The sequence below is a fragment of the Melanostigma gelatinosum genome, assembly GCF_949748355.1.
Source record: "Melanostigma gelatinosum genome assembly, chromosome: 20".
Lineage (NCBI taxonomy): Eukaryota > Metazoa > Chordata > Actinopteri > Perciformes > Zoarcidae > Melanostigma > Melanostigma gelatinosum.
The window spans coordinates 11933003-12149152 of NC_136653.1; the positions used below are offsets into that span (position 1 = coordinate 11933003).

The 216150-nt window shown below is 43.7% G+C and overlaps 14 protein-coding genes across 17 annotated transcripts; 7 read left to right on the plus strand and 7 right to left on the minus strand.

Moving 5' to 3' along the window:
• Positions 1 to 11842: 11842 nt before the first annotated feature.
• Positions 11843 to 16995, plus strand: LOC306794453 (uncharacterized protein). The gene is made up of 6 exons (XM_079292527.1): positions 11843 to 12079; positions 13704 to 13751; positions 14882 to 14995; positions 15356 to 15472; positions 15739 to 15819; positions 15902 to 16995. Exons 1-6 carry the CDS (start codon positions 11957 to 11959, stop codon positions 15971 to 15973), a joined length of 555 nt encoding a protein of 184 aa, XP_079148653.1. The 5' UTR covers positions 11843 to 11956; the 3' UTR covers positions 15974 to 16995.
• An 8070-nt stretch (positions 16996 to 25065) lies between these two features.
• ndufb4 (NADH:ubiquinone oxidoreductase subunit B4) lies at positions 25066 to 26818 on the plus strand. Its single transcript, XM_079291886.1, has 3 exons — positions 25066 to 25253; positions 26440 to 26583; positions 26667 to 26818. Exons 1-3 carry the CDS (start codon positions 25077 to 25079, stop codon positions 26727 to 26729), a joined length of 384 nt encoding a protein of 127 aa, XP_079148012.1. The 5' UTR covers positions 25066 to 25076; the 3' UTR covers positions 26730 to 26818.
• Positions 26819 to 27261: 443 nt separating this feature from the next.
• hgd (homogentisate 1,2-dioxygenase) lies at positions 27262 to 34038 on the minus strand. 2 transcript variants are annotated; one of them, XM_079291656.1, is made up of 14 exons: positions 33901 to 34038; positions 32911 to 32982; positions 32570 to 32658; positions 32359 to 32464; positions 31898 to 31957; positions 31715 to 31806; positions 31523 to 31557; positions 31337 to 31416; positions 30929 to 31028; positions 30290 to 30414; positions 28515 to 28619; positions 28312 to 28357; positions 27594 to 27775; positions 27262 to 27475 (listed from the first exon to the last, which is right to left on the minus strand). In XM_079291656.1, exons 1-14 carry the CDS (start codon positions 33913 to 33915, stop codon positions 27332 to 27334), a joined length of 1251 nt encoding a protein of 416 aa, XP_079147782.1. In that variant the 5' UTR covers positions 33916 to 34038; the 3' UTR covers positions 27262 to 27331. The 2 variants fall into 2 exon arrangements, with proteins under 2 accessions (XP_079147782.1, XP_079147781.1); XM_079291655.1 differs by having other exon boundaries at positions 28231 to 28357.
• An 11563-nt stretch (positions 34039 to 45601) lies between these two features.
• On the plus strand, positions 45602 to 52778 carry arxa (aristaless related homeobox a). The gene is made up of 5 exons (XM_079291705.1): positions 45602 to 45913; positions 46189 to 46747; positions 48059 to 48104; positions 49811 to 50142; positions 50854 to 52778. Exons 1-5 carry the CDS (start codon positions 45706 to 45708, stop codon positions 51104 to 51106), a joined length of 1398 nt encoding a protein of 465 aa, XP_079147831.1. The 5' UTR covers positions 45602 to 45705; the 3' UTR covers positions 51107 to 52778.
• Positions 52779 to 56527: 3749 nt separating this feature from the next.
• On the minus strand, positions 56528 to 101165 carry pola1 (polymerase (DNA directed), alpha 1). Its single transcript, XM_079292576.1, has 37 exons — positions 101042 to 101165; positions 100360 to 100487; positions 99981 to 100077; positions 99821 to 99898; positions 99592 to 99704; positions 99393 to 99455; positions 99078 to 99179; positions 98840 to 98981; positions 98588 to 98741; positions 98266 to 98438; positions 98035 to 98147; positions 97800 to 97913; positions 97633 to 97707; positions 97383 to 97521; positions 97126 to 97280; positions 96938 to 97022; positions 96756 to 96817; positions 96367 to 96456; positions 96149 to 96265; positions 95892 to 96067; positions 95680 to 95809; positions 94961 to 95080; positions 94786 to 94876; positions 94580 to 94707; positions 94215 to 94364; positions 93255 to 93377; positions 83834 to 83866; positions 83331 to 83423; positions 83026 to 83231; positions 82802 to 82934; positions 82394 to 82525; positions 82007 to 82181; positions 81138 to 81319; positions 78207 to 78338; positions 71156 to 71272; positions 64787 to 64883; positions 56528 to 57568 (listed from the first exon to the last, which is right to left on the minus strand). Exons 1-37 carry the CDS (start codon positions 101079 to 101081, stop codon positions 57432 to 57434), a joined length of 4395 nt encoding a protein of 1464 aa, XP_079148702.1. The 5' UTR covers positions 101082 to 101165; the 3' UTR covers positions 56528 to 57431.
• Positions 101166 to 102183: 1018 nt separating this feature from the next.
• pcyt1ba (phosphate cytidylyltransferase 1B, choline a) lies at positions 102184 to 108675 on the plus strand (the record flags this gene model as incomplete). 2 transcript variants are annotated; one of them, XM_079291648.1, is made up of 8 exons in its annotated part: positions 102184 to 102276; positions 106133 to 106232; positions 106639 to 106755; positions 106894 to 107045; positions 107702 to 107780; positions 107870 to 108012; positions 108139 to 108327; positions 108451 to 108675. In XM_079291648.1, the coding sequence occupies 8 exons, from the start codon at positions 102184 to 102186 to the stop codon at positions 108673 to 108675; spliced, it is 1098 nt and encodes a 365-aa protein (XP_079147774.1). The 2 variants fall into 2 exon arrangements, with proteins under 2 accessions (XP_079147774.1, XP_079147775.1); XM_079291649.1 differs by lacking the exon at positions 102184 to 102276 and adding an exon at positions 103632 to 103685.
• A 1738-nt stretch (positions 108676 to 110413) lies between these two features.
• pdk3a (pyruvate dehydrogenase kinase, isozyme 3a) lies at positions 110414 to 119094 on the minus strand. 2 transcript variants are annotated; one of them, XR_013772925.1, is made up of 12 exons: positions 118722 to 119094; positions 117272 to 117413; positions 117080 to 117151; positions 116459 to 116643; positions 116266 to 116355; positions 115843 to 115920; positions 115612 to 115688; positions 115379 to 115480; positions 115189 to 115296; positions 114875 to 114988; positions 112452 to 112694; positions 110414 to 110853 (listed from the first exon to the last, which is right to left on the minus strand). XR_013772925.1 is itself a non-coding variant. In XM_079292467.1 (12 exons), exons 1-12 carry the CDS (start codon positions 118822 to 118824, stop codon positions 110819 to 110821), a joined length of 1227 nt encoding a protein of 408 aa, XP_079148593.1. In that variant the 5' UTR covers positions 118825 to 119094; the 3' UTR covers positions 110414 to 110818. The 2 variants fall into 2 exon arrangements, 1 of the variants encoding a protein (XP_079148593.1); XM_079292467.1 differs by having other exon boundaries at positions 112574 to 112694.
• A 1614-nt stretch (positions 119095 to 120708) lies between these two features.
• Positions 120709 to 129151, minus strand: slc51a (solute carrier family 51 member A). Its single transcript, XM_079292469.1, has 8 exons — positions 129039 to 129151; positions 124860 to 125011; positions 124705 to 124778; positions 124232 to 124390; positions 122218 to 122329; positions 121371 to 121517; positions 121026 to 121131; positions 120709 to 120875 (listed from the first exon to the last, which is right to left on the minus strand). The coding sequence occupies exons 1-8, from the start codon at positions 129124 to 129126 to the stop codon at positions 120727 to 120729; spliced, it is 987 nt and encodes a 328-aa protein (XP_079148595.1). The 5' UTR covers positions 129127 to 129151; the 3' UTR covers positions 120709 to 120726.
• Positions 129152 to 132651: 3500 nt separating this feature from the next.
• LOC306794460 (palmitoyltransferase ZDHHC20-B-like) lies at positions 132652 to 140110 on the minus strand (the record flags this gene model as incomplete). Its single annotated transcript, XM_079292534.1, has 13 exons — positions 132652 to 135902; positions 135996 to 136049; positions 136129 to 136250; positions 136377 to 136469; positions 136686 to 136812; positions 137035 to 137167; positions 137875 to 137995; positions 138311 to 138343; positions 138495 to 138564; positions 138652 to 138772; positions 138867 to 138961; positions 139146 to 139172; positions 139993 to 140110. 12 exons carry the CDS (start codon positions 140108 to 140110, stop codon positions 136006 to 136008), a joined length of 1104 nt encoding a protein of 367 aa, XP_079148660.1. The 3' UTR covers positions 132652 to 135902; positions 135996 to 136005.
• A 687-nt stretch (positions 140111 to 140797) lies between these two features.
• Positions 140798 to 141658, plus strand: LOC306794224 (arylamine N-acetyltransferase 2-like; the record flags this gene model as incomplete). The annotated part of the gene is made up of 1 exon (XM_079292214.1): positions 140798 to 141658. One exon carries the CDS (start codon positions 140798 to 140800, stop codon positions 141656 to 141658), a length of 861 nt encoding a protein of 286 aa, XP_079148340.1.
• A 147-nt stretch (positions 141659 to 141805) lies between these two features.
• On the minus strand, positions 141806 to 154142 carry LOC306794459 (E3 ubiquitin-protein ligase MARCHF6-like). The gene is made up of 25 exons (XM_079292533.1): positions 153770 to 154142; positions 153161 to 153260; positions 151448 to 151521; positions 151202 to 151345; positions 150647 to 150719; positions 150364 to 150532; positions 149846 to 150029; positions 148848 to 148909; positions 148694 to 148726; positions 148549 to 148600; positions 148253 to 148311; positions 148073 to 148153; positions 147885 to 147953; positions 146372 to 146446; positions 145900 to 146034; positions 145465 to 145685; positions 145001 to 145138; positions 144678 to 144900; positions 144275 to 144344; positions 143871 to 144052; positions 143372 to 143506; positions 143171 to 143260; positions 142777 to 142909; positions 142451 to 142586; positions 141806 to 142358 (listed from the first exon to the last, which is right to left on the minus strand). Exons 1-25 carry the CDS (start codon positions 153786 to 153788, stop codon positions 142271 to 142273), a joined length of 2745 nt encoding a protein of 914 aa, XP_079148659.1. The 5' UTR covers positions 153789 to 154142; the 3' UTR covers positions 141806 to 142270.
• cmbl (carboxymethylenebutenolidase homolog (Pseudomonas)) lies at positions 154117 to 156557 on the plus strand (the record flags this gene model as incomplete). Its single annotated transcript, XM_079292346.1, has 4 exons — positions 154117 to 154159; positions 155861 to 156005; positions 156158 to 156300; positions 156409 to 156557. The coding sequence occupies 4 exons, from the start codon at positions 154117 to 154119 to the stop codon at positions 156543 to 156545; spliced, it is 468 nt and encodes a 155-aa protein (XP_079148472.1). The 3' UTR covers positions 156546 to 156557.
• A 487-nt stretch (positions 156558 to 157044) lies between these two features.
• cct5 (chaperonin containing TCP1, subunit 5 (epsilon)) lies at positions 157045 to 161118 on the minus strand. Its single transcript, XM_079292424.1, has 11 exons — positions 160896 to 161118; positions 160395 to 160455; positions 160029 to 160193; positions 159696 to 159894; positions 158707 to 158899; positions 158462 to 158611; positions 158259 to 158378; positions 157959 to 158144; positions 157729 to 157866; positions 157408 to 157588; positions 157045 to 157319 (listed from the first exon to the last, which is right to left on the minus strand). The coding sequence occupies exons 1-11, from the start codon at positions 160998 to 161000 to the stop codon at positions 157192 to 157194; spliced, it is 1626 nt and encodes a 541-aa protein (XP_079148550.1). The 5' UTR covers positions 161001 to 161118; the 3' UTR covers positions 157045 to 157191.
• Positions 161119 to 161394: 276 nt separating this feature from the next.
• Positions 161395 to 184549, plus strand: mtrr (5-methyltetrahydrofolate-homocysteine methyltransferase reductase). Its single transcript, XM_079291562.1, is given in 16 exon segments — positions 161395 to 161430; positions 162068 to 162212; positions 162409 to 162562; positions 162742 to 162859; positions 162982 to 163480; positions 163559 to 163672; positions 163767 to 163923; positions 164149 to 164237; positions 167112 to 167292; positions 171255 to 171297; positions 173160 to 173340; positions 173969 to 174008; positions 174011 to 174086; positions 177825 to 177917; positions 181841 to 182044; positions 183111 to 184549. Coding segments are annotated over 15 exon segments (2238 nt in total). The 5' UTR covers positions 161395 to 161430; position 162068; the 3' UTR covers positions 183256 to 184549.
• Positions 184550 to 216150: the final 31601 nt, after the last annotated feature.

A 216150-nucleotide genomic window follows, 5' to 3' on the forward strand; every position in this document is an offset into this window, starting at 1 on the left:
CAGTAGGAAAAGCACATGTGTAAATGATCAAATGAATGATGACTGAATTCAATTTCGCTGCTTCCGTTTCAGGGTATTCCTGATATTAAGCATGCTGGCTCACTTTCATGCTGTCGTGCTTTACTTGGACACTTAAGTGAGTCATCATTGATGTTATCGGTTACACGCGAGCTTTTCCTACTATGCCAATTCAAAATCACTGTTCTCCACACAAAAAAAAAACAGCAAACCACTGTTGGATATGAATACTGCCACATTAAATAGAGCTTAGGTCATGCCAAGAAAAGAAAAAAATGCATCAGTGGCTTTTTAACTTGATGAGTGCAGACACACCACACTCTCTCCCCCTTTACTATACGCACATCTGGCAGAGGGAACATTCAAATCCTCACCGGATGGGCTCCGAATGAGGAAGAGCCCTTGATCATTTGTCACTGTTTGACACATCTACCTGCTGTGTCACATCCATCACTACCTGGCCAATTACCACTCGATGAGCAAGAGAGGAGGCTGGCAAGGTGAGAATGATGCAGCTGATATGTGAAGACACACTCACACTCACACACACACACACACACACACACACACACGCACACAAACACATTGTGACCTGAAGTGTTAAGAATCAGAACAGATGCTAATTGAATCTTCCTCTGAGTCACTGTGCATGTGACAAAGTGTTGAGCACAAACTCTAACAATGGGTTGTAATTCTGGCTGAGGGATCTCTGTGTTTTCCTTGAATGAATAGCTCAGAGCAGCAGGCTTATTCATCCCGTATTTGGGTGAATGTATTCCTGGTGTCTCCCGAAAGAGCTTCCCAAAAGAACCCCAGCGTTATTGTCAACAAGTGACAGCGTTGACAACAAAACAAAACAACAGACATAAAAACTGCACCGAGCCACAGTCCAGCTACCTGTGCACCCAGTCAGAGGTGCTGCCAAGTCAGGCTTTTCAGCTTGCATTCCTTCGGGTTAAAGGTTTGGTTTTTTTTTTTTTTCTGCAACCACGACTCTTAACAGCTCCTGCTAATTAAACCAGTGTCCCTATCGGAAAAGATGATGTTGCACCTGCTGAATCTGGTTTTTTTTTTGGTTTCTTCTCGGCACCCTGAACTGTGTCGAGCTGTGAGGCAAATCTACCTCATCGTAGCCACCTCACACGCGCACCATGCTGCACTTTCCTCATTTCAAAACTGGCAACATATGCATTTTATCCAGACTGCCACCGTGGCTGACTGCGCGATGATAACATCTGAGCGAAATCCTGCAGTGACAACTGTCAGATATACAAATACATATAAATACATATATATGATATACAAATACATATAAATACATATATATGATATACATATACATACAAATGCTAATTGAATCTGGCAGTTTGCAGCAAACGGTACTGAAAGGTGGCTTTTCATATCAAGGTGCAAGCGTGCACACACATCAAATCACACGCATCTCGTGCAGCCAACTGACACCGAGACGCAATCGTTCATTCCTGCTCATTAAATCGGGCGAACGTTCACCTATATTCGCAGTGAGTTGACGTGGAGAATCACTTACACAGGACCAGTGGGCGCCGGATGACCGCCAGTTACAGTCTCTTTCACGTTATCCCAGATAATGACAACAACAACAAGAAAAAGACGCGGAGGGATGCGCCTCTGCACGTGTAAACTTCCGCGACACCTGTCTGTCTCCCAGATAATGTTCAGCTTGCCTGCCCCTCTGCTACTCGGCTTATTATCCCCCCCCCCCCCCCTTGAATGGGCGATCACGAGGTTTGTATTACACGGAGGAAGGAGGGAGGGCGCACGGCGAGCGAGGTGAGGGATTGGCACCCAAACTTGATTCTTCCTGTATTCACGGTGACGGGACTGAGGGGGAAATCTGCACGTTGGAAATCAGAGATATGTGAGTCTCTCTTCCTGCATGGGTGATCTGATGTCTAATCCCATTTTAGTTTTGACCTGCAGGCACCTGTGCTTCCAATTTGGCACTGTTGCTCCATGGAGGAGGAGGAGGAGGAGGAGGAGGGGGAGGAAGAGGACCACTGTTTTGGCTGCGCTTCATTCACAAAACCAGTCAGTGCAATGTTGAAAACATCCCGATTAATCCAGCATCTATCTCTCAGGTCCTCCTGTCTCTGTCCGCTATTAAACGATATAACCCCCTCACTATTTTAATGATCTGTTTACGTATTTCAGTTCAATAAGAAATAATGTGAAGCAATGCATTATTCAAAACAAATTCAACTGTACTAAAAATATCTATAGAGCAATTATAGAACATAAAAATTGCAATTAAGAATCTGCATATCTAAATCCATCTGCCCAGCGATCTATGAAAAACGAACATGGTCACACAACATTACCATTGCCGTGTATCTGCAGATGCACTTGAGAACCCACTGTCTTCCTAAGTTGTGGTCTGGCAGAGCTGAGGTGAAACATGGGCTGTTTGTTCTCTGTATTAGTGCGCACCGCCTTCTGGAAAATACGCTGACAGTGGTGCTTTGCAAAAACACTTTCTGGGCTGTGGTACTTGCTCAACAAGGTACATTTTAACAAGACAGGTTGCAATAACAGGCTGCTTCATACAGATGATACATCTAGCTGGACTGATGCTTTCTTTATCCTTACTCTAAATAGGGATGCATTTTACAACAGATAGGCCTACTGCTTTCCAAATCATATCTTCTCATTGTTAGACCCTATTTTCACTTACAAAAGCCCCTCCATGAGTCATCAGATTGAGCGCTGGAAACCTGTCACACACGTCACGCCCTTGATATGCATACACAGAACCAGTCGCAGTGCTGCTGAGTCTGTGTGTAATCTTAGGTTTCTGATTCACATCACAGTTTTAATGTACACCGATATGCACTGCAAATATTTAAGCCCAGAGAGCACACAGTTCGGGTATAGGAACACTCACACACTTGCTGTGTTCACACAAATTATTGTAAATCACAGGCGGGGATTATTCAAATCTTTGGTTCAGGCACTCATTGCTTGGAGATTTAAATAACACATGTCTGGCCTGTTTAACTGCTGTTTTCATCATCGTTTTGTCTGCAAGATTTAGTTCCATCACGGCAAACAAATGTGAAACAAAACCACAGCTGCATGGTGTAGCACTACGACTAAGTCAGTCAGAGGAACTAGAGGCAGGACGGAGCAGATGTCACCATGACAGGATTGAAAGAGAAGTAACTTTACTTGGCAAGGACACTCCCGGTACAACGCCAGTCCTCTACTCGGGTCGCTAAGTGGCTCTCGTGTAGAGTGAGGGCTCATTCGTTGGGTTTTACATCAGCAATCCCTTGGTCACAAGGACATTTCTGCAACTCATGTTCACATACATGTTTGAGTAAAGGCTTCATGCACCAGTAGTACCGGTGTTTGTGCTTCATGCTCTGCTGCTGAGTCACTTGCAGTATGACACCGCACTTGCATCTGCAGATCTGAGGTGAATAAAAGTACGATTTCTTAATTTCTTCATTAAGAGAAAAAAAAGGCTGTGGGTGATGTGAACATTTCAGCCTCGGGGCATTTGGCTTGTTACACGAGAAGCATGTGCATTTGCACACTTTTGATAATCCTATCAAGCTCGCGGCTGGGAACAGAGGGAATATTCATGCAGTCATCCCCCAGTAGCCACCGTGTGAAAATGCAATCAGCAGGTCAGAGTGGCGTGCCTTAACACGTATCAGCACGGTGTGATAGATTTTCGGGGGAGCCTTCAAAGCCTGCCTAGTTATGATTGCTAAAGTGGAATATTTTGAGTGACTAAAGAGAGAGTCCTTCTATCCGTGTCGCAGTGTTGTGTACGTGTATGTGTGTGGGTATTGTCTGCGGTGACATTCAGTGTTTCTGTGTGTTTGGAGGCAGATTACAGCTCCACAGCCTGAATGTTGGCATTTGAGGTCCCTTTTCTCTGAGGGCTTCACTGCACGCTATATGATCTCGTCCTTCAACCAACTGTCAGCCTTCAAATCCATATAAATGGTCAATAAATCCCAACTGTACATCAGCCAGTGAGAGTTGATTTCAGGATGTTTTATCAGGGAAACTTGTAAGAGTGATTCTTTTTGAAAAGGCAACAATCATTTCACCCAGTCAGAAAATACTTACCACTCAAATATGCCCCCTTGTTGGACCAGGTACTGACAAGCTATAAGCAAAGCTCAGCCACCAGGGGTCCTCCAAAATGAAACCTTCCATTTGGTTTCCCTGTGAACTATTGTTCATAATATCCATGCTTTTGCTATATTGACCAAAAACAACGCAAACCCTAAAATATCTCGAGTTGTGGCTTGTGCCACAAAAGATATACATTTTTGGGGTTGCTGTCCAAGATATGGAGATTCAGGGGCACTATACAAATCCATCAAATTGATAACATGTACTTCAATTGTAGTGAATCTTCTAAATTAAAAAAGAATAATTCAATGAAAAAAAAGTGGTGAATTTAAGAAACAACCCAGCCAGCCAGCATAATAGAGGATTTAGAATTTTGAAAGCAAAGAGTGCCTTTCTGGGAAAAAATGGATCAAACCTCAGTGTGTTCCTGAATGTGCTCGGAGATCATATTTCCTGCAATAAAAACACATCTCTGTGTTTATGCAGGCAGCAGGTGCTTCGGATGCACTTACCTAAGAAGACAGGCTTTTACACCTGCGACACTCAACAGTCTCTCCTCGGTGATCCATGATCTGTATTGACCTACATACATAAGCCTGCCTCTCCACCTGTAACACCAGTGATTCTCAGGGGGGGGGGGGGGAGCTTTTCAAGGCTGTACCACGATGTAGACAACTTCTGACAGATAATTTGCCACCGACCAATAGGACTGTCTCACACAACCGCTGTATTCTTTGAGACTCTTCACATCCCAAAATCCATTGCAAACCTGCATGTTGTCTTTGGACTCTTCTTGTTACCTCAGAAAGTCAGAAAAATAGCACATTTAACTGTGTGTGAATACTCAATTGTGCATAAGTAAATGCAGTGTATTGAGAAAAATCTGCTCACATGCATGTGTTAAGGCTTCCATCAGCAGGGACTGACCTCTCTTGAGTAGGATTGTATACGATTACCCTGTAAACTACAAGTGGGCATGAATCAGATGTTAACGAGCCCATAAAGCATATTCAGTTATTTCTCAATTAATGGAAAGCAATTAATAAAATACATGATTTGTTGTAATCGCCATCAAAGGAGTAAACGCCTGAGATATCAAAGACCTGTGGGTCCAAGTATTGATTTTGGATTGAAGCTCCTGCTTTTAATCCAAACAGATAATGAGTGTGTTAAGTCCTCTGCTCTACTAATGCCAAGATGAGCAACTTATTTCCCCCCCTCTGATGTGGGCTTGTTCAGTCTGCAATCACTCAGCTTATTCCTCTAAACCGTACATTTCCTTTGTGTTTGTCAGTGATGAGGTGACGGTAAAGCCTCTGCCCACTCAGCATGACTAATTGTCCATAAGTGGCCGTCACAGTGTTGGAAACAAAGCATCACAAATACCAAACAAACACTGTGAGTCACTCCATGCATTGTTTCGTTATTCACCGTGTAAAGTAAGAGGAAGAATGGATATTCAATTGTACAGGGAGGATTAAAGAGAAGCCTGTTCATTTTTTGTTTTCACACATTTGATAAATAGATTGATGGATTTGGCATTTTTACATTTGATAATTGCATTTTTAGAAATCTCCAGGGTGGATGGAGCTTCCATGGCGGAAGGAGATTCATTACGATATTTCCCCTGTTACAGCTAATAAACAAGAGCTGATTGTCCTATGGGTTGGGGTAATGAGTCAAAGCAGGAGCTGAGGAAAATCACACACGTAATGGAAAACAACTGCTCTGCCTCCTCGTCACTCTGTACACAACTCAGCCGTGACGGTTACTGGATGGAGCCAGTTTTCTCAGGTGCTGCGAAATGCCTTCAGAGCAGATGTTCATTACGACTGATTTGCATTTGAACACAAAACAAAAATGCAACACATTAACATGGCAGGTCATGGAAAAGAAAAGTGTCTGGAAAACACGAGGTCAGATATTCCTTTGAGAGACGCTGGCCTGCATGCTTGAAAGCTCCTCAGAGTATCTTTTCTGTTTTTCATGTACAGTGCACATCTTTCTAGATTGGCACTCACTCTTAAAGATGTTCCCTTTACTACTCCAGTAGCCCATAACTAATTATTTTTCCCTTCCAGCGTTTAGAAACCACAACATATTGACAGTCTGGTTCAATCTCCTCCCAGACTATATTAGTCACACAGCAGCCCCCCTCCTTTCCTGTGTTTATTTCACAAATGTGGATGAGTGAGAGTAAATTTGCCAGTGGCTCCACTTCCCTGTTGCTTGCCAATGGTTTTCTCCAGCCAAGTTCGCTGTTTACTAAAGAGGTGTTTTTGTTGCTATAGCCACCCAGCATTTGGCAACACTTGGTACCACGTACCACTGGTGAATGAGCTTCTCAGCCCATGGCTACTACGGTCATGATTTGAATTTATGAAATGCCTTCAAATAATTGGATGTTCTCGTTAAAAGATACATAACCACTTCTTTGCATGCTGTCATCCATTTTAATGGCGCAAAATGCCACAAAATAAAGCTGAATTAATCAATAGTCTTGATATTAAAGGTACTATAGGTTGACTAACGATGCTAACAGTGCAAACAACGGCAAAAAGCGCTGGCAGAGCTAACAGTGTTAATCCACTCTGTATTTATATATCAAATAGTTTGCTGCTACAGCAATGCTCTGAATATCAGATGTACCAAAGTTAACAATGGATCCAATTACGATGTGCAATGTGAAAGAGGTCACTCAGTGACGAACGGAAGATTCAGCATGATACACACGAAACATTTGAAGAGACTGTGTACTTAATTCTGCGAACATGATTGCTCTCGAGTTGGTTTGCTTCTGATTGTCGGTTTTTAGTACGAGGACAAAGTCGACAAAAATACACCCAATCAGTTTTAAGGCCTGTTAGTTGTCAAATAATATGATTTCAGATTCATGTTCACACTGACAAAAAGATCATTTCAGTTCCTTTTTGCATCGTACAGAGATTTATTGATCAATATTCACCCAACAGCAGCCTGTGCACTGGTTATGCAACAATGCATGTGAGGCAGCGGCTGAAACATCCGTACAGCCGCATACGCGTCAGACTGAGCCCGTCCACACCTCGTCTCACCCAGATATGCCGACATGGTCGGCTCCTTCCTGTCGTCAAAGGCTTCAACCCTCAGTGTTTGAATCCAACTCCTTGCTGCCATGGTAACCATGGCAGAGAGAGGATGGGATATAGATGAGAGATAGTGAGAGGGCACGACCCACACTACGTCTGACACTCTCTCATGATGTCGCGGTTAGTATTCTGGCTGAATGAACAATGGTCGGTGTGCTGCGGTAATAAACCGGACAAGCTGTTCTTAATGAGCACTTTCCTACTTATTCTATGATTGTGATCATTGGAGAGCTTCAAGACGTTCCATTAAAATGACCTGTACGATGACCTGCATACAGGCAGAGCTCGTTCAAATACATCAGTAAATGCTGCTGACTCTCAGAACCGACCTACATATTTCACTACATATTGGTGTTACAAGTTACATCAGTGTCACTTGTTTTGTTGGTTCAATAAGTTATTATAACAGATGAAACTGTCTGTTTTTAAAAGAACTTAGAGGACACAACTTGTTACCGTTTCACACAGGTTTGGAAGCTGCCGCCCTTAAAACTCGTGTTGTAATTGTGTTCTTGTCTACAGCGGCTGCAGGAATTTGGCAGCCAACAAAAGAAAGACATTGACAATCAGCTAAATTTACCCCGAACATGTAAGGTGCGTTGTGAAAATAGCTGCTGCTTAACGTGCTTGTCAGTCATTTATACAATGTCTGTAACCCAGCGAATGTTTCAACATGCCCTACTTTCTTGTTTTGTGGAGTAAGATAAGAGTTTTTTACAACCACCAAAGATATTGACTCCCTTGAGACGTCACGTCCCCACAGAGCCCCCCAGACTTATGATTTAATTGATTATCTACAGACTGAATGTTTTCTCTTCCTGGAAGCTTTTGATGTCTAAATTGATGTATGTTATGGCTCTCTGTAGACGGATCTAAAGGGCTGCATTTTGGAGTAAAGCCGTATTTCATCGGCCTGGTGTGGGAGAATGAGGGCTGTGATTGCTGAGTGCCTTTTTATTCAGTGAAATTCTGTGGCGGGCATCAGATGTGAGATTAAAGACAAATACTGTCAGTAAATGATGATATATTTAGGATTCACTTTGAGTCAAATGAGCGCTCCTCTGTGTGCTAATGCTCAAACAGCCAAGGACACACACACACACACACACACACACGGAAAGTGAAATGTAAGAGACAAGACAATAATCCCTCTTTGTTCAATGACAAACACACAAATTACAGCACAGCCACACAGCTATTTCCCTCAGTCTCGTCCTTGGCTTCCTCTGCCGTTTCCACATGAGAGAAAAGCCTTGCTGCTTTTCTCTCACTTGCACCTTTCACACAAAGCTGTTACCAAAGCAGCTGCACAGAAACACAAGAGGACAATGTGCTGTAGGGAAGTATTGATTTCTAATCAGACCTATAAGTGTCCAAGTGAGGGATGAGAAATGTGTTTCAGCATCTCGTTACTCAGCTAGAGGTTACATGACCCGACGTACACACACGGTTCACATGTTATCCTTCCCACACACAGGAGCTCTCTTCTTCTGCCAGACACACACACTGTATCTGCATACAATAACACAGAGACATGATTGGAAGTGCTGTTTGGAGCACGACTGAGTTTAGGTTGCCAAATGGAGTCCTGAATAGGAGACATTTCTCCTTGATGCACAAGGAGGCTCATTGACTGTTATGTCAGTGATTCATTTCATTTGGAAGCAAGCCCAGAGTGAAGCAACTCCCCTCACATTGGCTATTATTTGTTTGAGTGTTTATGGAAATACATCAGAGCTATAAAGGGTGGCTGTATTGGGTTTTTTTTTAAATTCACAGTAACATTGCTCTATAAAGTATTGAACTCAGAACCAGCACAATCCATTTTTACGTGATGAGGAGAACACATGACTTTCTCCAAATGAAAGATTGATTTTCACAGCGAGTGTTGAGACAAAATGCAAAGGACATTTTAGAGGCTGCGCGACTGGAAGACTGGAAGGAAGGGGAAACAGCTGTCCAAAGGCTACAAAATCGACCTGCATCTAGGGTGCGAATAAATGTATTTTCCAGAAGTTTATTAAACAGGATGGATTAACCTTTTCAACAAAATGAATATCGAACAAATACTTTTATTTCCCATTAATCCCACTGTATTAAAGGTCCCTTAAAATGACAATTTGTTTATCAATTACTTAATTACTGCTTTTTGATTCTTCGTTCACCGTAAAGGCATGGGAGAAAAACAACGATTTCAAGGTAACACAGGCTGAGTAATTGATCAACAAATGGTCATTCTAAGGGTGAAGTATTCCTTTAATTTTAATAAATTCTATTTTCTGCCTCAGAAATTATTTTAAAAATGGTTCACAGCAAGGTCTGTGGATTATACGGAGAAACAGGGACAACGTGCCTGGTTTCAAATCGTTTCAAGCAATGCTTTCAGCACAGCAAACACAATTTCCATTCACCTCCATGGTAATTGAGCGAAGGCATCATTTGCATCTCAAAATCTGGGCAAATGAAACCAAAACTATCCACATGAATAGATACCATAAGAGTTAAGTGAGACGAGATTCTCTGTAATTTGGGTGAACCAACCCTTTAACAAATGGGGCAGGAAGAGAGTCGATCTTTCAATGACATAATCCAAAACATCTATTACTTTATGAGTCAAGTCTCCGCATCCAGATGTTTTTCCCTAAGTCACATTTCCTGTTTTCTCTCATCTGCCATGCTGCTTCCAAAACAGCTTTGCTGCTTACTCCTCACGCTCAGACGCAAACACATTTCTACAAGTATTTATGTGTCACAAGTTACCTGTCTCCTCATCTCTGGTCAGAGCGGACTGTTGACAGTTTTCACAGGGTCAACAGCTGCTAGCCGTAGAGCTTCATCCTCAGACACATTGACAGCAGCTCAAAGCAGAGCCGCTGACAAATGACACTTCCCCATATAGGGAGGCCGGGGAGGGCGAAGACATGGCTCTGCATGGCGATTTTATACAGTGAACTCCCTGAGATGCATAAAAACAAAAAAGTTACTTGAAACTTGAAAGTGGGGAGTGAATAAGTGTGCTTTGGGGTGTGAAATAACTCCGCCTCGCTGTGATTACTGCCTCTTCACGCGGCCACATTGTGGTCTGTGAGAGGTTAACGCAAACGTGTAACCTTGGTAACATGATTTCAGCATGTCTCACAAGAACTCATCTCATGTTTTGTTAAACCAAAGGGCCGACACTGAAATGAACTGCTTGGCCTGTCCACTGAAATGGCCGACATGTTTGTCCACTCAAAGACTTGAGTCCTTTTTCGGACTGGCTGCCAAGTAAAGCAGTGTTTGCGGTTTTGGTCATATTTCGCTATTCCCTTCCTTTGTCTCCTGACTAAACATCCCTTCCTCCACTTCACATCATCAGCCTGCTGTCTAGCCAGTGGTCTCGCTGAACCTCCAGGGAGAAGTTTGCATCAACAGCTCCTCCACGTCGAACATATCTAAGAAGAAAAATAAGGGGGGGGGGGGGGGTGAAGATAAATAACCAACCTTCATTCTCCACACTCAAACTGTGACTCACTGGGAAATTGTCGGAGACATTACAGATGCTTGCACAATCTTTTTCAAGTCTGTTGAGTAAGAAGAAGAATCTTTCACTTATATGCTGGAGGACAGGGAAGTGGTATATGGCCTTGTGTGGGATTATTTCATTTCCACAATTTTCACAGGAGTGCATGTTTCCGATCCTCGCGGGAGTCAACTCCTCTGTGACCCAGAGCCTGAGGCTTGAAGACATTAGATTCCCGTCTCTCTCGCTCCCACTCGCTCTTTCCATCTTGTAATACACCTTGAGACAGGGTGCCTGTTCACCTATAGCGTGCCCCATCAGGAGATGCATTCTTTACGGTGTGTTTTAAAGGCCATATAAACTCACGCAGAGGTATACAACCCCCTCAACATGCAGTCCAGATAATGTGAAACACACTGTACAATTTAAAGAGAAAATAAAGTCTCACACAGTTAGTTTCTGCTGTTGTTTTCATGAGTAGTTTCCCCAATGGACTTATAATGTTTTCCATATCTGACAATCCTTTGCAAATGTTCAGTCAAAAGAAGTCTGTCAGCTGAAAGATGAATTGACAGTGTTGACAGCTGTATATTCCACTGGGAACTGTACTGAGGAGGAATTGATGTAATTCTGAAAGGCTTACTGAAGTGTTTGGATCATTGCAGGACTGTATAAACAGCCACTGCAGCTACACATTTGGAAAGCACAAAGGAGAGAGATTCGTCCACACTCAGCCAGGAGACTAATTCGCTGCATAATGCAGCATTTCTTCAAGACATTACAAGAACCAAACCATCAATTTTTCATTTGTTATGTACAGAGGTTTGACAGCACAAGTTTCCTCTCTCGCTCTCTCTCTGTGCTCTCTCTAATTTACACACACGCACACACTTTGGCGAGAGCTAGAATGCAGGCATAAGTGGAAAATGTCCTGCTCTTTCGGGTTCGTGGGGTAGGGGGAGGCAGTTTTTAAAGGGGGAGGCCCCTCAACATGTCTGACATGTTTCTGCAGGACCGCAGGCCACTGGCTGGCGTAGAGCACAGGCCTGTGGTGGGCTGTTTGTCTGCGTGAAGCTGGCATGGCCTCTCGTTCCCCTGCATCTGTTCCCCATTAGCACAGCCGAGAGTATAAAGCAGGGAGCTGACAGGGGCTGGGAACACTCGAGTTCCTGCCTGGATCATGGGGTTTACTGTCTGGCTGTGCGTGCTCTGCCTGCAGGCCAGCCTGCTGTCACACGCCCTCGACTGCTCAGGAGCAACACAGGGAGAGCCGTGTGTCAGTGGACGGACCGCAGACGGACAGGTAAGACACGCACTACTTACGGATGTGATAGTTAGGGTAGGATGGTGGTAACCAAAGGTGTTCATCATGTATCAGTCATCATCTGTGCTGTTGTGACACGACATGGGTAAGTGCAGCCTGTTTGAGTCTATTGAACCGTTGTTTTGTTGGAACCTAACGATATAATCACTAACCCTTCTTTCAAATGAAAGCAAAAAGATTCTGAATGATCAGCATTTTCTCCAGCAAGGACGCCAAAGAGCACTTTATGTACGCAAGCTGGCAGTGAGATGTGGAGCTACATCTCTAATGTCAACGTGAAGTCAGTTTGAATTTAATTTGAAGAGAATAGTATGTTTTAAATTGTTGAAAATGACAGTGAATTTACTCAATGGTTTAGGCATTTCTTTCTCTTTAGTACAAGCCACATCTCAGGTGACTCAGCGATTAAAAGGCAGTCTCTAACTCATCTGCGTCAAACATTTTCCACATGTGATTAGCCGAGATTTAATAAGGGAAATCATTTAGGATGCACCTCTATAATTCAACATGAACAGTTTGTACTTTCATTTTCGGTTAAAATGACCAGTAGCTTACCGATGCTCAGACACAGTGCGGTCAGTGTTTCTACAGTAGCTCGGGTCAAAGGAAGCCAGCAACTCTGCTTGAATGTAAGTTCACTCCGACTCCTTGGAAAGAGGCGGCTGTGACGACAGTAGTGGTCAAGTGTGTGTCAGGATGGCAGTAGACGTGTACAGTCTAACCTTGACCTATGGAGACGTATAATTAGTTTTAAACAGAAACAAAGTCTCATTGTAATGGTTTTTACAGCCATGCCACCTCACCAAAAACACACCCCTCTGTGGAACAAAATCTTTGAGCTCCCTTTTTGTCTTTTCATGCGACTAGCGGCTGTTGTACTTTAAACTTGTGCTTCGCATTTTTCTGCGGACAGTCCCCATGTTCTGTCCAAAGTAGTCACACTCATACGGACAACGGATTCAACAGCTGCGAGGACTGAGGAGGATTTTCACCCACACATGAAAGACTTTTCATTTGGGAATTCTGTTCCATCCGAGGGAGCTAGTGCCACATATGTGCTTTTCTGCAGCAGTTATTTGTGTTGTAATTACAGAACGCACAATTTTCTAGCTTCAAATGTGGTGTGGACGAACTAATAACCGATGGAGCGTCTTCTCAGAGGCTACATTTGGTTTAGTTTACTTGAGTTTTCACTTGTGATTATAAAGGAACAGATTAAATGAGTCATTTATGGACTCGTCAACATATAATGTGCACAACAGCAGAGATCCAGATGGATTGTGGCAGGTTTTGATGAGGTTGAATTTTGCTTAAAAACACACACACACACACACACACACACACACACACACACACACACACACACAGGAAAGACGTTTTGTTAGACAGGAAAAAACGTGTGACTATTTACATACAGTGAAATTAAATGAAAACATATGAAAACATAATCAATGTGAAGGAGCCGACCACTAAATGGTCACATATCCATGAATAGATAATGAGCGTTTTTCAACCAGTAGCTGGTGTCTGAACGCATTGAATCATGCTGCAGTGTATGAATATCAACAGACTCTTCTTGATCTTCTCCTCTTCCTCCTCTCAGTATGATGATCAGAAGCAGCAGAGGGCGCTACCCTTAACTGACGAACCGGTACGTGTCACCACTCACTCCTATACCACTCACTGTTACTGCTTAACTGTGAATCCTTTAGTTCCTGCCCTCCGGTCAGAGCAGGTTTTACTCTGACAGAGTCTGGCGCACGGTCATGGAAATGACGCAGCAGAGATAAGATAAGAGAAAAGACATCATGGGAGATAGCTGAGGCAGAAACAAACAGAGGGGAATGAGGTGGCGTGGAAAGAGGGAGGTAGGTTGTGATGGGTTGAGTTCATTCTCTCTTATAGAACACAAAACACAATTATGTGGATCCGAGCAAACTGAATAAATAGATAACTATATTACTGATACAAATGATGATATCGTGTAATTGTGACACAGCTAGCCGGCAGTGAAACCATCGAAGCAAAACATAACTTATTTAAGTCCCTCACACACACTGGCAATGTGTGCATCCCCGCAATAACATATGCATATTGCAATTATCCTCAAATCTGAACTGCACGGCTGTTGTGCCGCAGTCGATTTCTCAAATATTCCACAAAGCTCATGCGAAAACTAATGCAATCATCAAAATGTAGGTCAACAGCAATCACTGCGAGCACTTTAAATGGCGGCACAAATGATTGTGGGGCACAAATGATATTTTTGCAGCAATGTGTCGTCGTCTTTGTTTCCCACCGAGTTGAAAAGGAGAAAGGGTAAGTTATTATAAAATACTGGACACAATCTTTCTTTATTTCCACAGTTGGCGGGGAGGGAAATAATTGATTGATTCAATGGCCTGTGGCACCATTATACATTTACCACAAAGTTCTATTTGGCAAACCGAAACCTTTTCTTCTCTCAAAGTGACAGTCCATTTATTAAGAAAAGGAGTGGATAAATAGCAGTACTTCGTTTGCGTGCAGATCAATGAGAAATGCAGGAAATGGCAGAGCCACTGAAAATAATAATTTTGCAGTTTCCATCTCTCAATGCTGGAGTTTGCCTGCCTACATGGGACACAGGACAGGACAAGACAGGAAAGGACAAAGGGCAATGGGCTCCACTCAGTATCCACCTCACATCAGAATTGACGCATTCCCACACAGGGAGACGTGCAGAAGTTGTTGTTTCCCTCTGAGGCTGTGGATGTGGTTGTGACCGTCTCATCCTTGTAGGTTTTGTTCAGACTTAAGAGACATTTGGAGCGGAGGGGTCCCACCCACCTGAGCCTCTCCAGGCACCTTCCTGGAGCCGTCTCCGTCAAAGGCTTCCCCAACACTCTCACCCAGGTAAACCACTTCTTGTTGAGTCACACGGGAGTCAGAGTGAGCTGAAGCCAAATGCGGGGGAAGGTGGGGACTGGTTTACAGCGGTGGCTGCTGCTGCTCCAGCGAAGCTTTAGTCACATACTGAATCATCTGCATGTGCTGGAACACAGAGATGAGCCACAGGAACCACATCATTTGTTCACTTTTCATTTGTTTGAAAAAGTACCACGTAAGAGCATCAAGAGAGAGAGAGAATGTTGAAACACCTGGATTATGTTTTTTTCCTAATTCTAATACAATTTGGTGGATTCAAAGAGAGCCCAATTGTGTGCGCAGGACGTATCAACGTGTATACTAATCCCCGTGTCTGTGGATTCTCAGGCTGATAGGTCCAGGCGGCACTTGGTTCAAGCTGCGAGTAAGAACAAGAACAAGCGTAAATCCCGCCTTGGCTCCTTCTCCCTCCTTAGCAACGACAAGAAATCCAACCCCCTACAGGTGAGTCTCCATGGCAACCCCCATGCAGAGGAACAGCTGGGGCGGAGACACCGGATGTGCAGGCAGAGATATAAGGCCACCTCACTTGGTTTTATTCGTTCAATTTGGCCCATAATATTGTGTTCGTTGAAATTGCTCATTCAGGCAATGTCCTGTCAGTTTTGCACTTGAAAACGTGAATCACCATCTCTTTCGGTGTTCGGAAATAAGTTGATGTCCTCAGAGAAAACGCTGAGAAACTCTTCTGTGTCTGATTTCACTTTTAGGTGACTCGAGCAAGAAGACAGGTGAAGGTCGAGGTTCCTCCCAAGAGGAATTCAGGCCGCTCTGGGGCCTTCTCTGTCCTGGTAAGTCATCAGATTGTGTTTGTTATACGACACACAAACGCACTAAATCTGATATTTAAATGACGTGTTCTGTGCTCTCCAGGGAGATCCACAGACTGAAGGACAGAACGACAGACCCAAAAGAAGCACACAGAAGACGAGTGCTGCAAAATGAAACGCTCATTCTCGTCTTGGCAAAGCCTGACAAGGGGTGTGCACAGTAAAAAACTAAATGTGTCCAAATGTCCTGCCCAAAAAAACATGTAAACACCAAATGAAGTTAAGTGTGAAAATTTGACATTTGGAATAAGAATTTCTGTGTTTATTTGGTTTTTCAATGATTTTGATGCACGTGTCAATCATTACTGTTTCAACTGTAAGCTGTAGCTTACGTTTCTCAGCCAGCCTGGATACTTTTTGTAGACTATTTGAAGTTTCTAATATATTCCTGCATGTTATAAAATCAAGCCACAAATGATCCCATATTAATATTATACTTTGCCATTTTGTAACCTATTTAATCACAGATTCCTAATGAAGATTGGGGGTATATTTTTGCAGAAATAGTTCTTGTGTTGTATCATATTTCAATAAAAGTTTAGTAGAGACATATGGTAGAGTCTTCAAACATTAGGTACTTTGCTCCACTGCAGCTTCCTCTATAAACGGGATAATAGTTTTACACTCTGAGCTCAAATTCAGAGATTGTATAACAGTAGCAGCTCAGTCTTTCCCTCTCTCTTTCCCAAAAATGACATTTCCCACTCAAGGGTCTGTGAAACTGACTGTGACCGATTCATACAATTGAGTACCATGGGGTTGAAACGCCACGAAGTCCCCAATGATGGCAAGTGTTACATGTGTGGTGCATGTGGCAAAGATGGCAGCAGAATTAAACAGAATGAACCTCTTTTCTATAAAAAGGCCTTAATCCATTTACATCACAGAGGCCAGGGGCAAATAGCAGTCTAAATGCAGTCTAGAGTCTAGACCATCTGTTTCAGGAGTCAACCTTTGTCTATTTAAATATCTTGTGTCATTTCTAATTCATTTGGCCAGGAATGGAAACACAGTATGGTCTGGACCAGAGGGTTTGTTTGAGTATTTCTGCAGGACACTGACGTAAATGCCTGCACCAAAATCGGATCTTTGCGGGCTGCTCTGCTTCTGGGTCTCTATTTACAGCACATCAGATTAAAACAAATCACCTGTGGCACAACTCTGAAAAAAACAGTGCTGTGTTGTGATAATTGCATGTTGGTTTTAACAATAAAAGCAGCACAAATGACATCTAAATTATTGGAGTCCCACCCAAAGTAATGTCACCAGAATATCCAGTATGAGGAAAAAAGCCTGCGTAAAAGTGTAAGGCAATCTAAATGAATAGGATGACTCATCCTCCGCTCATTTCAAAGCCCTCAGCTCATGACGTAGGTATGCAGTACTCAGTCTCAGTCTCATTTTTATGGTTTGATAGACACAAACAGAAAGCAATGGGGGGAAATAAACCCAACACAGTGTTATTTATAAACGTGGCATTTTCCCTGAAGCACATAATTGATGCAGAATATGCTTCAGCAGCTCTCTTTGGGAGAATGTAGACATGTGTAAGGTCTTGAGCTTTTGACAATACCATCATCAGATAACCTAGATTAGCTGGTTGTGAACTGTCTTGGTGTCGTCTTGGTGATAAATAACCACAGGATGCCATTCGGATTTCTCAGAAAACAGCCATGCTCTGATAAGGACTAAGGCCGTATTATTCCTAGTTAGAGCCAACAAGAGAAACACAGCCTCAGCTCAGTCCCCTGTCACCATCACACACACACACACACACACACACACACACACACACACACACACACACACACACACACACACACACACACACACACACACACACACACACACACTCCTGTGACAGCTGCCAGCAGGGTATCACTGACTGACTGTACCCTTGGGCTAATGCATCCTGGGAAATCTCGCAGTTGTTGACCTGATGTCCGACTGTGTGCGCATCAGTTGCAGTCAGTGCACACAAACACACACACACACACACACACACACACACACCAAAAGCAATATTACTGAGTGCAGACAAGCTATAAATACAATCAACCATATAAACCCATTTCCTCCGGTGATGTAAATGTTAAATTAAAGTTCAGACTTCTATCTGAGCATGTGTCACTTTGTGTGGTCAACACAAAGGGAATCCTTACAGCTTATTTCAGTCATCGCGGTTTCGTAATGGTGTGTGGCATGGTTTCCACCCTGCTTTGGGTTCAGTCATCCCCTTAAGAACAAAGCTGGTGATAATCACTACTAACTACATCATTTGGAGGCCTTCAATCTATAGGATTGCGGTAGGAAATGGCGCAAGCAGTGAGATATGTCACAATTTCCCATAACAGCTTCAGGTTCATGTGTAGTTAGTGGCTTACAGTCAACATCCTTTTCAAGCGGCGGAAACCACGACGTAAGTATTAGTTTCTGTTGACAGGAGCATCTCATCCCAAACAACATGCAATGTGGGAAAAGACAGTCACAAACAAGTTCCACATCAGCAGTGGGTTAACAGGTTTATCTTTAAAGAGGATAGGATCGACTTAACATCGATTTTTGGAGAACCCTAGAGTAATGAAAAACATTACACTGTGTCGTGTCTTTTGTTTTTGTCACAATGTGAATTACTTTGTTGTTTCATTGAAAGGATAATTCCTGTTTCTTACAAACTGGGTCTTTTTGTAACTTTGGAGATAAAGATAGGGGGGGGGGAGTCTGATGGGTCAAGAAACACAAGCAGTCAGATGATCAAAGCCAAACTTCGCCTAGTTCCACACATCCTCCAGCAATTAAACAAGGTCTGTTTTGCCCATCAGCGAAAACGATCTATCAGAAAACAATTCTGAAAAGTAACTGATTGACATTTTGGGAAATGGGCTCATTTGGCCAATTTAGCAATCACAAAGACTGGAAACCGGCTCTGTTCAAAGTTAACAAAATCGGCCATCACCTCCAAAACTCGCAAATGAACACATTTATCTCATCTGTTTCATTCGTACAGCTGCTATCGGTAGCTTCATATTTTAGTGTACAGACGTGAGAGTGGAATCGATGTTCTTATCTTACTCTTGATAAGAAGTTTATTCCCCAAAATGTTAACATATTTCTTTGATTCATGTGAAAAGGGATCAGCTAAACTGCTCCTAGCACAGCTTTTGTGTCAACAGAATATCATCATCATCGTTCACGACTGGCAGGTTTGTCAAATTAGCTAACATGAACGCAAAGTCAGCCTCAATCAATGGCAAAACAAAATGTATTCTGATTATCAGACTTAATGGAAAGAGAAAATTATAAAAATGGCCGAAGTGAATTCAATCACAGTTTACAGACCTCTTGACCTACCTTTTTTCCCTGCACAATTCGGGATTATTACCACAAATTTCAGGAGTGCTCAGCTTTGGGTTTTACATCCAAAAAAGTAGTTTCGATAATCAGTTCTAACTCTTGGCTTGTTTACAATCTGTCTGACAGTCTGAGATCTTGTGTTTTTGCCCTGACAGACTATTGTAGCAATGCTGTTGTGTTCATAGACACCAACAGGTACAAAATATCATGTGTTCATAACTGAAAGTAATGATGGCCCAACTGAAATTATCTTTGAACGTCATTGCATCCGGCCATAAAAGTAAAGAGAGTGTTGTAGCGTGTAGCGTGTGATGGACAAGGTATTCCCTACTCAGTATTCCTTGAGTGGCTCTCCTCGTCTATTCTCGCTGGTCTCAGACTATGACCATGCTTTCAGGCTGAATTTGGCTCCTTCTCTTCATCTCCTGCCACTTCCCATCAGATCAGATACAGGGCGTTGGCTTGTCTTCCCCTCACCTCGTGTGTCACTCCTCTCCCGCCTCACATCACCTCCCCCCAAACAGCCTCCCTAACTCTGCCTGTCAAGACTTCCACTAACTGCTCGTCACAGCGGCCCGGCCCTGTCCGATCACTCTGCCCCTAATTAGTAGAAAGGCGGAGAGAGCGAGAGAGACACAGAGATGTACGTGTGATATGTGTAAGTCCTCAGTAACAGTGTTGTGACGTCAGCTCAATGCATCAGCCTGCTGACCTTTCTACAGCGGGACGGTTATTTATGGGCCAATGCAGAATACATTGACTTTTCAAGGCTCTGTCTGCTTCTTATTGTAAACAAAGCCTTTGTGTGCACATCCAGAGGCAGTCTGCCACCTGCAATCCCTTCATTTTGTCACTAAAAACAAATGTCTCCGACACCGCTGAAACCTTATTTAGATCAAACTTTGTGGTCACAGCCTCTAATGACATCCATAAACTATTGTTTATGCAAACTGTTGATGTTGCCGTCATACAGTGTAGCTTAATAAGAGTAGGCTACACTTTACCAATATACAGCACATATAGACTGTTATGGTGATGGTTTCCATCGGGTACAAACTACTCTGCATTATAAAATGTCAAGAATTAAGAAACATCAGTGTTGGTTTGAAGGAAAAGTGTAACGCTATTTTACAGAGGGTTAGGTGAGAAAACTGAAATCATGTCTTTATACTAAATATCAAGGTAGAACCAGGCTAGGATTAGCTTAGGTTAGCTTCAGAAAGTGACAGGTAACCCACACAGAACAGGGCTAGCTGTTCCCAATCTTCATGCTAAGCTAAGCTCAGCAGTTTCCTTTAGCTTCATATTTGCAACTGTACGACTCGCAGATACTGTGAATACTTTTAAGAACCAGCTCAAAACCCACCTTTTTAGGCTGGCGTTTGAGTAAAAACCCATGTCCTAGACCTGCTCTTAAAATATGTTTTCATTTTTATTTCATTTCATTTCATTTTATTCTGTGTATGTAATTTATTGACCCGAGGGTCACATTGTGTTTTTTTATGCTTTTAAATTTCTGCTGTTAAGCACTTTGTGATGTCATGTCTGTGAAAAGCGCTCTATAAATAAATTTAATTTAATTTCATATTTAGGAAAGTAGCATCAATCTTCTCAAGTAAATCTCGGCAAAAAAGCAAATAAGTGCATTTCCCAAAATTACTAATTATTCCTTGAGTGAAGTTATGCTCGATAAACTCATATGGATTCGACCAGGGACCTGGGAGGCCCCAAGGCGGTGGCCCACTTTGCCTGGTTGGAAATCCAACAACGGCTATGATTGGAAAATGACTCAGCATAAAATGTCAGAAATTGAGAAAAACAGTGTTGGTTTAAACTTGAACAACACACATTTTGAGTTCTCAAGACCTTCCTTCACCCAATAGAAGCAAAGACATTACAAATCTGGTTTTACAACATGGTTCAACATGGTGACAACATGCTGGATACTGATCTTAACAGCCCAGCATCACGAGTCCCCACATCCTTCACTTCGAGGTAATAAATCCCATTAACACGGACAGGATAATGCAAAAGAAATCTAAAAACGGAAATCCAAAAAGCAGAGCGCTAAGATGAACATGGTTGAAATACAGATTTTGTCAATTCCGTCTCTGGGAAATTCATCTGCGTCGCACTCCTTGAAGATGATGGATGCCTGCTGAGTCACTGCCACGGTCCCATCTCTGCCCTGCTCCGTACATCAAAGCAGAAAATATTGCTGAGATTGACCCTCTGCCCACTCTATCGGTCCATGGTAAGCTGATTTATTACTCTCAGACAGGGGGAATCAATTTCGTGCATATAGATTAGAATAGGAAGGCAGACAGAATTGATGATTAATGGAGAGAGCCGCATTTCTTAAAAATACAACTCAAGGAATGACGAGCCAACACATCATATATAAGGCTGGTAACGAGGCTAAGGCCATCTCTCTCAATGAACCAGAGTTCAAAGTCTGGTGTAATTTAGTTGCATAAACAAGACAAAGGATTCAGTGAGAAATAAGCACAGCGGCATAGCGATAAAGGGATACGAAGCAGGTTTGGCTCAGCCTGAGCCAGGCGGGCTCTCCTTCTCATTTCTCTTTGGTATGACACAAAGGTCGTCGAGGGCTGTGAAGTGGACAGGGCTGTCAGCGGAGAGAGGAGCTGAGAGGGCAGCACAGGGAGTCGGCCAGGCCAGGGGAGGAATTCCAAATCAGCCTCAGACATTTAAGATGGAGCCACAAAGTTCAAACTTCTTATAAAGGCTGTGAAAGACAACCATGCTCCTCAGACATGAGGAATCAGGGAGGCAGGGAGAGGTGGGCAGGCCGGAAAAGGTAACATGGGCATGGGAGGTACAAATTGTTGGCTGCAAAATAGCAAGCCTCATGCCTCCAACCACCGGTTCATTGACTTTGTAACCATTTGTGAAATTTACAAAGGCTCTAAACTGGCACAATTATGTACTGTAGATGAAAACAAGGGCGGAAAGGAACATTACATTCCTCAGATACATTCCTCTAGGGCAGCAGAGTAATGAAGTCTCGGGGCCAGGAAATATCATGAATAAGTACAGAGAGCACCACATTAGGTCATTGTCTCAGTCTGCAAACCACTTCAGGGACCTTTGGGGAAGAATGAGGAGAAAAGTACTTTTAGCTTGTGGTCAGAAAAGAAACCTGCTTCCACTTTCCAAGCCAGGCTCGCATTTTAGGAGACCAAAACAGAGCAAAAGACTTGTGATTAGTGGGAGTGATTACGTCTTGCAAGGTAGCACAGACTGCTGATAGAATCCCTCCATGACCTTTCATTCCTGTTGTCTCTCTCAGTCTGTATAGCTGCCTCCATATCTGTATCACACCTTTATCTCTCTATTATTTGTCAAACGCTTTGCACAGTGAGTGCATCCGAATAAATCTCAGTCAGCGTCAGTGATGTACGATAAAGACTAAAATACCAAATGTTCTGAGGAAAGAGAGACATAAAGGGATGTGGAGGTTGACGGAGAAGGACGCAGGCTGTAAGGAGGGAAGACAAAAAGGAGACAAAAAGACGTTTGTTTGCTGTTGTGCCCACAGCTCAGAAACTTCCTAAAGTTCAAGACCAAGTCCAGGAGGTCTGCCGGGTGCCTGCCAGCATAACAACATATTAATGATTCATTTGATGCTAAACGTTTCCCTGAACGTTATGGAAAGAGAGAAGGGAGGCTTGTTGGCCGCGGAGTGTGGTCACACATTGAATTTTAAATCTTAAATGGATGTTTCAAAAGTGCAAAAGGTCCTGAAAGGACAATAAATCACTTTGCCACACGTACTGCTTTGCCTGGGCCTCGCCGGATCAAAGAGCTCTTTCAGAATCTCTCTACTCTACAACTCGAGTTTGAAGTGCAAGAGTAGGGAGAAAAATAAGTGTCCCTGTGAGAAGTTATATCTTTATTGCATAATCCCATTTTAAAGTCACTGAGATATCTGTGAAAAGGCTGTACAACTACAGTGCAGATATTCCTAAATTCAATCACGCTGGTGTAATAAAGAGCAAACTCCAGTAGGAACGCGATATTGCACTGTGCCAATACAATTTTTTCTTGTTCTGACCATCTATAGGTGGATAGTATACCCTAAAATGTGATCTTTGCATTAGGATTCTTCATGTAATTTCATTGAATATAGAAAGTCAAATTGCAATGTAAGCACGATAGTGTCTCCAACCCCCAAGTGGTAGCATTTATGTGGAAAAATGAGCACTCGTTTGAGCAGAAATCACACTGCTGCTACTGATTCATCTCTAAATGCAGCTCAGCAGATTGCTGCTATTACAAATTCTCCTTCTCTGGTCCACTTTGGGGCTGCAGTCAGTTGATGTCCACTCTGTGGTAGTGTACAGATTGCTAGACATTGCCCTCTTGTGGTTATATTCTATAATTGCACCATGGCTGAACCTCAACAACAGAGAAATTACAAGCGGCTGATAACTAAGAATGTCTGAGTGACAGGGAGTGAAGAAGTATATTGGCGATTATGTTCATTAAAATATAATTTCTGCCTATTATCACATATATCAGTGTGTTTGGTAAAAGAAAGATCTCACCACCTTGGACAGGGTAGACTATGATGGGGATGAACTCAAGGTAAATATAACAAAACACAATAAGGAAGCAAACATTTTTACTGTGGAAATCCAGCCAGAATAATTCAAAATAAAAGCTGTTGCATTTCATGTTGTACATTAATGTGTGTCAATATCCCAATATGGATATGGGGGATAAAATATGTGCATATTATTTTTATATTATCGTGTACTGTTTTGGATGTAAAGACAAGACAAATGATGTATTTAATATAGTGCAGTATAAAGTACATCTTCTTCATAACTGTAGTAAAGTTAAAAAAAAAAAAAAAACAGTCCGTAGTCTTATGTATGTATTTATGTCAACAAACATTTGCCTTGCTTGACTTCTGCCGAGTCTGACTGCCTGGACTATGTGCAGATGTTGGAGGTCTTGGCTGGATCACTGGGTGGGTTGTCCCTTTGACACTTGTCTCTCCTCCTGTCCTGTTCACCGCTCCTTCTTCACCTGCATCCCCGCAGAAGGCGGTGTGTTGCTGAGCTGCCCGACTGTTCACTTGTCCTAAGCCCTAAGGCCTTGTCCCTATCCAAAGTCACCAGCATGGTCTGCTTTAAAACGGCTTGGTATTTCTCACTCATTCGCCTCACCGCAGGTTCGTAGTGGTCGCACTGTAATTTAAGCTTCCGTATCTCCTCGATGACCCTGTTTTTCTCCTGGACAACACGCTTATGCTGCAGCCGGTGGAAGTCTCTGTCTTTCCGGACTCTCGCCAGTGTCTCACCCCCGGCAGATGCTGCCAGCCTGTACTCCTCCCCCTCCCGCTGCGCGTCTTTCAGCTCGTTTTCCAGCCGCTGGTTTTGCGCGTACACGTCCGGTACCACACCAACCGGTTCCGTGTCCACCGGTCCTTTCTGCACCATCTCGGTCCACTCGGTCTGAAAACAATCAAGTGTTTCCATCATGCCCATTTGGAAAAGAAAGTTGCGTAAGAAGTCATCCACGGCCTGGGGTTGGCGTGTGATGGATCTGGGGGAAGTAGCCTCTGCGCGGTCTCGGATAGCTTTCACCTTTGCCTCCAAATCTTCCTCCCCTTCAGTCAAACGCCAGTCATCAGCCAGAGATACTTCCTCATACTGAAAGTCATCACTTTTACCTAAAACACTCTCGTCCTTTTCTCGACTTTTGTTATTTCCGCTCATTGTTTCATTCGATAGGCCTACACAGCGAGATAAAGTTTGATGTTGCTGTGGCGACGGTGCCTGCATTCAACGCGCGATTTCACGAGATCACGTCTTGCTCGTCATCAAACAATCATGGCGGACTACCGAGAGGCGCCCTTGGCTAGTCGGCCAAAAACGCTGGACCCAAATGAGTATTTCAACGTCTCGCCGGAGCATCGACGTGCCGAAGAAGACAGGGCCACACTGCGAGCGAATCTGAAGCGGCAGTACCAGATGCAGCTCAATAACCCGCACAGACAAGAGCTCATCGTAAGTGGCTACCTGCTAGCTAGCAATGTCACCCTTGGAAATGGCTCAGGCTGCTTGCTAACGGTAGCATGTCAGAGAACACAAGTCACACGAACCCAGTTCTACCGAAGAGTAACGTTATTTGTGTAGACTTTAGTGTCTCGTAGTTATGTGCATGCTATTGTGTAGGGTTTTAGTTTGGACGGACAACTGAACTACAGTAACGTTAGCTATACGGTGTGTTATTGTCAGTGTAAATTATCTTCTTTCCTCGTATGTCTTTTTAGACTTAGTCAAGTGCTACACTGTTGCCATGTGCAAGAGATGGAGTCAATGTACAATATGTGAGTTAAACATCATTTCAGGTCACGTTAATTGTTACATACCTGTCCCTTTCAACCCTGCAACTAAACCGAGCCTTGTCCAGACTGCGAAATCGCCAGCTGCTTCAATCAATTAAACTGTAATTAATCATGTGTGTAACTTTTTGCAGTTGTCCACTCGTAATGGAGCTCGATCGATCGATATCTATCTATCTATCTATCTATCTATCTATCTATCTATCTATCTATATATCTATCTATATATCTATATATATATATCTATATATATAGATATATATCTATCTATATATCTATATATATATATCTCATCCCCTTTGACACCAACATACAATTTACTTTTCTACACAACTCCTCACACAAAAATATGTAACTTACTTCATACATGTCGTTTTGAGGCAGACAGTTTGTGACATGGTAGGAAAATAACAGGTGTTTCTAATAATAATGACTCAGGTGTATCCTAGTAAGGCAGAACAGTGTGACAGTGAGCCATCATGCACAATACCAGGATCCTGAAACTGAAGCAGCTAAATGGGATTCATCATTCATTTTTATCATCGACACCTGTAGCCTCCATCAAAAGTGCTCAATGGAGAAGGCCCGGCAGAGGGATACCTCCTAGTTTTCTTTTCCAGAGGTTTATTTTTACTGTTTTCCTAATGAAATGAAGGCTTTTGGATATAGGTTGTTGTACAGTAAAAAAAACAGTTTTGTAGCATCATGACATATCTTTCATACTTTTGTCTTTGCTTTAGTAATGTGTAGTATTATATAACAGTTTGACTCTTGTCCTTTTCTGCACTGCAAAGACTCAGCTTACAGGGTGACCATTGAAATTGAATTGCATGCTTCCGTCTCAACAGGAAGACCCTGCCCTGACACGCTGGGTGTATGCACGCGCCAACCCCCACGCAACCTTCAGGCCCACGACCAAGACATCTCTGCTGGGAGCAATGTTTGGAATTGTGCCTCTCGTCGTCCTTTACTGCCTCTTCAAGACAGACAGGGTATGAGACAAGATGCCCTGACCTTTGTTTGCCTGATTACTTGTTCTGCTGTATTAACTCATCTGTTATCGTCTGTGTTACAGGATAGGAAGGAGGCGCAGATCAAGGCTGGAACCCTCGAGCGCAAGTTCAGTTTGTCATCATGAGCTCTGTTGTACAAAGACCTCCTTTGTGTTCTCGTGATGCCAGTCTGTGTAATAATTATTATTAACTAAATAAAATATTGTTGAAAATGTGTCATGTGGTTGTGATTGATGAGGCAAAAGTGGGAAAAATACATTATGAATGTGTGCAGAATCAGACATTGGGGCAGTGAGGCTCACCTTGGAGACGAGACTGAAATTACATTTTAGTTGTAAGGGGAAACATTGTTGCCGACAATACGATTACCGGCTAAAATCGCTTGCAACATGCATTCAAATCTGCACAAGAAAAGTAATCAAGGTACACTTGTCTTCACCATCAATGATCACTGAGGTGCCCCTGAGCAAGGCACCTTAAAAGTGAGCCTAGTGGTGGTTTTTATTACAAATCTGTCAAATGTCATAGTTTTAATCTTAATTGTGCAACTCCAATCTTAGCTGTTTACATTTCTGCATTGTAATTAACAGACAAACACAAAGAAAGCCAAGTTGCCCGAACATTACATTGGTTTTAGTTCTATTTAATAAAGTCAAATTACATTTGTATTGTCTTTATTGAACAATTATATATTTGGATCAAATTTCTTCTGAGTCACTTTGTTCGACTACTGTTTGCTGGGCTTCCAGTTGGGATTGAAGTGGCTGCGGAGAGATTCCCAGCACTGATGGTAGGTCTTGTCAAGCCTCTGGCATGTTTGTAGACCCCACTTGGTCACCGCCATACTGAAGGACGACTCGAACATGAAAGCCTGCAGGAAGAAAAGACGTGACACATTTAATCACTGATGCCATTGACACGGTTTCACAATGTTTCTTCTCCAGTTGACTTTCAAACTTTATATATGTATTTCTTTTTTATTTCTTTACCATGGTTCCCTCAGCCACCCTCTCAGCTTTGAGCTCAGCAGTGCTGCTCTTTTCAAAGCATTCGGCGTCCGGGCCGTGTGGTGTCATTATGCTGTGTAGGCTGGCCCCTCCTGGTTGGAAGCCCTCCTCTTTAGCTTCATAGTGGCCTTTGATCAGACCCATGAATTCACTCATGCAGTTACCTAAAGAGACAAGCAGGAGGAGCTGTAATGCAACGCTGTACCAGGTACAGTTCAGTGTATGTAATGCGAGCTGTAACACTGATTTCCACTAGATGGCTTTATAGATCTGTGGTGAAAACAGACAAAAGGTGCTGTGGCAGTGCCTCAGTCGAAAAAAAAGGCATACAGCAGGTGGTTTGTTATCACCTGCTGACTTGACACTGGTTGTGTAAATTGACATGTTAGTTTCTGGCTGGCTTGTTTCATTTCATGATAGACTGAAATGAGCTTCACACGAGCAAATTTTACATTTCCATTCAAATTAGGATTCCATTTAAGACCCGTCTCAACAGCCTAGTTCTCAAAATTCATTGTTCCTGCTTTTTTGAGTCTTCCTCTCCTACCGTGCAACATGCAAACAACCGCTTTAGAGTTGAGTTGAGTCAAGGCATGTGTGTGTGTTATTGTGATCCTACGGTGATAGTATGGTGGACGGAAGGTGTGGTCAGCCACACCCCACCGAGGGGGGAAGATGACAAAGTCAGCAATCGCCACACCTGGTCGCGTGGATTTGGCAGTCAGCACAGTAAAGATGGACGGATCCTATAGAAAGATCAATACGTAACTTGTAAGATGTTTACAGTTCAATCCACTTCAAGAGCAGAAAGCAAAGAGAAATGAATCCACTTTTGTTGTATGTATATTGAAAAAGTGGCGTAGCACATTGGAGCGTGTCAGCGTGTTTAAACATGACTCTCACCGCATGGTCGAAGGCCACGACGTTGATAACCATGAAGTTCTTCAGGTTGTATTTGTAAGGTGTGTAGTTCCCATGCCAAGCCACCACATTGAATGGAGAGAAATCCTATGCGCAGAGCACAAAAGCAAACAAATAAGACGAGTCTGCCTGAGCAACAAACACAAAAGACTTTAAATTGAGCTTTTCACCGGGAAAAGGGAAAAATGAATAATGTCTTTGTAATCTGAAATTCCCAGAGAGAGTACATCTTGGCATAAAGAGAGAAAAAAACTGGTCGCAATGAAAAGGGTTGATTGTGAAAGAGAGAGTGCTTCTTTCATTCTTTCTTCTCTTTCATCCCCCCTGTTCTTTGTGATGCGCGGCTCCAGGTATTATGGGGTAATTGGCTTTACAATCAAACTTTCCCAAATTCTGACGCTCGCTGCGGTTCAGTTAGGGGGGAGGGAGCAGCAGTAACAGTGGGCGCAGAGATATTTCTTTGTCTTGATTGTTAAAACCGCAGCAATTTCATATAGTTTCTCTGTTCTGATAACGCCACTCCGAAAACGACATTCAACAGCAGTTCTAAAAATCAATATAGTTCATTTCAACTCAAACTCCCCCTTGAGTGACCTCCGTGCTCCTTGTGCACGTGCTCACGTACACTTCCACACATGAACAGCTAGTACACACCAACAATGAAAACGCATATGCACACACAAACGTTACACAAAGTCAATTCATACAAATGACATAACTAACACCAAGAAAGAACCTTAACCACACATGCAATTTGCAGGAGTTACCGTACAAAAAAGGCCTTTGGGAAAGCTAGTGCAGGTAATTTCTTGGACATTCATCTGTTGGTAACTCCACTACAGTCGATTAAAATTAATGGAAAATGGAGGAGAGCAAGCACACAAAACACAAACGTATTGGCCCAGTCAAGCAAATAATAAGTTAATTTGAGCAATTTCGACACGCTGCGGGGGAACAAAACAGCAGGACTAGACGGGAGCGCCAGCATCTTCCTTGAGATGAGGCTAGCATCCCCCACCTTATTTTCTTACTCCTGCAGCCTCACCCTCTTCGCTCGGGGAAGGGTGAACACCAGGAAAAGAGCCTCCACCTCTGACACCTAGCACATAACCGGCGGATACTCAAGGCAGAGGCAGCTAGATCGATGGGAAAATGTTTGTTTTGCGACAAAAACGACAGTATATTGCCCCTGTGCATTTCATACAATGAATAATAACAGTGTGGTTTGACATGGTTTCCACGGTTACAACACCCCTGACAAACTTCTCCTCCCACCTCCTCCCCGTCTCGGTAAAAAAAACCTCCTGTCAGACATTATGTGTCGATCCAATTATGCGCCCAACAGGACATTTCGGAAGGGGCGGGATCATTCCCTGAGTGAAATATGGTGAAATTAAAGCTTAAGTTGAGACAAAGCAGAGCTTCACAGGTACACTGCCTGTATCACCAGAATGCCTTCAGTAATTATGAGTGATTAAGGCTCATAAGAGAGTCAAGGTGGAAACCTGCTGCATGGATAACAGTTAGAACTTCGATATCAAATCATCTGGAATGGCAATTCATTCGGCAGAAACAGCTAATGGATCATATGCTTCACTTGGACAGGTTTCCTGTTGATCATCGTTGTGGTTCGATGGTGTTTACTGAAGCAAACACAAACCTAAATAGGCTAATAGGGCAAGTATGCCAAATGTGTCAGTGTACATGTGAGTGTACTGACACACACGCAAAAGGACATGTCACCCAAAAAAAAGCACCTGTTGGCAGGCGAAGAGCTTTCCTTGGTACTTGTTGATGACGGTGTAACCCGTGGCCACTTCGCGATCCTCGTACCAAGCGACTGGACACAGGAAATCTCTTGGGTTGGCCAGACCATTAGCTCCTGCAAAACATACATACATGGTCATACATGTGTACACACACGCACACACACACACACACACACACCCACACACACACACACACAAAACGAAGTACAGCTGAGGCTGATTGGAATGTCATTCATTTTGCAGCGGTCATAAACCAAAGTAGTGTACAAATTGAAATGTTGACCTGATGATGGCGCTAGATCAATAGTTTACAGATCACTTGAGGTTATTAAAATGAATCCCGTAGAAACATGAATATCTGTGCCAAATTCCATGGCAATCCATCCATTGGTATAATATTTCGGTCTGGACCAAAGTGGTGAACCAACTGACCTACTGACATTTCAATCTCTACGATGCTAGCTTGGCTAAAAATATGACAGATTTAGATTTAGATTTAAAAAATCAATTCAGACAACTACACCGGCAGGTGCGAGAAACAGACACAAAGGGGTTGGTGTGCTGCTCTCAAGGAAGGATGAACACACACCAACAAATTACCCTCACAAACATCGTACGAACACACACCTATGGGTCCCAGGTCAGGGAGTTCAAAATGGGCTCCATACACCTCCAGTATATAGCCTCTGGTTTCTCCAAACACATCCACACTGAAGCGCATCCCTTGCTGGACAAAACACACAAAGTGGTGGTGAAAGGGGATTTAGTGCTGTTTTGAATCACATGTGGGATGTACCGATGCTGGGGGCACTTATGGGTTCATGGACTACTGTGTTTGGGAAAACTGGCATCCTGGTGGTTTGGCTTTCTGTAGCTCGAACCTCTTTCCGCTGTTATTTACTTTTAAAGTGATGTTAGAAACTGTCTCTTTCTCAATATGGTAAGTGGGGTGTGGGGTGTGTGGGGTGTGGAGGGGGCAAACACAGACGTAGATTTCTGTGTGAAAACTGGGGAGATGAAAAACATAGACCTCACCTGGACGACACCGATTTCGTTTGGCTCGACCATTATCCTCCCAAACTCCGTGGTGATCAAGATCTCACCCTGCTGGGGGACTTGAGGAACAAACAGAGAAGAGAACATTTGAAGGAGAAGAAGGATTGAGCTATCATTGTTCTCGTGATGGTTGAAAGCGAAAACATCATCGGCCCTTTTTCTCACCAATCAGAAAGTCTCCATCTGAGTTGTTGAAGCACCTGGAACATAAGAAAAGAAAGAGAGCGAGAGAGAGAGAGAGAGAGAGCTTAGAAATGATCTTCAAAGCATAAATAAAGATGTTGTAGCTGTTTGATATGTGAAAATGCATCTTTTTGTTCGATGATCGGACACATTTGCACACAGATACATACTCACCTGTCAACCATGGAGGTGTTGCAGGTGTACACGTGGATGCCAATGCCGTCGCGAGATTTGGCATCTCCGGCACCGCAGACAGTTTGCAGACCCTGCAATCATACAGCAATCCCAAATCAGTGAGCTCTTCAATGGATCTTTAATGAAAAACTAAATAAGATGAAAAGAAAAGGGGAAACTCACAGCCACAAAGTCCACTTTCTTCTCTGTAGATGTGGGGATGGTGAACGGCAGCCATCGCAGCTGTGAGAGAAACCTCAGAGTCGATTTACTCATCGGATTTAAAGGAATTCATTGGTGCAGATAATTAAAGGCTTATTACACTTATTGGCGAGATAATTAGATTAGAAGATCATTCTCATGTTTGTACGGAAAATATGAAGCTACGGCAAGCAGCCAGTTAGCTTAGCTTAGCATAAGGAGCTAGCTAGTCACTGCTTGAGTTTGTTTCGTGTTTGTTACAGATTAAACAAACATTAGTGAGTTTTAGAGGTGCTGGTACAGCTGGATTTTGTTGCATTTTTGGCAGAGCCAGCTGTTTCCCCTTGTTTCCAGCTAAGCTAACTTGCTGTGGTTATATTTTTACTAGACTTTCATTTATTTTATTTGATTGTGAATATTACATTTAAGTTTCCTTTATATACCTGGTTAGGTTCGGGCTCCACCTCATTCCAATTCTCTGTTAGATTCCCACAGGGCACCGCAGCAAAAGGCTTATGCTTGACTGACGGCAAGATGCGGTACAACCAGCTGGAGGAAGAAAAAGAACCAACGTTAAGTCATACGCTATGTCTAAGCTCCATTCTGTCTTATAGTAAAAGAGCTCATTCAAATGTCAGGAACAGATGAATATACCTCCTCTTATTGGCTGGCCTTGGGCAGGTGAAGGCAGAGCCGGAGAGCTGCTCAGCATAGAGCCCGTAGGGACAGACCTGAGGATTGTTCTGTGGAGACAAAATGTGTGCGCACAGGTTTGTCTGAAGCTCAATCTAGTGTTTGATTTTATTCTTTTGCAGTCACATAAGCTGACTATGCATAGATTTTCATATTTTCCTGTGAAACATGGAGTCCCACCTTCTAACAAGTATTCGTGCAAATAACGTAAGCAAAAAAACAAACAAGAAAAAGCTCAACTATTGAATAAATAATCCAATGAATGAATGGCACAATGTGTTTTTTGTGGATGTGTGTGTTACCTGTCCCTCAGGTAAAGATCCAGGACAGCGAGGGTCTTCAGAAGAGAACTCGTTCCCAAAACCGCTCATGTACTGCAAGAGACATTCAACACTCAGTTAAAGTTAAAGTGAAAAATTAAAAGAAATCGCATGTAAACATCATGGGGCTTCATTGTGATGCAGGATAAATGTGTTCATGCTGGTTATAATTAAATGTGAAGGCTTGTCATTAAGGCTTGTCTTTTTGTTAATTGTTGTCATATTGATTCACATTAGATCTATGATAAAACAAACTGCAGCTATGCCAAATGTCCCCCCTCGCAGTCATCCATTATTTTTGTTATTGTGTTACAGAGAGTAATTACACTAACATCCTCCACAGTAGCCTACTTTTTGATCAATATTTCAATTATGATAGGATTATCACTCCACTATCCTTTTGCACTGGCACTGCTCATGTATTCTACACCACACAAACAGAAATCTTGGCACAATGCAAAGAAATCTTGCTGAGTCATTGTTGGTCTGCAAAAAAAACTCAGTCACAGGCATGGATGGGTTCCATATGTGCACGCTCATGTGCCTTTGGTGCATGTGAAAAAACGTGTATTTGAGTCTCTAGTTTGTTCCTCGTGAAAGGATGTTATACACAGTTGTATTTAACTCAACTAAGAGTAATAAAAAAAAACACAAGGTCCAAAACATAGCAGAAAATGTTAAAATCGCATGAACTGTCAGTCACTAGTTGAACACGTTGACATTTTAATGGCCATTACCAAAATACATGAATTCCAACTGTTTTCTTTTCTATTGATGTTCGGCTTTGCCACTGAAATACTATTGTTCTGTGAAGCTGCCGATGCGTCTCAGAACACAACTGGGCAGCTGCTGAATGCAGCACTCCGATTGGCCGGAGGCAACACCGCCCCTCAGCCAGCCACCAGGTCCGGCTCGGTTCTATTCTGGCTGTTGCATTAAAGACATTGCAGAATAGAGTAAACGCTGCCTTACCTTGAGTCCAGCCATCGTGCTGTCTTTTCATAATTTCCACGTGGCTGTTAAAAGTGTGTCAGTGGTTACAATTGAACTACCAAGTCGAACTCTTAATGCACTCCCTTCCAACACAATCCAGTGCAGGGCGCATATTTGAACTGGGTGGAAAAAGGGGGCTGGATCTATGTTCTTTCTCAATCTGGGTTTAATTCGGCCTTGACTCTTGGCTCCGTGACGCAACAGCAGGGTCTGGAAAAATACGGGGTCGGTTGGCCAAATGTGCGCAAACAAGGACAAGTGTCACCGCAGAGACAAACAAGAACCAAGATTACATCTAAAAACTGTGAGTGCATCATGCAGGTAACAAATAGGACCTATCTAAAACAGTTCACGAGGGGAGAAGGAAGGGAAGGAAAGACTGTATCGCAGGTTAGTCACAGACTGTAATCCTCCAAACACAACCTTTTAGCCTAATATTGATAAAGGGAGAAACTAGGGATGCTAGATTATCATGAGCTAGATAGTAATACAAACATGATATATTATATATAAAGCAGTCTACACATGACGGTGTAACAGACATGATATTAGTCTGTTAAAGTGACCTTCGTGGTCAAATTGTGGTGACCTCATACTGCTTGTACAAACAATGGTGTCATGCACATCCTCACGTCCTGCAAAACAAATCCATGAGTAGAGTCTTCAGTGTTTGGCTCCCAAATTTGCTGTAACATTTATTAATTTGTTGATGAGAGTTTAGTCTGAAGATGAACTGACTGTCTGAAGGAGGCTTTTAAAGGTGCTGAAACTGTGGCCATATCTAAGACGTGAAAACGCAAATTGCTCCCTAGCCAGTGTGTGGTTTGTCCTTTCTGGGCTACTGTAGAAACATGGAGGCTAGTTCTGTAAAGAGCATCTGCTCCATATGAGATAAACGGCTCATTCCAAAGTCAAGAAATTCTTATTTTCAGGTCATTATACACTAAATAAAACATACTTATAAATATCATATTCCATTTCTGCCAATACTCCTTAAAGCTACACAGTGTTCCTATAAGCGTTAACACTGGAGTCGAACGTGCCACCAACCCGAACGCTTCCCTTAAAACGAGAGTAATACACGGCATAACCTCTGCATGCGGCAGCGAGCAAGTCATTCTTTACATCAACAACAGCAGAAGGCCCCCCAAAAAGCCTATACATTACTTTACGTAAAATGTATTCGGTTCATTTCTTGAAATAGACGGTCAAACGAGGGGTACCTAATGTCCCCCGTGCAGCATGGAGCCTATCAAAAAGAATCAATTTCGCCTCTCTCAGTCTTGCCTCGCTTCCCCCCTCTTGTCTATTTCTTTTCTTTTTCGGGAGGTGTTGGGGAAGGGTAAATGATGGCAATTCTCATAGCGAGGCGCAAATAAACTCGCCGCGGCAGAAGTAACTGTTCTCCGGCGAGGCGTGCAGTCGGGCCCGGGCCCCCCGCTGGCAGCCAGTCAGGGTGCTGTGCCACAGACGAGAAAGCCCAATGGCAGGAAAATATCACATCCCAGTCTCCGGAAATTGATCTGCTCCTTGTGCGGAGAAAGAAAATGAGCGCTTTTAATTTCATTCCCCGAGTCTGATGATAGAATTCTAGAGTATTTGGGTCCAATCCGGATGGGGCCTGTGTGTTTTAAGAGAGGCAGGAATAGATGGAGACGGGAGAGAGGAGACTGTTGTTGCCTACTGACAGTTATATCTGCATGCGTAAGTGGGCCATGAATGCTTTGTTATTAGATGCCTGCTGAACTCAATGGTGTGATGGTAAATGGTACACTCACCTGGCACAGTCTATCCCCATATGCATAAACAAGCAATCTCACACACTCATGCACAGTTACAATCCTATTCTGTGATGTGACGACATCCTTCGCCTTTTCACAGTACATGCAAGTGCACAAACTTTCACAGCTTACAATGTATATACAATTTTTAACCCCTATACTTTGATCTCCTTTAAAGGGTAATTTCACCTAAAACACACACACAAAAAACATTGTATCCCAACTACCGGTACCCTATGCGACGTCGGAGATTGTTTCGGTTTGGCGGAGGTTTTTCAGAAATGTGCCTTCAAGACTGTTGCTATACCACCTCAATAGAATGGACATGAAAGGAAGTGTGTTACTGTTCAAATCATCAAAAGAATCAATGTCCTAGTCGGGCTAGAAAGACCTCACTGTGGACTGTTGCCATTGGGATAAAGCCCATTTTGATGCTTTGAGCACCACAGACATAATTCTGCTGTGTCGGAGTGGTGGCACAAATCTCAAACACAGGAAACCTCGTGAAACGAAATCCATCTGCATGCTCTTACGGCATGTTTTTTCTTCTCGTTATTTTCGGCGAATTGATCGTTTAAGGTCCTGCACACCCCACACGGCTGTTGACAGTTATTCTGGCTAATGTGCTGGGTCTATTGTGAAGTCACCAAACTCAATGCACGAGTAAGAACTAAAAAGGTGGAACTTGTCACTTGTAACAATAGGTTCAACAAAGCTAACAGAAGGGGGAAATGTCAATCAAGCACATGATATTTGCAGGGTGTCCAGGGCCTTTTACATGACCAACACGATGGTATTATATGTGATCAAGTCAGTCCTGAGGCTTCTAGCATGCACTGCAGCTTTTGCAATGCCACCTATGCAGTTTACATTACAAGAGGTTCAAAAAAAAGAAGCTTGAAGTGGAGCCTGAGCAGTGCATTGTACTGTGTACTTTTGATTAAATTAATCAGGCAGTAGCAAGCAGCAACAACAAATTAGTGTGCTTACACACTTTCCTGCTCTTGTTTCTCTACAGCGATGACATTCTTTCGACTTCTCTTTATTCTTCTTTGAGCGGGGGGGGAAAGCAGCTGTCAGATACACTCTGTCAGACACAAAGCAAAGCAAAAAAAACCCTCTTCGCACGGTATATAGACGTGTGTCGAATCTACACAAAACATGAAATTGAGTCTTTTGTTTGCCTGCTGATACCACACAAAACTCAACCATCATTGCAAACCACATCAGCAATTTAATAAATGGCAGCAATCCGATTTGTTCTTATTGGCTACATCTCTGTAGGCTGTAGAGTTGCTATAGCGACGTAAAATAAAGGGCTCACAATGGTCATTTATTTCACCTTAACTTTTAAGTTGTCACCACCTGGCCTCGTCTTGTGTATCGCTGGGAGTTAACGGCTGTATTTGGATGTCACATCCAACAAGAAATAGCTTGGATTCTTGTATTTTGTAATTACAGTCCTGTTACTCACCATTGCGGCCTAATGTTAAATGACTCCTGACATGAGCCATCCAGCACACCACACACACACACACACACACATTTGACAGCTCCATTTAACACTGATTAGATTTGCAAGGACATGTAGCATACCCTCTCTGTCTCTCCCCGAGTGGGTTGAGTATCTCCTGAATCCTATCTATCGCCGTAATGTTATGCAAATGGTTTAATATGAAGATAAAAGACTGTTGCAGCGTGCGGCGCTCTCCTGGTTCACAGCCTCGTGTTTCCAGGACGATAGCTCTAACGAGGAGGGCACTATTTGGGAGTCATTAAATGATGGCCTTCCTGACATGCACCCGTTCACCACCACCGTCACCGCCACCCGGCTTGCGGTGGCCATTAAAGCGGCTTACACCCACACCAAGACACACGCCGCAGACGCCTTTTAGCACCAGCTCCCAGTTTCTTACACATCACAGTGTCACAGAACAGAAAATTACACTCTCCTCCCACAGAGAAAATTGCTTTGAAATTGCTTGGTTATAAAGATGTGCTTTAAAGAGAGGGGGGTGCATGCAACATAAAAAAGGACACACACAAACACAATTACTTAAGCACACTGAGGACAATTCTTACAAGTTAATCAGAGGATTTACCAATTATTGATGTCAAAAGGATTGTGTTGTGTATCTGTGTGTGGCTTACGCGCATGTACTGCATGCCTTTGTCTTTGCATTTAAGGTATTTAGTGCGACTGAGTCGCCGCTTTCCACACGGCCACAGACGAGTCATTAAACAAAAGAAGACGTGGAAATAGCCCACGGACAGTGGGGCCGATGTGAGAGAACACAGTGTAATGCACCGCCGCAGGGACACGAGTGGAGGATTGAAGACAACAAGGTGAAAGGTGTGTCAGCATCAAGAGACAAGAGAGGCGTGGCGGAGATAAAAGGGAGAAAACACAAAGTGGAAAATAGTAGAGAAGACAGAAAGAAGGAGAGAGAAAAAAGATGCAAGCCGAGTCAGAGAGGACAAGGAAGGAGACGAGTGGAGGACATGTTTTTGTGATTTGTCCCCTTAGTGGGTCTCCTCGGTTAAAGAGAGCAAAATGACACCTGTAGCAAAAACATGTCCAGAGCTCTATGTTGTCCTACTAAGCCAAAATGCAGTAACCAAATGTTATGTTCAAAATTGAATAAAGCCTCCATCAAAGAAATGTCTCGTTTCTGTGAAAGTAGCTTTTTAAATTTGCAGTAATTACAAGACTGAGCTAAAAACCAAGGGAGCCGCACTCTGGTTTGTTCATCTGTGGGCTTTGTCACACTTACTGCACACGGAAAGACAGCTGAAAGCCACAGAGCTGTTTTTTCTACATTTATGAAAGATAACTGTCCATTTATTTTGATCGTATCGACCCAGTAGTAGAGGTGAAATGCTGCCCCCTATTTGTTTGGAGCATGTTTCCAGGTATTACACATTGCCACTTAAAGATTACCAAACAGCAGGGTGCAGTGTCTGCATTTTTTTGGGTTATTGTTCAGGTGTAATGACTTCCTCTGTGAAATAATCAGATTAAATGAAGGTACTAAAACCTTTGAACAGCCAGCCTTTGTAGGATGGGAAATTGCTTATAAATGCCAATAATGCCAACTGTATTTATGGTTCATAAATGAGAGACGGCGCAGTACCAGTTGGAGATGCTGATGTTAAGCTATGGTCACTGCAATAATGGTGGTATCCCCACCATGCAAGCATCCAAAAACCAAGCAAAAACCCAGCACTGAGTTGTGAATATGTAGCCATGGTTCAATATATTTGTATTCACCTCCGCAACCCGTTACCCTCTGGAGAGGAGCTATGTAGTGGCACGCTGTAGTTAACATGAAGCGCCCTGTGAGCAGGTAATGAGGCGAACTGAGCCACAAATTTCCAGCGATAGGATATTCTGTCACACTGTCTGTGGACCTCGGGGGCCCAGCAACACATCAGCCACCTCATCTCAAATAGAATTAGCTCCCTGGACAGAAGCAAAATGACAGTGGCAGGCAGCGTAGTGGCATAGGGGTGCTGTTGGTGTTTTCCTTGCAGGGGAAGCAAAGGGCAGGAGTGTGCATCAGTCCAGACACTTAGTGTGGTGCCAGTTATACCATTCACCCCTCCCTCTGGAGTGTGTGGACAGGTAGTGAGGATGCCTCTTCTAAATCTGCAGTTTAGCTGGGTAGTTCTGAGGTGTGGTGCGAGATGTGAAGAGGGAAACTTGAGGTGAATGGTCTTCGGACAAGGAATGAGTGTGTTCAACGGCAGACAACGAGGAGGGTGTGTTTATATCTGTGTGGTTTTCTGTGTCCAAGTGTGTGACTGATCTTATATCGGTCCGAGGATGCTTGTGTGCGAGTGTGCACGTCTCTTGACGCCGTGTATGTATGTGTGTACGTGCGTTTGTCCCCCAGCACCATCATTAGGTCGTAGGCAGTCCCAGCGTTGGGGGTGTAGCTTGGCTGCTCCTGCGGCCTCTCGGGCCAATTTAGGGGGAGAAAAGCACTTCGATCCTGGCCTGCAAGTCTGAGGGTCCCCAGCGGGAGGCAGCGCAGCCCTGCAATCTCTATTGGATTTAGACCTTTCCCATCTACAGGCCCCACACACCCCACAGAGAGGAAGTCTCGGCTGCACTCTCTGTCCCCCTAAGACAATATGTTATAATACACACATGAGTACACACACACTCAGAAGCACACAGACCTAGTCTGTTCAAGGCACACTCCCCCCACACCAAGGAAGTTATAACGGCACACTTTCCGTCCCTGTGGGAGTTGCACCGGGGTCAAGCTATACTGAGATTTATGAGAGAGACAGACAGACAGATCTAAGCTATTGACACAGTGAGTTATTTGAGGCTGACCATTGTTTCTCCCGTGGAAAATATTGTTCACATTTATAAAGGCCAGGATGTAAAATGCATTTTTTTTTATTTTTGGTATCACATTAAAGCAAGAAAAAAAAAGAATTTACATAAAACTCAGACAAGGTCAGGGAGAAACGAGGTTCTTAATTTAGTCTAATCAACTGTCATTTGCATCGCGCCATTTGCGCAAGGTATTGCCACTAACTGAATAAATGGACTTCTTCAGACTCGAGGGGGGGCACTCCGGTTTTGATAAGCTGGCAACATAACTGATTTGCATATATTACTTTGATTATCTCATTACTAGGATGATTCTTGCGGAATTTTTGACACTCGCGCAATCGAATTAAAATGAAGGCACGCAATCAATAAAAGGGCAATGCGGCTGTGAAAACACACTGCACCCCAGGTTTGTATGGTCAACTAGCGACGATGGTGACGGTTATGATGGTGGCGATGATGGTCATGATGATGATGGTCATGATGACCTCTTCAGCTCACGAGCTCCTGGACTCCGTAGTGGGTTGGCGAGAGTCTCGCGCTCTTGATTTCTGTGATCAAGGCAGTAATCAGTGGAGACAATGGGGGCCGTGGAATTGCTGCTCTCGTGCGGGTGACCTATCCACCCGCCATGAATCTAAGAGCGGCCCGCAGGCGGCTCATGTTCTCGCAATCGATAATAGCGCTCACATCTTTCCTCCGACTCCAACCCATTTGTGGCACGATGAAATCATGCGTAAAGACGCGCACGCCTGCGATAATTTTGCCAAGTATCCCCAATAACCTGGTACACTGTCGGCAACGGGCGTGAAGGCCATCAATTCAGCTGACCTCCAAGAAGGTTACAAGCAGCCATCATCTGTCACCAACACCTTCGAACCTTGCCTCGTGAGCGATGTTAAACATAAAATGTGTCTTTTGGGTGTGATTCTATGTGGCTTAACATTCTGCATGACTTTCTTTGTGTTTCTTATGACAAGTGGCTGATTTGTTGCCACACACAATTTGGAGACTCCTTCTCCCCTCTTCCAACAGACACTCACTCGTCTGCACACTAACCGGGTGCAAAGCGTCCACGTTTTATATTCGTGATGTAAATAATTATAGGCCTGGAAATTGATTTCCTTACGACCTTCTCCAGCAAACGAGGCCTCCGAAATCCCCCTCCCCCCCTCCCCAAAAGAAAGCTACTTCTGTTGAAGCATTAAGTCATTAATTATTTTCCTTACATAAGGACAAATTATCGAGTCAGTTGAACGAAATTAGAACCCTTTGTTTCTGATCAGACCGCATTACCGCTGGAAATTACGGATGATGGCGTGCGCGCTCGCCTTTGTTGTTTCGATCATCGCCTGTCGCTCTGAACTCGCGCTAACAAAGTCATTAAATTGACTCCCTCTCGCTCTCATTATGCGGGCTGTTAATAACCGCTAATTAACTTTGCTTACGCGCGCCTTAAAAGCCCCCCACCCCTCCCAACACACTCTCTCTTCCTCTCTCGCTCTCCTTCCTTTCCCTTCTTGGCCTCTCGAGCAGAGCAAGTGTTCAATTATGTCAGAGCGCGAGGCGCTGGATAGAGGATGAGGCGTTGTCACCAAGGCCACGAGCCAAATGATGCACGTTAGGGACCAGTATTTGCACATGTTGCATACCGAGACTTACTTGTGGTATGAAAGAAAACTGATAGCTATACATGTAGGATACATGGGTGTGGGGGTTCAACTTTCATTGTAAGAAGTTGTTCTTTTGTGCAATGAGGAGGCACAACCATAGAGTTTTATCAGAACATGTTTAGATTATGACTTAGCAGTTAAGAGACGTTTTCTATTCCATCCAGGAGATGGCGCCAGCTGAATGACCCGCAAGGCAAAGCACAATCTTGCTGGTCTTAAACGATGGACCTCAGTGTCACTTCCGTGGCCTTCAGCCGAGAGGACGACACCTGTGATGAAAGAGAGCAGAGATAGCCTGCATCACATAGGAGAGAGCTGTTACAATGTATGTACTCATGGCATGTTTAACATACGCAAAGCCTCCCTCTGACTTGAATATGTTAAAATAAAATGGGCAAGGTGCATGACACCTGTCAGTCAGAAAGGCCTGCGGACCAACACAAAGTAGTATCTGAGCTTTACACGAACAGAAAGCACGAAACCTGTTTTTTTCTCCCATTGGATGATCAAGTTAGGATGCTATGCAAATACAGGGGAGGCGGCGGTGAAGTGATGCGGAAACGGAAGGCGGCCTCTCTCCGCCATCTCTTCACCTGCACGTCAAATAGACGGAAAATTGAAAACGTGAAAATTGCGCTCAGTATATTCCGTCCCCCTCTAATGTATGCGCGTAATTAGTGCGTTTAAACAAAGCGCGGATGTCCTGCTGGCTGAAATAGCGGCTGACATCTCTTTTTCCACAGGGTTAATAACAGTGTGCGGATAAATGAATCAAATTGTGGCCCCCAAATTACAGAGCGACTCTAAATACCCGTCTGTATTACGCGCGTCTGTTTGTGAACGCGCGGGGAAAGGCATAACATTTTATATTGTTATTACACTCATTACATTGATTTGCGTGCAAATAGACAAGCTGGGAAGTTTGTGACACCGAAAAGTTGCGGATGGATTGAATCTGACACCGTTCGCGTATAGTGTCAATGTGTAGTGCATCTGCGTATTGGTTACTTTAAATGCAGACGAGAACTCAATAATACTATTGACTCTGTATCGTGTGTTAGACTGAGAGACAAAAAGGTTAATTACAAATGCACTATTGCAGGTAGCATCAGTACTGGTTATATTTTTGTGAGGCTGTTGAATAAAAAAGAAGTAGTCGAAAACTCAGGTAGATGGTTTACCTGCACTAAATCTAAGCGCCTGCACCTTAACTAAACAGATCAATGGCGCTCTTATTCCAGTTTCAATCACAAAAGGGTCATACAGCTATCGCTTAAAAATAGATAAAAGAGAAAAAAAGGAATAACTTGTGCAATTTTCTGGACATGTAGTTTATTGTTATTTTTCGTTTGCTGCGATGCTCTAGAACAGGGGTCTCAAACTCATTTTCACTCCGGGCCACATCAGCATCACGGTCGCCCTCAAAGGGCCGGTTGTAAATGTAAGACTGTGTAAATGTAACTACTCCTAACATATTGGTAAATAACTGTCTCTGCATTTGATTATTGTTTATTCAAGTGTAAAAATATTGTACATGCAGTTATATAACTGTAAACATATATTTAAGCACATTTCTGTTCTTATAACATAAATCCTTTTAATTTAGGGTTAGGTAAGACACCCACATTACTCTATCAAAGATCAAACTATTACAGAAAATATCAAAGACAAATATCAAACAAGTTATACAATAACTTTGTTCAAAGCTTAAAATCCTTTCAAGGGTGCGTTTGCACAATCCGACATGAAGTATTTCATGTGTTTTTAAAGCCACGTTTGAAGTAGTCTTCAATGTACTCACAATACATTTCCATGTCAAATGTACAGTAACCAGCCAAAGAGCTGCTTCTGTGTTTAAGTATCTCATCTTTATGACTTTCTATCTGAGAATTATGACTTTCTATCATAGTTATGACTTTCTATCTCATAACTTCGACTTTCCATCTCATAATTTCGACTATGGGGATATTTTTATTATCAAGTCGAACTTAAAAAAAAAAAAAAAAAATGTACTTCTTTTTTTTTTTTTCTTTTTTTTTTTGCTGGCGGATTCGCGGGCCACATAAAATGACGTGGCGGGGCGGATTCGGCCCGCGGGCCGGGAGTTTGAGACCCCTGCTCTAGAAGAAGAAGGGAAGAGAGAGAGAGAGAGAAAATTGCAGCTTGCTGAAGTTTTTGGATTGAATTCTGAAAATGATCCTTTTAACAGTGATGGGTTCTGAGGCGAGGATAAGGGTCATGCCATTCACAGCGGGTTAAATAGACTTTCATTTAAAATTACATTCTCGATCCATCTCTCCCCCCCCCCCTCTCTTCAGCGGAGTCCCTGCGTGCCAACCCGGCTCCCCGTGCAGCGTCTCATCACCCTCACTTTTTTAAGTCAATCCACAACTCCAGCAGAGAGCAGGCAATTGAAGGGAGAGTAAGAAAAAGACTGACAGAGTGAGAGAGACAGAGTGACAGAGACAGGCAGATTTTAATCATATGAGGCGAATGCTTGTTTTTATACTATCAAAACACAATATCTTCCAAATGAAACAACCTCAAACACTGTTCGGCAAAATCCAGATCCCAATGATATTCTATGTCTGTCATCGCAGGTGCTCTGAGGTGGAACACAAACTCCGCGCCAGATTTTTTTTTTATCTTGGCACAAGGATTCTGAGTTTGTGTTTTATAGGCCTACAAAAAAAAACAATTTAGCTCATCGTGGTTATATATCATCAGATTAAACACAGGCCTATTTATTGTCAATATTTTCGTTTATTATTACAACACGTCTATAAAACCACAAACATTTTAAAATAATCTACACAATGCAATATTGTGTCTTATAAAGATTGTATTATCTCGATTACTACTGATTTCTAATCGTTTAAAAGGAATGTCAATAACATAAAATAAAAGTGTGCCAATAAAATATATTGGGACCCTCAGGGAATTGTTAAAGGGGGTTATACTTAAACTTCAAACAATTGAGAGCAATATTAACAGTTATAGATGTTAGCACTTTACTGTAATTATTAAATACTATTATTTACGGTTTCGTAGGCCTGTCTGTACAGGGCTATACAGAATAGGCATTTTTCACAGCAGACATGTTGACAGTGAGCCAGCATGCACAATGTCAGGACCCTGAAACTATCTAAATGATTCAGCTATCATTCATGTTATTATTTAGGCTTGTGTTTTTCCTACTGTGACACGTTAAAATGCAATGAAAGCCTATTGTGAACTTGTGTTAGGCCTATACTCTTCACCAACAGTCATTGTGCTGATTATTGTGGTTGCTACATTGTTGCATTTAATGTATTAAAACACACCTGTGCTTAGTTGCAACACTGTTGCCATGTCTGCCAAAAACACCCTTGCTTTATCAAATAATTGCATTTAAAATAAATGTGATTTTTGCTGGCCCCTCTACATAATCTTCTAATTAAATGTAATCCGTTACCACTCTGACACAAGCTTTTGTTACATTATCTGCTGAGTTCGTTCCGTGGAGGAAAAGCACTCCATGTCAGGTTTTGTTGCCTTGCCTCAAATTAACTTCAATCGTAAAATATATAAAGCAGCCTCTGCGCCGTCTCTCTCTTTACATGCACACATACGAGCCAATCAGGCGGGCTATAGCAGCCTCCACGTATGCTGAGTGAGCGCGCGGAGCAGAGAAGCGCCTGGCAGACCGGAGCTCAGCGCGAGGCAGCCAAACCGCTGTCTGTCATTAGCTGGGTGTGTGACACGGGAGTGACAGAGAAGAGAGAGAGAGAGAGAGAGAGAGAGGGCGAGAGCGATAGAGAGAGCGAGAGAGAGAGGGAGGAGGAGTGAACGGTCCCGGTTCAAACAGACACCGGCCTGAGACGTAAGAAGAAGAAGAAGAAGAAGAAGGAGAGAGCACCGGACTCAGAGAGAGAGAGCGAGAGAGAGCGAGAGAGTGGAGAGAGCGAGAGAGTGGGAGACTGACAGGCGTCACTGAAACTAGATGAACCGAAGAGTCGATATGAGCGGTCAGTTTGAGGAAGATATCCACGACCGGGGCGAGAGGAAGAGCAGTAAATCCCCGACGCTGCTCTCCTCTTACTGCATAGACAGCATTCTGGGCCGCCGGAGTCCCTGTAAGGTCAGACTGATAGGGGCGCAAAGTTTGACGGGTCTGCCCGGCAGAGTGGAGCTCGACAAAACGCCTGACAGTAAGTTTGTCTTTCAGCTGAATTTAAAAAAGATAGCCTACATTGGTTCATGTTGAGTGTTGTAGGGGCTGAACATGTAACAAATTAGCTAGTTTTATGTTGGAAGTCTGGAGTTAATGCGTCAACAAAAGTTGTTTTTAATGTAGACTGCAAGTCAGCACGTTTGGCTATAGGCCTACATAAAAAATAACTTTATGAAGAGGGAGATGTTTTCCTTGCTTGTTCGCTGCCATTTTTGTTATTCGTTATGACATATTGACACGCTTCCTTCTCAGGGCCAACGAAAGACCCCCTTTCTCTGAGCGCCGACATGCACCTGCCACCTAAGCTCCGCCGGCTGTACGGAGCCGGGGGGAAGTACCTCCACGAGCACGCGGAGACGCTGGAGAGGGAGCGGCTCCAAGCCGGCGACAACCTCAAAATCAGCCACGCGCCGCAGGTGAGCATCAGCCGCAGCAAGTCCTACCGGGAGAACGCGTCGCTGAACCGGGGAGAGGGCGACCAGAGCCCCGGGGAGGGCTCGGAAGACGGCAGCCTGGGACTGGTGGATCTCGGCCCGTTGAAGTTCGAGGAGGACGCGGGGAAGGAGGAGGAGATGAGCAGCGGGGACGCGGCTGCGCTGTCCCCGAAGGACGAGGAGAGGGAGAGCTTGAACGCCGGGGATGGGGACGTGAGGGACGGGGAGGACAGCGTGTGTCTGTCGGCGGGCAGTGACTCGGAGGAAGGAATGCTGAAACGGAAGCAGAGAAGATACAGGACTACCTTCACCAGTTACCAGCTGGAGGAGCTGGAGAGGGCTTTCCAGAAGACACACTACCCAGACGTCTTCACCAGGTAAGAACATTTTAATCTGCATTGTTTTTAAGTCTGAAAAAAAAATGCTGTGAAATTCTAAAATGTTGTGTTCCCTAAAATTACTTTGATTAATATTAGTATTATAAAAATTCTGCATTATATAAATTTACAAATTTAAAACGCTAAAAAATAGAATTTAAATTGACGTGCATTAAACGTTTACAATACACTAGTCTACAAGAATTGTCTTGTATTTAATATTACTATTATTATAATTATTATTATGGCTATACGTTTCAAATCAAAGAATTAAAACACAAAACATTCAACGTGTTCTCTTAACATTCCACGCATGAAGGTTATAATTAAATCCATTTATTTTTAAATAAACATATTCCAATACAATTTTACTATAATTTTCCCAGAAATTCCACACGATTTTAACTCGACACTGTGCGGGACCACACCTCATAAAATGCACCGACAAAACCCGCGCGCTGAACAAGTGGCCACAATAGGCCCGCACGTGCTAACAACGGGGACGTTTTGTTACCTGTTATTGTCAGGAGGACCAATTAACCGGTGCGGCTTACCCGCTGGACATGATACTGAATACAGTCTGCAAAAAATGAATAATAACTCAGGGCCTGACCTGCCCAAGGGCATGTTTTCTTTTTTTTACATGCACGCTCTAACAGTAGAGCTTTTTAATATGGGTTTCATCAGGGTTTTATGCTGGTATTGCTTCAGATACATAGAGTTATATTATTCATATATTTTATTATTTAGGAATTTTATATCTAAAACCAAATATAACCTATAAATAAAATGTCATACCTCTTTCTGCCCAATAAAGATTTGGATGATTGATTAATCCGCGTTTTATGCTTCAGCTTTTCTGACACAACAACCTTCGATTTTAGTTACCATTGACTATTCATATTTTCCAATCGATTTACTTTAAGGCGACTTGTTGGTCTAATATACACTGCAAGCCCACGCTGCAGCTGAAGGGAGCGTCAATTGCTTTGTGGCAGGCTAGTTTAGATGTCATTATTTCCACCATTATGTTGTTACAGTGACAGGCCTGTGCTCAGGGAAATCTAACAATCACCAGGCCTATTTCCATCCGTGACAGGGAAAATAGAATATGGCCACGGCGTCTTTCTGCAGTCCAACATAAAAATAAAATAAAAATCCTCCCTATTTTCGGTCGTCTTTTGTTGACAGTGAACAACAGGAGGGGACACAACAGCAATTCTACGATTCTTTCCAAACAGCGGCCTGTAACCTTGAATATTTTCCGTCTCTCTGCCTCTTTCTCTTTCTTTATCTAAATATTGTTTTCAGAGAAGAGCTCGCGATGCGTCTGGATCTTACCGAGGCCCGTGTTCAAGTAAGTGGCTCTCTTGTTTATCTTTATCGGAAAAGAAACGCTTGTGACTTGTAAATCAAATAGAGGGAGGAAAGAAAAAAAGAAGCTGCATCTCCGAATGTTTTATGTCCTCTATGCCCCATGGAACACAGTGATGGATAATAACCGGTGATATGCGTCACTGATTGAGGATCAGCGATTACGGGCCAATTTGAGGCAGTAATTTATATAACAGTAAAAAATAAAATAAAGTGTTAAATGGCCCCAGTCGCTGCGTAGGGGAAGGTCTTTCCTGTTATTGAATGTTATTACGCGTTTTAGTGGCAATTAAGCCGACGCTGGCGATTCATAAAAAACTCACTTAGTGCAGGAGCAAACACTGTGTGTGTTCCTGGACCGAGATGGTGTTTGGATTCCCATCAGAGGGGACGGAGAGGGGGGCGAGGCCGAGATGTGTGCGCGAGTAAAAAGATGCGAGTAGAGAGAGAGGGGGAGGAGGGGGCGAGAGAGAGAGAGAGAGGGGAGGGATAATGCTGTTTGATTTCCCATTATGTGATTGCAATAGACCTGCATTGATCCGATGCTTTGCACTTGGGAGCGAATGAGAGACCATTAAAGGTGTTTGCTCCCCCCCCCCCCTCTCTCTCGCTCTCTCACACCACACTCTCCCTCCCTCTCTTTCTACTTCGCCTCGCACTGAAAGCGTGGCTTGCATTTCGAAAGCCCGGGCTCATAACCAGAGAGACAGTTCAAACACGGTGGAAGCCCCGGGAGGTTATGGCCGACGGTAAAACAACAGATGTCTCTTTAGGGGGCCGTAGGTGAACAAATCACTTAACGGGCGCCATCAGGAGGTGATAAAAACTCATAAATTCCCGAGGGGCTGTGTAATGCCAAACAGCCCTCTGGGAATAATGTGCGTGTGTGTGTGTGTGTGTGCGCGCGCGCGCGCGCGCAGTCCCCGTCGCTCAAGCCAGCTCGTTCAATCACTTTGCTCATGTTGACATTTTGCTCATTGTGGGAGCCCCGTGCTTCTGCAGTGTAAACGGGGCTCCAGTGGATGCGTGGGAAAGTTAAATACTCTGGATGGAAGTCACTCATTCTACGTCTCTTAAGAATTTAATTTAAAGCGCATTAATTGTTATTGGAGCCGGTTCAGCGGTAATTTTCTGGCATCTTTTGTTAACACCGCTCTTAATGACCCCCCCCCCCCCCAAACACACACACACACCCTGTAGCCCGTCTACAGGGACAGGGGGTTTAATTACACAAAGCAGATTTAAGACACTGTGAGCGGTAGGGTTTACCTCGCGTGTAATTACGGTACCGTTGACTTTCCGCCTATTGGCCACCACCTGAAGTAGACAACTATAAGACCACACTGACACAGCATTCAATGGAGTCTAGTCATGTTAATTACAATGACACATTGCTGGAAGCAGGACAGGGAGTTATGGTTTGCAGTATTTATAGCGTGAAAGTCATATTGAGATATGTAAGGGGTCTTTAAAGGCCTTGTCATGGAGCAAAAAATGGCCCATTTATGTATTGAGACAGCTGTTTTATTTGAATTGTTTTAACAACATGCAAACTGAACCTATCTTCCCAGAGTTAACATGTATTTACTGCCTTTGTTGTTTTCCTTCTTCCTGAGGAAACTGAATTAAGGGAAATGACATAAGATCTCTGCGCATACTAATCTGTGATCACCTCTGTCTACTCTTTAGGTGTGGTTTCAGAACCGCAGGGCCAAGTGGAGGAAGCGCGAGAAGGCCGGGGTGCAGGCCCACCCGTCAGGCATGCCGTTCCCAGGCTCCCTGTCAGCGGGCCACCCTCTCAGCCACTACCTGGACGGGGGGCCCTTCCCTCCTCACCACCACCCGTCCCTCGAGTCCGCCTGGACAGCTGCTGCAGCTGCAGCCGCCGCCTTCCCGGGCCTGGCCCCCCAACACCACAACGGCTCCGCTCCGCCACTGGCCACCCCCCTCGGTCTGGGCACTTTCCTGGGCACGGCTGCCATGTTTCGCCACCCCGCCTTCATTGGACCCACTTTTGGCAGGTAAGCTTCACCCATGCACAGAGCTCCCTTGGACCTGATATACTTTCTTTTCACTTCTTTACACCAGAACCCACCAACCTATAACTTAGAAGCAATGACCGCCACTTTGCAAAAATGCACAGCAGCAACCGAGCTATAATAACCTGCAACCCATCATGCACCTCTAATGACTGCCGGTTACAGTAACCCTCAGTCACACGGCATTACGGTGCATCTCAGTGTCTGATTATGAATATGTTACACTGTTAACCATTCACAGTGGCGCGTAATCACTCTGTCAACTGTCCTAATAAATTAACAAAACGCGTGATGCTGCAAGACAAGCTGTGAAGAGGTGTGACACGCCGCACACTCCATATGCCACAATTAGCTTCTCATTTGCTTTCATCCTCTCCATTATACAGCACTGGTAACCTTGTTCTCTCCATGCTTTCTGTATATATTGAAGAAGCTATTGAAGTTTAAGACAACTGAAGCCAAAATCAGGGGAAATAAATACATCTGAGGGACGTTGAAAAAGTCTTAATTAAGAAGCAGCGTTGCTGTTTTACAGACAGCTTTTGAAGACTGCTCTTGAATTAGCACAGAGATATTTGTTCCTGGAAAATAAGACGTCTATACCATCTTGCAATGGATAATTGAAATTTGAACACTGACAAACCTATTCAGCATCTATAAATGTTATAGACTGACATTTCTGTGTTCTTACAGGCTCTTCTCCAGTATGGGTCACCTCTCCAGTGCTTCCACCGCTGCAGCTCTCCTCCGTCAGCCCGCCCCTCCTGTAGAGAACCCCTCCCACGCGGGCCCAGTCCTCCCTGACCCTTCCTCCTCCCCCTCATCCGCAGCGGACCGCAGGGCCTCCAGTATCGCCGCGCTGCGCCTCAAGGCCAAGGAACACTCGGCTCAGCTCACCCAGCTGAACATCCTGCCTACCGGAGCCTCAGGGAAGGAGGTGTGCTGAACACACAACACCAGCTCTAGGCCTCCCCGTCCCACGTCCCATTCCATGACACCCTCGCCCCCCCCCCCCCCCTCCTAAAAACCCATTCATACCTCTGGAGGCTGATGTCCTGATGTCCCCTTGTCCAACCGTCCCTGTTACCTCATGTTTCCCCAACAAAATAGCACGACCAAATTCAAAAGAGCACTGGTTAAAAAAAGGCTTTGTGTGTGTGTGTGTGTGGTGATTACAGCTATAGTTAGACTCCATACACACACCTTTCTCAATTACAGTCCAGCAACTTCAATATGTTCAAGTTTTTCACTAAAAGAGCAATTACAATACTTTATGACAGCTGAAAAGATGACATTTATTTCTTCACACTGACTATAAATGAAATATGAATCTGGCTCCATATTAATCACACAGAGTATCACATAGTATGTGTATACGACTGCGTGCCACACGCATACACAGCAAAATACTAAATACACACAGTGCCAGTGGTAGAATGTAACAAAGTACATTTACTCAAGTGCTGTATTTGAGGTACTTGCAATGTAGTATTTCCATTTGATGCTTTTTTACTTCACTACATTTCAGATTTGTACTCTACATTGCATTCTGGATTTTACATGCAAAACACATGAAATTATAAAATAGTATTGAGCAACCAAATAGTATTTAAAAAAAAAGTTAAAACTAGATTCACCTGATCAACTTCAACTGTAACAATGCATTAATTAAAAATAATTCTGTAATATATGGCAGTATCACCCACAGGGGACATTCGTTTATGCATTGAACTTTTACAGTACACATTGCTTATAATGTTTCTGTATTTTAAATTGAGTCAAATTAATTTCACTTGAAACAGAGTATTGAAAAATAATTTGTCTACTTTGACTGAAGTATAGGATCTGTCATGGCGCGCACACACACACGGAAAGCTGAAGAACCACAGGGGAACCCGGACTTTTAGAAAGGATTCTTGTGCTACTTCAAATGTGGACAACTCGAGTGCTCGTCACTGCTTAATCTGTATGCATCGATGTGGGCTGAGCCAGTCTGCGTCTATAATAAAGGCGAGTTGGAGGAGGTCCACCCCCCCCCCCCCCAGAACCAAAGGAAAACTGTCCATAGACCTTCCATAGCCTTCTCTACAAGCCTGACTCCTCTCCACTGCTCGCCTGTCCAGCAGTCACACTCAGCAGCACCACTGGACATGTACGTGTTTGAAATCTCTGAATCAAACCAGAGTGACTTGCGGTGGTTTCCAGCGCCAGATTTATGTAAATTTGCTGCAATTTGAGATTCCCGTTCCCTTTGATTATCACAGCAGTGCTAGCTTCTGCTGAGTCTGACTCCGGGACACGCGAGCAAAGTAGAGATCCGAGATGTGTCTCTTATGACCTAACTGTGTGGAAGAAAAACTGTACATATTGTGTAAAAAGGAGGGAAAAAAAGTACCACAGAAAAGGATGATTTTCAAAACAAGGTCGTGTAAATTTCAAGAGCCAGTGTTTTGATAATTTGCACTCGGTGTAGTGTTTAATGAATGTCGCCCTGTGTAGAATTCCACATGTGTTTATGAATTATTAGGATTTTTAGATCATTATTTATGTCAAAACTTTCCCCAGAGGACTTGAGTGAAGGACCGTTTTGTTTTTTTCTTATTAAGTGATTGTACGTTTCCTGGTTCAATAATGCTAATTTGAATAAATTACATTGGTGAAATGAGTTATCTTTATTTCAAATTCCTTTAGGACTGACGTAGGCCTACACCAGGGAAAAAGAAACAATGTTAAATAGAATATTATAGAACTATTAATAAAAGGTGTTATGAAGAAAATGTGTTTTCTGTCTTTGAAGAATTCTTTTTTTTGCATGATACAAACTCTTAAGCGATTCATGTACCTGTTTTTAATAAATCATAATGAATACTAATCGTTGACTAAAACTAGTCTACTGGAATGTCAAATGAATACATCCGACTTCAGTAACAGGTTGTTCCAAAACGCCTGCTGAGGAGGATGAAAACATTTTGTTCACAGAGGAACTTATCGCTGCAGAGAGCAGATATAGAGAGGGACTCCTGCACCTAAATCACAGAAACTCTATTAGGTGTGTAATCCAGCGCGCTGCGTGCGTCTGTCCTCTTCAGCGGAGTTGACAAAATACTGACCATATATTCATGAGCCTAATCCCCAACATGTGAAACGCGCGACAAAGGCGAGGGGTTTTCAATTAGATCGCCCACTCTATCTGAGGAGGGGGGGGGGGCTGCCACAAAACTTCCTTTAAACCCCTTTAAAGGCGCTAAATTGGTTTTAACATCTGTAATGCCATGTCGATGAAAGAGAGTCTCCTTTGTCATTAATGAAGTAACAAACCACTTCATCAAACGGCTTTCACACACACACACACACACACACACACACACACACACACACACACACACACACACACACACACACACACACACACACACCTCGTAGAGTTAATTCCCCCCCCCCCCCCCATTGGATCTCACCACTAATGCAGGACTATTACAGCAATCAATGGTTATTCTCCTCCGTTTGACCCATCTGTGGTGCTCGACCAAATCGCGTGAAATTACCCCGCGGATTAATGTAGTCCCCTCGTTTTATTGTCTACATCTGTGAAAGCCCCTCCTCTTATTCCTTCAGCGGTCTTGTTGAACATGTCTGCGGGTCCTATTACCTGTTAATCACTCAATTTAGTCCAAACAAGCAGGAATTAGATCCGATAAGGGAGTGATGGAGGGAAATTTCGGCACATTTATTTATTCTAATACACGCACGCGCATCCCTCACAGCCTCACACAGCTGCATAACGCAGCAAAAAAAAAAAAGGAAAGATAAAAACCAATTTCCCCCCGAGCGCCTAAACCATCCACGATGTGTGAGCTCCATGTTTTTTTTTTTCTTCTTCAAATTCTTATTCTTTAGCTCAAGCCCAGTGGAGCGAGTGGGTTTTTTCTCCCCTTGTATGGCCCTATAGGGTTTTGATGAGATGGTCCGGGGGAGTTGTAATCTTATTGTGAATATAACTAATGAATGGCAAACCAATTTGTCCCTAATATTTGGGGAATGCCGGGAGGCGGATGACCCGCTGGGAGAGAGGCTTAAAACTTTCTTTGCAGCGCAAAAAAAGGCGAGAAAATGGAAATGCTGTCGCAGGGCAATGGCTCCGATTTATAAAGTCACACTTGTTGGATGTGTGCTCTTTCATTCAAGACAGGCCTGCCCTTAGGCTTAGACCACGAGGCTTCATGAATGATCACCATAATGAATGTTGCTATATGGAAAAAATTGATAAATACAGTCCAATCGTGTGGTGTTTTCTCGCAAATTGGGCTGCAAGAAGAAGAAGAAATCGACACGATTTGGTGGATTGTGTTCACGCGCAGGGCGTTAATGCTTCTCCCGCCTCTCGCAGGTTAATCCAGGTGGCCGGAAATAAATGTCTGACATCGTCGTGCCCATTTTCATCACCGCCACCCCCCTCCCTCCCCCCGTCTCCTTGTCCCGGCTGTCGGACTTGATTTGGCCCGTGATTTGGATTCTCCCGGGCCTCGTTTCTCCCACCACGACCCTGCCTGCAGAGAATAGGCCCAATCACTCCACAGCCTCGGCCGGATCAGTCCTCACTCAGTCCCCGGGAGAGGAGCTCTAAAAGGCGCTTTGATGAACAGCCCCCCCCCCCCCCCCCCCCCAGTCCTCACCTCCCCTCCTCCCCCCTCAGGCGGAGAACCGGCCCCGATTGAAAGACCTGAATAGCAGGGCCATGGCACTCCGCATCGCCCCTTAATTCCCCGTCTCTCTTGCTCTCATCCAATTAGCTCAGTGTATTAAGCGGTTTATCGTCTCATAACCGCCCTTTCAGCTCCAACAAGGGGGACACTTTGCAATGGGACCGGCTCTCCTTTTGACACCCTCTCTGGTGCTTGTATGTTCCACCGCGCTATGAATAACGGGGACAGAATAGAGGACTAATTCCCTCATCAAAGCACTACCTTGTCCATCGCTGGTCAAAACGACAAGCAATAAAGCTTAACGCCACAATACAATGGGACTTGTTCGACCTTATTAGCTTAGCTGGGTCGAATTAATGCAGGGACTCTTATTTGGCTGAGTTTGCTCCAAACCCGGGAGGACAAAACGGGGCCCTCACTTAAACCTGCAGCCCGGTGGTGGGGAATAGCAGGCCTGGGTGCACATCTCCTGTGGGCTGCGGATGATTAAATACCACCCCCCCCAAAAAAAACCAACAAAAAAAACAGGCAAAGCAACTGTGGGAGAAGTAGTGGCGCTGATATGATTGAATAAATATGTAAAGTTATGAGAAATAGGCTATAAATGCACGAGACACTTTCTCGCACACACAGCATGTTCTATCCATTGCATAGTGAATCACGGTTTAAGTGTTCAGCCCACTTAAGGTTGCCTTCACAAGTCACAGTAGTTTGAAGTGATTTGTGAGGCGTGCAGTGTTTATGGAAATGCACGGGGCAGGATGGAGTAAAAAAAAATAAATCCCTCCACGCACGGCATTAACACAAAGGAGAATTCTTGGATGGAAAATGGTGAAACACTTCATGTAGCGAGTTACAGCGCGAACTTGACTACAGCGGAAAGAAATGCGTATGAAGATGTCCCCGCCTATCAATATTATGTTCATTGATTTGGCATCAATGTAAAGAACCACCATATGACAGGAAGTCAAACGGCCATTAGTTATTTTATTCATACTTCCCAATAATTTACCACATTATGTACTAATATATATATAATAATACTGAAACAGAAAATGATTTCACCAAAATAGAGGATTTCATCTAAATCGTTCACTCCTATTTAGAAATAACTGAAATCCCATTTGAAATCAAGCAAAACTCTCAAAGATCCCACCGGATTATTTAAAAGGAATCTGATGATATTCCGTCTTCATCTTTTCGTAAACGATCCCTGTGAACGATACTTACCTACGACTTCTCTGCCCGTCTGTGGCTCTCAGCGCCAAAGCCCAACCACTCTTTCTGAAAATGAAAACATAGTTTTATTGGCTACTGTAGTTTTTTAGCAAACAGTATGAAAGTAGAGGTAAACAGTGCATTTAGTTGGGGACTACTTACAGCTGCGGAAGAATACACATTTGGTGTGCAAGTGAGTATCTCTGACAGTGTAGGTGGGATGAACAGGTTCACTTTAATGAAGAAACATGTCCTCCAACGTGGTGTTGGTGTGTTTTTAAAGTTGTTGGGTTTGGTCTTCTTGTAGGACTTGTTGAGATTAAGATATACAAGAAACATGAAGACACCACAGGATATCCACCCCCCGCCACATTGCAATAACACGAGATTAACATCTTATCCATTTAGATTTTTATTGAAGTTGCAGTCTCAAAAAAAAGGTTGTCAACATCATCAAAATGCCCAAGACAAAATATCCTGGTCATTACAACAACCCCCCCAAAAAAATCATTGCAACACGCAAGACTGATACATAGAAAATTACAGGCATTAAAAAACACACAAATGGCGCATTGGAGGGGGGGGGGGGGGGTAGAAGAAGAGGATGAATGAAATAGCATCAGTTAAACAGAGGCAGTGGAGGAGAAGGAGATCAGCTGTTCGATACGGAGACAAAAGAGTGAGGGAGCAGCGCGTGGCCTCCCTCACCCCGTCACTCCCTGCATCCTCCTCACTCCTTTCTTTCATCCTCTGACACACACACGATGAATGGTGGTAATCAGAACAAGTGTCCGATCGCTGCAGGCATCCAGTGGTCTTAGTGGCCGGGGTCACTATCATTGGCTAATTAGCAGCTTTTGGAGTATACTGGCTGCTCTGAGGAGTCATTTTTACACACACACACACACACACACACACACACACACACACACACACACACACACACACACACACACACACACACACACACACACACACACACACACACACACACACACACACACACACACACACACACACACACAGACACACACAGGACTGTCATTTAGGTATGATTGCTACTCCTCTTTACAACACAGAGCCATTGTGATGGGGTCAAGTCATTGGTGTCTATATGAAGAAACCAGAGAAGGGGAAAGGTGTGATTGGGTTTTCAGTCAAGAAACAAGTCCATTAGGTTCAGAGAAGATGATATCGGGGTTTGGAGGTCAAAGCCTAAAATCCCCAACCTTGCTGTATGTTTGGAAAAACATACAGATGTACACAGATGTGGAGGATTGTGCAAATGTCCCGCTTCGAGTCAGATGTCCTTGGCAGGCGTGGTCTTTAGAGACGTGCGCGTGCGATGTGTTACTTGAGGGAGGAGAACGCCTGGAAGAGCTTGGCCAGGTTAATCTCCGAGTAGCCGCTGGTGGCCAGGGCTTTGTCCGGCACTTCCTTCAGCCTGCGATACACATCTCTCTCTCTGTTCAACGACTTCACGCGATCTGGAGGTGAAGGAAGGAAAAGAAACTGCGTCAAAGTCAATACCGAGGGCTACAGAGACGTGTGCATTACAAACTAGTGAGTGAGCCCCCCCCCAACCCCATCTATCGCTATGATTAGGTTCTGCAGACTCCTACTGGAAGAGGAGCAGAGCACACACCGGCTTTGTCTCGTCGCTAATAAACACTGAGGAGCGTTAAACCCTTGACTGGAGAGCCAACAGATCCAATGCCATCTGCAAGTAATGCCGGCAGGGGCACGGCAGAAATGGACGGACGGGTCGATGGCGGCGTGCGCACGCACGCACGCACGCACGCACGCACACACACACACACACACACACACACACACACACACACACACACACACACACACACACACACACACACACACACACACACACACACACACACACACACACACACACACACACACACACACACACACACACACACACACACGGGATCATAAGATCGATAGAAAAGCCCAATGAGACCATGAAGTCAATATCGTGTCCCTGTTATCCCGTCGGGTGGGCCGTAATAAGGCCGGAGAGAAGACCGAGAGCTGCTATCCCGGGCAGGGTGGCCACCAAAACCAAATCTTTACAATATTATAGCGAGCGTCAAGTGTAGATGAAGTATCATGAAACCAAGTAATAACACGCCATCACACCAACGAGTGCAGCAGGAATAATCCTGCGATGAGTGGAGGCTGGTGAAGAACGGGAGAAACTTTAGTTTGGTCTGCAACTGATCTGATTTTATAGTATTCATCTAGTTTCTCTCATGTTGGACATGATTTAGGTTTCTCTCATCTTTATGGCATTTAAACAAAATGTTGGTCTTCAGATCTTCATCCAGCTATAATTATATTGGCAAACAGCATCGGCACCGTGATAGAGTAAACATAAGCCAGGAAAATCACCAATTGGAGGTTTTCCAGCGGAACCTCGGCCGTGTGCAGAAGGTTCACTCATCGGTCAAAAGTCCATTTAAGATATTTCTGAAGTGCAAAATCTTTGGACAACAAACCCATGAAATCACGAGTTACCACAAAAGAATGAGCAATGAGTCCCTCAGTGTTTCAGTAAGGGCTGAACCAATTAGTAGGTTCATGATCAGTCAGTATAAAGAACACTATTTACAATCGATACTGATCATTTAGACTTTTTTTTTTCTTGGAAAAAACGGACCAAGAATGAACCGGTTGTTCCATGTCAATCGTGAATATTTGTAATTCTTTGAACCTTTTATGACGATAAAGGGAAGGCGTTTAGCTTTTGGACTGTCGGTCGCAGACGGCACCTTGTTCTTGGGAAAAGGGTAATTTTTCTCTGAAATTACTTGAGCATAATCTTTATGATTCAGCTAGTGATGCAGTCTGACCTGCCGATTAAGATTTGTGCCAATTCACATGTTTTTTTACAAGAACTATAATAGACAAAAGGCTCCAGACTGATTTTCTTCATGACCATCCCGACAAATAACTTCAACCGTCCTGAAGTCAGTGTAAACGGTTATCCTTTCACTTTGTTTGTCATCATCATCTATAGTGGTAAAACACAGTTGATTAGTAAATGATTAACTGTATATTTTATCTAAATAAAAAATAATTGCTTTGATTAAAAACAATATCTTTTCAAACTACTTCATTAAACTGTCGTTTTCCTAGTTTCTCGCCAAACTACATTTTACAAGATCACATTTGAACACATCGTAATCTAGCAATTAGCAGACGAGCCGGTCGCTGTGCTCACTCGGAGCGTGTGCATGGGAATGAATTCTTTGAATTGCTCCAAATGTTTCTCAGGTTGTTCTGCATTTGTGTTTGGATGTGACGTTACGGTTTGTGCCGCTGTGTGCTGCCGTTAACCTCTGATGCGGTAAATGTGCCGGGGCGGAAACGTAAACACGAGAGTGATCACTGCCGATCAGCTGAGAACCGGCCGGTGCTTTCTCTCGATTGATCGACAACGAGCAGCAACATCACGATTTACAACGACGATATAAAAGAGAAAAGCAGCGAAATCCTCACATTTGAAAAGCTGGAACTCGTGACTGTTCAGTATTTTAGCTTCGAGTCGAGTAATTATTTCAGCTTTAAATTCTTAAAAACCAAAGTAACGGAACAATCGTCACAGTTCTCAATGAAAGTGTTTTACTGCAAACAAATTAAGAACTTGTTTAAAACAGTGACATGCCTGTTATTGATCTAGATCACACACACAGTGTATATAAACACACACACACACACACACACTGTCCATATGGCCGGTTGTCATGTCCTCGCCATCTCCACAGCCCTATCTCCTGTCTCGTCTTTCCTGCCCGCTGCATTAGTGGCTGCTGGATAAATACCAGCCCACTGACTGGCCGAGGGAACAAAGGTTAGATACACAGAGATCAACAGTGAGAGACACACACACACACACACACACACACACACACACACACTAAAAGAACACGCACACAGGACGATTGATGGCAGTTAAACACTTAAAAAGCACACTAACTCACAGTCATGGCGACTAAAAAACATCCACGTGACAAACAGCAATCACACATGCACTCACACACACACTGAAGATGGTGTGGTTGACTTAAACGCCAGCAGCAACTATTACCAGATAATCCTCGTCTTGGCGAGCACAGGGAAGGAGGGAGAGGCAGGGAGAGACAAACTATTCTATTTATCTGGGGAAGAGAAGCAGGGCGATGATGCATGATCAAGCGAAAGCAATCATGTCATCATTTCTGAAAGGTGGAAGAAAATAATTCTCCCCCCCTCCCCTCCTCTCTTTCCCCATTCCTTTCTCTCTTCCACCTCAATCACTGTGTGGCGAACAGATAAAAGAATGATTTAAGAGTCAAAGAGAGGAAAAAAGAAAGAGGGAGAGACCTCGCCTGCGAGCGGGAGCACAGTGGGGAGCGCAGTTCAAATAAATGGCCTTCCTTAAAGAGCGAGTGTGAGGCGGAAGGAGAAGAAGAAGAGGGGGGGGGGGGGAAAGACGGCGAGGCTGGGAAGGCCGAGACGTGAAAGAAAAAAACAACGAGAGAGCGAAAGACGACGACCGGAATGAACGATAGAAAAATGACGGAGGAATCGAAAAAGCAATGCAGCTTCAAAATATCGCCTAATTGATTGCATTACGCATCGTCCCTCTCTTCCTCACACACCCACACACACACACGCGCACAGTGAGTGTATCAGGGGTTATCTGTGCTCTAACTAGGTGTTGTCACACACTCGCGCGTACTCTGGCGGTGCCGGGCACGAGTGGATCGGGGCTCTGCACGCTCTAACTAGGTGTAAATACAATAACAAGCCTGTAATTAAGTGAGCATGATGAAGTTAATGGAGATCGGCCATTCCGTCGGCCGCCTCCATGAATATTCTATGAGGCTGGTGGCGACGGGCAGCTGGAATAGCAGTTAATTTAATCACCACTCGGAGCACAGGGAAACTTCTTTGTGTGAGTGTAATTGCACAGAATGAATAATTGATTTGACAATCGCACCCGTGGATTTTGCCACCCCGCTTTGTATTGCCGGAGAAAGGAATGGGGAGGGTGGAAGATGGAGAGAGAGAGAGAGAGAGGGAAGAAAATGGAGGAGGGAGAGGAGGAAAAGAGGAGGAGAGAGAGAAGATAGCGAGCGAGAGGAAGAGGAGTGGGAGGGTAGAAGAGGACCGAACGCAGAGTGCTGAGAGGTGGCAGGGAAGCTGTCGGTAAATGGATCATTAGAAAAGCACAGCTCAAGGACAATTTATATTTTATCAATGCGGCAAAATTACATTATTGCTCACACACGCAATCATACTGCCCACACTCAAGATTGAGACCTGGAGGGGCGGGGGGGTGGGGGGGTGATGGAGGGAAGAGAAAGGCAACAGATAGGGAGGGAGGGAGGGAGAGATAAAAAAGATGGAGCAGAGGAGACAGAGAGAAGAAAAGTGACATGAAATGATTTGAAAGTCATTGATACGGGATGTTCCCAGCGAAAGAACGGACAGCATGTTTGTTTTTTTCATAGTGTGTGTTTGCGCGCACGCCTGTGTGTGTGTGTGTGTATAATCTATTTGAGATCTCCTGCAGCGTTTGAAATTACCTCCATGTTTTACTCAGTTGCAGCAATCAGGCACAAAAATGCAATATACATGTAGATAAGACGAAGGCAGGTGAATGTGCACACAAACACTCTGGAGCACTGCAGCGCACAAACACACACACTCTCTCACACACACGCTGATCAAAGTACATCCAGTGTTGATTCAGAGCTCTGTTATGTAAAGCTATTTCTATACAAAGTGCTTTATTGTGTATGTTCAGTACACATGTAAACTATGTGTACAATACTAATATTTCTCGGAGTCAAGTTAGCAAAAGATATGCATTCAAGCACTTGGCGACACATAGGCAGACCTAAAGAGCCAGCCCCCCCCACACACACACACACACACACACACACACACACACACACACACACACACACACACACACACACACACACACACACACACACACACACACACACACACACACACACACACACACTAGTGATATACGAGATCTCATCAGGCTTCGACTACATAGACAGTACTTGTTGATATTCATTTCATTGTTGGTTTAAAATCAGAAGTGTAGTTTATACTTTGGACTTATTTATTCCATTGACCAATCGTCACTGAAGACCAGAATCAACGGTTGGTGATCTTAACTTACGCAAAGTTGCATTTGAAACTGCAGATTCCTTCTATCCAGATCTTCCAGTAGCACGTGAAGGTTGAATGTGTTGCTGAATCTCTACAGGTGTACAGTACACGCACCCCCCCCCCCCCCCCCCCCCCACACACACACAGGGAGAGCACAACAGTAGAGTAGGGTGTATAGGATTGTACATCTGCTCCCTGTAATCTGAGCAGTGTGGCCCCCGGGTGTGTAATGCAGTAATGTGGGGTATTACTGCCCCGGGACTGAGGGATAACGCCGTAAAACCTATATTTTATAGCAGCATGAGTGTGTGTGTGTGTCCATACATCCTTCAGCATTATAAGGAAAGCAGCGTGTGTTGGATATTAATCATCTGGTGGAGACACTGGTTTGTCAGTGTTGCCGGACGAGATTAACCGATATTGTCACACACACACACACACACGTTGCAAAACTTGCAACCCAGTGAACCCACAGATTTGCCATGAATACAACCCTCCTGGCTGGATAACGGACGTCCATGCCGGGTATTCTGGCTACTACAAGGAGAGCTTGTGGTGGCCGTCACTGTGATACCAAGTCAGCGGAAATCTGTTGTGAATGTGAACTCTGCAGAGTGCTGGGCGGGGTATTGGGTGTTTCAGCCGCGTGTTCCGTCTCTCAAACGGATGTTTTTTGGGGACGATGCGGGGAAAGTGGAGGTCTTGTGTTTAGGGAAACCAGACCATCAAAGGGTGATGATTTGATGGACTGGCAGCTCAGGGAAAAGAGGAACGCAGTTGCTTCTCGTCTGACAGAGTCGGAAACAAGTAAACACGATGGCGTCTGGACGTAGTGTAGTGGGTAAACAACCCACAGCTGGTGGGCGAACAGGTGAGTCCTGTGTGACCCCCTTTCCTCCCAATAAATTGTTTACAGAACGTCTATACTGTTTGTAAGCTTCGGTAAACTGTACAGGTTTCAGCATGTGTCAACGGGTTAGACTCTTCAGTAATCTTTAACAGATAGTCTGACCTCCTGAGGCCTGATGAAAGGCGGGTAGACATTGTAAATATATTAGAAATACGTGCGACAGTGTGCCCGGGGGTTTTCACTGCAACCTGTAGCAGCGTGTGGTAAATAGACATTACCTTATTTTGGGGGAACCACCGGTCTACACCCACGGTTAACACTCGAGCATGGAAGTGTGTCTGATCTTGAAATAGTAAGTGGACAGACAGCATGTGTGTGAACACGTCTGACTCCTGGTGAAAGGCACTGATCTGGTGTCAGCGGACACACAAAATGCGTGCGGCCGCCGCGAGACGAGCTGCTGAACTGCTCCACAAACTCCGACACTTTGGCACGAGGTGAAGAACACTGCAAAGCACAGGGACACGAAGGACGGGGGAGGCCAAACCATTGATTGGCAATTATTTCTTGCTTGCGGGCAAAGACAGAAATAAAACAAAGCAAAAATGGAGGCTATAATCATGTTAGTACCCCCCCCTACACCGGCCCAATCCCTACATTTCAGCTCCCTCCGTCTTCTGAGTGGTCATCTGTTGATTACATGTTATATTTACCTCTGCTGGCTCACTGCCTCGCTCAGCTTTCCGACCGGCGCACACACTCGCCGAGTTTAAGCATACATACATAAATATTAAATCAAATAAATAAATCACTCAGCCCAGCGGCCCTTTCTAATCAAGTGACATCAATCAGGGAGAACTATGGGTAAAGAGGCCTTGGGGCTCACACCTACTGAGGCGCTGGAGTAGCGTCTATTTGAGTCCAAGGGGGGAAATATACGCTCCATGTCCCATTATAGGAGAAGGGCTATCCTTTCGTCAGCGCGCCCATTACTCCCCCTATCATTTCCCCAAATCTAAAACCTGTTTTCAATCAACACAGCCAAACGAGTGCCTGTCCAAGAGAGGGAGAGAGAGAGGAAAAAGGGAGGGAGAGAGAGAAAAGGAGAGAAGGCAGTAGATGGACAGTGAGGGTAAGGGTAGAGGCAGAGCGATGGAGGGCTCTTTCCTTCTTTCTTCCAGTGATTGGAGCGTTTTGCATTCTGTATGTGTGTGTGATTGAATCCGTCTCCTAAATTAGGGCTGTCGACTCGACGAGCTGAATGTCCTTAACCCCCCCCTCCCCATAGCCAATACTCCGCTACTCGTGTGTGTGTGTGTGTGTGTGTGTCACATCATCGGTGAATACTGTAAGTGTAGCCTGGGTAAAAGGTTTACGTTGAGCCATTGATTGCTAATGCTATGTTGCATGTGTATTTGTGAGGAAGCATTGTTAGGACATCAAAATTCAAACTTCAATAGCCGTTCTGGGAACTTGATTTCAGCTCTGAAAGGCGGAACTGCAGAACGATAACAATAAAATAAATAAAATATGATTTTTTTTAAAGTCACAACTCGTTTTAGAAACTTTGGAAATGAATCATGCAGCAAATAGAAAAATACTTTTTGGAAAGTTAGGTACAAGAGCTAAGTAACAAGCAACGTGTGTGTGGTCTTACTTCTCTCATCCCCCTGTGGCAGTTTGGCAGCTGAATGGTCCCAGTCAAAGATGAACCGGTAGAAGCAGAGCTGGTTGTACAGGGCCTTCTCGGAGTACTGGAGAGAAAAAACACACACACACACACACACACACACACACACACACACACACACACACACACACACACACACACACACACACACACACACACACACACACACACACACACACACACACACACACACACACACACACACACACACACACACACACACACACACACACACACACACAGGGATTAAACATGGGTGCTGTGGCAAAAACAGGAGGTGACAATCTGATGACTATATCATATTGAATGTAAAGTGTAATCATAACAGAGAAACTGTACTCCTCTCTCTTTCTCACCAGCAAAGCTCAGTGTACAAAACATTCAGCTAGTTCCTCTTGTTTTTTTTTTTTTTTAGCCGACCGTTGTTTTCAGCACGTTAAAATGACAAACGTGTACTCCGTGATTAACGTGATGGCAGGCCTAAAATTATATTTTGTCTGTTCCCGGTTTGTGTGTTGGACGCAGCCTGTCGGAGTAAAAGACGCTCTGTAACACAACGCCGTACAACCAAAAGCGGTTTCGTAGTGAGACGACTTCTTTCTAGCTTCACGTCAGGTTCAGGAGTCGCACTCTCACAATATTCACTCACATCACTGAAATTTGTACCTTCAGTTATGGAGTAGCTTCATAAAATGTGCCAGACTTTTTATTCCAATGTGTCAGCTACATATTAAAATCAACATGTTGGTACATTCAAGTAGCAAAGATCTGAACGGCCTTTTAAAATGAACACAGCGAGCTAAGAAAAAAGGAGCTAAACTGTTTGTTTTGAAGCCGCTTTCACTCGTTAACAACTTCAGATATGCAACACAAGGCCAGTAGCGCGTTAAAGCTCAAACGCCATTCATCTGAACACAACGCTAGCAGAGGGAGCTAACCATGTTATCATAATGCGTTAGCGCTAAAACGATTGTTCAATGAGAATAATCTTAATAACACTCCACATTTGGAGTTATAATAGTACGCTTTCTCTGTTCTTCCAATTGTGCCGACATGGTGTGAAAGCAGCATTTCTCTCTCAAACTCTTTGAACAAAAACACACACCGTTATGTCACAATGTGTTGGATACAGGTAACTCATCATCCCTTTACTTCATGTGTGTTTACACACGTTATGAATCCCCATTATGTTAGCCTTATAAGAGCGCAGATTGGAGATCGCGACAGGGCAACGGATGAATAAACCCCATTTACCAGTTTGAGAAACAGACTCTATGAAACGCACACTCGGCACATTCGACTATATTCCTCCCTGAAAACATCTCCCTTCCTCGGTGTGACACGGCAAAGCGAGAAAACAAATTTGCTTGCTTTGTTAATCTCCACTGCAATTAACTGGAGCCACACGACAGCCTGCCAGAGGGAAGGGGAGGGGGGGGGAGAGAGAGAGCGAGAGAGAGAGAGAGAGAGAGAGGTGGGAGCGAAAGAGAGGGAAAAAAATGAGCAAAAGGGTAAAGACAGAACGAAGTGAGAGATGGAGAGAATCAGAGACAGTGAGGAAGAGAGAGAGAGAAAGAAAAGAGGGGATCAGGCTTGAAATACCCTCCCTCGTAATAGTTTGTTGTGATAAGCCATTGTGAGAGAGGCATGCGAACAGCCGAGGCTGTCAATTTGATTAGCCATTATACTGCATGTTTAATTGCAGTTATTGGCTCGTCATTTCCCCGCTACGCTGGAGAGGCCACGCTAAGCCCCGACCCCACACTGCCATCAGGTGTGCGCCGAGTGCTTTATTATTACCACCAGGAAGAATCCCCCGACAATTCCCGTGTGTCAGTATCTATCAGTGTGTGTGTGAGAGAGTGAGTGAAGTGAGTTTGTGTGCCCATTATGCCTGCCAACCGGCAATGTGCATAATTGTAATTTCAGTTTTTACTGCTGTGGCGTAATCAAGTGGCAAGAGTATCTAATGCAACTAAAGGCAAACTATGTGAGATGTGTGTGTGTGTGTGTACATGCGTTTAATGGCTTTCTATGGCTGCCCACATGGCACACACAGCTGTTGAACATTGATGCACTGCCTAGTCAACAACCTAACCATGCGCATCCCATAATGGAGCCTCGGTTACGGTTGCCAAGGTTGAACGAGCTCGATCGGCACAAACACTAAGGCGCCAGTTCTTCCTCTCGACAATAAAACACACACACACACACACACACACACACACACACACACACACACACACACACACACACACACACACACACACACACACACACACACACACACACACACACACACACACACACACACACACACACACACACACACACACAATGTAATACTGATTGTGGGCGGGCCAGTCGCTGCACAGTGATTGACTGACAGGTGTCAGAAAGGCGTGTCTAAAATGTTACAGGGTTGTTATTGAATTTAGAGCCCCTCAACCCCACCTCACTCTCTCTCTCTCTCTCTCTCACACACACACACTCACACACACACACACACACACTGCAGCACACACACACGCTGCAGCACACACACACGCCTACCTTGTCATTCAGCTGGGTGCTTTGTTCCTGCACTGACACCATTTCAATTTGCTCCACAAATCTGCAGCATTTTCAGCCTGACTGCCTAAGGAGCAAACCAGCTGTGAAATTGCCTCTCTCCCGGGAGCATAGGACCCCCCCGAGCCCCCACCTCGTACCCCTTTGCTCCTTTGACTTCCCCCCCCCCACCCCAACCCATATACATCCCGGGCGCACGTACACACACTTACAGTTAAACCAAAAAGAAGAGGGAAATGTGTGTGTGTGTGTTTGAGAAGAAGCAGACAGGATGTATAGAATAAAAAAAAAAAAAAAAAAAAGTATGGAATAATAAAAAGAGGCTAAATCACACAAATTGATCCAAATCACGGAGCACCAGCCTAAAATGCGAACACAATGAAACGAGCACTCAAGACTTCCGAAGAGTCTTAAAAGCAGCGCTCTCCATCTTTTAGGGAACCCCACACATGAACACACACCCGACTTCCAAAATAACTTTTGCACTTCATGCTATCGCTCAAGTACGCCAGGGAAGCAGTCAGACAATATTTGTGTACGAGGGGGGACGACGGTACAAAACCACAACTGTTACTGTTGGACGGAAACGTGCGCACGCTGCTGAAAAACCACAGCCGTTAAATACCGTGACATGGATGTGGCTTCGAGGAAAATATCGCAGCAACAGACACACAAACAAGGCCTTGGCGTCTCACACTTTTTCTCTTCTCCAGCTTAGCTGCAAACACACACGCTGTAAATGCTGAAGCTACGATATCCAAGCCCATACACAGCTGCAGCGAGAGAGGGAGAGAGAGCGAGAGAGAGACAAACATGCATTTTCCCTCAGCTGTGAGGCCACAAGGCTTTAAAACTCTTGAGCTTTTTAGATGCTATGAGCGTTATTGCCGGTTGTGGTAGTCACGCCGATCAGCTTCACAAGACACCATAATGAGTCAATATATGTAAATCTTTACTAGGCAAACACGGCGGGAAACAAAGGCATTTAACTGGTGCTCTCGCCCGCAAGCCTCCAACGATTCAGCACCGGTAATTTCTCCCCATTGAAAGGCATAATTGCCTGCTATTTGAAGATATTCATGCTCAATTTTTGAAATTAATTTCAATTGGAGGGAAATGTAGAAATGTCAGCTCCAGTGAAAGGGATTTGATTTCAATTATCCTCGCTCAAAGGACTGTGATTTCCAAATACACTTAAGCAAAATTATGACAAGAATTTTTGTTCGGCAAAATTCAGTGTTTAAAGAGCGATTAGGCGATAATGGGGCAGCTTTGAGCCGGCAGTGAATGCAGCCGTCTCCCTCTGAAAGGCACTCAATTATCTCTGATTGCTCCCGCTATAATGTATCAAATAGAGATACCTGCTATTGCCGTAATTTGTGTGAAAATTAACATGCTGCAATTTCCACTAGAGGGAAAAAGGGAGCTCTAATGGGTGCCTGAGCGTACATCAATAAAACGAGGGGAGAAAGAGAGAGAGAGCGACAGAAAATGGGAGGGTGAGAGGAGAGAAAGAGCAAGCTAAAGAGAGAATGAGTGTAAGAGCTAAAGAGGGGAGGGGAGGGAATGAAAAGAAAAGGAGCATGGGGAAGAAAGCTTCGAATAAAAGGGGGAAAGAAAAGGAAAGTCAGGACAGAGATTTCAGACACAGTGAGAAAAAAAATAGCCTATTTGAGTTAAGCGTTGTGGAGAGATGAAGAGCGAGAGAGAGAGAGAGGAAGAGAAAGAAATTTAATTTACTGAAAATATTACAAATTGCACCTGTGCATAACTCCCCCAAATTACCAACCAATCAAGGCAGAGTGCCTATTACTCTCCCATTACATGGAGATCAGATCACGCGCTGAATCTGTGTCCAGAGAGGGAGGGAGGGAGAACCAGAGTGAGAGAGACGGACGGAGGGAGGAGAGGAGAGGCAGCACCCACAGCGATGGTAAATGTACCATGATGCAACAGAGACGAGGGAACACGCAGAGTCACAAACAAGACGCTCGTTTACAAAAGCCCCGGCACAAACAAAAGAAGAAACCGTGCAGCTTTCTGGCTGGCGCTGATATTAGCTCGATGCAGCTGAATGCACAGAAATATGACAAGAGCTTCCGACAACATTTTAAAAAGAAAAAGAAAAGAGCTCTCTGGTGGGGGAACGGTGGGTGCCTCATCTTGCCTCGTTGTTTGAGCGCAGACGATCCACCAGCAGCTCAAACAGCCATGAATGGCCCCTCGAGTACTTTGCATAATTGGCAGCAATTTAATTTTGTAAGCCGCTGGGCTATTAATCTCCAGGCACTGGCTTGATTTCGAAACACTGTTACCTAATACTGAGAAGTCAGCGTTAGCCTAATATGAAGGGAAAAATGTCTCTCCTCAGAGAGGTCAGATATAAGGGTGAGCACGTATTAGGGTTTAAATGTCTTGCTAAAGAGCAGGGGGGGGGGGGGGGGGGCTTTGTGTTCCCGAGGTATTTAAAGAGCGCCAGTATAAATATTAAAGACAAGGGCAGTTGTTAATTATTGAGTAGATACATTTCAAAACAGTTAATCTGGAAACATTACACCAAAAAAGTGTATCATTCATTAAACATTCAAAGGCATTTAAATTGTACTTTGTGCTCATTTGAACATGAACATAGAATTTTTAGTTGGCTCTGGTGGACAATGAGAACGAAAGGGGGTCAATCAGGACACCACAGAAGAAGAGCCTTTCCGAGTAGCCAACATGATTTATGCCGGTGCTTAACATTAGGCGTTCTATTTTTGCAAACAGATTTTCACGCCGCGCTCTTTAACGGCAACACCTGTTTGTTTATTCCCACCTCACACAACAGTTTGTGGAGCAGTCAGCAGGCTGTAGCACGATGCTAACAAGACCAGATCGGCGTACTGTCGACGACAGAGAGCCTTCAGTCCAACGAGAACCTAAAACACAAGGGATCTATTTCACGGGCTGGTTTTAGTTAAGTTTAAGCTTTATAAATGGACAGTGAATTTGAATGGATTGGCCAGCACTAAACGCTGCTGTAGATCATCAACATGGCCCGAGTGCAGAGATCAAACCGTGTTTTGAGGAGCAGGTAAGATGAAGAGAGGCTACGGGGTTTAGGGGTAGAGAAAGGGTGCACGAGTGAGCACACAGAGAGTTAAATGTTTTATTCAGGCCGCGGTTTAAAGTGCCACGGCCCTCAGGCACAGCAATGGCCGCCTAAGTGGCGACAGTGACAGCAGAAATTGGCCTTTTGGTTTACAACCTGTCGCCACAGAGCCAGACACAGCAAAGCAGCCAGATAGCGGCAGATGCCTCTAGATGAAAAAATAAAAAACTTGACAAGAGAGAGTTAAAGGCGAGGGTTGAGACAGGACGAAAGAAAAAAAAAAATTGACTGAACCATCACGCTCAAATAGAAAGGGAGAGTGTGTCTTTTAAATCCAGTGGTCAAGCTAACAAAGTGTTGATAAGGCGGCTACGAGAGCTACGGACACACAAACACAGCAGCAGGAGGACAAAGGGAAGATCATTCTTATCGCTGCGTGTGTGTGTGTGTGTGTGTGTGTGGTGAAATGTGATACTAATGAGTAAGAACGTGCAGAACATGTGTGAGGCGAGCCCTCAGCTCCATAGCACCATCCCCTGGACAAAACATACAGAAATCAACGTTGTGTTCTGGTGTGTACATTCACCTCAAACCTCAGGCCCACTGCGCGCGTTTGTTCTCTTCATTCTGAGAAAAATGAAAAGCTGTGAGTGTGAAAGTGTGAAATGTCTTACCTCAGGTCTGAGGGTCGCCCTGGTGCAGGCAGGGCAGATGGGTCCGTGGCGGGAGAAGGCGATGGGCAAACGTCTGGTCCTGTTCTGGCAGGCCTGGTCTTCACACACCAGCCAGCCCTATGAAGAGACAGAGCACACACATGACCTCCAACAACTGTGAAACCTTTAGTGGAGTTCAGCTTGTATTCGAAGCAAAGCCTGTAAACATTCTCCAGTGAACCCCAGTGTTTGGTGGTATGAATAAAACAATACATTTCGAAGGCGTTAACTCGGGCTATGGGACATTTTTTCACAATGTTTGACCATTTCATACACTAAATGATTAATCCCAAAGATTAAATGTTTATTTGCATCTCTAAACTTTTGATCATTCCCCCCAAAAAAATCTCTTTCTCTTCCCTAAACCTATAACATGCCCTTTAGTTGTTAATCTGGTTCCTGAGGTTTTGGCTCTGAAGAAGAAACTAAACCAAATATCAGGTACTAAAGTCATTTTTTACACTCTCCGTACGTACACGCACACACACACACACACGCACACACACTTGAAATGAGCCATTTGTCAATTCCCTTTCTATCATTTTTAGAACCGTGATCAAACTCCCTGAGTTTCCACGACTGCAACAGTCCTTTGAAATGACTTAGCTTTCTCGTGTATGAAGGGACCCCTGATGAAAACATCTCATCAGAAAAAACATTCAGCAGCCTTAACTACCCTGCATGATTACTTATTTATATATGTAAAAAAGTGCTCGTGTTGCCATTTATTTTGTTGATAAAAAAAAAAAAGTGTTCTTAAAAATTGACCAAGAAAATAAAAACTTTTGTTGCCTCGAGACACTTTAAAAACAGCTTTCTGGTAGCGAGGACATTTTTTGCTGAAAATTGTTGCCGCCGTTTAGTCGCTCTAATTCTGCACAACAGAACGGGCGAGACGAGTTGTCGGAGGGAGAAAGAGACGGGTTGTAAAAAATAAAAACAACCGCATGGAGAAAGGCGGAGGCAGAAGAACTGAGGTTTACATCTGACTTCACCTCTCTCTCTCTCTCTCTCTCTCTCTCTCGCTCTCTCTCTCTACATTCGAATGTATCTTCAGCTGCTGTGTGTCGGGGTTATGCTCTGCGAGTACTTGTCAGACGGGCAGAGCAGTGGACAGGCAAAACGGCAGTCGTTAGGACCCCCTGGGGTGAGGTAGTGACCCTGGGCAGGTGCTGTGGTCTAACCCTCTCAATCTGCCCGTATTCTCCAGGAGCCCTCTGCTTCTTATGCCCTGTCATTACTAAGGGGGTTTAAAGGGGAGGGGGTTAATGCCCAACTAATGACAGAGCATAAGACCCACCGCCATCAACGCCTTTGCCTGCCTGCCTGCCCCCCCCCCCCATCTATCTACCCTTCCTTCCTTCCATTCACTCAAAATAAACCCCCTCTAAAACCACTGCACCTGTCTTTCTATTCCGCATCCCCCTCATCACACATACAGGCATGCAGTAATTCTCTCATTGATTTATAGGTTTGCCTTTGTCTGGTCTCCTCATCAATTTTGAGCAGCAGTGAAAAGTGTTTTTCTTTTACAGCCGACTCTACAGTTTATTTAAACTCTGTTCACTGTGCAGAGGCCTCGATACGCTGCCTAACAAGAACCAAACAGAAGAAACAGGCTGATTAATAGGACTGTTTGCATTCGACGTCTTCATAAAGTGAATACATGGTCAGTGTCCGACTCAAAACACAAACACATACTCAAGAACAACGTTTGTTGAAGCCATTACGCTGTAGGTTTGACTTTGTTTATCGGCATTGCCATCAATTGTTGCTTTTCTTTCGTAAACTGCAATGAAAGCACCTCTGGGGATTTGTATTTATTGTGTTGCGTTCATGCTCCCCTACACTGACGCAGTTGTTCCAGTTTGACTTCTCGATGCATTTCACCTCAAAGCTCTTATGACACCTTGATTACAAACAGATGAGCTTCCACCAAATTTTGTGTTTTATGTTTGATTTTGAGACCGCTTTGTAAAGACTTTAATTTTGAAGGGTAACTACGTAGACACAACATTTACAGCTAATCCAATACAGAGTGCAGCGAGATCCACACACTGTCAACAGACCCTGAGACAAATGAGAACTACCCGGAGGCTTTGCGACGGGGAAGGAATAACTTCCAGGGCCCAGAAACGTGGCTGAAAGAGGACAATTTCATTGTTCCAGTAACATGAAAGCACTTCACATGACTGGCTCATTGTATGCAGTAAGTACACCTGTCACATACAATCTAAAAACAACCTGCACATTACAATGGCTTCTTATTATGAAACAGGAAATATGAATCTAGAAGGGGAGATAATTGCTTCATGCAGTCCACACACACATACATACATACAGTCAATCTCCTCTCAATGAAAACCAAACACACACACACGTCCAAAATCAATTAGTAAGTCCCCGGGTTCACAGCTTTACCCACAAACCCATGCTCCAGGACTAATTATCTAAACACCTCCGCGGCTCTTGTGCATAGAGCTGAGCATCATGGGAAAAGACATATGCAGGACAATGGTTTGTGGAGGTGGGAGATAAGGAGCATGAGTGTGATTTTCAATGGGCGGCTGTTTGATCTCTGTCTTTTTGTGTGTGTGTGTGTGTGTGTGTGTGTTTCTTATGACACAAGCCTTGGCACACACTGCTGTTCCCATGGGACTCACAAGAGGAATGAACACACACACACACACAGTCTGTATTCAGTGTGAGCAAAAACATATTAATTGTTTCCCATTCATACACATTACAATGATTTAATAAGACACACATCAAAGACTCAAGTGCCCAGGACTTTGAGGGCTGAAAGAAGGAAAAACTACCAACAATGTAATGTGACCCAAAATCCCCACACACACACACACACTCAAAAAAATATAAATAAAGTGAGATTAAGTGCCGCAGTCCCGTTTGAGCCACAGAGAAATGACTAAAAACAAGGAGGACCGTGAGGCAGTGGAGAGAGAAATATAATTGAGGCATTTCGCCAGAGCGAGGGTGGGTGGGGGTGGGGGGGGTGTACAGTCGGATGTGAGAGAATAAAGGCTCATAATTGCATAATTACTACAGTGGATACCTGACACACTGAATGCAGACGTCAAATGAGTTCCGCATAATTTAACCAAATAGAGGCAAGACCCGGCCACGACAGGGCCCACATGGAAATGTAGCCTCGCGCTGCTCCCAAAAACACTCCGGTTGGGTCCGATACTTTAACGATCGTCTTCACTGCACTCGTTTGATGAAGAATAATCTCTCTAAATGATTCTGCAGACTGGATGCTGCTGTTTCTGACCCTCGATCGACTGCTTAGTAACCGTTAGATATGGGCATTTTTTTAGTGACTAAAGAATTTATTGATCGATAACCAGATTCATTGATAGTGAAGATTGTCATTAATGTGAGGCGTCTTTTCTCCCTGCATCTTTGTCTGAAAGTATTTTCAATCAGTTATGCAACAAAAGACTATTTTCATTACTATGCGGACTGATTTCTCAATTAACGATTTAAGCGTCAGATTACGAGGAAAAATGCTCCGAGCACAATCCAAGAACCCAAGGTGACATCATTAAATGTCTGTTATTGTCCGAACAACAGGCCAAAACCTAGAAATATTAAATAAATAAATAAATAAAATTAAAAAAATAATGTAAGAGCAGCGAACTGTCACATTTCAGAATCTGGAACCATCAAATGTTGCCATTTCTATTTGAGGCATTACTTAATTAATCGATGATAAAAACAGTGAGCTGATGAATGTTCTTTTGATTGACTAATCTTTGCAGTTCTGCTGAGGACATCATGTTTGGCTGTTAAAAAATCAACGGGCCTTTTTCGCTATTTTCTTACATTTGTGTGACTTGGGCGAACAGGTGTTGTTAATTCACTCGATAAGGTGATGTCTTCAAATTGCTTGCTGTGTGCAAACAAAACTCCAAATTTTTCCAAAAAAACCACACATATTCATGAGAATAGTTGCAGATTATTGGTCTGTTAATCTTCTATCTACTCACTGGGCTAAGAGGGTTGTCTGGTAACCGGAAGGCCGACGGTTCGATCCTTGGCTGGGACGTGTCCTGAGTCGAAGTGTCCCTGAACAAGACGCCGAACCCCTAACGGCTCCCCGGGCAGCCCACTGCTCCCTATATACAGGGATGGGTCAAACGCAGAGACAAATGTCCCCCTTACCGGGATGATTACAGCATAATAACAATTTTTTTTAAATCTATTAATTGACTCATTGTTTCAGATCTATTGTGAATGCTAACAAAGTGGAGAAGCCTCTCTGACATCACTGCTGTAGCAGAGGAATCCACCTGAAACGCACACACACACGACTATTGGTGCTTTCACAAAATATTGACACGATAACAGTCTTGATATTTAATCATCACCAATGCTAAATTAAGTGATGCTTTTGCATGATTCCAATGCGCAGAAACTCTGTTTTACAGATCTGTTGATTAAATCAACTAATCGGCAAAAAATCATATGCGCGTCAATCGACTTTGAATGTTTTGGTCGAGGACGGGCCTACGGCAGTCAACACGTCCAGCTCTGGAGTGAATAGACCTTCAAATCGGTCTACTTCACAAACACACACTCTCTCTCACACACACACACACACACACAGACACACACTGAATAGAGCTCAAACGGTTCCACTTTGTACCTCCTCCGCTTAATCAAAGCTTCTCTATTCAGCAATTTGACCTTTTGTTCAAAACAGGATTATCACCTTCTCTGGTCTTCATTCACCCTTTCTCTCTCTCCCTCTCCTCTCTCCCCCTTTCTACTCTTGCCCCTGAGCCCGTTTCCAAGGGCGACCCGCATGACGAGGGTAATTGCAATAATTTGTTAAATGCCATGGCAACGGTGGTTAGATGGGAGGGGTTACCAAAAAAAAAAAAAAAAGGAAAAAGAAGAATTGGGTGGTTCAGGAAACGAGCGAATCTCTCATTTTGCCAAAGACAGCGGGACGAGAGGAGGAAAGGATGACAACAGTGTGTGTGTGTGTGTAAGTGAGGAGTGAACAAGTGTTTGCCCATTCTCAGGGGGCTGGTTTATTGATAATGGTGGGGATGGGGGGGCAGGAGGTAATTTCACTAATGATTAATGTCTCAGTGGTCCTAGTTTAGGACGCCAACACACACACACACACACACACACACACACACACACACAGAGAGAGAGAGAGAGAGAGACAGAGACAGAGACAGAGAGAGAGAGAGAGGCAGGGCTTTCACACTATCTGGTCGGGCAAACAGCTCTATTTGAACTCTCCCTCGGCCTGAAAGGAATCCTTAATTACACAATATTACCCCTCTTCATTGCCCCGCTGTGTCCGCCTCCAGTGGTGTGTGTGTGTGTGCGAGTGTGTTGCCGTGTGAGGTGTAAGTATTCAGTGGTAGCAGCTGTTTCACACATCGTGACAAAGGGGATGGGGGGGCTCGATCCCCGCACATTCACCAAACTAATTGATTTCTGTTCAGCACTGTGGGAGAGTTACCCCCACATACACAGACACTTTTACAGGCAGACAGTGCATTCCACTCACTCAAGACGAAGGTGTTAGAAGCTACCGGAAGAGCGAGAGAGAGACAACACAGGCGTCCAGTTTACTTCACTCTCAGGCTGTTAAGGCAAAACCTAATAACGCCTGCTAACAATGCTAACATGTGGATGTTTAGCAGATCATTCCTACCGCGATCACCACTTTAGTTCAGAGTGTTGAAAATGCTAGGAATGTCCCGTGCAGGTATTTGGTCGTACACCAACGTATTGGACAAGTAGACGGGATGGTGGCAGCGGGGCACGGTGGGGAGCTGGTTTGTTGGCAGCGTGAGAGTCTTGTTACACGCCTCGTCCAACATGGACACAGGATGAAGTGTGTCGCATGTTTTAGGGCTGTAGTCAACCAAAGAAAATCGACCTGCTCTTTAACCAATCGATTGGTCGATGGTGAAAAAAAAAAAATCTGGATGTTGTCTTCAAATTAACTAAATCTGAAGATCCTCACAATTTCGTTGAAATTGATCAATTGGTGAACAATTAAAACAGATACCTAGCGGCAGCATTTAATCATTTTTAAGTGTGCAACTATATTCAGCATGTATTTGATCGTGTGGCCGTGCACATTTTGCACGTCTGAACTCGTCTCTGGCCTCGTGTTCTTCTATCTGGACGTCTGAACGGTGAAGTCAATGCACCGTATTTTCACACCTTGCCTGCTTTTGAGACGGCAAAATGTGCCAAACTGCAAAAATAATAATCTTTAAAGTCAAATACTTTGGAGATACAGCGAGAACTAAAAATACAACAAATCCAGTGATTCCGTTCCCCCAGATGTATCATTTAAATTCCACCCTATAACCTTAACAAAAAAACAGACAAAGAGTGCATGTTAAACTTGGTATTCAAAGTAAGAATGGCCATTTAAGTATTTTCACAGTTCACGCTTCTTCAAATCTTTTCATTTCACGAGCATAATGTGCTCTTTGGTGGAAAATGTCAGCGCGGTGCCCTGCTGAGGTTTCCATCATCTCTCTCTCTCTCCACATCTTTTTTATGGCTTCTCTTATCATTGCTGAATCAGCGGAATCCCACATTGTGTTAAATACAGTCCAACGCTTTCATAAACACTTCGTGAAAGGTCAATTTTCACCAGGCTTTTCTCCTCTTTGACCACTTGAGCTTGTTTTGCGTTCATTTAATTTCTTTATGTGAATGTGTTGATTGATATAGTGGCATGCAAACAACCACATTTACATTTAATGTCTACTTTTGATGTGTTTGTGAATTAACTGCAAGTTCATTCAGAGAACAAGCTTTAAAAAGAGAGCGAGAGACCAGCTGTGCTAGTCTAGTTGCAGCATTAAACACGGAGTAAAAAAGTCCATTTGTGGCCCTGCAGGTGGTGAAGTACATACATGAATGTTTGGTTGTGCTTGTTTTTTTGAGTGCGTGTAAAGCAGAGTTGTATTCCCGACTGGCACACAAACACACAAATACTCACAGAGTAGTATTTCTTGATGTGACGACGGATGTCATGTAGCAGTTTGTTGCCGATGTTGACGGCGCAGTCGACGGGTCGGCTCCCGCAGGGGACGTGACAGCATCGCAACAAGCCGGGCTCCAACGTCAGCCCCTGGGAAAGGAGAAAATGCGTCACGACAACAGATGGATTCATATATGCTCGACATCAGCTGCATACAATCCATTCTGATGGCTCACGCAAACACGGTGGATGGGTTCAACCGTCCGCTCTTAAACAACGTGCTGAATGATAGGAATGTCTGCACAACACTGCAGTCAGGTGCAGCTGAATAATTGGAAAATAAGAGAAATGACCAACAATGTAGTGCAAAGTGAGAAAGGAGCTACAGTTTGAACTTTTCTCCAAAGCTCTTCTCTTCTTCATTCTTGGGAAACGTACATCTGTGACTTTTACTGTGCACAAACGAGTGCCACACTAATAAAATGTATGCCATGCAAAACACCTCACGTAGAACTCAGCCCTTACTTTTGTGTTTTATGTCGTCTCTCACTGAAATGCATCTTGGGAGTTGTAGTTAAAGTCTCACATTTCGGGGTTTTTTTATCCACAGGTTGTACCTTTGAGTTTCAAAGAACCAGCTATTTCCTAACACACTTAACTTCTGCCAATCCTAGCTGTGATATTTAAAGTAAATCTAATTTGCATACATTAAAAGGCTTTCAGGTGACGGAGCGAAGCGTTTACTACACTCACTGCAATACCAACAATCTCACTCCCACCACAATTCATGAATGTAGCGTCCTGTGCGTAAATATATGTGTGTGTGTGTGTGTGTGTGTGTGTGTGCACAGGGATTCATCACAGCTAAGCAGTTATGTATCATAGCAACTTGGCCATTACCTGTAAACGTCTACAAAGAACATGTCAGAGGCATGGAGGGTGTAAGTAGAGTCCAGTAGATGTTAACATTATTGTAGCCAGAAGAAAACAGGTCAACGGGACCTCCACACCAATGAATCGTCCACTTCAGAGCAAGGCATACAGTTAATGCGATGGAAACAGCTTTAAACACTCGCTCCTTTAAACCTGAACTCCATTTAACTGGAGCTGCAAAAATAAAAGGTCAATGACACAAGTAAAAAAAAGCCACACACAGCGTTTTTGTTTGCCTACTTCTGCCAGTTCAAGTCATTTTACTCCCTTTAATATGCAGCTCCACACATTAACCCCCTCCATCTTGGTCTAGCCGCCTCTTCTTCATGTCTGCACTGGATGAAAGCAGCCTCCCTTCTTCTCCTCCCCTCAGACTCTCTTATCTCACTTGTTTCATTCCAAACTCGATAACAGGATTCTCCCTCCCAAACAAGTTGTATCTATAAAACACCCTTCGCTTGCCAGTTGACTTACGGCTGCGAAGTTAAATGAAAATATGACAAACACCCAAAGTATATCTTTGTGTTTGCGTGAGACTTCTGAGAGAAATATTGCAATCCAAGGATCGTATCTCTATTCACACACACACCACCTCTCAAAGTATTGTCTCCAAACCCAAACGAATGTCATCTTTAACACCGTATGCCTGCGCCATAAATAGCCCTCTACAAACCTGTATCATAATGTTATAAACATTTAAGCTCCCCTACTGTTTTCCTCCATGTCTTGGCCTATCTAAAGTCGGGGAAATCCCTGCAGCTCCATCCAGCTTTCTCTCCCTCAATACTTTATCCTTTCATCCCCCTCTCTACCCGCTCCCCTCATCAAACAACTTTCCTCCTCTGTCTGTCCTCCATCATCCATCACCGCCGCCTCCTACCATCTCTGGCTCTGTGTCAGTGGTGGAGTCAAGGCCCATCTGTCCTCCCCTCTCACTGAGCTGTTAGACCATGTTCACCACCCTAATTAACTTACTGTCTTATCGGTTTCTCTCTGTGCGTGCGTGTCTCTGACGCATGCTGGAAAATTAACCAGCAATCAGACGAATCCTGGTTAGTTTAGTCTGAAGGTGGGAATTATTCCGAACAACTTTTCCATGTTACCGTTAAATCCACAAAGCAGGAAGTTGTTGTTGTTGTTTTCCTTTTTCATCGACATAACCAGAATCTACCGCTTTTCTGGTATGTTTTATGTGCGAGTGTGTACGCCTCTCAGTAAAACATATCAGCGTGTCTGCTGAAGTGTGTAATTATATCCACTTTTATGGAGTGTGTGTGTGTGTATAACACTCCTTCTTTAAATTTAATGCAAGTCCTCTCTGCCAGCGGAGCACAGAGGGTTGTCAGTTTTATGAGTATCTTTCAGACGAGAAACGGCTGCGTGCCCTGCTCCTCATTAGAAGCTGATAACACACACACACACACACACACACACACACACACACACACACACGCACACGCACACACACACACACACACGACCTTGGACTGACAAATGGTAGGAGATCATTGTGTGTGTGTGTGTGTGTGTGTGTGTGTGTGTGTGTGTGTGTGTGTGTGTGTGTGTGTGTGTGTGCGCGTGTGTGTGCGTGTGTGTGCGTGTGTGCGTTCATGGAGCAGCAGGGGTTACAGAAAGGCTTTTCAAGTTGTGGAGTCCAAACTATGCCAATGAAAACAGAGTCTGTATTGGAGCCAGGCAGCTGTCTAAAAATACAGACAGAGACACAATATGGAGGATGACTGAAGCATGAATCCCTCACAGGAAGTTTGACAGAAATTCTTCTCCACCCTCAGCCTCTTAAAGGGCGTCTCTACTGATTAATCCATTACACCTGTGAAACACATTGTTAGTGACAGAATATGGTTAAACTACAAGTCTAAGTCGCTACACTGATGCAGGACGTATAGTTGTTGTACGTCTTGCTCCATGGCCGTAGAAAAACATGTAAAACCACAGCAGAAGACTCGTAAAGGAGGTTTGTGATGGCTGACACAGTGCACGGGGACTTCTACTCACAGCTCCTTCAAAGACGCCGTCGTACACGTTGTCGGTGTCGCATTGAGGGCAGGTGAAGGTGAACCTCTCGCAGTCTTTGTAGCGCTCTTCGTCGGTCAGCTGGACCGGAGCTCCCAGCGTGCCATCGGCCTCTTCCTCCCTCTGGTACTGCTGGTGAGCCCGGAAGTGACTCGGGTCCAGGCCTGGTATGGACAAAAGATAATTCTGCATGACACCACAGATTGTTTTTTTTATCCTGTCGCATTTTCGTGTACAAAACAGACGAAACATGCTGGAATTTTTCCATTCAAACCACTTCATTTTATGACGATTAGACAACAATGAAACATCTATTTTGTACTTTTATTAGGCTGTTGTGACATTAGGTGTGACAGCCTTTTCTATCTTTGGCTGCCTCAGCTGTCACCAGGCTATAAAACCGGAATCATTACTAATGCTAACACATACATAAAGAGATGAGTACTATCACTCAAAGTAAGCTGTGCCCCCGCAAATACCACACGCTCATTGTTTATTTATATCATCGCATGTCTGTGAACTGCAAATGGTAAATGGACTTGTACAGCACTTTTCTAGTATTCTGACCACTCAGCGGAGCCGGGGATCGAACCGCCGGCCCTCTGATTGAAGGAGGACCCTGCTCTGCCACTGAGCCACAGTGTAATTTAATCACCACAAGAAGCGTTATGCGTGTTGGTGTCAATCGCTAACTTTTAATTAAATACTTTCATCGAACATTTTTCTTTTATTAAATCGTGTAATTTGTCATATTTTGAAGGAAACCTGAAATTCCTCAAGTCATAATTTAACACCAGAGTGATGCGGGCCTAGCCGCTCTCAATAACACTGAAGGCTTCGGTCTGACATACCCAGCCACGTGGCGATGAGCACGCTGTCGATGCCCTCGATGGGGTCACAGATGCGGGACACCACAGGGTGGACCTGCTGGGCCAGGTAGTACTGAGTGTCCACACTGAGACCCTCCTGCTTCTGGAGCTGCTCTAGAGCATAGGCCCTCTGACTGGCCGCCAGCGTGGAGCCGTCCTAGGGGGACAAAGAAAAGACAGACAGCGGTGTGAGTGGTAGCTTGTACTTTATACTAGTGTACACCAGAAATCTATCTTTGGATATTCTTGATTTTAATGATTAGCTGTTGAAATGTAAAGTAGAAAACCGCTGGAATGACTCGTGGACCAGTGTGTCAGGAGCCTATATCTATGTTTCTCTCCTACACACACACACACACACACACACACCTTGCAGATGATGTACGACACCGTGTCTCCAGATTTGACCCGGCGACCGCCCTGGGAGTTGAACCATAGAGCCACGTGGACGTGAGGGAGGCTCTTCTTGTCTGGATAGTCCTGAGGATCTTTAGTCAGAGCCTGGAGGAGAGCGCACGACAGCAGCAATGAATACAAAGGTATGGCCTGGGGGGGGCGATTCGTCGAACATTCGTCAATGCGGAACGTGCGTCGGCGCGTCACAACGATGGCCGCAACCGTCATCCAACATTGTTATTCGGACAGGACAGTTGATCTGTGTTGCAGCAATTCTTTTGAATTTGAGGTCCAACCAACTTATTGTAAAAAGGTATTGCTACATGTTTGCATCACACTGTTCAGATGTGGAGCCGTTCATACATACAGCCATGCCCTCACCTTGTTTATCTCAAACTGGTTGAGTGGAATCGTTCCGGCCGCTACTTTTTCTCCCACCCCCACCAGGTGTTTCTGGATGTTCTCCACAATGACATCACGGCTCTGGTCCGACAAGATTTGACCGATGACATAGCTGCAGGAGCAGAGGAACACAACAATCTAAATGGATACCTTGCACGATGTGTGGCTTTCCGTGCCAGCTCGGTTCGGTTCATCTCACGTACTTGCCACACTCCTTGGCCAGGTCGCACCAATCTCTGCGGACGATGTCCAAGCCTTTGAGCTCCTGCTTGACGCTGTATCGTCCTTCGCCGAGGTTCTCCACCACCAAGGCGGCGTATTTCTTCTTCTTCAGCAGCAAAAGGGACTTAAACACACCGTCGATGTCGATCTCCAGCAGTTTGTAGAGCTTGTTTACTTCGGCCTTCACCTGGCAATAACAAACACACACATGCAATCAGTGAACATGTCAAATGATGGAAATGAAGAAAAGCGATGCAGAACGTCTCTAGCGCTGACACAAACGCACCTTATTGCCAAGTTTGTAGACTTCCTCCAGAGCCCTGCTGTTGGTGTTGATCATAATGGAGTCAGTATCTCCGTAGATGACTTCCAGATTCATCTGAGTCACATAAGTGGAAAAATGACATGGAAGAACGGTCTCATGAGGAAGACGGTATATTAGCTTCAAATTAGGGCCGGACAATAACTTCTTAAATCATCATAATTGGGATGTACATGTCAGGAGTGATCCAGCACGATAAAAAGGTTTCATGCACGGACATATTGAAAGAAATAGTTATCGTTACATTCACCATTACTGAGGCAAGTGATCATTTATCCTGATATAGATTTAAGGTAAAATCCTGCAAAGTTAACAGTTTCCTTTCTTCTTCTTCTTCTCATTTCACTGATGGTGATATGCCAGATTCCCATTTCTTCACACAGTCCTTTGCACAGTTATTGAACACTGCAAGGTCTTTTCAGTTTCCTTTACGAGATTAGTATTACGTTGGCTTGTTGATAACTCACCTTCTGAACCAGTTCTTTGGTGTGCATCAGAATCTAAAGGAGAACAGACACACCAGTATGAACGACAAAAAGCACTACTGCATATTACGCACTTCAGCACAGCAAACAAACAAATCACTGAGGAACAAACAATGATTAAATATTAAGTTTCCATGTTATTTATTCTGTGTGTGTGTGTGTGTGTGTGTGTGTGTGTGTGTGTGTGTGTGTGTGTGTGCAAGTCTTTGTGTGGACATTGCAGCAGAGCAGGTGACTTGCCTTTAAATGGGGGATAATTGGCTAAGAGGGCAATTATGAGAGCGTGCTGTGACAGGCGTCTATTCAGCCCACACGCATCCTAGCCGAGCAACACACACTCAAACACACACACACACACACACACACACCTTAATGACTCGTAATGGCCTTTATCACCCGCAGAGTGAGTGACGGACAAATAAGAGAAGTCTGTTAACGCAGGTTGTCCACTGTGTGTGTGTGTGTGTGTGTGTGTGTGTGTGTGTGTGTGTGTGTGTGTGTGGGAGAGATCTGAGCAGCGGAGGGATCCCAACAGGTGGGGGCCCAGAGGAGGGGAGGGCAGGGGGCTTCGGGTGGCTAATCTGGGGGGTCGGAGGGATGGAACGCAGTGTGACCTGTCACCAGCAATCTGCTCCTCAATCAACCACGGCTGCATATATACACAACCCCGACTCACACCGGGCTCCGTGTGGGGACAAGGACGTGGCTATTTCAGAGTGTGAGGAAGGGGCGGGGTCAGGCTGGGGCTGGAGGGGGGGGGGGGGGGGGGGGGTTCACTCCCTGAAACCAGAGTGGGACTTGTAGCATGCTTTACTGGCTGCTACATACCACTGTACACGGCTTGGGGGGGGGGGGGGTTTGAGTCATTCACAGAACAGCCTCCTACATTAGGGACCGCAGTCAAGGTCAAGGTCTCACCAAAAACACACACACACACACACACACAACAATCTTGGCCAAAGCACATACGCAGTAAATTGTGTTGCTAAGCTTTGGTGCAGACTAAATGACTCGCCCTCCTCCTGCTAGTTCAGGAGGGGAAGACAGGGAGGAGTTAGGAGACGATGAAATAACGGGCTCAGAGTACAGTTGGAGAAAACTTCGGAGCAGAAACTAACCACGATCTTTGACACAATGTCAATACATCTAACAAGCTCAACATTTTGCATATTTTTGAATATGAATGAAATATCTTTTGTTTTTTAAAATGTGACCGAGGCAAAACTAGATGTGATGTGCTTGCTCAGTCCCTTTGTGAGGTTCCACGTATTCATTTACATTTTTGACCATGAACTGGCCGGCTACTATCATGCTGGTGAAGGTTGGTACGGGGGAATATTTTTACTGCTTTATCTTGCTGTCTGACAGTGAAGCAGTTGTTGTTTTTATCTACGTTCATCATGTTAGATCAGATCGTCTCTCATTCATGAGAACGGGACCATTGCGTTGGCTGCCCTGAAGCGGTGCCATTGGAATAAATGAGAGCGAATGCAGCGACGTCCAGTGGAACAAAGTCAACTTTTGCCACGACACAACCTCATCCAGCAAGGTGCTGCAATATGGCAAAGCAATAAAACACAAGGGCACATTCACTGTTGACGATCATATTAACAAATAAAAACAAATTGACAGTATACATTGTAAAATCGCTGAAAGAGAGAGGGGGTGATCAGAGAATAGATGGAAGGAAAGGGCAGAGGAGTGATGAACACAGAGATGTGGGAAAGACGGAGACGTAGCGAGGTGAGAATGCGTTGATGTAATTGATGAGTGGACTCATTTAGACGGGTTTTCCATATGCCGTCAGTCCCCCGCAGGACACAGCGCTTTAAGGAATGAACCGGGTGAAAGACAAGTCGTTTGACCATGATGCAACTGTCTGTGGGTGAGCGCTCATCTTTAAGCACATGCCAACACACACATACTCTACGGTCCAATGCAAACACACAGCCCCAGGGGGTACAAAGAGTGTGTGTGTGTGTGTGTGTCAGCACCGTGCATGCCGCTCATACTGGGGCAGACAACTGAAAAAGCTTGACTCGTATTACTTCATGTTCTCCCAATGCCGTGTCCTTCAGTGAAACCAAGCTGTCTTTCAACATCAACCACATTAGAGATGTAATAATGAATCGGTATATTTGACAGAAGATCAATGTTAACGTTCTCCTACTCTTCTTTGGTTGTAAACTGAATGTCCTGAGAATAAGAGACGGTGGTCGGATGAAACTAGACATTTGAATAAGTCAACATGAGCTCTGGGAACTTCTCACCATTGGCTGGCATCTAGCGGTCCAAATGAATGATCTAAATACATCTTGAAGTTGTGAAGATTTGATATCTCTCCCGTCCCGAGAAGTATGGTTCGACAATGTGAAGTCCGAATTTAATGGTTTCGTACCCACGAGTCGAGGCGAATCTCCCCTTCTTTTTTGTGCCGCCGATACGATCTCTACGACTCCAAACAATCGGTTCAAATCCTCCAATTACTAAAGCTCCTCTTTGTGTCACATCGGCAAACATCCGTCAAGCGTCTTACGTTCCCGCCTCTCTCACCTGTCAGCCCCTCGGCGTTAATTAGTCTGGACAGTAATTGAGCAGTTCAGGTCCGGTTCATGTTCACACTGACTTTGTTTTTACAAATAGCAATAAGCATGAGGTCACAAGGTCTGACATCCTCCATCACGATCTTTCCGTGCCTCCTAACTTACATGAAAGTAATCCTCATATGAACAGCAGTCCCACTGAACTCAATAGACATTAAACCATATTTTAGATAAGCCTGCAACTTGCAGCAAATGGCAGCTTCAAGGTGCCGTCTGCTCGTCTGTCGCTATAATTTGGGAGCTGACAGTAGCACACGAGAGTTCAAGTGTTCCCACAGTATTTCAACACCGACTTTGCACAGCATACAGGTGACAGTTTCACTTTGTACTCCCCATTTCTAAAAACATAATGCACCCAACGATCTGCCTCGAGGACTTTGAGGACACAAGACGGCATCACGGCGTCTGACCCTGCCGACGTGGCTAAAAGATGGAGTCGGGCTAAGTGGTGCGGCTGTAGTCGGCAACACTCAAAGCTGCCAACGGAGGGAACGAGGGAGACAAGTGCGGGAGCACGGGTTCAAATGACAAATGGGGTCGACTAGTGCAGCCTGGGGGGGGGGCCTGAATCAAAGTTCTCTGAACAGTTATAAGTTGATTCTCAATATATAGTCCTAATATCTCACTGTATGCCCGTTATCGGACCTTTCCCAGCTCGTGGTCCCTTTTTAACAATGCCTCGTGTCTTTGCACCTGCTTGTCTGTACGGGTTGTAACGGGTTGTGCCCATTAGCGGTGCGATATTGCACCCTGTCACGCTAATTAATGAGCCTTGTTCAGCCTTGTTGCAATATCTGGCCTCCCCCCCACCCCCTAGCTGCTGCTGCTCAGCCATTTGCTGGCCTTATCAAGGAGGGATTTATGTGTCTTGTTGTGATGTCGCTCGCATGTATTTCATTACCACCCCCTCCCCCTTATCAAAATATCTTTTGTCAGACTGTCATTTTAAATAAGATGGTGGGTCTTAACTGATCTGCACTGGATGAGTGACAAATGGTTTACAGATTGAAGGGAGGCAATAAAGATAATACAGAGATGCACACACTCACAAACGCAATACCCCCCCCCCCCACACACACACACACACACACACATAATTCCCCCCCCACTGATCGGGAGATCAGAGGCAGCATGTTAAACCTCAGTGCGGCAGAGGACCCTTGTAAAAAGAGCCTGGGGGCACCAGTGACGATTGTTTTGAAAAGCACTCAGCTGAAAAGCATTTTGAGATGACAGTCGGCCGACTGAAATAGCACCTGTGGAGGAACACACCACTGTCAGAGCTGGGGGGGGGGGGGGGGGGGGGCATGAGTATGCATGCACAGACACACACCCCCTCTCTTTCACTAACACAATCTCTCACACACACACACACACAGATGCATAAAAGATTCGTAGTCTCTCTTCTGCTCATGTGAGCTCTCATGTGCACACACCTCCATACACAGCCAGGGAACGAAAACCCTTCTTTCACTGAAATGATTTTTACTTGAATGCATGAATGCAAAGACAAAAAGACGCACGCACACGCACACACACACACACACACACACACACCTGTCCTGGCAGATGCCATTGCTGTGTTCTCATGTCTGCTACTGGGAGGGTCAATCGGTTGTAAAGCGTCGTCTGCAGCCGTTGATCGAAAATAACTCGACAATGACAACAATCCTCCCGCTGTCTGCTCAGTTCAAAATGTGCTACCTCGATAGCTTAAAGAGGACACATCCCGATGAGTCACTTCGCCCGTGGCACAGGCACAGCAGTCACCAATGAGGTCGTAAAAATAAATAAATAAATGTTTGTGCAGGGAGTCGATGAGTGCATTCAAAATGTGATATTTCAGATAGCAGGCAATAAGTGGTTCAGGAAGATGACACGACTTTTGTCACTGCACAATTTAAAGTGTCTATTATTAATTGATAATTGGTTCAATAACACAAATGCAGTAAAGTAGATCAGAGGATCAAGTTCAGTACGTCATTAATCACAAAACGTTGAGGTTTTAATAGAAGTAGCAATAATTATCACCTCCTTGTCAAGTCAGCTAAAACCATGTACCAAACCACCGTCTCATTTACAGCTCTGTCAGTGGCCCCCGACAAAGACGCCACATGTCGGATCAATCCGTAATGAATTATAATCCCTGGCATTAGCCAGGTCTCCGATGGCCTCATTAGCAGGTGTTACCAACGTCCCAGTTCGGATTCCCAACCCTCGTCCTTTCCACTGTCGGCCCTCTCAGACGAGCTGATGGGAGCCAAAATAGCAGAGCTGCTTCCATGTGACTATTTGTTAAGTCCACTCCTATCAGGAGTAAAGCCAGCTCTACGGACTACGCGCCCACGGAAACATGCAGCCCTCATTTCCCCAGACATGAGCGCACACACACACACACACACACACACATCAGCGTACGCAGGCTTATGTATTCTTAAAGCTAATTCGGGGAAATGTAAAAATGACCCATGTGAATCTGAGACCGCAGAAGCGATTGAGACCCTGAATGAAAGAAATGGGGACAACAATATCTATTCAAACCCCATCAACTGACAGACACAGACAGACACACACAGAGACACACGATAGGGCGGTTTAGGTATTCCTGCGTCTAATTCGGGGAAATGATTGTGATTCCTGAGACAAGTGGAATGATACAGAACCTGAATGAGGGACACCAGAGGCAACAACATTTACTTAGACTTCATTACAAGCACACACACACACACACACACACACACACACACACACACACACACACACACACACACACACACACACACACACACACACACACACACACACACACACACACACACACACACACACACAGAGGTTTAACCTAAACCAAACTTTGACCTCTCCACACCATCGGCTCTGTTACTCAGGCCCGCTTCTAGCCCTCACTCTGCATGCCATCCAAAAATGTGAACTACGAGCTCCTGTCAGGCTGTTTTTAAACACAAGGACAGAGACTCAATTACAGCAGAACGGCTTTCAGGAGTCATCCTCCATCCTGAGACACAGACACACACCTGCTAATGGCTGTCAGATTTGCTGTCAAAAGGGTCAGATGTCAAACCAATCTGCGTTCCACCACAATCAACGGCTTCAATCGGCCTCTGTTAACATCACTCGATTAGGAGGACTTAACACACACTAACACATCGGAGTTTGTGTCCAGAGACAAGAGAAGGTTTACATGCCTTCTAAACAGAGCATGTCATAAAAGTGGCAAAGCAGCTTTTGCGGTGCCCCTTGACTGCTAACAGACACTTCATTTGCTGCGACTAGCAACATTAACTCAAGCGTCGGAAATTAACACCGACAGCCAGCCAAATGCCGCGGAGTGGTTTTTCCTGCAACTGACCTTTGATCTGTAAGAGCTCCTGTAGAAAACCCTCCATTGAATTCTCTCTATTTGTAAAGGAAAACCTGTCAGCTGAAGTCAGGGACAAACCAGCCAGCGGTCAGCAGACAATAAAAGTCTTCCTGCCATAACGAACGCATTTATCAGCCTATTATAACCACATGCGTGTGAGCTGTCAGTGTTTCATATATCGGGTTCTCTGCACCCAACTGTTCTCTGGCGAACATACAAAAGAACCAAAATAACACTGAGGGGTTGAGGGGGACATCAATCTGTGGCTGTGTAATCCTAAACCTTCACCTTCCTCTTAATACCCATCATCCCCACCCTTAATACCCGCACACATACCAGGACAGAGCAGGGCCACAACAAATGGTCCCCGCGACAAAGGGCAGAGTTCGACCAGTAGCACTTGTGCGCGCACACGCAATCGACACATGTACGTCAACACACACACACACACAGATACAAGACACACTGAAGATGTACACACACAAGAGTCGGGAGGGGAGATAAGTGGGGGGGGGGGGCTCTTAACTTGGCAAGTCTGATCAGAAAGAGCCACCGCCAAGGGTCCGTCCTCCCCCTCCGAGCCCCCATCGTCTGCACCCTCCCTGGGCTGAGAAACCGCTGTGGCCCCCCACCTGACCCATTCTGCCACAGGGGAAAGGGGGGGAATGGGGAGGGGGGGAGGGGGGGGGTTAGGCCTCAATATAAAACGAGAGTGAGAGAAAGATGAGAGCTAATCAATAAATGCGCACGACACGTGCACATTCAACCTGCACGCTGGTCCGGACAGATGAAGGGGAGGGTGGATTTACACTGCGGACAAAGCAGCGGTCCGTGGACGTGTTACAATTACAAAAATAAAAAGCCTCCTAAATCTTGATATGAAAGGAGTGCAAATGTGACGATAAAACGGGAGGGGGGTACAAACGGCAATCCCCACAAATACATTGGAAACTAAACGCCGGCCGGCCTTCCTGGCTCGCTGCAGTCGGAAACTACCAAGAACGACTTGGCTTACGGGTATCGGACCGAAGCCCTCGGCTTCTTTGCCCGAGTCTGACGGCTAACCAACTGTAGCATAGGCAATCCAGAAAACCAAATCATTAGCAGGGTTGGATAAACATCAGTGAGCAACAGAGTTAGTTACACCAACTGAATCAAATCAAGATATCAAAGACTTTGAACAGAACATACAACAAATAAATGTCCAAAGATAGATTCTGGAGAGCACTTAATCACCATAAGCATTATCGACAGCATCTCCTCTACAGCGGGGCACCGTGGTGGTAGATGTCGCACTCCGGCAGTATAAATAGATGCGCGTCTAGGATCACGGATACAAAGTAAACAAAACACTAAGATTGTGCAAAGTGGGATCTGCTGCTACCTCAGCGGGTTGAGGGCCGTGCCAGGAAATCAGAACACTGTGGGGGGGGGGGGGGGGTTCAGATCTGACTGGTGACCTTTTCACGCACGTCTCTCCGATCGGTCACGTCGCTCTCCACTGTATGCAGAGCACTAATAAAGAGAAAGACTAAAAATCGATTTTCACTTTAACACCTAACCACCAGCGCTTCCCCGGGCTCCCGTAGTTCACAGTGAACGGGGAGTTGAGTGCTCTTCAGCGTCTGACCTCCAGCCAAACGCAGTCCGCTGCAAAGTGTTTCTGAAGTCTGTGGAAACTAAAAGCAGCACCACGACAGAGCATCTCAAACTGAGTGGCACAAGATGGCAGCAGCCCTAAAACAGCTGATGAAGATCACGTAAGACCAACGGAATCATTTCATCCCGTATGATAATAAGGCCCGCACGGCAGGTCGGCAGTCAGCTACAACAGCAAGGAATGCAGAGTTGTGTATAAGACCACCATTGTCGGCTTGGGTGGGCGGGCGAGGGGGCAACATTCTTCTATCCCGATATAGATCATGTCATATCTTAACAACATAGATCATGACACAGAATTCAATAACTAAATAGTTTGTACGAAAGAACCAAATGGTTTTGTTTACTCCCGTGTGAATTAAAAACTCACTTAATGAAGAACTTTCGGAGGAGATTGAGTCAGTGTGTGCTTGTTATTATCAATTGAGACTACATAATTGTATATCATGATATCTCGATATGATTTCATCATGATGTGATTCCAATTATCACCCAGCCCTAATTGTAGGGTCTGTGAATGGAAACACATTACACGTTTATTTATTTTTAACCGAACTGCCACCACTTTGCGACAAAACACTTAAATAATGCAACAAGAGCCTTTGTTTACAGTTTGTTTACATTTTCATGTTTATCTGAAGGCTCTTTAACTATTAGGAGTGCAGACTTGAATCATCAGATATTTAATAAGCCTGCATGCAACTTGCAAAAACGCAGCACTGTCACCATTTCAGACGTGTATACAGCTGACTGTGTGGTGCCAGGTCCTGGATAAAATAAAGCCAGAAGGAGGTCAAATGTAATTGCCCCATCCGCCTCCTGCTGCTAACAAAGACACACGCAGTACAGTCTGCAGGGAGAGAAACTCCCACCTGTACCACAGAACAGAATGTGCACCTTTTACAAAGTAGCTCCGTCAGCCCAACGACGAGCGTCACTGGAGGCACAAACGGACTGACAAAATAACACACACACACACACACACACACACACACACACACACACACACACACACACACACACACACACACACACACACACACACACACACACACACACACACACACACACACACACACACACACACACACTCTATTAGAGCACACAATGAGTGTGTAAGGGGATCTTAATGAAGGACTCCCCTGAGGCAAAGCTTGACGCCTCTGCTGAGGATGTGTACTGTTCGAGCTCATTAAATGAACATGAGTATTATGACAGACGTGTGTGTGTGTGGTGTTCAGTTACAATACCAGATTTAGCCATATGTGTCATGCAGGACACATGTCTCTGTGCGCTGATTTATTGAGCGTGCGCCTATTTTGTTCCATGTTGAAAGAAGTCATTACACAACCGTACTTTGCATGCAGAGAGTGGAAAATACTTACACGGAGCTATTGATATCACCGGCAACACAACAGGTCTCTTATCGTGACAACATGAACTTGAGAGAATAATCATATTTGGAACAGGGAAGAGGCACAGGGTGAGGGAGGAAGAGATCGTGTTGGTGGAGAGAGAGAGAAGAGGATGACAAACGGGAGAACTGGAAGATGAGGAAGAAGCCAGAAAGAAAAAGGGAAAAGAGGAAGGAGTGGTGCACTGTGTGAAAATTGATGCAGCAGTGCCCTCTTGTGGATGAAAGTGGAAGTGGACTGGAGGATATCCTCATTATTTAATCAGTATCAAGTGTGTTTTGAATGCTCAACTTGCTTTAATAGTCTTCTGTAATAAATGTAGAACTTCTGAGGCGTTGACTCACCTCTCTGCCCTTGTATGTGACCAGCGCAGCGAGTGGCTTGGCGTAGAAGCGACTGTAGCTGAATCCCAGGCAGCCGTACATGCTGTTGGCGGTCAGCTTCAGGGCCTTCTGACGAATGTCATACTGAAGGATAGACAGACTCAAATTAGACTTTCCTTCAAAACTCAAAAAATGGTTAAGAAGTCGTCTCAAAAGGTAAGTAAAAAAAAAATGGCCGACAACGGAAAAACACCAGTGACGTGCAAGGCCACAGATGTTCTTCACCACGTGTGGTTGGATGGTTCACCTCCTACAGTTGTGGTAACCATGTCTGTTCAAATTAATCTGTGGATTTGAGTTGCACTTCGCTCAATCCAAATCGAAACGATCGCCATTTTGTCAAACGGCACCAACGCGCCGACTAAACAGCTATTTGCACGACGCTCCGTCTTCGCTAAGAGAGCAGACGATGATGTGTTGCTCACTCAAAGATATCCGTCTGCACACCAGTATTATGATGATGAATATCTGGCTGAATAATCGCGCCACTTGCTGTCGTGATTTGGATTTTTGTCCCCATACTTCAGCAAAACAATGTCTGTTAGGAGCATAATGAGCCTACAGATGGACAGAGAAGAAGTCCATTATTCTGCAGGAGTGTTTGGATGTTTGTTGATTTTTCCCCCTTAACAAAAAAATGGTCACCAGTTGTAGTATTTTTTTTTTAAGTGACATGATTTCAAACACAATCACGGGAGCTTTAAAGCCTCCGGGTGCGAGTTAAATACCTCAAAGATTGTGTATGCACAATCACTTTAAACAGCCTCAACATCAGTAGACAGTCTTATACAACTAACTTCAAACTAGAGGAAAACAATAACCTTTCAAAACAAACAAAAAGGGAGGTGAGTGTCCCCACAAACTTGAAATCATGAACAACTGTAAACACTAAACTGTGTGTGTGTGTGTGTGTGTGTGTACCTGCAGGTAGAGGTCTGGGCTGATGTCGTGCTGTTTCATCAGCTGTTTGACCTGTTTACGCCGCTCGACCAGCTTCCTGATTTCTTTGGGCAAGATTCCCATCTCCAGGTTCGTGTCTGGAATTTCGGGAATCTCCTCCGACCAATCCTCCTGTTACCATGGACACAAGAGATGGAAGTTAGCTGGAAAGTTTTCTCTGGTGGGAAGAAGAAAAAACATCTGGGGCTTACGCCTCTGTACCAGGTCATTGGGATCAATCTATACAGTAAGTCCGTTACTGTGAATAGTTTTAGATAATTCATCTGTTATTTAATCTTCTTTGTCACAAAAAAACACCAGTTTCTACAACAAACATGAACAAACACCTCATTCTTCTTCTTCTGCGTGTTGAGAGCCTCCCTCTGTACGGTGGTGAAGCAGATGTTGAACTCCTGGATGATGGAGGGATACAGGCTGTTGAAGTCAAGCAGCAGCACAAACTTGTCGTAGAAGCCTGCAGAGAGAAAGGGAGGCTATAGAAACGTGCACACAGACAGAAAAACCAGACTTCAAACTGAGAACACGGACGTACCAACTTTAGGATCCAGCACCAGACCTCCAGCGTAGGCGGCCTTCTTCTTCCGCTTGCCTTTCCCCGCATCCACATCGTCCTCTCCCTCGACCTGCGACGAAGAGAAAAAGAAGGAGCGTGAGACATTTGTCACATGACCGTACGTCACGAGAGAATAAGCCGCGTATGGCTTTACCGTTTCCAGCTGGGTCTTCTTGAAGGAGGGTTTGTCGGGGACGATGTAGTTTTTGTCGTGGAAGGCGTGAAGCAACAGGAACTCGTTCCTCTCGGAGCGACCGCCCATCAGAGTACGAGACTGCAGACGAAGCAGGAGGCAAATAAACCAGAGGTTAAATATAACCGGGGCCAGCCTGGAGGCTCAGTGGTGAGGACATCTTTATGTCCCATTGTAAGTGAAGTTCAAAACGCCATCTCACCCCCACTGTATTGTATGTTAACGTGTGTACTTGCATAAACACACTCGCTGAACATTATACGCCGGCTCTAAACTTTGACAAAGGCGTATTTAAAGATTTTTCTCTTCAAAAAAAAGCAAGCTTTGCTTTTGTCTGCAAACCGTTTTGTTTCCGACTTAAATTTTCTGTATTTTGAGTTGTGCAATAAGCGAGAAGAACTGCTGCCAGGGATTCAAAAACCTCAATGATTGTCCATGCTATGTGTTTATTATTATTATCATTGAAATACTGTTGGTGGAGAGCCAGATGCATTTTAAGTGCGTCAAGTTATTTGGATGTCGATATAATGACATTTAGCATGTTGTGGAGTGACGGCAGTTTTAATTGTAATCTGCGCTTCCTGTTTGAGCTCAGTAACAAGTGTCGACGACGGCTTTGCTGTGACATGTACTGTTTGTTCGTGTTGCAGCTGTGGGCGACTTGTTTAACGAAGTGTTACCATGACGTTGCCAGCGATGTTGGTGATCTGCAGGGCCAGCGGCAGCACGTTGAGCTCACACATGAGCTGGAGGATCAGCTTAGCGTCTGTCCAGGTCAACTCCAACAGGTAGAGCAGGTGAGGAGAGTCACTGATACAAAAACACACACACACACATTTTAGGATACACAGCTTGATTTGGTTTGAATCTTTCCTGTTGAGGGCGTACGGACCTGTAGAGGTCCTTGATGTTCTCCTGAGGGACCGTCACTCTCTCCATCTTCAACACCTGTGTAGCCAGTTCAGTCAGGTGATAACTTTTACAGCGAATCAGCTCCTTGGCCGAGATCTCCACGTCGCACACCAGACGGCCGCAGGTTGCGCTCTTCTCTGCAAAGGCACCGCGACCCTGCAACAGCGTACAGTGATGTACAATATGGTATCGAAATATAAATACATATATATTGCTCTGGATTTTTCTTCTTCTTACCCCTAGTTTGGGCATATTAGACCTCCTGAGGCGTCCGATCTTAGACCAGTGGGGAACCTTGCACACGCTGATCCTCTGCAGAATCACCTCCAGGTCAAAACCAAAGATGTCGTGACCCTGCAGGAGAAGAAGGATTAGCATACTCATTTTTCACCGCGATGAAACACTGCGCCGTCATCTGAAACTGTATACAATCCATGCAAACATCTTGAACTCACCACCAGCACATCAGGGTCGATTTTGTGCATCTTGGCCAGGAAGAAGCCCAGCAGAGTCCGCTCCGTAGCGGCGATCTCCACTTTACCGTTCTATCAGCAGAGGGTCATTTACAATGAAGAAAACATAGAGGCCAATATATACTCTCCATCAATTTAAATGGAAACCACTTATTGTATAAATGAAAGCAAACTACCATTCCGCAAAGTACTGTAGAAAATGAATTATAAATAATCAGGTTTACTCTATTGCTCGTAGTCCTTTGCCAGCAATTTTCTACCCCCGCTACGTCTGTAAATATGTAAACCACGGATCTTTCTGCCAGTTATAAAACACACTCTTTTCCTGTTTCTAGCACCAAGCTGAGCTCCGTAGCCTCGTGGACACTCACCTTCTTCCTCACAGCGTCTTGGAAGTCGTAGGGGAAGATGCAGTCAGCCGGTTTACTGATGACTGCAAAAAGACAAAAAAGAATATAATAACAGTTCCAAAACGTTTAGCATTTTTACCGCTCTCTCAGATTTCTACTTGTTACTTGAGCGTTCAAATTTTCAGTGAGTTTAAATAACGTACCACAAAAATGGGTCTGGTACGGAGGTTGAGGTGGAGCTTTGGCCATGTGGAACTGATAGTGGACTAGTGCAGCCAGGGACACGATCTGCAGTGGAACAATTACATCATCAGGCCGTTGCTCTCTGAGGATCTCAGCTTTTGTCTGAGCACACCGTAAAATAACACAAACTCCTCCTCTTCATTCTGACCTCGTTGTGGTGCGTCTTGGGGTTCTGGATGGTCTTGAGGCTGATGGACATGACGGTGATGGGCGGAGGAGACAGGTCTCTGACCACAGTGACCAGGTCACTCCTCAGGGCCAGAGCCTCCACCTTACTCCAGCTGACCGGCTGGCCGATCAGCTCTAACACAGACAGAGTGGGCGCACGTGCATTTTCAACACATAGAATGAATTGTACAAACACAGATCAAGTTAAACTAAATGAAAGTCAAAACCCCTCCTTACGTGGTGTCTTGATGTCCAGCCAGCAAGGCCCTTTAATCTTCCTGCTGAGGAGGAAGTGCTCCAGGCTGGAAGTGTTGGTTCCAAAAATGTGGGAAAAGGTTGCCCCCTTAAGGCCTGAAGGCAGTGCAGGGAACTCAGCCTAAAAAAAACAAACAATATTTACCACATAGACAAATAGCTCATCATCGATAATCACACAGGCCTGGACCAGTGCTACGTAACATCTAGTACGGTGTGCACATCCACTCACTGAATATCGGACTTCCAGGTACTCGCTCTGAGTGGACACATCAGGAATTTCAAAAGCGTAGCTCTTCTCCACTTTCTGCAAGAGAAAAACAAAAAGCGCCGGTTAAAGCGTGACAAAAGAAAAATGCCACTCGTGCTGGTCAGTCCGTAACCACGGTCGGCACCAACCTTGGACTTGAACTTCATGATCCTGAACTTCTCTGAGAGTTCGTTGAACTCCTGGTAGACGTCCATCATTCCTACGGGAGTGTCCGTCACCTCCCCCGTCTTGGGGTTCACTTTCTGTTCATGGAAAACAGCCAATAAAAGTATGAAGGTGGGGAGAGAACTGGTTGTTTCCTAAAATCCTGCACTCTCGTTTCCCTGATATACGGGCAGTAATGTGACCGAGCGGGAAACTTACATGTTCGCGAGGCAGGAAGTACATGGTCCGCTCGATGTTCCTGACAGTGACGCAGCAGCTCACATGAGACTCCGCAGACTCAATCCACACTTTCCCAAACAGGTACACCACACCTAGGCGAGAGAGGAGTTCAAATACCGGGATGTGATCTACAGATCTGAACAGGATCTTTGGATTATGGAATAACACAGCTCAACTATATATTCACTCACAGTCAGGAGCACGCCTTACCTGGTTGGCTGTAGGGGTCTTCAAAGGCGTCCAACCAATAGAAGCGGAACACCTGCTCCCCGTCTGCTCCCTCCACCAGCGGGAGTTGGCTGGAGTCCACCTGGATCTCCGCTGGAGCCTCGCCGACTCCTCCTTCCTCCTCTTGTCCCCACGAGCTTCCGATCCTGCCGGACCTGGACAGCGAGAGGAAGACGCTACAGCTGAAGCTCGTGTTTCGCATTTTTGAAGGTCCTTACATGTACGGTATTTAGAGAATGAGCCGGAAAAAAGAACTGTGTTTCTTTTAAAAAGAAGAAGCGAACAAAGCAGATAAAATGCTTACAATAAGACCGGGTCCTCAGGCTCTGCTTTGGGCTCCACTTTAACTGCCGCCGCCGCCGCTTTAGGTGAAGGCTCTGCATTGTCTTTAAGTGCAGGCGTCTCCTCCACGAGCCCGACCTCCATCGGCTCATCGAAGTCCACGCCATCAAACGCCACTGAGAACACATTTTAATGAAAGGCAAGTTTATAATTGTTGCTAGAAGCAAGAAAAAAAGGGGCCAATGGCTAGCAGAGCTGTGTCAGTGTTTCTAACCTTCCTCTTCCTCCAGCGCCCCCACCTTCGCCTTCTGCTTCTCTACAGGAGGAGCGGGTGCGGAGGCTGATGACCCGGGGGTCGGGTCAGACGGTGGTGGCCTGATAACTTTGGCCTTAAACCCCGTAGCGGAAGGTGACTCCTGGTGTTACAGAAGGGACATACAACAGTTTACAATTATTGAACTCAAACTGTATAATTTGTCCGGTGACGTGGTTTACGGTAGTTTAAAGCACACCTTTGGCATCTGAGGTTTGATCGAAAAGGGATTCATGGGTGATCCCAGAGACTTCTTTTTCTTCAGCGTGACCACCGGCGGAAGAGTCAGAAGAGTCGGTTTCTGGGAAGACAAGAGGGAGGAAGAGATTTTAAAAGCAGATACCACAACATATCAGATTGGGGATGGACAATGAAGAGGTGGAGAAGTTGGATATGAAGACGGCTGAGTGAGAAGCTAGCCAAAACCACATTAACTGGCTGTAAAATTACTAAAAAAGATCACAGGTTTAATTCTTGTAACAGCAGTTCTGCGCTGTCTAGATATGGTACCCACCTCAGAGTGCAGGTCCTGCAAGATGTCTCCTAACAGGTCATCTTTGGACAGATCCACGTCTTTCTGTAAGACACAAAAATGATGTGTATGCTCAATGCAACAGCAGACAAAGAGTGGCGAACATGTGTTTTATTGTAAGTTAAAATCCGCACAGAGCACAGTTAGGGACATGAAAACAACGATGTCAGCAGAAACACACCTCAGCAGGCCTCTTGACATTACTGTTCATGAAGAGGCTCTTGATGGTGTTGGGCTTCGCTACGGCAGACTTCTTCACATTTTTCTTCGAGTCTGTTCTTTTAGCACCCTTTCCTGCAAACACAAACAAAACACATTCACCGTTTGTACAAAACACATTCACTGTACATTGCCCCACACTCACAATACACAGACATCGTGTTACAACGCAATACTGTATGAGCGTTTACCTTTTTTGCTTTCAACTACATCATCGTCCAGATCATCGTCAAAGATTTCTCTGCCATCCTCCACATATCCAGTTCCATCTGAGAGGAGAGAGACGTTTACCTTTGGACCTCACCATCGCACATATTCCCACAGTGGATACAGCCGGAGACTCAGACTCACCATCGTCAATGATCCAGTCGTCCTCTTGTCTGTCTCGTACCATCTTCGAGTACTGCTGCTCGTCCACCTCCTCATACACACTTGTAAACTCTTCCACCTATAAATACCACACAGTATGTATAACTAAATAATACATAGAAATAATCAGCCCTATGTTTAAAATGTTCATTTTATTATCATTTCATCTGGTGATTATTCTTTCAATTGATCTATAATTTACTCTGTAAGATTTCCAAAAATAGAGAATAATGTTCGATGATGAGGCTCTGAGACATACTGTTAATATTAGGGGGAAAAAAACATTAACCGGTGACACACACAGAGTTGAACCATATGATGACACTCTGGTGGTGTAATATCCACGGTCATGCACCCTCACCTCATATTTGATCTTCTCCCCGAGCTTGGCTTTCTTAAGCTGCTCCAGTGCAGACTTCCTTCCCACCTTCTCTCGCTTCTCCCGTTTGGAGCGAGACCTCGCCAGACCGCAGGGATCGCCCCCATCGTCTGCGGAGAGAGGATATGGCGATGAAGAAGCAGGTATGAACATGACGTGTCTGATTTTCAGATTTTCTGATTTTCAGATCTGAACCCCCCCCCCCCAAAAAAATAAATAATACTCCTATAGTGTCACGCTCACAGGGAGTGTTTTGAGGACAATTGGCTCCGACTTCTGCTCTTTAAACACGAAAACACTACTTGGTGGCACTCTGGTAACTCATTTTTTTCGTTCACGAGTAGCTATATCTTACACACAGCGCCAGAAAAGCTGCAGTAGAGACAAAGTAAGGTCTGAAAATGACAACAGCGCACTAGAGTCAACGTTAGCTAACATTAGCCATGTCTACTATCCTCTCTTAAGCATGAGCACTACACTCATATGTCAAATGTTTACTTTAACTGGTTGCTGCATTTTAATACACAGTGTCAATGGCCTAAGCGTGTCCCTTGTTGTAGATTGATAGTGTAAGCTAGCTAACGTGCTAGCTATCTTCTCTACTTTCTCTGTGCAAGTCCCGCTACAGTCCGCGAGCGAGAAACGTGAAAGAAACAAAACTCACCGCCGTCCACGTCTTTCTCTGGGTTCGATACTGGAGCCATGACTTACACTTTTGTAGCCTTTAACGTTTTTGCTCAGTGACAGCTGCACAACACAACAACAGGACAGTCCGCCCGCCAAATCGGATTCCCGGGGAAAGTCATATGTAGGAAGTGACGTCACATTCGCTGTCAGCCAATAAAAAGAAGCGCTGTCTCCAGTGCTGTCCGCACGGTGGCAGTGTTGTTCAACTTTCTCTTTCGCTCCACAGGGTCTGGACCACAAACAAAAGTACAGTGTTTATTCAGTTTGTGAGACATGTTTACTCTAAAGACACTGAAATACATTTATCTGACATAAATTAAAGATTTTACCTGCAAAGATAAAACATAATTCAGTGAGCAACTCTAATTTTAAATGCCAAGATTACACGTTTAAAAATAACAACCTATTAATATTTGCAATAAATGTAAAGCCCATAGACATCACACATATCAGACACAATTGTATGGCCTATATGCGATTTGGCATGCAGAGAGTTAACAAAGTCAATATAATTAATCAATATAATAGTCCATATGGGTAAGTATTGCCTCAGGCTCCAAGTAAATTCATGGTGGTTGCATTTTATAAGCACTAACATACAACCGTGTCCTTAAATTAGGATTAGACTGTTAGTCTCCCTGTTCTTGGTAAATCAATGGTCATCCCTGTTTATCCCAATGAGGCTCATTTCCATGGCGACCAGACGGGACTTTGTGGGGCACAATGGGCTCCTGTCCCAGATTTGGGGCCACAGAGACAGAATGCGTCCAACAATGAAAACACAAAGCGTGTTTTGTCCTTCCTCCCCACAGCCTATTTTACACCATAGGCTACAGTATGGTGGGTTTATGGCCACTTTATCATGTTACTTCAGTGGCTAAACAAAACGTGTGTGTATTTTAAATAGTATATTTGTGTACAGTACTGTCTACTTGTGGGTTAACATTTGTTGTTGCCCTTACGTTTAGGCTATAACCATGTTTTATCATTTTTGTTTTGTAAAACAAAAATGCTGTGCTGGATAAAGGGACCAAAGAGAAACCAGACAGACGAGCAAGCGGTAAACAAATTATTTACTTTAGACTTACATCATTTTATTTTTTTTGTTTTTTGGACACCATGGTGAAACAGCGACGCAGCGACGCAGACAGCAGAGCGCATTCCGGTTGCGCAGCTGTTGCGCGTCTTTGTTGCAGAAGAGCACCACTAAAGGTAAGGACGCATGAAAGTTTCGGTTTTAATCAGTTATGCAAGTCCAGCCGCAAACGGCAACCGGGATGCTTTCCAAGTAGGCTGCCCTGTGGGGGGGAAAGGGAAAACAAGCTGAGTGAGTGTAGTCTGAAGCTGCTAATGACACCCTATTTTAATATGCCAAATAGAAAATAGACGATTGTATAGTGTGACAAGCAGAGCAGACCATTCACAGATGGGTGACTGTGATGGCTAAAACGGCAGCTTCCACTGGATCCAGCAGGAGACTTTGAACGTGCTAAATCTTAAGCTTAACAATATATAATAAGGTCACTAATATGGTTGGCCTATCACTGACATTGTAGATGCTTTTTGATTGAATTGTTTTTCTTCCAACTATAATAATGATCCCCTATTAGATCCATTTGAAAGCTAAGCCTTATAGAAAGGGAACTTTCATAACAATAGTTTCTTAATTTCTTTCTAATCTCTTGGAAACTTGATTGCCCACAAGTGAATAAATAAGCAGTGATACTCAGTATCATCTCACTGATGGTGCTATGGACCACTCCACCAATCCTCCCTGCTTATAGACTGCTGTATCTTCTCCCTGATTGGTCCTTTCTTGGAGCTCTCTCCTCTTTTTCCGTCGCCATGGCGAGAGCTCCCCGGCTCTGCGTACGAAGATCGTTTATTGAAACAGTGACTCACTCACACAATAATCCTGGACAGATAAATACTGTTCATGTATTTCTGCTTACATGCCTCATTTCTGCACTGAAGTGATCATATTCCCACAGTTACACATACATGATTGATGACTGACTCCACATCAAGTGTATTGAATGTGTCACTTCCACATAATTCCACATAATTCACATTCCGCAATGATAGCATTTTAACAACAAGGCAATCGATTATAGGGGTCTCCATCCCTTGTTTTTGCACAGCCATTAGTCTTACTGAACATCTGTTTGATGCCAGATGTGCCTGTATATTTCTGACACAAATGCAATGCCTCTATGGGTTGATTGAATGCTAAGCAGCCGTTAGAGAGTAGCACAATTTATACAATACCCTCATGAACCTCGGATGCTGACTCTATTTGCAAGAGCATCAAATTGAGAGCAACGCTCGTCCCTTTTGTGGTACCGAGAAAAAGCTGCAGAGTGAGACCTCTTCACTGCCTCCCCCCTTCTCTCTGCAGCAGGGGATCAGAGGGGTGGAGGAGGAGTAGAGGGGAGGACAGACAGAGAGGCAGAGCAGGGAGTGGGCGGGGAAACAGAGGAAGGAGAAAGAGACAGAGTGGTGAGGAGAGAAGGCAGCCTCTCACTGATGCTGAGTCACATTACAGAGGGACCACAGCCGCATCCCATGAGTCTTTGGGAATCATGGAGGAGCTTGAGCACACCTGCCCCCATCCCCGGACGGTAGGGCATTTTGGATGTGTGCGTTTTCTTGCGTGTTCATGTCTTGCAGTGTGTGTGTGTGTGTGAGTGTGTGACAGGGAGGGAGAGGAAGACAAAGGGTCCTGCTTCCTCCCCTGTTACGAAACAGATCCCCTATAGCATCATGAGGCTATGCTCAGAATGCTGAGTGGACAGAGTGTGAGTGTGGTCAAAGAAGGAGGGGGGGATTTACACAATGGACCAAACAGCATGAATGACCTGCTGGAGGGGACATTGCGGCAGTTAGGAGAGCCTCTGGTATCTGGATACTCTCTTCTTCTTGAGTGTAATTCCTGGCATTACTGTCTGTGTCCTCCAAATGGCCCATCGTTGCCTTTTACTCTCCTCTGTCTTCACTCCAACCGTTTCTATTCTTGTGAAGCTGTCTGATCTTCACTGCCGGTGTTTTCTCTTGCCCTCTATCCCTGTGGGGTTTTTTTTGGGCCTTTCCCCCCCCCCCCTGCTTTAATCCTTCTCATGCCAGATGTTCTTTGCTCGTGCCAGAGTGGGCTTTTTCTGTGCACGCTCACGCCGCTCACCCTGATAGGCCCGTGAGCCCCTGGTCAGCAGGTTTAAAGCTTTGCCATCTGCTGAGGGTTTGTACGCCACCTCTCTCTGTTCTCACAGTGCCCAGGGAATCATGGGAGACGAGGGTGCTCCCTGTCTCCACAACCTCTCCGCTGCTTCTTTTTGTTGTTGTTGTTGTAGCTCAGATGGCTAGCATTGAGGTCTGATACCTCTCTCATGGAAACGGAGAGAGGAATTGAAACATTTAACATGACTGGACAAAACGTTCAAAGGAAATGGGACGCACAAACCAAATAAAAGGAGTCTCACATCAATGGCAATGTTAAAAACGAATACCTCCTTTATTTTCCTCTTGTAGATGTAACTCTTGACCTGCTTATGTGTTACCTGCTTTCATATATGCTGTTAGTTAGCGTGCACGACAATTAAAATCCACTTCTCCACGTCAAATAGCCTGACCTGTTAGTTGCTGCACACAGCTCTGATTTGTAAGCGATACATAGAATGAAGTGAAAGTGAAATGGCAGTGCATCGGCCGTAGAGCACGTTGTGATCGAAAAACACAGAAATTGGTCAAACAAAAATGAGTGTAAGGCGTCATTATTAAACCAAAATAGGAAATATGATGTGTTTTGTATCTTATATGGGTTATGTGTGAACATCATCATTTTGTTTGCCAAAAAGTAGTTCACACTCAGAGAAACGGTACAATGTTATCCTAAATATTGATGGCTTCAGTCAGACATGATGGGGGGGGGGGGTGGAGGGGACAGACCCCAAATACGGTCAAACTTCTTGTTAGACTTCAATCAATCACATAAACAAAGTAAATATTTTAGTTTTATAGCTTTTGTCATTTTTTTGTTGTGGACCTCTGCAAAGCGTCGTCAGTTCAAAATATATATTTTTTTATCAGCAATTCTTTAAAAAATTGGAAATTTCGTGCAGCATCAAGATTAAAAGTCACAACATCTCAGTATAACGTCTAGCTGTTATTTGAATAACCTTCGCATTAAGAAAGCTTCATTTTTTTAAAGCAAATCCACCCGTTAAGTGTCACTCTTACTGTGTACTTAGTGCACTGTTATTTGAAACCGCCGGTGTGATATTTGACTGTCCTTGTCTGCGTCCGTGGAACATGTCATGCCAGACTGTTCAAGGATATGTTGACGTCAGCTGCCTGCGTTTTCCACAGAGGCCGAATGTATTTCCATTTTTTTTTTGTCATCCTCCGCTCACACTCCCACAGCTTTCTGCTCTGTGCAGACTCTGATTATAATTTATTGGCGTGAATGATATTCAGTACATACTCCCTGTAGTCAACAGATGGCATACAAAGACTCACACACACTTTGACCTTGATGTAGCTGTGACAAATTGTCCTTGTTTGTCTTTGTTTCCATTTCCCACTGTCTATTTATTCTTTCTTTACCTGCTGAATTTAAATGTATTTTATTTGAAAATGATAATTGTTTTCTTCCTGTCCACTGGAAGTCTGCTGCCTCTCGCATCTTATTCTTCCCTTTGAATTTGAGCTAATTCCTGAGAGGCCTTTCTGCAGCAGACCAATAGCCCTGCCCTTGATTTCTGCCACATGTTAACACACATAGGCTCCACATGCAGAAGTAAATGTCTGCTCACACACACACACACACACACACACACACACAGAGCGATCAATAACACTGAGTGCAAGGCTGTCTGTCTCTCGATCCATTGTCCCAATGTGGAGCAGGTCAATACCTTAATGGAGGTTACTGTAACAGGAATGAGCATGGAAACAGGGTGATACCGTGAACTTGAAGGGATGGGGGTGTTTCAGATGAACTTCAGTCTCCTACGTTCATCCGTCCTCCAAAACAAAACATTTGTACCCAGTCTCTTCCTCCTCTCATTCTCAGACTCTGACTAAGCCCGCCATCTTTGCCAGGGAGACCAGTTGTGATTGCCGCGCCCCTCACGAGAAGCTCACCATCGCTCAGGCCCGCAGAGGCACCCCAGGTACAGTCGACCTCCTCCGGCTCACTTCCTACTCTCATTCATTTCCATTACTATTACTACTGCTACATGTTCTACTATCATACTGCAATGTTACTATGTTACTAACTACTTCTGCTACTGTGTCAACTACTTCCTCTGAAGCTCCTCCTACTAACAACTACTGCTACAACTGCTGGTGCTACTCCTTTAGTATCACTATCACCAAAACTACTATCACCAATGACATACGAGTGATGCTAAAGTTACTGCGACTTTTTCTAATATCATACTGTACTACAACTACTACTGCTGTTGGTATCGGTACAGTGTCACCATCATCACTGTTGGTACAGTGTCGCCGCCATCACTCTCCTCTCACTGATACTGCAGTATCGGTGATGATACATGTGTTGCTGTGTGCTTTCAGTGGACCGGCCGGTCAGAGTCTACGCAGATGGCATCTTTGACCTGTTCCACTCTGGGCACGCTCGCGCTCTCATGCAGGCCAAGAACCTCTTTCCCAACACCTACCTTATAGTAGGAGGTAGGCCACACACACACACACACACACTAAGAATCCACTGCTCAAAATAACACAGACAGAGTTGTCTGATTGGGAACTTCCGTGCTTCTGTGTTTTTTTAACGTTTTGTGTGCTTTCCCTCCCATGTGCTTGGAACAGTGTGCAGTGATGAGCTGACCCATAAGTACAAGGGTTTCACAGTCATGACGGAGATTGAGCGTTACGAAGCGTTGAGACACTGCCGCTACGTCGACGAGGTTTTGAGAGACGCACCCTGGACTCTGACACCGGAGTTCCTGGAGAAACACAAGGTGTGTGGCTGTTTGCAGTACCTGAGGGTCAAACTGTGCATGAAGCACATCCAGGGGCTGTAACCACATCCTAAGGCCACAAGTAGCTCCTAACTGAGGTTGGAGGAACACCTGCAAAATAAGAGGCGTGTCATTTCGAACTTTAGAACTCCCCAGAGTCATTTACAGAACCTTTAAGCGCTAAAAGAGATGTTATAGGCTGTCCAGAAGTCACTAATACCTGGTTACCATGAGTCGGAGGCTGCAGGTGATGTAGTATTTTAGAAAATAATACAACAATGAGAAACGTTTCAAGCATATTGTAGAGGAAGGCGAGTTATTAAGAATCAATCAGCTCACCAACAACTCAAAACAACACTGGGGGATGAAAGTTTGCACAACTGTCCGCCGCTTGGACACTGGAACAATGGAGTTGTCAGTGTGCCGATAAAAGATCTCACTTGTGTGTTAGTTATTCAAACCCAAAATGATAAATACATAAAGCGGCTTTCATCGCCATCAACATATCGGCTAAATATAGAAGTATAAGTTGCACTCTGTTCTTTGTGATAAGCTCGTAAGAGGAAGCTCTTTTAGAGCCTTACACGAGAACCCCTGCTAAGATGGGACACTTTAAATATGTATATTTTGCAAAACTGTATGTTTATGTTCCTCAGATCGATTTTGTGGCTCACGATGACATCCCCTACTCCTCAGCAGGGAGTGAAGACGTTTATAAACACATCAAGGAGGCAGGTCAGTGTGTGATGACAGGACGATAAATACAAATACATGTCGGGCAGTTTTCAAATTCTCTGTGTCCTTTTTTTCCGCGTGTCTTCCAGGGATGTTTGTGCCCACACAACGGACAGAAGGAATCTCCACTTCTGAATTGATCACCAGAATTGTCAGAGACTACGACGTCTACGCACGGCGCAACCTCCAACGTGGCTACACGGCCAAGGAGCTCAACGTCAGCTACATCAACGTAAGAGCGTGATCCTACAGGTCACCGCCATTGCTACAATGGAAGACATCCCTGTGGATGTGTGGACGTGTGCTCACTTGTAACACTGAGCTTAATTGGCTTTTCCTCGACATTGAATCCCCTCAGGAGAAGAAGTACCGGCTGCAGAACCAAGTGGACCGGATGAAGGAGAAGGTCCGCACGGTCGAGGAGAAGAGCAAACACTTTGTTTACCGCGTGGAGGAGAAGAGCCACGACCTCATTCAGAAGTGGGAAGAGAAATCCAGAGAGTTCATCGGCAACTTCCTAGAACTGTTTGGACCTGATGGGACTTGGGTAAGTAACACTTCATGTAACCGTCATTATAATCACTGTCTTCATCGCCACTGGATTACTTATTGTCATTGACCTTTGTGCCGTGTGCGCGCTAACGTTCGCTCTCTTTCTCTCCCTGAACAGAAACAGGTGTTCCAGGAGCGCAGTGGACGGATGCTGTCCTACGCCCTGTCCCCCCGAGAGTCGCCCTGCAACAGTCCTCCCCGAGAACTGTCCCCCCTGCGCTCTCCCTCACCCCCGTCTCCCCCCGCCCGCTGGCACAATGCACGGCCCTCGCCCCCAACCTCCCCCAAAGGCGCATCGGCCTCTCTAAGCAGCATGAGTGAAGGTGATGAAGATGAGAAGTAAACGTTTGTTGAACACACACACACACACACGCGCACTTCACTCACAGTACACTGCCTGAGAACTGCTCACACACAAACACAACACAAAACACCGGCTGGATACTGGAACAGTTATCCTTAAGGGAGTTGCTGAAATGCAAGGCAGACGAGGATCATGGGAAATGAAGTTCTCTGCTGCGGAAGCTAAGAAGCCATCACTGTCTCAGCTGTGTGGGCAACCAAGCAGACAGACGAAAGACAAGGGAAGAAGAGGATTGACGAACAGTGTCGCATATCGTAAGAAGGTCCAGAATGCTTTGCAGCATCTTTCAGAGGATTTGCTTTGGATTTGTCCAGTGCTGATATAGAGACTGTCCAACAGCCTGACCATAATATCACCTCATTGTTTTTTGTCCTTTTTCTGTCTACCGTACTTTAGCTTTTGTTTTTTTTTAAGATGCAAAGATTTCGTGTAACTTCTGTGACCACCAGATGTGAATAGGCACAAAGTTACAGAACATTGTGTGTGTGTGATGTTCAGCGCAACAGCTCATGTGAACAGACAGGAACTGGATTCATTCCTACACCGAGTCACTTCGTGCTTGTTGAACGGAGCATTGTGAATTCAAGAAAAGACACACCGCACACCGTAGATTAGCAGAAGTGAAGTTGGCACATTTTAGGACAAATGGTTGGCAACTTATGTTAAATAAGTGATCCACAATCATTGAGTCACTTGTTCCCACGCTACTGTTGTGACCACAGCTTAACACGAATCCCTCAGAAAACCATAAGGAATTAAAACCAGCCTGTGGGAACAGCAGCCTGCATGATCCTGAAACGCATCCAAAGCAGCTCCAGTGAAAGACAAATGAATCACCTCGGTTGTACAGCTTTGTTTGAAATCAAGCAATATAATCCTAGTTGTAAAGTTCATATGAAAAAAAAAACTACATTTTTAAATGAATATGGAAACAAGGTCTGTCATAGAATTAGACACTAAAACAAGCCCCTTCAGACTCGAGTCTTGGACTGCGCCTATTGATTGTGATGAGACAGAAAAAAGCCTTTTATTAAGCTTCTTGAATGTAAAGTGAGTCTTTGAGACCACAACCTACAGTAGAGTCAATGTAACCACTCTGAGTTCTAGTCACATCGTGCGATACAACACACACAGATCCTTCATCGTCGCAGTCATTCAGTAGGCCACACAGACGTCTAATCCATAGGTATAGAAAGCATTTGTGGATTTTCAGCGTTAATAAAGCCATGTATTTTTTTGAGAGTTTGCCATGTGTTGTCGATCGACCTTTAGCAGACATTCTTGCTCTTTTGTAATTTGATGTCAGCTGTCAATCAAACCCCGGAAAACTTGGAGATGCAGCCTTTCTCTAGGACTCGGATGATACTTGAAATAAACAATAATTGAAGCCCTCCAGGTGAACTGTCAGCTCCTCAAAAGCCGGATCATCAGCCGAATGTTTTATTTGACATTATTGGAAATGTAATGTTATAACGTTTCTTTGCTCAGGTCTGCTCACTCATGCCAGGCCGGCGCAGACCTCTCTTCCACCCCAACAATACAATTAATACCCTAATGCAATGTAGAGACCTAAATGTCCTGTACGCACTACATGTTAATCTGCACTATATGTACAAACTTTGGGAAAGTGTGTCTTTTTTTATCTTTTAAATTTCAATGTTCAAACGGCTTGGTATGTAAATAAATCAAAAAATCTAAAACTGAACGCGAGTCAAACTGCATTTCGCACACAAAAGCAGTTTTCTTTATTGTCGGGTTTGACAAGTTGATCTCATGCTGAATCACATTTGTTAAACTGCCCTGTGCTGGAGGTACAGTAGGATAGAAAAACAGAGCGATCGCTCCACACTGGCTTCATGTACAGCAAACACACCGTCAACAGTTGCATACGTGATATTTCCTAACATACCAGAGGAACAGAAGACAGTCTTTAACAGTAGACGTTGAGTACTCTAAATCACACAACTGGAATTGAAGCTGTCACGAAGGTGGGAACTTTGAGCATCACGCAGTGCGACTAGCAGGTTACGAAGGCTTTGGCAGTGATGAAACCTTTCAGTGAGGCTGAAAGGCGGGGGAAACGCTACAGGATGGGGGGGGGGGCTTTTCCATACTGTGTTCTTCATCTACACTTCTTTCTTTTCACATCAGATGGCGCTAAAGGAGACGAGAGAAGGAAGTCACTTCAGATTATTCAAATTCTTGACAAAATGGTTTTGGGCCGTGTTTCATTTCTTCTATTTACAAAAGAAGATTCTTGGTAAGAGGTCTGACATGATTGTAATGAAGGGAATTGAATGCGATATATCGCTGTGAAGGTTCAGTAGTAAGTGCACTAAAATGTTCCTGAATGTGATTCATGTTTCAAACATTTGGATGGTTTACCAAGAGATTAGTGGCTCCTTTGGTCTAATGCAATTTCCCCTGTTGGCTTTTCCCAACAATGCCGGATTTCCTTTTGTTTACAAAAAGGAAATGCGGTGAACTGTTCCCAAACTTGTCGAAAAAACTAGAGAAAAGCTGTTATCCAGGATAAAATAAGTTAAAACCTGTCAGGTATCAATTCCCTCTGGATTTTAGCTGTATCCTCCAATTCTTTCACTTCCACTCATGGCGATGAATACAAAAAGCAACCCTTTCAAAATACACACGCTTTGTGCAAACTCATTCAGAAGACAGGATTAGTAATACTACAGCTGAGACACCAAGCTGAATGGATGAAGCGCTGTTAGAGTCCGAGCTTTGAGCTTATGTTGCGTATCCACCATGGCGAAAGGAGATGCGATGACGTATTCACACTTTTATAATCCGCGTCAGATGCGACAGGTCCATCCTTCTCTGCGAGGGTTTCACACAATGCGTCATGCTGGTGTGGTTGAAGCTGCCAGGCATTTCACAAGTATCCTAAAGATGCTCCTTGGGTCCTTTAGTCGTTGTTAAATCAGGGTGCAGAGCCGGCTTTGCCGGCAAGAATGTCTGATGAGGGTCATTATTGTCTTCTTTGTGTAAAGTGGAAACATTTATTTAAAAAAAATACCTCTTTTTTCTCTTACATTCTCCTATTATAAATAAACTTCCAGTTCAGCCTTCAAGGCAGATTTTCTTAAATATGCTAGAAATAAGGCTTTCTCTCTTTAAAAAAACGATTAAAAAAAAAAAAAACACTTCTCGACGTCGAGATATTTAAAATGATGCACTGCTTTCTATATTTTTCCCAAAAGAGTTATCATTTTCTCTAATCTATAGGCAACCCTGTCTTTTGTTTTCCCCTGGCTTCAATACAGAACAGCTCTTCACTATGCCAATGACACACTGGCCTAATTGTGCGTTCTGTCAAAAGTGTCTTCCAAAAGGAAGGAAATGAAACCTCCTCCTCTTCCAATTCGCTCTGAAACTCAAAACCCCGTGACCCTGCTTGTGTTCCGAGAGGGCGAAACGGAACACAAGCCATTCGCTGATGGTGAGAAAGACACTCGATCAGCAGCGTGAGGCTCATCCAGCCACAGGGAGCAGCGGCCTCGTCAGCAAAGAGGAGGTGACTCTAGCCGATAGTATCGGCCTGATGGAGGAGGAAATGGAGTCAACATTAGTGGAAAGATTCACTAGAGCCAGTGGTAAATGCCACAAAAATGAAAGCTATGCTGATGAACGCCATTGCCATTGGGTATACAGATATATGTCACGGTCATGTATCTTTTCCAAAGCTTTAACCACCGGAATTTAAAGGCAAGTCTGATCATAAACCAAACATTTACCCAAGGGCAACCTTTCATCTGACATGCTCCGGGGCAGAGCGCGAGCATTTGGGTCTGCCAGCAGAGGGCAGGGTTAGCGGGGTCAGCTGGCGTTTATCTGTTGGCTTTGTATTTGGACTTGCTGGCATCGCGCGGCTCTTTGCTGGGGTTGCTCCAGTCGTCGGCCTCGGGGGTGGTCTTATAATGCCGCCACGCCGACTTGTTGAAGACAGGCAGCCGCTCGAAGGACTCACTGGAAAGGGCCTTCAAGTGGAGGAACAAAAGACAGTGAGAAATCACGTTCATTTACCTTTGAATGAAGAGTTAGCTTAGCATAAATATCGGCAGCGAGGGGAAACAGCTAGCTGACACCGACACTTTGATTATTGTACTAATCTAAGTACCATTAAATAGAAGAGGTAAAACATGTCAGGTTATAAGCTTTAGAGGTGCGGTGCGTCATGTTTGCTAGCGGTTTCGCTTAAGCCTGCAGTCTTTATGCTAAGCTAAGCTAATCGTCTTCTGGCTCTTCTTAAGAGTCATCCTTAACAGACAGATGAGAGCGGTGACAATCTTCGCATCTCGCCGAGTGTTGGAGGTATCGGCCGTGGAGATGTCTGCCTTCTCTAGAGTATAACAGAATTAGATGGCGCTCGGCTTGTGGTGCTCAAAAGTGCACAGAGGGAAGCACGCGTCTGACTCATGGACGAGAGGCTTGCACTTGCAACATGCAAACTTTCATGGCGTCCCCCTCGGGCTGAGCTGTAACGTCAGCTAGCTCAGAAGCGCTGGGTGAGCTAGCTGTATCGCGTATAGCTGCACGCTTCTTTCTGCGCGGTGATACGGTTGGCGGGCGTAGAAAGAAAATAGTTCCGATAAGAAACTGCTCACAAAAAGGTCTTTGTATTTTGTCGAGCAACCCGGTTTATGATTTCTGGAAGGAGACAGTGCGGTTGAGTTTTCCAAATTAATTTCTTTGGCGCTTTGAGCACCTCAAGCCGAGTGACATTTAGTCCCATTCAATGTTCCCTCTAAGCTGCGCGCTTGAGCAATCGCGCACTGCTCGCACATTCTCAGCGCACAAGAAAATCTATGCAGCGCATAAAATAAAATTCAACATAAACGTATTAATTAATATCTAATATTAGTCCTAATCTTATCTAATCAATTAAACCAATAATAATAATAATAATAATTTTGTTTTCTGTACTATTTTGCAACGTAACTCAGTGAGTGACAGGTGTCCAGCCAATGATACGATTCGGTTCACTTACGCTACGCAGCCAATCATAGCATTGACACTATTGCCCTGCCCATTCGCGCCGTGCAGGTTAGCTAGCTATCAACAGTGCGGCGGAGTTACGAGACGCAAATGCTAACCCCTTATCATGGCGAAACGAACGGGCAGCGACACATCCACTCACCAAGCCATTGGAAAAAAGAAATGTGGTTCTTTTAAGATGGAATGGCTGTCGGAGTATGTTCAAATAGAAGAACAAGCGGTGAAACTGGGTGAAATATGGACCAGCTGATGCGCATAAAGTCAAAGCATGAAGCAGACGAAGCCATCAACCTGGACAAAGTGTACAACCATTGGAGAAGTGAGAAGGACAGACGTGAAAAATAAGGTAAAATTTAAGTCAGATTTGTGCATATTCTAGTGACATTTATTAAGATTTTTAACTTATGGATATTAATCATTAAATTATGTTACTACTAGATAATTTATGGGTAGTAGAAATGATAATAAAAAACTGAGTAATTACATATTTTACAGACAGAGTTACAGGAATTTACACTGTATCACAAGCTACAGCACACGTCATTGTGCAAAATGTGAATGTTTTAATGTGAACAAAATGTTATGTCTGAAAGGTGTATATGTATCATTTCTTCCAGAACAGGACCCTCACACAGGCCACAACAGGACCTCACACAGGCCAAAGCAGGACTCTTCCCATGGCCAAGCAGGACTCTCACATAAAACATACTACACATCTCATGAACAACAAGATTTTTGTCTTTTTCCTTTAAAGTTTGTCAAATCACTTATATTAAAAGTAAACTAGTGAAAATTGCTGCTGTAATTTGATTCTTTTAATAAGCCATGTAACTTGCTATGATCCAAGGTTTTGAACAGGTGTGATACTGGTGTGTGGCCACAGCGTGCACATCTGATGTTGCTCACAGTGGTCCTCAGTGTGCTCAGGGAGCTTGTGTGTATGCCCAGACACATGAAAAATTAGAGGGAACATTGGTCCCATTATACCTGAGACAAGGCAGACACCGCTACGCCCGATACCTCCAACACTCTGCAACCTGTACCACAACAATCTAGGCTGACAGATATAAATATGTCTTTTAGATTTTGGATCGAATGTCCCTTTAAACTCCGACCTATCCGTCTTTGGGAGAAAGAAAAACATCTGACCAGCTGACTTTACCTTCAGATAGATTACAGCATCAGCGCCAACGCCATCCATGGAGTAGAGTTTCAGGTCCCCCTGGAAGTATCGGGCATAGAGCCTAGAAATTGGCAAACCGTAGCCAAAACCAGCCTGGATGGGGAGGGAGAGTGACAGAATTTAATTTCCCAGATGTCAAGACATAAATAAAAATATATGGGCTAAAAATGGTTGGAAATGGTCACCATGGTCAACACTGATTTGATTTTATGTCTGTGTGTGTGTGTGTGTGTGTGTGTGTGTGTGTGTGTGTGTGTGTGTGTGTGTGTGTGTGTGTGTGTGTGTGTGTGTACCAATGGGACGGCTCCCGGCTCCAGGCTGGGTGTAGGAGCAGTGGAGTACATGTAGTTGAACAGACGGTCGATCTTCCTCAGAGGAACTCCTCCTCCTCTGTCACTGATCTGAAGACGGACCACGGGAGAGATGGAGCGAGAGGCCCACGAGTATTTGTCGAATCACGTGTGCACTTGTGTCTTGATTTACCTTTATGGAAAGATCCTCTTTGCCCAGAGTGACTTTTGCCTTGACAGGCGGTAATCCCTCTTCACTGTTCTCATGGAGCTCCACTGTGGCTCTCATTGAGTTCTGCAAAACACCCACAGAGTTAATTAACTTAGCTCAGCACAAGTCCTCATGCAATTGTAGTCAGGTTGCAATTTGATGACGTTAAAAGAGCACTATAGCTGGGTTTGTGCCACTGATGCTGCACCGCTCACCTTGAAGAGTTCAAACAGCATGTGAAACAGATGAGAGGGCACATACACCGCCTGGATGGGCTTTCCGGGGGCCTTCACTGGAAGACAAAGAATGAAAGCTGGCTAATGAGATGGTGAGTGTGACCACAACGGCACTAAATTGGGACTCCACGTTGCTCGGCTACAGCTGTGGGACAGATTACGGGGGAGAACCGGTGGAAATCACGACGCATTAAAAACCAAATCTCTTACTGTTGAACTCCTCGATCTTCAGCTCGGGAGCAGCCAAGTAGTACTTCTCGCACAGCATCTTGGCTGTGTCGTAGGCATCTGATAGAGGAGGCGAAACAAACAAAGTCAGGGCCGAACAAGCGGAGTACTTTCACTGTTCGCAGTTGGATTCCTGCCACGGGTCACTAACGTAGCCGTTGAGCCTCGGCCGGGTCACAGCGGGCTGCTGGAACTCTTTTATAAACTATTATCATGTAAACACGCCGCTTACGTGCAGATGAACTTCCATTGATTTGTGTCACTGGTGATAAAACTGTGTTTCCCATAATAAGCACCATGCAGATTCATTTCAATGAAGCCAAAAAGGTAAACCCATAGATAACAAAGTATCCCCACAGAGAGTATAGAGTGCAGTGCTCTTGTAATTGTTGATTTTAAACTCACCACTGACGACTTCAGCCACACTGCAGGTGGGATCAATACTGCCGATGTGTTTCGGGTGGGCAGGGTTGGTGTCGTTACCAAAGAGGAGAGCTGCACAGAAACAGAAACAGGCCGGTCACAATAACGAACGCGCTGACCCAGGACGGTGTGCTTTGCGATCCAAGTGAACCGTGTCGCTGGTTTTGAGGCTCACTGTGCTGGTTGATGAGCATGCGGAAGGAGATGCGGTTGGTGTAGAAGCGGTCGAGGAAGTACTGCACGTTGCTGCTGATGGAGGGGTCAAAGCCGAACTTCTCCTTGTACTCGATGACTCCCTGGGCCATGGTGGGAACCACGTTGTTGTGACGGTTACGGATCTCAATCAAGAGCTCCAGGAAGCTGAAAAAACGAAATGAATCAATGCAATGAGGGGGAAAGTACAAATCCTAATTATGAAAGCACTCATCCATGAGGGAAAAACATGGTTTAACAGTTTTGTATCATTTTTAAAAACGTTTTTCTCAGCTAGAAACATGTTCAGTCAGGACGCGTATCAGCTGAACATCATGTTTTTTTTTATTTCTATTGAACCAAACGATTCGAGTTCAACGCTATTGTTCTCTAAACAGACTTATTCACATTCCTGTCATGCGTGACAGCTCTATCTCACCGGCATGCTTACAGCACATACACACACACACACACACACACACACCGTGTGCTACGGGGATTAACCGCAGCGGACTCAAGACATGGAGCCAACATGCAACAGCTGAGTGGATGACAAAGCTGTACTTGCATTTATGAATTATTAGTCAAGGCAATATTGTCTCACTCATTCAAAGCTTGGCAGTCCTCTGGTTTCCTGTTCTCATAATCCAGCAGCTCCACAAAGCTCTGCATGTACCTGATGAAGCAAACAAGAGGCCAGAGGGAGACTTATTCACGGTTATTCTACTGTACTGTAAACCTCATCGCCCGGACGCGTTGTAAAGCGTATCTCTCGAGCGGTGTCGAAATGTCTCACCATTTCTGCACCAGTCTGACGGAGGGCTGGCTCAGCAGTTTATCAGGCAGCAGGTTGACCTCTCTCATGGTGTTGGCCAGCCGCACCGGCAGCTCCTTACGCAGGAACATGTAGGATGTTTTTTCACAAGCATTGTTCCTGCCTGAAAATAAAAGAAAGAGAGATTGGTGTTTGTCAAAGCTGCACCATTTTTTTTTTTTTTTAAAGGACTGGAATATCTGCAAACTCTGGCACAGTTTCAGTTGTGAAAATGAACTTTAACTGGCAAGAAACACAATCAAGATTTAGTTTGTTTTGCTTCTACGTACCAGTGAACACAGCTGTTACTTAAGTACCGGTATGTGGTTGAGCGCTGTAGTCAGTTTCAATTTTCAACCTTTAATATGATACCTTGAACTCTGCTCCCGTCCCTGGCTGGAACCGCATTCACTGACCACCAACATCAGCTTGAACCAGTCTAGGAAATCATAAATCGTGTTGCCCGGTAGAGAGGGGGAGTCATGGAAAGGGATTTAGGGGAATTTATGTTTTAGATCATGTTTAGCTAAATGCTTTCAGGTTCTTCCAGCTGTCAAAAAAAGGGCTCAACGGTAAAGTCTTACAAAACAACGCAAAGAAACGTTCGCAGCCAGCAGGAAGCCAGTTGTGCAGATATTGTGTTGCTCTGTGAGTGACCTCAAGAGAGGCGACAGCAGAATATTATATTTTAGTGTCTTTGAGGGGGGGGGGGGGGGGAAACACGATGATCTTGCAGAATGAAAGGAAATATCTAATCACCTCTGCTGAAAGCAACAGCTTCCCCCTGATTCAGCAGTATAAGTATAAGGGGAAGGGTTCCTAAACAATAAAATAGGGCAGTGACACCACCAAATACTGACTCAGCCCTGCATGACAACATCTGCACGCTGCAGACGACCCGTGGACGAGGTCTCATCTGTTCCCCTTCTGAAACACACCTCTAGCCCCCACTGCTCTTCAGACATGAACAATTACTGTTTCTTAACGCGAAACAAGTGACGCACGATTTCCTGTACTTGCACATCCAATCCGCAGCTGCATAACAGAGAAGACTGTTTAATCAGAGCTGGATTAAGAAAACTAAACCTTCAGTGTGGCCATACCGACATTGTCATCTCGCATTGTGATGTCGGTGGATTAATCAGTGTGTCACGTGTCCACATAGTAAACAAACACCAGCATGCATAGAAACGTACCGCTGGTGCTGTTATGAGTAGTGAAAGTAAACACCACACGTGATCACACCAACATATTATGTTTCATGGCAGCTTGTAGAAGACCTCCGCTATTAATAGCAAGTAAGAGATTGCCTGTGTCACTTCGAATGTGGACAAATAGGGAATAGAATATTACAATGTAAGGCCTCGGATTCACGATCAGCAAGTCATGCATTCCCTTCAAGATGACAGCCCCGCTGCGTCACTATACTCACCGAAATCCAAAAGCTGCTTAATGGAGAGCGGGGACGGGGAAAACCTGGAGTAATACTCGATTTTGGGGGTCGCGTTTTTCAGCAGAGACGCGAAGATCCTCATTTTTAAAAAATTAAAATAAAAAGTTCAATGACGACGCCTGGGATATGTAACCGAGAGAATGAGATTCAGAAAGAGCACGACCATTTCAACCCCGGTAGTGTTGACGGTCTTCTTCTCTCATCGGCGCCCACATGGGTCCCAGTCCGCGAGACTCCGGAGGGCGCGAGACGAAGTGATGAATAAACGTCCATAAGGGAACACGATGGGAAACAAGCAGTGAGATGTCAAGAGGGCTACTTGGATCTAACGTTACACTGTTGTGTACGGAGATCAGCGCAACACTGTCAAGCTAGTTGGGATCAAATGGTGATTTCCGGTTACGTTTTTTTCTTCTTCAAAATAAAACATTCTGTCAACGGTATCTCGGTATTGGGTGCTTTGGGGTAACTGATAAGAAGCACTAAATATCAAGTTTGGTGAACATTTGTAAGAAGGTACCATTCATAGATAGTTTATAACGGCTTTTTAAATGATGATAAAGAAAGGGTATGTATTATAATCCCTTTATAAGAAAAATGGTTGCGTTGCCATGTTTTCGAAAATGTCTCTTGCTGGTTAATCATCCAAACACTTTCCACTTTATTTCGCTTTGTATGCTTTTATGCATTTTTTCCCAAACAAAACAAAATAAAGTGGGGTTATGATAATATCTTTATTGCAATAATATAGGTTGTGAGTAATACATAATTTCTTGATATAGAAACAACGATATAGCACATCAATACAAAATACACTTGCTTTGTTTTTTGGCTCTTAAATCCATTGCAAAAAGAGCTGCAGAGCATAACATTTCTTAACCTAACTAACTTATCATTTACAACTGCAGACTTCAGGGATTATTATAAAAACCCTTTATTAATGACTTGCTTTTTTGCCAATGGCTTATTGCGAGGAACCTTTAATTAACTCGGAAAGGTCCGGCTTCTCTCAAACCAATGACTGCTCTACAGTCTGCCGACGAGACTTTCTGTAACAGCTGGGAAACATTTTATTCTGAAGGACCAATATTAAGACATCCGGCCTATTTGAAACGTCTTGACGTGTTGGACAGCACGTACATTCGAAAGTCTAGACTCAACCGCACATGCGCCAGGCTTGTTGATACACGTCGGGTACTGGCTTAACACTGGGATGTGAGAAACAGCAGCAACCCAATTGGACGGGGGCGTTTCAATCAATCAAAATGGTTATTACCTTGGTTATATGCACCCACTGTACATTAATATGTGGTGTATGTATGCCCTGCTCAATGTCTCAAAGGACTGTGGGACGACTAACAGGTAGCTGACATGACAAAGTGCCAATAAGAAGGGGCAGGTGACGATTAATACCGCCATCTAGCGGCACATGGTTGAAGAAATTTAGCATGAAGGGTCAGTTGAACGTGATAACTGAAGGACTTTAGTCATGCCGGTGCATTTTATTTTATATCCTTTGAGTGTACAGAAAAGTGATTTGGTACTGCAATTGGGAATTAATATCTGGAGATGAGAATGCTGAAGATGTCAAATTTGTCTACCAGCAGACATAGAATTCAACATAGATGGAAAACATAATTTCTACCAATAAATTAACAATAACACTGTTTCGTTTAAACTGAGCAAATTCTTTATAGAATAATAACTGAAATAACTGAACACTAACCTCATGTATGCATCTATATCGGCTCTTTTTAGGCAAAATGGAATTTTACATGACACAAAGTGGGAACAATTATAACTGCGTGATAAGGTGCGTGATTGGTGTGACTGTTCAATCAAACAGTTTGAACCTCTGTTACACCCACAAGACACATTTAGGTAAATCTCATAATTTCATTTATTCACATCGACTTAAAAAATATTTCATCAAATATATGCAGGAAATAGAAATTACACACACACACACACACACACACACTTCTCATGCGGACACAGTCATTGTAACCATCTTGGAGTTTACGTCGACTTCCGGTTCCTCTTCGGGTAAAGGCTCATACTGTCGGCGGTACAGCAGGCGTGTCACCAGCGTGATGATGAACATCTCCAGGATCAAAAGCTGCTGACTCAACACTGCGGAAGACAGAGAGGTGAAGAAAGAATAGGCAAACGAAGGTCAGCTGAGAGTCAAAGGAACGTTCAAGGAGTCATTCATTCCCCGGATGGATTGACCAACTGTTGATGGAACACATAAACCACAAGGATGAATGGATGTTGACTCACTGTATCCTCTGGGTATGGAGGCGAAGAGCGGAGCGCAGGCGATGATTCCGTTCAGAGCCAAGATGTTGATGACAGCCGTTTGCAACTGACTCAGGATTAGCACAAGCTACAAAAAAAAACACACACGTCCACTGTTTAAGCTGACAAACGGAACCCTGGAAAATCTGACGGCCCTATAACTTGACATGTTGTTAGAAATGTTTACTTACAGCCAGCAAAAAAAAAAAAGAAAAAAAAAAAAATTATATATATATATATATATATAGTTATTGTCCACCATGAGGTGTGTAAACAGCTCTTTGTGTGTGCAGCACATGTGTGGTGAAAGCGTCTCTTGTGCCTTACCTGGTACATGGCGTACTTGGGGATGATCTTGAGTGTTCGCAGGGCAGTCCTCAGGTGCATGAACGTGATCGCTACAGGCCACAGGGCTGTGATTGTCAAGATGCCCACAAATGAGTTGATCCATATAACAGTTCCTTTAACGGTCACCTGAAACATGGTCACACACACACACACACGAGAGTCAGGAAATGAGCAAAGTCAACAAAGAATCTTTTGTGGCAAAATATTGAATACTTTATAACAGGTGAACAAAACACACCCGGAAGTAATGCATAGAGTCATAATGATTCATCCAGAATGTATCAGGAATTTCTGATGCGCACTACTAAGAAATTATTCGTCACTCAAAAGTCCCTTTGTGTTAACATGATTAGTAAACTCTTATTGGGTCATAGTCTTGCGTCAAATTCATATGCCAGAAATGTTAGATAGAAAAGGGCCTTTTAGGTCCACGCATTTATAATCTCATATAAATATGAGGCCTGCTGTCAGAAGCAAACAGCTGTATGTTGCTGCCTGACCTAACACACACACACACACACACACACACAGATATATAGATATATAATGTCTATTTACAAGCTAGTAAGTGTGGCACAAAGAATGTTAATCAAGCCCATTCATGTTAAAGTGTTAGAGACAAAACGACAGTGAATGATGTTCAAATCTCAACATCTTTGCTTTTGCCCACATAATATGATAGGTATTGACGAGCAAACATCAGCAACCACTGGGAATCTTGGCTATATGACGAATAGCAAAAAGCATGGAAAATAAATAGTACAAAATTAGGAATACAACAGCATGGAGAGATGCCGTCCAGTGTTTTTCCACGTTAGTAACTCACATCAGCCAGGTTAAATGTCCCGTTGGTCCAGAGGACAATGGAAAGGATGGTGAAGACAATCTTCAGGATGGCAAACTGGAAGGAGCCAAGTTTGAGCAGGAAGAGAGAGCGCCTGGAGATTGGAAAAGAGGAAAGTCTTTGAGAGTAGCCGCTGCCAATAATTAATGATGTTAGTCTCTATACGCATTTTAAAAACTCTTAAAAAGGTCATTGTGGAATTCTCCATTGAACCCATCACGGATAATTAGCACAGGAAGTTCTGAACAATTCAGAGAGGCCTTGGGCACACCTTCTTTCGACATGCCCATATTTGAATGGGCAACAGCAACATGAATAGTCCGTCTGTGATGCATTTGATGAGAAACTGGGCATTGCTTTAAAGACAAATATCTGAACATGTCTTGGCTTGACGATCATCATCATCGTTGTGTACAGCAGAACGGGCTGACGTAAAAAGGCCATCTGTGTCGTTGCAAAGAGTGAACGCATCGTAAGCGGTGCGTAGCCATTGAAATAAGCACATCTGTTTGACATCTGATATTTTGGTGAGAATTGCACAAAGCCTAAACAGACTGTACCTGCTCACAACAAATACCATATGAAAATAAAAGGTCATGACCGCTGACTTCATGCTAACTTGATGAATTAACTGTGACACAGTGTAAATGTAGCCTGAGTTTACTCAGTAACAACCGGGCATGCTGGGATTGCTGTGTACAGAGTCACACTGGGCCTTTAAAGAGTTGAATGGTCAGGAGTGTGTTCAACCTGCACCGGCACACATCTAGTCTGCGTCTAACCCTGTATGTACAGAGGATTGCTGAGTTTATGCAATCTTCAAACAGGCGAAAAACAACGGCAGAGTTCATTAGTCTGTCCCCTCAAGCAACACATGGTTGTAACCGTCTTAGGAGCTGCACAGGATCTGTGCCTCATGAGCACTGCAGGATGCTTTAATAATCACCTCAATATCGAGATTACTCATTAAAATGAAACTCTGGTTTATGAGATTTGTGCCAACGTTGCACTTTGTTGTTCTGGGAACTTCCTCGGGTTCTCGAAATTCCCTTTAAAAGGATAACCGTATTTCTTAGAACCTAATCTATAGGTTGCAATCATCTGGAATTTTTAAAGCAACAGTGCTTCAAATAGGAAGAACATGGGACCACAGCAGTCTCAGAAAGAGCCATTTTCTCTTTCTGCTTCACTTCAGCTTTTAGAAAAAATTCAAACAGAAATAGTTTGACGTTTTAAGAAGTACACTTTTACCATTTCTTGCACACAGCTCAGTGAGAAGGTTGACACAACTATCATGTCTGTAGAAAATATGTCGCTGCTTGTGAGGTTAGCGTAGCGTAAAGACTGGAAGCAGGGGCACACAGCTAGCCCTTACCTGTGTCCAAAGGTTACATCTCGCTAGTTTAATCTATACAAAAACCAGGGGGCGGAAACAGTTTACCTTTGGACAGAGCCAGTCTCGCTGTGTCGCCTTGTTTCGCTCTTTGTGCTGAGCTAAGCTAATCGGCTGCTGGCCGTAGTCTCATGGACACGTGAGAGTGGTGTCGTCTAATGTGACTCCCAGCAATAAAGCAAATAAGCGCATTTCCCGCCCTACACTTGCCAAGAACAGCTGAGGTGCAAGAAATCATTTAATTATCTTTTATGCTGCTTGATTTTCATTCAAATCAAAACAGAAAACACGAACGGAAATTAGGTCTGTTTTGTTGAGTAGCAAAGAAGATACACACGTTTAATGATTACACTACTGAATGCACAATTGGTACCAAGCCCTCTTCTGCTGAGGACAGTGGGATGAGATTTACTAAATCCACATGTGCTACTTTGGGACCTGACTAACAACACATGCTGCTGCCATCAAACTAAAAAACAGGGTTCAGAAGCGTTTCTCGGAAGCTGTTCACACTCTGGGAGTTGGTAGAAACTGGTAGTGTTTATTTCAGCTCTGAAAATTTGTTTTTTTGATAACCACAGACGGTGTATTGCTGCAGTTTACCTTGTGATGGCCACGTGCGGCAGGCAGAGGCAGCAGCAGCAGCACGGCCCCGTGCTGATCTTAAGGCGATGTCTCGCTCCTCGCTTCAGGAAGGCCTCATCACCACCCACCTCCTCCAACATCAGAATCAGGAACTTGAACACCACAATGGCAAAGTAGCTACAGAGAGATAAGAGTGATTGGTAAAAGGAAATTAAGGAATGAGGCACTTAGAATGAAAGACGCAGGAACAATGCGAGAAGTATGAAGAACGGACATTTGGAGAGGCAGGATTAAAAAAAAAAAAAAGACTAAAAAGCCGTAAAATCCACACGCATTGCACAACAGTCTGACTGTTTTCTATAAAACTCTCAGTAGGTTCAAGTTTCCCCATCTGTGATTCTTTACTGCAGGGCTCTGTGGGTAAAACAACAAAAACACACAGCACCCTGAGAGATGGTGAATCTAAGAGAAGCAGAGAAAGAGGGACCTACCAAGCAGAGGTCATATCAGTAAACATGGTGGCTCTGGGGATCCACATCCCCAGACACGACATGGTGCCAATCACCTGAAAGAGAGAAGACGCCATGTGAAGATACAGTATATTCAACAAACACAAGCCACATGTTTTTCACAGTGTTATTCTTACCGGTGCCGTCCCAGTCACCCAGATGATGACACTCTTCTTATTGGTGGGCACTTTCTTAAAGATGTAGACACATTCGTCTAGGAAGACCAGCATGGACACTGCGGCCATGAAGGTGAGCACAGAGTACAGAGTGATGCCAAAGCTGTCCAAATCTTGAAGGAGAGACGGGGAAATTACAACCAATTAGTCGTCTTCAACTTAGAGCTGGGATTTCTGGACCCGCGGGTCTTTCTCCAGAAATTGAAAATTGGTATGATCTCTATGAAGATAACAGGTATTTATGCTGGCCTTGCTTTTCACTGCCAGAAAACAACAAGGGTGTAGCATTTCCCAACAAGACTAAGAGTTAACAGCCATGCTAGCGGCTCTAACGGGCACAGCACTGCTTTGAACTAAATGCTAACATCACCACGCTAGCCCAAATTGACAATGCTAACATGCTAATGATGAGCCGGTATGACGTTTACCATGTCCGCCATCTTGGTTTAGCATGTTAGCAACATTTTCTAATTAGCACTAAACACAAAAAAGGACAGCTCAGGGGGATGAATGTCGTTAGCGTCACATTGGAGACATGCATGCTAAAGGTGAGCTTATAGAAGTTAAGAGTAAAAAACAAAACAGCCGTTTACAATCTTCGAAATAGTTTTGACTGACAACCGGCAGCCAAGCAAATATTTACTGTGCCTTTAACAAACAATGTTTGCCACATTTTGAAGGTTAATCAAATACTGATACCAACCCAGACCTGGGTTCAGGTTCTTTATGGACTCCATAATTATGTTTCTTTGAGGTACAGGAAAAGCGTCGACAACAATTCTATGTAGCCTAGATCATGAGTCAATGTGAAAGTGAAAACAGCAACATGTGGAAATCAAATACAGACCGTTGCCATATGGCAAAAATAAAACAAGCCGGAGGATAGATTGATAGATATTGTAACTTAAGCAATTGTTGGGCCGTGGAGTTTTCATTGTGCCAAATGATATGCAAGTTTGATGAGCTTTGCGTCATCAAAACACAAGTGTATTTCATTTTCAGTCTGGAAAGCAAAAGGAACTGACAGAGATGGAATAAGCGACTGGTTGCGCCACAATACACACCACTTGTCGTTCGATTATGAAAGTAGCAATAAAGGATTAAAGCCTGTGGGTGGTAGCCTGTGGGTGGTATTACGCTCGGTGCAAACAAAGTAATATGGTGTCATTTCCAGGAATAACTTTTCAGAAAGGAGTCAGCAGAAAGCATATGTCTCAAACTGATCGTCAAAGCAGCAGCAATGTTCAAAGTGAAACAAAGATCGAGAGGAAAGGTTTCGTTAATTGTTTCAGTATGTTGTAGATAATAGTTAGTACTCTGGCTAGCTGCGCCATTTACTCTGTGGCATCCAAAGTCATTCGGAAGTAATCACACACACACACACACACACACACACACACACACACACACACACACACACACACACACACACACGAACAAACAACAAAGATTTGTTTCCGTGCAAGTGGTCACTATGCCCTCTTGTTGACACAGCTTTTCCTTATGCTATTTTTTTAGTATGTATTTTAGTCCAAGTGGGTAAAGTGGGTAACCTTCATGTAGTCTTAATCATAAAAAAACCCAAATTGTTTGTTCAGAGAACACATTTAAAGAAAGGTTTTAAAAAGGACATATTGCAGACAAGCCCCATTGTAAAGCTGGGAAACTAAATATTAAGCTGCAACTTTATAAAAATGCCTCTAAATGTTATTAAGGAGGAATCACCAATATCAAAAAGCATCAATGACTATTTTTTTGCTGTACCTCAATAAGACCAAGAAAGTGGATCACTTTGCAATGGCCTCCTGTCCAACAAACAACTGACTTTAAAATGCTGCTGTTGGTTTACAAAGCACTGAATGGTTTCGGGCCAAAGTACATCTCTGATCTGCTGCTGCCGTATAAATCATCCCGACCCCTCAGGTCTTCTGGGACCGGTCTAGTCAGAACTAAACATGGAGAAGCAGTGTTGACTTTTTCTGCTCCACATATCTGGAACAAAGCTGAAGCCAGAAAGCTGCAGGTCTGCTGAGACACTCAGCTCATTTAAATCAAGATTGAAGACCATTCTGTTTGCTGCCGCCTTTAATTGAACCAGATTCAAGGATATTAATCAATGTCCTGCATTTTACTACTGTATTCTATTTCTTACACTGCTTTTTAGTGTTTTGACTGAACGAATGTTCTTAATTGTTTCTACATCTCCTTTTCTTTATGTTTTGATGCTTTTAATGGTTTTATGTGAAGCACTTTGAATTGGCTTGTTGTTGAAATGTGCTATACAAATAAACTAGCCTTGCTATCATACAAACACGTGTTATCATTTATTCAGTGATTTACTACTTGAGGATTTAAGTCATTAAAATATTATTAGGCTCTATTTAACCCTTACATACTGGTCCTATTTAATGTCTTCACAGTATGAGTCCGGGTCAATTTTGACCCAGACCAAGAATTCCCTCATAAGTGTTTATACCAAATGACAGATTTATTTAGAATGTCGAAATAGCCCATGTCTCATTAATAAATGTATGACTAATCCTTAATAAATGTTTCAGCGAGCATGGAGTGTATTTTTAAAGTTTTACAACATTCATTTTTGGAGAAAAACATCTACGATTACAACATTATCATGTCCTGTTTTACATAAGACATGAAAATATAAAAGCCATAATGATTTAAATATATTGTATTGAATTTGAAAATGGCATGAACATTCTGGAACTGTTTAATCATTGCACCCATTAAATGCTGTCCTCCCTGCTATATCATAAGAAATCATAATTATCAATATTAATTCAACATTTACCTCTTAGAACACAAAACATTACATAATAAAACGCTTATTATAATAAACTAGTCTATGCAGAGGGGCTGTAATCAGAGCTTTCCTCCACGTTGTCTTCCTGCTCTGACACATCCTCCAAATCACTATCGAGCTCCTCATGTTGGAAGAACAGATCGAGGGCCTGTTGCACGAAATCTTGCTGCCATGATGTCAGTCACTGAAATGGCAGCTCAGGTATACCTTTATAATGTCATGACCAAATTGATTCAAATGTGTTACTTTGTGGCACCCTCTGACCTCTGGAAGACTTCTGTTGCCGTCGTGCACCATATATGATCACTCCTGTGCTGTTTTACTATTTCACTGTTGCGAGATTCCCCCCATGCAACTTCAAAGACCAGGTGTCCGTCTCTGCGGGAACCACATGTCGTGGGAACACAGACAGCGAGAGGTCCCCCTTGAACTCTGTCACCACTGTCCCATAAAAAGTACACACAGACATGGCCTGTAGGCTACAGTTTCAAGATTCCCTAAAACCACCATATTCCTTGATTTGACCCCTGGTAGAGCTAAAATCCATCTCAATAGATACGGGTCAAAGTTGACCCGAAACAGGGTACAAAAATGTGTAGCACCTGTACAAAAGTATGACATTTTAAAAATATTTTCATTTTTGTGTATTTTGGGTCACTTTAGGAAAAGTCATCAAATTTCAGGCTAAAATAATGACGTTCAAGTTATTTTTACTGCTGTCAAATGTCAAAACGGGTCGAATCTGACGCCAGCAGTATGTAAGGGTTAACGTTGCTGCAGATGTCAGGCGTCAAAAACAATATTTCATAAATTTGTTCTAAAAGTCCCAATCAGTAACAAGAACTGAGCTCTGTCTGAACAAGTGGGATTATTTGGCAGTTAAATGTGGATTTGAATCTTGCCATCATGTTGTTCCTGCACGTTTTTAAAACTGAGGATCCAGCAGAGCTCTTAAGAAGAACCCAGCAAAAATCTTAAGATTTGTTTTGACTGAACTCACTGGGAATGCTGAGTGGTTCGATGCGGTCTGCCTGCTTCTTACATTGTGGAGGAATCTCAGTCTACTTTCTCTTAAAGCCAAGAGAGAAGCAGGTGGACCACTAGACGCTGTAAAGTTCCCAAAGTGGGGTTCGGGGACGTCTCCCACCTAGCCTCACTGTTGAGAAATACTGCTCTAGTGGGCAACTATAGGAAAAAATAAATAAAAAGCACACCCATCGAAAGATGGATTCCTGCGGATGAGATCTGGTCCGGTGCATAAAATATAACCTCACTCCGCGAACAACCATCAGGTGAAAATGAACCCCCGGTCTACTCACTGAGGATGATGTCGATGGCCAGTGGCGGCTGCAGCGGGCAGGTCGGGTCAGTGGTTCGGTTGGATCCGCTCTCCATTGTGGCTGCCATCGGTGGATGTTTTTCACAAACGCAACGTCCAACTTTCCTCGAACATTCACTGATGCTCGTTGCGCAAAACGCGTGGGCCCGTGTTCACCCTCCTCTCCAAAGATCCAAAGAGCGTCCTCAAACTTTCCGAAGAGGGATATCTGCCTCCCGGGCACCTATAACACTTGCTGCATTTGCTGGACCCGCCTCTTCCCCGCTGTCATAGAGCAGAGAGTCGTTTGCCAAATCACCAATTTACGCCAAAAAAACGTGTATTGTGAGCAATCGTGCCATTGTTTTTTTTACATAGCGACGTGAATGAATATGATTTGCCAAATGTCTTACCTTCCTTAACTGTGATTTAAGCGGTGTTTTCAACATTTTAATGCAGCATAAAAAAATAAAAAATTGCCAGATGCAACATTTGCTTTGTTCAAGAAATTAGAAGACTTTCGATCAATCTGTCATATTTTAAATTGAGTCACACCGACGTTATTTTTTGTTTTGCCACGTTCAACTTGTTGCAATTAGGTCAATTACTTTGGTGTGTGTTGTGTGGCCTGGGGTGTAGCTGAGAAAACCTGTGGCCTTTTAGGGAATAACTTGTTTGACATGAGCTCAGTCAAGTCCACATTCACGTACAGAAAGTCTTCCTCACTGAGGACGCACACAGTCAACGTGTAGGTATACTGGGTGTACTCTGAGAGGCTCAGCTCAATGTGTAGCGTTGCTCTCAGGGAGTTCTGTGTCACGTGACTTTCTCTTCTCAGGTGGGGATTCCTGGTTAACTATTGCTACATGGTTTCTGGAAAAGGGAAACACGCAGCAAACACTGATGATAGGAGACGTTTGTGTTTGTGTGTGTGTGTGTGAGATAATGTGGGGGTGTTTCTTAGGAATAGAGCCTGTGGTAACACAGTCACTCATACATGCCCCCTCTTTACCAGAGCAACATGCTGGGGTATCTTCATGTGAGGCCTTTGCTGCAAATATTTTTGCACCCTCGGCCGCCATTTGAATAATTTCCCACAACACTGAAAGGCCTGCATCGAGGTCCGGTGGCTGAATTAAAGCTCGTATTATACTGATCAGTGGCGGCTGGTCAATAGAGGGCAATGGGGCATGGCCCCACCTTGAGCCACACAAAAAAAAAATAAAAAAATTATACAAATTGTCAATATTTGTGTTTTTGAACTGTGGAATGTACCCAGTAATGTGTGTAAAATATGATATCTGCGCAAAATATATGCTTTTCATGCTAGTCCTCTCCGCCTTTGTGCCAAATTGTGCCGTATTGCTGTCAAACAGCAATACGGAGGCGCGTCCTCGCGCTCCGCTCGGCTCTTAGCCGGGAAGTGGCCGGTCCGCGTCCGTGGCTGGCAGGCAGGCTGGATTGTCTGTGTGACACCCGAGGCTCGACACAGGAACGCCAAGACTACACAGTTGATCTCAGAGGAACGAACTGGAAGGCTTCCTCGTACAGGTGAAAACCCGAGGCTCGACACTGTACGGCAGGCAGGTCGGAAAAACGAGCGGCAACGTTAGTTTCAGATATTCAGAGAGTAACAAATGGACTACTCACGGGTCGGCATACCAGGTAGGTAAACGGACAGACTGACAACCTTATCCTGACAAGAACGCGCAGCGAGGGGGGCCAAATCATTCTGGCCCCACACTGAATCTATTTGAGGGCGCTGATTGGCTAAATTGTATGTCACTCATTTATATCTTGAATCAGCAATTGGCTAAACTGCTTCATAGACCCGTCTCTTTTGGGCCAAAACGATTAGGCCCCCCAAGCTGCGCGTTCTCAGAGTGTCGTGCACACAGGCAGAGAGCACGAGCACACAGGCGGAGAGGACGAGCAGGAAAAGCATATATTTTGCGCAGATATATTTTACACACATTACTGGGTACATTCCATCGTTCAAAAAAACACAAATATTGACAATTTGTATAATTTATTATTATTATTATTCTTATTTTTTGTGGCTCATGGTGGGGCCAGGCCCCATGGCCCTCTATTGACCAGCCGCCACTGATTTCAAATCATTTTAACAAGTCTGAGCAAACGCTTAATTCCTGTTGGTCTTGGCTACGTCAAGGCACACCTTAGCTTACGCTTCTATTCCAGGTGCTCCAGACTCAGCAGAAAGGATTTGTCCCGACTGGCCCGAGTTGAATTATTAGAAAAGGTTTAAGAATCAACAGAGCAAGCTTCAGCCACAACGCAGCTTCATGAAGAATTACACCCGCAGTTGTATCCGTATTCTGCTTCGACTTATTTTTAGATCTGAACAAGTCTCTTGTTAAAAACAGATAGACTTGGAAGATCATCATGTCTTGGGACAAATCCTTGGATGAGGATTAAGGGAACACCTCAGCAACACTGCAGTTTAGACATGAGCAGCTGTGGGCCACATGTATCGAGATGCAGCCTCAAAGTCCAGACCAACTCCACTGTCATCTGATCGCATCATCCATTGAAGTTTTGATGCTCTGGTCTCCTACCAAGGGACACGGCTGGCTGTGTTTGTGAACACTTATTTGGAGATAAATCAACCTTTAATGATGGACTTTCCTTTCAATGGATAAACCATTCAAAGGTCTTCAGTGAAAGCACAGTTGCTTTGGCCTTGCGGAGGTCAGGCTTGTTTTCACAAGTCACTGTTTACTTTCCTGCCAAAACTGACACCGAGGTCATTACCTTGGGAGCGTATAGCTCACGTGTGCATGGACACACACTTCATACATGCGCACAAAACAGGTCAAATGTAAAAGATTGAAAAAATAAAGTAATTGATATGTATTTTTTACAATTGACAGTGTGTGTGATTCTTGTTCAGACTGTTTTTTTATTATCGGCCCACGACTTGGCATGTACATTACATGTCGTACGTGCCAAGTCATGCTGTTAATATCTGCAGAAGTAATGTGATAATGAGGATCTGTTCGGTCCCCATATGTCTAAATAATGATTTACAAACAGCCATGTGAGGCGCCTTTGTAGAGGAAATTACAACGAAGCATTGGGGACTTGAGAGAAAGAGCAGAGCAGTCGACAGCAGGGGTCAAGGGCCTGGGTGTTAGACAGATAGCAAAGGGGAACGCTCTTCTTCAATTTGCCCGTTTTACTTTTGTGTCCGAGCTTTACAAAGAGCACTTATTTAAGACGGTAGCGTTTATTTATCCAAATCCCTGTCGTTCTGACAGCACAAGGCTGCTGTAGTCAGCATTTTTTTTACATTAAAGATTTAAGCCACATTGACAACTCATCATCTCAATTTCTACTTTCTTTCATAAATATATATCCAATTATTTTAAAGATGGAAGTCCAATCATTTTCACATCAACATGTCAATGCTACATTTGCTGCAACTAGCAGAACACCCCCCGAAAGTTGCATTGTGGGTATTGTGGTTTTGCAATTTAATGCTTTTATTTAAGTCTATTTTAAAAAATTGCCCCCCATGAGCTTGACAATGTTAACGGAGCACAAGTATATATCTTGAATTAAAAAGCTGATGAGAGCAGATTTAGGCGGGAGGCTTAAAAAACATTTATTTTCACGTTAATGGTGTAGAGGCATTTACTTCATTCACAAAATAGGAACAGTAAAATTAATCAGACAAGAAAAATATATATGTCGTCTTTTTCTTACATTATCAATATATATATATATACACACACACTGTAAAATAGGAGTAACAAAAAGAAACAAAAAAAAATTAACAAAGTGTAGCTATAGGTTATGATAGGCTACAGCTGCATTTTGAATACAGATGTAAAATGGTTATTAATTTGAAAAAAGAAAAATTCAGATCCTTCCTCTGTTTCACAGCAGATTTTATGGCTTTGTTTATAAAGTTGAGACAAACCAGAGTAAAGCTAATTTAAACCATGACGCATCTAGCAGTAATTAAAAAAAACCCAAAGTTGGTCTTCACACCATACTCCCCGTTATCATGGCAAAACACATCTTTACACAATTTAGGCGCCATGCTTTTGAGCTTTAGTCAGACGTTATCTATGTACACTGACATCTCATGGCTGCACAGAAGCATTTCTTCCAAGACGACGATATTACAAAAGAACACTCAATTAAGCACTACAAAACACACACACACACACACACACACACACACACACACACACACACACACACACACACTTTAGTCTGAAGGCCAAACAGCCCAGAGAGAGAACACAGGCATTTTGTAAAACAAGACGACAGGTCCAATGTTTCAAAATCAGTGGCCATAAGTGAAGCCAGGCTCCTTACAGATGATGCAAAACAAACATCTTTTTTTATTTTTTTTAAAATCTTTTCCTGAACTAAATATTAAGTGTGAGGCTTAGAAAAGATCTACTCAAGATTGGCACATAACCTTGGCTTGAATCATGAACTCGGACAGTAATTGAATCTGCTTAATTGAGATTGAACCACAGTGTTATTCTGATACTTGGTCCCCATGAGCCATACATTAACACATGTCCTCCAATCACTGCTTTGCAAAGACTAATTAGTAATACACTTGGGAAGGAAAGGTCAAACAGGATTGGAAGGAGAAAACGTTAACGTAAAGTCAAAGAGCAGGCTGTTTTTTTTAACGCATCATCATACGGAAAACAAATGCCCCCACTGCCCCGTCTGTGGCACATTCAGCACAACCGTGACAATGCTGACCAGAAAAGAAAGACACTGTACCACGCCACTAACTCACTCTACACGATAGAAACGGCTGTAAACTTGTACACCACCAGAGTCGGTGGGATGTAGTTAGTAGGAGGCTCTTCCAGCAACACTCAGGGATGTGATCAGACAGACACCAGCGATGAGACATCAGGAACGTGCTGGGCATCCCTCCAATGTGAAATCGGAAAGTTGCGTATAAAAACAGAAGTCCATGGTAAAGCGTGTAACTAAATCCTGAACAGTTATTTGGTTACACTGACATTGTGCATTCTCTCACAGGTATTGGACATGTGCAGTCATGAAGTCGAACCAAACACTCCCCCTTTACAGATGTTGCTAGACCCGCGGAGTCACTGATACATCCCAGATCTTCCAACACCGACACAGTTCACTGCTGAGGCTCATTTAACAGTTCGAGGTCACAGCGCTGAGGCGACTCCCGAGTGCATGCGGAGTAGACGAGGTGACAAGAAGCTGTAGTCCACGCCTCTCTTTCACATCACACCAGATGGGTTCAATTCACTTCCATTTCAAAAGATACCTGGATGAGTTATGCATTTGAATCAATTTTTTTTTTAATTCTGAAGAAAGCTGCACCTGCAAATGAGACTGAAAGTGAATTGAGCCCTGAGCCACATGTTGATGAAGTTCCATCTGAAGGAGGGCAGATAACCGGGGCTGTGCCTCCACCAGCTGGTCAGCACTGGTATTGCAAGGACATCATGACCCGCTACAGGCAGGGGGGGGGGGGCAGACACACCGTGTATAAAATATTGCGCCACCACGACTTGAGAATTTGGTTGCGTTAACATTGACCGGTGAGTTTGCGATAAAGCTAGGATGTTGTAAACACTTCAGGTTCAGAGGTCAGAGCTCCTGACGGGTCAGCCCTTATTTGGCAATGAGTGTTGGTGTCTTAGTAAAGGCTGAAACAGTGAGCTGTAGGAAAAACACAGGCTGTAGACATTACGGGCTAAGAATCACTGATCGGCATATTGACATACTGACTCATGACCGGAAAAGAACAAAGGAAGTGACGGATGCTGCATATTGCACTGTTTGTCATGCATCTTCCAGGTCATTCGTAAGCAGCATGTTTTAACACAAGTTGGCCACAAGAAAACTTTTTAAGCCGATTATTTTAGTTCTTAAACACAAGGACTGCCACATCAACTGTTACACACATTCTCACAAACAATACACCATAAAAATCACATGACCGTCCAACATCCGTTACACCTGGGATGCTTTTTGGACATGATTATTAAAAAAAGAAAAAAGCAGCACGTTGTTTGATGGATATTGATAATCTACTAAGTGCAAATGCACCACCTTGTGCTCTGATATCCAAAACGCCATCCAAAACCCGGCTACAGTCCTCCCTGTTGTGCACTGGTTCAGTCCACTGAACCATGCAGCAGAGTGTTCTGTAAGAGTCCAGGTTTTGGTGGGAAACATCCATCTGAAAAAGTTGCAGACCACAGATGCGCTCCAACATTATGAATTAAAAAAAACAAAAAAAAAAACTGTCACACAGGTAAACTGATCCATCTCATCGGGATGTACTGAAAAACAAAGTGCGAGAGAAGACAAACACACTGCTCCAGCTCGTCGCCCACTCTTCACTGCAGCTCTGTGCCCATAAAATGAGTCCTGGTGCAGCCAGGAGGCATCAAAAAGTTTCTCATAAAAACAATAAAAAGTAGCTTCTTGAATTTGCTCATCATCAGTAAATGCTCCACTTGCGAGAAAAATAAAACCAAACAACACAAGGAAACGTGTGCAGTTGAATGCATGAGTATTAATTAGCATGTGTGTGTGTGTGTGTGTGTGTGTGTGTGTGTGTGTGAGAGAGGGAACAAGCTTGCATCGCGTCATGTCCAATGAGGGTAGGTGTGAGATCTGCGTATGACACTGCATGCAATAATGCCAATGCCATAGATGCATTACTGTGATGGGCGAAATAAAAAAAAGAAGCATTTCCATAGTTACTCTGAATGGGTCGGTGGGGATGGGGTTGCACTGGGAGACCGTTGCCATGGTGACAAACTAAACCGTTGCGTCGCTTAAGGCATCATATTAGACGACTGAGGAGTTTCTCCTGCGGGCAGAGAAGGAACAAACACGATTAGGTACACGTGTGTCGATTACAGCCGAAATGTGCTTCGCGTGCAGACAGACTGACCGAACTCACGTCTACCCGGTTAGGACTCGCTGTCCATGGAGATTGTGATGGTTTCACTGTCAGCTGTGTAGCCAAACAGAAAAACGTGTTAAGGCGGCAGATACCAGACAGCGAGTTTGTTGATTCTGCCGATGGAGCTCACCTGGTTTGAGGGTGTTATTAGCCTGATGCTCTCCGATGTTGTTGGCATGCTGGTCATTGCTCAGGAGGCGGTTCTGGGACTCGCTGACGGGGCTCACAGGGCTCACGGGGACATCGTCAGCACTGGAAACATGCCCAACAAAAGCTAAAAAACAACTGTGCATCCACAACTCCTCCATAAAACATAAATCCTCTTTTAGGGCCTCGCGTCAAATAATACAACTCTTTTATTACACCGAGATTGATCACCTTTTACTGGGCTCCGGCTGCAGGGTCACTGCGGCCTGCTCTACATCTGCTGTGTTGACCAGCCGCGTCAGGAACGTCAGACCATCTCCCTGACTTTGAATAACAAGGAGGACAGGAGAAAGTCAAGATTAGGCACAGCCAGGCTGCAGGGAAACAAACTGCAGTTGGGTTAGATTTCCTCTGGACCTACAACGAAGGTAACCTGGTATCTAAAAATCCAAATCTTTCTTTAGCATTAAAACATTTGTCAGAAAGGAGCTTCTATAGGTCGTCTAAGATGACGATCACTTCTACATGCGTCTCCTTTACCTGGTGAAGATCGGCAGCAGCCAGTACTTCTTCTGGTCTCCAAAGACCTGAGCGATATTCTTCCGGAAGCCAAGAGAGAAGCCGTTCTTATCAGAGCCCGTCCTAAAGACTGGTGCTCTGAACGCCTCTGCAGAGACACGCATGGACAAACACACCGGCCAGTAAACAACCAACAGGTGAACTTCCACTTGATGAGACAGGAAAGGAACTTTGGGACAAATTGTCATTTAAAAAACTGGAAATTGATTTTCTTGAACATTAGAAATTTACAACTAAAACACAAATGAAACTTCTTAAAACAAAAGAAGTAATAATTGTGTTGTATGCATGTGCTGCACGTGTTTGTTACCGATAGTGGACCTGTTCTTCCCGACAAGCCACAGGTGGTAGCTGAAGAGGGACAGAATACTGATGCAGAACATGGCCGCCACAAAAAAGAGAAACAAGACATGGAATTTGGCGTGAGTGTCTGGCAGCTCATTCTGGGGGAAGAGACGGGAGAAAAAGGAGAGCGAGACGCGAATCAGTGACGCGTTCACGCGGAGGATATTTACGGTGAGAAAGGAAATGAGAGGGGTCTCATGTGAGCCACACCACTGCACGCACATCACGACAAAAAAACATGGGGGGGGGCACTGCTGAAGGCTTTGGAGGATAGCTGGGTTTACCTTTGGGCAGTTCTCTGCCGATTTCCTCCGGCAAAGCTTTAGCACAAACAGAAACGAGACTGGTTAGCAACACCGGGAGAGATCAGGTGGGAGGGGAGCGAGGGAAAATCGGCAGGGAAATACAAGTCAGGGGGGGTGAAAGAAAGAGAGTGGGTGAAGGCACAAAGTGCGCCCAGAATTGAAAGGAGAAAGGGATGAAAGAGGAAGAGATGAAGAGAGGAAATCGAAGTGGTACAGCAACAGAAAAAGGAAAAATAGAGAAGGTGTTTGCCACTGAATAAGTGGTGTGACTGATGGTTACCGATAGCAGAGCGGGAGACAGAGAACAGTGACCCAGTGTGTGAGCACCGGGGCTAACAGAGAGGGGTCAGAGGGGGAGAGAGTACAGGGAAAACAGCAGAGCGGTACAGCTCAGCACAGGGGAGGTCAGCACCACGCACAACCCACTCAGAGGATGCTCGCCCGGGCTTCGACATGCAAAAACCTGCATCCTCATTCACACTCAGCGCGCCATTACTCACTGTCCAGAACTTTATGAAATATTGCAGTACGGTGGCCGCGATGAACAGGCAGTACACCAGCGAGTAAGCCAGGAAGAGGATGAAATACTTGTAGTTCGAGAATCCGACGCAGTTGTTGACCCTAAAGAGACGCACAAATGCAGACAGGTCGGGGTTTGACATCGCTTCCGCCGGGTAGAAATCTTATCAACCTGAAATTTAAAGTTTTTTGACAGAACAACCAGAGTAGAAGGCTCTGTGGCCTTCTTGTACATGGATCGTCTAAGACTCGTAATACGGTATGCTTTGACACCTTAACTAGACCAGAAAAGTGAAAGTAAAGGGATTTTAAACAGCTTGATGGCCATGTTGCAAATATGCTTGGCATGAGCTAAAATCAAACATTGTGAGATGTCATTTGTACGGTATATCTCTCTGTCTAACAGGTCTTACATACCAGGGACAGTGGTGGTCCATCTTCAGCACACACCTGCCACACACACACACACACACACAGACACAGGAAGAGAATAAAAAAAGGGGAAAAGTGTGACATTAAAGGGTTAAGGAGAAAAGAATGAGGGTTGACTCAAGAGGAAGTGTCACAGTCAGCATTGGATAAAATGAGGGGGTTTTCTCACATGTCGCATGCAGAGCAGTGATGACACCGGTCGGGCTTGATCACCTGACAGCGGTCACAATAGCGGATCGCTGCAACACAACGGGATCTCGTTATGGGGAAAGGTTCCCACACACACTCTCACTTACATCGTTCACATTTGAGCCGCGCGGACGTACCTCCGGCTCCGGTGCGGGTGTACATTGGCAGACTGGTGGCGGCTCTCCACAGGATCTCTTGCTGGGACTCTGGCCTCTCCTCCTTCTCGTAGCGCTCCTTCTCAACTTTGGCCAGGCAGAACTGGAGTGGAGAAAAAAAAAGAAGCAGATTTTAATGTCAACAGGGAATTATAGAGTGTGTTTTTTTATGTATTTTTAGAGTTAGGCTATTGTACCTCTTTGGAGGGGTTGGCAGGCTGGCTGAAAATAGTCTTCCAGTAAGACCACACAAACATGACGAAAGAGAGGTGGAAGAAGATCAGGTAGACAACTGGAGGGAAGCATTATTAAGCAGAGCGTCAGTGACATTGAACACACGCATTGCCATTAAACAGTTGATATCAGGAACTGCTGCCGTCACTGGGTGTGCAGAGAAAGAGCTAACTGGCTCAGCTCTGTTCATTCACACTCAAAGGATTTAAAGAACATTATTTTTGATTCATCAAGACACTCACTCTTCTCTCCTATATTGCGGATGGTGACTGAAAGAGAGACAACAGAGACAAATAAAGCGTTAGATACAAAGACATCGTCACCTAAACAGTGACTGTTATATGGCAGCATTAAAAACAGTGGTTATACATCTGACAGTGAGAAAGATACATTTACAAGTCACAAAATGCTTAAAGGGATAAGAAAGATGTGTTTTACAACTTTTCTCTCGTTGTCAATAAGAATCTCCTCAGAACGGTGCATTCAGTGGCTGTTCTGAAGCGTTCGGTCAAAACACACAACCTCTGTCCCCATGTTGTGGGGGGGAACTATAATCCTGATATGAGGAAATACTCAATAAATGACATCATCCACAGTGAACACTTATCAAATTAATTCTGTTCTTCCGATTACAAATCTTGTTCCAACATGGTGTAAATAAAAATAAAACTCTCAGAGCCAAGCTAATTACCGGAAGTCTAATTAGAATTAAAGGACGCATCTGCTCCGCCGCCCAAACACCGTTTATTTAGCGGTTTAATTTCGCCATCCAGACTCCATTCAGCTCGACACCGGGAGACAACAGAGACGAGAGTGGCAGCAATATTACCATCACGGTGAAAAGTTGTCCCAAAACACATTTCCCATTAAAACTAGGCCACCCAAGGCGATGGCAGCTCATGTATAATTGGCTTTTATCTAGATGTGGACGGGCTTGCCAACACCATTGTTGAGCTGCAGTCTATTTACTTCCTGCTGGCCAGCAGCAGCTGCAGCAGCTGTGTGTGTTAGTGTGGACCGCACAATGAAAACACCAGCGGGGTTTAAGGCTCTACAGAGGCGACGGACGGCGGCAGGACGAGTACTCACATATACAGAGCTCCACCACGTACGCGTAGTACGACCAGCAGACGACCAGCGCGATAAAAATCACAGGTATCCACGCTAAACCCCGTTGACAGCATCTCAGTACGTGTGTGGGCGCCATCTTTCTCCCTCTACTGGGGAAAAGGGAGCGTCGATGTGTGACGTCACTGGTCTGAAAAAAATATATATATCTGCTTTTTTTTTGGGGAGGGATTAAAAATTAAAGAGACACTCTTTATGCCCACTGAGGCTCAAACATTCATATAATGATGCAACATAACACGTTTTTTTTCATTCATCTTTTTGTTGGTCAGATTTTAGGTGTAGTTTGCCACTTAATAAACGCAATTTGGAGACGTTTAACATGTCATTGGATGATTTGAACATATGTATGTTTGCAAATGCTACAATTTTGATTGAAACCTGTACTTATTGTTTAGATTTTTATTGTATTTGTATCTGAAGCTTTTTTTGCAAAAAATGGTGTCAAAAAATAAATTCATGATTTGAAAAACTTTTTTTCCACTAAGTTGCATTTTAATAAAAAAACAATTAATAAAAAAAGCATTGAACCTTGTACTTGTCAAAACGACATGCGGTTTATGGGTGTTGTATCCACATATGTTTTATTATGTCTTGAAGCAGGAGCTGACCGCAGGGCGGTGCTGCTTGTCCTTTAAGTTCACCAGGAAGCAATTATATTGTTACTGGAACTCTCCAGCCAGCTCAGACAAGTTGAGGCTGAAAGTGAAAGTATTAGTTGTCCGTAATCCATACGCACAAAAAAAAAAAAAAAAAAACAGCGATCATGTCTTCCGTTGAGATGCATGTGGAGACATATTTGTCGCGCATCGGGTTTTCCGGCCCAGCCGAGCCCAGCCTGGAGGTGCTGCGGTCGGTCCACACCAGTCACCTGATGTCGGTTCCGTTTGAAAACCTCACGGTGCACAGCGGCGGACGGATTCAACTAGACCCCCCTCTTCTGTACGACAAGATAGTGAACCAGCGCCGCGGAGGTTTCTGCTATGAGAACAACGGGCTCTTCTGCTGGCTGCTGGCCGAACTGGGCTTCCAGGTGACGCTGCTCTCGGGTCAGGTGAAAGGCACCACTGGCCGCTACGGCCCACCTTTCGACCATTTGGTCCTGATGGTGAGCCTCGACGGGCACCGCTGGCTGTGCGACGTCGGGTTCGGCACCCCGGGCTTCAGTGTCCCCCTTTCGCTGGAGACCAGCGGCCCCCAGGAGCAGGGCCACCGCGTGTACCGCATCAGGAGGGACATGGGGATGTGCTTTCTGGAGTGGCAACGGGAGGAGAACAAAGGGCCAGATGGAGACTGGACAGATATCTACAAGTTCAGCCTTGAACCTCGTTGTCTGGAGGACTTTCACCAGATGTGCCGGTACCACCAGAGCTCCCCCTGCTCCCTCTTCTTCTGCAAGTCCCTCTGCACCGTTTTAAAACCGGGCGGGAGGCTCACCTACATCGGCCGCAAGCTGAGCAGCACCACATTTCTATCGGAAGAAGCCGGGGGAGTGCTGGAAACCACAACCAGGGACCTTGAAGATGAGGAGATACCTGGTGTTCTAGCAGAGATGTTTGGAGTTGTTCTAAACTCTCCACTCATACCAAAGGATGAGACAATCACACCTCCGCCAGTCATGTATTGATACCGCTCTACACCTCCATAGGGCGAACGTATGTGAGAAATGTGTCTTCTCATTGAGATGACCGCAACATTTTTAAAATAAAAGTATGAAGAATAAATAAAAAAAAAAACACAGCATTTTACAACACTTGCAACAAAAAGATAAATTGTCAGTCTGATTTAATAAATTATACATACACTTTTAAGATGTACAATGGTCATTGCATTAATCCATATCCGTCTCTTTTTTCTTTTTTTTAAGACAAAGTCAAAGTATTTACACATGTACAATTATCAGGCAGCACTTTACAAAGCAAGGCATGAACGACAATACAGATGTTGAGCTTCATATCATACCTCTGACCCCCTCACCCTCCTGCCCACACCGTTATTGTGAGGGATTACTCAGCTGTCCCATGACTATAATACATTTTCCCCATCCCACCGTTGATGGGCATGACAAGGAATACAAGAAATTGAACGACATCCATCAAATCCATCAAGATCCACGGGAGATTCAAAAGAATAACGGTCCAAGGACTGAGTTGAAAATCAAAAAAGGGTGGGCAAACGAGCAGACGGGATGTACGCAGTGTAACGGGTGCAAAAATGTGGCAACACGTGACACAAAACTCTACTCTGCGACAGGGTTGGGAGGTGGGACTGAGCTTGCTCTTGCAGCCTTCCGTTCGTAGTTGACAAGCCTCTGCCCAACCAGGTACCTGTAAAGAGATCAGCACGACAAAAATAAGCGCTAAAAATTGTAAAGTACATGTTGATTTCTACAGACGGCTCTACGCTAATAGATCCTCACTTGTCGTTCTTGATGTGCTCATAAAGGCGTTTGAACTGTCGGATCTGGAAAGACAGGATGCCGATCAGCGAGACCACCATCAAGAGGAACGGGTAGATTCTCCTCTGCATTAGAATCTCCATCTCCGGGATAACTCCTGCAAAAGTAACGCACCACAGTTAGGAATTGTTTCCGATATTATTGGTCTCTTACTTTGGGCTCTCCAGTTTTTGAGAAAAAAAAAGAACTGAGAAGGTAAAACACACAAACAAACGGAGAGCTTTTTGGTTTTAAATGTTGTTATTTTGTTGAATTGATTTCCATGTACGCGACACTCAGACACTCACCAACAGCGGGCACCACCCCGGCAGCGATCACGTATGGCACGCACAGGGACAGCAGCAGGACCGAGATGACCGGAGCCGCCAGCTTACGGATGATGAACTGGAGATCGATGTTGCGAATGCCGTTTGCGTAAACCTGAGGAGAAAGTTTACAGTCATTATACTCTACAGAGAATCACAATGTAATTCCCGTGTCTCTCCTTTTAAGCAGAAAAGTGTGAGTCAGCTAAAAAAAAAAAAAAACAGCACCTGTGGATGTGGGAGGGACCCACCGTCTGAGCAGAGCGAAATTAAACTATCGTGGAAAAGCAATTCCTGTATTTGTTTCTTATCTTATCGAAAATAGATTTCTCATTTAGAGAAGGAGATTAAAGCAAAATATCCATTTCAGACCCACCTGCTCAATAACGGTCTTCAGCCACCACTGAGGGCCCATGAGAGTGATGGCAGCAATGATTTTGGCATGGAGCACTCCAAGAGCCCAGTCCTGTAGATAGCAGAGAAATCAAGGGATGAACATGGGGGTGACAATTACAACACAATACCTACACAACAATGGACCACTAAAACCCCAGACAACCCAGAGCCCCAATCATGCCTGCCAAGGGTAGAAGAGGGGCGTTTGGTCCAGGGGGACCCTGAGCGGGGCCACAATGACCAGCTCAAACAGCAGGCCCAGCAGCAGCGGGATGACTCCAGCGACCAGCAGAGCTACAACCAGGGTCTTCAGAATCTGCACAAACAAAGCAAGAAAATCTGATGAACATAATCATAAACTTTCAACGCTTCAAACGATTAAGAGAACAAGTAGTTTGAGTGGTATTCCCCTTTGATGGTCCCACATTTCCTCCTTCATGGGACAAAACTACAGCAGTACAGGTTGGGGTATTACTACTATGCAGGTGCTGGCACATTTTGGCTATCGGCCCGATGATGTTGTAATAAGCAACCAACCATTTAACAAAAACACTGCCTTAAGGCTCAGCTGTTGACAATTTAATAGCTGGAAAGAGAACTTATTACAAAACCACTGCTGCCCAGTTTGCTGCTTAGTTTTGGGCGTTTGCCTACAATGGCGGCTGCTCACAGAAACCCACCATGAGGGTCCACTCCTGGACTTTGCGTGCAATGACGGTGCGTCCCTGGGGCATCCAGGCCAGCAGCACGGTGACTCCGCGGATAGACAGCCAGCAGACATAGAGGCCGCACGCCGCTGTGTACAGCTCGTGGATTTTGGAGCTTCCTGTCCAGAAGGACATCAGCCAGCGGCCGGTGAACACTGGAATACAAAACGTGACAACACAAACATGACATCTCTTCAACACCCCAGCTTTAGAGGGAACCTCAGGTCTGGTATATATATATATATATATATATATATATATATATATAGAGAGAGAGAGCGAGAGCGAGAGAGATTCACCCTTTAATCATGGTTTGGGTGTGAGTCTGCAAAGTAGAAAATAAATTGCTGGTTGTCTTTCATGCCACCACATCTTACCTGGTAGGGTGAGGCACAGCAGACTGGCCACCAGCAGAGTGAAGCACATGAACGCTATTAGCAGCACAATCTAAAGAAAAGATAGGGACAGTTTTAGAATACACGCGAAAGCAATGAAGGAACCAAGCTTAGACATATCAGATTGTGCTTCTCCATTCTTTGTTTACACTGCGTAAATGTGCCAATGTTGTATTTTATAAACTACAATTGACAATCATAAGACAAAGGCCTTTAACATGAAGGAGGGCGAGTGTAATCACTGGGGGTTGTGTAACCTAAAATGTGCAGTAAGTGACACCTTTGTGCGGTACTTTGTACAGTAACTATACTTAAAACAGTTACACAACATGTAATTCCCCAGGAACTGCAGTGATGAATGTTCAGAACCATGGGACCGTCTCACCCTGAATGGGAAGCGAAGGGGTCTGTGGTAAGGCTGGAATCCAACTGGTCCCCCTTGCTGCAGAATGGCCTGATGGGCTGCATGCAGCCCCTCGCCAACAGCAGGGGCAGGGTTGTTGTTGTTGTTGTGGTGGCCAGGAGGAGGGTTATTGTTGTTGTTGTTGTTGACAGGCTGGTTGGCGTCGTTGTCCTCCTGCTCACCGAGGAGGTAGGAGTGGAGGTCTCTGTGGAGGTAAAGACGGGTTTGGTTGTAGACAGCCAGTCTAGAGGGAAATATAATGCATGATGACATATGTAGAAGTGTATTCAAACGTGTTGACCTACAGTAAATATCCAGCGCTGACTGTCCAGGCCCTGACCAGGCCTTTGAGCCACTGGCGAGTGTGTCCCTGCTCCAATAGAGCTGGCAGCACAACCTGAAGTAACAACAGCTCCAAAGACAACTCACTGACTGGGGCGTCACTGAGGGGAAAGAGGGGTATGGGGTCAGAAAAACAGCCATTTAAACAGCGTGTGCAAGGACATGAACCACGTGGTCACATCGAAGCGTTGCGACATCTGTTCTCAACATTTACTCAAACAGGTCACTGCAGCTCAGTCATAGTTTATCAGTCTTTCAAGTTGGCAATGTGGTTGATTTCCTCTTTGGTTCAAGATGTACGGGGAGATGTTGCGGCTATCTGGCCTCAGGAGGAAGTGGTTGCACACACACACACCATTTCACAGAGACAAGGCAGCAGCTTTCACACAGTTTATCGCCGAGTCATTGTGTTGTGCCTGCTGGTTACCTGTAGAGCATGACGTTGTAGGGGAGGAAGGTGGGCATCAGCAGTTTGATCAGCCTGACGGGCAGCCACAGCATGAGCAACACGATGGAGCCAAACACCACCATGGACAGGATGAACCGCCGCAGGTGTCTGTAGATGGGCAGGTGAATCATCTCCTGCACCGGGTTAAAATCGGGGTCGTTGAGGTTTCTCAGAAACCACAGCACTCCCGGCCGCAGCACCTGATGGAACAAACAACAATAGAAGTTAGCGTTACATGCATTTAAAAAGTTCAACATCGAGACGTTTCTGCCAAAGATGAAGAAATTTCCTCCAGGCGTTCTTGAGACGGACGGATGGAGGTACAGACGTAACATAATGCCGGGGACGCATACAAATGAACCTACTCACAGTAAACTAACTGAGGAATGAACGGCACTCTCATCAGCATCTTACCTCTCTCAGGAGGAGGATGAAAGAAGCAAAGTAGAAGACGTAGACCATTCCCACAAGCCAGTGCAGGAACATGGTGGTACCAGGGGCCGACTTAAAACTCAACTCTCGGTCTTTCAGGGAGGCATCGAACATCTCCTGCAGGAAGGAAGAGTGTTAAAGAAAGAGAGCATGTAGACCGGTTCAAAGATGATGCATCCTAATTACTTGTCTTTGATAAATGAATGCACTGTTCCCTCGATGATAAAATGTGCTATGAATAACATTTGTGCATACCGTATGCTGAACAGACTCCAATTAGACTACGGTTAATTAGGTCCTGAGAGTGCATGCAGGAAGAACGACTCCTCCACTGCTGCTCTAAAGGTAAATCCCATCCTCCACATTGGCTTTGTTACCTTATGTAAGTGCTGTTGTGTCTATAAACCTTCCAAAAAGAAGAATGACATAATTTAAGAGTGCAAGAGAGACTTACTAAAGAGCAGATATCAAGCCACCAGCCACAGATGAGTGGGAAAACACCGATCTCAACGACAACCAGCAGAGAGACCTGTAATGGAACCAGAGATGTGTCACAGTATCACTTTAGTTTACACCGTATGTCACATGTGTCAAACTCAAGGCCACGTCATTTTATGTGGCCCGCGAATCCACCAGAAAAAAAAGAAAAGAAAGAATTAAACTCTTTTTTTTTTTTGGAAAAATAATAATAATTTCAAGTTAGACTTGAAAATAAAAGTATCCCCATGGTCGAAATTATGAGATAGAAAGTTGAAATCATGAGATAGCATGTCTGTGTACCGACATTAAAACTATCACAACAGGTGGACAGGAGAGGCAAAAGGCCGAAAAGCGGTTTTCCAACGATTGAAAAAGATCGACAAATAATCCCAAAATGTCCACGAAGAGAACAATTTATGCAAAGGGAAGAAAATGTAATGAAAGATGGGAAAGTGAATACATGTTTGTGCTTCAAGGAGAAAAACGGTCTGTCTTCTGTGTTATGAGGCGTGTCGGTGATGAAGGAATACAATTCACGTCGGCATTTTGACACCAAACACGGAGCTGAATTTAGCCTCCAAGAAAAACATCAAACTGTCCAAGAATTAAAAGGCAGACTGCAATCACAGCAGAATATATTTACACAGCTACAGCCCAGTGCATGCTGAAGGTATGTGAGCAGAGCTCCGACCAGATACAGACTTTTACAAATGTCAGTTTGTGAAGAAACACCATCGCAGACCGAGTTCATGAACTAGCAGCAATCTAACAACACAGCAGCTAAGAGACGAGCAGGTACTTGTGTTTCTAATGAACTGTTGATGAAAGCACAGACAACACGGATACAGAGCATCTATCCATGTTCATCACACCTGACTCTCAGTGAGCAGCTCTTGGATGAAGCTGCCATGCACAGGACGACGACAGGGAGGAACATTAGTGATGCAGAGAGGTGACACAAACAGCTTTGAACAAAGTTATTGTAATAACTTGTGTTTGATATTTGTCTTTGTTATTTTCTTTAATAGTTTGATCTTTGATAGAGTCATGTGGGTTTCTTAACCCTCAATTAAAATGATTTATGTTATAACTACAGAAATGTGTTTAAATATAATTTTTCATTTATATAACTGCATGTACAATATGTTTACACTTGAATAAAGAATAATCAAATGCAGAGAGAGTTATTTAACAATATGTTAGGAGAAGGTAGTGATACAGTTAGTGATTACAGTTACAACCGGCCCTTTGAGGGCGACCGTGATGCTGATGTGGAGATGAGTTTGACACCCCTGCCGTATGTGGATACATCAAAAACTTAAAATCTCTATGAAAGGTGCTGAAACACAATCATGTGACACTTTTCTCCTCATTCAGTTTCAGGCACAGGCGTTAGGTTCAGGCAGTAAATACTTCAGTCGCTATTTCCACCAAGGACGATGCGGACGTGAGTTACACAACGCAGGAATGCACTTAGGAGGCTTTACCTTGACAACGATGTAGCAGACTCCCAGGAGACGTCGGGAGCGCTGGAACCGGACCAGAGCAGCCAGTCCCTGAAGCAGCCATTAAGGATCACACATTTACACCCGCACAGACCCAGCACAATACATTTCCCCGTCCCTGTGATGGAATTATGTTTGATTCAGGTTTTCACATTTAGACGGAAGGATACGTGACAGAGGATGAGCGACATCGCCAGCAGTATGTAGCCCACGATGGTGGTGATTAAGCCCTCAAAGTGAGAGGCTTGGACCTGAGGAACAGCACACGGTTGAAGTCGAGTAATTAATCACAGTTCAAGAGACACAATGTTGGGGAACAATGCTGCAATTGGATGAGAGCAGTTCCTTACATATTCCTCAAAGCCAAGACCAACAACGGAGAAGTGGCCGATGTGGTAGGGACAGAATGCTGAAAGAGGAAAAGATAGAAGACGTTTTCTCATTGTGGCATACAAACAAAAAACAAATGCAACCAACCTGCGCCATTGCTATGAATAAATAATATGTCATATTCTGGTTAATGTTAGCTTAGGTGTTTTGTTTGAGGCCTTAACGTGTGTTTGTCCTTCACTACATTTAATCATCAAATACATGGACTCAATCATTATGCGGATGATAAATCCTTGTTTTAGTCTGCAGTACTCACCAAAGACCAGGATGAAGAGTGTGTTGAGAGACACGACCCAAAAAACATGCTCCTACAAGACAAAAGGGTCAAAGTACAATTTAAAAAAATGTATCATACACGAGTGTAAAAATCAAAACCGACAATTATGGGTGTAAAGACTTACCAAAAACACCAGTGAACCATCCAGGCCAAGCATCTGAAAAGGTGAAATGGAAAGATTCTAAGTACTTCATGATATAGAACACAATTAACCAAAAGCTTTGATAAGAATACATTGTGTAGTAGGGATGGGGGTCTGTAATGTCATGCAGAGTTACCCTTTCCCAGGTGAGCTCCTCCGCCGCTCTGTCCCACTCCAAAGCATTCCAATTCATGTCATCTACACAGAAACATATTCACGTTAAAGACGAGGAGGACATTCACAACCATAAGCAACTTAACAAGTATCGACATAAACATCCGATCCTAGATCAGTCACAATAGGTTGCATGTGCATCTTCCCGCTCGTCGGATATGACCACGGCATTACAGTGCACCGTATGGCGACGGGGCAAATGTTTATGAGTTGGCTTTTAGCAACAACAAAAGAAAAAAAGAAATTGTACTGAAGAACGCTGTTATTATGAAGTTATTAATGCTGTTCTGGGGACAATTTGTTTGCAAAACAACCGCTGCATTCATTTAGCTGCGGCGATGCCCCACAGCTAGAATAATGTTTCATACAATCACAATTCATTAATGACCCGTTTTGCAGAGCCCGCTGCAAAATCAGTCCATTAACCACAGCGAGAAAAAAACAAATAAGTGGGTTATGAGTGCTGGGGGTAACACTCCGACGCATCGTTGTATCATTCTCAAAATAATTGCTCTAAAGGCAGTGGTAGTGTTTGTTGGAGCTTTCAACATTTCCATAAACCCTGGAGTTGTTTGTTGTCTGTTTGCTGTCTTCATTGGAGACGACACCTTTTGGAAACACGACGTTCATGATGTTCTGCTCCTTGTCATTTGTGCATGAACTGCACCACGCCGTGATGTTAAGCAATGTACGGTAACTTAATACAGCACGTCTCCGTAAAAATCGAACCGGGCAGAACATAAAGTGAAATGTGACGGACAGACCGGCAGTGTGCCATTCTGGAACATAATCATTGTTCGTTTGTGCTGACGCGTGTCGAAAAATGAATGCTCTTTATGTAGCGAGGGAAACACTTCATACAGCGGAGCAACTCGCTCAGTACTGACCAGAACTACCACTACAACTGCTGGAAAAAAAAAAAAAGAAACTCTGAGATTAGTTTACTTATCAAATTCAAACCTTGTGCTCCATTGTTGGGGTCGGCGGCGGCGGCTCCCTCCTCTTCCTCCAGCTCGGGGTCATCCCCCTGGTCCGGGGGGACATCGGGGGGCTCGGGCTCTGCTTCGTTCGGGGCTGGCGGATCAGCCGGGGCTGGCTGAGCTGCAGGGGGCTCGTCGGCTGCTCGCTGGCCTGCAGCTTGTGCCTGAGGTTGAGAGGGGGGGGGGGGGGGGGGGGGGGGGGAGATGTATGTTTTTGACATAGGGAGAGATGACAGTCAGGGTGATTTTGTGTGTTTGCAAAGTAGGTATGTCAGGGAGGTATATTGCCAAGTAGATATATGGTTTCTAAATTCGGCACACAGTCATACATGACACACAAAGAAGTCTTTACTGTAAATATCTTCATATCTTTGTTTGATGTTTGGCTTAAATCCTGACTAACGAGTACATTTGTTGTTGTCATTGCACAATTCTTCCTTTTATTGATTTAAAATAAGAAGACCGTGGCCTCGTTGGCAAACCAGTCAAACAAAGTACCTCATTGGCTTGTCCGGCTGCATTAGGCGGTGCTGCCTGGTGCTGCTCCAACCAGTGAGGCGCTCCACCGTGGACTATTTGTTCTCGGAGCCACACCAGGCTGATAAAGGCGCACAGTGTGCAGGTGACCACGAAGCAGCCCTGTAGACAATCTGCAAGCAGGTTCTCTCTGCAGAAGCACAAAGATGAACACCTTTAATAAGTACGGGTTGTGGAAAAGAACGGTAAAGGAGACGACTTTCGCTTTCGTGTGTCGTGGGAGAACGCTGGTATCATCACTCACGTGGAGAGCATGTCCAGCGGCAGTGTCAAAAGTGAGCTCACAGAGCCGGTAAACAGACACTTGTAGATGCGACCTGAGCCAGAGACCAGATACACAAATGAGTGTCATTTTTCGGTTTCAAAAAAATGATGCGTTGTAACAATTTACACAACATGTGAGAATGAAATAGATCGAGCAGGTTGTTGTTTTTTTACATTGAGAACTGAGATCGATTTAAATATCTTGGAACATGCAAAGCACTGCCTGTTACGTAATGGTACTAAAGCTGTAATTCCCTCCATCGTGTTAAACCATGAACATGAGCTAATATGAGAAGCTTACTACATACAATATAATGAACCTCTACTTTAAAACCTATGAAGCAAACTGATCAGCTACAATCAGACAGACATTTTTATACCACGTTGCTTTGTTGAATCAATTCTCAAGAAGAAGTCGATGAATTACATGTTTAAGATAATAAAACTGGGAAACAACTGAGCTGTAGGAAAGGTCTAATCCATTATTGGAGAGTTCACTGTGGCCTTTAGTACACATTCACCATTTCTGACTTACATGCAGTGAGAGGAACCACCCCGAGCCATGCGAAGGCCACCAGTGTGTAATGGAACCAGTAGCGGATGGCCGTGCCCACACTGGTCAGCAGGCCGGCACAGATGTCCTGGATGGGCAGACGCGAGGGCATGTCCGGGGAGTAGACTGAAAGAGGAAAGAGTGAACCAGAGACATTTAAAATCATCTTTTATCTTTGATAATGCTTTAAATATTATTCAAAATTGCTCAAATGCCACAAGGACTTACTTGGTGTGAACGCAAATCTGTGCTTGCATAATTCACAGTACTCCTTCCTGCTGTGCTTCAGCCACTGGACCAAACTGTGAAGCAGAGAGTCAAGAGTAGCATTCAGCAACGCAGAACATGTTCTGCTTGACAATTAAATGTGTTTAGTACATAGTTCTGCATTTCAAATCAACACGAATGGAGACCTAGTACAGAGCATATATCAATTAAAAGACCCCCCTACAAGTTCTTAACAAGTATTTAAAAAGCGAAATTTCAAACGATCTGATTTCAACAGATTGCATTGGTCCCTAGTTTGGACATTTTCACTCTCCCAAATGGTCTTTATTCACAAGGCCTTGGAATGAACAAGATCAGACGTCATACCGTCACCAGAAAGAAATAACTCTGGTGTTGCAGATTCAAACCACTGTCAATGACATATGCGATGAAGTCGCATGCTCGGCTGTCATCAGGAACTCTGGAGCCAACAGACACGGACTGTGAGAACATCTCGTGTTTCAGTCACGGTCAAAGAAACAAAAAGGGCGTTTCAGTTGTTTCTGAGATAAGTTGTGCTCGAATGTCGCCAGTAATTACATCAACCCAGATCGGTGTGACATGTGCAAGACGCTGGGATTAACAACTTGGTTGTGTAAGGGTGTCAGTACAACAGCTGATTCCAACACATATAACAGCATTTAGGCCTGTGTCATTAGACCTACACAGTACAGGGTTATACATGGGTTTCCTCGACCCCCACTGTTGAAAGAAAGTCACTAGGTTTCCCCCCACGACAGAGCACATTTATTCCGTTCAATATGTTGTTCAGAAAACTTGTACTGAGATCAGCATTATAGGTCCACAACAGCTGGATTTTAGTTTGGAACCGGCAATAAGAAAACAAGGAAATGCGATAACCACAGCTAGAGTTAGCTGCAGCCTGCAAACACTCAGCACAACGACACAATCCAGACACAATAGACTTGTTACTCTGAACTGTGTGGGGACGGACGTGAACTAATATGAATACAAACTGAGGTTCAACAATCACCACAGAACAATCCAGGCCTGGCCTTTGCTTCAGCCTGGGGATTTTCCATGCACCTGACCACGCAGGACAGATGAGAACACAGCACAATCTCCGAAAACACCTCCGGGGGGGGTGGGGGGCTGTTTTCACCATGTCAATACTACAAACAGAGACACGATGCAACCTGGATGAACCTGTTTTGCATTCTTTCATGATGCTACAATTGCATTTGCTGTCAAGCCACCACTGTGGGAATAATCACAGGGCAACAAGTTATCCAATTACTTAGTAACCACCCTGAAATGTATCACAAACCATTATACTGTACAGTTCATATTAGGATGTGAGCATGTGACTGCAGATCCTTGTTTTTTTTTGGTTTACTTTAGGACATTATGCGCATGTGTGTTGAGTCAGGATAGGAAGTGTGATAAACATTACACTGTGTTCTTCTGTCAGAAATAATACATTGCAATACATTGTCATACATTTTGTAACACAAAACTATTAACAAAACTGGCACAATCAGTTCTACAGTCTCTCTGTACTTCAACCTTTACAAAGACACGAATATCACAGCGTCCAACCTTTGCTCACATTCGTGTCAGTGATCTTTTAGTGCACAAAAACGTTTCATAAAAAGGAGAACGTGTACCGGGTAGGGAGAGTACAGTGACAGCTGAGGAGCCAAACACACTTACCATTCCTGGTGGATAAACTTGATACTCCCAGTGCAGACACACGGGTGGTACAAGGGTTTGTCTGGGGTCCCCTCAGAGCGGCACACGCGGCAAATATCCGCTGCACAAACAAACAAACAAACAAACAAACAAACAAACATGTGAGTGATGATACCCATCGCCAAAAGCCAAGCAAACCAGAGATAAGCAGACAGAGTAGCGTGACTGGGGTGTGTTAATAGTGCCTTTAAGAATAAGGTGTTTAATGGTGATGCAGGCTAACGTTTACTTGGATACATACACATCTAAGTGAGTTACAATTTGTAATCCATGTAGCCATACATCAACAGTCTGATAACATCACCTAGTAACGTCTTCTCCCTCGATCACATCACTGCTCTTATTGAGTTTGGCTGCATTAAAAACAACTTCTATCAGTCATCTCCCGTCTCCCTGAATTAACCTCACACTGGCGTTACATTGTGAGGCTACCAAGCTATGCTAAGTAGACCACTAGCAGGCCAGCTCTGCAGCAGCAGCTTCGCGGCGATGCACTTTGTGAAGCTAACCGCGAGTTAAACCCCAAACTGAGAAGCAACACGAAAGAGATGCCTTTAGATCTGTATTTACCTTCTTCCGCAGTATCCATGATGATCGCTAGGCACGGGTCACCGTTTCTTCCAGGAGTGACTCGTACAGCGGACCCATCCACGACACAGACAATATCGCTTAGCTTGCTAAATTAAGCTAGCGAGACGAGTGTATCCCTATGTGTCGGATGCATTGAGAATCATAAAATGGTTCCCCCACAGACTGTACACCAGTGTTTGCTTCGTTGTGTCCTCTCACATCCAGTCTGTGTTCGCTGCCAAACAAAAGGTTTTATTTTGTGTTTTGTGGATGTAAGACCATAAACGTTACATTCTCCGTGTTGCTGAAATGACAGTTGAAACCTGGGAGACAAATGGCTAGCTAAAATGGCTAACGCATGCGCTAACGTCACTGTTCCTGTCACAACAGGTTTGTTTTGCCGCAGCGGCTCGAGTTTTACGGCAGGGGAACTTCCATAACAACCAGTCACGTGGTTAGTGAACGGCAAGCCGTGAAGATTATTTCAATCATGTCAAAACATCAGAAGCTTGGTTCTAAACACAATTAAAAACAGTTTAAAGATGTACATCTAGTGTGTCAACATTGGAGAAAATGTTCTCCATTAATTCCCTTTTACTGTCTGATATTTCTAGATACTGGGTATCAAATATCCATCCATGTTGACCCTCCTGTCGTGTTCGGGTCAAATCTGACCGATTTACAACTTTAATCAATCATAAATATTGTGTTTTACATCTGATTACCTCAAGGCCTCATGATATCGTCCCACTAGGCATTTGAACATATAAAATTGCTGATCACCACTTTCATTGAATTTTTAGTGGTTTAGTCTACTTTGTAACACCCATGGTGTTCCCGGTCAAAAGTGACCGCCACAGGAAATGAATGGGAAACACTAGATTATGTCCATTCATCTGATGGAAAACAGCCCCATACACACCCACAACCACCCCTCCTCCCATACACACACACACACACATACACGCACACACCTCTGTAAACACCTGTTCACAGCCCCATATACACAGCTGTACACATTTCAAACTAAAAAAACATTTGTTTGTTTTGGGGACCCATCTTTATGTTCTTCCAAGATTAAAACTGCCCACTTTTTTGCTTGACCATCTTCTCTTATCCTTAAATACGTCTTATTTAAACCTAACCGATTATAATGCAAATGCACTGTTTTTGGTTATATTGATATGTTTCAGAAAACCCAAGCAAAGCCTAATTTATCAAACATCTGGAGATATGTTTTACATAATAAGCTATTTAGCGATAGGGACAATACCAAGATGGAGAATGAATCGGCAATGAACGTGGCGCCCTAGTTATTTTTATTTTATCTTTCAGTGCTCTATTACCATGAGTAGCTACAGCTATGAGTTGTAAACATTACACAACCTGTCTCTGCTTATTCAACAAATCTGTATTGGAAACGAAATTGAGAGAGAGAGAGATTAAGTAAATATTTATACATATTCATTTATTTACATTTATTTATTTCTCAATGACTCTTTTTAAGAAAAGAGCCTGGATTGCAATAAGGCAGAGGACAGTTAACAAAAACAACAGCAGCAAAACACATGTCAACAAACGTGTTTATTAACTTGCAGTAACACATATGCACATACTTTATATGTTTTTGCTTGCAAGGCAGTCACCCTCCCCTGCAGGATTATTTTCTCCAAAATTGTCCAAATCACATTGAGTAAATGATGAAAAGAGAACCATGTATCAATCATATTCACACAAGGATGAAAGTGATATTTCTGTGTGTAGTGAATATTGAAATATTGACATTATGTCAATATATTATGTCAATATTTCAATGGGTTCTTGTTTATGACGACCCTCTCTATCTACACAAATAGTCATAAAATATTACTGTAAAGTTTTTGAGAAGATTAATGGCAAAATCAGCTCAATTTACATTGATTTTCAGAATTTTCCTATATGAGGTTATAAAAACTTTTCCTGCCAACAGAATTGCTGTCATATATTCTGCCTGCATCCGACCGTAGCAAGCCTTGTAAAGTAACTTTTAATAACTTCACTTTCAAACCTCAGAGGTTGAATAATATATTCCTGAGTTTGTGATGATTTAAGCGGTGATTTATTCTGCCATTGTTTTTGCTCCATGCAGTGCTGTGTGTCCTGACGTCTATGTGGGGAAGGAGCCGTGCGGTCCATCAAATAACTGGTCCAAATTTGCAGAGTGGCTTGAAGACAGAAAGCCCACAGAAATAAACAAGTACCGGTAACTAAAAAGCCCAATTTTATTTTATTAAGCAGCTGTGTCCAGCTGAAAAATGTATGTGGCTTTAGTAGTTTTGTGTTGCATTCATTATTTTCTCGTATGCATTGGTTTGAAGACATTTTAGTCTCAATATTTCCCTCCTACAGAGAGGTGGATGCAGTGCCGAGGTTCCTGAAGGAGCAGTGTGGGACCAAACACATTGGAGCAGTGGGCTTCTGCTGGGGAGGGGTTGCCACACATTACCTGGCCCTGGAATACCCAGAAGTCAAAGCAGGAGTGCCCGTCTACGGTACGTTTCACAGTTCAATTCATGAGACCCGTGGCCAAATATGCTCTTCCCAATTCTAGAGTTCTACTGTACAGTGACTTCTTGATGGTCTTATGCGATACTGTGCAGGGATCGTACGTGAAAGAGAAGACCGGTATGAGCTGAAGGTTCCTACGCTCTTCATCTTTGGAGAGAAAGATGAGGTTATCCCACTGGACCAGGTTAGTACGCATGAATTTAGGAGCTTTTTAGAGTATTGCCTTTGAGTCGATAGAGATGGTATAAGCTTCACACTGGTACTTGAGCATTAAATGGTGTCTTTGATGAAACATCCACATGGCTTAATGTTTAACTACACCACAAATGAAACATTTAGTCTAGAATAAAAGCAGAAATAGCACAATTACTTTAAAAAGGTGCAGATCTTCCATTTAAAACGCCATGTTAGCCATACACCTTCTAACATCCATTTGCTCTTTATACAGGATTAAAAACTGAAAAGGTAAATGTAAAAGTTGCCATTTACAGCAAGCTGAGGTCCCTAATAGTTAGTTTGATTGGTGACATTCCAGTTGTGAGGAAGCAGTCCAAACTATTTCGCACTTCTGCCAAAAATATGGCTGCAGTCTGTCATTTTGTTTATGTAATAATCATGAATGAATTACACCTTCTATGCATCAGCTTGCCAACAGTTGTAAATTCTAAACTTAAATAGACACAAATAAAGAATGTAATACACAAATTATTGGAGGCTTGAAATTTCAACGGACCAACATTTTAATGGGGATTTTGATACTACAACAGCTTGAACATTTTGTATGAAATGATAAATATCAATACGCAGTGCGGTTTGGACATGGTGATCGGAGAAGTGCCTAAAGCAGCCCAGAAATCTTAAAGTGTTTCAGGCATTCAGTCCTCGCTCTCCCCAGAGGCTCGGATGTCGTCGATCTTAAGGATCATCCTGACCACCTGAGTAGCCAGAGAGATCTGCTGCTTCTTTCCAATCAGGGTCTCGACCACATGCTGTTGCTTCATGTCTGTGTAGGCGGAAAACAAAAAATGTTTAATATCATGCCGTCTTGCTTTGACACTACAACGCGGTGTGTCTGACCATTGCTTCCTTACCATTGGTGTTGTGATGCAGACAGTCAATGCCGAGGTAGGGGTTTTTCTCTTTGACCTGTCTGGCTCTGACCTCCGCCATGGTCTGGATTGGGTTAAAGCCACTGTTCTCAGCCAGCGCCATCGGGATGACCTCCATAGCATCAGCAAACGCCCTCATGGCATACTGCTCCAAGGATGGGCACTAGGAGCAAAAATAAAGACCAGATCAGCCAGAGAAACAGAAAAGGTGTTTGGGATATTTACCTTTGATTCTAATAAAGGAAAACCATATTTAATTTAGATAAATTGTGAAAAGCATCTGTGGGTTTTAGTGCGTCTCACCTTATCTGCAGCCTGGTTGACAGCCAGAGAACATGAGATCTCTGAAGCTCCTCCTCCATACACGATACGGTTGTCTCTGATCAGATTGCGGGTTACACACAGGGCATCATGGAGAGCGCGCTTGGCCTCCTCAATGATCTGATGAGAGATACAATAAAAAGGTGAACCAAGAAGAATCGACTCACATAAATTGGTATGTTGAGGGGCGTAACAGTCCCATTTGTGCTTACCATTTTGTTGCCGCCACGGATGAAAATGGTTACAGCCCTGGTGTTTTTGCACTCCTGAATAACCAACATGTGATCCTTTGTGGTGCCAAAGGAGATCTCCTTCACCACACCAGCTACGCCGAGCTTCTCTGGTGTCAACTCGGAGAACCGCGGCACAATGCGGCCTCCTGTGGCGATGGCGATCAACTGCAGAGAAAACAATAGACAATGTACAGTTAAGCACAGACAAAGTACTAGTATGATTGATCAAAGTGGTGAGGGCTGTGGCGGTATTTATATCATGTGAGAAACATCGCTCACCTCGATCTCAGGCCCCCCGACCCAGCGCACGGCTGGCAGGTCGTTCTGCAGCAGAAGGTGATTGGCTTCATCGTCAAAGCCCCACTGGCAAATGGCCAAGGTGGCACCATTGCTTTTGACCTAAAAGAGAAATACGAGTTCACATTTCGAGCACATCTGCAGATGTGACAAATTCAGTTTTAGTACCTTCCTGCAGCACTAACCTGGTGGATCATCTCCTCAAACTTCTCCTTTTCATATTTCTGGAGCGCTTTGTAATCCTCCACAGAGGTCACATCCAACTTATGCTTGGTCTTGGGCTTAGGTGGCTCAAACGGGCAGGTAAGGATGGCAATTTTAACATCTTTCAGAAGCTGAGTGGGGAAATAAAATAGTCGATGTCATCAAAGACGAAACTCGAAATAGAGCCTGTGAAATCATCCAATTGTGACATTCCCCTTGTTTGTACCTTAGGCATCTGAGGGTGGCTGAACTCCTTGTCGACTATGACTCCCTTGATGAGCTGCGTGTCCTCCAGCTTGCCTCCCACTTTGCCCTCCATCTTGATGAGCTCAAAGTCGACATCCTTCCTCTCCATGTCGGCGACAGTGAGGATGGCATTGACTGCAATCTCTGCCATCTGTCTGTGACACCGGTTGATACTGAAAGACAACAGTAGAACTTTAAGATGCTACATCATAGCGGTCACTTAATTCTACTATATGACGGCCTCGAATGAAAGATATGACCAAAAGTCATGCATGCAAACTAGGCAGTCACTAGTGGGGAGCAGGCTAGGTAACAAGCTATGAAGAGTCTCAAAAACAAATGGGATTAAAACGTCAGGCGATCGTTTTGTATGTCGAAGGCTAAGCTACATTCAACAAGAGTTTTGGCTACTTCTATGACTTAAGGTTAGTAAGCGCAAACAAATAGCATGACTAGCGTAGAGTAGCTTGTGTTCCACTGCTAAAATCATCTGAGTCCTAGTATGCCGATGCTACAGTGATATAGCAGCTAGCTGGGTACGCATGGTGTCAAGTCGATTGGCTGCAGAGACAGAACACTTGTTTGTCCACTCAGTGTTTCCTGTAGATTTAAAACACCCGTTTGTCTAAAGATGTTGCCTTATTGGCTTCCCATTTTTTTAAACAAAATTATGACCATGGCCAATGTGCTGCATTGAGCCATATTGGTACAGGAAATATATGGCACATTGTGAGAATACTATTCTCATTACATTAAACTGAATCAAATCAAAGTCGTGCTATATTGAACGGTATCAAATAATTACATGGTTAACAGACCGTTTATCAAAATACATATCGAATGGTCTTGAGATGGAAAGATGCACGCCCTTACAGTTTCTAATATTTTGTCTACCCAATTCATATCATGAAAATTAGAAACCCAATAACAAAACCAATCAACAAACAATTCTGTGTCTACGGGGCTCACATTTTGGATCCCAGTGTTGTCATGGCAGTCTCAACGAGCGGTTCTGTGTTGTTGGGATCGTAGACTAAGGTTTCCGCAATTTTGTCAAGCTGCTCTATGGCAACGCGTGCGGCCTGGTCATAACCGTCAGAGATCCTGATGGGGTGGATTCCACGGTCCAGCAGCTGCTCGGCCTGCTCAAGCAGCGCACCAGCCAGCACTGAGGAGGAAGAGGAAAACACAGTAAGCCCACACCCACAATAGCTGGGTTTGATAATGTATTGATAATCCCAATCCAGGTTTACAGCCAAACACCCCCCCTTTATCATCACCATCAGCCATCCTTTCACGTACCAACAACTCCAGTGGTTCCATCACCAATCTCATCATCCTGGGACTTGGAAAGCTCCACCATGAGCTTGGCAATCTGGTGGTCCACATCCATCAGGCTGAGAATAGTGGCTCCATCATTTGTGACAGTCACCTCTCCATCCTTGTCAACCATCATCTTGTCAAGACCTGGATGCAAATAAAGAAACAAAAACGGTTAAAGAGAAGTATAATCTTGGCTAAAAATAAAATGTAAATGGCTGATAATTGAATGAGGTCTAAGAAATTGACAAAGTAGTAGTTAATTGTATTTATTTGCGCAGCAACTACGCACTCATCTCGCCCTCTCGAATCATTGTGGCCAAAGTAACGGCACTGGTTTATACTCACCATTAGGTCCCAAAGATGTCTTCAGCGTTGACGCGACAGCCTTGGCTGCCATAATATGAGACTGCAAAAATCACAAGCACAATGTCCATGTCAGTGCACATTTTAAATAACGTTACGTTATTATCCTTGGTCTCTAACGTTGTGCTGAAGACAGATTGAAGTTGCCGTCTCCGAGAAAGCTTTGGAAATAATGTGCATCAATGACCATTTTTGATAGTCATTGGTCAATGACCATTTTTGATGGTCATTGTAGCAACACCCAAGAACGCACATGGGCCTCGATGTTAGCCCGACTAGCTAACGTTAATCCTTTGAACAATGCTATTCTATTGTTAATGCACCAACACCTCAGCTTGCCAATTGAGTGTATGATTTAAAATCGAAACATTGAATCGTATAAATTATTGTATTTGCTTAACGCATCACATGTCATGCAACTAAAAGCTAATTGCTAACTTGCTAACATGCTGCAGCTGAGCCCTGTTAGCTAGCCCATTGTACCTTAAGTGCGTCAATGCCCGATAACCGCGTCTTCGTGTCCTGGTCTCTAATGATGAGAAAAGGCCTCCCATAGTCATCGAAAGCAAGTGTCCCCATAGAGGACATGTTGACCGAGGGCTCGGAACACTTTGAAAGTGTCCAACTGTTAAGATGATGAGTTTTAACGATGAAAATCAGAGGCGAGGCAGAACAGCAAAACCCACGAGTCTGCCTGCGACTTCTGGAAGGGTCTACGGGCGGGGAGGAAGGATCCAAGTAGCGTCACGTGTGTGTTTTTAATTACATATTTAAACACTCTTTTACCCAGAATGAAAATACATGATTAACGTAACTTTTTTTAAATGGTTCTTGAAAATAATTTTTAAAAAGCTTTTTATGAAGAATATTCTGACGTTAGACCTGAAAATATCTGTTTTGTAATGTGGTTCATTCCGATATCGTTCAAACCCAGTCGGTGCCCAAGATCTCGCGAGAATTTCAGAGACGCTAAAATTCCGTGACTGGTTTGAGTGGATTTCCACAGCTGTTTTGCAAGGTAAAAAACCATATCTTGATTTATACCTACCTCTAAATAAATGATATAAGCCGTACTTAGTTTTAAAAATGATACATTTGAAAAATAACAAGTATGTATATTGGCTTGAACCCACGCGTACTTCTGTAGCGCTAACTTTACGTGAAAAACTGACGCAATGTCCGCTGACTTATAGTGGTGTTCAGGGCTGTTGCTAGTCAGGCTTTTCCGTGGCAGACTGTCTGTTACATGTCAAAATGTGCAGTATGTCGGTAAGAAGAGATACCTCTGAAAACGCAGCTTGACAACTGAATACTGGATTTTAAATCACCTCAATAGAAGTTGCGTTGCCTTAGTTCAGCTCTATGTTGTTGACACATGGGTGTGTCTTGCACATTTCTTTCTCTGCTCCCAAAAGACCATAGGCTACAATTCGAATTTTTAAAATACAAGATATAATTCTGTGACTGGAGTATTTTTGTCAGCTGCCTACGTTTTAGGGTCCTGGAGTTGTGAATGGATAGCTCACTGATACATTTACACAAAACATAGCCATCAAAAGTACCACCTGTGTCCTTTCCTACAAGTCAAAAGTCCACTAAGGATGATCATTTAATACGTAAATCTACAAATGAAGTTGTTTTTCTGGATTCTCCAGCATGCCATGTGAAGTGAAGCCTCGGTTTGTACTTCTCTATGGATCTCAGAAGGGCCAAGCCGAGTCCCTTGCCGAAGGAATAGCTGAGATGGCCGAGGAGCACGGACTGGTTGCTGAGCTCAGTTGCGTGAGCCACACTGAGAAGGTAGCGATTAAACATTATACGTGTTTAACTTGAAGCAAGAGCTGTCAAAGCCTCTCTTCCACCGCATGGCTGCTGACACACAATAAACACATGGATGACATCTTAATAACTGTGATGTTACCTGATGATTCACTGGATGTTATTGCATTGATTAGTGGAAACACAACTCTCTGGTTAATCATTGAACTGGTTTCAGTACAATTTGGAGAAGGAGAATGCCCCAGTGGTCTTTATTGTGTCTACTACTGGAGACGGGGAACCACCAGACAATGCCCTCCAATTTGTAAAGCACCTCAAGACGAAGACCCTCTCCACTGACCACTATACACACCTTTGCTATGCACTTTTAGGTAAATTCTATGATGGTCTGAGGAAGCTCTTTTTTGCAGTCTAATCTGTTGATATTGGGAACTTGATTTGCAAAACATATTTCTATATAAATCATTAAAATGCAGAGCACTGTTGTGTTTGCTTTCTGAACAGTTGCTGGGCTGAGAAATCTTCATCTGTTTTCCTCTGTCTGCTCCAGCTTTAGGAGACACAAATTATGCAGATTTCTGCAACTGTGGGAAGACAATTGAGCGTCGTCTGCAGGAACTCGGAGCAAAACAATTCTATGCGACGGGATATGCAGATGATGGTGTAGGGTAAGTTCTGCGGCATAGCCGTCCAACTTTTTGCATTCCAGCCTATGACACATCCCTTCTGTTTCTCCCTTTTTCTTTTATTACACTGCTTTGTATCATTTTGTGGGCTTTGTTCTCTCCAGGCTGGAGGTGGTTGTGGAACCCTGGATTGAGGGACTGTGGAAAGCAATCAAAGGAGCCTTATCAAAAATGGCTTCTGATAAGTCTGACGTTTTGAAAGGAGAAGCAGGGGGACCAAAGGAAACCCCTGATTCATCCATACCGCATGTCCAACTAAACCTCTTGGGAATAACTGACCACCAAAGCTGCGAGTCGATCAAAGCATCCGCGGAAATGCTCTCCAAATTTGCTTCATCTTCTGCGCCACAGACTGCTGTTTCTGATCTCAGGCCAGCTTTTCCTGCAGGGAGCCAGGTGTTGGCGTCGCAGTCTCATGGTACTGTCAGTGTTTCCACATCAGCACCGAAGACGCAGACCGGGAATGCTGGAGTTGCCGGTGTTGCATTGGCGGCCTCACTGACATGCTCCCTCCCGCCGCTGTCTGAGTCGCCTCTTAATGTTCCTGCTCTGCCTCCTCCCTACCTCGATGTCTCTCTTCAGGAGGTGGACTCAGTGGAACAGGTGGGGAAGGATGCTGCTGATAAAAGCAGTTGTTTGTTCCATATTTCAGCCTTCATCTTAGAAAATGTTTTCTTTCAGATTGTTGGACCGTTGAACAAAGAGACTCTCCATGCGGCTCCCATATCCAGGGCGGTTCAGCTGACCAGAGGAGATTCAGTCAAGAGGGCCCTTCTCTTAGAGCTGGACGTTTCTGTAAGTTTGACAGAATAATGTGAAGTTTTGACATTTTTTGGAACCTGCAATGTAAGTTTGGATTTAAGATGGATCATTTTTTTGTCATTCTTAGGCTCACCCGATGGTGACCTATCATCCAGGGGACTCGTTTGATGTGTTCTGCCCAAACAAAGCCGAGGAGGTGGAGGACGTGCTCCACCGACTGGGCCTTCATGACCAGAGGAACCACCGAGTACACATGTCTCTATGTAAAGACACCAAGAAAAAAGGTAAAGTGTGTGTGTGTGTGTGTCAGGTGGTTTTAACATGCATCCAATCTACTAAAAGAACACTGTAACCTAGCAGATTCCCAACAATTATACAGCACTGACAACACAATATCCTAATGATGGCGGCACATTGCAAACTCATGTTTGTATTTTCCAAAAGACTCTTATGTTTGACATTCATATCTATAATAACTCCCACATTCTTCCTCTCCTTCCTGGTCATAGTTTCCCAGCTGCCGTCCTACATGTCCCAGAACATTTCTCTGCTGTCCCTGCTCACATGGTGTCTCGAGATCAGAAGTGTGCCTAAGAAGGTAATTCATGTCTAGACATTGTACTACTGCTACTTACTCTTTAAATTGCATTGGTCGAGCCACTTTCCAATGTGACCCACTGGATATCAGCATAATAAGAGGGTGTAATGTTCTTTTCCAGCTGGAGCACACGCTGGAGGAAAGTATTGTACTTTATGGAGAAGAGTAATTATATGTTGACGCAAATGTTCCTGTTTTGTTATTTATTTTATTCCCATATTGTAAGATGATTTGCTTACTAAACAGGCATATGGGCACTCAAATAGTCTATGTCAGGACATGCTCTTGCATGGGTTCACAGTTTGGTATAAAAAGCTCAGGCAAGATAGAGTGTCGGCCCTAAACTGAAACAATGGTCCAGCGTGGCTGCTCCTCTGTGGCAATGGAGATAAACACAGTTGGAACAGTGTGGAAATGTCAAACGGCCTCAGACTCGCGCTTTGGCAGCGCCTACTTTCACACTCATCTCCGACATGTGCAACGTTCTTTTGAAATACTATCGCTGTAGTGCCGGTAGCTAACTTCCTGTACTCCTTTTCCGATTTCCATCTCTCAAGTTATTTACACTTTCATCCAGATTTTGTGCGAGTTAGATGCTTTATAGGAAGACATTATAGTCAAACCAAAATGAAAACCATTCATTTCCCTCTGGCAGGAGCTGCATCAGTACTTTACCGCTCTTTGTAAACAGCAGTGTACACTTATAACACAACATCTTATCGTATGTGATGATGCATACCACACTTTCTTTAAAATACATGTTCTATTGTGTTATTAAATGGCATAGGATACGACATTGCTGGGTTGGTATGGTAAAGTAAGAGACAATAGGGAAACGTTACTCCTGATTTCTGCTCTGGCTCTTTTTTTTTTCCAATCAGAAAAGCGTTTCAGCCTTGCAAATCAAAATGATATCGTGCCAGAAAGATATAGTACATCCCAATTGTTGCTGCCATCAGTTCAATCCCCTGCTGTACATAAGACGTGTGCACAGGCTGGAAATATGTTTTGTTTCAGGTTAAACTGCTGTCTAGAGGCTTTAAGAGTTTTATTTTACACCTGTGTGTAATTCAAGCAGTTAATCTGTTTTGCTGAAGCAGGTGCAACACCTATACGATTTATATTTCCTGATTTAGTTTTTTTAGATTATCACCACAGCCTCTTAGGGAGTACAACACCCAATACTATTCATAACAGCATCAAATACAGTGCAACAGGAAGGCACGGAGGACAGAAAGTAGTGGCAGCAATCACAGGCAGAGTCAGTATTGCAGGTTTTTAATCCACCAAACCTCAACCAACACAAAACAACAGAAAACGTAGCTCCTTCCAGAGCTCGATCAGTTAACTCTATAACTAAACTAAAACAGCCGGCTTACCCGGCTCAATCTTGTTCTCCTCTCTGCGGCTCCTCTCTGCTCAGTTTCTCTCCTTGCCTTTTGTTCCCCTCCCTGATGAGGAGATCCAGATCAGGTGTGTGTCTTCCCACACCTGATCTCAATGCTCATCAAGGAGAGGGTGGAGCCTTCTTGCAGGAATGTCGCTTCCCAGCCACGACCCTGCCCCTCAGGCCCTTACAACAGAAAGATATAAGTGGGATGACCTGGAATGCCATGTTGTTATTGAAGTTATTCACAGACTGTGTCAGATACAGACACCACGTGTTGATGCTGTTCAAATAGTGTTGAAGTGCTGTCTGTACACCATGGATCAGAAGATGGGGATAACAATGATTCCAGTGCAAAGCTCTCCATGCAAGCTCTCATAATCTATAATGAATCATTTCACAGAACAGTCGGGATGACAAATATTCAGAAGTTGTGATTACTGTGTCGGAGTGCTTAATCGTTGCGCAATGAAGTAAAATCACTCCAAAAGTTGCTCAGGAGTGGCATTTTAATATTTATTCACGATCCTTTTTAATCCTGTAATTTGCATCACAGCCTACAAAAAGATTAACAATAACTGATGAAATACCAGTTAAGCAGCAGCCTGTCTCCTGCAAATGTAACGTTCTAATTGATTGCATTAATTGATTTTGATGAATTTGTTTAAGGATTAAAACGCCGCTGCTAATGTCTGTCGCTTCATAAGCGTTTCAAAACTAAATGGCAATTCTATGGGGATAGAAAGTGCATTGTGTATGGTATAATGGGCTGGTATCAAGGTCTCCCTCTACAGCAGGGGTCTCAAACTCCCGGCCCGCGGGCCGAATTCGGCCCGCCACGTCATTTTATGTGGCCCGTGAATCCGCCAGCAAAAAGAAAAAAATCATTTTTTCTTTTTTTTTTTATAAATTAGACTAATAATAATAAAAATATCCCCATGGTCGAAATTATGAGATAGAAAGTCGAAGTTATTAGATAGAAAGTCATAACTACAATAGAAAGTCATAATTCTGAGATAGAAAGTCAAATTATGAGATTGAAAGTCAAAAAGATGAGATTGACAGTCAAAATTATGAAATAGAAAGTCAAAATTATGAGATACTTAAACAGTTAGAAGCAGCTCTTTGACTGGTTACTGTACATTTAACATGGAAATGTATTGTGAGTACATTGAAGACTCCTTTAAACTGTGAATGCAGAGAGTTATTTAACAATATGTTACGAGTAGTTACATTTACAACCGGCCCTTTGCGGGCGACCATGATGCTGATGTGGCCCGGAGTGAAAATGAGTTTGAGAGCCCTGTTCTACAGTTTCTATGCACCGAGAAAACTAACATTACATTTTCTATAACGTGGCATTGAATCTTTCCCTACGTTAGCGGTAGAAAATGTGTTAAACGCCTCTTCTTTTCACAGTTGTAAATGGAAACATCGCCGCTGACTTCGAGTGACTTAACATCTGATTTCCTGTCTCTCTCTGTCAGGCATTTCTGCGAGCGCTGGTGGAGCACACGGGCGACGGTGTGCAGAAGAGGAGACTGCAGGAGCTCTGCAGCAGACAAGGCAACGCGGACTACAACCTGTACGTGAGAGACTCCAGCCTCGGCGTCCTGGAGCTCCTCGCAGCCTTCCCATCCTGCTCGCCTCCTCTCAGCCTCCTCATAGGTCAGAGCGCCTGCTGTTATCTGATAATCAGGGTTATTGGGTAAAAAAAAAAATCATCCATGAGAGATTTATTGCATAACGTGAGAACCACCAAGTACAAAATCGGATCAAATATGACATTATTGTTCTGTCCTTTTCCTTCTAATCTCCCGTCACACAGTAAATGGGTACATTTTATGCATAACAATAATCCAGTGACTAATGAGAAAAACAGGGCACATTTCTGGCACATTTCTTTTCAATTGGATCACACACACACGCTGCTCTTGCTCAGCACAACAATTTACTGATCATATACATGCGTAATGTTTTGATCCTTCTGAACCAACGGTTTGTCAAGAATTATTCTTATAATAGATTCACATATACATGCTTTCATGTAGCCCGACGCAAATGATGAATTACAGTAATTGACACGAGATCGGGATTTAGACTGCACCTTTACAAATGATCAGTGGAGTAATTTACCTCGGAAATGTGCATTTATATTTTGAAAAGATCTCGGCTCATGTTGAGTGTACCGTCTGTATTTTTCAGCTCTGCAGATTTGTCTGTCGGGGTCGTTTTCACCCAGCAGGGGTCGCTGTAGCCCCAGTAAAGCGAGATTTATGAGCCCAGGCTCAAGGCTGATCTTGTGAGAGCATTTAATTACACTGAATGGTCCGAGCATGTACATCAGAGGGCTCCCCAAAGGATCATCTCGTTTCCTTGTCTCTTTGTAAATTCATGTAGCTCCAATATGATTTTTGTGTCACATTTCCTGTGAATATAATGGCAGTATTATCGCTGCAAGTCAAGAGATATTTTTTTCTCAGTTCACCCATAATTTCCCTCCCCGCTAATAATATTGATCTTTTTTTGTTGCTGTGAGCAAACTGTTGGTAGAAGACTGCTGTGCTCCCCCAGCTCATTAAGATAGCTGGACGGTCATTCAGTATAGATCTAATAAGCTTTAACTGAAACTTACCAGACAGTGAAATTAGTTGGCTGCAGCTTTACATACAAGTTGAGTTGTCCTCTAAAACAGCTGTGTCACAGCTCTTGGCCTCCCCCAATGTCAGTTATTTTGGGCCGATACTTGCCAACCACAGCACCTTTTTTGGTGGTGAACTGATGCAGAAATTGGGAATCGCGCCGATCGCGCCCTGGTGAAAAATGTAGCATTCAGGACAACAGCTGTTATTTGGGGGTACAGGGTGAGCTTTGCAAGGGCACAAACAAACCGCGTCGGATCAGTGTGATCATAGCTTAATGGTCCACTCTGACTCGGCGTGTCACTTGTAAAGCACACCGCTGCATCTCTTGCACTAGGGGAGGTGTTTGCTGATCAGAGTTTATGCGGTTATACACAAACTATAAATAATGAGGAGCGATGTCATCTAAGCGGAAAGATACCTGCATCCCAGAGTCAGCGCTCTTGTTCTATGGTCCACATAATGTGTCAGATGAAAACGTTGGGGTCATTGCTCCAGGGAGGTGAATGCTGTCCATGACCATCTTTTTCAATTTACTTCAGGGTTCAAATTGAATCGTACCGGGGTGAAGCTTTATTATTATTGGTTTTCTTTAGCTTTATTGTGACCTGTGGAAGAAAGGAAAGTGAATGTGTCTGTATCCCAAAAGGACGGCTCTCCCCCCGAATCTGAACATAAAAGTTTCCCGGTCACAAAGAGCGCACCGCACGTCACATATATTCCCACTTTACTCATATAAGATATAATGAAATGCCAGGGAAGACCTATGGTTTTGGAAACCCACGAGCACGCAGGCCCTTTTCTCAGAAGTAACGTGAAATTAGCATTTGCGGGCTATTATAAAAAGAAAACAAAGAAAATCTTCGCTAGGAGAATTCTTCTCAATGCTTTGATGCCAACAAACCTCCCTAATTCCATCTGCAGCCAACAAAAGCCTCCATCTATCTAAAGAAGGACAACGTTTATGCTCAACCACATAGCTATCTCTTTTCTTTGTTTTCACACTAAAATTGTACCTCTGCATATAAATTGCGGTGCAGTGAGACCTTTGAGATGGAATAGATTATGTTGTTGTGCAGTGTGATCGATGGTACCCCTGAAAATGATCATTTGTGTGAACATAGCAGGGACCCTGGGACTGTATTCTTTTTTTTTTTTTTTTTTGGGAACAGACTCCTTTTTTGGAAATACATATTTTTGAAGATGTACCCTCAATCCAGAAAACAGCTGCTTTTCAGCTCTGAGGTTTTAAAAGTGATATGTCCTTTTGGATCCAGCAGCAGTATCACCATGGTGCAGTGAGGTGCGATGATGGATTGATTGTCCTCTGTTTCGGACATGAGCTGTCGCTCTGTGATAGAAAGGCAACTCCGACACCGTGCAGCTGCACAGGATTGTGTTAATGTATATGATACACCTGCTGACGCAGACGTGTGTGTGTTTCCATTGGCTGCTGATGGAAAGGTTTCCTGGAAATGTGGGGGGGGGGGGGGGGGATTTTTCCAAACAGATTTTGCCCTTAAGGTGATTACTTGTTTTTTCTTTTTGAGAAATGTTGAAAACACAAAGGATTTTTTTCATCCTCCCTGTTGCAATTTAGTTCAAATTATTTATTCGAATAAAAACTGTCATATTTTGTTTACTATTTACAGCACAAGCATCACAAAGCAAGGCCAGTGTGTAGTCTTGGCTCAGTCAGTCTAAACATTTAAACCCCTGTAGTAAAGTAAAAAATTCCGTGTCATGCTGAACATTTGGTCCATCCCGTATGGGATTATAAACCGTGACAAGGCATCTTTGTATACAAAAGAAAAGCATCGGATATAACATTGTATCTACTTCTATATTTTTGTGCTAAATAATATCCTGATCATCTCTGAGGCTTTCTCAAAGCAGCTGGCTAACTTGAATGTTTTATAGATGAACTCTGTCCTTGGGGAAAAACAAATCTTTATCATTGAGATGGCCCAGTGAACAAATCTGCTTTTCTTTTTGTCAGATTGACGTACGGCCCAGTTTCAACAACATAACTCTTCCGGACACCCAAAGGTCTTCCTTTATATAGATGAATTATAAACAAAACATTTTTCTGTTCCATGTTTATACTGCATCATCTTCGAGGAATGCAGTTTTGGCTCTCTGGTGTTGATCCTTGAGTTGTTTTTCTTTCAGTATCTGAAAGAAATCTCGACGAATGTTTTCGTAGAAGGCTGCTGTTTGGGCAAGGCCAATGTTTTCAAGTGTTTCATGTATCACCATTCACCAAAAACAAAAAAAACCCCTCTCCGCTCAAAGAGATGAAATGGTCGTCAAATTGCGGCGCTGTCTTGCAAACACCCTGAGCTGTTTAGATGTCAGATAGATCCAGAAAAAAGAGGAGAGAGCAGATGTAGTCCAGCTGTTTGTCTTTTCCAAGCAATTTAGCAGAAAGATGTGTTGTTGTAAGGCCCGAGCTGGTTCATATGGTGCGGCTTCACTTTTCCAGGTTCTTGTGACGGAGAGTACACAGCAAGCACATCACTTCATGCCCACATCTAATAGCTGATGGTGGTCAGAGCGTCGCGGATGGCAAATCTCGGTGCTGCCGGGTGAAAAGTTAACTCTCACTCTTCAACGTTTTTTTCCCTGATTTCTCTGACACACTATCCCGATTTCCGAGGTACAGTGCATATTACCCAAAAGAGAGGGCACCTTCATGGCTGGCATTGAAATAAGGTCTGCATAAGCAATCTGTTTCCCACTGGCTCCACATCTGGACACTTGGGGATTCCATAACCCTGAGTTTGTAATTTCATAAATATAGAAGTGTGTCCTAGAAACAAGACTGTAACTTGGGGGGGGGGGGGGGGGGGGGATAGATTGGTAGGTAGGAATGTCTCACTGGGCCAAGATGACTTTCACTTCTTTTGTCTGCTCTCTGTCATGGGTGTCTGTGTCACAACAGCGATATGCAGCGGGCTGATTGACAGTTTTGCTTGCCTTTTTCAGAGCTTTTGCCAAAACTGCAACCCAGGCCTTATTCAGCAGCCAGGTAAGGTGACCGACGCGTAGGAGTGGATGTTACATTTTGAAACTGTGCACAAACGTGCTTCTATAGCAATGCTCACTTGGAATAACAAGTATGAGTGTGTGCGTGTGTGTCGGTGTCTTATTCTCACCACGTGAACGTAGAGGCTTCCTACTTTTACTGGTGTTTCCCAGCTGCACAATACAAATACACCGACAGTTCACAGAGGGGAATTGAATCCTTGGATGTGTTTCTGTATAAATTAGAGCATTGCCTCATTTCAGAGTTAAAGAATCCACGAAACTGACCACTTTTCCGCCGATTCCAAACAGCATTTGCTCATGTTTGCAAATGAGCAGTAAATTACTTCGTCAAACTCTTTTTGTAATTATGATATTTCAATTATGGCACGCTAAGGGAATAATTCATTCATCTCATTTATTTGAAGATGGAACTCTTTCATCATTAAACGCAACGAACAACAGAAATATGAGCTCCTCTCCGCTCATTTGTTTCGATATTTTCAAATACCCCTCCCTGATTGATTCCCCTCAGGAGCCTCTGACACAGCTGCCTTCTTACAAACTGAATCGCATTCTTGATAATGGAGAAGATGGAAATAATGCATCTGAAAATCACATCAGAGAATCCAGACACTGCCAATAGAAATAAACACAAAAAGAAGATGCATACGATTAATGGTGAAATGCTGTTGTTATGTTGGTGGTGTTAGTTTTACGCATATATTCTGGTCTGCTAAGCCTCTAACCTCACTTTGTTTACAACTAATACACAAGACAGTCAAGTGTACATGATATCACACATATTGATCTCGCACTATTGGCAGTGAGGAAATGCATTGCTGTCCACTGGAGACTGTCTGTTTTGCAACTCCTTCACAGTGGTGGACTGAGCTTTGAGTTTATTATAACATCAAATGGAAGCTTCCTGAATTTGAAGAAGAGTGGCATTATGTTGTTATTATGTGTTTTGCAAATATCTCTCTAAAGTCCGTAATGGATTCCTGTTGTCAGACTGTAAACATTCTAGTCCATGTTATGTTTGCTGCTCATGTGTGTGACTGTACGTCTGCGCAGAGAGACGGGAGAGATGGTGGCTGTAGTTTATTGGATGGCGGAGAGACATTAGAGGCCTGCATTATTGATGCTGCGGTCAATAGAGGTCTCCAGTTTTTTAGTCGAGGATAAAGCAGACATACTTGTTCTCTATATATGCATTTATATTGATTATTATTGGATAAATAGAGGGTAGTAGTACAAATGCAATCTTGACCAAACCAACCTAAACATTGACAATTCAATTGTATAAAAAAAGATATTGTAACAATATCCACTTTTATACAACAGAGTGTTGAACACCATTAAGTTTAAAACTCCATTGAAGAGAACATGACGAGTATTTTTTGATGAAGGGGTACTTGAGCTCATCTGACAGTGCTGTGGCGCTACATCAGAGAGAAAAAAACCATTTCATAGATCATGATTTAGCACATTTTAATGACACGTCCACATTTGTAATTGTCACATCCATTGTCTATGTATCCTTGTGACTTTGATCAGCTCCTTTAATGATGTTTTTCTGAAGGTGGTCTGTGAATAATGACTCGGAGCATTGTTGTCTGTTCTTGACAATTTATCCTCCCTCGTGATGCCTCTCCCTTCCTGGTCTGCCTCTGCTTCTTTTTGTGTGTTCACTCTATTGTTCACTTCATCTCTGCGTATGTCCTTGCTTGCCACTGTCTGTATGCCTCACACACACACACACACACACACACACACACACACACACACACACACACACACACACACACCCTATTGTTTCCTTCTGTCGCTGTCGTCCTCCATCTAAAACGTCCATCTCTCTAGCTCCTGTCTTAGGTACCCAGGAAAGCTGCATTTTGTCTTCAACGTGGTAGAGTTCCCAGCATGCTCTGGGCGGCTCGCGGGGAGGCGAGGCTTGTGTACCGGTTGGCTGTTTGACCTCATCAACCCTGTCCTGGTTTCACCTGAGAAGGAGGAATCCTCCAACAGCCCTGCTCTGCCAAAGGTAACGAGTACACTGGAAATTGGAGAGCTGAAACTGGATTGTGCAAATCTGTGAACTTTTGGTCTTGGCTGATTATAAAAGTGCTCTTATTGATGAGAACGAGTGTTCAGGTGCTGTACTAGTTGCAACCAAATCCTGCTCCACCTTATTATGACATCCCGTCTTTGTCTTTGACTCGAGTTTTGTTAAAAAATAAATGCCAAGAAAGCCAGACTTCCTGTTCACCCTCAAATAAGAGGGTGTTGAGTGAAGTAGAAGGCGAGTGTGAAGCAGAATATCAGAAAAACTGTGCGGTGTCTCCGTGAAACTGCTGAATTCGAGGCATTGGGGAGTTAACCTGTTTCTACGATATGTTTTAGGCAGCTCTGGAAACTCACTTTTAATGTGTGAAAAAAAATAAAATAATGAGCTTTAGGCCCGTTGCGTGTGTGCGGTTGATTTAAAAAAAAAAAAACATAATTAAAAGCAAGTAAATCCTTCCTGCCACAGACTATGGATTCCATGCGACCCATGAGTCTTAGAATATTAAGTAGATCAATTAATAGATTGGTCGGCCCACAGTGGCTTCTCAGCATTGTTGTAATTACTCTCATTATTTTAAATGCTCGCTAATGACCTCTGACTGTAGATCCATGTGAGTTTGAGACCCAACTGCTCCTTTCGGCCTCCTCCGACGTGTCGGCGCCCTTCATCATGGTCGGACCGGGGACGGGAGTTGCCCCCTTCATTGGCTTCCTCCAGCAAAGGTATGGCAAATGTCACAGCGCGCTAAAATATGAGCTTTTATCACAATACGTGACATTTTTATCAAGTATGACAGACTTAGTGGGTGTTGAGATTTCCCGTTTTAAGTGCATATCATCTATGCCTGTTTTTGTGTAATCTGCAGAGACAAATGAGACTCTACTCAAAGCCCAAAAACAAGTCCAAGCCCGTCCACATCTCATAATGCATGCAATAAATCTAGCGGCCAGGGCCGGGATCACGTCGGGGAATATTTCCGATGCTTCACTCGTCTCAACAGGAATAAATTAAGCCCTCTCAGATGCACAAGTTTATGACACGGCCTCTAATGAAGGGCATCAGATGGAGTGTTATTGATTTGGAAATAAAAAGCCCAGTAGGTGGTAGCCACGTTGTTGGAGTAAATCATTGCTTGTAATTGCTGATGAGTTGGTGCGAGGATTTTGACTGTTAGCCGAGTGTGTGCGCCGTACTTCTCTCCGGCTTGTTAAACCGTTGCCGGCGGTGTAAATCCTCGAAGGGTTCTATCATGTGGGAGAAAACGTGCCATTTTGTTAAATTTTCTGAATTGATGGCTCAATCAAAATTGCATGATGATGAGCCGTCAGAAGGGTTTAATGTGACCGAAGCTGATGCCCGCGTGTTGAACCAGCCGAGCCCACAGCGTCCACGGCGTTTTAGAAAGCGGAGTAAGCCTTTCTGAGTCAGATTGACACGTCTAACTCTTGGGTGGCTTGGTATAAATGAGGTTATGCCCCAGTCAACTCCGATTGTCTCTAAAGGCCCCGGACGTCTGCTCTGTTGTGGCGGCCGGCGTCGGAGGGTGATTGCTCTGAGAGATGACACGGCGGCGGATCCCGGGGGAGGACGAGCGGTCATGTGGGTTGAGAGGTGGTTGTGCCTTTTGGGACGCAGGAGCACTGAAGATGGCTCAGTTTTTTTTGGACCGACTGTCACACCACTTGCAGACAGACTTCTCTTCTTGATGATCAAGGTTGAGCCAGAGGGACAGTACTCTGGGTGTAAGGCAGTACTATAAACACACGGCCTCCTCAGTCATTTCTCCCTCTCTGTGTCTCTCATCCTCTCCCCTGCTAGCTGCGTATTTTGCTGGAGGATTTAAAAAAAAAAAGAAGCTGTCATGGTGGGCAGCGTTGTACACAATCTAACTTGAGATTCCAAACAAGGCCTCGGTGGCTGCCGCTGCACTGTGATGGGAGATAACAATCACCGGTTTGTTAACGGGACGCTGTATCTGCCTCGAGGCCCCGAAAAGCAACAAAACAACACGAGGACACTTCGATCCTCCGACCTCCTCCTTCCGCCCTGCTGTTAATCGATGCCGTACTCATTTTCTATGAACTTGTATGAAGTAGAAGACGCATCTCTAAAGGTCAGAGGCTCACTTGGTGGTACCGGGAGATTTTAATACGCCCCCCCCCCCCCCCCCCCCCCCCCCTAGAAGTCCGGTATTGATCGCTGTGGAAGGATTTCACGGTGAACGTGATTTTCAGTGTTTCTCTGTTTAGCTGGGAGCAGTGACAGTTAAACAAATGTTGTATTTTAACTTGAGTGGTTAGCCTTAATCTCCTTAACAGCTCTTAACAAGCTTTTCCTTTGTAAAAAAAAATATTTAGGATTGCCAGCAGGCACTATGACAACTTTTATTAAAGTTTGTGCGGTCTAACCAGACAGCTGATTCCAATTAGGCTACGGCATCTTGCTACTCGGCATTGTCCTGTATTCTGACAACACTTTGAATTCAGCACGTAGAATGTATGCGGCTCTAATTCTGCAATGTAATTTCAGTGATTAAGCCTCAAGCTGTTGTTGTATTCGGGCTTTTGTTTTTGTTGTAGTTGTATTTTTATGCCTAAAAAGCCCCCCCCTCCTGCTGATCATTTGAATGGCACTGAAAGGCAACCGCCTCTGATTTCGACCCCAAATGGAGTGCACTGTGGATCCTGCCTCCCCCCTGGGATTGCATTGCAGGCTGTTTATAGTGTGGGGATGTGATTTGTATTCAGAGAAAGGTGCCGGTGTGGTCTACTCAGAATGGAATCCAGGTTTTTCATATTGGTATTGATCCCTCCAGGCAGGGAGAGGGAGAGGGAGAGAGAGAGCACTAAAATGAGTCTACTGGAGGCTGTTTGCACATCAGAAAGAATCTCGTCCAGGATGCTAATGGATGGGATCTGAGCGTTTGGATCAAGTCAGCCAGACAGCTCTGCAAACGGAAAGTTCAAACACTCTGCGTTTTTATGAGCTGGTCAACTTGTCATCTAGTTCATGAGGATGAAGCTTTTAGTATTTACAATCAGACTTTTGCTTTTTTCTTATATATATAATAAGTATATTAATCTTTTCGTATATTAAATGTCAGACAACAGGGAAATTGATCAATGTCTAAGTTGGCTTGCTTATTTAAACCCTCTCTCTCTCTCTCCGAGTGGAGCACAGGTCATCTTCAATTGTTCTCCACCGCTCTCGTTTTTTGCCCGCTTTCTCCACTTTCATCCAAGTGTGCTGTGTTTCCTTTACCTGCCTGTTAACCTCCTCCAGCTGTTTCCGGCTCTCCCTCGCCCCAGTTTGTTTGGCCAATGTGTCTTCAAGATACACTAGTGTGAACGGAAACTTGTTTGCTCATCGCTCCCAAATGAAACTCATGAATTCAACTTTAGTTTCACTCCACATTTTTGCTGAAGGGGGAAAGTCTCTCTGTACTTACCTTTTTAAAGATGGAGGGATGGAGTTTTAGTGACGCAGGAAAAGTCTCGTGTCCACTGGTTCTACTATTAAAAACAATCGCAAAACACAGACACAAATCATTTTTCAAAGCAGTCATTTTACATGTTAAAATATCTGGAGGGGATATTTAATTCTTTCTGTTTCTCAAACTGATCGGTTAATCGTTTCGGCAATAAAGTAGTGTGTTAACTCTTTTTTTTATGCACCGTCGAGCTCCACCACACAAGAGTTGGCTGCCGTTTTAATTCTGTAACTGCTGGAAAACACAAAGCATGATTCAGTCTGCTGGTGAATAGCAAAGGGTTGTGTTCAGGGGAGGCAGCACCTTATCCTCGGAGTGCAGCAGCGCAGCACAAAGGGCCCAGTCTCAATGCCTCCCTGTGGTGTTCCTCAGCCCCCACGTCGCGGTCGGTCACCGCAACACTCTTCTCTCATCCCCCTCCCTCCCTCCAGACGGGGGTAACAGATAAAACCAGTCACCTGACTGATGGCATCATGAAGGGTTGGGGGTCAATGGTTATCTGGGAGAGAGCCGTCACCTTTTGCAGCAGGTGTGCGGCACAGATACCGGCATCTTCACAGCCGCTTTGTGCCGCTGCGTTGCCATCGCCTGGCAAAGGATTCTGGGAGCTTCGCCAAACTCCCAAACCACAAGAGGAATCACTTTTGCCGGAGCAGTTCTTTTGCACTCGAGCAAAGTTGGACACGCACGAGCGTACGCGAAACACACACACACACACACCAACACATTCAATTCCAGTCACTGTTTATAGTGATGGGATCTATCCTTCTGTTTGGGTGCAATTTAATAATACACATAATGTCCTCGCTGCAGCGCGTTTTCGTGCATTAGGCAATTTTGGCACTCGAGTGTGCCGTCATTGCAGACAGTGCTTAATGGTGTCACTACTCTTCTTTAACCTCCATCCTCCATCTGCTCTGGTCCGCTGTTGGTATTGATTGACCGCTAACATCCGTTGTCTGACTTTCAGAGAGCAGGAGAGGAAGGAGAACCCCGAGGCCGTATTTGGCGAGACCTGGCTGTTCTTTGGTTGTCGCCACAGAGACCGAGACTACCTTTTCAGGTAAGCTGTGTTTCTTTTTTCCACTTCATACTCATTTATTGACATATTCTATACATACTTTTGTTCAACCCTTCGTGAGTCAGATGTACTGTACTCCATACCCACATCCTTCACCTTGCCACTAAATATTACATATTCACTTACGACTTACGCTTTAATGAACTATGTCAGCGGATTTATACGGACCTGATTCACTTCCTATTTGTTGCTGCATTTGTAGCATTAACTTTAAATTCCCTTGATTGCGAAAGCCAACGATTCTGCAAAATGATGGAGGTCAGATTATGTACCGGTAGTCATTGCCACAGGCCTGATTATAAAATGTGAAGATGACGGACATACAGAGCTCCATTAGTCAAGGCCACGTGATCTTCACCTATGAGTCAAAGGGTCTCGTTGCCTTGACATGTACCTTGATCGTGACTCGAGATAGGTAGTTGCACAGAGGTCATGTGACTGTTTAGTATGGTTGGATTCTGATGGGCATTTCTTTTATAAATCCAATTCCAAGTTGATAGAATATCTGGATTTGTGACGCTCAGAAGCTAACAAATCTCTCATGAAACCTTTAAGTGTGTATTGTGAACGCCAAAGGGATCACTAGTGATGAACCCACAGTGAAGTATTACTACCCACCTCTCAAGTTCCCCCTCAGCTCTGTTGAGCATGTTAGCATCCTTCGGGCTCATGCTTTTGGTTTTTACGGCCCACGACTTTACCGCTTTGGTTCGCGCTGTGCTCTCATCGGCATAGTTTCTCAGTGCAGCAGACAGAACAGCTAGCTGATGAACATAGCGGATCAGTTAGCTGTCAAATGGAGCTAAAAGGAGAGTGAATATTGGACTTACCGTACATTTATCAGCTGACTCCAAATGAATGCTAATTTTCCTGCATGCGTAAAAGCTGCTGTTTGCAATTGTGTGTCATTATGAAAAAAAACATTGAATCCAATTAAATTGTACGGATGTTATTCTTTGATTGACTTCTTGTTTAATTAAATTACTGTACACTGACATCAACCTGTGAGTAGATCATCGCTTTCTCTCGACTGCACACTGATGAATCGGCTGCTGCTAGAACCAGCGGCACGCATGGACTCGATGCCGGTGCGGTGAGCGAGTTCTTTTTCCGGATTAAAAAGTGTGAATGGATTGGCATCCCTAATCACACAAGTACAGATCACAGGGGACGCTGTTTGTTCCCCCTTTAGTGTTATACCAGCTCACAGCCAGGTGCCAGGCGCTGGTGTGCTCACAGCGTTGGCTTCTCCGACGAACGCCCCCACAGTGTTGACCAAAGCGATTAGTCTTTGTTTCATGAGCCACCCGTGAAGAGTTTAAATTTAAATAGGTTAGTAGAATAACAACATCATACCTGCTGAATTGCCTGCCTGCATTCATCTCTGCTGGGTTTCACTAAAAGTAAATGCAATTTGATGTCTGGGATTGCCTGGGAATGGAGATCCCTGCTTAGCATAGTTTGTAGCTTCTTCTACTTTCTTTGAAAGAAATGTTCAACGTAAGTCATAAGTAGTGAGTACAGCAAATATGGCTTTTTAGGCTTTTCAACATTACAAAATGTCGAGACAGGATGTGACCAACATTCTTGATAGTGTTCAGAATTTTCAACAAAAAAACCGGGGCTTGCGATGCGCCTCAATCAGCCGCAGCACTTAACATCCCTGTGAGAGGTTGATGCCAATCTGCCTGCTTGTCACATCAAACATTTCCTCCCCCTCTCCTCTCTGCTGCACTCGTCCTTTTCTCCTCCCTCCGATCTCTCAGCCGCTTCATGGCAAGTGATTTCATGCTGTAAGGGAAACATAACTGGGAGGCCTGCTGGGTTCACGTTAGGGATTTATTTATTTATTCATACAGGTCAAAGTTACAGGGCCAGTGCGCAGAATAACCATCTTGGCTCATTTTCAACTGCAGGCCCTGGGCAGGTGGAGCTGACGGCTCCAAAAGACACATGAAAACAGGCACAGCAAAACCCATTTCATAAAACACGTGAAATACTTCAGCACGCTTCAGGTTGTGCGTTTAGAAAGGTATATTAATCCCCAGTGTGGAAACTCATTTGCCACCAAATCAACGAATTGTTTTTTAACCATGATTTTAAATCCATTCGATTGATTGTTTCTGCTTTTATAAAAGCACTAAGCGGGGGAGGAGCCCAGCCATGCAGAATCTTCTAGACAACCTTAACTGTGAGAAGATTTTCCCAGCTCCGTAGATCATGATCTCTTTGGCAGTAACAACGGTGAGAGGTGTTTGGCTTCCTGGCAAGTACCTTGAGAGCCTGGTGGTCGACTGTGTTGCTGCCGTGTGTGTGTGTGTGTGTGTGTGTGTGTGTGTGTGTGTGTGTGTGTAAACACACCAAGGAGTATGGCTCGTTTTGGTTCTCAGAAACGGTTTTGTTCTTCTAACAAATCAGCTGTCCTTTGTCATTCTCCTGTTTCGGCTCACAATATTATCAATCTATGATTATCAAAATTAAAATGTCAAAAAAAACAAGACTCCGCCATCCTTCTCCTTGTGACTCATGTTGTTGCGCTCTTGTTCAAACAGATTTTTTAGTCACGCATTTTGGTCAAAGCAATGAGATTTCTTTTCTTTTTTTTGACTGATTTATAGTTTTTTGTTTTCATGACAGACGAGACAAATACAAGTATTTCAATAACAAATGACAATATCAAGTTGACATGAACAATCTGAATTAGGGATGCACCGATATCACCGGGTGTCGTACCGACACAGTGCTCATTTATTTATAAAACTGCTCTGATGCCACCCCATCAATTAGTTGAGCTGAAAGGTTGTCGGCTGTGGGTTTCTGCCAGGAAGGAAATAAAAAACATAATAAACACACACACACACACACACACACACACACATATATATAAACAATTCAATTTCTTTTAATGACTCCATCTCGAATCAAAGGCTAGACAGTAAGCATCTTAGCAAACGCAACAATTCTGGATGTTTCACACAAGTTCCTTTTAGTATTTACACCGCAGTGTCTGTGTGTTTATAGAAAAAATGCCTTATTTTAGTCTCGGGGTTGCTGCAAAACACAGACCCCCGAGGCGAAGACCTTTACCCATGATCTCAGAGCCGCGGCTTGTTACGAGTATGTGTGCGTCCGTGTCTGTGTTTTTCTGCTCATCCCGACTCCTTAACTTTAAACACGATGCTCTGATCCCCAGTAAACTTTACTCCCTCACCACCTTTCCTCCTTCCTTCCCTACCAATAGCACCCCAGGCCCTGTAAAAACACTGAGGCGGAAGAAGGAGAAGTTGGCGAGCAAACCACCGATAGGGAGCAAGGTTACACCCAACTGCAAGACTGGGAGGATTGATTGTGAAAAAAGAAAAAAAAAAAAAAGATGCTTCTAACAGTTACTCCACCTTGCTTAAATCCTCTCTCGTTAAACTCGATAAATTGGACAGGTTTTGCCCATCAGTGTTCAGACCTTTTGCCCATCAGTGTTCTGTTTTATCAAGCTCGATAAAACAGAACACTCTTTATTTAAAAAAAATAATATTTTTGTTTCTTTTTCTTTTTTTACTTATGTTCTGGGAGTTCTATACAGTATGTGTTGTGATGTTGCTAAATTGTGTTTTAATGTGAAAGGATAAACAGTCAGTGTTGAATACATGGCATTTTTAGGCCAGAAGTTTATACATTTATTTCAAGGTTGCAATAAAATAAATCTGCATCTATTTCTTTCCCCATAACATCATGGTCAGGTCTGTCATTCGTCTCTCTCACCTTGAATCGTGGCTTTTCTGATTCTACCTTTTTGAAAATACTTTTTTACAAAATGTCCACAAATGAGGAACAGCCTGTGCGAAATTGAATTGACAATGACCTTAAAATGTTTGGATGTGTCTCTGCAATCCTTCTGCTTGTTCCAGAGAGGAGCTGGAGGGCTTTGTGTCCAGCGGTACACTGAGCCATCTCAAGGTGTGTTTCTCCAGAGACGAGGAGGAAGAGGAGGAAGAGGAGGAGGCCACAACCTCAGCAGCACGACCCAGATACGTGCAACACAACCTGCTACGTAACAGCCAACACATCACCGACACCCTGCTCAAACACAACGGTTACTTCTATGTCTGCGGGTAAGACTGGCACTGATGATGATAATTCAGGTGTACATTTTATTTTTTTAGTGATATTTGTGTTGTTTTTTTCACTCTGCGTTACATTTATCCCACTGTCCTCCCGGCACGGTTGTGTCATGTCCCGGGCTGACCTTGTATTCAGTGTTTCCACTCACTCGCAGCTCTTTTCTTTGCATGCCCGGTCTGTTGTTGCCAGATCAGCGTGTGTCTTCGAGGGCTTGAGTTTACTTGTAAATCTTCATTGATGCATTTTTTGAAAACCTTTTTTTCCCCAGGATGTCTCTTAAAATACATCATCTCTTTTGCAAGATAGGCAACTGAGTATTAACCAGTAAAGATGAATTTACAACATTCACCTCAGAGTCATAAAGGAAAGACCTTTACTATTTAAAACATGCATTCATAAAGACATGTTGTGAGTGTGGCATTTGATCAACATCTGATATTAAGGCGGGTTTTCCTAGAGTGCGTAGCAAAAATATGCTGTTTTGCAGAGTTCAGTACTTTACAGTTCTCCATCTTGAGAAAGCATCTTACAGAGGTAAAAAGGATGGTACTGCTCAACTCATACTGATGCAACATCTTGTACAGTTTGCAGCAAATAGTGTGTTTCTCCCCCCCCCATGTCACGACAGTCAGTACAAAGACAAGAAGCAAAACACACACCAGGCTTATAAAAAAGTCAAGTCATGTCCACTTGTATGGATACAAAAAACACCTTTTTTTTTGCTTAGAGTTTCTCCTCTCTCATCACTGCCAGGCCGCTTAACTCACCTTTGAGTAAATGATCTTTGAAACATCAGAACGGTGTGAATTCCTCAGAGTCAAAACAATATCACTTCAGGTCCACAGGACCATGAATCTTCCCCCGATATGCTGCCACAGCAAAACAGAGATTTCAGTAATTTCCTTCCAGGATGCACTCCTGGCTGGCAGCACTCGCTGGTTTTCACAAAAATATGGGCATATATATATATATATATATATATATACTTGACTCAAAAAACGTCTATTGATTGTATTGCCCTTTCCTCTCATATATTCATACTCCTTTCCTCACCAGAGATGCTAAGAACATGGCTAAAGACGTGAACAACGCTCTGATGGAGATGATCCAAACAGAGCTGCAGGTGGACCAACTGGACGCCATGAAGACACTGGCGGGGCTGAGAGAGGAGAAACGCTACTTACAGGACGTCTGGGGCTGACAGCAGACGACCAGATGAGGGCATTTTGCAGCATCCACTCGGCCTTTTTTTACAACTTAAAAAATAAATAAAAAATCAGCATGCTCAGCTGTAACCTCTGAAACCATAAAATTGTGGATGCTGAATCCCGGAGGTTGTTTACACCACCCAATGCTACCTAGATGGAATTCACCATGCTGACCCGGGGATATCGGTTCACTACATCATCTTGGGCTTTGCTGTTTGAACAGAAATTATCTTGGTCAGGGCAATAGAGCTGGAGATTGGTCCTGCAGTGTGAAAATGCTTTTAGTGGAGACAAGCCTCCCCCGTTGGTCCTGTCTGGGGAAAAGGCATTTACTTCCATCGGTTTGTGATGGAGTGATTTTGATGAGACTGGAGGTGGTCTGACCTAGATGGGAAAACCACACAGCAATCTGTAGGTCTTTACCAACGCACACACACACACACACACACTCAATAGTTTTTTGTCATTCAGGAGGAAAGCGTCATATTTTTAAAAGTTATGTTTTAGAATGTGCTAGCCAGACCTCCACGATTTACCTCTGAAGTCATAATAAGCAATTCTTTAAATTTTTTAAGTTTGGTTTTATGGTTTTACTTTAGTATTGTATGAACATCATCATCTTTTCATCCAAAGTACTCGGGAAATAGTTTACTTTTTATCTTGTTTTTAATGTGATAAAGACAGATTTTAATGTGTGCAACAACCCCTAAAAACAAGTCTCATTAGAAGTCCTTGGAGACGATGACGGTTATCACATGTGTCATTTTACTGTGTTCAATGGTAAGTACAGAGGCTGTGATTCTCAGAGATAATGTGCAGCTCTGACCAGAGCGATGTGTTGAACTGACTTTGTTTGTGCTTCTCTGCCTCCACATACTGAGCAGGCTGCCAGTTTGGAGACCGTGAACTTTTCTGAATTGTGAGGGATTTAAGTTTTAAAGCTCCTCATTATGGATGTAATGTGATACAGTATGTTTACTTGTAGGAGTCTGGTCATTTCATGCATTAAGTGTCTGTGAGCGGGCGTTGTGTGAAAGTGGCTGGGAGAGATGTGAAGTTTAGGACACTGGGGCATACCCATACGAGGAGGCAGACGAGCCTCCTCGGTGGCTCGGATTGGATCTCACCTTTCATTTCATATATGTTTGTTTTGTTATAAATAGTGTGATTAGGGCGGTTTCTCCCTGTGTCCAGAAGTTATGGCCATAACAAAATCCTGCAAAACCCGACTAAAATCTCCCAAACGGTGGTTAAAACAAACACAGCTGTGCCTTGTGTCATCAGGAATTAAACGACATTTCAGCCGAAATGATTGCCGTCTACTGTTTCCCTTTAGTTGTGCACACAGGTGTGTCTGTGGATGACCTTTCACACGTGTATTTGCAGCGTGTGGGTGTGAACGAGCGCGAAGGCAAGCTCCGATTGATTGGGAGTGATTCTTTTTGTACAACTTTGGAGATAATTTGATTGTTCAAGGTGCCTTTGGTCGGAAGATGAAGGCGTACTCTGCTAATTGAAGGCTTTTCGCAATGGGCTTCTTAGCGCAGCGCGGGGCCCTGGAGAGGGGCTTCTCAGAATTAAATCTTCTAACAGCAGTCTCTTTATTTATCCTCTTGTAGGGAGGGGGGGGGGGGGGGGTGAGGAAAACATGTTTACAATCTCCGCCGCCTTCACCGTAGATGACACCCCCACCCACCCCCCCCATTCGCTACATTTTTGAGCGGAGTAAACAAAACATCTGCTGTCGCAGAAAACAATCCCCCGGTAGTGAATAATTGGTTTAATACGGCGCTGTCGACGGTAGAGCTGTCCTTGTGTTTGTCCAGGCGCAGCTGGCTGCACCTCCTCGCCCTCCTCGCCCTCCTCGCCCTCATCCCTCAGCGTGTGTCGCTGCTGCGCAGGTCACAGGAGCGGAGGAGGACAACACCAAAATAACGATGCTCCTAACAGCACCACCGATCTCCTCTCACCCACACGGACATGCTGCATGCTGTAGGAAGAAGGGACGTTTCATCTTAAGTGACATGAGCGTGATCATTAGGAATCATTTTCAAACCTTGAAGTGCACTGCTCTACTGGCTTTATTTACCTGCCCTCATCTCCAGTTAATAAATGACCTGCCTCCTGCTTATGTCACCCTGTCCGGCAACCACCCGGGACTGATGAAGTTTTAAATTATGTCTTCATAATTTAAAAAAAGTCCACAGTGGCGGTTTTGTGCAGCGAAAGGCAAAAGACAGCGCTAAGGAGGTTGTGGGGAATAAATCAGAGCGCTGGAGGTCAGTGCGACCGCAGAATAGTAGCACCTCCGTGATAGATACCCCTTGTTAAGACTGGCTTAAATGAAGCAGAAAGATGTGTGCTGAAGATAATGACTGTTATTATGGAAGTGTTGAGTGAGCCAAGTGGGGAGATGCACTTCATGTCAAATGAGCTCTGAGGTTTTAGAAAAACCTGCCTGCTTAACATTCGACTTTCTGCTGCAGAAAGTACAAGTAGCGATGATGAGGAAAGTAAGTGGAACCTCCCACACTCCCCCTCCCTGAGCTCTGCAAGCTGTGTGCCTTAATTGGAGGACTAACAATAAGTTCAATTCAGTTGCCTGAGGTGTGTGTGCTACCACTGCTGTTCTAACGACGTGGTGGTAGTTTTAGGAGTGAACGACAAAACTTTAGGAGACTCAACTTTGCAAAAAAAGGCATGGAAGGTAATGGGGGTGCATGTTTTGTCCAGTTCAGCCACAAAATATCAGTTTGAATAGAACGCAATGTCTCCGTTTTAATCAAATCTGACCAAAGATGACAGGAATAGTTTATCCATCTTTTGCGCAATCTCTGTCTTGGATTCCCAACATTCGTTTCAGTTTCTCTGAAAGCTTGTTCTACTTGCATTAGTCAGCAGAAAGCTTCATCTTTTCAAAGTTCTTTGCCTCACCTGTGTTTTATCATTTAAAAAGGACACCTCCACTCCGTCTCTGCCGTTCTCAGTCTGCCGCCAATGACCCAAGAATGTCAACTCAGCTCTTTTGATGTGGCATTGATGACTGGCCTGCAGAACGCTAAGAAGACGCATGGAGAGCCACAGGCGGGCCTGCTTTCCAGAGTCCCAGCTGTGCACAAACACTTTAACTTCAGCATCTTGTCAGGAGTGCTGGAGGAAAAAATCTATGTTTTTCTAAAAAGGCGGCAGCACTTCTATTGAGTTTCCTGCTTTCACTGCGGCGATACCGGTGGTGTTCTGGTCTCTGTTTATTGATGGAGCAGGAGAGATACCCCTGCTTCCCATTCAAACAAACATTTGCTGTAATTGATGCTGGCAGAGAGGAGAATGTGTTCAATAAGAAAGTACTGTTCTCCCAGAGGGTTTAAATGATCATTGCTGTAGTGTAGTAGATTAAACTGGCCAAGGAAAGAATACTGTAAAAGAAATATCAGAGTAAGTGTAGAATCACTGACATTACGACAGATTCCCCGTACCCGTCAGGTGCTGTTTCTTCAAGTGAATTAAGTAGAAACTGCTTGGCTCATCAGATGTATTAATGATTTCACAGCGATGGATGCTCCTTCTGTCTCCATTTGTCAAAAAAATGTAAAGATTGGTCGGGCTTTTTTAAACTTGCGATGGATAAACACTTAGCAGAATTTATAGCCTCCTCAGTCCTCAGCCATAATGGCTTATGCAAATTGGAGGTTAAGTACTGAGTTGAGATTGTTCAGTCCAAAAACGAGCTGCATGTACGAGGATGGATGGATGGATGGAAGGATAAGCTGTGTGCCCTTGACATTTGTCTTAATTTGTTGTGTATGATGCGTAACGTGTGTTACCATGGAGCTTCATCTAGAAGTGAAGTAAAAGGTGAATGTAAAAATGGCATGTTCTCCATATGCTTTGTCTATTAGCTTTACAGTAATTGTGGAGTTATATATACAACAGATGTGGGTGTGAACTGACACTTCATAGTTAAAGGAACAAAAGCTCAAAGTAAAGTTCTAAGAAAGAAGACAAGCAGGGGGTTTAGAGGATCGCTGTAGTGATACTTCATTTATAGGCTTCTGGTCTTCACAAGTCATGTGAAAGTTTAATGACAGTGTTTTTACCGAAGTCTTTTCATTGTCCTCTTGCTGAAACTCTACTGGCACCAGTGACCGTCCTAATCTTACCCAATGCCTGATGAGCAGCCGCGAGCTGTCTGGTGAGTGTGCCTCATCAGTGGCAGATTAATGTCCAGCTGTACTCCGTGCACCGCGCTGTGAAAGAGATGAACAAAGAGAGGCCCAAAGTAGAATGACATTGTAAAGAGGGAAAGATTGACAGTTAGTGCCTGGAAATTGGGTAAAATATGGAGAAGGAGCCGAGATTGAGAGAGGCGTACGAAAGCCATTTTCCTCTGAGGAGAGCCGGATGAACAGATAAGGGCTGGTGAGGATACAACAGGGACCGACAACCGGAGCAGGCAGGATGTGCAGGGTCCCTGACTCTGAATTTATTACTGTGCTTTCTGTGCAGTGGGAGGTGAACCAGGGTGAGTTACATCACCTGACCCTATTTCAAATTTGACTCCCGCAGAGATAGCCTCAGTCACCCCAAACACACACACACACACACACACACTTTTTGGACACCCCAAAACTGGTGGTTCTGTTACGTATTAAGGGTCCAAGAGCAATGTAAAAAGTTCATAACGTCATCAAGCCACAGGATGTGGAAGAGAGGTGATAAGTAGTCCCCGAGGCAGGGGGAAGCATTTAGGATGTGTTTAAAATGAGCAGCTGTTTGCGTGATTAATCATCTTCTCATATTGTGCCGAGCATATAATGGGACAACCGGGATTTCGCTCAGTAATTACTGTTTTATTGAAAAATCTATATGTAGGAAGAATAATTACAGGCTACTGTGTGAAATACTGTTTGTTTTGCAGTATATCATTGTTATCAATGCAGCAGCACATTTGCTGTTCATTTGAGGGATTGGGCATTAAATGCATTTGATATGCAGAGATCTGAGACATAGACGTGTATTAAAAGTGGAGATTAAAAAACAGCTTAACACCACTGGGAAACCAAACGATAAGTGTCATTTTCTTCAGTCTTAATCGTGACACATCAAAATGTAAATCTCCAACGAATGTCGAGTTTTATTCTATCCACAGCACAACATTTCACATTTCAATCAAACGAAATAACAGGCAACTGTCATGGTTGTGAAAGAGGTCATTTTGCGTGCTGATGAGAGAGCAGTTATTTCTAGTGGCCGTTGGTTAAGCTACTGTGTGCAAATGGTGGCATGTGTGCCTAAGGTTGCCTACCCCTGAGTTAAATGATTGCCAATTTGCCGTTTCTGCTGAACGCTCGGTTGGTTGCTTCAGGAAGAGACTGCTGTCAGCCAAGAAATAGTCTGAATACCGTCCAACCCCCCCGTCCCCCCCCCGTTTACCCCTCTCAGTTTGTTGGCCAACCATCTCCTGGCTTCAGCTTCATTTACCAGACATTTGATGTTCATGGCTGCCTGACAAAAGTGAAATATTTTCTCCTGTTTTAGTTCTCTTTTGGTCTCCGCCAACTCCAGAGTAGCTCTTTAGCTGCTAAGTATTCCACTCTTTTCTCCAGTATTGTATCCAAACCCAACCCACTTGACAGGCCTTGAAGTAGTAAGGACATAAACACAGGAATACATGAAAGCTACCCTACATACGAATGCTCCTAACTCTGGCACACTGTCCAGACTGACCAAGTGAGCGCCTTCTCTCCGAGAGCAACGCTATGAGAAAACCATTTCAGCATCAAATTACAGAATGTATCGCCGGACCAAACAATTGCACACCCACGCACTCAGTTAAGGATCTCATTTTTCCAGAGAAGCATTACACCGGAGTTTGATCCAGAGCCAGTGATTAAACAGAGCTTACGCATGGCAGTTTTCTTTTAGGGGAATTTTTGTGCTATAATACACTGATACGGCTGTTGCTAAGTAACTGGTACAGCAAACTAATCTTTTCATCGTTGCACATTAGCGAGAGCTTCAAAATCCGCAGTGAACACATCTTAGTTTTAAAGTATGTGGTAAGTGTGCCATAATTTTGAGAACAGTAATGTTTGAAGAAAACAGGAAGGGCACTTTCCTAAGAGGGAGCCTGCTAGTAGCTCTTCAGTGAAGAGTGTCAGCCCACTTTAAGTTTTTAATCAAAAGGGTGAAATGAAATAGGTAAACCACGGGACCGCCTCACTTTTGGAAACACCATGAAGAGTGTTGCTGCAGTGTTAATCTGCTGAATTTGATGCCCCAAACAATCCGCTCTCAAAACATTGTCATCGAGTATTTTCATACTTGAATTTGAACTGCATCTCGCTTTGCACAATTGTGCTATCGTATACAGTTAAAAGCAGAGTTTATGTGCATGAGCAAAAAAATACTGTTTCAACAAAGTAACAAGATGAAATGTGCAGTACAAGTTCTTATTAAGTCATTTATTCCCTCATAACAAGTCATTGTTCATGCGTTTCAAACTTCTGTAATGATGAAGCTGCAAAAACGAAGAGGTGAAACGTACAAAAAGTTATAATTATGTTTAACAAAACATGTCCTTGTCCTTAACACAACAGACATATTAGCCCAGAGTACACCATAGTAGACTTTTAGCACATTTTAAAAGTCATAGTGTTCCATTGAGCCATGACAGTGGGATAGTTAGCCAGCGTGCACAAGGACCCTGAAACTGAAGCAGCTAAATGGAATTCAGCCATCATTCATTTTATCGTTTATGACTCGAGTATTAATTACACTAAAGAAAGCACTCATTTAACTCAACGAACACCAGATTTACATTGCCAATTTAGTGATTGATGATATATTTGGGTCATTCTTGAATGCAACGACATGCGCGCTGCAATTTTAGGACGATTGATTTCTTTAGTCAACAATGATTTTGCTCGTCAACATGCCCGGAAGCAACCAATTTAAAAGAGCAGCCGATGTCACACCGATATATCACTTCTGGTGTCGCTTTACTCTCAGTCCGCTTGCTCATGTTGAGTTCTCTTTCTGTGTTTCAACTTCAGCAATATACTATCATGACACGTTATTACAATGCTTCTTCTGTCCACTGCGGTGGTTTTAAATCCTGTTTTTCCATCCCACAGTGGTTTTTCCTCTCCCACCAGCCAGTTAATTGCAGTTAATTGTCATCACCTGTGTCTCCAGGTGTAAATCCATCCCTGATTGGGTGGATAGGATAAAAACCAGCAGGCTCTGGGCCCCCGAGGGCCAGGATCCAAGGCTACTGCTCCGGTCTCACTGGCGCTTCACTGTCGAGCGTATCATAAAACTAATACATTCAGAGGACTACCAAGCTTTATCAAATGCCAATAATGAAAAGTCATTGCTGTATGAGTCTACGATATATTTCCCTCAAGAGCTGGGGCACAAGCTTACGTATGCGTGTTTACATTTGGGTGCGGAGAATATTTTACGGAAATCCAAGAGGAGGCAGGGCAACCGTCGAAAATTCGACTCAAATTGTGTTGTTAAAGGGTGTAGTCTGGGGTTTGAGAACACATTTACCTGCAAACTTAAATCTAACTAGAACTACATAAGAACTACATATTGTTTACTGAATGCTCTGGTTTAAGACGAGATGAATTGCTGCTTAAATTGTTGAAACTTTATCGTCTGTTATTATTCTGATCGAATACCAAAGAACCAGAGGTGTCACAGCAGTACTCTGCGAATATTTGCATGATAATTCTGGAGATTAATAAAACAAACCACCTTGTAGTTCGTCATCACATTGCACTTTAAAGCAGTACAAGATAAAGACAAAGAACATCCCTTATCAAGGTCTTGACTCTCTCTTTGTTCCAGTTTTAATTGGAGAGTAGAACATCCAGCTTCTTGTCCTCTCTGATGTCCCCGGCGTCCCTCAGGTTGTTTCTGTTTAAATGGGATTGTATAATAGAATTGTTGTGTCTTGGTGAAAAGCAAACTGTGAGGCGAGAGAGCAGCGTGTTCTGTTCTGCAAGCAGTGTAGAATAAAAGTCGGTTTTGTTTCCTCCACTGTGGTTCCTTTTTTTTAATGGTGAAATATTAAAGATATGGTCGGAATTTTAGTTTAAAACAAAAAAATTAACAAATAAAAATATTATCAACAGAATGTGAAGAAGTAAGTTTTGACATTTTAAAGTATTGCATCAAACATCCTAAATTGTGCCCCTCCAAAACCAGCATTTTCAGCCCCGTCCAATATCTTCCAAACACACGGCATAGATAAAAAGGCAGGCCCTTTTTATATGAAGGAGGTCATGATATTTGTATTAACCTCAATGATACCGGTTGTTACATGCCCCAGTGCCGCTTCCTCCAAGTCTGCTCCTTCTGTGGAGGAGGGATGGCCCACACAACCCCACTTTGCATAACCTGGGTAGGCACCTTTTAATGCCGTTCAACATTCCAGCCTTTACAGCAGAAACTTCAAAACAACCCTGATCCTGCTTTCATTCAGTTCCTCATCGAGGGGTTTAAAGAAGTCTTCCACCCTGGAGTTTTCAAACAAACATCCATCCCTCTCCACTGCAAAAATCTTCAGTCAGACGTAAACGAGCAAAATTCCCCCGACCGCTTGCTTGCTAAGGAAGTCAAATAAGCCTTCCTGATCGGCCCATTCACTCATCCTCCATTTCCTAACTTCCGTCCCGGCCCCCTCGGTATCCCAACCAGCAAATACTCCTGAAAAAAATCATCATTGATCTTTCAGCACCCCACGGCAGTATCGTTCCCAGGATTAACAACTTGATTCTGAGTGAAGACTTCTCTCTTCATTACACCACCATTAGCAATGCCATCGCCCTCATCAAACTCCCTGGGAAGGGTCGTGGCTCTTGAACGCAGACATCGCCACGATTTCTAAGTTCTCCTTATCCAGCCCAACTCCAGGTGTGTCTATCGCACAAGACAATTTAAGCCATGCCAAACTCTGGCTTTGGCTCAACCTTCTCACTGGACGGGATACACTTCTTTTACAATCATCAACTGACACACCCACCCAACAGAATCCATCTTTACACCGCTGCCACTGCTTCTGTTAGTTCTTGGGGTTTCTTTGACGGGAGACGGCCTCTGCAACAGAATGGCCCCTGGAGCTTGCAAGTAAATGCCAAGTTGCTTGCTCCACTCACTCCGAAATCTACCCAATAATAGCCACAGCCATTCTGTGGGGGGGGCATGAATGGTCCTGCAAGTCTGTCCTTATTTACTTTGACAACCACTGGTCTTTCATATCACTGCTTCATCCGTTCAGATATTAAAGATCTCAGAGCTGCTCAATCTGGTTCTGTGTGTGTGTGTGTGTGTGTGTGTGTTGTGCTACGGTGGATTCCCTGGTGATGCTCCCCACTGCACATTCGGCTATAAGCGGATTATCTACAAGCGTTCAAGCCTCGCTCATCAGTCTTGTTTGTCAAAACATCTTGTTGATGGCATGGTCCTTGCCAGTGAAAGTCTCTTTCAAAGAATGCAGTTTTTGGATCAAGATCATTCATCAAAGCAAACAACTCTTGAAAATACATGTAAAAGTCAGCGTGGTAAATTACTCCACCTGACTCTGCATGCACCGATGTCTCATTTCTTGATTTGACTCACATTAGCTGTCTGCCTTCCGACTGAAAACACCCCTCACTCCCGTTTTTGTTTTTCCTTTTCACTGACGGGAAGAACTTGAGACAAATATCTTGAGCTTCAGAATAAGTAAAGCGACAAAGTTGCAAGCTGACGGAGGAGGAATTTAAAAGGTATGAGGTGTGTCTACAGAACCTTTGCCAGTTAGCTACAACTAAATAAGTGAACCAGTCGATTGTACTGCTCAGTCTATTACGCCAAGGGGGAGGTCTGTGTTATTACTTACCTTGGGCTCCGACCTGGTCTGAACACATAGACCTAATCTAACCATCTTCTGTTGAAGCATGCAGGGCAGACGCAGCTAATTATGTCTTCCTCCGAGCGGTGCAGATGATGAGATGGGAGGGCAGAGTGATGCAGTGATATCCAAATAATATGCCACTCAAATACCTGAAACTTGGACCACTCCAGCGGCTTATTTAATAGTCGAGTTTGAAATTCAACTTTACGTTGGCCATAGGGGAAAAGAGGTCGACATCCTTCTCTACCAGACTGACAAAAATGGGTGAAAATTGAACACTGAGTTTTCATGCAGAATCAAAGATTCAAGACCCACAGGAGAGGGAATGAAAATATATATTAATAAGGGTTTCATGTTTGCAATTAGATCTAACGGCCGTTTTTGCCCTGCTGCATAATGTGGAATAATATTTTGGGAATATTCCAGTATATGCTCATCTAGCAACCAACTTGAAGAAACCTACTCCAATCCTTGTCAACACGCTGCGGCCTGCTGAATTAGAAGGAAAAATGGTGCAATTATGTTGAATTAAGTGAGAATATCTTTTATTCATTTTTCAAAGCATTGACATATTTCCAAATCCAAGAGATATTGCTTTGAGTTTTTCTACTTTGTCATATTAATTTAATCATGAATAAATAGTTGCAGATTTGTTACAGGAGTAATGTATGCATATTAAAAGGACAGAGTGCGAATTGGAGGACGAAGCTAATTTTGCTAACACTTGGTATTTATGTAGGTCACTCTGTAGGTTAATGGAGCTCGGTGCTTTTACCCCACGGAACCCAGTCCTCATATTTAAAATGTTGTCACAATTTTTAAATGGATTTTTGTCTCCGTTTCTCTGGCAATTTACTGGAGGCCGACATAACCAACAGCGAGCCAGTGAGCTTCGACTGCGGTTGATGGGAAAGTCATTGCAAGTGGTTAGACATTATTGGACAAATACGCATTTGGACCAGATGATGGCACCAGATGAAAAGTTAGCCGCTAGCATTGCTAAAAATGTATAGTTATTTAACATTCTAACACAAACTTTCCTCACTATCAAAAATAATAAAAGATTATAGGCCTCTAATGACAATGCTGCAAATACATAAACCGTATACCCAAATTAAGAGACCCAAATGTTTGTCTAAAGTATATTTGCAACGACACAAAAAAAAGAAAGTACAACTGAATGAACTTTTTTTTTCATGACCAAAGTTTGTTTATTTGATAATGTACCATATGGTTTAGCTCCCCCATCATTGAAACAATTCATTCTCTCGTGGTGAAATAAGACATCATAAGGGGAGACTGTAAAATATAAAACATTGATGAAATCTGTTTATTTTATAATGGGCATTTGTGTTGTGATATTCAAACAAACCATCAGTCAAAAGGGGGAAAAAAGCATCTTGTCTACTAGACCGGTCTCTTGAGAGAGCTCCAGCCGAGGAATGCTCCCCGCCGTGGAGTATACTGCTCCAGCCATCTCACAGCGGGGTCTGAAATTGCAAAAAAAACTTTTTTTTTTAGCTTGTGTTGTTGTGATGCTTTGCATTGTGGGATACAGTAGGCGAGGTAGACTGGTCCAATGCATACTGGAGATTTTTTCCAAATTAGTCAAATATGCTATATTTTGGCCAAATGAGTACGTACTGCTAGTAAAGTATGCAGTTTTGAATAGAGCCAGAGAGTGTGTGTGAGGGGGGTATGGGTTCAACCTTGGTCTGGTCCTGAGGGACATAATTGCTGGGGCCAGAGATGGAGAGCGACTAATGAGGCAAGTCACTAATTAGCCACTGGTGTCACTGGCCTTTCTACCTTCACATGCCATGGCATGTGTGTAGGAATGTGCATGTGTATGGGGACAGCGGAGGAAACAAAGAGTCTTGCCGACAGGTATGCATTTCTATCACCAATTTAATAAAGAAAAAATTGTTAATAGCACAGCATAGCAACATCAATGCCTCAGGTTCACAGCATGCCTCGCATTCTGCCACAAGTCTCCATTTATTGCCCCTTTTCTCCCCATTTCCTACCATGACACACTGTCAAGGGTCTTTAAGATACAGCCACAGCTGGTCTGAAACAAATTAGATCTTTGCCAATGTAGGAAGAAGTGTGACAATGATGTTATGAAAAAAAATGCATTTTTTGCCTCAAAGCAGCTCTCCTTGGGTTTTGGAGAACAGAGATTCTTCAGTCAGGAGGGAGGGAGCTACTTCTGGTCCTTGAGGCACTCTGTGGGGAGTCTTTACAACCCATCAACCATTGTCCATATCGTTGTATCGCTTTCCATAACATCAGCCAAGAGGCAGAGCAACCTTTGTGCTTTCTTGGTTCATCATCCAAACTGCGAGACGGACCCCAAAGGCACTTGGAGCTCTTTAAGGTTCAGGACGTGTGCTTTTTATCCTCCACCTCACTGGGAGAAATGCATGCATTGTCTGTTGGGCTGATAGTGGGGACTTTCCCATTGGGCATTTCACAGGCCAATATTCTGTTGGTGTGTCACCGTCGATGCTGCTGTCAATAAGGGCTGCCACATACTTGGTGAGGTGGCACTTAGTGTAAGGAACTCCAGCTTTACATAGGCCTGACTGTGTCTACTTCATGTCAGTGGTAATAGGTCCGGCCCCCTGCTCCCTTATCGAACTGATCCCATCTCAAGCCCAGGTCACGTATTGCTGTATTAGTCCTCTCACTGTGGAACCAACCAGTGTGTAATGTCCTTCAGACAGCACTCTTGTTTTGATGTGTTTTTCCTCTTCAGCTCCTTATCTAGAGGGCAGAGGAGATGACGGGACTTTACTGTAATTGCTATAGAACAGAAAATTGGAGAGCTGCCAATCTAGCTGCTTCCCATGTCTGCAAGCACATCAGTCAATGGTCAGAAAGGCTCTCAATAGCATTGACCGGGATGAACATGTCCACCTTTGATTGGCAACAAGGTTTGTCGATTACAGCATTTGTAAGTGAAAATAATGCTCCTGAAACCCGAACAAAGACGATAAGGAATATCCCAGAATGAAATGCGTTCTCTTCTCATTTCCCACCATATTTTCAAGAAGACTGCAGTAAGTCAGTGGGAGTTATACTTCAGATAAGCAAACAATGTAGCGGGGTTTTATTGCTGTTTTATTACAGTACTTTGACATTTTGCATTTCTTTCAATGCGTGGATGTACCATTTCACCATTCCTGGCACTGCAACCTTTTCAGCACAAATTTAGAACACGAGGAAAGTCTTTGGAAGTACGGCATGATAAAGACATGTGAAATAATGAGCTTGACATTTTCCCTCCAGCCCTTTTTGTGCTTTTAAATTCATGTTGAGAGTGTTCTTGATCAAAAGTACCGGGCGCCATCCTTTCCACTTCAGCAGTGTGTGAATTGTCCTTCTATTACTTCTCATAGGTAGCACAGCTCCAGCTCATATCGCTATGTGCCTTGTTGCATGAGCTTTGCCCAACACATGAAAAGTTTGAGATTGTCCCCCGGACTCCTCGAGCGTTGATTGATTGGAATAGATCTGTAGCACTTTTACCACCGCATCCTCTCCTTACCGCTCAGTAGGGCAGTAAAACGAATCTTAAGTGAGGGATACAGAATACTAAACACTCTGAAAATATCTAATTGCTTTGTCAACTCAGTCTTTATTCATAACTTAAATATTTAATATTGTCATTAAAAATGTAGAGGTGATAGTCAAGTTTCAAATCACAAGAAGGTATCCGGGAAGATCTCATTCAGCATTTTTCATAATGAATGACTTCTTTCCTGTCTCAGTAACAGGCTGCTTAACATGGGAACTCACACCTCCAGGAGAGATCACCTTGTCTCCGATGTGTGAAATGTAAAACAAAGGAAATGAGAAAAATGTTTTATCTTATGAGGATAAAAGATAAGAAACCCTGCAGCTGCTGTGGGCATAGTGATGCCAGCATTGTCTGCCTTCAACAGGGGAATGTGATAATGTATTTATTTGATGAGACGAGGGTTTGTACTCCTTCTCATCCCACACACTACCGGGAGAATTTCTCTCAACATTAGCAGTTTTGGAACTTCTTATTTCTCGGTTTCTCTGTGACAAATTCACGTCATTTTTTCGAGTGAGTAGCCCTCCATAGTCCTATCAACTGCAAGACAAGTGCAGCAACCGCCATTGATGTAGTCCTGGGCAGAAGCTGAACCAAGAGTGCAGATGAAACGCTGTGCTCAGAGTGACGCGCTGAAGAGCAAACTTTGTCACGCTGGACTAACACTCACAAGCTCCCGAGCAGGAAGGCAATTACTTGTATCCACTGCAACGCCTCTTGAAGGCTGGTTTCTCTTTGTGTGTGTCTGCGTGTGTTTATGTGTGTGTGAGTGTTAGGGAGAGAGAGGCGATGAAGAGCTTTCTTCCCTTCTTGCCTTACATGGTGTATATATCCCATAGAGGTTTTGCAATAAAGTCAAACGGACAGTTTGACAGGATGAGGTAACCCTGTGGATGTGTGTATCCATGAGAGAGAGACTCATTAGCACACCTTGAGCACTCGATGACTTCCTTTTAAACTCCGTTGCATCGGAAATATATATATAAATATATATTTACCATGAAAACCTTATGAACCTCCTTTTATTTAATAGAGAGTGTGGGCAAAACAATGAACAGTACTGCAGACTAACCAATAATTAAGGTTTGGAGGTCCAATTCTATTTTATACTCAGGCTTATCCCCGGAAAGGCAGCCTTTAGTCATCAAAAGCTCAGCCTTTTAAGTTTTTAGCCTGAGCATATCGTTGAGTTGGGTTTGAAAGATTTTTAAGGTGGTATAAGTGCAATGAATGTTCTAATATAATGTTCGTATGTGTGTGTCGGGGGAAGTGTAGCGTTGTTGTCTTTACACATGGAAGTTATGCCTGAAAGGTTTCCAGACATACAACTTTCTCCAAGCATACTTTTGTTGTTGTTACATCCGTTCCAAACTTTTGAGCTCATGCTCTTTTTTTTTTTTTTATTACTTCAGAGACACTCAGACGTTGCTGTTGTGTTGCAAGGTCACCCCGACCAGCACCGCCACCTCATTTATTTATTTATTTAGGCCCCACACTGGCAGACCCCGCCCTCACACAACCAAAGCCCCCCTCCCTGCACCACACCCACACATTTATGCACAAACCTCATCATCCACCCGATTCACTGCACCCGTGCTACCCTGCCCCCCCCCCCCCCCCCCCCAGGTGGATTGACAGCTGATCACTGTGACCAACCTTGGCAGGTTATTTTACTGACAGAGAGAGAGGGAGGGAGGGAGGGAGCCACGTGTTTAATAGAGACTGATACAACCACTGAGAAACAGGCGGAAATAAAGAAAACCAGAAAGAGAGTCAGACAAGAGAAACAGAGAGTGTAAAGCAACACTGTGAGAGACAGAAAGAGGAATTGAGTGTGCAATGTAACGAGTGCATTGGCTGGTGTGTGTGTGTGCGGTGAATTTCAAGCTGTGTGTGTTTTCTAATCGAGGTAATGGTGTTTGTAGGAGCTGCTGGTTCAGGAGTAGGTCTCCTCAGAGGAGAATGGGGCGTCTGTGCCACTGGTTGAATCGCCGCTGTGGAACCGCTGGCCCACAGAGCCATTAAACACTACAAAGCCTCTTAATCAGCCGGTGTCCCGACAGGACAAAACAGGCAACCTCGTCCTGGAGCGCCTTCAAAGTCCAGTCACAGCAACATGCACACACACACACGCACACGCACACACACACGCACAAGCACACACACAAGCACCAACTAAAAAGCTACAATTTTCAAAAGTGAACCTAAAGAAAAGCAAGTGAGTTACGACAAGGTGAGAGCAGAGAGAACAGAATGTGAGAAAGGACGATGCCTTTTGTCCTCCTGCTGAGGGCCGTTGGGTCAGGTGGTTGACATTTACTTTGAGGTTTCACTCGGATGAATTATTAAAAGTATTTGAATAAATATGGTGAGCAGTTTTATCACCTTTTGAATCTGAACCCATCAATTAGGTTACAGGATGATTTTCAAGATGATGTGTGAAATAAGTCTTTTCTTTCAATTTGGAATGACAAATTGTTCTGCTGAATCTTTTAGCCCCGTTCACGCCGAATAAGTGTGAAAAAATTCACCTGAAAGCACATTCAGTACACAGGGCCTGAAATAACATTACCAGACTCTACACACCACATCTCTCATCTTTGTCTCTGTGTTCTTCTCATTTTTGTTGACATTGAACAGAAGAATCTCACAAAAATACCCGATGCATGAAACAAACTTTCTCCCAGAACGCTAAAAATCCCTGCCTGCTCCTGAACACCAGAGACCATCTGTTCTCTTCAGATATTATCTGTGCGTGTATTGATCGGAAATCTCCATCTTCTCCTCCTGCCCGTGTTCGTATCTTTCTCCACAACTGACTTATGAGTTGAAGACGAGGAGCAATGGTGGTCAGCTCCATCTTCACGGTGAGCTCATGCAGCTGCTCTGGCTCATTTCTCAATGGTGTTACTGTAATTGAGATGTTTTTGGAAAATCAGCAGAAGGATAAGATAGATACACCATCCCTTTTCCTCCGGTTAGAAATAGCCTTCATGTCTGACAGCATTTGGAGCCGAGGACGTGCTTCCTGTTCCGGACTTATTATTTCCTAATGATGAATCTCTGCTCATGGTTAGTCTCTCCTGTGCTGCTCTGTGGTGCTCACAATGGGCTTCTTGTTAATTGGCCTTTTGACAGTGATGCCCACCCACTGGTGGCCCACTGGGGTTTGATAAATGAGGTGCTCACTTTACTTTCGCTCCCTCCATGCTTCATGTTTTGAGGGTAGAGTGAAGTGGGTGTTTGTTTTCCAGAGCACTTTATGAAAGGCGAAGTACACTTTGATGCACACGACCACTCGTAAAAAGCCGCACGATGAACAATGCTGGTATGTTTGTGAGCTCTCTGTGCTTAAAGGAATATCCACCTTAAAATGATTTTTGCACATGACTAAACTTGCAAATTTTGCATTTCTGGACCAATTTAGTTTTTTCGTGATGTGTATTGATCTTAAGAAGTCAGATGTACACAATATAGGACACTTAAAGTTTGATTTGCAGAATATTTCCAAGTTAATAAAAGCATCAGTGGCAAATGCCAGGTGCTTTTTCAGAGCTCAACAGTTTGCACTCACAAGCAATCACACAAGGACAAGTCCATCACAAAAGAGACGGGCAGAACAGTTTCTCCACCACCAATAATTCTCTGTGGACCAGAATGCAATGCGGCCCATACCGCTCAGGTTTCTTACTTGGCCTACATAGCAAACCAACAGTTTCTTGCCTGCTTTATGGGGAGTGTTATGTTGCGCACACACACAATTTTTGTGTTAATTCACATTTTTTTTTGTATTTTTGATACTTCTTTGCACGTATCAAGTTTTAGCAATATTTAAATCCAATTGCCAGTTGTGTGGTTGTTGGCTGACGTTGGCAGCACTGTTAATGATGAAGCAGCTGAGGTTTTAAATGGTCAACTTCAGATAATACCTGACATTGTGTTTTTTTTTCTTTTTCAATTTGAAAGTTGCAGTTGCTGAGGTGGGTTGAGAAACTTATGGTGCCAAACTGTATCTGTCCATAAATGGACAATGTAATTAATACTGTCGAAATGTGGACGTAAAGCCTGGGTTATTAAACAGCTGAAATACGATAGTGACCTCCAGAGGGCAGTGAGGTACCAAATTAACCTCCGGTCAGCTTAATTTACCAGACAGGGTGCACAGATTCCAGACACTCTATTGACATTTCTACATTCATCTCGTCAAGGTTGCATTATTTCCCATTATAATAGTCCTTCTACGATTAACATTCTTACCATGCCCTCGCTCTGTGCCCTTGCAGGAATCATTTGTTGAAAGTACGGCTGCTTTAAAAACTTTATATAAATGGGAGTAGCTCAATCAACATGAATTTTTGACCAAATCTTCTTTTCGCTCTTGTTTTGCCTATAGGCTTGTGTTCATCATTGCCTCCTCCTCCCCTTCGGTGTGTCTCCCTCAGTTTACTTTTAATTCTGTCTTGTACTCCACTTTCCTCTGTACGCTGTGTTTATTTCCTCACCGTGCTGCGTCTCAGCCTTTTTAATGGATTGATGTAAGTGCTCTCCTGGTGCTTTGCAGCTGCTTGTTGTTCGTTATTGCAGCGGAAGCTTGGCCTTAAGGCGATGCAGTTTCTATTGTATCCCGCAGTGGGGCAGCGACTGATGCCCTTGACGAGGTGGCCCTGTTGCGGTCAGACTCATTAGCAGATGTGAGGTGTCACCGCATATCACAACATCACGTACCGGTGGGCACCTGTTTTTGCCACGGTGTGAATAATATATCAAAAATGTTGTTTACAAGCTCCTCTCTCATCAGCTATTATGCAGCTGGCGATAGACTTCCACTATCTTCCACTGCCAGCATACCGCCAGTGTTCTCTCTCATCTTGCATTGTACAGTTGCCTAATTATGCGTGGTGACACTGCCTATAAGACACGTTGGGAGTATCTGGGTAGGACATGTCACAGTGTTCGATAATATCTCAGAGGACAATCTCAACAGCAGTGGAGGTATTCATCCTCTGGCCTCCAAATCCTGTTTGGTTGGGGGAAATTGATTAGAGCGTTCCTGTGTGGGGAGGCCAAATCAGATCATGTTTGCTGCTCCCAGTTTAATTAGGGATTAATTGAAATAGGAACCAAGCCTCCTGGGAGAAGGGGGGGGGGGGGGGGGGGGGGAAATAACAAGGGTTACAAAGCTTCACACACACTTCAACTCCCTCTTGCTTTATTGCTGTCTTTGGTTTTGGCTGTCCCGCCGTACACTCTCATCAAAGGTGGAAGAACAACTCGTACGCATATTCATCCATACTAATTGCTCATACTAATAAAGCCTGCTCCGCTTGCTTAACATATCTTACATTTGGCTGACTTCAATGCCTGTATGCTTTTTTTAAAATCTCCGACAGGAAGAACATGCGATCGGTTTGCATGTGTGAGTACGTCCGTGAGTGAGTGAGTGAGAGAGAGAGAGTCATTTGGTTTTGTCAAGATTGCTTATAGTGTCTTGTACTACGACTTCAAGCCGATTGGTTTCTAGATGGGAGATTAGCAGGTGTGGGTTGTATTCAATAAATCACACAATACAGCTGTGGACGTGGCAGACGCACCTGACTGCACTCTAGTGTATCTCTGTGTTTCATATAGCATGACTGACCATAACAGGGATAATAGAATTGCGGGCTCAGAACAAAGCTGACTTTTTTTTAAATCATGGGTATAATATTGTCATAAAATTGTCGCCAGGTTTACAGTTGCACAGAAACAATATATTTTTAGTCGTAGAACTGAATGTGGGTTACTACTGTACAAGCTAGTTAGCTTAACATGCTGCAGGTTACCATGGAACAGACAATTTTGCACTTTTATTTGTGTATTCGGAAAGGCAAAAAAACCCCAAAAAACACCTTCCTATCATTCTTACTACAGCCCCATTCACATCACTTCAACATGTGGGGTAATGGACAGATTGACCTGCCTTGCCTCTTTACATTTGCTTGGTGGGGGGCCGAGTCAATTATCATGGCCTTAATCTTCATGATGGGGTATGGGTTCATGAAATCAAATTCCACAATCAGCATCATATCCCACTTAGGAATAATTTGCATGTACAAACAAAGAAACGGTAACAATTTAGTAAAGAACAGCACCTTACTGACTTGAGTTTATATAAGACTTTGTGTGCGAACATTAAACCCCTCCGACCTCCTTTCCCGCAGCAGGGGTGATATTAGTATTGTATTACACTGTGAGAACTGCCTGATGCTCAGCCATTGAAAAAGGCTTGATTGCTGTCGTGCCGTTTAATATGGGTCTACTACCGCCAGGGTTGCTCCATAAATCTCCCTCGTTCAGCTGGTTCTGCTCCTCTGATCATCTCTTCTTCTTTTGATGGAAGCCATTGACCAGAAACGTTAATAAGAAGAAGTGTTTTAGTCATGCCCCATAACGTTACACTTTGCAGTCGTTAGAGAACACTGGGAGGAAAGCGTTTGGCGTATTTTTGATGCGAATACTTTCAAAGACAACAAGACAAGCAAACAATTTGAGTTATTCAGTGTTCTGAAACACCAAAATATGTATTTGAAATCTTTTTTTTTTTTTTTGATACAAATTCATCACATTATCTTTCATGATTCATCATGATTGCGCACTGTGCTGGCTGGTTGATGAGTTGCCATCTGCAGATTAGCATAGCCAGCTTCTGTTAGTCGTGAGACATTTGCTGTGTTAACTAAGTATGTGTGTCTTAGTCAGTGAGTCAGCGTCTGGGCTTTTATTTGCTGCCTGATATCTTTGGATGTGCATCCTCAACGGAGAGGTTTTATCTGAATGCAGACTGTCAGTATGAACTGAGCATACATGTATGTGTCCTCTCTAGGGATTGTGGTACTTTATCCACTTACCTGCATCTATTTCTTTTCACCTCTGTGCCGTTGTATCTAATATATACTTTATATGTGTGTTTGTCTGTGTCCTTGGGACCTGTGGACATGGGTGTAAATGTGAGAGTGTGTATCAATGCTTGTGTGTGTGTGTGTGTGTTTCTCTCTTTTCTCTCAGGACGAGCAGTGCCATCCGTCTTCTGTGCTCAGTAATGGGGGCTCAGGGTGGCTTACGCTCGTCCCCCTGATCTGTCCTCATTTGGTTGGCAGTTCGTTACGGGCCAGACACTCTTCCTGTGACATGGAAAGAAACCCAGACTACCCCCCCGACACCTGCCATTACCTCCACTATTTCTCTTTTCCTTTTCATTCTCTTCACTTCTTTATCTGTCTCACTTTTCCTGACAGAAACACACACACACACACACACACGCGCACACACACACACCAGCATCAGATGCTGTGGATCATCTTTGATTTTTAATTCACCATCAATATAAATTCTCAATGAAATGATCGTTGCAATACAATTTCATCTCCGTGGCTGATGCAGGGTTGATCCCCAAACTCTGTGGCTCTTAATGATGTGTCCGTAGTGGATTTAAAAAGAGGTATGCAATAACAAACAAAGGAGAAAAACGTCAACCTGATAGAAGTGATCTACCTTTACACATACAGGCGGTATGCTGCAATGCACGCTGAATACCCTGTGGCTTAAAACAGGAGTCGACAGCAGCCTCATCTCCGTTAAAGGCAATTCCCCCCCTCACGGTGGTTCTCTTGCCCTGAGCTGCTGGGTCCAAAACAAAGCCAGTCAATCGAATCATGACAAAAGGTGAGTGGGGAAGGTAGGAGGGGAAACAGAGATGGAGGGAGGCAGAGAAAGAGCCATTCTATGTATGTGTGCGTCTGTGCATGAGAGAGAGAGAGTGGGAGCTAGGGCTCCGCTACATCAATCCTATGAACTCAGAGGCCCCTGCCTGGCTCTCAGAGGTGTTTATGTGTCTAAAATCCAGAATCATCATGTCCATTGCTCTCACTTTCTGAGAGAAAAAGTTAGACAGATGCCTCTTTTTTCTCTGCCCACTCTCAAACCTGTCCTCTGGTTCAGCATTGCAGTACGGGCATCTTCATTTTTGCATATAGTACCCCTAGTGCGGCTACAAAATGTGCACTCACACAGATCCAACACTTTCATCCAGTGCAATTGAATGTACTCTTTAAACCCCAAAGCACATCAGGTTTTCCCTCCAGCTCAAGGGAATAAAGGTCCATTGTGTAGGTATGTGAGATGAGGTGAGCGCTCAAGTCTAGTCAGCACAACATGGCTTCCCCGAGCTGCTGGATAGCCCTACTGCTGAGCGCTGCAAGTACAGTACATCTCAATTTGTTCTGGGAGGGATCAAATTCTTCTGCCTTGCAAATCTCACCAAGCAGCAGGCGAGGCGCACAATGAATGAATGGAGAACTGTAGGAAATATAATCGATCTGTGTTTGAACCACTAGAATCCAATTGGATCCTGGATATCTGTATCTATGAATTATCGGTGGGGAGTCTGGTCATGCTGGATGTGAAATAAATCAACGAGAATCAGGATAATTACAGGCTGAATGATGAAAATTGCTCATCATTTTTGCAGCTCTTTGTAGATGAAAGGCATGTTAGCTGTAAACATCGCTGTACAGGTGATTCGTAAGGAAACATCGCTGTCTTCTTTTCCAGGATGATTCATACAAGTCTAAAGCTTATTCATAATCACAAGCTCCTGATGGATGTTATTAATCATTCATTCAGAACCGGCATGAGACCGAAAAGGATAAAGTCCTTAAAGGTCTGGAGAAGGTCGAAGAGCAGAGGTTGAGATGAGAAAGGACAACTCTGTTCTAATTACCGTCATCACTCAGTCTTGCTCCTAATGTATCTGATACTCTTCAGAAAATTGAAATCCTCAGCACTAATAACTGATATCACTTAGCTGAGGAGGAGTTTTACCAAGAAACTGCTTCTTGCTGATATTTTATCACATTCTTTCTTCTTCAAGGTGGTCCGAGATAAAAATGAATCACCATTTGTTTTGCAGAAAGGAAAGGGCATGTTGACAAATTAGCATTTAAGTTAAACAGGTAAATGATTGATCAACATTCATTTAAAACGGTAAACTATTCACATTGTGACCTTTAATTGCATGGCCGGTTTGGTGTTGCATTGTTCTTGCAGTATTTTCCTGTGACCAGAATAAGACCACTCACTGCTGGGGACATACAAGGTTAAATTAGATGTGGAGGAAACCATCTTGTGCTCTGTCATAAGCTGCAAATGTGGAAAAAAGTCATAAAAAGTCATAGTATAGCATGTCGAAAAAAGTCTTAGTATAGCCTGTCGAAAAAAGCCATAATTTAGTGTCTACACATTGTCAAAAAAATCATTAAAAGTCTTAGTATGGCATGTTGAAAAAAGTCATCGTATAACATGTTGAAAATGTCTGATAAAAAGTATTGAAAAAAATATGAAAAAAGTCAGAGCATATTACGTCAAAAAACGTAATGAAAAAAGGCGTAGTATAGTATGACCGAGAATGTCATGAAAAAACATTGTAAATATGTAAAAAATAGTGTTGTATGTGGAAAAAACTATTGTGAAAAAAGTTCTAGTTTAACTTAAAATGTCATGAAAAATATTCAAATTGCGTAAAAACTGAAAAAATCAAAGTTAACTATGTCAATAAATGTCATGAAAAAAATCCTTGAATAGTATGTTGAAAAACATGAAAAACTTCATGAAAACAAGTCATAGTATAGTATGTCAAAATATGTCTGATAAAAAGTCACATTATAGTGTTGAAAGAATTATATAAATAGTCGTCGTATAGGATGTCAAAAAAATTCATAAAAAACAGTCCTAGTACAATGCTGAAAATACTATTATGAAAAAAAAGTAATTTTATAGTTTGGAGATTTTTAATTTACCAGTATAGTACATCAGACATGTCAGAAAATATCACAGTATACTCTGCCAAAAGGAGAGTTTCATAAAAATGTCAAAGAAAATTCATATTAAATGCCATTCTTTTGTTTGCCACAAATATGCCGTATGATCATAGTTTAATATGACATAACAAATGTCATAAACAATAGTTTTCCAAAACTGTGGCCTGCAGGCGTGTGGTGGCCCTCAGAAACATGCATTGAATGTTACATGAAATGCATGCATTATATTTGAATCATATGCAGTCCATTTCAGTGCTTTTGCTTTCAATACCTTACTCTTCCCAGCTACATCCAACTGCACCCCCTAAGCAGCTTCTGTCCGGTTGGGAATGGAAACTTGTAAGCTCTTGGTGGCACGCCTTAAGTGCTGTGGGAGTAAGGTTCCGTCATCAAGGCTAGTGCTGTCAGCCAATGTCAGCATTATGAATGGACCACTCTGCAGTTTAATGTGGAACTGATGGAAAAGATTTTTCGTATTATATTTGCACTTTTCCTCAATCATATGCTAAATTAGAAATCCTTATTCAGAACTTTGAGAAGCCCTGTTTTACCGCTATTTCTTTCTCTCTCACTTCCTGAGACACCTTGCCGAAGATCAATAGCTCATCACAAGGCCCATTAGCAAAGAGGATAAATCGAATGGGGTGCTGAAATGAAGAGTTGGTGTAATCCGAAGCAGTTAAGCCTGAATCGAATTGTTAGTTGAAAAGGAGTAGAGGAGGATGGGTCACGGGCTGTTTTTAAATAGGGCACAAATAAACACTGATTAATCCCGTAAACAGCTTTTGTGGCGGACTTGTCTTTAGAGCCACATATGTGATTTTCAATGTAATTGCAAGGTCAGCCATTTAAAAAAAAACAGATAGCGTGAGGAAGAATTCTTCATTTGAATAAAAACAGAACTGAACTCCCATCTTTGTGATATTAATGTTTCATTTTGTCGTATAATGCGGGTCGTCTCGGAGTACAAGTGTTTATTTTTTTCATGGGGATGTTTTACTCTTACTTGTATGAGCCATTATTACCAGATTTGTACGGAACATGGTGATTGCTTTCCTGGACCCTGTAATGATCGTGAAGTAAAACAGGTGCAAAACAGTCATTACACTTCCTCATTCTCCATTGTTTTCTAGTTAAAGGTAATCAATTTTGGTATGAGCATGAATCCCTTAAGTGTTTCACTGCCTACCGTTGAGGGCTTTCATTAATCAACTCGACAAACCGGGATGCTTAGTCCTTTGTTGTAAATTCTGAAAATGGCAGTTAAACAAAAAACTTCATAATGAGTAAAAATGAAAGTTATTCCAGCACCAGAAGAGGCAATAATACAAGTAACTCCATCCATTTTGTTTTCTCTCTTGCCTGCATCCATCTCCACCATCATCTCTCCTCTATCTGTCGACTTCTCTCGTTCACCAACTTTCTTTTCGCTTTCATCTCCTCCCTTCCTGTGGCTCATGAAGGGCTTAATTTGTCATCCAGCAGGTGATGAGTGCAATGTTTTTCACCCTGACCTCTACTCTGTTTCTAATGAGGTATCAGCTATGCTGCTTCATGCTCCCGCAAGAAGACTGAGACCTGGCTAGTAAAAAACTTTTACAATATTCTTAGCCTTCGAAGGTGCCAGATGTGATGAATTTTGGGGAACTGCAATCACAGGTAAACATATGAGCCTATACCCAGGTAATAAAGCATTTTAAGTAAAATTACAAAAAACAAAATCAGTCTGAGAACATAAATATTCACCACCTACTCTTTTCACATATTACATATCTCTTCCCCTACCATCTGTTTCTGTGAAATGTGTGTCTCGGTTGAAAAAATGTCATCTTTCACCGTAAGCCTTCACAAACAAAGGATTTAGCCGATCAACATGATAAATGTCATGTCTTCTGTTCAAGTCTTAGCTCAGCTGTCAGATATTCGTCATGGTTTTAGTCACAGCAAAAGTACTTTCTAAAAAGAACTACCAGGTACAACAAGGTCATCCACGTCCTTTTACAGAACTTGTGAAAAGGCTTTTTTTAACCAGCGCACATCAACTCTGATGGAAAAAGTCTTGTAACATGTAAAGTCTTGTAAAATGTGACGTAGGTTTGTGACAGCGGATTATGGGAAAATGTGAGATAAAACCCAACCTCCATATCGCAAAGACCAAAACCGTAACAATTGACCTTTCTAGGTCCGGTCTTCCCTGAAACAGGAAAGCTATAAGAGGAATGATGTCATGAAAACATATCTGTATAACATATCACATGTCTGCAGGGGTGGACAACAATGCATTTACTCAAGCAGCCTACTGTAAATGCAAGTACTGTACAAGAAACATCTTGAGATACTTGTGTAGTAGAATTTGTTTCTAATACTTTTTTACTTTGACTTAAACTTGCAACAACTACATTTGTGGGCCATTTCAGGGCACTGGAGACGAGCTGTGAACAAAACATTGACATCTCATCCACTCTGTTCACCAACTCGTTTCAAACTGGGTCTGGGATTGAGGGAGGAGTTGGTTCAGGTTAGATGACTTCTGAAACATCAAATGACATCATAGTTGAAGGCTCAAACAAACAAAGAGTCTGAAGTATGTAATCAGCCGTCTCTCACCACTGGCATTAAGCAGGATTTAGTTACAGCAGTATGCATAGGATACATTCCTACACCTGAACAAAGACATTTACAGGCTTTACTATTCATTTGTGATTGCAATTTTTTAGGGCCCAACTGGTAACACCACCACCCTTGGGAAGATGAGGGCAAAGAGTCGTCACCGAATGCTTTGTGTTGTTTGACAGAATAGTTTTACATTTTGGGAGATACGCCTCAAAAGAAGCCTTTCTGTTGAGCGTTAGATTGACAACATGCTCATGTATGTACGTTAAACAGGGAGCAATGGCCAGCACCCAGTTAGCAGCCTGGCTCTTTCCAAAGGTAAAAATAATCTCATCGAACTCTCAACATGAATGCAAGTAACATAAACAAAATGTCAAACTACTCGTTTAAATTACATTTTATTTAATATGTTTAGCATTAGCTCCATGATTTAAATTGAAACTCTTGCCAGGTCACCTTCAATGTTTCACTGCCATCACAAAGAACAGTATAATCCACCACTCTTGTGTCCTGTCAACATTTGTTGTGTGATTCAAATTGATTGTATTCTGCAACTGACAGATTAAACTAGTTTACCAATGGTTTTCTATCAGTGATCTTGTTTGCGGTAAAGTTACAGTTGCTACATTCGCATCCAATGGCTTACAACATTCTGATTGCATATAAGGCGAGTGAGCTGCCCAGATGGCATTTAATCATCTCTCAAATGTGTTCAGAATGAGGGTTTTGGGTGGTTCAGATAGAGCTATTATTTTAGTTTTCAACAGTGATGGCTCATACGCCCGATCCATCCATTGCTGCTACGATCTGGAATGAACTGAAAATGCATGAGAGACATGTTGTGTGACCGTGGCACCATGGTGGTGGAGCAGACGGTAGCTAACAACTCCTAAACAAGAGACAATAATTATATTTTACAATAATATGTTTTTTTTTCTGATGTATGACGATCAAAAGTAAAAGCACATCAGGAAGGTTGAGGGAAAGCGGGTACATCTCACAAACAGATGATTCACAACAGCATTGAAGAATTGCTCCTTATTCTGAGGATTCAAATAAATGGGATCCTGATTCTATGGATGCAGAAATAATATCCGCCATGATTCACAGGCATATGTGCACATTTTCTTGCTTCATAACTGTCAGCTCTGCCGTGAAATACTAAAGTCCTTTAGTTATAAAAGTTTCCACAGTCAATGGTTTGTTTGAAGTTTGGTTTAAAGGACTTCATTATGACTTCTATCACTGTTTATTCATTCAAATATTGATTCAAATGTTATGTTATTTTCAGGAATAAATACATTTTGCTCAAGGCTATGCTGAATATTTTTATATGATTTCTAATGAAAGTTCTTACAGCAGGTTGGAGATTGTTTTTGAACAGATGTGTTGAATGCATATTAGCCGCTTATTCTTCTCCCCTTAAAAAATACAATTGTAGTGCAATCAGCAGAACTGTCGGGTTTTGGACAGAGAGTGGCAGCCAGTGGGAAACACCTGGACAATCAGGTCACGAGAGTTGCCACGATTAAAGGAGCATTAAGTACCACTAAGATACTTAGTGGATACCAACAAGGATACCAACAATGATATAAAGACCAAGCCTTTATTTATTCAGGTTAAATAATTATAAAAGAGCATCTGATTTTTTTCATACTACTCACATATTACTAATTATTAGTGAGTTGAGAAAGTTTTCTGAAACATACAAACTCCCTCACACATAATATAAGGAAGTACCAGCTAACCTTGTTTTTTTCTCTCTTACAAATCTTCACAAATGATGACCCCTACTATTACTAATATTCACTGTACTTATATTTATTATTAAAAAGATAATAGAAAACGTCCTCGCTCTTCTGTCTGCACTATCAGAGCAAGAAACCAATTGACAGCCCATAAAAAGAAGCAGAAGAGCAGAAGGTGGAAGTCGTGACTCTGCGTGTGGACCTGAACAGCACCACGACTTAGCTGCAGCTCCAGAACAATGAAACACATCTCCTGCAGAAAGAGTCTGCAGGAGAATTAGATGAATGACTTGAAGCTGAAAGGTTAAAAATCACTTTATTTTATTTATTTTTATTTAAAGCCTGAGAAAGTCACATCATGTAAATTGAACTGTTAATGTCTGTACCACAACTATTTGAAGTCTAATTAAAAAAACAAAACAATAGGTTTTCCATTTTACTTATTATACGTAGTCTGGATATCTCAGGTGAAAGATATGTAGATATAGAATTCAGTTTTATTGAATTGCTTTTGTTTCCAGTTCCATACAGTATATAACAATGTTGTCAGTGCGCACAACAATGACATTTTCTGATCACTATTTATCCCTAATCTAGGACATTTTTCGAGGCGTGAGTGGCTCCTCATTGTCCATTGTAATTTGCATCATGGGACCATGGTGTCCATCAACACCACACACAAACAAATCTACCAACCTCACAGAACATGCTGTCATTTTTTGCAGTGGGTGCACTCATGCCACACATTGAGGTACAGCCACTGAAGAAGATAATTCAGGCTGGCAGCTCGACACCGCTGCTACTGTCACATGACTTGCTCTTCTCATTGCAACATAAATCCAATTCACACTTCGAAAATGGAAGTGCACTTGAAGGGGAACTGCACCGATTTTACACATCAATGTCTGTACTGCTCACCTGAAAGCTCGGCTATCTGCTCCTACCACTTGGTGCTACAGCTGCTGCTGCTATTCATATCGCCTTCCAAAGCTCCACCTCCAACCCAGAATCCACCTGTAGGCTCTGAGTCTGAGATACTGTCAGTCCGAGTTGCATAACTGAAATATGTTTACAGCTGTCTTGAAGAAAAGTTGGAGAATTTGGACTTCTGATCTGTCACAACATTTCAACATTCATTCTGTGAATTGAAAACAAGCAGATGGCGCATCATGCCTGGTTTAATTTGACATGAACATGAAAAGTGATTATGGAATATTTATGTTTCTTCAAAGGGAAGATTGCTTTCTCTGTTGATTTGAATAGTCGAGTGGAACCGTCCAACAACGATACTCCATTCAAGTACGACAAAATCTTTACCAACATTGGCAATGCTTATAATCCCACATCAGGCACAAGTAACAAACCGATCCAAGCTGTTCACATTCCTAATTGTCACTATGCTTTATGAATAAAAAGTTATTTTCACTTACGGTCTTATTCAGGCATGTTCGTTGCACCAGTCAGAGGAGTCTACTTCTTCAGATTTACTGCATTTGACGGCTGCAATTGTGAAATTTTGGACGATACTCATACCGCAATAACCAGAAAACAATGTTGAACTGGGATCACAGCAATAATGAAGGTCATTTGTGCCTGTCCAATGCATTAACTCTTCAATTAGATGAAGGAGATGTGGTGTATGTGCAGCTTTCCGCTGGATACGGTCTTGCTGATAATCAAAATAATCACTTTCAGTGGCTTCTTACTTTTCAGCATGTAAGTGATGGTCATGGTCACAGTATTAAGCTGCTTGTTTATGGTGAACCAAGACATGAGTAAATACTAACTAATCAGCTTTTGACTAGTCATCCGAAGAATTTAACTGTTTTTTTGACATTTTATTCTGATGAAAAAGCCCTGAATGACCTGCTGTTAAGATTGAATCTGAGTTGTATGAACTGCAAGTCAATTGAGAGACATATTCTGTTGTTGTTTCAGTTAATGAAGAGAACAGGGCCACAAGGTGGATTGCTTTGTTTGGATTAAATCGTTAATTACTTCTATGTAGTCATCTCAAGATGAAAAACACATTTGTTGGCACACTTGATCAAAGGTGAGCTTAGTGAGAAATGCTTCATTGCATTTGCCGAAAGAAAAAAAGAAAAAATGTGCCAGATATGCTCCGTATACTGGAAATACAAATGTAGTAAAAAAAAAAAAAGAAAGAAAAACATTTCAAGTTCATTCATGAGCACACACTAAAAATCCTGTGAGGCTGTACATTGAGCTAAATGCTAACCAGCTAAAAGCGAATGAGCTACATGCTAACGCACTCACAATGACAATGCTAACATGCACGTGCTAAGCAGGTTTAATATCCATCATGATTACCATCTTTTAGTTTGCTAGCCTGGAAACATTTACTGAGCCAAACACAAAGTACAGCGAGTTCAGATTAATTCACCTAAAACATCAGTTTATAAAATATGATAGATTACTAAAGATGAAAGAACCCGACTATATTTATTGAAATAGTTATTAGCTCCACTTCAACTACCCCACTATGTTAACCTGACTTTCGACTTGTAATGTAATGTTTTTATAAGGTAGCATACGTTTACTTAATTATTTATATAATTATTATATATTATTATTCCACCACTTTCTGGGGGAGACATAATTGTGTGTAGTGGGTAATAGAAATATTCCTCAGGTGACAAATAGGAATTTAGAATAAATAATAATTGTAGCTCTGTTTTCAAACTTCTATAATTATGTGAATTAACATCTTATTTAAAACAATGGAGTACAGCTCTGACTTGGGACATCAGTATTGGCCACTGACATTGCACTTTCAGAGACACCATTGATAAGACCCGCTGTACCAAACTCCATAGCTGTCATCAACGGCCTCTGTGAGTGAATCTAGCCCTGACAGAGCCCTTCTGTCCTGAAAGGTCTCCTTCTGCACAGATACTGAGGAAGCTGAGCAGCGCCAGAGCAGCTGGGCACATTGAGGAGAATCAGGACTTGTGGGGAAGCTGGCAGGGGAAGATGGAGGAGACATAGTGGGTAATTGAAGCGCAGCGATATCCGCCATTTTGGCTCGTTACCTAAATAACAGCTTTGATAGAGGTGAATAGGCCCATAAAGGGTTGTGGTGGAGCTGATAAGCTTCAGTGTGGCTTGGCTGGTGTTGCGAGGCTCTTGGCATCCACGAGGGCTCTTGGCTTCCTGCAGCTGAGACCTGGATCGGCGAGACGGGCACCTGGGATTCCAGATGTCTTGGGGTGGAATCTATGGTGGCATCTCTCAACTGGCATTAGTGCCTATGGTGACATTCATCCTTCAGTCTGGCATGATGGAACCGGCAGCATCGAGCCAGCTTCCTAGCCACACATATCTGTCTGAGTGAGCACAGCTGAATGTTGTACTTCTGTCTGGGATGAAGAGAAAGCAAGAGTTCGTGCAGGAAACTAGGACTGGAAACTTGGAATTCATACAGATGCTAATGAAATGAGTATAGATTCCAAACATGAGCAGTAAAAACACATTTTCCTCGAAAATGTCACTGAAATGAAAAATATTTATCTTTAAGCATGCAGCCAGGGCATTATGGAGATTAGAGCTGCTTTGAAAAATCTCTCTCATCTGTTTGCTTTGAATACGTAGCAATGCTAATGTGGACTAAAGCTGCATTAAGGAATGTTTGCTTCAAAACATACAAGTACGGAGGAAAATATTCTTCAGAGGATGATCTAATGCTTTGGGGGATAGTTAAAGAATCTTCTGTCTGAGTCGGCCTATTTACAGCCCCAAAGTAACAACAAATGAAGTGCCACAGGGCTTCACCTTGGCCTCAGGTGGAAACAGATACAGAGTTAGAGTAAGGTAAACTACACCGCCGTGGTGCAATGCTGTGAGAGAGTATCTCATTTAAAGGATCTGTGTGTCTGTACACGAACTGTAAACCCCGCTGTTCAAGGATTCCACTGCATGACAGCCGTCGGTAGTCACTGTTATTTTCCTCCTGCAAAAAACACAACATTTCATGACAGCTCATAAATTGTTGAGCAGTCTTCCCTGGGGTTGTTTAGTCAACATCTACTTCCATCACTTCTCAAAGCTCATACAAACATAACGCAACAGCATACATTCATCACTGGGTTTTCCCCCTGAAAGCATTTTTCAAAGTTCACTGTGTAGCCTGCATGGGGTCTCGTCCCACACTCGGCTATTAGTTCTCTTCTATTTCTCCCCACAATGACAGAATTTTTTTTTCGCGGGATTAACCATTTGCGTTGAATAACAACAGCCGATGCATTTGTAATCAGGGTACATCATTTTGGGGGTATTTGTCTGGTTCATTTTGCTATATTACCGACAAGGTGGCACATATGCTCAGGAGGTTGCTGAAAGGCCGGCTAAAGAACAGTGATTCATGTGAATGGGAGAAAATCTGGTCCCGAGAGGCAAAAAGAAGTGTTTAATGGGACGTTCAAGCTCTGTTACCTGCCTGACAGGAACAATCTCCCTCACTCACCTTGTTTGCCACTCAGTGGCCTCTGTATACAGGCTGCTAATTAACAGAGCTCCTGAATGCTGCATGAGCAGAATGGTTACATGCGCAGAGAAACCTGGCTCATTTGGAGAAAGCTATTTATAGTGCATGCATTTTATATTCAAATCACATCACAAAGGTATCAGTCAAACAAGTATTCAGAAATTGGCCATGGTAGCAGAGCTGTTGATACTGATACTGAGATGTTTATTGGTCTTTATTTTAGGTCAAATAGAGATATTTGGACACCACAGTCATACAAATATAATTATTGTAATGTAACTGACGTTTTTATATACTTAAAAAAATATATTTTATTCTTGTAAATCCATGACCAACATTTTGTCATGATCTGAATTGACCTTTTTAGAAGCCGAAAGTAAAAAATTCCATTCGACCAACAGATGAAAACATATCGTAGTGTCCTTATAAAGGTGTTAAAAATGAGATTTTGAGCATTTCTACTGCTTCTCAACGGCTCTAATCATGGCGAGGGATAAGTCGGCGGATAGCAGCTAACTGTGTTAACAGTGTAAACAACATCACAAGTGCTGGCAGAATTAAGAGCTAACAGTGTTTAGCTGATGGGGACTAGACCGCTGGAACAGTTTAATATTATTTTTATATATTATTACATATTTGCTCATGCTTAACTCACAACATGTTGTGAGACTGAAAG

What these genes read in the sequence shown, in the direction of transcription:
- LOC306794459 (XM_079292533.1), bottom strand. An exon ending in CCGCTGGACATGCTCTCCAC is followed by an intron (nt 150,533 to 150,646) that starts GTGAGTGATGAT and finishes GTGCTTCTGCAG; the next exon opens with AGAGAACCTGCTTGCAGATT. An exon ending in TCATCCTCCTCCTGAGAGAG is followed by an intron (nt 145,686 to 145,899) that starts GTAAGATGCTGA and finishes TTGTTCCATCAG; the next exon opens with GTGCTGCGGCCGGGAGTGCT.
- LOC306794453 (XM_079292527.1), top strand. Translation starts at nt 11,957, where the DNA reads ATGGGGTTTACTGTCTGGCTGTGCGTGCTCTGCCTGCAGGCCAGCCTG. An exon ending in TCCCCAACACTCTCACCCAG is followed by an intron (nt 14,996 to 15,355) that starts GTAAACCACTTC and finishes GTGGATTCTCAG; the next exon opens with GCTGATAGGTCCAGGCGGCA. An exon ending in AGAAATCCAACCCCCTACAG is followed by an intron (nt 15,473 to 15,738) that starts GTGAGTCTCCAT and finishes TTTCACTTTTAG; the next exon opens with GTGACTCGAGCAAGAAGACA.
- ndufb4 (XM_079291886.1), top strand. Translation starts at nt 25,077, where the DNA reads ATGGCGGACTACCGAGAGGCGCCCTTGGCTAGTCGGCCAAAAACGCTG. An exon ending in CGCACAGACAAGAGCTCATC is followed by an intron (nt 25,254 to 26,439) that starts GTAAGTGGCTAC and finishes CCGTCTCAACAG; the next exon opens with GAAGACCCTGCCCTGACACG. An exon ending in GCCTCTTCAAGACAGACAGG is followed by an intron (nt 26,584 to 26,666) that starts GTATGAGACAAG and finishes TCTGTGTTACAG; the next exon opens with GATAGGAAGGAGGCGCAGAT.
- arxa (XM_079291705.1), top strand. Translation starts at nt 45,706, where the DNA reads ATGAACCGAAGAGTCGATATGAGCGGTCAGTTTGAGGAAGATATCCAC. An exon ending in TACCCAGACGTCTTCACCAG is followed by an intron (nt 46,748 to 48,058) that starts GTAAGAACATTT and finishes TATTGTTTTCAG; the next exon opens with AGAAGAGCTCGCGATGCGTC. An exon ending in ATTGGACCCACTTTTGGCAG is followed by an intron (nt 50,143 to 50,853) that starts GTAAGCTTCACC and finishes GTGTTCTTACAG; the next exon opens with GCTCTTCTCCAGTATGGGTC.
- hgd (XM_079291655.1), bottom strand. An exon ending in AGATGGAGACTTTCTGATTG is followed by an intron (nt 31,417 to 31,522) that starts GTGAGAAAAAGG and finishes TTGTTCCTCAAG; the next exon opens with TCCCCCAGCAGGGTGAGATC. An exon ending in CCGTCCACCATACTATCACC is followed by an intron (nt 27,776 to 28,230) that starts GTAGGATCACAA and finishes TTGTCTCTTTAG; the next exon opens with GTAACTGCATGAGTGAATTC.
- cct5 (XM_079292424.1), bottom strand. Translation starts at nt 161,000, where the DNA reads ATGTCCTCTATGGGGACACTTGCTTTCGATGACTATGGGAGGCCTTTT. An exon ending in TCGGGGGGCCTGAGATCGAG is followed by an intron (nt 158,145 to 158,258) that starts GTGAGCGATGTT and finishes TTTTCTCTGCAG; the next exon opens with TTGATCGCCATCGCCACAGG. An exon ending in TCTGCATCACAACACCAATG is followed by an intron (nt 157,320 to 157,407) that starts GTAAGGAAGCAA and finishes CCGCCTACACAG; the next exon opens with ACATGAAGCAACAGCATGTG.
- pdk3a (XM_079292467.1), bottom strand. Translation starts at nt 118,824, where the DNA reads ATGAGGATCTTCGCGTCTCTGCTGAAAAACGCGACCCCCAAAATCGAG. An exon ending in GACTGCCAAGCTTTGAATGA is followed by an intron (nt 116,644 to 117,079) that starts GTGAGACAATAT and finishes TCGTTTTTTCAG; the next exon opens with CTTCCTGGAGCTCTTGATTG. An exon ending in ATGCTGTAATCTATCTGAAG is followed by an intron (nt 112,695 to 114,874) that starts GTAAAGTCAGCT and finishes CTCCACTTGAAG; the next exon opens with GCCCTTTCCAGTGAGTCCTT.
- slc51a (XM_079292469.1), bottom strand. Translation starts at nt 129,126, where the DNA reads ATGGCAGCCACAATGGAGAGCGGATCCAACCGAACCACTGACCCGACC. An exon ending in GGGTGACTGGGACGGCACCG is followed by an intron (nt 124,779 to 124,859) that starts GTAAGAATAACA and finishes TCTCTCTTTCAG; the next exon opens with GTGATTGGCACCATGTCGTG. An exon ending in CCAAGTACGCCATGTACCAG is followed by an intron (nt 121,132 to 121,370) that starts GTAAGGCACAAG and finishes TTTTTTTTGTAG; the next exon opens with CTTGTGCTAATCCTGAGTCA.
- pola1 (XM_079292576.1), bottom strand. Translation starts at nt 101,081, where the DNA reads ATGGCTCCAGTATCGAACCCAGAGAAAGACGTGGACGGCG. An exon ending in ACATCGCTGGCAACGTCATG is followed by an intron (nt 95,081 to 95,679) that starts GTAACACTTCGT and finishes CTTCGTCTGCAG; the next exon opens with TCTCGTACTCTGATGGGCGG. An exon ending in GCTCATCGCCACGTGGCTGG is followed by an intron (nt 81,320 to 82,006) that starts GTATGTCAGACC and finishes TGTCCATACCAG; the next exon opens with GCCTGGACCCGAGTCACTTC.